Source organism: Vanessa atalanta, chromosome 11 (genome assembly GCF_905147765.1).
Source record: "Vanessa atalanta chromosome 11, ilVanAtal1.2, whole genome shotgun sequence".
Classification (NCBI taxonomy): Eukaryota; Metazoa; Arthropoda; class Insecta; order Lepidoptera; family Nymphalidae; genus Vanessa; species Vanessa atalanta.
In genome coordinates this window covers 10,936,174-11,224,527 of record NC_061881.1, presented here as the reverse complement: position 1 = coordinate 11,224,527, position 288,354 = coordinate 10,936,174, and the positions used below count along the sequence as shown (strand labels likewise).

The window sequence follows — 288,354 nt, the reverse complement described above, 5'->3', positions numbered from 1 at the left end:
GTTATAATTGATAAAATGTTTTTTATCGTAAGAGCATTTGGAATTTAGGTTTTTTGACGTGTGTGCGTCAGCGTATAAGAACAAGAATTTATTTAATAACTGGCTTTATCCGTACTTATTTTGTAAACCTTCACATATAGCACAAAATCAAAAAATCTAAAACAAAATATACTTTATTCAAGTAGGCTTTTACAAGCACTTTTGAATCGACATCTTACAAAACTATATTAAGAGAAGCTACTATCTGTTCGGAATGGAGATTCTACCGAGAAGAACCGACAAGATAATCAGTAGTTACTCTTTTCCAACATTTAAAATACAAAGTTATGTTAGGTTAATATATATGTATGTTAATTATGTGTGTATAAGCTCCACGCTTTTTTACCATCTATATAATCTTTTATCAATCACAAAACGTTCTCCCATTTTATCCCTTCGAGAGGTGAATTAAAAAAATAGTCTTCGTTCTTCCCCAAATCTCGAACTTATCTTATCCAATATATTTCCATGCGAAATTTCATCAAAATGGGTTCAGCGGTGCAAGCGTGAAGGGGTAATAGACAGAATTACTTTAGCATTTATAATATTAGTGTAGAATATTTTGAGGGACTGTGTTATTATTTCGAGCCGAGATGGCCCAATGGTTAGAACGCGTGCATCTTAACCGATGATTTCGGGTTCAAACCCAGGCAGGCACCACTGAATTTTCATGTGCTTAATTAGTGTTTATAATTCAACTCGTGCTCGTTCGTGAAGAAAAACATCGTGAGGAAACCTGCATGTGTCTCATTTCAACGAAATTCTGCCACATGTGTATTCCACTAACTCGCATTGGAGCAGCGTGGTGGAATATGCTCCAAACCTTTCTCTTTCTCCTCTAAGGGATATGAGGTATTAGCCCAGCGGTGGGAAATTTGCAGGCTGTTAATATTAATGTAATTTAATGTGTTATATTTATGCTTTAAGAATAGGATTTCAGAAAACGTTCAATAATAATCAATTGAATAAAAGTTCAAACTAATTATTAGGGTACGTGCCAAAATTTACTAAAAATGACAGACAGTGTGTGACTCCCAGCCAAGTCATTGATAACTTACGTACAATCCTGAATTTTCAGTTTGATTTTAGTATGAAAATTATAATACACACATACTTACACACTTCACAATTTATTGATATTTACAAAAAGCTTATTAGGGTCACATACGTGGTTTTACTACACACAAGTACTAACATATTTTCATATTTCAGTATTAACTTATTTATTTTACTTGAAAATAATATATTTTCTCATTGTTTTTCAAATATGACTAATGCAATAAATGAATGAATTAATAGAGTTTTAACTATAATAATATAAATTATATGTATTGACGACCTCCGTGGTCAAGTAGTGTGTATACCGGTTTTCATGGGTACGCCACTCCGAGGTCCTGGGTTCGATTCCCGGCCGAGTCGATGTAGAAAAAGTTCATTAGTATTCTATGTTGTCTTGGGTCTGGGTGTTTGAGGTACCGTCGATACTTCTGACTTCTATAACACAAGTGTTTTAGCTACTTAGATTGGGATCAGAGTAATATATGTGATGTTGTCTAATATTTATTTATTCAATTCACATAACAGTGAAGCGAACTTTGTTGTGAACTGTGCTACGTCATAAATAACAGAATAAAATTTAGATACATTTTATAATTACAATGAGATAATTATATAAGAACGTGACGCAAAACTTCAAAATATAATTACCGTGCTGAAGTTGCTGTTTTACTCGCGCGAAATTCGTAAAACTTTACCTATATCACACGAACCGTCACCCCTAATTAAACTCCCTCGAGGGGTGAATTAAAAGAAAGTAGCCTATGTCCCCTTGATTTGAACAATCTCCATATAAAATTAAATCTAAATCAGTTCAGCGGTTTAAGCGTGAAGAGGTAACAGACGGAGTTACTTTCGCTATTATAATATAAAATATATAATACAATTTTTTATGGATTTTATTTATATATTTTATATTTCAGTAGTTGCTTGTATAGTAACGTTCTATACTTTTACCAAATGGCGATTGTTCTTACTGTCAGGAATCCAATTAGCCCGTCCGTATTATAAATGCGAAAGTCTGTTCGTCTGTTCCTCTTCCAAGACCAAACCACTGAACTAAATGAAGGCTTGGACTCGAAGTAGGACATAGGCTACTTTTTTATGCCTGACAACCAACATCTAAAGCGCCAAGCCACAGGCGACAACTAGTTTTATGTAGAACAAAAAATATGGCATTAACAATTCCCAATAGATCGTTTTATATAAGAACATAAGATATTAATTCTAAATGATAATTTTTATAAGCAACTCACTATATAAAAATATAATCAAACATTAAAAATAATTTCATTTATAAAAAATAAAAAAAGTTATAAGATTGATTGAAGTGATAAGTCCATAACCGACACAATATTTAAACAATAATTCATGAATTATATTTGATACACTGTACCGGAAAAGAGTTAAACAAGATTCAAAGTATAAAACAATCAATTACGAAGATACACCGTGGGATATAAACGATCATTTCTAGGCTATTTGCTATAAAAACACCCGATGAAACGAAATCGCTCTCGTAATATATAAAGCATCTATTAAATAACAGACACAATGCAATACAAATAAAATATAATAATAAATTAAAACGTTAAAAATATAGAAGAAAGAGACAGAGAGAAAGAGGCAGTCAGGAAGAGAGGGAGAGATCGCATAGAGTGGCATAATGCTCTTTCCTTACGTGACGATTTCTGCCAGGTCACTCTACTATAAGCAGCTTAAAAGAACTTCGTTCCAATATCTTTAAATAAATAATATCTTGATGGATAAAATTCCCAATTATTTTACTAACTGTAATATTTTGTATTACTTTGTTCTGGGTCGGTGAATCAGTTCAATTTTTATACCAACCGATCTCCACCGACCTTCTGTTGGTTGAATCTCGCAGATTTAAGTGTTTGTATGTTTCGATATGATTATAAACGCTAACGCATCACAATAAAAAAATCAGGATAACAATTTTAAATGCCTTCTTTTATTTTTATTACGTCTGTCTGCCTCTCTGATTTTCTTTTGCCCTTTTGCAAAACCACTGCATCGAATCATGAATTCCAAGCAAGTATATGTGCAACTTTTTAGGCCTAATACCTGACGATTAATCCTTTAAACGCGAGCGTAAAAGTCACGGGCTGCAATATTAACCATTCCTTACATCACCAATGCGCCACCAACCTTGGGAACTAAGATGTTACGTCCCTTGTGCCTAATTACAGTAGTTACACTGGCTTTTAACTTCAAACTAAACACAACAATACTGAGTACTGCCGTTTGTCGGTAGAATATCTGATGAGTGGATGGTACCTACCCAGACGGGCTTGCACAAAGCCCTACCAACAAGTAAATTATTATGTTTAAAATCTTGTCATTGATTTTTGTTGATCTCTGTAAATCTAGGCTGCCTAGATAGTAGCTATCAAGTTTGTAGGTGACCACTGACAATACGACGTTCCATTTATTCTAAAGTATAAAATAAAAAAATATAGGAAAAGTTAAAGAGTTCACGAGAAATTGTCATGAAATTCCACGCGTCGAAACTACAAATACATCAGACACCATACAGCTCGTATTTACTAAAACTACTGACGCTGAACAAACCATTCACACGTAAAACTACTCGACTTGGCATATCCATAAAATATGCATAACATTAAAACACGTATCGCATACGATATAGATGTTTAAAATCACCAATGAATGAACAATATTTATAGAATAATGTAGGTTTATATTAAGCTGCCCTTTGTTGAGAAATGATTAAATGGGCCGACACTTTTGTTTCGCTGAGCCTTCGGATGCGAGTAGAATAATTTATATGAATTTTGTTTTAAACCATTTAAGTGGGTTTAAATTATGACAGACACGCTATGCGCTTGACTTCACTTGTTGCCCTTTGCTATAAAAATCTGTGTTCATTAATAACCTGTAAATTTATCATTTTGCGATTAGACTTGGAGTTTATTCTATAACTCTGTGTCAATTCGGTTGACATAGTAGATATGCACGTCGTAAATTTTTCTCTTGTCGATCTCCTTCCTTCTTAGAAAGACAGTTTCCACGTATTTCCACCACGCTGCTCCAATTCAAGTTTATGGGTATATAACATACCCAACATACCCAAAAGTCGAAAACTAAACGGTTTGACAGCACGTTTTTGGTGAGAGTCGCCAAGATTTGGGACGACCTGCCTGGGTCTATTTTTATTGATAAGTTGAACTCTGGAGCCTTTAAGAGTAGAGTGAACAGGTTTCTTTTGGATGGGCGTGTACCACCTTCATCTTCATCTACACTTTCCATCAGATGAGATGGAACACAAACGCCTATTCCAGTACAACTATAAAAAGAAATATATTTACATTAAACGTGACCATTTTCATATATTTTCCTGCTGAGTGCAAAATGAATTATAAACACAATTGTGAACAAATTAAAAATCACTAGTGTCTGTCCGGTTTAGAACCAGAAATCGTCTAGTAAGTTTCAAGTGTCCACTACTAGACCATTTCGCTCGCTTTGGCTGCAGATATCCCCATTATTACAATATTCTGGAAGAACAAGTTTTACACATATCGCATATGCAGGGTCAATAGAATGTCGAGTTTAATAGACAGATTGCGTAGACTGGAAAATAAATAAACATTTTATTTTTTGCACAAAAAAATATATGAACAGACATATCTTCGTTAAGGTTTTTTTATATATATAGATATAGGTCGAGTATTGGATGTTGTATGTAACGGGTTAATTTAAAAAATTGAAATGCCGACAGCGAGATATTCAAGGGTTCGTCATGCGGATACTTTTTATTAAGAACCGTGAGCTCGATTTTTTTTTAATTTTTAAAATGTTTTTGTTGAATGTACATTTCTTTTCGGCCTACCTTTTTATTTTTGTGCAATTCAACATTTATATATTTCAACCTTAACCTTATTTGATTTAATCTATTAATTAAGAGCGAGTTATTTTAAGCGATCTTATTATGTGTAATATTCTATTAAACGGGAATTAGGGTTTTACATGAAATTAATTAAGTACCACCTCTGTGGCGGATCCTCTTAAAATTAAAGGCAAATGTTTATATGGGTCCAAGGAACATCATTAATAATATTGACTTAGGTATATAATACACGGTATGATGACGTAATTGATATATTTTGGTACACTAGTCTCGTTGTTAATCTCTAGTAATCTATACTAATATTTTAATTGAGAAAGTAACTCAGTAAGTCTGTCTTTCGGTTACGTTTTTACGGCTAAACTAATGAACCTTTTTTATCCATAAAATTTTGAACGAAGCCTTTGTTTTTTTGAAAATTCATCCCTTATTTGGATTGGAGTTGAAATCGTCATTTTAAATTCCAAATATGAACATTGGTCTGTAGTTAACGCGGATTACCAAAGAGTTCTGACATATAATATTATCTTGTTATCTGTGTAATGTTTCCAAGGGCATATCCGAACGGCTTGTAAACTTTAACAAATATGAAGTCACTCCCAATCTCTTGAAGATTTTGTTTTGTGCATTTACTTATCAGGCACTTACAGGCTACCGTCGCTATTATTGAATATTAAATAATAATTGAAGTTCTTAATTTAAGTTTAAAGATGGCGCTGTGGCTGGAGCATCAGTACCAAAGATTTAAGTTCCAAGCCAATCAAGCACTACTGACTTTTCATGTACTTCCTTGTGCTTATATTTCATCTATTGTTTGATGGTCACGGGAAACGTTGATGATCACGGGAAATTTAATTTCCCCAAATGTATATCGTGCACAGCATGGTGGAATAGACATTTAAATCCTCTCATGAAAAAGAGGGTAGGCTTTTGCCCAGCTGTGGCAAATTTGCCGCTTGTTACTTTTACTATACTTAACTGTTATTGTATCCATTGTTATTAAGTATAGTTAAGTATTTAACTTATTGGTTAAGTTTTCTGTCTGTCTGGCATAATAGCAATACTTAGTATTGTTGATACATTAGATACATAACATTTTCGTTCAAAGGTGGTGGCATTGACAATATAAGGCAATTTCTCACAATGCCAATGCCAATCTTCCGTCTGTGGTGCCCACCGTGGTGCTATTAGATGGCATGATTTCCAATCAGCTATTTTTGAAATAACATTTTAGATTTAGAATTATAATCAATTGGTCTACGTGTTTATATGCTGAATATTATAATTAAAATATGATCTGATTTCAATCAAATTAATCGTATTAGATATTTGTGATATTCAAAGCAATTATGGTAATAATGTTTGTTTAGCATTTTCCTATTTTGTATAAACATTGAAATGTTTAAATCCTTTAAATTAACTATTTAAAAGAGAACGTTGTTTGAAATTAAACAATTATATGTTAATGTTATATTAATTTCTCGTAAATTTTTTGAGTTATAGTAGAGTATAGTTTGAAAAGTAAGATAATATATTTAAACTAAAGTATAAGTGCCTGATATTTTTTTCCCAACTGAATAATGGTTTGAAGATTATTCTACCATTCCGCGTCTATGCGATTTGTTTACACATGTGGCTGAATTTCATTTGACACGTGAAGGTTCCTCACGCTGTTATCTTTCAATTTCAAACACGAATTAAACACCAATTAAGCACACGAATGCACATGAAAAATGGTGCTTGAGTGGTTTTAAGAACGTCTTTGACAAAATTGGTTTTCTTTTAATATCATATTCATATTAATTCCCAACTTCATAGAGCCAAAACTATTTTAATTTTCTTATTAAACAATCTCAAACCCGATTGCACCGCCATCTAATAATCACAGTTCAATATAAGGTATATAACCACCTAAAAAAAATTAGGATGCACATAAGTATAAAGTTTCTATATAAACTGTAATCAAAGTTAAATAAGCGATTTATTATTTTAATATATAATAAATAAAATCATTTCTATCTTGATATAATATTATGAACTATGTTGTATGAAATTTTCGCGAGCACAAAACTCTACATTCTATATTCACACTCAACAAAACAGCTTGTTCAATAAACTAGATAGAATTTTACAGGCACTCACGAATCTTTGTATTACAAAGTCATGCCAGTTTATTGAATGTAAATTTTGGAATTTACAAACATACAACGATCTCAGTAAATACTCTTTTAAATTCAATGTATGGAAATCCTAAGTTATCCTTGTCAAAACGTCTTCGATGGTGAAATTGAATATATATTTATACAATAAAACAACACTATGTTAACGCTAATTTAACACTAAGTAATAAATCTACTTTTAAATATACTTTATTGAAGTAAGCTGCTACAAGGGCTTTTAAATCAAAAAGCTACCAGTGGTTCGGAATGTTCTTCTGAGAAGGACCGGCAAGAAACTCAATAGTTGTCTGTCCATTTCAATTACGAAGTTATGTCAATTAAATACAATTATCTTGTATAAATATGTCCTTAATTTAAAAATTAACCGGTCATGTTATAAATATCTAAGAAATTTTATTAATATTATATTTATTTAGAAATAAATAATGTTATGTTTTAAACTCGATATTAAAATGAATTTGATAAGTAAAAAACTAATTAATATTGACGAGTACAATAAATAAAAACGAGCTTCAAGAATCACTTAAAAAACTTCCTTAAAAAACTAATAATAATTATTCATAAGTTTGTTCCGCGTTCGGTAAAGCTATTCTGTAAATAAAAACGATCGTAAAATGTCAGAAACTGATATGCAACACTGACTATAATGATTATAGCATTTAAAGGACACGTGTATCAAAATAGCGTATCAACCTAAGTGGATTTCCAACATTTCACGTTTCATTTTCAGAAGAGTGAGTTCTTATAGAAGAGCACTGCAAGAGTCATGTCAAGATCGAAATTGAACGATAATTACTCAAAGTATTTATTTTTCTTAACAATATATAGAACACAGCATATTATTACACATGGCTATACTTCTTTTGTATCTGTGCCTACAACTGCTGTTCCACAAGGGTCTCATTTAGGTCCGATGCTTTTCCTGGTCTTTATAAATGAAAAAATCTTTTGCACTCCAACATCTAAAACAAATTTAGGTAAATACGCACCTCTTAACACACTCATGAATTCATTTAATGATTTATCATCTAAAGGCGATGTTGACATCTTTCTTAATAATAAAATTAATTTTGTTACACATTCCAAAGATCTCGTTGTTCGATCTCATACCTTAAAAGTAATATATTTAAGTTTTGTTTTTCTTTTTTCATTTTTCTAATTTGCTTTTATATTCCTCAGCACAGTATCTTATCTTTGTTGTCTTCATTTCAATTATTATTTAATTATATCAGTCAGTAGTTAGTAGGGTAGTTATGTCAGATAATAATTTTAAGTGCTTAGTGATAAGTCAATGGTGTAACTTTCTGAATAAATAAACAAATAAATAAACTGGTATGTTACTACACAAATATGTTACTACTGACTGCTTCGTTGATTTAGTAGTTAGTTATAAAGCAGTAGGTGCTGAGTTTCTGAGTTCAAACCCCAGTTCAGGCTGATAAAAAGTTATACCTATGGTTTTTTGTAAAATTTTCAGTAACAGTAGAATGTTTGAAAGTTGGAAGTATGGACTCTCCTCCTCCTCGAAAACACATAAAGCCGTTGGTCCTGTGCTTGAATTATTTAATTTGCCTTCTGTGTTCTGTACACACATCTGTGTTTGCACCCACACTTATGAACTATGAAATGTACCAGCCATCAAATACTGATCGACATGCAGTTGATGTATTTACAGATTGGCAAATGGGCCACGTCATTTTAAGTAGTGGAGACCGCTGATAGTCATTAGCACTGCAAATATTAACCATTCCTACCACACGAATGCCCCACCAACCTTGTGATCTATGTGCCTTTGTGAGCTCACTCACCCTTCAAATTGGAACACGAAAGTACTAAGCATTGCTGTTGGAGTGAGTGTTGAGTTCGAATGTATGATGAGCAGTTACTTGTAAAAAAGACGTCCCACCAAATTTATATTTGCAGTTCTAATCGGTTATGGTCGATCGCAACAATCAGATCCAAAATAATGTTAATAAGTTAACGCTTACATTCGAAGAATCATAAGGACAAAAACAAATTAACCCTCTATAATTTGCTTACTGAATGTATAAAACGTCCAAATGTTCAAGGACTAAGAAGGGATTTTCGGTTCATGACACAAACCGGACAAAGCAAAGTATTTTATTGGCGGAAGTAATACTCTCAAAACGCCTTTAAGCACTGATTTGGATTTGATTTAGGATCGCAGCAGATAAAAGAAGTGAATATAATTTTAATGTGCAAGTGAATTTGAACTCTAATTAAACAAATGGAGAGTCGACTATAAGCTGCAGCAAAATGCAGGATTCACCCAAAAATAGTTCAGACAATACGAGGGAGACGAATTTATAATTAACTGCAATCAACACTGGTGTATAGAATTTCGAGCATTCCGGACTTTCGTGCACGAATGTACAATACAATAATATTCATTTTATATAACAAAAAACGTTTTTTTACGACTTCGACGAAACCGTATTTTATAAAATGTAAATATTATTAGATAGTTTTATTTATTTCACCGTATTTAACTAAAAAACAATTCATAAATAATATTTTTTTGTAAATTTTCTACAACAAATTAAATTACCAAATTACAGACTACGTTAAAAAAAAAAAACAAATGAATAAACCTCAAATCTTTATACTAATGCCACAAAGGATTTTATCTCAAATACAAGTTTTAAATATGGAATGAATAAATTCTATTCCGAATTCGATATTATACGACTTAACAGAACAACAGTACCGCTCGTGCCGCGACAGATGTTAACATACGTTGTTTGTATTCTTACTTTGAGATGTTTATTTTTTTTCCAAGGCCTCCCCTCCATTTTTATTTATGTCAAGAGAAATTAACTGTCGCTTTCGCTTTCGAAGATTCCTTAATAGCTAGGGCGGTATAGGGGTTTCGTTTGGGCTTTATAATGCATAGTGACGTTTTATTTAAGTACATTTGTTGGTCTTTTAGTTTTAATAATGATACTCGTAGCTATTAATGCTAAAAGAGGTTTTGGTGACATTAATTGAGTTAGTTGTTAATCTATTTTGATATATTTTTTTATTATTTTTAATTCCGCAATAGAGCTTTGAAGATGAAACTGCGAGAAAAAAACAGTTAGCGTTCTATTTTTATAATTTAAAATTTTGAACCGAGTAATTTTAAATTATATAATATTTTCATAATTTCCATTTAATTATTTAAACGACATACTATGGAATATAGTAACATTATAATATATAAATAAAAAATGAAAACGTACCATTTGTTTATACGAAATAACGGGAACTTTTTAATAATGCAACATACGTTATTTAATATAGTTATTTTGTGTCATCCAGTATAATAACTTTTAAAAAAGATGGCACGTATTCCACAACGGATTCTAATGCGGATACACGTGTGGCAGAATTAATCTAACACAGATTTCCAATTCGATGAGATGAGTTAGAACTCATGTCGATCATCAGCCAATATTCAAGTCTCCTTAACTACGACCCTAGTAAGATTAAATTCTAAACTCAGTACACTTCATCGAAAATTCAAGGTTAAATTATGTAAATCAGTAACTTGTGTACTAATTCAAATAATTTCACCAGAATAGTTTTCCAAGATATTTTGTTGTCAGAAGTTCGCAATCTATTTAAAGGATAAAAACGATCCATAAATCTTGATTAATGCGAAACATTCACTTCCAGTGAGTTCAAGGGACATGGGGGACATTTAAAAATGTCTTCATTTTATGCGACAACGGCCGCGTTTGTACTGGAAGACTGATGCGACGACAAAATTGTCGTAAAAATGAGAAAAAATACATTTAGTTTTTTTATTCAAATGACTTGTTGATATTAGTTATAACATATAACTAATATCATTTAATTGTATTATTATTTAAACGACTAGTGTTTTTTATAATTTGTGTATTAACTATATTATACTTAGTACCTTAGTAGAAGTATCTATGTGCTTTCATGGAGTTCAAGTTTGCTTATACCAAATTTCATAGTATTCGGTTCAATGATCCAGTCGTGTAAGGTCGACAGACAAAGAGGAAGACTAACTTTCGGATCTTTAATATTAGTATAAATTATTATGTACATCATCTTAATTATAGCGTTATGTAAGTGTATATTCCGCTATGTTTAAGTAATTTTAAATATTTCGTATTGATATTTTGTTTTAGCAATGAAAGTAAGTAAGTTCGGCAATTTTAAATATATTTTAGGATTCACACAATCTCATTCAAAATTTGAAGATTTTATATTTAAGAAATAATTGGTCAATTAAATCACTGCTAAATATTATTATTATAAAGTATAATTTCTATAATTATGGCAGTTATCTTACGTTTCAGTATGAAATTTGAGAAATTCGATAATATAATAGCTAGTAGATAAAGAGGGAAATTATTTGACTTTGCCGTCAACTTTAATTTTATAATGTATTATTATAATGTGAGCCGAGATGGCCCAGTGGTTAGAACGCGTGCATTTTAACCGATGATTTCGGGTTCAAACCCAGGCAGGCACCACTGAAATTTCATGTGCTTAATTTGTGTTTATAATTCATCTCGTGCTCGGCGGTGAAGGAAAACATCGTGAGGAAACCTGCATGTGTCTAATTTCAACGAAATTCTGCCACATGTGCATTGCGCCATCCCGCATTGGAGCAGCGTGGTGGAATATGCTCCAAACCTTCTCCTCAAAGGGAGAGGAGGCCTTTATCCCAGCAGTGGGACATTTACGGGCTGCTAATGTAAATAATGTAATTTTATAAAAATATTAACTTTTATATTTCATCATATATTTTTTTCTTGTTATTGCTAAAATAAATAATCATTTATTTAAAAATAAATTATAAAGTCCTTAATCTCTGCGTTAAATTTATTTTAAATTTGCATCATAATAAAATGAAATGTTTGATATATCGGAAGTCCTACTAATCAATTAAAATCGATTGTACACAATTCACAAAGGGAATAACTAATTCCAAAAACTAAAAACCGACTACTAAAAGTCACGTTCGAAAAAAGATAAAATATAAGTACATAAGAATTACAGAGCGGCAATTTATTCAATATTTGGTGTCTATTAAGTAAACAATTAAAGCATTATATATTTAAGATTTTTAATACATATCCATAATGATGTTCAGAAGATACCTCATTTGTATTATGATGATAAGTAGTTTAGAAGCTATAAGGAACAAATAATCATACGCACCTGTCAAAACATAACCCTAATTTTTGCTTCGCCTTTGTCAGGTAATAAATACGCCATCTTGATTATAACTTTCAAATATACATATAACTATATATATAGTGTTAGTTTAAACTATAACATAATATACATAATTTTTAACTATATATATATAGTGTTAGTTTTAACCAATAAAATATGTTGCATAATTTTAAGCACCTTTTAATATTAAATATAAAGACAATTTTGTCTGAATATTATTAACGCTTGTGTAACTAGATCCTAATAATAAGCTCGTGTTATTTTAGTTACTGTTTGAACTCGGCTTAAGTAAAAATTTGTCTTTGCTCCTAACTATATATTTCGAGCGAAATACCTCAATTTGTCAGCCAGCACGAATTTCCATTTCTCATTCCCAATATAACAGGGAATGACTCGTAGTTCCCCTTTATTAATAATATTTGAAAGAATGAAGTTTGTAATAAGATTTAGTTATCGTTTTTTTTTTTAACTCAAATTCAATTTCAATTGAATAAATGGGAATATGATAAGTCACCTTCAAACATAAACTGTATATATAAATACTAGTTTCCACCCACGTACCACGTTTTCGCCCATGTCCATATTGCAGCTTTTAGACATAAAAGAAAAAAAAATGTTTGATTAAAATGTTAGCACATAGAAATTTCTAGACTAGTAATATGTCTGTGCTGAATTGTTTTCAAATCCTTTCAGCCGTTCTGGTGTGATTCAGCAATAAACGTCATTCGATATAAAATTTGCAATATAACTAAGATAAAAAAATAATTATATAACATGATTAAAATATACTTAAAATTAAAGAAAAAGAATGATGTACTTATCATAATTGTTATTTTTTATTTATTTTTTTAATTAGTATAAGCTTTTTTATTTTACGTTTATTCATAAATACGAATTGTTGTTGTATTAGTTGATCCATCCAGGATGAGTAATAATTCAATTGTATTCAATAGATTCTCGTGAAAGCGTAACTATTGAGTTTGTCGTCTTTTCTTCTCGGTAGAATTTACATTCCGAACCGGTAGTTGCGTTGGATTTAATTTATCTTGTCAAAAGCGCAAGTCAGACCCTAAACTTACGAAAAAAAAATTCATTATCATCGATAAAAATAACATAATAAGCACGTATCGAATTTGCACACTAAATACATCGTGCCCTAACAATGTTTACTAAAAATCAACAGTCACTATGCCGAGAACTACTACAAAAACTAAATTAACAAACGCTGAGTAAGTAGCCTTGAAAATATGCAAATTCAGAACAAGAGCTTTTCAATGACACTAAAAACAAAAAAAAATACATTTAATGTGCTGGAGACAAATCTCCTTATTTTCTTAATAATATATTGAAACAACTGAATTATCAAGTCTATCTTAGCCTTTGTAGCATGATAATCCTATTTAGTAAAAGCATTTAGTAATAGTATTCTACCCAAAAAAAAAACTATCAAAGTCTGTTATTAGAGCCCTAAAGACTTTTAAATGTGCATATTTGTAATCGATTTTCGGCTGCTAAGAAAATTATCGTAAGGAAATTTGCATGTTTTGGATGAAAAGTAACGTATTCTCAATTGTACTGATCAACCCGAATTGGAGCAATGTAATGGAATACGCACCAAACCTTCTCCTTAACAGGAATCTTTTCCTCTTAAAATTTTTTTTTTAATGACATAATTTAGCGGACATACATATGGGCCACCTGATTGTAAGACAATGGCAGTGTAAGAAAATTAACCATTCCTTACATCGCCAAATCGCCACCAACTATGAGAACTAAGATGTTATGTCCCTTATGCCTATAATTACACTGGCTCACTCACTGTTCAAACCGGGACATCACAATACTGAGTACTGTTGTTTGGCGGCAGAATATATGATAAGTAGGTGATACCCACCCAGACGGGCTTGCACAAAGCCCTACCACCAAGTATCGGCTTTAGTTGGGTCGGCCTTAGCCCATCAGCGGTATATTAACATGATGTTACTTTTTAACTTAACAATATTCTTGACACGTTCACGTGCTCGAGTAGTGTGTACACCGGTTTTCATGAATACGCCACTCCGAGGTTCCGGGTTAGATTCCCGACCGAGTCGATGTAGAAAAAGTTCATTAGTTTTCTATGTTGTCTTGTGTCTGAGTGTTTGTGGTACCGTGGTTACTTCTGATATCCATAACACAAGTGCTTTAGCTACTTACATTGGGATCAGAGTAATGTATGTGATGTTGTCCAATATTTATATTTATTATTAAAAAAAATAACATGATTCGTCAACCCCTTATTATTATTTAAAAATAGATAGTAATAACATTACCTCTTGCCGTTAATGTCTAAATAGAATTCACTCAAATGCATCACTAAGGTAGTAAATAAAGCGATTAATGTATTCAAAAGGTTTCACAACAGAAAAATAGGGCAAGACACGGAACCAGAAGCAACAGTCGATCTTTTTACAACTTTATTCATTGTCCAAAATGAAAGGATTACAAAATAAAACGAACAATCACTCTTAACGACCAAGAAAGTATTTATTATTGGAAACTATCTTAAATAGAACGTGTTAAACATTTATGAGCTTTTGATTTGTGTTCAGCATAAACACTTACATATGCTACGCTATATTGGACTTTATTTCAATTGTACAGAGTAGAAATTCAATAAACTGCTAAGAAACACAAATACAGATTCCGTGGAATTAACAAATACAGTTATGTGCAAAATGTGTTTCGTTTTAAATTATAAATAAACAACGAATAAAATTCAACGTTCTTCCAAAGATGTATAATATCTTCTAAAAAAATAAAAAAAATAAAAATCTATAAATGTCCCACTGTTGGGATAAGGTCTCCTCTCTCTTTGGAGCGAAGGTGTGGACCTCCACCTTGACCTTAAACAATAAAAGTCTATAAATATCCCACTGTTGGGACAAGGTCTCCTCTCTCTTTGGAGCGAAGGTGTGGACCTCCACCTTCACCTTGCTGCTCCCATGCCGTTTGTTAGATACAAATGTGGAAGAATTTCATTGAAGTTAGACATATGCAGGTTTTCCTCACGACATTTTACACCACCGCAGGGTACGAAACGAATAATTAACACAATTTAGTACATGAAAATGCAGTACTGCTTGCCTTTGTGCAGAAATCAAAATATTTTGATGGAATAATATAAATGAGTACTAAGGTTTCTTTTTATTTCTTGAACTTAACACAGTTTTATATACTTTAATTAGTGATATCACTATTTTTCAGTGAGACGAAAGACTAGCGTGTTATATTTTTGGCGGAAAAAATTGATACGTTTTTTACGGGGCCTATGCTCCGTGTGAATCCAGGACCTCGAGATATGTAACGTAATAAGCTAGCCAATAAATCAATGAAGCAGTTCACATTTTATATGATTGGTGGTGTCGCTTTGTACAAGCCTAAGCCTAGCTTGGGTAGATACCATCCACTCCTCAGATATTCTACTACTAAGCAACAACAGCTAGTAATTCTTGTTCCAGTTCAAAAATTTGCGTGTGTCAACGTAACTAATAAAATAGACACAAGGGACACAAGGTTCATAGCGCATCAGCGTAGGAATAATTCGTATTTCTTACAGCGCCTATGTGAAGTGGTTATGACCACTTACCATCCACCATATCAGGTGGCGCATTTGTCCAAACGCCATACCTCTTTTATAAAAAATAAATAATTGAACTATTATATTAGGTGCTTGAATTTATTATTTTTATAATTGACATTCGTAAAAGTCTATTTGAATAAAAGTAAGTATTTTTAATTTGTATTAATGTCTATGATTTCTTGTTGTAATTTCTCTGTTATATTAAAAAAGAATATTCCAAACTGTCATAGTCAGTTATGTCAAACCTAAATGTCACTGTGAAAACTGCAAAAAATTCATTTTTCAACCGTGGAACTATTAAAATTTCAAATCAGTTATTGACTCTCCAACTATACAAGGTATGAATGGCATAAAAATAAAAATAAAAAAAACTCGAAAGTCTCTGCAACGGTCATTTCCTATTCGACAGTGAATTTATTGAAACCGAAGTAGTTTTTCTCGAACATTTAAGAACAATTTTTCCATTATTTTATCACAAAAAAAAAACTTATCTTAAACCTTTTTGTTACTACAGATTAAACTTTCCTTATAAACATACGGAATGGCTAACTCGAGTCTAATATTTCACAGTGCTTTATACGGCGTTAAGACATTATGTAATTGGCAACAAACAGCCCCGGGGCTCACCTTGTAAGGGAACCTTTGTTTATAAAACAATACGAATAGAAAGGAAAAAGTCTTAAACGAACGGATATCTCCGGGATATTTATTTTTCTCTTGGATGCATGTCTGTGCGACTGATGATTTATTCCGCTTAGAGCTATCCGTAAATATTAATTAAATTTCTAATTTAATATCATTGTATATTTTTTATCATTGCGGGATCTTTATGAAACTACTTGGAAGTTAAAATGCCGTATAAGATCCTTTAGATAATTATAAATGTTAGTTTTTGTAATGAAGTATATACTTAGTAGTCAGCGTATTGGCATCGCATGCGATATCTTTAGATCTCTGACGTTAAAAAACGGACTCATTGCTAACATTTATTACTATATGAAAACCTGGCTTAACTCGGGTAAACTAAATAGAACTAAACATTTATATTTATTATAACAAAGGAAATAATATCTATAACATCATCCGTAAACGTCAAACATGGCCGCCCGTTGAACTGTCATGTCATTGAATTCATAAGATTAAATCCATAGATTTAATAGCGAAACATCTCGATAATACGTATTTTTCGGATTATGTCGACTAAAAAATCATTATTTTTGGACGATCTATAATTTTCCTTCCTTCATCTTGTCTTGTCTTACATTAGCAATTGCTTAGATTTAAAATAATTTAAGTTTCAAAACCATTAGAATTCGTTTTTGTTGAATTGCACGTTGTTATTTATTATAGAATCTACCACCAAGCAATACTAGTACTATGGTGTTCCGGTTTGAAGGGCGGATGAGCCAGTGTAACTGCAGCTGAAAGGGTTATCTTAGGCACATTGGCGACGTAAGGAATGGTTTAATTTTCAGCACCAATGTCTATGGGCAGCGCTGATTACAATTCGGTGGACCATTTGCGCGTCCGCCTACCTATCCCATAAAATGGATTGAGGTAGCGTGGTATAATAAACTCTATAACTTTTATTAAGAGAATACGTACTTGTTACTTTATATATTTTACGTATCAAAAAATACAGTTTACACTATAGGCGGCCTTGGAAGTTTGTGTTGATTGAAGACATACGTTATGCATTTAAAACGCTTGTGAAAGGTGTAATTTACTGCAAGTATATTTGTAATACAAAATGATTTGATTGTATTAAAAATCTTGGAAAAGATTATTTACTGTGTTTCATAACGGTTATTTCCGGTGCAATCTACATTCTGAATCGGTGGTAGCTTTACGTTTAATACGATTCTGTAAAATGAACCGAAGATAAATTAAGTCATAAAAGATTATGAAATAGATTTATTTATTAATAGCATATATTATGAACACTGTTTTGTTCATGTGAACCGGTATTATAAATATTTCTTTTTAATTAGTGGTACAGGCTTTGTGCAAGTCTATCTGTGTAGGTACCATACACTCATTAGATATTCTATCGAATATAAAGATGGGTACACATATCACAAAAAAATCTGGCGTAATATTAACCATACCTTACAACACCAATGCGTCACTAACCTTGGGAACTAAGATATGATGTCCCTTGGACCTGTAGTTGCATTGGTTCACTCACCCTTCAAATCGGAACACAATACCAAGTATTGCTGTTTGGCGGTAGAATGTATAATTCTTTTCTAATAATACACATGTGGCAGAATTTCATCAGATACGTGAAGATTTTTTCTTAAAGTTTGTCTTATGTGACAAATAACAAAATGCAATCCAACTAAATTTAATTCTAATGACTTTAAATCTTAAATTACTTCGAATCAAAGCAATTAATAATGCAAGACAAGACGAGATGAAATAAATAATTCGGCAGAGGTTATTTATTACATAAATACTCATTCGAGACACATTTATATCGTAATTAGAAGGCGCGCCTTTGTAAGAGAGAGTTATTTTGCAAATTTTAACTTTCAGACGTTTTCAACCAAACCAATTAATAATGCTTGGAATCATTAATTATATAAACGACATGTTTTTATTTATTAGTTTTATGGAATGTTACTTTAACACGTTTCATAGTAATCGTTTTACGAACTTAAAAGGATCCTTAGATCCTAGCGGAGCAAACCTTTGTAATTTCCAGTGCCAGTCCGTGCCTACCGACAGATGTTAACATACGCCTATGTTTTCTTTATTTAAGAGATCTGTTTGTTACTTTTTGTACGGATCCGCGGCGCCTCCGGTCGCTCACTTATTATTTATGGCGGCAAATGTGCCGCGTTCAGATAATGGATCGACTGGATGGGACATGTTACAATTTTTCTTTAAATTCATGATATACTTCCATTATTCTAAAGGTTATATCAATTACCACAGAAATTCAGAAACTAAAAAAATAACAAAACAAAATCGTGAGAACTTTTTCATTTTTTATTTTGTTAAGGTTATATAATATAAACAATTATTTTGTTAAGGTTATATAAATAGTACCAATTTCCTAATGTATATATGTATGTATATGTCTTATAAATTATAAATAACCTACGTTGACTTTTATTCAAATTGGTTTATTCGTGAGTTTTGATGCAGTTATCTATGAATATATGTATCATTAATGTATTTTGCTACGTCACATCTATAATTTCTACGTCCGTCGTTTCCAGAATGTTCGTAGCGTATCGGGCAAGTTTTCACATAACTCAAGCCACTCGATTTGGTAGCCGAGTTTATTATTTGCGCTCCCCGATACGTGTACATATTTCGTGTTTTATAGCGTTCCACTAAATCTTTGTTTCACTCCAAAGTCAATACCACGCCGAGGGGAAAGAATTGGCTTCGTTCAGTCTGCGTTCTTTCAAAGTGTGTCATCCTTTGATATCTATAGGAACTGAATATTTGTTTTGTATCGGTCAAGTAAGTTTATTTCTTGAGGAAAAGCAGAAGTTTGAGAGAGAAAAAACAAAACTGTGTCCACTGAAAGTCGAGTTCCGTTCGCTAAAAATGTTGCGCCAACTTCTTGAGGATTCGCAGCGCGAGTTCTTTAAGTGAATGCAATTTGATGGGGCTGCATTTAAAATTAATATTTTATAGATAACTATTTCAGATGGCCTAGTGGTAATGAATTGCGTGAAGTACCTACTAAATTTTCATGTGCTTAATTTGTGTTTGAAATCCGTCTACGCGGTAAAAGAAAACAGCGTGAGGAAACATATGGCGGAGGAAAATATGCTACATTTAAACCATCAACCAGGATTGGAGTAGCGTGTTGGATTAAGCTCCACCGTACCGATTTTTTGTCACATTATAAGGTTAAATAATCGTTTGAAAGTCATTAAAAGACATTAAAATAGAAAAATAATATCATGTTAGTCTGACAAAAAGCATTTTTATTCCTTTTTAACAACTAAGATGAAACTTCCCAGCATCTTTAAGCATCGGACTACATTTAAACGGCCATTTACAGAATTTATAGCTGAAGTGAGTTCAAGTTGGTATTTGTGAAGAAGCCGATGACGTGATTTGAAATATTGTTGGATGGCTCAAGGAATTTCCATATCAGCTTAGGATGTCTGAGATTCTAATATCTTGGATGTCAATAAGTTCAAAAGTTATATCGGGATTTATGAGAGGAAATATCTCGCATATTTTTTTCCAAAATAATTAAAAGGATACAAATAAAAATTTATAAATTAGCATAATTATTGATGTAAACAAGAACCGAGATAAACCAAAGGCTAGAATAACATGTGAATTTTAACCGAAAATGGTAGATTTTCGCCAAAAAAGTGGAAAATAAAAATTATTTCGTATCAAACCCTTTCTACTGAGACGTAAGCTTTACTGAATTTTTATGTGTTGGATATTATGTAATTATATTTGATATCGGTGGAGTGATAAATTACGCGAAAAAAATCAACACGTGTTAATTGAAAGTCATCCATGTTTATACTTAATGTGGTCGATAAAATCGGATGACTATGACTCCTCAAAAGGTAAGAAGTAAGAAGACCTTTGTTTAGCAGCAACCAAAATTTAATTGACCCTTCAAATTCGAACACATTAATTTAATCATTCACACAACTCGACCACGGAGGTTGTCGAGTTGTGTGAATTAATAACACCAATAAGATAAAAAAACCATAAAATTAGATTTAAGCACAAATAAAATTCTTTATTTTTCGATTGAACTGAGGCCGACTATCGTGACATCAAATCGTGACGTCTAAATCTTGTATTTGAATACTGATTTTGTTAAAATCTAATATTTTATTTAATATTTATAAATAAGAATAAGAACTTTGCCTAGTTGAATGCCTTTTTACGACTTCCTTTCATATCCTGAACATTTAATTTAGAACATAAATCAAAATATAACAAAAACAAGTTAAAATTTTGATATCTTTATTGTAAATGATATGTTCCATTCCTTTTGAGTTCAGAACAAATAAACGTCCATAAAGCATTGTTCTCACTGCAATAAAAGTGTAACATTTACGAAATAAACGAGATGGAGTGAACTCAAGATTTTATTTCTTGCTGGAAGAACGTACCAAACTCAAGTTGAAAATTATGTAGTAAATTGCATATTGCGTGCTTCTGAATAAAGTTGAATGGAAGATATTTGATGCATTCCTACATTAGTTGTTTGAAACACGTATATTACTTGCAGTGTCCCTGCGATGGTTTGCTTGGACTTCGCTTGTAAGAGATTTGGAACGTTTAAAAGCCTGGAGTAAAAGTTCAAGTCGAAATCATAATTTGATAAATTATTTTTTAAATAACTTACCTTTGAATCGTTATTTTATTGATACAGCTCGGAACAGTAACACCCTGATAAGCCTATCGATTGAAAATAACCTACTACAACTGTAGTGGGTAAAATATATTTTTAGGAGAAATAAAATTATTCATTTAAAAAAATGCAAACACTAGACTTATATTTATTAACAAATTACAAAATTAAAATCAAACAAAAATTACAACTTACATTGACCAATAAATCAACAGGATTTGAATGCAAAAATGATTAACACGCTCTTTTTTTATCTTGTTTGAAGTAGTGCTGTTGGCCCTACTGGCCTTTACAGCGTCACCGAACGTTGGGGCGAGTGTTAAAACTCTGCCTTAAGGTGAGCCCTTTTGGGCTCGAGAGTGACGTTCGTCCTGAGGGTGTCTCCTATGAGATCGCACCTCGGCTCAGAACGTAGTCGGTGGGGACCAACACACTCTTCATGAAACGACGTCTATACGTTATAAAAGCCGAGGAGCAAGAGCCCCTTGAGGCAGGAAGGCTATTTTAATTATTTTAAGGCTATAACTATTTTTATATTTGCTGTTGTATGACGTCACGGCAACGTATTCAAATTATTGAGGTAAGCTGATAATATAATAATATTTGTCACCCACGGCTCTGCTTGCGTTTTATTGTGAGCCTATGTCCTTCCTTGGAGTTCAAACTTGCAAAGCATTTTATAAAATTCGGTTCAGTGTTTTCATTGTGTTAAAAGTATTTATACCAAAAAATATTACACAGTTATATTTGTATCCGAAATTGGTGTCTTCCCAACTTAAAATCGTAAACATATAATTTAAGCATTGTGATCGTGGAAATGTAAATATCTTTAGTACTACCATTCCGAAATAATTTCTGCAATAAACTTTGCTACCAAAGTGAATCATAAATTGGCATACTTCGATAATAAAATCAAGAACTACGCACAACTCCGAATAAACTTCGGAAAGAATATACATAAAATGAGGCAGGACTTGATTATAGAAAATATTCTCTATAGATTTATTCGGTCAAAACTTCATTCCTCCTTATTTTCCATTGACATTCGTCCAAATAAAATTACGACTTGGTAGTTCTCACAAAACGTCAATCAAGTCTTATTCAGAGTCCATGTAACTTGGGAGTCGACAAAGAATGTGTCAGTTTGACGCGGGCAAAAGAAATCTTTGGGACCTTCGGAATGTGCGCTTACTTCAGCGAATTGTATATGATTCGGTTTTTTTACCCAATAGTATTTTTGATGTTGTTAAAGTAAACGCGACGTCTAGGAGTCATTTGTAAGAGTATGATATTTTTGTTTCTGTAAGCTACTATTTAATAGATAATTTTGTATTACAAAGAATCATCATCATCGTCATGATTGAAATCTCTTAGATATCCATTTTCAACATTTCCTAAAGTGTGTTCTTACTAGCACTGCAAATACGACAATCTTTGCAGTCACCGTTTTCCAGTAATAATTCTTAAATCGTAATATTATGCGCCCTGTATACATTTTCTAAACGTATATAAATAAATCTTCTCATTATTCTTTAGCAATTATTAAATGTTTGTAACTAGAAATACGGTTAAATAAATAAATTTTAAGTGCTGTATAAAAAAATACTGATCATTCTATAAATAATATTTTATTCAAGTAAAAGGCAAAAATACAAACCAAATAGTTCTCTATTTAAAACTGACTCGCGCTGACTTCAAACACTTTTAATTAAGATTTTATGCTATTATAATTTTTTAAACAGTAAAATTTATTTAAAATAACGTCGGACAGTTTATATATCTTATTCTCTCTAACTTCTTTGATGTAACTTACAAATTCTCATTAAACTTACCAAATATGTTCGTTTGAATCATCGCCTGAGCGCACTATGTTCGCGTGTAATATGTTAGGGTAACGCCAAGCTATTATAGATGATATTTACGATCACTGGCAACATTTTGCAATGTCATTTTAAACTTTATCACAATTCAGTGATATCCTCAGAAATATGTGCATTACTGGCTAGGTTACGAAATGATCAAGTGTCTAAGCATAGTAGGCCTCCAGAAATATTAGATTGTGCTAATTTATGATATCCAAGGCGCCCCCAACCTTGAGAACTAAGATGTTATGTCTCTTGTGCCTATTATGTATCCTATACCGAAATAGTCTCCTACTTTAAAATACCTTCAAGAATCATAACTTTTCTTAACATACAAAAGAAAAGTTTTTTTTTAACAATCAATTGTACATATCTTATTAAATATCAAAGAGGTTATTTTTACTTAAGACGATTATTTTTAACGATTTTTTTTTTCTAAAATTAAACTGACAAATTATTGCCATTGTTATTTATTTACACCAATGACAACAGAGTTATATGTAATCAGATAAGAAATCACAAAATCAAAATTTTGACAACTTCACAATGAAGCGTTTCGGAAAGCAACTTCCAGCGAGAAGAAACGGCAAGAAACTCGCTCGATTCAAATAAACAGATTTACAACGCTGTTTTTTAAAATAATTACTGTCCTGTGATATAACCCGAGCCCATATCCAGGCGTTTTTTTTTTCTAAAAAGTATTAAAAATATATACTTTAACTTCTTGAAGTTAAAGTATATATTTTTAATACACCACGAGGGCTTGCCATTTTGTCCGTGTTATATCTTATCGTCAAACTGGTGTTATGACATGACCTGGTGGTTATGAAATAATAATAACTTTATTAGAGTTCTTTCTAACATAAATGATTTCAGAATATGTTGCTTAAATTAGCAGCACTTTATATAAGTGTAACCTAATTATTAATAGCGTGGTGTTATTTGACGACCTCCACGGTCGAGTAGTGTGTACACCGGTCTTCATGGGTACGCCACTCCGAGGTCCCGGATTCGATACCCGGCCGAGTCGATGTAGAAAAAGTTCATTAGTTTTCTATGTTGTCTTGGATCTCGGTGTATGTGGTACCGTCGTTACTTCTGATTTTCCATAACGCAAGTGCTTTAGCTACTTACATTGGAATCAGGGTAATGTATGTGATGTTGTCCAATATTTATTTATTTATTATTATATACATGGCAGTGTGTGTGTTTGTGTGCTGGGTACGTGTTCTGATCATGATGGCGTGGCGACCTAAAATGAGTTTCTGACATATAATTCACAGCCTAAGCAGGTGCGTCTAACAGGATGAAATTTTGCACGGGAATTCCTTGTATTACTACAATAAAACGGTGAACATAGTACATTAATAAAATCAGACCGCATGAACATTCGAGGGACTTTAATGTTATGAAATTTATGTAGTACCGGGTAGCATAAATGTACACGTTGGGAACACGCTCTACAAATACTGAAATACTGTTCGAAAGATTGAAAAAGTTGGATTAACCCTAATGAATGATGTACGAACTTTGAATCTTGAACGAACTCTAGACAAAATATGATGCAGCAATCTTCATAGATAAAATTGATGTTGGTATATTTATTTGACATTAATAGTCTCTGCTTAACATAGTTTTGATGTTTTTTGGTAATTCACTTTTCACTATTCACACAAAGCACTTTTGTCAGTTACCGCTGATGAGATGAGATGGCGCTACAACACATCAACTACTTAACCGTCGTAATACCGTATAACCGTAAAATGTCGTGATAATTAGTATGTATATAAATGTTCACCTTGCTAATACATATAGAAAAAAGAAATTGCTCATATTTGTTAAATAACTCGTATAATATATTCTTAATTATTACGATACTAGCTAGCTATCTTAATGATTTACCTACTCCCCTAAAACTGGATAGTAAGGAAGGGTTGAAAGGATACCTATATATGACACTTATTATTTATAAGGTATTATAAAAAAAATAGTTCATTATCTTTAGTTAAAAATAATAGTTTACTTTGTCGTTAATTTTATTAAATACCTTAGATCCAAAATTATTTTTATATAGATATAATATTATTTATTTTATTCACATTAGAATTATCCTACCTTAATATATTCAATATAGAAAAATTGTGACTAATTGTCTCTTGCTAACATAAACTATCAGTGATAACTTCCAGTTCTATTTCAATCAATCTGAAACATGACAATCACGAGAACCTGATCAAATTTTCATTCATTTCATTCATGTCAGCCGAAGGACGTCCACTGCTGGACATAGGCCTCCCCCAAAGATCGCCACAACGACCGGTCCTGTGCAGCCCGCAACAAGCGGCTTCCCGCGACCTTCACCAGGTCGTCTGACCACCTTGTGGAGTGTCTACCTACGCTGCGTCTTCCGGTCCATGGTCGCCATTCGAGTACTCGCCCGAAGAATTGCCACACTTATATAGCAGTGGGCGGGGCACATTGCTCGATGGCCGATGGGGCCGACGAGTTCTCGAATGGCGACCTGATCAAATAAAGAATAACAATATTAATGCTCAGCTCCTCAAAATACAAAAGAATACAAAATTTCAAGGAAAAAATATTGATATGTGTTTTTGGAACTATGTACAACCAAATTTTTTAATTTAACTCCAACACTTTGAAGGGTGACAAAAAAGTCACCATTATCAAATTATCAAAGCTTTTATCATAACGACCGATATTTTATGTTCGTTAATAACAGGTGCGGTCTGCTCGGGGTCTAAATTGCTTCTTACTTTTTAGTCTAGACGGTTGAGTTAATGATCTGCTAATGGCTCTACGTGGTCTGTTATTTGTGCAGGTGTCTAGTTTTTTTTTTTCACTAATATCTTAGCTTCGTTTGAGCATTAATCATATTGTGCACTTATAAAATCATTAGTTTTTTCGCACTAATTGATTAATCGATAATTTTCATATGAGAAAAGTTATTTATCATAATGATATTTAAAATCTTGTGCGCGTGGTTTTATTAGTTTTGAATTATTTGTAGTTATTCTATCACGATCAATATTTAATATATTTAACACTCAAAATAATTTACATTATAATCTAATGTACAATACAAGAGTTTCAGGCAGATCCAATGAATACTAGACTTGAAATGTTTCAAAAGTGTTCTTAGTAAATGTGGTACAGTTGGCCAGCAAAGCATACTTTCTTTTTCAGAAGGTATGGCGCTTATTTAACCAAAATTTCTTCCGGCCTGGAGAATCCACATGTCTTAGATTTTCATCCGTCCACCTTCCTAAATAGTACACGCAAAGATGGCCCCAGTTGTCAAAGCCCTGGTCTGACTTGAACTTGGCTGTTCAAATATCTCAAGCAATTAATCATCTGGACTTTAAATAATTTTAAGATACTTTACATTTTCATCCATTATTCTAGAAAATATATTTCAAATCCCTGCGAAATAAATAATTATATTCATCTGTTAAAATACAAAAAAATATATAAATTTACACACCACCTGGAAGCATAATAAAACTCATTAAAAACTTAAGATTTTCTTCACTTAGTTAACTATTTTGTTGATGGTTTTTTATTACTTGTTAACGTAACTTCGAAGCTATGCGCCATCGAGATATTTAAGTAATATCTTGTTTAACACTTAAAAAAAGACGTGCGAGGTGTTTGAATTTATCGAAATATAATATAATTTTACTGTATTTGTGAATAGTTGCCATCGTTATGATAGACCAAATTGCTCTCAACAATTGTAAGGCACTAGGCCTTATATGAATTCAAAGACTACTTTTTTTTGTCATAGGTGGCAAACGAACAAGAGGCTGACCTGATGGAAAGTGATGGTCATCTGCAACACCGGGGGGCTTGCAGGTGCTTTGCCGGCCTTTAAGGAAGGAGTTTTCTTTTTTCTTGAAGGTTCCCAAGTCGTATATAGTTCCCAAATGACGCTGGTGTTGAGCTCGTTAAAAATATTTACAAGGCCTGGGAGGAATCACAGGATGCCTTAGGGATATTTTGTGATTTACCTAAGGCCTTTGATTGTGTGCAACACGAAACTTTGGTCAGGAAGCTACGTCATTATGGAATTAGGGACACTGCACTCAGTCTTCTGATTTCGTATCTGAGCAATCGGATTCAGAGGGTTGATGTAAATGGAAAGAGATCTCCCGGGTCTCCAGTTACTGTGGGGGTCCCTCAAGGATCAATTCTTGGACCATTTCTCTTCGTTGTTTATATAAATGACCTGCCACATCTCCTAGGTGATAAATTCGAGATAGTACTGTTTGCTGATGATAATTCTTTAATTTTTAAAATAAAAAGACGTCTTTCAATACATTACGATGTGAACAATACTCTCTCTGAAATAGTAAATTGATTTAGTGTTAATAATTTAATGTTAAATAGAAAAAGACTAAATGTATTAAATTCACTACTCCCAATGTAAGATGTGTCAAAACGAGTGTACGTTTAAACGGGGAAGCATTAGATATTTTAGAATTAACAGAGTTCCTTGGTATAACAATAGACTCTAAGCTCCAATGGAGCCCCCATATAAATAAATTGGCGAATAGACTCAGCTCTGCAGCCTATGCGGTAAAAAAAATTAGACTTTTGACTGATGTGGATACGGCTCACCTTGTGTACTTCAGTTATTTCCACAGTATAATGTCGTATGGCATCCTACTCTGGGGTAATGCAGCTGACATTAATACTATTTTTGTACTGCAGAAGAGGGCTATTCGTGCAATTTATAACCTGGGCCCAAAAGATTCGTTAAGAGGTAAATTTAAAGAAATTAAAATAATGACTGTCGCTTCTCAATTTGATTTTGATAATGTTATGTATGTACGCAAAAACATAAATGATTTTCCCAGAAATTGTGACGTACATTCTATTAACACTAGGAACAAGAATAAACTTGTTACTCCAAGTACTCGATTACACAGGGTTAGTAACTCTTTTTTGGGGCAATGTATGTATGTATGTTTTTACAACAGGATCCCAGAAAACGTTCAAAATTATTCAATTACAAAATTCAAAAGAATCGTTAAAGAGCGTTTGTGTGCTAAAGGATATTACAACACTAATGACTTTTTAGTTGACTGCACACCTTGGGAATGAAATGATCGCCTCCAGGCTGTTTCAAATAACTTAAATATAATTATTATTGTACATGCAACATGGTAAAAATAAAAAAATATATATCCCGCTGAGTTTCTTTCGCCGGTTCTTCTCAGGTCCGAGGAGCTAAATTCCGAACCGGTGATAGATTTTTGACTATCATAAGCAAGTGTAAACACTTCTATATTGAATAAAGATTTTTGATTTTGACTTTGTATCGGATTGGAAAAACCACCGGCGAAAGCTGGTTCCACAGAGTGGTTGTGCAAGACCGAAAATATTTTAAAAATCGCGCTGTTGTGGATTACTTACTTAGTTACTTTGTGTTATATATTTTTATTACTTAGTTTTTACTTAAACTATTATTTCATTTTCTCTAATAAATTTCCTATAAAGAGTAATCATTATAATTATTAAATAATAAATTATGTTGATTATAATAAGTGTTTTATTTCTCTGATGTATCTATCTTATAGTTTAGGCGCGACCGATGCCGTTAAAATTGACCGCGCGCCCGCTTGAATGTTAATAAATAATGTAAACTATAAATAAAATTTTAATAGAAATATTTTTATACATATTTTTGTCATACAAATACAAAACGTCACAACTTATAATGGAAGCCGTGCAATAGTATAGTATAGTAACTTCTTATCAGAGTGATAGCTGCAGCTTCAATTCTAACTCCTTGAACTGTTATCTGTTTTTGTTGGAGAGACAAATAGGCTTACTAGTTTATATAAATGTTTTCCTAAATGTATAAATACCACCACATACAATTTATTTATGGACTTATATTAGAGAAGTTTGGACGAATAAGCAGATATAAATATGTAACAGATTGTCATCCACCATGTTTTTGTTGTTTAGAATTGGTAGTTAAATTGAAAAGAAACTGGCAAATAGAAATATTCACTACATCGGTATCAATACGCAACCGACATTTGGAATTAAGATATTATCTCCCTTGTTCTTGTAATTATCCTCCTTGACTGTAGATCATGTGACGATTGGTATTGATGGTACCTACCCAGACAGACTACCATAAAGTATTTGCCGACACCGTCAGACTTCTGAGGTATTAATTATAATGGTCATGTCAGGGATTTTAACCCAAGACCTGAAGATCTTGGACTCTAGACCATCTGCTAGACAAACGAGGCAGACAACATTGAAGGTTAGCATATCCAATCTTTAATTTCCTTCTAAGTATGAATCTAAAATGCATTTATATTTAAATAAATAAAATTTGCTAGTTATAACAACGCAAATATTAAAGCCGGAACCTTTAAAATGTAAACAATATTTCGTATAATTCTAACCGATACAGTGGTTTGTGGTTGGAATATGCTGTCCCGTAGATTGGTTTTTGCTTCGGTAGGATGTCCAGCTTTGCAAAGATAAAAGTATGATCCAAGAAATAATTCAGGTGAATGGATGCGGTATCGTTGTTTCTGATTCTAATATAATATCACAATATGATATAACGTTATATCACCGAACATGACTTATTGATTAAGGGCACTTAAAAGACATAACAATAGGTATTATAAAGAAGACTATAAAATAAAAGAACAAGAAAGTGCACTTCTCATCATCATCACATCAATATGGCTGCCTTTTTTAGACATCTAATATTTTGTATGTTATTTTTTAGTGTATCTGTTTTGTTTGTGTGCAATTAAATATATTATTATAATTATATTTTTGAATCTTGTTTTATCAGATTATAACAAAGGGCAGAATTTAAGTGAAGCAACAAAAGCGAATACAGTGTCATAAGCGAATGCAAATTGCCCGGTAGTGCGAAACGACGCGTCTTTCTCTAGCCAAAAGGGCTAATTATAATTAATGACTGTGCTTAGTGCTTCACTAAATTATCCAAGCTCGTCTCGTTTTTTTTTAATTTGAGCTTATTTTAATTTTTACACAACATTTCCTTTTTACCTTCAAATCGGATGAGTAGTTCAATGTTGTATTATTTTATGTGTACGTCTGATCTGTAAAATATATTTTCTTGATAAATGTACCACATCCATAAATAACTTCGATAATCTCATATTATAAGTGTTTGACCACTATTAACATTTTAATTAATAATTAACATTTACAAAGCAAAATTAATTTGAAATTAGCTCTAGAAGCTGCAGATTCAATTATGGTAATTGGCTGATGGCTGTCCCTGCTGATTTGAATTCCATATTATATTTACTTTAAATTTAAAGTTTACGGATTGACTATGACCATATGAATCATTGTAAAATACTATTAACCTCGCAGGACTATTATATTGCTACCACACTGAACATCAACTATCGTTATATGAATTATTAGAAATTTTGCCAAATACTGTTTTTCAAGTTAGCTTTAAGGTATGTATTGTTTTTTTTTTTTATGACAATGCTGTCATTCATAATTTGTTGAGCTTATATCCTGGTTAAATGTTTTTTTTTTTGTTTTTATTTAAAAAAGTATTTCGACGGACGGAAATGATAGCCCCATCTGATGGTAAGTGGTCACCAGCGCCCACAGACATTGAATGTAAGTGCTTTTGGATTTACGTGTTTTCCAAGGTACGGGAGTGTGCACACTTCCAACTTCTAGAGTAAACTATCTAGAGCTTGAGCTTAGGACCTCGGAATCTGCGGCATTATATGTATCATATCTAATGACCACTAGACCATATAGTCACTGCATGTGTGACGTAGACGACTTACGGATGGTATCCTATTATTTCTTAGTAAATAAGAGAGTCTTTGGAAAGTATACCAGGCAAATAACATACTATTAATACATAAAAATCAACCTTTATTCGTCGAATATCTTAATTGTGAGCTTGCAAATACGTATTTCATGAGTAATACTAAAAAAATATAAGAAGAAATTTCAGCTCAAGTCTCAATTGGGGCAAGGTAAAAATTAGTCAGCCTTCAGTGCTGACAAATTAGTGGAGGCGACGATGCTAGAATTAAGGACACGAACATTGAAACTGTATTAAGGTAATGAATGTAATATACATCTTAAGTGCTTTTTATCTTATTTATAAACCAAAATGTGGTTTAGATAAAAAAATAAATGAAGTTATGATAGAAGCCGTTAAGGAAACCATCCACCCAAAACCGGTTTTGGAGCTTATGTGATAGAGATGGATATTACGTCATATAAATTTTTCATATTAATACAAGATATTATCTTCAACTTCATCACGAGTTAAAAACAACTTAATATGTGGTAGTTGGTGGCTTGAGGGTTTTGTGTAAGCCCGTGTGGTGGGCGGTACCTACCCAGACGGTACCATTAATCCGGTCCTGGCTATATTTCACGAAAAAATCAACGAATACTAATGCAAATATTTTGACATCAATAACAAAAAAATCATAGTTATAATAGGTCTAATTTAACTTATAATTAATGAAATTGTGCAGTAGCCCGTTGTTTTAGGTACCACCCTTCTACCGTCAAATAGCATACTTAGTATTGTTGTGTTCCGGTCGGAAGTGTGAGTGTGCCAGTGTTACTTGCACAAGGGATATAAAATCTTAGTCAAGGTTAGTGGGGCATAGGCGATGTAAGGAATGGTTAATATTTCTTACAGCGCCATTGTTTATAAGCCATTTTGATACTTGTATCATACAAATATGCGTATATCTTTCGTGTTCTGCAGTGAGTTTCGAGTTTATTCTTACAGAATACCTCAACAAGTGACTAATCAAGTAATACGTTTATGATCAATACATAATTTCATTAATTAGATTGGACATAGTAAGTCTTGACGCTAGGACCTACATTAAGCAACTACATGTTTGCTAACTTGAATTTATATGTTCTATAAGATAAATTCAATAGAGTATTATTTTAATTTTTTGTAGAAATATCTTACGAAACCATAATAAGTATAATTATAATTAATTTTAATAATCTACAGTCGAACAAAAAAAATCAATGAATGATAATAATAATTGACGATTATTAAAAAAAAAAATACAGTTTGATATTTGATATATTTTTATTTAATAAAATAAATTACTAATTATAGTATATGGTAACACTGTATCCGACCGTTTAACACAAAAGCAATAAGTATATATCAATGCGTATTAAGACGTGGGTTGTATTGAAACGTCTGTACCGTTTTTCTGCTGCTGATCGGAAGATACGCATTTTGTACGAAATTTTCGAAGTAAGTTTTTTTTTCACAACAAATTGAATGCTCTAATCATTCAACAAGTCTTCAATGACATATTAATGAAATGTATAAATTTCATCTGTTTTAGTTTCTTCATAATGATCGCTCTTCTTTTCTCGTGTCTTTTCTCCATAGGTTAATTAATTTGAACCATTGTCAAATTAAACTAGTCAAAGATGTAGGTACTATTAAGTTACACGCGCAAAAATTGATACGTCGAGAAAATGCGATACGAAGTGTTAGACGAAATGGTAGTGTAACATCAGCAATTGCCTTTCTCCTATCTGATTTTGTGTGTTTTTTTTTACCAAAAAAAAGCATTTAAATGTTTGTTAACAAGTAGCACATAGGCGCCCAGCTATCTTAGTGATTTATTTGACAATACCTTATTTCTATAGTTCATTAATATTAATCATTTCATTAACCATCATAGTGATAAATTACGCTGTAAACAATAATTTAACCTTACTAGTTCGCAAACTGACTTCCGATTATTTTTGTATAACGAAGGTAGTACGCGTCAAAGGAGCACATTCGGTTGTTTTAATAATTCCTGGCACAACGTTACGCTGTCCGAATATTAATAATTGAAGTGTACCAATTATTGGACTGTGTTTCATTTTCATAAAACCCAGAAAACCCACAACTGTTAACATGTTATTGGAACCCTGGACATAATAATCTGCAATACAATCTTCTACTTAACAAATGTCTCAGTATAATATAAAACTACTACTTAACTTCATGCAAAATAGATGAGGTAATTACTTCGACTTTCAAACTAGACGAAGAAGACAATAAAAAGTTTTGCAACGTCACTGTATAAATTGTTATTTATTTCCACTGGGGATTTTATTGACATAAATGAAACCTATCTCATGTCGATTTCTAACTTTCATATTGTTTTTGATCAAACAAAAGAATCAAGTTTAAAAAAATAAGTATGTCTAAGAATAGCCACACTTTAATATTTGTTTTCGAACAGAACGAAAGGGACCGTCTGATGGTATGATATTATACCATTTCTTACTTCTAACTACAGGCACAAGGGACCTAACGTCTTAGTTGCCAAGGTTGGTGGGCATTGGTGATGTAAGTATTGGTTAATATTTTTTACAACGTCATTGTCTGACGGCGGTGGTGACTACTTACTATCAGGTGGCCCATTTGCTCGTCCGCCTACCGATATCATAAAAAAAATACTTTGGGAACTATCTACCTATCTACCTATCTACCTATCTACCTATCTACCTATCTACCTATCTACCTATCTACCTATCTACCTATCTACCTATCTACCTATCTACCTATCTACCTATCTACCTATCTACCTATCTACCTATCTACCTATCTACCTATCTACCTATCTACCTATCTACCTATCTACCTATCTACCTATCTACCTATCTACCTATCTACCTATCTACCTATCTACCTATCTACCTATCTACCTATCTACCTATCTACCTATCTACCTATCGACCTATCTACCTATCTACCTATCTACCTATCTACCTATCGACCTATCTACCTATCTACCTATCTACCTATCTACCTATCTACCTATCGACCTATCGACCTATCTACCTATCTACCTATCTACCTATCTACCTATCTACCTATCTACCTATTTACCTATCTACCTAACCGAATTTGATGAAATTTGATACGAAGCAAGCTTGTACTTCAAGGAAGAACATACACCTTATTATACCTAAAACCTGACGGCCAATTCGAACAAGTGAATCCGCGGACGATAACCATTTAAATATAAAACCCGAATTATGTTTAAAAAATCAATAAATTCTATTCTGTATAAGTCATTTAAAATATCATTACTTTGTTAGAGAGTATTTGTAGTTCGCATAAAATCGCCTGAACTACGCCTTTTTCCGTTCATCCTTTTGCAAAGGAAATTGTTGCCATATATTGAGGCTTATCTCTAGATAAATTTACATTGGAGGAATGTCGTAAGGAGTCTTTTCTTTCCGGTTGAAATGTGAAAGAGATAAAATTTCACGTGACAGACTCTGTTTCCAAAGTTATACTATGTCATTAATGTAAAATTATAATCCATTAATGTTATTTTTTTTTACATTTAATTAATAAAATAAACCTTAGATTAATTATATACCGAGAGTCGAACTACATAGGAAGTAAATAAACGAGCCAAACTTTAATATCTTAGTGTGCGTGACAGCTACGCTTAACACGTTATACAACTTTACTAGTGTGTGTGTACTTAGTGGGCAACTGTAGACAACTATATTTTCGACACGTCCTCAGCTTTGATAGTCTATCTTCATCTTCATTCAGCAATATGAATAATAAATGGAATAAAATTTAAGTTCATTAGTAATCGCTTATTTATGAGATATTTTTAAACGAAACATAAATTCATAATTTTTATTCATATAAACTTGTTTATTCTAAGCGGCCCGTCCCTATGCTATAATCAATCAATTTTAATCAATCCCGTCTGTGTAGGTACCACCCACTCATCAGATATTCTACCGCCAATCGGCAGTACTCAGTATTTTTCTGTTCCGGTTTGAACGGTGAGTGAGCCAGAATGGTTAATATTTCTTACAGCGCCATTGTCTATGGGCGGTGGTGACCACTTACCATCAGGTGACTCATTGGCTCGTCCGCCTACCGATATCATTAAAAAAATAGCAGGTGGACGGGTAGGCGCGGTGCGTGCACGTCTTTCGCGTCCGCGTCGTCGTTGTCGCGATTTCTCGCGCGGTTATTTTTATTTAGAGATAACTTTTAAGATATTTAATTAATTTATACGGTGTAATTGCTCGTTATAATCTGCATGATATTCTTAAGACAAATAATATATTTAGATTGATAACGATTAACAAAGTATCCGTTGGCCATTTTGGCTTTCCAATTACAGCATTGGACGTGACCAATTTTTTTAAAAGTAATAACATAATAGTAAGTCATCCTTAAACGATAGATGTATGCTGTAGCAGATTTTTCTGTAGATCTATAAAAAAGGAATATTCCCCCCATAAATTGTTTTATTATACCTCAAAGGGATTAGGCAGCGTTACCGATGAAAACTCCCTGGCGGCTTGTTATTTTCCGACATGTTTAACAATTGTCGTTCTATTTCAACTTATTTACACAAAACCTTAATAAATTATAAACCTAAACCTTTCATGAATCTCTGTCTATTAGTGAATACCGCACGAAAATCAGTAGTTTTGGAGTTTATCGCGAACATACAGACAGACAGACAGACGTGGCTTTATAATACGACAACATTATCTTGCGTTCCAAGAATAAAGACGTGAATATTTTTTTTTTATATACTAGAACTTTTTTTAATAAAATAAATATGCACTAACTTTTTATTTTAATTGAATCGATTGGGCTGTACTCGTTCTAGTGATCATCTCCTGGTTCTTTATAAATAATTGTAATTTTATACATTTATATGTCGATTATGTCAACAATACGGGAGTTGATTTCATAAAGAGCCGCAAGCGTTATCAGCATTAGACGCTTCGATGGAGTCTAGATATGTCGGTGCGAGTAGGCAATTCAACACTTCAGTGTTAGCCGTCGTACAAACAACACGTCTAGAAACTGACTTACGACTCGTTCTTATAAGGGTTATTGTAACCACACATTTTGCCGACACATAATCTGATAGTGAAAACATCCAAATCAATAATCATTTATTTTTTATTGTTTATTAGAATTAGCTATAACAAAATTTGAGCGCTCGGCAGTTATTAAAAGATCTTTATATCGAATTTAATCTATAGTTAAATAAACCCAATAAATAATTGTGAAGTGAATAAAATAATCTCGTCAATTGCCATTAAGGCGTCATGTCATGAGTCAGTCTTAATTTAACCGAACGTCATGACATTTTGCATACATATCGTCTGGGGTATTGAAGAGGTGAGTTCTTAACACCTGCCTCTCCCCACCACAAACGAGCAAAGCCGCGTACTAATATTAAATTGGGAAAGTATTTTAAATTTTCATAAACGAAAACAAACCTGAATATTAGTTTTCAAAGAATCTTTGCGTTGTAAATGCTTGAACAGTGGCCGGTCGGGCCACGGAATTTCCGTTTCATAGTCATAATGAACTTTGTTACGAGTTTCCGGTAAACATTTGACTTACAAACATCTTGGACCGCACTATAATTTACAAGAGCCAATAATTTGAACGTAAAATCGAATCACCACTCAAGTTAAATGGGTAAGTGTGACTTACTTATGTTTATACAACAACACAATACAATTTAACATTTTATATTGAATTTATTATTGAAATGACGACTTCCGAGTCGAGTAATGTGTACACTGGTTTTCATGGGTACGCCACTCCGAGGTCCCGGGTTCGATTCCCGGCCGAGTCGATATAGAAAAAGTTTATTAGTTTTCCGTGTTGTCTTGGGTCTGGGTGTTTGTGGTACAGTGGTTATGACAAGCGCGCTGAGGTTGTCATGAAAATTACACGATAAAGTTTCTCGCTAAACCTTCTTTCTTATTTTATGATTTGTATTTGTTGCTTAGTGTTACAGTAGTGGTGAAAAAAGAAGATTTTACATTTATCATATTAACAGCATTTTCATTCAAAAACTATAATTACACAGTAGTAGTAAAACTTCTCACACACGTATTTAAGTACATGCACTTTTTTATTTGAGTTAAATTTTCACTCGTTCACCGCAAAAAATCTGATTTTTATTTTTTGAAATGATAATGTCTTATGGGAGGGTAAACCGATTTGTTACGTAACGCGTTACGGTGCCAATTTGTCTGGCTTCCCGATCTCATACGTTTACTGCAGCGGTAGGCTCTGCGGTAGCTAAGAGAGCACTCTTACTCCAACCCACAGCGCTAGCCGGATTTTGTACAGACACTTCTACATTTTATAATTAATAATAGATTTTATTAATAAATAACCTTTCCTTATGCTTTGTTAGTAATAAACGTACGATTTATGTAATAACCTAAGCTTTTCTCAGGTTAAACGATTTCAATATAATAGTTCAACTTAGATTAGTCTAAGTTGTCTGTCGACGGACCCAAGACGCACAGGTAATTAGAAAAAAAAATCGTCGGTATAAATTGCCTGCTTACAGATGAAATTTTATAATAAAAAAAAAAAAAATTACACAAATCCCAAAAATAATTGTAATTAACTGATAGCATAAATAATGACAGAATACAACAAAATGTCAATAATAAAGCGTAAATTTTATATAAGGTTATTGCAAAAGTGTAACTGAGCCGTGTTATATAGAAATGATGACCATATTGTCAAAGATCTCAATGTCAAATCTGGGCAAGAATCATTTTTTCACGGGCGTAGTTTTTATAATTCGAAAACATGTTGAGGATACCCACTTATGTTTATCGAGAAACCTGTATTAGAGCAGAGAGGTGGAATAAGTCCTAATCCTTCCGAAATGAAGTTTTCATTCAACGATGAGAGACAACAATTTTTTTTTTCTTTCAAAATCTCATCAACAAATTCCTGGACGATTATTGTTTAACGGAACAGGTTTTTAAAGCTAAATATTTTTCTCATTTAGTCAAACAACACTCGTTTCTCATTGACGAACAAAGTGCTACACTCGCTCGAACAAAGGACGAGAATGAAAAGCAAAAATGTAGTCCCTACCTAATTAGTGCCCTGAAGAGTTGAAAACCTAAGGGAGCTAATTAGGTAATTGAAATACACAGCTTAGACAAAGTCGAAATAAAAGTCCACGTATGAACAACAGCCTTGGTAAACGTTGGTACATTTTTAATTGGCGAACTTATATTTAATGACTGTGATCGTTAACTGATAACGCAAGTCATGCTGGCTTATTGTGGTAATAGTTGCCTCTCGATGTATTGTAGATAAAACTTTTGAATATATTTGCCAATGTTTTGATTTATTATATGTTTTTGTAAATTAGTAAAATGTTTCTGAAGAAGTCAATATTATATTTTATTTTGATTAATTAAATGTTTTGTTTCTATAAATGCTGTATTTATATTGACACCATTTTAGTACCGGATGTGTAAATTATGCATTATTTTAATTATAAGTTGTTGTATTGATGTGAAATGCTAAGTAGGAAAGTCTTTAGAAAATATGAAATCTGTGACCATCGATCATGGCTAAAGTAAGCACTCAATAAATTGATACAGTGTCGTATGTCTTTAATTTTGATTACGTAACACAAATGTTTATTACTTTAGATTATTAATCCAATTTCAATGTTCTCCTCTTATGTTGAGAGCCGATCTGGCCCAGTGGTTAGAACGCGAGCATCTTAACCGATGATTTCGGGTTCAAACCCAGGCAGGCACCACTGAATTTTCATGTGCTTAATTTGTGTTTATAATTCATCTGGTGCTCGGCGGTGAAGGAAAACATCGTGAGGAAACCTGCATGTGTTTAATTTCAACGAAATTCTGCCACATGTGTATTTCGCCAACCCGCATTGGAGCAGCGTGGTGGAATATGCTCCAAACCTTCCCCTCAAAGGGAGAGGAGGCCTTTAGCCCAGCAGTGGGAAAATTTACAGGCTGCTAATGCTAATGCCTCTTATAAAAAGCGTTTCGATGCAGTTAGATCAACTATGTATTCGTTAATACATCATGTTTAAAAATGATTTAGACATATGCAAGTTTTCGGGTCGTTAGCTTTACAAGGAGAAGGAGACATCAATAAAAAAAAGATAGAGAAAGAGAAGAAAGATATCGGGGCTCTGGAGAGTCTGTTATTATAGAATATTTACGCGCTAAAACCCTGCGTTTATGACCCTCGACACAATTTGGATGGACTGTAGTGAAGGATCGGCTTGACATGAGTTTTCCCGCTCCTCTCGTGCTCCATTCGTGGCTAAATTGTGGTTTTACTCCCCCTTTAATTCTCGCTGGTGTGGGCAGCGACTAGAAGGCGTATCGGCTGAAGTTCTTCTCTACTTACTTCACAGGGTCATCTGAAATATGACAAGCGAGGCTGAGGCTCCCACCTCATGTGTCCGTGGCCTAAGAGTACACCCTATCATGGTGCCCAGTTATGGAGTCCTAAAAGTAAACAATAGCCTTATAACTTAGTGGTAAGGTTTTGCATAATCTCGTCTAGGTAGATATTACCTTTATCAGATATTCTACTGCCCAATAGCAATACTTATTATTTTTGTTTGTCTGTGTAACTACAGACACAGAGAACATAACATCTCAGCTCTCAATGTTGGTGGTACATTGGCAATGTAAGGAACGTTTAATATTTCTTACAGCGCCAATGTCTATGGGCTGAGTTGATCACTTATCATCAGGTGACCCATTAACCCGAAATTTTAATAAAAAAGTCATAAACAGAGAATAGACAAATTTATACGAACGCTTTGTAGCTTAAAAACCAAATAAATCATTACGATAGTTTCTTTAGTTCTATTATGACAAGTACAAAGCCTTAAGCTTATAACAACGCGGTAAGCTTACTTTTGGAATTTGTTCGGTCGTTTATAAGATATACAGCAAAGTAAGAGTCCGTAAACAGATGGATGTATAATGTTACATAGTTTCATTTGTCACATGTATGTTTCCATCTAATATTTTTATTAATAGCCAAGTATATGGTTATTGGAAACTTAAACAGAACACGTGAAAACAGAGCATGGCTTACTTGGATTTTTGGCTACGATCACCATTATTTTTTATATATGAAATTGATAGAAAAACAAATGGTATATACACCTTATGATAAGTGGTCACAACCGCACTTAGACATTGGCGCCGTAAGAAATTTTTTCAACACCATTTTTATTGGGCCCTTTGCTAGTCTACCTACTATTTTAAAAAATGTAAAAAAAGTCTTCGGTCCAAGTTAAAGATCCACATATTCCTTCCAATGACCTTATCATATATTACCTTAATCGCCCAATATACCTAAATAAAAATTACTGTTAGTCACCTTGTTATAGAGTGCGTGGGATGGAGCAATTTGGAAAAAGCAATTGCGACTATACATCACTGTCTTGCTGGTGATCTGTGCGTCGATCGTTGTGGATTGACGCCGTTGTGTTTTATATACCTCTATTTTATACAGGAAAACAACCGATATGGTTCACTGGTGAAACTTGGATCTAAGCCGGATTAAAATTCGAACCCAAATAAGTATCAGTGAATTTTTGACGTACAAAACAAAACGGGATATTTACCATGTTTTTTATTTTTAATTTGGTGGAGCTCGATATTTCGACATTATCTGCGAATGTCTTGTTCACTAGGCTCCCGTGAATAAAAAATAACCATGTTAATTTATACTTAATTTGTGTTTATAATTCATCTCATGTTCATCGGACAATATTGCAGGACTTGTTTGAGTGAATCAGCACGTATTGAGCAGATATTTAGTTAGAATAATCGGGTTTGATTTTTTTTCTTGTTCCATTAAAATTTAATTTCGTTTTCAAATAATTTATTCAAAATCTACGCTGAGGTTTAAATTGTGCCCTGGTATGAAAGATTCATTAGCATGTCTAAGGCGTTGATTAATATAACCCTGCATATAAACACCGAGCCTATGCATATAGGATTAGTCAAAATTGTAAGCATAATTAAATAAATTAATTTATTCGATTCGAGGCTTTCGAATTGAAGGTGTTCCTAGATATTAATTTATATATTCGTAATTCCTTGATATTCTACAAGACTTAGTATTAGTATTCCAAGGTGAGTCAGTGTTGTTTAAGGCACAAGGGACATACCATCTTAACTACTATGGTAGATGGCGCATTGGCGATGTACATCGCCAAATGTCTATGGGCGGATGCGACCACTTACCATCAAGTGGTCCATTTAGCCAACCGTCTACCAATTTTATATAAGAAAAAATACTTTAGCTTGTCCCTCGTGGTTCCACCTATGGTAAACAGCGTATCTTTATCGAGACACGTGTCTCTATGTAAGTGTGTAGAATAAGTGCAAAGGCTTTTTTTTCAAATTCGACTGGTAATTACAGAGATTATCACATCAAAACAGAAAGCCCTTCAGCTTTAATATACTTGTATGTATTTGCATATAAATGTGAATATTTCAAGTGGGCGTGAATGACCATATCCGGAACTATGAGAAATAACAAAAATACTCACAGAATTTAGAAGCCTATATAGAAACAGTCCTTGTAAAATGATACGGTTTTCCTCAAAGACGGCTACGCTGATATATTTTTACTGAATATAATTTACCAAACATAAAGATACTTGATATTTTTAAAGTAAGTAGTTATGTCTATGTCTGTAGTTACACTGGCTCACTCACGCTTCAAACCGTAACCCAGCAATACTAAATATTGATGTTTAGCGGCAGAAGTAATTTATGAGTGGGAGATATCATTCTAGACAGGCTTGAGCAAAGACATAAAAATAACAATAAAACGTACAAAATTAATAAATTAGGAAATTAAACAAATAGCTTATTTATACAGAAGGAATAAGGTTCAAAATAAGAGTTGACTCAAGTAATTCATTTAAAATTTTAACAATTAAGTACAAAATAAGGCACTATAGCAATATACAATACGAATAAAATATATGACAATATAAACGTTAACTGACTTGCGAAATATGATCTAATTTGGTGCCTAATCCGATGTTGTAAATCCAATTTCTTACTGAGAAAGTACACTTGGCTTAAGATACAAGGTATTAGAGTCAACACAATGGTTTATACATGGTGATTATAAAGAGCCGTAACGACCGATGGTCGCAAGATGTGACTTAAACAAAAAGCATCACCGAATTCTTACAAAACCTGCATGTATTGGATGAGAATCTGTCACGCGTATTCATCGACCCGCATTGGAGCATGGTTGTGTGAGCTCTTGTCCTCAAAAAAAAAAAGAGGATGTGTTTGCCCAGCGGGACATTTAACAGCTGTTACTGTTTTTTTAAATTATATAATCTGTTTCTCACATTTGTAGATATGCAATCTTTTTTATTTTTTCATATTCAAAAAATATTCTATCATTCGGTGTATACAATTATTTGTTTTTTTTTTTTTTTAATTTTAAATATATATGTTCTTAAATGATCGATCTATATACTTAGCTAAACATTTTTTTAGACACTTAAGTGACGTAAATGTTATATTATTGATGGTTTATAGAAATAACGTCCTAATTTATTTAATGCTACAATTTAAGTATTTTTTAAAACTAAGTAATCAAAAGAAAGAATTGTCGTGGATTAATAAACTTTCAGCATAAATAAGTGACAAGCAAAATTGTTATCCAAAATCCTGCGGTAATTAAAATATTAACAAAAAGTAAGTTTAAATAGCAGATAGAGAGACTCTTTCTCTGCAGAAGAGCAGAGAGAGAGGGAAAGGTCACTTGGAGGGAACATAACGCTTTTCCTCACGTGACGAATTCTGCCAGTTCACTCTACTGTAAGCCACGTAAAAGAAATTCGTACAAAAAACTTAAGCATTACCTATAAAAATAGTTATATATACGTCATTGAATCGTAGGTGATTGGATCAGCGTAAAACAAAAGAGACAAACATATCTTTGTTATATAACACAAAATGAAAATATACTTTATTCAAGTAGGTTTTTACACTTTTGAATTGTCATTTTACAAACTATATTAAGTGAAGCTACCACCGGTTCACCGGAATGTTTTAAATTCTACTGAGAAGAACCGGCAAGAAACTCAATAGTTACTCTTTTTCAACATTAAAAATACAAAGTTATGTTAGTTCGATACAATTATATATGTACATAATATATCCTGCCTGGAAGTCAACGAGTATTAGCTCCTCGCTTTTTTATCATCTAGATAATCTTGTAATCAACAATATGATTTTTTACAAACAACAGAGTACACAAATACTTAATATAAAAATGTTAACAAAATAATAACCGACTGAAAAAAAACTAAACTTCAAATTTAAATAAATAAAAAACTAAATCACTTCATAAATGTCGGAGTTCTGAGACAAACATAACGAAATACAATCGAATTAAAAATCTCTCAATTTCTTAGAAGTCAGAAACAATTGTTTACTAACAAGAGATGTTGAGAACGTAAATATTATCGAAAACTTGCAACTTGTACCAAATACTTTGACAGAAGTACAGAGCGATAGGCTACGTTACCTTAGGTACTGCGACCCTTATCAACAATGTCGGGCGACTTGGATTCCATAATACAGAGAATATCACTTTGTAAATATATTCGAGCAACCAAATATAGACCTTAAAAGTAAATAACGCAAAGTTTACAATTCTCCCAACTATATGACCAAGCTGGCCAGTTGAAGTAGGTCTTAGAAAATTTTGTGTTGCCCTCCTATTAAGTTGCTTGTGTTATATTGTTTCGTTTTGCCTTATTTCAATCAGCTGTGTAAAGGTAAGGAACCCAATTTTCTCCAGGGCTCCCTGAATTTTATTACATGGGTAAATAAATTATTTGTTAACATTTATTTTTGGTCTTAGAGGCTAAGAAATTTCAGCAACAGTAGATCGAACGTAGTTACATAAATTGAACCCTGCATTAAAAATTATTATCGTTGAAATATTTTGTTCGCAAATGTTCTGATGACCATTCATACATGGTAACATTTGTAAAGCTAAGCTAATTTTATCAATAGCAGGATCGTCAATCGTCAATATTTATCTTAAACTATGTTAGTAAAAAAACGAAACGACAGTTTAATTGAAGTACTCACTACCGCGTATTAGTGTGTAATGTGCCTCAGTATGAGGCAGTCAAGCTTTTCACTTAGCTCCTTTTATATCGCTCAGTAGAGCAGAAAATAAAATCTCCTGAAGGCTCAAACTAAGTGGACCAAAGGAATATGCGATGAGTCTATTGGCTCACTCATGTGGCCTCTTCATAGCGGATTACATCAATACAAAGAATTTCCTGTGCAATAACCGTTTTAAAAAAGTACGTGCTTTTAAGACGTGCCTGTGTTGTGATATCATTTGATGAATTAGAAGAATACTCATCTATTTGATCACATATTACGTGGCATAGTCGCATTTGAATTTAGCAGGGCACGAAGCCCTTTTAGAGATTGTAATATACAAATTTTCATGGATCTTATTTTTATTCAAATTACATTTTTATTTTTTTAATGGCATTGGTTGGCGAACAAGCATATGGGCCACCTGATGGTAAGTGGTCACCACCGCCAATAGACAAAGGCGCTGTAAGAAATATTAACCATTCCTTACATCACCTATGCGCCACCAATCTTGGGAACTAAGATGTTATGTCCCTTGTGCCTGTGATTACACTGGCTCACTCACCCTCTAACCGGAACACAACAATACAGTGTACTGTTATTTGGCGGTAGAATATCTGATGAGTGGGTGGTAACCTACCCAGACGGGCCTGCACAAAGACCTACCACCAAGTGAATTATAAAGTATAAAATTTACCACGACTACTGAAAACACAATAGATCTTCAAAACACAAATGTAAAATAGAAATATGTAGCTGATTCTTAATATTTTTGAGTATTTAAATTTGTCAAATGATATTAATTAATAATTTACAGTCACCATTCTATAGTACTCTATAAGCGCTAAGTGCTGCTTTACAAATTTATGAAATATCCGAGAATATTTCATAATAGATAGAATACGTGTATTTAAATATGATCGACCATAAATGATATTTTACGTGCTTAATTTCTGTTGAATACTTCATCTAGTCAACGATGATGAAAGATGACAATTTGCCACAAGTGTGCCAGTTTTGTGGCAGTGTAATGAAATAAGCTTCAAAAACTCTCGTCAGTATGACTTTGAACAGTTATGAGACATTTATCAGCTGTTGATATTAAAAATTAATTGAATAAAGTTTAATGAACTACCCAAAACTTACAGATTATATCTCAAAAATGTTTACGGCATTGACATGGGTATTCTAATTTATTTTATTTAGTAACACCATTTTGTTAGTTGTTAGCCATCCATTATAAAATAGCAAAAGTTCAGTGTTTCGTCAAAGAACTTATTACTATTTAAATATTTGATATATTAAATAAATTATATGTTTTATATATACATATATTTATTCTTTAAGTTTTTTTGTTAATTTTTTTTTGTTTCATGTCTTTATTAGCTATATCATTTGTATCCTGCGATAGTATATAAGACTATATTACTATTATATATTTTTTTTACTGATTGCAAATATCAAAATGATGTAAGCGAAGTTGAAAACTATGAAAACACGCTTTCAACTTCCAAAAAGACCTGAAAAGTATCAAATTATCTTTATACCAATCTTTATTCCTGTAATAAGTAGCTGATACATACGCTTCAGACAATTCAATAATATAAAGATGTTTACCGAAACAATAAAGGAAGATTGCTCTAGCTTCGTCGTCTGAGGATATGTTTTCAAATGTAACTTATTTTAAAAAGTAATGTGTAAAAGAGATGTCAATATAACCTTGTAGCCATCTTAAATAAATAATAAAACTTGCTCGTATCAAAATTGAATACGAAGCTGTACAAAAGTGTCGAAATAGGTCACGTTGATATTTTAATCCATTTAGATTAAGGACATTAATTGAATGGAAAATTATTATGTATTAGGTTTTTACACTTTTGAATTGTCATTTTACAAACTATATTAAGTGAAGCTACCACCCGTACTCCGGTATCTGCTAAATTCTACTGAAAAGAACCGGCAAGAAACTCAATAGTTACTCTTTTTCAACATTAAAAATACAAAGTTATGTTAGTTCGATACAATTATATATGTACATAATATATCCTGCCTGAAAGTCAACGAGTAATAGCTCCTCGCATTTTTATCGTTTAGATAATTTTGTATTGAACAATATGATTTTTACAAACAACAGAGTACACAAATACTTAATATAAAAATGTTAACAAAATAATAACCGACTGAAAAAAACTAAACTTCAAATTTAAATAAATAAAAAACCAAAACACTTCATAAATGTCGGAGTTCTGAGACAAACATAACGAAATACAATCGAATTAAAAATCTCTCAATTTCTTAGAAGTCAGTTAGAAACAATTGTTTACTAACAAGAGATGTTGAGAACGTAAATATTATCGAAAACTTGCAACTTGTACCAAATACTTTGACAGAAGTACAGAGCGATAGGCTACGTTACCTTAGGTACTGCGACCCTTATCAACAATGTCGGGCGACTTGGATTCCATAATACAGAGAATATCACTTTGTAAATATATTCGAGCAACCAAATATAGACCTTAAAAGTAAATGACGCAAAGTTTACAATTCTCCCAACTATATGACCAAGCTGGCCAGCTGAAGTAGGTCTTAGAAAATTTTGTGTTGCCCTCCTATTAAGTTGCTTGTGTTATATTGTTTCGTTTTGCCTTATTTCAATCAGCTGTGTAAAGGTAAGGAACCCAATTTTCTCCAGGGCTCCCTGAATTTTATTACATGGGTAAATAAATTATTTGTTAACATTTATTTTTGGTCTTAGAGGCTAAGAAATTTCAGCAACAGTAGATCAAACGTAGTTACATAAATTGAACCCTGCATTAGAAATTATTATCGTTGAAATATTTTGTTCGCAAATGTTCTGATGACCATTCATACATGGTAACATTTGTAAAGCTAAGCTAATTTTATCAATAGCAGGATCGTCAATCGTCAATATTTATCTTAAACTATGTTAGTAAAAAAACGAAACGACAGTTTAATTTAAGTACTCACTACCGCGTATTAGTGTGTAATGTGCCTCAGTATGAGGCAGTCAAGCTTTTCACTTAGCTCCTTTTATATCGCTTAGTAGAGCAGAAAATAAAATCTCCTGAAGGCTCAAACTAAGTGGACCAAAGGAATATGCGATGAGTCTATTGGCTCACTCATGTGGCCTCTTCATAGCGGATTACATCAATACAAAGAATTTCCTGTGCAATAACCGTTTTAAAAAAGTACGTGCTTTTAAGACGTGCCTGTGTTGTTATATCATTTGATGAATTAGAAGAATACTCATCTATTTGATCACATATTACGTGGCATAGTCGCATTTTAATTTATCAGGGCACGAAGCCCTTTTAGAGATTGTAATATAATGTTGTCTTAGATTTTCGCGATTATTACACATTGAAATAAAACTAGTTTTTTAACGGATTTAATAGCGTATATTAATTATTTTTAACATCCCGACGTTTCGAGCACTTTGCAGTGTTCGTGGTCACGGGCAGACAGTCTGCCCGAGACCACGAACACTGCAAAGTGTAGTTTTATTTCAAGATTGTAATATACAAATGTTCATGGACCTTATTTTTATTCAAATTACATTTTTATTTTTTTAATGGCATTGGTTGGCGGACAAGCATATGGGCCACCTGATGGTAAGTGGTCACCACCGCCCATAGAAAAAGGCGCTGTAAGAAATATTAACCATTCCTTACATCACCTATGCGCCACCAACCTTGGGAACTAAGATGTTATGTCCCTTGTGCCTGTGATTACACCGGCTTACTCAGCCTCTAACAGGAACACAACAATACAGTGTACTGTTATTTGGCGGTAGAATATCTGATGAGTGGGTGGTAACCTACCCAGACGGGCTTGCACAAAGCCCTACCACCAAGTGAATTATAAAGTATAAAATTTACCACGACTACTGAAAACACAATAGATCTTCAAAAGACAAATGTAAAATAGAAATATGTAGCTGATTCTTAATATTTTTGAGTATTTAAATTTGTCAAATGATATTAATTAATAATTTACAGTCACCATTCTATAGTACTCTATAAGCGCTAAGTGCTGCTTTACAAATTTATGAAATATCCGAGAATATTTCATAATAGATAGAATACGTGTATTTAAATATGATCGACCATAAATGATATTTTACGTGCTTAATTTCTGTTGAATACTTCATCTAGTCAACGATGATGAAAGATGACAATTTGCCACAAGTGTGCCAGTTTTGTGGCAGTGTAATGAAATAAGCTTCAAAAACTCTCGTCAGTATGACTTTGAACAGTTATGAGACATTTATCAGCTGTTGATATTAAAAATTAATTGAATAAAGTTTAATGAACTACCCAAAACTTACAGATTATATCTCAAAAATGTTTACGGCATTGACATGGGTATTCTAATTTATTTTATTTAGTAACACCATTTTGTTAGTTGTTAGCCATCCATTATAAAATAGCAAAAGTTCAGTGTTTCGTCAAAGAACTTATTACTATTTAAATATTTGATATATTAAATAAATTATATGTTTTATATATACATATATTTATTCTTTAAGTTTTTTTGTTAATTTTTTTTTGTTTCATGTCTTTATTAGCTATATCATTTGTATCCTGCGATAGTATATAAGACTATATTACTATTATATATTTTTTTTACTGATTGCAAATATCAAAATGATGTAAGCGAAGTTGAAAACTATGAAAACACGCTTTCAACTTCCAAAAAGACCTGAAAAGTATCAAATTATCTTTATACCAATCTTTATTCCTGTAATAAGTAGCTGATACATACGCTTCAGACAACTCAATAATATAAAGATGTTTACCGAAACAATAAAGGAAGATTGCTCTAGCTTCGTCGTCTGAGGATATGTTTTCAAATGTAACTTATTTTAAAAAGTAATGTGTAAAAGAGATGTCAATATAACCTTGTAGCCATCTTAAATAAATAATAAAACTTGCTCGTATCAAAATTGAATACGAAGCTGTACAAAAGTGTCGAAATAGGTCACGTTGATATTTTAATCCATTTAGATTAAGGACATTAATTGAATGGAAAATTTGATTAGCGGCGAGACGTTTTAATGTCTAATCGTCATCACCTGCCCTAGTTTTTGGATTCATAGTATTCAATAAAATATCTTATTTAATAATATTATTTACACGTTGTAATTATTATCAAATATTCAATCTCATTATGCTAATAATGAAATTAATATCAAAATGAATATAAGATAAGGCTGAAGATTATTCTCATTTTATTTTGTAAGAAGAAATTTGAAACGAATATGCTATAATAACGATAAAATGTATAGGATATAAGAATCAAAATGGCTTATCGCCAAAAGTCGCTTGTCAACATTTTAATTATTCGGACATAATACGAAAATATATATATACGGTAATGAGACATAATCTAAAATATTACTCTGTTTTAGATTGATATATTCCATTTTTTTATTATAATGGGGACAAGGTGAAGTGTTAACACAATCATAGCATTATAATTGCTTTTATCTTTCCTTGTCTGATGTGAACTCATCTAGTAGAAATCTCTAAAAGGATACGATAAAGTTACTATTATGGGATAATAGCAAATAGTCGTAAGTCAAATCTTCAGTAGAATTAAAACCACGACAAACTTAACTTAAAAACAAATATCGTATCTAAAAACATTTAAATATGAACTAAAACTCTATGAGAAGTTTGTTGATTATTATTAATGAAGGCACATACATGTATATAAATAGTTAAAACATTTAAAAGAAACCGAAAAACAATTAAGTCTCCACACATCATCACAAAAACACAAACAGAAGCCGATGCGGACTAAAACTATAACCCAGAAAAAATCTATATAAATTTATGTTTTGATAAGATAAGTGTACGGACAATGGATTATTAGCATAAATTTCTGCAGTAATTTCTTATTTCTAAGTATACTTTAAACTTATTAAAAGCAAGCAATAAAAGATCAATATCATCGAAAACTTATCGTGAATCTTGCAAGAACGGTAAAGGAAACTATTGCGCGCATAGTCCTTGTTTTAGTTGGCCAATGGCTACGGGTATGTAAGACTTAAAATTATAATATTATCTCAACTTTACTTAGTGGTAGGGCTTTGTGCAAACCCGTCTGGGTAGGTACCATCCACTTATCAGATATTCCGCCGCCAAGCAGCAACACTTGGTATTGTTATGTTTCGTTTTGAATGGTGAGTGAGCCAGTATAACTACACACACAAGGGACATAATATCTTAGTTCCCAAGGTTGGTGACGCATTGGCGAAGTAAGGTATGTTTAATATATTAACAACGCCAATGTCTATGGGGCTGGTGACCACTTAACATCAGATAGCCCTACTGCCGGTCCACCTGCCCATTATTAAAAAAAAAATTAAACATAAAAATAAATAGGCATGTTGTAACAAGCAATATCTTCCAAAATTCTCGTATGACACTTCAGAATACAATTGGTGCAGTGGGTAAAACATTTTTATCGTCGAAGCTCGAAGATTCAATTCACAATATTCACCTACAATTCTTTAGACACGATTCTGATTTGTTTGTATCTATATCAGTAATTCCGAGTATCCCATGTTTACTTTAAAGGGCTTATTAGTCTTTCCATAAGAAGATAAATTGCTAATGATGAAAAGGAAAGTTGTTTATCAAATCAAGGATTGCGTCATATTTGTACTGGAATCTGAATCTCTAGGTTATCATGGTTAAAGTAAGTAGGTGCTATTAGAGTAAAAGTAAAGTAACAGACTAGGCAAAGTAACTCCACTTGAAGAGATCGCTTGGACTCTTATCCACCATGCTCCAATGCAGCGTCATACACGTGTGGAAATTTTAACAAGCTTCTTCACAATTTCTTCTTTCACCGTGGAGCGAGAGATGAATAACTAACAATAATATCAAATTAGCTCTATGAAGTACAGTGGTGTCTGGTATCGTATTTCTTTCTTATCTTACCATGAGACCTTACGAGACCAACTCATCTCACCTTTACCATTGAAGTTATCGAATTAAAAACTATTCTAGGCTTTAATGAAAACCATTTTGTAAACGATGACGTTGTTTCAAGGAATTAGAAGATATTAGCAAACAATTTTGATATTTAAAAAGAAAAACGTTTTTTTTTTTTTTAATTTTGGAAAAAAAAAAAACATTACAAATTTCTTATCCGCAAGAATTAGAACCAATATATTCAGCGCTATACACACCGATAGCTTGACTTCCGGACGTCGTTTCTTCCAGCCCGATTTGTCAACGTCACAGCTCATATTTTATCAACCGGGACAATGGTAACTACATTTTGATATCCCTGTAGTTTTGAGGAGTTTGATCGATTGCTGGCTGTATTAAGTCGGTCGTTCGTTCCAGTGCGGTCGCCTGCTGCCTTTATATAAGAACCGTTATTAATAGTGTCCTTTATGCATTTTTTTGTTCAGTTGATTTACGGCCAGTAGTTAGCCAATATTTTTTGGTAAAAACTTTCTTTTTTTTTTATAAAAAATATACATCTCGTATATCTTATATTTAGATTGAATCATCATGCTTTCGAATATTTGTATAGATAGAACTTCAGAAACTTTGTGTATTTTTGGTGAAAATTTGGTGAATTTTCGACAGTTTGCAATCTATTTAAATATTGTTATTATTGGTAACTAATAGCCCTTACAATTTCAAAGGGACATTATATAAGCAAACCTTCATTTTTCAGACAGGTGAACTGGTCCGCTACTCGTCATCCTGTCACTGGAATGTGATTCTAATTGTTGTTGCGTTGAAATAGTATAATAAAAATTTAAATATCGTTATTTGCGTCTCACACTTCTTACAGGTATAAGTACTTCCGCCTAAAAAAACAATATATATGAAACAATAACAAAAATTAATGCGATCATATTATATGCAATAGTGGCGGATTCTCATCAATGGAGGATAGTTTGTTTTAGAGGAATTTTATTATATACTGATTATAGGAATACATTCCAGGCTTATTATTTATATTTGGAAGCGAAATACGTAACCAAATTATTGAAACCCAATCATACCATATTTTCAGAATCCCTTTATTATTTACCTTCTTTATTAAAAGGTAGTTATGTAAAAGAACTATAATTTTTCTTCTATCATTTTTTTACGTTTAGTTGTACGAAATATTTATTATCGTTATAAGCACGTAATACATCAGAACAATTGTAGGTACGGACTGTATGTAAAACTTGAAACTCACCGCATAATACTATCTTGAAATATCAGAAAAGGCAACATTTACCATAACCCGTAATGGTTTTATATACAGGAAATAAAGCCGCTGACGCTTTTTTTATCATTTGATTAAATGCCAACATAAAATAACCTTAAAAAATAAACTTAATAACTCCAAATGAAATCCACATTGGAATGATAAAGTGAGCCACTCAAATATGTACAGTCGCAAAAAAAATGATCCACCAACAAAATGTTTACACGAGCGTATCCCGTCCGTTATCACGCCGGGAAAGTATTTATCACAGCGTGAATAGGCAGAGGGACTTTGACAGATCGCTAGCGTCTCGCTTTGTTAAATAAGTCAAGATTTCAGCGTTGACGTGGACCTTTTTGTCGTCGCCTCGTGGTCTATTATCCTGACGTTGTTTGTCTCCAGTTTGGCCACTGCTTGTGTTGAGTTTTGAATATAGATAGGCTCCTTCTGTTATACTTTTACCATTTTTATCAATGCTGAGAAAGCATTGTGCTTTATATATCTCAGGCCGTTATTTTCTATTTTGAAGAATTTATGAATAATTTTAAATGTAAAACGTGGTTGTTTGGAATCCACTTTGAAACGAAGTAATACGCGCTACGTCATAGAAATTAAGTGAAAGATTTACTGGGAATTAATTCACTTTATAAATGTCGATTATAAATAGTAAATATCCTTTCTTAAACTTCAAACACAACTAAAGATAATAAAAAAAATATACATATAGTCTAAGACGTACAGTGGTGTGATAAGTGATCAAGTTCCACCTTAGACGCACATCAATCTTCAGTTATGCTAAACAATTCAAATGCACTTTTTAACTTACTTTAATCGACACGGTTTATGTTAATATTATTAAAATTACAAGTTTAAGTGATTGAGTTAAGTCTAACTTTACTGGTACGGCTTTGTGTAAGCCTATTCACCACCCAGTAGGTACCATCCAATCAGGAGATATTATACCGCCAAATAACAGTACACTGTATTGTCGTGTTCCGGTTAGAAGGGTGAGTGAACCAGTGTAATCACAGGCACAAGGGACATAACATCTTAGTTCCCAAGGTTGGTGGCGCATAGGTGATGTAAGGAATGGTTAATATTTCTTACAGCGCCTATGTCTATGGGCGGTGGTGTAAAGCCATAAAAAAAAAATGAGTGACCCAGTGTAACAATATATATGGCATCTTAGAACTCAAGTTTGGTGATGATGATCATGTTGTTATGTAAAGAATGGTTAATATTTCTCACCATTTGCTGTCTCACATAAAATATATAAATGCTGAATAATCAGAAATCAAAATATGATATTGTTAAAAGTAGAAGGGACCTGTAAATATCCCACTGCTGAGCTAACTCCTCTCTTTTTTGAGGCGATGGCATAGAGCTTAATCCATTACGCTGGTTTGCCGATTTAGGTTCTGGATTTGTGAAATACACGTGATAGATTTTCATCTACCACATAAAATTAAAAATTACAAAATTAATCTAAATTGAAATAAAATATAATGCTGTGATATTATTTGACATGGTCTATTAAATTACTTTTATACTCTGTACAAGAAAGCTTGTTCTTTTTGACAGATGTAATTTTTTCTTATCGAAATAACTTTGCAATGACGAACATATTATTTTCTTAATTTAATGATTTTAAAAAATTCTAAAAATATTTAAAAAAATACATATCATACAGAAGTTCCTAAAGATTCAAACGTTATCCGAACTTTTTAAGACTTTTTCTATTATATATTATTGCTTCAAAGTAAAATTTAAATAGAAACACTGAAAATAATAGACACTTGTACAATGTTACATCGGTCGGACGGTAGGGACGCGAATAACAGGCAGTAACTGCTAGAAATATCGATTACAAAAATCCTTATTAAAGATCATTGTTAAGTTATTGTTAAGAACGGGAGTCCTTTTGGTTGGGGTCTCTTTAAATAGTATAACTCTTTAGAAAAATAAGTAAAAAAAAATTGAATTTTAATTTGAATTACGCATTCCGTATCGACTGTTATATATGTTATATTTTCTGCTTCTCATCACTAGCTCGTCTGTCAAAAAGATCAAGCTAACTTGAACAGGGTATAGAGGCATTTATTTATCAAATCAAGTTTTATAAAACCTTTAACCTTAATTAAAATAAGAGATTATTGAAATGTTATTGTACAAGATTATCCTGATAATATAATATTCAGTTTATCCTGAGAAGAACAGCTAAAAACAAAATAGTGCCAATAGAAATTCTATTCAGCGCTATAATTTAAATACCTAAATGTCAATTTACTAGCCAAGCTAATCCACTTTCCTTGTAAGTCTCAGTGAACTTCACATAAATCATACGAAAGTCAGGACTCCTCATCAAGCGTTATTGATTCATCGCCCCTGAACTTGGAAATTGGTAGCACTTAAGTTACCGATTCCAGTAAATTTCGACTCGAATTTTACTGGAATCGGTAACTACTAACATTGAAATGTTGAATTTCAGAAGAATTTAATGAAATCATAAAATTTATTAAATATTTGATGTCATACCAGTTCATTAGTTTTCCGTATATTTTTATTTTATGTAGGTAAGATTTGTATTTTTGTCAAAGAGAAAATAAAATCAGTAAAGGGTTTTATCAAATTAATAAGTTAAAATATATCGTATTATCGTGTATGTACTAGCTCGATAATTATATCCAGTTTTGTAAATGAAATAAATGTTTAAGCCAAAACTTGAGTCGCTGTGATCGAGGGATATCACAAAGATGTCAACAGTCGCGCATGCGTATTATATGGATGATGAAATCTAGCCCAAAAATTATGAGAAGAATGATAAATTCCGTTTGTTTAAAGGAAAAAACATGCCCATTAAAGTGAAAAAATTGTGTCTAATAATTTGAAAAAAGTAGGTTATATTGATCCATCCCTCGATCGCAGCGCCATCTAGATTTTCCATCAATTATGGAGTCACTGCCTATTTTTGGAATTCGGCTGATTTTCATGGCCTGTATATAGGACCATAGGACCGTAGTGGATACACATGTTACATGTGGTAGATTATCATCACATACACTTTTCCTCAAAACATAAATTAAGCACCTAGAAAATTTCGTTACGCAAATCAAATATGAACCTGCAATTGTTTCTCAAGATTTACATATTCCTTAGTTGATTAATTTAAACCGTAATCGATACTTAAAATCAATATAATATTCTATACATTTCATAATCACGGTCATAAAATTGATAGCAGATAACTATTTATTGGACATAAACAATTCCACGATAAAACAAACATCTGTACCGGTTCTCAACAACAAAGTTAGAGGCGATTCGCAAAAGGCCACTCGGTCGCATAAATCAAGGTAACAAGTATTAGCGAGGTATTAGCGAAGTTCGACCGGATCGATGACTAGACGCCGGGAACAGCTGTAACTTGTACTGTTGATAACACCGTGATATGTTACTCGGAAACTTCGCTCGGTATATTAGATTTAGCCATACATTTTGGTATCGGCTGACAAGTTTTAGTGTATGGAGATATCGCTTACACGGTTTATCGAAATTTTACAACTATACAGTTAAATCAAATCCTATAAAATACATAAATAGCTGTCTCCAAATATCCCACTTATGGGCTATTGGCTTCTCTCCTATTGAGGAAAGGTATCGCGCTTTCGGCTATTCGGAGAACTGCGTTGTTTTAGTGCAGATTGGCGGATCTTTAACTATTTAACTTTTTTTTATAATTTACAGAATAATAGAGCGACTCCACTAAGTTTCTTTGAATCAAAATTAATTTTAAGATATTCTTTATATTGGCGCTTGTAAGCAGTTTTGCATTGTCATGTTACAGGATTAAATTGAACGTTAACCCTTCTGAAATGCATGTAGATTTTTCCACGAAGAACTGTCGATAAACTCATTAATTACTCTTTCACACCAATCAAATATAATAAACGCAATTGGATTATTATTTATTCTCCATGAAAATCAAAGGTACTCCAAGCTTATTACTTATTTAAATAATCTTTTATTTAGTTTATCGTATCGTATCGTATCGAAGAACTGGTGAGAGTTCTAAAGTGAGCTAAAATAGCTATTATGAAACGAAGTAATTTTCAGTAGTGAGATGTGAGAACTGAAAATCGTGGATACAAATTCGAACACTTCTATTTAATCCAGGTACTTCATTTATATTTAAAATGAATTAAGTACATGGAGAAGATTATAGGATATCTTCAGAATTTCATTAGACATACGTGAGTGGAATGAAATGTTGTTACCGTAGCATGTCAACCACGCTCCGAACATCCTTAACAGCAGAATTTCGACGAGTATCTGTGGACTGTTAGTGATTGCTGCAATAAAAACCTAGATACTCCATGTATAATATATAACTGCTATGATAAATTCAACCAGTTTGGCTTTAAGTATTTATTATATTTTTCATAATCTTTTTGCCGATATTTCGGTAAAATCAACCAATGTTTTTTTTTTAATAATTCATATATCCAAATTGTCACGCTGTCAAAGCTGTATTAATAGTAATAAACACGAATATACGAGTATATCCTTTGCTCTGTCGTATCCGATTGGCAATTTTTCAAACTGAAGTCTTAATTTAAGTTACGAATCGATTTATACCCTGACGAGTTTCCGAATTCTTCGAAGGCATAACTTAATAAATTAAGTTTTTGCTCAAGATATTTGGAATTCGAAGGCTTAACTGAAACTCTCATTTTACTGGTATTTCGATCCGTTTGTATTTAAGGCTTCGATTGTGTGGAATTAAAATGAATATCAATTTGTTAAGATTATTTTTTTAAGGTCGTTGAATTATTCGATGATCATTGACTTGAATTAGTATTCTTTGACCTTAATATAGTTTCTGGTTTCTTATATTTTCTGAATTTCTAGCTGTACGAAAGATAGCACTGTTTCCTAAGAGATAGGTCATATTCTGATTACGATTAAGTTGAAGACTGTTTTAAGAATTAAATCTCATAAAACTTGTATTTTAATCTTGTATATATAAGGTCATGGGTTTTCAAGCATTATACAATTTGATTCATCCAAAACAGAGTTTAATTTTGTTAATAACAAATAAGTTTTACAATACTAATGGCTGACTAATACAAACCTAAAACAGAGAATCGACAATTGCAATGTTCATGCTTTATTTCCTTCTTTAAAGAGAACTGGAATTGTCCTTTCCACTCTAAATGAATACTAATTAATAAAAAATACGTTTGTGATACAAGTCTTAAATAAATATTTAAATTATAATTTAAATTAACTGACACTTCTTATGTCATTAAAAAAATATGATATGGTTTTTTACTTGAGTCGAACTCAACTGCCAACATTCGAATGTCAACACAAAGCTTACATATATTTTTCTTTTTTTAGTTATACTACCTATGTACTTGTTAAAGCAGAGTAAAACGCATTACTTATAACACTAAATATTTGTTAATTACTTGGCTGGTGAAATTGGGCGAGCCCGTTTGGGTAGGTTAACGACTCAACAGATATTCTACCACCAAACAACAGTAGTAGTGTTTTTGTTTTCCAGTTTAAACTACAAGTGATAAAATATCCTAGCTCTATCTCTCTCATCGCCTAGGTTGATGGTGCATTGGTGGGTGGTAAGATACGGCGCGCGTGGCATAACTGCGACCATTCTCTATGGAGACTAGCTGTTCAGTGTATAGGGACAAGGAAGTGCGTACAAACAGCACTGACCTATATCCAGACTCATAATAATTTGTGACGATTATCCAACATGACTAAAGATTGACTCTGACGAAGGACCAACGTGGTTACATTACATTACATTAACAGCAATGATGAAGACGTCACAAATCATAAAATTGAGCTTGGACTATATATGAATGAAAAATTTTGACGAGAATAATCAATCAATTAAATAATATAAAAATATATGAATATGAAAAGTAAAAATTAGCAAAGTTTAGATTATATGAAACAATGTGTTTTAACAATACCTACTTCTATTTATTTGACAATATCAACTCAAATTAACCTTCTACTAATATTGATAATTATATTAGCTTCTTATACAAAAAAACAATGAGTATTTTATTATATTATTTTTGTTATTTTCCGCATATCGGGGAATTACTTCCTCTAATATTTATTTACGTTACTCCGATGAATAATACCTCTTGTTTATAAATAGTTGACATGGTATACGAAAATATATATTTTTTATTTGATTCCGCTAAAACTATTCAGACAGGATACAATGATCCTTTGACCAAAAAGAATACCTTACTAACGTTACTTCGTCTCCATTAAAGTTTATACACTAACAATGAAACAATAGAAGTTTGGAATAAAAATAAAAACACAAAAATGATCTTATATTCGGAAAACAAACTCCATTCACAAAACACAAGAACACGAATTCAAACAAAATGTTAACGTTGAAGGAGTTTTACGCCTTCCGGATGGACCTACAGTGCCAACAAGCAGATAATGATTTGGGCCAAAGAAATACGGGCTGTATCGACAGCCACGAAAGTCTATAATCGCACGCCGTATTTAAAAGATGTTAAACAACCGTAGTCGTCAATTGTAACTGCAACTAGAAAATAGTACAGAGTAGTTTAACAATAGATACTTCTACAGTTATAAATATTGTATTAATGTAATTTTTCGTATATATTTTATAGAGATCGAAACAGAAACATTCTTAATATACTATATTACAAGTTTTATTTTTATTTTTTATAAGAAATTAGTTTAAATAAAATACTTTTTATAAAACATCGTATCGTAAACAACTAAGAACTTCCAGAACTTTCAACAGCGAAATTCAACTGTTTAAGTTTCAAAACACTGTAATTTGAATCGGCCATGATTAAAATCGGTAACAATCCAAAAAATCGTATTTCGCAAGTATTTTTCTAGGTTAATTATAATTTGTAGCGGGAAATATTAAACAGTATTAAAAGATTAGGTAAGACTTTCCTTCTTCCGCTCGTTAGAGAAGGTTAGAAATAACGTAAAAAATACCGAATGAAAATACATTTTCCTTATCACAACGTTGATTAGCATAATTAAACCTCTCAAGTTAATGGCTTAGGTGAAGAACAATTACCACGAAAATATACGATATTTAAATTAAATTGATTTTAATGTATTTAATTTGTTTTGTTTTAACTGTTTGTGTAACGTTTAAAGCTAAGTGAAAAATCACTTAATCGCATAGTTACATCATACAACATTTTATTCCTTTTTTGAATTCTGGTGTGGTAAATATGAGACAAGAAAGTCTTTATCATACCATATACAATTACAAGTCACTAACAATTACAAGTCGCAATTAGTCATTAAACACTGACCATTGATTCTCGCCACGCAGATTCTGCACAGCGCCTCTTGGTTGCACTTATGTTTCGCTTTCAGTGCCAAAATATAGAGGACCACTAACAATATAATTATTAACGATAATTTGACGTATATTAAAATAAATTGGCTTATTAGTTTTAAACGTAACATTAACATAAACTCATCGGTGAAAACAATATCGATAAACAAAACAATACCTGCGACACCCACACAAACCCAAATTTCAAATCGAATTTATAATTTGAAACAAACAAATACAATCAAGTACAACTACACTTGTATAACTATAATTAGATTCATCTGTACACAATATACTCTGTAACTATTCTATGGTGAAAGGAGTCAGTTTTCAAAACAAAAGAACAGCAAACAGCGCTCGGAAGAGGATGTTTGCGACCGTCGCGTTGACGGTGTTCACGATCTCGTTCGTTGTATCGCAGTATGAGTACTCCATGACCGGAGGTATGCTATTGATTTTTAAACTTATTGAGTGTATTACAATGCATACCTTTACTAATAAATTATGAGATATATTTTTTGTGTGTAATATCTGAAATCTGTGGGAGTGATGTCGTGAAAAGGGACGGATGTGTGTAACACTAAGTTGACCAATGAGCACACGCGCTTCTGTAGTTAATCGTCAAATGGGGCCAATCCAATTTCTGATAGCGTAATGAGGTTTATTATCAAGATGTTACACATCATATACGACTACTGTAAGGCTTGCTTGCTACGTAATGCTTGAGTTTAAATAGTACTAAACCAATATACATGAAATTTATTCCAGAAGACGCAGCGCGTTTTGGGTCTGTTTTTGGTATATATTCAAATAAAAATTATAAATAAATAAATAACATAATAAATAAATATTTGACATCATCACATACATTACTCTGATCCCAATGTAGTAGCTAAAGCACTAGTGTTATGGCAAATCAGAAGTAACGACGGTACCACAAACACCCAGCCCCAAGACAACATAGAAAACTAATGAACTTTTGCTACATCGACTCGGCTGGAAATCGAACCCGGGACCTCGGAGTGGCGTACCCATGAAAACCAGTGTACACACTACTCGACCACAGAGGTCGTTAAGTTTATAAAATTATGATTCAGAAGTGTTTATATACTAACTTGAGTAAAGTATAATGTGAATTAGGATTTTAATATCATATTATTTTATATATTTTGTTTTGTCCAATGCAGTTTCAATTACTTCAAATTCAGACCATTGGAAAGAAATGAGTGAATTTCATGATGATTTTATATTTTTTGGGTTTACGTTGAAACGTAAATGATTGTACATGTATTTTAAATAGAATCACAAATTTCGATATGATTCTCTGAATTTTTATGAAGTCGGCATGTTAAAAATAGGCTTGATCCCTAGGATTACATATTCTATATATGGTTTCGAGTAATAAAAATAGTCTCAGTGATAATTAAAAAATATTTTCATGAACAACTAGGGTCTTGGCAAATCTTGTTCAAATAACAATTCACGATTATAAAGTAAGACATTTCATACTTAATGAATGGACGTCTTTTAACATCGATATTTGTGTATCGATTTCCATTCGCAATGGATATTTATATTAGTTTCAATATATTTCTCTTTCAGACCTCCCGAGCTACATAAGAAGCGCATTACGTCAAAAGAATCGATTCAAAGCCATCCCTCGTGAAAAGAAACGGACCATTTCTAATCTCACGCTGCAAGAAGTATTCGATAAAATAAAAGACATCACTAGAGCTCTCAATCAACACGCCAAGAAAAACGGATACTTCGTTGATTATAAATTTCGAATTTTAGAGAAGAATTGACAAAGCATTCATAGACATTTGTAGATACCTCTTTTTAAAATGTAGCATTTGTCAATATACTAAATTATAAACTAGATAATATTCATAAAAAAATACATAATTTAAAATATTATACTTTGACCTTTTATTAGAAATAATATTGTTGGCACAAAGCTTGGTGGTAATTAGCTTTGTGGTGCCACTCTGTGAAATCCAGTCACTCATCACAAATTCGATATGCCGAACAGCATTACTTATTGCTGTGTTCCGGTTGAGGGTGAGTTAGCCTTTGTAACTACAGGCACTAGTGACATAACAACTTAGTTCCCATCGCTGGTTGCACATCGGAGGTGTAGGAAATAGTTAATATTTCCTACAGCGCTAATGACGGGCGGTGTTGACACAGATAGCCCATTTTTGACAAAAGAATTCAGTACTTTTGACTTTTCCCTGAAGATAAATTTTTAAATAATATCTCAGAACTTTATGAGAACAAATACGATAGCGATATACAAATACAAATAAAATTCTATTTCAATACAACGTTTCTACATGTAACGAAATATCTGTAACTTATTTCAAAAACACAATTAAGTTTAACTTCTCACGTGTCATGCATAAAACTCATACTGACCTGATTAAATTCAGTTACGAAATTAATTGTTAGCACGGCATAAAACAACATCGAAATACAGAGAAAACATGATAAGAAAACACTGTGAGCAAAGAAAACCAGATTACCTAAACCGCTAAATTGTTTTATTTCATGTGTACAGAACAAACGAGATTTAACTTAACGTCAAGTTATTTTGGCCCTTCCAGAGCGATAAATATTGAACCTACACGCGAACCAATTACGCGGGAGAAGCTATTTTATTATCATTTGAATTTTAAATTACATTTAGCTTATCGGTATTACGATAAATGAACTTATGTATACTGTGTCTGTTTATAAAATTATATATCATTGATCTTGTATAATATACAGACTATGCTTTGATTTACATTTGAAGAGGAATCGTATTACAAAGATCAGAACGTAAGTATTGGTTTTTTATTGTATACAAATTGTGGGTGTATTTGAGAAATATATTACTAATATAGAATTATTTGACTGTCACCAGGCATATATATATATAATAGATACTACTAGAAATGATCCGATTAAATTATGAATACTTAATTTAATTTATTCTCGTTTGTCAAAAAAAAAATAGAGGGTAGATGTTGGAACATGTTTCATGTGGATGTATTACATTTATTAGATCCACGCTTTTTTATCATTGATATATTATTTCAAGAATTATAGGCCACTATTAAAATTAATAAAATACTCAAAAAAATTTTTGTCGATCTAAGAAATGTATGTTTTGCTACGAGTTCGTTCGTTGACGTTTCATGCGAGTTGTTTAGTAAACGTAACAATATAACACACTCGAGAAAGCAGAACATGCGACGTCCTTGTGGGCAAAACACAGTTTGTTGCAATTCCAAAGTGCTTGTGAAGATTGCATCGTGAATTTACACCGTATACACACTCGACCTTACCATTGCTTGCGCTCTATAAAATCTAAATATAAACACTCACATTGTGTAGTGGTTAGGATGCGTGAATCTTAACCAAAGTTTGTCGGTACAAACCCGGATAAGTAACATTCATTTTTCATGAATTCAATTTATGTTAATAATTCATATTACTCTCGTTAAGGCTCTACGTATTGTAAGAGTAAAAGGAGAGTAAGCCTTGGACCAGCAATGAGATGTCTAAAGACTGTTACTTTACGTCACACTGATATAAAATGAGTACCAGCGTCTAATTCATCGTAAATTTCTTATATATCCTTTTCTTAAATACTTTAAAATGGAGCTTGTAATTTTTTATAAATTTTAGTAAAAGGACGATCCTCAATTAAATCGTTATTTTTAAATGATAGAGCGAATGATAGATTGCGACGTACTTATAAACTTAGGTCAGATCAGACTACGTCTGTGTAGTCAATACCAACTTGCATATTCGATGCGAGCACAATATGATCGTAGTGTTGGTCCAGTAGTCCGCTTTGCGTATTAAGTGATTATATGAGCAGTGTTTGCGACTTATTGTGTCTCTTACCTCTTCAAATATGTTTCGTTTAAAGATCGTCCCAATTATTTTATACCGTTAGGTAGGTGGACTGACCAACAGGCCACATGGAACAAATGGATGGCCAAATGGATGGAACATGGTCATCACTCTCCATAGACATGTAAAAAATAATAATCTTTCCACATATTACCAATTCGACACCAACCACCAAAGCGTCACCAACCTTAGGAACGTAATACCTATTGCGCTTGTACAGTTATAAGCTCACTTAACCATCTAGCCGAACACAAAACCCACCCAGGTGGGCAAAAGTCTCCACCAAGTAACAACAATTTTTACAAATATTTTTTTTAAGTTAACCGGAGTAAATAGCCAAGAATTTTAATTGTGGGTCGTAATACTAATAATTTTTTTTATAATATTGCACAGTGGTATCGTCTGACTAGGTATTCAGCACATATTTTAAAGCGTAACGGTTCTAATTAGGGCTAAGTAATTGAGCCAATAGTTGTTACTGTCACAAGGGACATCTTCTTAGTTCCCAAGGTGGCGTATTGGCGACGTAAGTAATGGTTAATATTTCTTAAAGTGATAATATATTGATTATCGCTAAGAAATATTAACCATTCCAGATGGCGGAGACCGATGAAAAGATGGATAAATTGTGTGAAAGATGATATGGCTTGAAAGAATGTTACTTATGAGATGACGTCAGATGAGTCAGGGAAGTATGGAAGAAGAAGACATGCTGCGCTGACCCCAAGTAAATTGGGATAAGGGGAGGAGGATGATGATTATGATTATACTTCAACACCGAATTAATTATAAATCAATTACATTACAAGTAAGGACTATGGTTTCGTCTTGACCAATTTCTGCTATGGCGCCTAATCTCCAGTGAGACCAGTTAACTCCGCAGGACATATTACAATACGCAAGTATGTGGGCAAACACAGATGCACTGTCTGCTCATTCACTCTCATAATCCAATGGGACGGCAAATTTGATACGACCGGAAAGAGTTCAGGCATAGGACAGCAAAACTAATCTTTTAAACTTGCAGACGGTGGAGGGGCTGATACTGAAAATGTTTTGATAGAAACACCCAGTAATTTTCTATCGGCCTGACCTTACTTCGAACCCAGGACCTCAGGATATGCGGCCTCATATTTAAGTAAAGTAAGTAACCATTATACCGATATATTTACCTCTTAAAGTTAATTAGACGATGATATTACGTAGGGTCTGTTACAGGAATTTCAAATGTAATTAATTTCAGCGATTCATTGCTCGAGGAAGCGTAACGGATAATTTTACCCATAACAATTGAGGGGTAACGCAACAGATTAATCTAAGATGTAATAGATATGAATACATAATACAACACACAGAATATTATTGGATCGATAACTTGTTCAAACTAGTTTTAGCCGGATTATATTTATTCAATGTTTTTGTTTTTCGGTAAAATATATATGTATGGAGATATTGTGCTTAATATGAAAATATAGCCTATTCCAACCCAATAAGTAAACAATATAAACAACTTTGACATTTATTTGACATGATATCATTGGTCGAGGTCTGGAATAATCTATGATATTAATAATAGATTATCGAAAAAATGGCGTTTCAAATGTCGGTGAAGTTAGTATTGGAAATTTGGCAGTCAAATTAAAATGGATAAAAGTAGTTAAGTGGCATAGTGCTGTATTATTAATAAAGAACGCAAAGCTATAAGCAAATCGCAATGAATAAATCGAAGGTTTGCTTAAATCTACTCCTTCGATACGGAAATGATGAAGATGGTAATTATGATGTTAATGATGATGATGATGTCTTGGCCAATTTCGTTTCGCGAATCTCAAGAGAAACCAGCCAACTATACAGGACACACAACACACAAGTGTATGCCTAAACACAGGTGCTTTCAGACGTTTACGTCAGACGTCAAAGAGATTATAGTTAGGACCGACGGTTTTACGTAGTTTCCAAGGAACGTAAGCGTAAATGCGAACTTTAAAATTCTGTGATTCTTCTGAGAACTTCTTGACTGAACTAATGAAGTTTTATTGATTCCAAGCAATCGTACGTGTATTAAGTATTTTTACATTTTTAAAATGCTTTTAAATAGGAAGGCAGATTGACCTGATGGTAGTCACAATCGACAGAGACATTGGCATATTCCATTGCATCCTAATACGCCACCAATTTTACTGTCCCCTGTACATGTAGTAACACTGGCTCACTCACCCTCCTGACTGGAACACAACAATAATAAGTATTGCTGTTTGGTGGTAGAATAAATAATGACTAGGTGGTATCTTTTTTGTTATTTTTTTATATGATTGTTTGCAAACGAGCAGGAGGCTCATCTGATGGAAAGTGACTACCACCGCCAATACACCAAGTAATCTAAAGACAGCATGGATTTTTTTTGTGACCAAAAAGTATGTAATAATAGAAAAAAGTTTTAAATATTTACTTTCTGAAGGAAATGGGAATGTGCGGTTTCAAATAATAATACGTCCAATTTTATTTGCGCAAAGTTGAGTTCACGAAATCCAGTGCGCACCTAACTAGCGACAACTCGCATCGTGTATTTTCAATTGATACTAACAGTGTCCCAAATTCTAGTTTTGAACTATTGCAACTATAAATTCATTTGATGATTTGGTAAATATTTCGAGTTTCTGAAATTTACTGTAAATAAATTCCTCTTGTACTTATAAAATTGTGTTGACTATTAGTTTTTTAAACGAAGTTCTTCTACGCGGCTTATATTAGAATTAACTTTTCTTTCCTTCCTTAAAGGCCGGCAACGCACCCGCAAGCCCCCCGGTGTTGCAGATGTTAATTTTCGGTGGTAGTCACTTGCCATTAGGTGAGCCTCCTGCTCATTTGCCACCTATAACTATAAACTAGCAAACAAGCGAAAACAAGCGAACCTCATAAAGGAATACAACTTAAACCAACATAGATTCTAGTTACAATGATTTTCTTTAAAAATCAGCAGAAATATGTCTCCCAACCTTAACTAACTTAATGTCGTTCGTATCAAAAATTAAAATTGAGTTAATAGTTAATAAAATTTAAATTTAAAACTATAAATTTTATGCAACAATATTCTAATAGTCTTAATTTAAGACCTTTCAAAATATTAGTCAAATAATTAAAGTCGTAATAATAACTTAATTCCATCGCAGGTGACATTGGCGAAATAATCTGTGCCCTCTTGGCAAAAATAAAAGCAAAAACTAAAAAAAAAAAAATAACTTAATTAATATTACAACTAAAATCGATATTATATCATTAATAAACTAAATTGTGCATAATAAAATCGTATAAAAGTCATTAAGAGCAACGACCTTGAATTCTATCACTAATCACCGTCACTATGATAATAAAGTCTCAAATATATGAAAAATGTCTTCCGTTCTTAATACACTTCGTTTTAGCTATTAATTAGCTTCACTAACTTTTCCTTGAGTTACTTAAGCAACAAGCGCTCGTAAAGGAAACTAATTGCATTGACTCGGAAACTGTGATAATGTAATTCAAACTTTATTTCCTTCGAATAAAATTTAAAATAATTTGTCTATTCAAGTTTTGTTAAGGGATAAGAAGCAAACATGTAATTGACTGTGTCCGTATACTTGTGTTTTTGACAAGAGAACGAGGCTGCCCTCATAAAATTGTCACGTACAGAAAGCTCGTAAATACCCCTCGGGTCTAGTCGCACCCTCACTCGAAAACAATGGCGATTCAAACGAGAACAGACGAAAACAAAATGCCTAAAATTTGTTAATTCTAAGCAGTTTTGTATAAAAGATCGTTGATACGTCGAATTCATTATTGAAATGGCGTTACTGTTTAATAGAAATATTCCTTTTTATTGTAATGATTGCGTTACAGAGAAGGTTTAAGTGCATTATAATATTTGTAGCTATGTTTTGCCAACTTAATATTTAGACTATTGACGTGACTGGCGTGAATTAAATAATTGTATAAACATTAAAAAAAACGGTTAATTTTTTTTTTATTGCTAGTAAGAAAACTGACGAGCAAAGGGAATAAATTGTAGATCATAAAATTATTCTATTATATTTCTAGTGGTTCATTTTACACTGGCTTATAAAAAATAGTAATATTTATTTTGTTTATTCTTTATTGCACAATAATATTTAAAACGAAATTTAACATTTGGGTTAATAAAAGTGCATGAGGAGCAACAGGCGCCCTTATTGCTAAAACAGCGATCTCTTCCAGGCAACCTTTGGGCAGAGGACTGATTGTAAAATAATTTGGGACAATTATTTTGATTGTGAATAAATAATACTGCATATATAATACACAATAGATATCAAATATATATAAACTTATTTAAATTAATATACGTATTGTAATAAACTGAGCAAAAAAAACAAAAAAAATATTTTAACAGTGTAACAACTGGAAACTAGGGTGACACTTATCTCATTAAATTTTCACTTAGCAATAAAAAAAGTTTTTTTCATTTCATTGTTAACTATGTCATAGTTCAGCTAAGCGACAACATAAATACTAAAATATGTGTGTATTACTTTTATGATATTTACACTTGTTTTATATGTGTGTGAAAAGCCGAGATGGCCCAGTGGTTAAAACGCGTGCATCTTAAACGAAATAAGTTAAATTACCAAATAAGTTAAATTATATTGTATGAATACGTTAATACATAGACGACAAACATACGAACAGACATAATTATAATTTTTATTTATAAAGATCATTGACGAGATGCCTCAGTGGTTAGAACGCGTACATTCCCCAGAAAGTTACCCGAAGGACGTGCTTCAGGCACCTTTCTGAAAGATTCCACTGAGCGAAAAAAAAGTGGTATGAATGCTCACACGATTTCACGATCAAATTCAGTCAAAACACCATAATATCCATGTGCTTTGTATGTGACAATAATGCTTGAAGTAAATACTTATTGATACTTGCTTGTAACTAATCTATTTACATGGTACATGAGTATCCGCGGTCCAATGCGGGATGCACCAGAACAGCGTGATGGAATTAGCTCCACTCTTAGGCGTTAGGCCAGTCGTGGACGTTTAAAAACTTTTTAATTTAAGTCAATTGCAAATAGTAAATACTTCATATTTTTAAATGTATATAAATATTACAAGCGACATTCGAAGCTAGTGAAAAATCTTAGTAAACTTGAAATGAAGTCAACAGCGGGTCAAAACCGCAAGAGGTCGCAGCGCTAAAGTTTCCATTGTTTACGGTATAATTGAAAAGTTCCGGAATAAAATAATAGCTCAGGTATTTTCAACGTAAAAGCATATTTCGCTGTTAGATTGAATTCCTTGATTGTACTCACAATATTTAATCAAACAACTCCGTTTTCTGTTTATTCTGCTGGTGACAAATATTTGTAACAAGGAAAAGTAAGTTGTTTCTTTAACGGTATAACTTTACATTTTAGCGATAAAGTATACTATGTTTACTAATATTTCATCCGGGAAAGATACATACATGTACAGTTTGTTGCTGGTTATTTTTGGTATAAAAAATCAAAACGCTGGTAGATTTGAATTTCGTTTATCTTGACGTAGCGTAGAAAACGAGGCAATCGTAAGAAATTATTTGAATATATTTGGGTTTATTTCTGATTTCGAATTCATTTGGTAAATTATACGAATAAGTCTTTTTATTATTTCTTTAAGTCAAAGCCAATTCTGTGTTTAGATACTTTTAAGTACAACTGCGTTATTTTTGAAACAAAATTATTTTGTAATGGTAAAGTAGTAGTAGGTAGTAAGTAATAAGTTGATGTTTTAGATTATTTTTCATAATTATTCTTCGTATTAGTTCTTTCTTGACATAACTCCAATACAAACATATTAAAATTAATGATAGGAATCAACAGAAAAACTAAAGTATTTACAGACAACACTAAAAGCAATATTTATTTAAAATATATATATTTTTTTGTTCGTTAAAAATCTTAATTTACGGATGCTGTGGCGTCACATGTATAATAACATGACGTATAAAATTTTATTCATTTCTTATTTACGTCATACGTATGGAAGACAGTCATTTTGTACCCATTTTATCTGTCTCAGATGACTTGTTTTGTAATAAATAGTAAGGGATCTAATACATCTGCGCAAACAAGCGAAGCAGAAGCAAACATTTGTAAAGCTACGATCACAACTGTGTAATGTAACAAATTTCAGTGCCGCTGAGCTGCATACAGACGAAGCCTTACATAACTTCGCCTTTATAATTTATTTCTTTAGCTTAGTCACTTTTAATTTACGTGATACTTAAAATCGAATTCAGCATTCAAATAAAGAATACTGTTTGTGATAACTGAAATAAAAAAGAAATAGTTTTGATCCTTGTGATGATTTTTCGATTCAAAATTTTCACAGTGCAGCAAAAACGAATGTTCTAATAGTGACTGCAGCATAAAAATTGAAGTGGTATTCTTTATGAGCGCCTGCTACTTTGTTGTTAAATACTATCCCAAGTTCATTAAAATATGTTTGCAGATTTTTCATTCGATAATATTTACGACGTTTGGGTTATTTTAGTGCAAGTCTGTCTGGTATTGGACACTGAATGGATTTCTTAAATGAATGTATGGCAAAGATAAACAAAGTAACGGCCTTTAAATGTCGTAATGGGCTCTCCTCCTCTTTGAAGAGAATTTTGAGAGACAATCAAGGGACTTAACATCTTAATTCAAAAATGGCCCCGGAGGGCAAATGATCATCACTGCCCATAGAAATGAGTGCCGTATGGAATTAAAACCTTTTCTTAGATAACCAATGCCTCCAACCTTCGGAACTGAGATGTAATTTATGCCTGTTAAACTGCTCACTCACCCTTCAAACCGGAACTCAACAACGTAAAGTACAAGTAAGTACAAGTGCTTGCGGTACAATTATGATGATTGGATAGTACCCATCCACCACCAAGTAGTATGTATGTGTGTACGTATGGCAATCATTGGCAATATTGTCTGATATTGTAAGTTACCTATTTCAAATATTATGTTATCATTTTATTAAATTATTATTTCGCCCGATGTTTCGATAGTTGCACTCGAATCTCTTTGCAGTTCCATTGGTCGGCTTCTTGCAATTGGGGATCCACACTTTTGGCAGAATTAATCATGACTCGTGTGTCGTGCAGGTTTGCCACACCACTAAAAATGTTTGGTTCTTGGTTGGATTTTTATCTCCACTTCTTCCGCTGAGCCCTCGGCTGCCTTTAATTCTATAAATATAACTCTATTTTGAGCCAATACTTTCTTGTCAATATTTTCTGAGCGATGTCGTTGGAATAACTTAGATTGATAGGCACTAAGTGCTCTCTCGGTTTTCCTTTATCCGTTCTCTTGGTGAAATTTCATACGTGATTTTGACAAGAATTCGCACTTTTATATAATAATTAAATATTAGCATAAAAATATTAATATTAAAATTACGAAATAATTATATCGCTTGTTCTTAATTGAAATAAATTTAACTCTATTATATGTATAAGTGGTGAGTATTTTAGATATATACAACTACTTCTACTAATAATATAAATTTGTTTATTCTTTAACGACCTCCTTGGTCGTGTAGTGTGGACACCGGTTTTCATGGGTACGCCACTCCGAGGTCCCGGGTTCGATTCCCGGCCGAGTCGATGTAGAAAATTTCACTAGTTTTCTATGGTGTCTTGGGTCTGGCTGTTTGTTGTACCGTCGTTACTTTTGATTTTCCATAACACACCTGCTTTAGCTACTTACGTAATTTATATAAATGATTACATTCCATCACCACAGCCGTATTTGGTGGTAGGTGTGAGTAATTACATTGGCTGAGTTCGACGCACCATATATTCTACGGCCAAGCAGTAATACTTGGTATTATTTTGTTCCAGTTTGAAAGGTGATTAAGCCAGTATAACTACGTATACAAGGGACAGAACATCTTAGTTCCCAAGGTTGGTTTTGTAAGAAATTGTTAAAATTTCATACGGCGCCAATATCTAACGGCCCATTTGACCATAAGCTTATCAATGCCATAAATATAAACGGATATAACAACATTCAACCAGATCACGTATGGAAAAAATTCAAATTAGCTAACTATGCTATTAAATTAACATCCCACGGATTTTACTCTACTTCAGACAGATGACAACTCCCTAGCACGCAAAGAGTTTTCAAATAAAAAGATCCGTAACTGCTTCAACGTGTGTGCTGCCAGGTTTACTGCTACACACACATAGATTAATCGCTAACAGTATTAAATTAGAGCATGAGAAACGAAAGTCAATATTTTGATAATTTAATCCTTAAACGAAAACCATTGGATTGATTTTAATGGACAGCGTATGAATTCAGCTCACGCATGTATAAATCTTATATGCAGTAGCTTTCGAAATAGAACAATGCAGTGGGTTATTGTTTGGAGGTAGAATATTTGTTAAGTGAATTATGTCTCTCCAGATGCACCTTTACAGGTCCGGCTTTCATAGTAATAACTCATAAATTCTATAAACTAGTAAAATCTCAATGGAGAAATAAATTAATTGTGTTCATTTTCATTTTAATTAATTTAAATTCCGAATACAGTGGCGTCAAGGAATTTAAAAGTAAGATTAGTTTAACAAATCAACTTATACAAATAAATATTTATTAATATATGCATTTTATAAATTTATAATTTACTATAGAGTAAATAAAATACTGTTTTAAATACTTAAAAATTAGTAAATATGGTACAGCTTCACTTATGGATTTTAGTACGAGAATAGTTTTGGTAATAATCAAATAAGTTGAATTTCATTTATCAAAAATCGGAAGTATAGTTTTGATTCTCGGTTTTAACAGGGCTTAGCATAAAACAAAAAAGGGCTTAAAAACTAAAATTCAACTATGGATAAAATGCTACCTGAAAATGTAAGATATAATATTCTTCTCAGATTTTCTTAATTTCAACTATGCAATTATTTACTTAATACTACTTTCTAATAAATAAGTAACTTCTTTTTTTCAATTGAACGCTTGCAACGCAAAAACAGAGGTCTTGTGAACAAAACCCCAGGTCGGACCAACAAAAAGTTATTTGGTTTTTAATTGGGAAATTCTCAGCAACAGTCTCTGAATCTGTACCTTAAAGCCATTGTTCATGTGCTAGTAGAGCTATTCCGTAAGAAGGAACTCGAAACTCACCGCACACGAGCGCGAATCAGAATGTGATATTTAACATTTACTACACTAAATACCAGAACACGGAATACATTCTTATTATTTGTTTAATTTTATAGACCTTACAATTCTGAGGTTAAAAAAATCTAATTAATAAAAATCTATCATTTACATTATATCGGCGAAGGTCTTTATCATATCTAACTCATACGGAAAAGTCGGGTATTCATTCCAAAGCCATACGAATAACATTCTAAAATCGATTACACTTATTTTAAGAAAATCGGATACAAAAACGAATAACATTCTAAAATCGATTACACTTATTTTAAGAAAATCGGATACAAAAACAAAACATATAATATTATATAATATCAGTATTATATTTGTAACAACTATAACAATTATTAAATTTATGGAACGGCGTGTCACCGTAGAGCCGAGATGGCCCAGTGGTTAGAACGCGTGCATCTTAACCGATGATTTCGGGTTCAAACCCAGGCAGGCACCACTGAAATTTCATGTGCTTAATTTGTGTTTATAATTCATCTCGTGCTCGGCGGTGAAGGAAAACATCGTGAGGAAACCTGCATGTGTCTAATTTCAACGAAATTCAGCTACATGTGTATTCCGCCAACCCGCATTGGAGCAGCGTGGTGGAATATGCTCCAAACCTTCTCCTCAAAGGGAGAGGAGGCCTTTATCCCAGCAGTGGGACATTTACGGGCTGCTTATGTTATGCTTATGTGTCACCGTAAGTCTGTTGTCAAAATTTCACGAGTGAGATATTAATTCTAAGGGAATTGCTCTACTACCCTTTGCGCTTATGAAATAGAGGCAATAGAGAGTGCACCTATTTTTGTGCACACACCTGACCTCTATAATATCTCGTACCTAGATGGTTATTCTCTTGAGACTGCCGTGATCGAAACTCTAACTCAAATTCCTTTACTCAATATAGAAGCATTACACTTACTTATTGATAGTCAAATAAAACACTACCACCGGTTCGGAAAAGAAAATACCCCGACCTGAGAAGAACCGGCGAAAGAAACTCAGCGGGTCTTTTTTGTTTTGTCAATTTTATTATTTACATATATTGAATACGAAAAGAAATTGCCAGGAGGCGATCGTTTCATCCCAAGGTATGCTATCAATCATAAATTCACAAATTGTATAATAACCTTTCGCAGACAAGCGTTCCTTGACAATTTTTTAAATTTGGTAACTGAGGCATTTTCGTCATAATTTATCTAAAATCATATAAACGCATTCGTTTAAAATGAAACTGTAGAACACGGCCCCTTTCAATACATTTCTTTAATACTAGGGGTTTATATAAACCAATATTTTATCGCGTTTAAAACTAGCACTTAACCTAAGCGCTCGATTCTCTGTGGATGATGGATCGTGATAAATTGAGCTCTTGGCGTCAATTATATTTCTTATCTCAATCGTTTAAAGAAATACGGTAACGAGTTTGTATAGATATAAAAGTGATGTTTCAAAAACATTACCGATATTTTTAGTTGAAAATATTGCTTCATTAGAGAGTTTAATAAAGAAAATATTTTTAACAAACATAACATAACATTAATATTGAAATAAAACTAGTTTTTAACGGATTTAATCGCGTATATTAATTATTTTAACATCCCGACGTTTCGAGCACTTTGCAGTGTTCGTGGTCACGGGCAGACTGCAAAGTGCTCGAAACGTCGGGATGTTAAAATAATTAATATACGCGATTAAATCCGTTAAAAACTAGTTTTATTTCAATGTGTAATAATCGCGAAAATCTAAGACAACATTATAACATTAATAGCCTGTAAATTTCCCACTGCTTGCCTTTTTTCCCTTTGAGGATAAGGTTTTGGAGCATATTCCCCCACGCTGCTCCAATGCGGGTTGGTGAAACACACATGTGGTAGAATCTCGTTGAAATTAGACAAATGCAGGTTTCCTCACGATGTTTTCCTTCACCGCCGAGCACGTGATGAATTATAAACACAAATTGGCACATGAAAATTCAATGGTGCTTGCCTGGGTTTGAAGCCGAAATCATCGGTTAAGATGCACGCGTTCAAACCACTGGGCCATCTCGGCTCTAAAATATTTTAGTTTTACAGATCTAATGATGTTTAAGTTACTTAATTACAAAAGAATAGCATATAACTTAAAATACCACTACAAAACAATGTTTTGCCTTACAAAATATAAAAAAGAAATATTACACTACACTTATTAACTTGGTGGTATGTCTGTATGGAGGCCTGTCTGGGTACCACCAACCCATCCCAACTATATTCTACCGCCAAACTGCAGGCACATGGGATATAACATCTTAGTTCCTAACGTTGCCGACACGTTGGAATTGTCACAATGGTTTTGAGATTCGTTACCTACAATGTATGTAAGCGGCATTGGGTATAAATGTTCGTCATTTTTGATGTTGAAGGAAATCAGTAAATAGCCTAATGTTTGAAAATAACACAAAGTTGTAACATTGCTTTTTGGTAATTCATCATTTATATATTAATTCTAATAGTGGTGCTATGCTCACCTTCTCCCTTCGCTGTAAGGGACACTATTCCCCTAATTTATCTGTATCTCCTTAAGAATCGAGTTCGCATAAGCTGATCAACCGTTGGGGCGTCACGGTAGTTCACTCAAGCGATCTCGCAACGCACCTTGAAGAGACGGAGTGGCTTAGTAACCGTTAGTTCTTTAACGGCAGCAACTTCTCGTTTTTACTCTGAACTTATATAGCTTCGTATTAAGCTTAATAAGCGCCTAATAGTAAAATATTTTTATATGGCGCCTAGACTTGACCATTATCCACGTGACGACCCCTAACACCAGGGTTTTTTGCACCCTTATTCCCTGGGTTAAGATGGGTCTAAGTTTATAGAATACATAAATATCTTGATATTTAAGAGATTTTTGAACAACCATGTTATTACTAGACGCAGTAAATTTTTTTAATAACATTTAATACTTTTCCACCGTTTGTTATCTTTAGTTAAAACCTTAATAATGTTCGAAAAAAATATTTTTGATTGACAATATTTAAGCCATTCTTTATAGTTGTATAAAATATTTACATAATATAGTCTTTTTGACATATTCGGTGAATATTTTATCCAAAAGTTAAATGGCATCGAATCGTTAATACTTTTATGCAACCATTGTGACGCGCCATATGGGATATTTTGTTATTTAAAATATAAATGTATTAATCTCATAATTCCCAAAGTTCCGTAATAATATTTAAATGAAAATAATTATTTTCGACGCTCCAAGCTAATTTAGTTTACGTTCATCAAAACTGATTTATTATAATTATCAGATGTGCTTACGTTTTGTTTATTGTTTAATTAATTCGAATTTGTAGATAAGTGAACGATTACATTTATAAAAAATAAACCTTTTTTTCTTTATGTTGACTAACATAATTTTTCTAGTTAACATAGATATTAATTTAAGACGCAAGAAAAAGATCATTTTATACAATACTTTTATTACATTAATAAAAATTAATATGGTGACCAAAAAATAATTCAATAAAAAAAAGAAAATAGATGAGAAGAAACAATGAGTTGTGACGCTACTAAATTGGTACCTATACTAAAAAATCTTGTCAACTAAAACTCACTAGCTTCCATAAAATATTCCAGTCAAATAATAAAAATATAAATGCCCCCTACTAACAAATTATATTCGTGAAAAATATCCTACATAGGACGTACAGGGACTATTTTCATTTTCCAAGAAATATTATGTCCATTTGAGCGATGTTTGTCCTAAACGGCTAATCTGTTATTTATTGTATTATTTATTACGCATCAAAACATATCACAAATGTAATGGACGTTTTTATTTGCTTGCCAACTCGCGGTGGACTTAGGAAGTTATACTTCCAAATATTTATTACAAATCGAATCACTGGGAAACATATATGAAAGACGTTTTACGATTAATCGGGGGCGTTTAATAGACTTCGTCGAAAAATATATTTGGAAATGGATTTATCTGTAGTAAATAAAATAAGCAATTAGATAGGTATCATTTTTTTATTGGCCGTAAATGTAGTCTCCTTGCATTTAGCAGCCTGTAAATTTCCCACTGCTGGGCTAAAGGCCTCCTCTCCCTTAAGGAGAAGGTTTGGAGCATATTCCACCACGCTGCTCTAATGCGGGTTGGTTTTGCCTGTTCTAATTTTGCCATGTGTATTCCACACATGGCGAAATTTGACACATGCAGGTTTCCTCATGATGTTTTCCTTCACCGCCGAAGACGAGATGAATTATAAACATAAATTAAGCACATGAAAATTCAGTGGTGCCTGCCTGAACCCGAACCCGAAATCATCGGTTGAGATGCACGCGTTCTAACCACCGGGCCATTTCGGCTCCTTGACGTTGAACTAAACGTTAGTATACACATCTTACTAGAACCCTGTACTAGGTTCGAGACCTGTACCATAGGCTAGCTCGTTTACTAGACAAACGGTTTCATTGGAAATTAGAGGAGCGATAATTACAATGTTTAGTTAAATTCGAGATAGCGTAAATGTATTTAAATTTTTAAGTATAATACTGTCAAAATAAAATAATCAAAATTAAGGTGTTGCTATTTCAAAGCTAGGGTTATTTAATTAAAATTTCCTGGTGTTTTCCTTTAGAGAAACCCACTAAAACCAATGCGATGGTCATCTTGATCATGGATCGGAGAAGCTTCTATATTGATATAACTCATCCGCGGCACCTCAAGAGCTGTGCTCCCCTCTCGGCTTGATTGAGTTCTCCTCAGGGGTGAACTCACGGCACCCCCCATACTCCTCGCTAGTACATACAGCAGCTCGAGTCCATCCCATCTGCCATCCTCCTCAGAAACAGTCTTCTGAAACAGGACACGTGAGGTGGGACCTCATGCATCCACAGCCCCACAATCACACCCTATTTTTTGACTCCGTGGCATCAGGTCTGTGCCGTATCAACCTTGCCCAAAAATTAACTGGATGATTCACAGACAGTACAGACTAGGCTTCTACTAAATTTAAATAAAACTTAATTAATACCAGCAAAGAGAATACATATTTAACCACTTTTACTTATTTCAGTTTTATCTCGAGGATTTTATCTAATTCAAGTGTATATCTAACCTCTGTAAGCACTTCTAAGATAGATCATGACGAATGAACGCCTTCAATTGCCCTGAAGTTCTTATCTTAACCGTTCTTGAAGAAATATAAGCTTGTCGCTTTTGAAAGGTACTATAAGAACTAATTTCAAAGCGGTCGAGGTATAGCGAGTTTCATATCGTAAAATGTTCTGCGCTTATATGAAGATTAAAATAGATCTTTCGTCGGAATAAAAATAACGAAAGATATATTTAGTTTATTTTTATAGTATTTAAGAATCCTATTTAATTCCTTCATTGTTAGTAAAATACCTCCCCTTATTATAAGGGATGAGATAGGTTAATACAGGGTTTAAATTGGCCCAATAAGTTTAATAGAGGCAAAGCCCTACTGTGAGCCTTTTTGGGTCGAATGGAACCTCAATCACTTGGCTTTGCTGTTTAGATATGCAATTCAGAATTTAGATGCTATCAAATTCACTTGGAAATTAGATGCGTAAGTTAGCTATTTTACTTTTCGAATACATTAAATACTTTCGACTCATTTTCTCATTTCTTGGATAAAATATTGTCCAAAATATGTTATCAAATTTTCCAAAGAAGTTCGCTGAAAAAGAATGTTTTGCAGTTTGTGGTATATATTATGTACTTTTTTTCTGGCATCGGTTGGCGAACAGATAAATGGGTACACCTGATGGTAAGTGGTCAACAATGAAAATAGATTTTGGTGTCATATGAAATTTTAACCACTTCTTACAAAATGTTGTCTTAGATTTTCGCGATTATTACACATTGAAATAAAACTAGTTTTTAACGGTTGTTGTTGTTGTTCGTGGTCACGGGCAGACTAGTCTGCCCGTGACCACGAACACTGCAAAGTGCTCGAAACGTCGGGATGTTAAAATAATTAATATACGCGATTAAATCCGTTAAAAACTAGTTTTATTTCACTTCTTACAAAACCAATTTTGGGTGTTATGTTCCCTAGGCCTGTAGTTAAACTGAATCCCCCAAAACATAACACAACAATTTACGCATTACTGCTTGGCGTTAAAATATAAGATTGGGCTTGCACAAAATCCTACTGCCAAGTATATAATTGGGATTCTTGACATAATAAAGAACCTAAATACATAATATTTAGGTTCTTTATTATGTCAAGAATTTATTCAACATTAAAAATTCATTTTTATTATATCTAGTATGTCTTCACGTACGTAAATTATAAGTTGTCGTGTTACATACTAACAAAGATATCACAAAGCGACGCCTTAATTTATTACTGCCACAGAGTAATATTTCGGTAGTGAATAAAGAGAATCTGAGTGAGGTCGGAATGTGCCCGCTATCACTCAACGTCAGTCCCATATTTATCACTAGACTGCCATCTCTAGAAAACTGTGCTAAACTATAACAAAGTAAGACATGAATTTGTATATTCAGAACTAGTCCTGGCTCATTGCGGCTATGCCCGCATTGTATCGTATTTTATTTATCAATTTTAGTTGTATCTGAAAGTATATATATATTTAAGTTGATCGCTTCGTTAATCTTTTGATCTAGCTTATAAGGACAAAGGAAACGGGAATCTGGGTTCAAACCGAAGGTCAGGTCTATTTATAAACCTATTTTTTTTAAATCGTCAATACGGAATGGTTATCCTAGGATCGATCCTGACCCCTTGGGCTATTGTCGTCCCCGTTCCTAACCCAAGTGATAAGTTTAAAAGGAGGGGTAAATATAAATATTAGGCATTGATAGTATATCAATATATCTCAACGTTAAAACCATAACAAATTCTTGATATAATAATAAACAAGCTCAAAATAAATAATAAGTTTTTTATTTACTAATAAAATGTTTCTACTTTTGCCTATATAATGTTAAATTGTAGTTTAAATTAAAAAAGATGCTACTGTCTTTTATTTTTAAAAGGGCCATCTGAAGTTTAATAGCATGAGTCTTGATTTCCAAAGTTTGGTCAAAGTTATACCTTTGAAAGTTGATAACATTAACATTCAATTAAATTTCACAAGTAAAGTATGTTACTTTAGAAAGAAAATTAGAATAAATTTAATTTACAAAACGCATTAGGACAAATTGTACTAATCGTCGAGTAATGTTCGACAAAATTTGGTAATGCGGTTCTTTTAAGTACTGAAATAATTTCGATCGATTTTAAACTTAACTGAAGCCAAAATTGTTGATAATATTAATAGCAAAAACACCAATTCTAATTTAACTACAATGAAGAGATTTTTGGAGGATTTTGTTTAATAAAGTAAAAAGTGAAGTGAAATGCCTATAAATGTTACACTGCTTGGCTAGTGACTTTTCTCCCTTGAGGAGTGGGCTTGGAGATAATTCCGGCACGCTGCTAAAATGCCTTTTTTTGGATATGAAGTGGTAGAATTTTATTGAGTGTCTGTTCTCACGAAGGTTCACGTGTCACGTGTTTTTCTTCGCCGTCAAACACGAGATTAATAATAAAAAAATTAAGCATACAGAAATTAATTGGTGCTTGCCTGGGTTTGAAGCCGCAATCATCAAAACACGTTTGCTAGCCACTCGGTCATATCGGTCATTTTTTTGTAATATCTTACTGAAAATATTACTTAACCAATATATCTATAACTTTAACCAGAAGATATAGCGCTTGGAGATGGTGTTAATATATAATATTATAATGTAGGTATATAAGGAACTGCGTTTCACCGTTACAAGATATTCTTTATTCAAGCAGGCTCATAAAAGTAATTTTTACAGTGTTACAGTGTTGATTTGAATGTAAAGCTACCACCGGTTCGGAAACTAGTTTCTACTAAGAAGAACCGGCAAGAAACTCAGCTAGTCATTTCCACCAAACTAATTTTTTTATTGTTAATACATCAAATCACATACATCAAAGAGGCCCTGTACCCCTAAGCTAGGAGAACCCGTATCTTAGGTGCCAGTGACTTCCCAATTAGTGTTTACATAATACCAATTACAGAGTATGTCAATGAAGTACAATTAAATTTAAATACATCCAGTCTAGAAAACAACAAGTACTAAGTCCAAGCTTTAATAACTGTGGAATCCTATTATAGAAACGAACACCGTGCCCCAAAAACGATGTATTTACTTTGCGAAGTCGGAAACTAGGTGTTATTAGTTTATCTTTCCTCCTTCATATACATTCAAACTATTGACATAATAAGACTAAATTTAATATTCTTGTATAGAATAAGTATCTATACAATAAACTTAATAAACTACGCGCATGAAACAAAATTTATATATTCAAATTTCGAACGTTAGTCAGTATTCGTTAGTGTCAGTAATCGGCGTGTTCCTTTATTCCAATTTCTCATGCAACTGTTTGCTGATGAATATTCCGAAACAACACGGTATTGGTCGCCTATACAAACATATCCGTGGAATAGAATTAGCATATTATCTGGCAACTCTAAATATTCAATGCTTACGTTTAGTCCGCCAATGGGATTCCAAAGTTTGTGGAGAACATTTTTTTTTATTGTTTGTATGAATTTTGACTTTAACAATGCATATGATGGGAAGGCGAATTTTTCTATTACAAAGGGTAGAAATTTCGCAGGCAATTGTTAGTGACATTTTTACGGCATTGACTATAGCGAGCATCAACACGGTTTTAGCATACGAAATACGCTTCGTTAGCACCAAAAGCCGTATGTTTTTACTTGTTTATGATATTTTTACACATTGCCCATATTTATTTTTTCATTCTTGGTGGTAGGGCTTTGTGCAAGCCCGTCTGGGTAATACCACCCACTCATCAGACATTCTACCGCCAAACAGCAGTACTCAGTATTGTTGTGTTCCAGTTTGAAGGGTGAGTGAGCCAGTGTAACTACAGGCACAAGGGACGTAACATCTTGGTTCCCAAAGTTTTTGGCGCATTGGTGGTGTAAGGAATGGTTAATTTTTCTTACACCGCCATTGTCTATGGGTGGTGGTGACCACTTACCATCAGGTGGCCCATTTGCTATCCGTCTACCGATATCATAAAAAAAAATTAAAAAAGGCAAGAATTCAGTGGTACTATTTTATTTCGTTATTCCCCTCCAGGACACCTTTATCCATTTCTCGTTCTCTGTCTCTTTCTCTTTTTCTTTTGTATACGGTTTAATATAATATTATTTAAACGATGTCTTTTATTGTTCTAATTGACACTGGATTTTCAATTAAAGAAATTGTCATTGTCATTTAAATATTCTCAAACGTTGTTCGTTTATTTTAGTGTGTATTTAATACATGATATTCAGCAAAAAAAACTTTGTTTCTTTGTAGATAAGCTAATAAAAAATATATATATTGATTTTCACGATTGCTATGACTGCCAGTGAAAGCTGGTTTCACAGAGTGGCTGCATGATTCATAAAATGCCTTAAAAATTGCGTAGTTTATCTTCGGACATCTAGATGGTGCGGATGAAACTTCGAATTCTGAAGTACATCAAAATATACATGCTGAATATAAAATTAATTAACAATCAGGTGGGTCATTTCCTTCGTCAGTATTTTTAAAATAAATGTAGAAATATCATAGACGAAACTCCGGCAACATGTCATATATCATAGAAACGACTAAAATGTAAATACTTTTTCCACAAAATTATTACGACTTTTACATGAGAGAAACATATTTTCTAAGAAGTATCATATTTTATTATAATATTATTAAAAGCATCACAACATTATACAAACGACGTTTTATTTATCAGGCAAGTTTTGACGTTTCCGTTAAAATATCATCGTATGTTATGTTCCCTAAGAATTTATTATAAGCCAAATGACGTCCAGTAAACATTTACGAAAGGCTTTTACGATTAATCAGCCGTAAAAATGAGTCGGTAATAGCCTGCGGCAGTTCTGCCTTTTCAAATCCTCTTACATATTATAGTGCCTTATTGAAAACTGAGGCAATAACGTTAAGAACATTTCTGATTTGAAGATCGACGAATGTTTTATCGAGAAATTTCTTTACAAATAAATATTTGCCGACTCGTATGCCATGAGTCGTGACGGCAAAAATGTTTTTATTAATTTCACTCGTTATTTATAAATTTCTTTCAAATACATCATTTTTGATGTTAAACATCTCCCGGGAATCCCCTGACATTTTTTTTTATATTTAAATAATAAAACTTGTGACCAAAAAAAAGAATAATACTGTCTCATCCTTACGAATATTTTGTTTTAACGCCTCAGTGCCCCAATCGATTATCTTTTAAGGCGAGTATAATTTGGCTTTCGAGACAGACATAGGGTTTTATCCCTTAGTGGTATACTTCAATGGATGTGTCAAAGTCGAAGTCAAAGTCAAAAATCTTTATTCAATATAGAAGTGTTTACACTTGCTTATTGATTGTCAAAAATCTACCATACACATTAGCCATTGTACATTAGCCCACACAGTAGGGTAATTAAGTAAGTGGTCTCTGGAGAGAGGAGAGCTGACTTGAGCCCAGCACTGAGACATCTACATTATTCTTTTTTTGGCCTCACTTTATGGCTTTTATGCTATAAATAGTAAATTAATGTATATTCATAAGTGTCAGGTAAAATTGGATATATTTGGATGAAACTTATTTTGTTTGTCAAATTGATTTCACGATGTAATGAGATACTGTATTATTTGGTAAATAAACAAATCCAGCTTATGTATCTTGCAATAAATGTCCATATTTTCGGAGCAAAACCCGTCCCCTGATCTTGGATAATAGGCAGAGATTTATCCATTATATTCACCTATTCAACCGTAATGTCCGCGAGCCATTAGAGAGCGCTAATGTTCCTCTCCGGGCAGAATATTTGCTCGCACAACAATTTCGAGACCTCTTCCCGGAAAAAATAAATAACATTTATTGAAATGATAGAACGAAACTTATAATGCAGTTTCGTTTAATGGTATTTATCATTTATCGTTTTCATTGAAATAAATACATAAATAATAAAAGAAGTAATTTACTTGATTATAGGGTATCCTCTATCAGTACCCAGACGATACCACCGTATCATCTACTCTTCATATTTTAGCACCAAACAGCAATACTTAGATACTTTATATTCCAATGGTTTGGAGATGAGTGAGCCAGTGTAAACACTGTCACGGTCTTAAAATGGTCTCAACGTTGGTTAGTTAATATTTGGATGATTATTTCTTACGATTCCAATGTGTTCGGCCACTTACCGAAGTGACTCTTCAATAAATGAAAAGACTCTTCGACTAGACCGCGTACTTAATTTAAATAATAAAAATTGAAGATACAGAAGGTTCCAATAAAGGAATAGGTATTTTGATGTCATGGAAACGACGAAAAATCTAAATATACATTCAATCATTTATTTGCCTGACGATTAATTAGCATATTACGATTCTTGAGCATTGGCTGTATCGTTCACAATAGCGTTGATGAAAAAATACACTTAAAAAAACGCCAATTCCTCTAGAATTTCCAAGACGCAAACGCGATAGTTTGCTCCGAAATGTTTTATTACAGGTCCAAAGCTACTGAAAATGAATATGGCAGTCCAAACAAAATTATTGAAATCTGTAATGCCTTCATGATTTATGATTATAGTATTTTTTTAACAGAGGTCTTATCGATAGTATATAGTTATAAAGTCTAATTTGTGTAATTACCAAATTGGTTTTCATTATAATTAATTTCAGCTCATTAATATAAATAATAAATAAATAAATATTGGACAACATCACATACATTACTCTGATCCATATTTAAGTAGCTAAAGCATTTGTGTTATTGAAAATCAGAAGTAACGACGGTTCCACAAACAGCCAGACTCAAGACAACATAGAAAACTAATGAACTTTTCTACATTGACTCAGCCGGGAATCCAACCCGGGACCTCGGAGCAGCGTACCCATGAAAACCGGTGTACCCACTACTCGACCACGGAGGCCGTCAACACAAACACAAACACCCAGTCCCAAGACAACATAGAAAACTAATGAACTTTTTATAGAAAACAAAAAGTAATCATGATTATCTAAACTCAGTTTAAGATGAGTGTGTAAGTAATACATAGGTACCTCTTTATTTTTTTTTATTTTTTATTTTTACTTTCCAATATATTTTATATTTGCTGAGATATATGTGAAAAAGTCAATCCCACGCCAGTTAAACTAGTATGACTCAGTAGTCATTTATTCAATGTCACAGCATTTACTTCAGACCCAAATACCATCACAAACCACCATAAGATACACCATACACTTTCAGACGAAATCGATACTTTTATAACAATAGCTATTTTGCACAAAATATTCATAAATGGTATACCAAAACCATCCTAATATCAATTAGTTTATCATTGAAAACAGAATGAAAATCCTCAGCTGGTTATGAGATTGGCGCGAACCTACAGACAGCCGCAGCGGGGTACTTTCATTTACTTATTGCTCGTGATAAGCATCGCGCCTTAAAATACAAATTATTTGCACCCTTTGTTATGCCATATCAATATCTGTCACCTACAGAATTTAAAGACCTTCGCAGTAATACTATTGATTGATCGCCAGCCGTTCTGCTTCATGAATTCAGTAAGAATTCAAAGGAATATTCTGCGTTTCTGATTTAATATTAAAAAGCATATATATCGTACATATAGTATGTATGTATATGATAAATATAAATAAAATAAATGTTGTATTATTGATGATAATAATAAGTGAATATAAATAAATATTAAATGAAATTCTCTAACTTAATTTTATGTAGGTAAGTAAAAGATGAAACCAGGATCATTCAGGAGTGACCTGGAGTCTGACAGTTTAGTTTTCCTGGTTTTCTAAAAGTACGGAAAGATGTCGGCCCTGCCTCAAAAGTACTTTTGGTCGTGTTGCCGTCTCATCGAATTATGGTAGAATGGAAAGAGATAAACAGTAACTGGTCTATCATCATTAACAATAATAATTTATAAGAAAGTTTATCACACATCTTAAATTAAAATCACATTTAAATACGTTCCAAGTAGTAACAATATATGAAGTAATTAAAAATGACAATAATATTATGTAAAGGGCTTATATTGTACAATGCAGGTTTCCATTTAAAGATAAAACTTCAATACGAGACCTAATTAACGTTTCGATAATCCTCAAGGGAATGACTGCTGGTACAATATTCAGGTATATTCCGTGCCTTTATGTAACCACATAATTTAAGCCTTATCGTAATGTTGACCCTTCTACGCTATTAGATTCTGAACTATTCTGGGTTTATAGCGAATAGAATATTGAGCATTTCACGCCGATAGACCTTTAGTATCAAAATTATTTCAATGGTCAGTATATCTGTTTTTATTATGAATGTATATGATAACATTAAATTTTAGAAGGGATACGATCGTGTATTGCTTCCAGGAGTTAATCTAAATTTTGAAATTACAAATAGGGTTGCGTGGCTTTTTGTAGGCTTATCTTTATCGGCCACCAATCAGTTAGCTTAAATCGAAATAATAGTTCAAGCACAAGGCGTAAGTGCTTGAACGAGTTATTCAATCTTGTGTCAATAATGTATTTAGTGATCCTGTGATTGAGGCTGATTCGATTCGTAATTGTATAAAAGGCAGTGAAAACACCACTTTTTTGTGTTATACGAGGCAAACGAGCAGGAGACTCACCTGATGGAAAGTGATTACCAACGCCCATGGACATCTGCAACACCGGGGGCTTGCAGATGCGTTGCCGGCCTTTAAGGAATGAGTACGCTCTTTTCTTTAAGGTTCCCAAGTCGTATCGGTATGGTACTTGTTATAAGTGCAGCATTATTACTTAAAGTAAATTAAAAATTTAATATATTTGCTAGTGTGTCACATGAGTTAATACATTAAATATCAAGAAAAACCTGATAAACTTTTATTTTGGAAATTTGACGATATTATTACGCATTGTTATAATATAATTATAGTCGTTGTTTTTTTTAAATATAATATATTTCGAATGACATTTCCATCTTACCAACATTTTAAATGATACTGATAAGTTTGATTGGTCCATCCATTGTCCATGTTTGTTACTTAATAACGCCAGAACGTCTGAACAGATCTGAATGAAAATTGGCAAAGTCAAAGATTATAGTCTGGAATAGCATAGATTATTAACCACAGTATTACGGTTCCCTTGGAGTAGATTTTCTGCCTAACACCTATATACACAAATAACATGGGATTTGTTACCTAACTCACCCCTCACCTTCCCGTCACAAGCCGGCGAAGTCATGGCCGAGCTAATGGTCAAATTAATGTACTAATAAGGTATAAGTAAAACTATTAATTATCGATTTATTTATTTTAAAGTATCTGTTATTCATTACTAACCTGTATGAGCATACATCAGTACCCGAAGTCTAATTATTTATTATTTAATTTTTATTTTTTTCGTATAACCGAACTTTTGTTTACTAACTGTAAACAGCTTTGGTGTTATTGTAGTGAATATTGTATAAATTTGATACGATAACTTTGCTACAAAATTCAATATTGTTTAAATATTTTATATATTTAGGATATTAGATCAGGTGGATGATATGGATTAGATTATACTTCTTAGGACAACAAAGTTTGGGCACGTGTATCGTGCTAATGAGATAGCGTTTTGATAGTAACACTTTATTTTCAAATAGTCAATAAAAACACAAATAAAATTAAGTCACTTATCACTGAGCGATAAAACACTCAGCAGTTGCAAGACCGTGTCGCGGCCAAAGTTCACAAAACAACTGAATTTAAATTTTTCCTGGTGGTATGGCTTAGATAGGTAGGTAGGTGTAGGGTTTGAGCAAGCCAGTCTGGATACCCACTCATCAGATATTCTACCGCCAAACATTGTTATGTTCCGGTTTGTAGGGTGAGTGAACCAGTGCAACTACATGCATAAGGGCCATAACATCGAAGTTCCCAAAGTTGGTGGCGAAATGGCGATGTAAGGATTGGTTAATATTTCTTGCAGCGCCATTGTCTATTGGCGGTGGTGACCACTTATCATGAGGTGGTCCATATGCTCGTCCGCCAACCTGTGACATAAAAAAGCACGCCAAACACTCTCCCTTCCCTGACTCGGTAAGGCGCCACCTGATTGTAATTGTGTGTGTCTAGTAACAAATTATAAATGACGCCTTCTAATGTCCTTATTAAAGGTATATATTTATATTTTTTATTTTCATAAATTAAAAAGAGATATTAAAAAAATATTTAATAAAAAGTACATTATAACATTCCGAAATTAACAACAAAAATTATTCACGACCAGTTTCCAGTGATGTTAGTTAGTATTGGGTCGAGAGAAAATTAAACAACTCGTTTCATTTGAATAAGTATTTCCATACTCAACCGAACTTCATAGTTATTTATTTAATTTTGGAGTTTCTGCTTTTCCGACAGTTTTTCAAACAGCATCTATTAAATTATATTTAGAACAGGTCAAGATATTCAAATGTTTGTGTGATGAAACGTTACAGAATGATTTTAGGATATTTATATTAAGTTAAATTTTATAATAGAACAAAAGTAGAGTTACTAAAACCATCTAAAACATGGAGTTTGCCAATAATAAAAGATGTTATGTCTATTGTACTTACACTAGCTTATTCGACCTTTTATAGTAGAACACATAAAATGCAATGCGTGTTGCCCAGTAATACAAAAGTATTAAAGTTCATTCATCAAGTAATCCCTTCAAAAATTCCTGTACAAAATTCTTACGACCAGTTTTATTGCCTTCCGTCTCTATACCTAATATAAACTAAAATAATCTATTAATATTTTTAAATTGTAATTTCTGAAAAAACTTAGGCTGTCTCCGGACAACAGTCAGATGTAAAATGTCGAAGTTGATATTTATAGAAATTAAAGAACACATTTAAGAGTATGGAGTCAAATAAAAAAAAAATGTTAATTTTTTTTTTTCATTATAATAATATATAGTGCGACGAGGAAAAGGGTTCATGACGTCATAACAGCGCGTATTGCGATTAACCGTCATGGCATACGAGTTGGTGTTGCCCCCAAGGCGCGTCAATATATCAAAATGTTATTTTCAAGTCGTCCGTTTGAACCGTCATGATATGGATTTAAATGTAAAGCTGCCCGTTTTAGAGAGTACCTTCTACTAAGTAAAACCGGCAAGAAACTCTGGAGTCAGATAGATGTATCACATCATATACAGTGTGATATTTATAGAAATAAACATTAAAAATGTACCTTTAAAAATGCTGTCTCTACCAATCAAAGTAGAGCATAGCAATACTTAAATTGAATGCACCCAACGCACAGCACTCTACCTACCTACATCACGTAAAAGAATGATAAAGAAATCCATCTGATTTCCAATTAAAATTATATAGTTTAATTATAACGTCACTTCTATTTTAACGTTCCTAAAAATAATTCATAAAAATTGGGTATAAGAACGGTGGGAAATTTCCTTATTTGCTCAGCAACTAAGTTCGCTCTTAGAAAGGTATCTGGATTGGCTACTGATTTAATTTTATACAAATAACGTCAAAGTGTATAATCTCTACTAATTTATACATTCTAAATGTACTCTTTCTGTCTATCTGTTGCACTTAAACGAATTTGATAAAATTTGACATAAAACAAGCTTGATCTCCATGGAAGGATATGGGCTACTTTTTTGTGTCAACACCTGACGACCAAGCTCTAAAACAAGAGCGTATAATATTAAGTGTTTATATTCAATATTTTTATTAAGCTATACGCGAATCACGCTGGGCGAACTGGTCGTGTTTTACTTTATGACTCTTTGTGTGGTCATCAAATTGATGAGCATTCAAGCATAAGCTAATTCTATAATAATAAATCGATTATTAACTACTGGTACATTTTATTTTAATGAATAATTTGCCCATAGACATGGTCAAGGAAGGGATCTAAGGTTAGATCAAAGGTAATTAAAACCTTTGACCGGTAATAACCCTGGCTTAGGTGGTTTATATTTTGAAACTATCAGCATCCATCATCATACGATATTTAAATGTCGTTGAATTTCGAATTTGTTTTATTTTTTTAATTCTTGTATTGCAGTAGATAATAGATTTCCATGTTCCATAAATAAAAATGATTCTTTTGGACATTGAAGTAAAAATTGGATTTAATTAATATAAACCCATAATTAACTTCGTTACGCTAATAATATATGATGTGAGCCGAGATGGCTCAGTGGTTAGAACGCGTGCATCTTAACCGATGATTTTGGGCTCAAACCACTGAATTTTCATGTGCTTCATTTATGTTTATAATTCATATCGTGCTCGGCAGTGAAGGAAAACATCGTAAGGAAACCTGAATGTATCTAATTTCAACGAAATTCTGCCACATTTGTATTCCACCAACCCGCATTAGAGCAGCGTGGTGGAATATGCTCCATACCTTCTTCTCGAAGGGAGAGGAGGCCTTAGCCCAGCAGTGGGAAATTTACAGGTTGCTAATGTAAGGTATGTAATGTACGGTAATAATTCTAGTTGTTTGTAATGGTGATAACCTAGAGACCGTCAGTTATATGCTATTAATAAGTATTAAGGGGCATTAACACGAGAGCATAAAGCATTATGACAAACTATGTATTGTAGGAATTTTATTATCATTTATTTGTATGACATAAACTTACAATAGTGCAGGAATGAAATACCGCAATTATGTGTTCGATATGAAAGGTACAAACTGCCATATTTTCAGAAAAGGCATCTATAACGACTAAATAAATAAGTTTGTTAATTTTTGAAAAGTTTCCTATAAGAACCGACGTATATAACAATTCTCACCGACATTGAATATCTAATAGAAAATCATTTTATATTATTTTATATATGTTTTGTTTTAATATATTATTATTGAAAGCAACATCTAGGATCGTGCATGAGAGAGACATATACTTACGATTCGAATCAAAAGTCGTCGCCTTTGAATATCATAAAATACTTATTTCATAATATGACCAATATTTATGAATAACTTGTCTGAGTCTACGCTCGTATTTTAGGGATTGATCAGGTGTTAATCATAAAAAAGTTTAGTATGTGTCCTTGCTTGGAGACCAAGCTGTCATTATACCTAATACCTGCTATTTTTTTTTCCGTGGTTTTGCCGTGAAAGAGCAATAAACACACAGACATAATATTCGTATTAATATCGATCACATACAATCAAATTAGATAAGTCATTTCAGTATGAATTATTAATTATTTTTCCAAATATTACAGTTTCGAATGCATTGTCAGTATCAGGAATGAATGCCAATATCGTTCAGTAACCGAAGATCTCGAATATCTACCCGTTAGGGAGCACTTAACAGCAGTCGTGTTAAATTACTCAGAGAAAAAAATAAGATGTCGATTGCAATCTGCGGTCCATCTTTTCCATTATATCTAAAGGTGGCGAAAGAATTTCAAATGGTACATTCACAGTAGAATGGGTGACTTGATAAGGATTGAATTTGTAAAATGGAAGTAGAGAATAATAAAAAAATCCTTTATAGTATTTTACAACCAATGCACAGCTATGTGTGTTACAATAGAGATTTAGAAAACATAAGTTATAATGAAAAGAGCCGAGATGGCCCAGTGGTTAGAACGCGTGCATCTTAACCGATGATTTCGGGTTCAAACCCAGGCAGGCACCACTGAATTTTCATGTGCTTAATTTGTGTTTAAAATTCATCTCTTGCTCGACGGTGAAGGAAAACATCTTGAGGAAACCTGCATATGTCTAATTTTCAACGAAATTCTGCCACATGTGTATTCCACCAATCCGCATTGGAGTAGCGTGGTGGAATATGCTCCAAACCTTCTCCTCAAAGGGAGAGGAGGCCCTAGCCCAGCAGTGGGAACTTTACAGGCTGCTAATGTAATGTAATGTAGGTTATAATGAAAGGACATGAGAGTTACAAGGGTTTAGATTGTTTTCATCGGCTATACGAAATCCTAATGAACTGTCCGAATTTCAATCACAGTGATCACTGGTCGGTATTAACGATAAGTCAACTTTGCATTTATGGACTATCTCATTGATGGGAAATCTGATTTGAACAGCTGATTTTCTTTCGCCGGTTCTTCTCAAGTCAGGGAATTTTCTTTGCCGAAGCGGTGGCAGTGTTTAATTTGACAATCAATCAAAAAGTAATAAGTAAGTGTAATGCTTCTATATCGAATAAAGGAATTTGAGTTTAAGTTGAGTTTTAGTTTAAAGTTATATGTGAGAAATCAGGTGTAAGTGAAATGGCTTTAAGCATTTTCCGAGACAGGCAATTGTAACACTTTTAGTTTCTTGATAAAGCATGCCTCCTAGAATTTGTTGACAAAAATAAACTATAATTTAACCTCTCGCTCCTCGGAGTGTGGAGTCTGATAAGATACTTAGCTGAACGTGAAGCAGCTAACCAAGTATAATGTATTAATAATAAGTATAGGAAAATAAGATAAATTATATTATAATAGTTTCTGACCGCGGCTTCGCTCACGTTTTAGAGATTTATTTTAAAGTTTTATTCACACCATATAATTATAAATTATAGCATGTGTTATTAACTTTATATTTATATAAGCTATATAATCGTAAAGTTTTATTAAAATCATTCAGTAGTTTTTGCGTTAAAGAGTAACAAACATTCATACATACAAATTTTCGCCGATATGATACGATAAAGGCGACGAAAAAACAGGAAGATTTTAATACATTATACACCTATTTACTTTAACACAATCTTATTTTGTTGCGTTGTCTGCAACCAAAAACTTGTAAAATATGAAAAAATATTTTATTATTAGTATAAAGCATAACTTTCTAATGTCACTTTTATTATTTAATTTATCGTTTGTACACTTTTCTCAAATAATAATAATAATTTATACACATCAGATCTAATGAAATAATGACATCTGTGTGTCTGTTGCCTTATTGTTTGAAATATTTTGACATATTTTGCACGATTCGTCTTCTCTATACATTTAAACTTATATATAAATTTATTTTGACAACTTATCTTTTTTTATTTTTATTCCATTTTCAAAGTTTATTACAAAATGTTTCCGAGTCTTTCGAATTTATGAGCTATAAAAGTGATAGAGTGGCAATATTCGAAAGCATTACGCTATCAAAGAAAAACAGTTGAGAGCTTAAAAGATTATCTCGTAAGTAATTAATTATGATTTGCTTTTTATATATGTCAACAGAAATATACTGGCTAACGTACGTAAAACGCCACTCGTTCCAGTTGAGTAGAGATGATTAACTTTTACTTTAGGCCACAAAACCAATATAGCAACAAAACGAATTCCGTGAATAATATTCTATATAGAGCAATCATGATTTTCGTCGTATTTGCTATTTTATTTTAACAGGATATATTAACGCATAATTCAAAATATTCGAATAATTAATAAGCATGATAAATAATAATTCAATTGTATTTATTTAATTAAATTATTATAGAGTTTATTGATGTTAGGATTATTGCCTATTATTGATTAGGTATTGATACGATCTACATTCAACCGGTGGTAATTTTAAATTTATTCTTGTAAAACGAGAATTGGAAGTGCTCGCAAGAGCCTACCTGGGTAAAGTTTAATTCGATTTTGATATATCGCCGCTTAGAACTATTTCGTTTATATCTTCGTTGGCATCTTTAATACACCTTGATATTTGATATATAAGAATGAAGTTAAAAATTTACATTACATTTTTAGTGCAAAACGATATAATAATAATAATACTCGTAACGGTCATCGATTACCTTTACAATTATTTACCCTCAGAAAAAAGCCACAGTATATTAGTACCAAACGATTAGACTTAAATGAATTAATATGACTTACGCATGACTCACATTTAAATTCGGCTAAATATTTATCTAATAATTTAACTATGCCAATCAATAATTAATTATAGTAAAAATTTCACTTAATGGTATGGCTTTGTGCAAACGGTCTGTGTCGATACCACCCAGTCGTTAAAATCAATTTATTCAAGTAAACTTCACAATGAAGCGTTTTTGAATCGTCGATATTTAAAACCACCTTTTCGGAAAGCAGCTTTCAGCGAGAAGAAACGGCAAGAAACTCGCATAGTTTAGTCCAGGCGTTTTTTTCTAAAAAGTATTCTTTTAATGAATAATAAGATTAAATTATTAATTTAGATACATACATCATAACGGAATATTACGATACTAAGTATTGGTGATTGGCGGTAGAATAAATTGATGGTGGTGGTACCAAGACGGCCTTGAACAAAGACCTACCACCAAGTAGAGTTATAATACTTTAAAAATATCTAGTATCTTTATGTTTGGTAAATTACATTCAATAAAAATATACAAGCGTAAGCGTCTTTGAGGAAAACCGTATCCTTTTACAAGGGCTCCTTCTATTCCAAACTACATCGAGATATTGCTTACGAAGCTTGTGTTTCCTGTTGCATTGTGAGATGAATCACTTTATCTTGTACCTTGTCGAGGAATTCGTACAATTTTATATAAGGAAAGAGAGATTTAATTTCAAATACATTGAACTTATGTTCCTAAAACGTATAATAATTACAAAATTAATTAAAATTATTATTGTCAGTAGATCTCTTAGAGATCTCGTCCGATAACCATGAATAATGTCTCATATATTTCCTTTTTTGTAATGGATTTCATTTTTTTTGGGATTATATTGCTTACTTTTCTATTAATCGCCGCCTCGTTAGAACTGCAGTATATTAATTTCTCCCTTTCAACCCATGACCATTGTTAAATATATTCTAAGGAGGAACAATGCTTCCGCGTATTGGTATTTAAATAAATAAATATTGGACAACATCACATACATTACTCTTGATCACATACAAGCACTTGAGTTATGGAAAATCAGAAGTAACGACGGTACCACAAACACCCAGACTGAAAACAACATAGAAAGCTAATGAACTTTTCTACATCGACATCTTACATTACATCGCCAATCAAGATCATGTCTCTTGTCCTTGTAGTTACACTGGCTCACACACCCATCAAACCGAAACACATTAATACAAAGTATGATGAGTTGGTGGTCCTTACGCTGCTTGCACAATCCCTTTCATCAGATAGACATCAAATTTTAAAAGTGTATATTATATTGTTGCCGATATTTTTGTAAACTTTTATATCTTTGTTTTTACACTGGCCTATCTTTCAAGCCAATACGAGAATGCAAAGAAAAGTGTCGTATATTTATACGTGTCTGTGCTTAGTCACGGTACAACCACAAAGTATTGACTTGAACTGTTGCTACCGATTTCGTTCAAAACCCTTACGACACTTCCATTATATTCCGTTTCCTTGTTACAAAATTGTAAGCTGTCTTATTTGTTACGGAAAACTCTATAAAGCAAACAAAGCGATTTCTCTTCGCGGACATTTTAAATTATTTAATATCTTAAACACCATCCTTACAAAGTAAGGTAACTTTTATTATATTGATAATTTTCTAAGCTTATATTATGTTTACTTAATGTAAGATTTGGAATAATTACATATATTATTATTTTCAAGTTAAATCTGTTATGTATGTATATGCTTAGAGTTAAATTTCAAGGTCGAATCCAAATTCTTTTTCTATAATTTGCGTTTCAGACGTAAAATAAGTGACTCTGCTTAAGTTAAGTCACGTGTACTTAATTGGTTCTGTTATTTTTTTTTTGTATAAGTGTGTGGGCAAAGGTGAAATCTTTGAAGATAAACAAAAAATGCGACCAGAAGTTGTTGCGCAGTAGGATCAACTGCTTTTAGTACTTTCTGAGATAAGGGAATTTTAACACCAAGCTAATTCTAAGTTGGTAGCTGCGGCTAAGATTTTTTTGACGAGAAAACCTAATAACTATTAATTTATTCAATCTGGAAAACGAAATCAACCTCAGGATCTGCAGCATGGTAATCAAGCTAGAAGACGACGTCATATAAAATGAAACGAACATCTAAATCTATTTGCTCACATTCAAACTTAACATTTTCAGAGACTTGTTTTTCAATGCCAATCAAAAGTAGGAAATTAAGAATATACTCATGCCACGGAAATGCTAATGCAAGCATGTCTTGGCATGGTGGTACAAACCTTATCCTGCCCCAGTCGTTGGATCGCTGTCCCATCGGATTATGATAATTGATATTGTGCACACTTGTACATTATAAAAATTCTTGCGCAGATGAATAGTCCTTGAAATATTCCAGTGTCCTTAAAATTGTGTCAGGTAAAATTATTCGCTTATACTACACGGTCCATGATAGATAGATTCAGAAGACTTTTGTTCCACTTTACATAACGCCATTTTAGTGGTATGAGTCCTTCGATAAAAATTTATACCAATTTTGTAACGTCATCTTATATCAAACCATCTCGGAAACTCAAATTATTCAACCAAAACAGTTCCTAAAGGAGATCAATTGAAGTAATTTCGGTTCACAAAAGCCGGATGAACAAAGACTCTTCCGCAAACTTGAAGCGTATTCTCAAAAGATCGTTTTATTTTTAGCTCAAACAATTCTAAGCTAAACTAAACAGTATTGGCGGTCTACCGTTTAGCCGGCAGCGAGGGGCAATCGATTGCAGCAACAATGCCAATTTTGGTTCTAGAATTTTTATTACGTTGCAATTATTGACTTCATGTTTAGTTTCAATTTAAAGATGGCTTCCAAGGTATTAGAAATAATTCAGCCATAAGTAGGTTTGATAAGTAATAAGGGTTGAAAAATAAGGAAAAGATAGAAAGGAGGATATAAAGATGAAATGAAGTAATAATTTAATTCATTTAGCTTTAGTTCCTTTAATATTGACCAACTTGATAATGTTAAGTCATATTGGGCTCAACTAACATATCAAATAATTCTGATATGAAAAATAATTTTAACTTCTTTTTTCATAATTTAAATATATATTACTCTTACAGAATCTAACAATCGAATTCAAGTCAATATATGTCTCAAGTCAACATTATTAATATTAATTTCAAGAAAAAAGATACCTAAAATAAAAGTGCGCGTTTAATTTTGACTTTTAAAGCGTAAACTATTATCTCATTTTCTTGTAGTTCGCCCTTTTGTAGACAGTTGCATTAATTCTTGGTCTTAATGAAGACGTATATACTCGACTCGATGAATAATTAAGAATCTAATGTCTTGAGCTCTTTTGTATTTCAAACAAAGACATTAAACATGAAGCTGCCAATGATTTAAAGGTTGTCCTTTTCATTAGAAATTATAGGAATAAAAAAATTTGGAAATGAGGCACCTGACGGTAAACGTCAAACGGCTGAATGTATGAATTGTAAAAGTCTGTGTTCTCATATCAATGTGTTTCTCGCAGTTTACTAAAAGGAGGAGACAAGATTGAATCGATGTTGATGGATAAGTCCTACTAAAGTCAAGAGCAGCAAGAAAAGTATAAATTTTTAGTTACATACCCTCCAGTTTCCGGCAACATATAATCCATATTTTACAATCCCAACTTCTGACCGACTGGAGGACTATTTTAACGTTGAAAGGGATTTGGACTCCTAATATTGAATTTAGATTCATGCGGTCTATCCACATGACTATGTTAGTTCCAAAAAACTTACCACACTCATGTGTGAAAAGCGAAATAAATAATTTTGTAATGAAATGCATAAAAGTCTCGTATGCCACTTTTGTTTATCTCTGATCTGAGTTTATAACATTTCTACGTTACATTAATAGAAATGCACAATTTAACCGCGATAAGGCATTATATAATCAGAAAGAGCCTGTAGTCGAAACAGTGGAACATTGCCAAACTCCAAACATATGCGGGTTAGTTACCCCAATTTGAATGCAATTTTTCTGTAAAGGATATAGTGCTTTGTACTCGAGTTTTATCGTTTTAAAAATGTTTGTTATAATGTTTTCCGTTTTAAAGTTATTAAAATTGAATTTAACATTATAATTTTTGGAACCAGGACGGTAATAAATTCAAGATAACGGCCAGTAATGAAATATTTTTGAAAGACCAACGTACTTATGGTGCTTTATAAATGGTGAAATATTTTTTTCTAAAGATATCTATATAGATCTTAATATTCTTACGATAGCATATACGAGATGGTATAGATTAGTTGGTAACTGCTTAGCTTAGTTTTTCATAGAGAAGATTCAATAATTTTATTTATAGTTTTCCAGTGTTAGTAATGCCGTTGCATTGATCGAGTTCATTTTAACGTGACTTAGTTCATACTTATTCTTTGTTTTTACTGTCTGTAACTTTCATAATAATCTGCTTATTTAAATACGCAATCGTACTCTTATCTATTTTCACCTAAAAATTTCACCTCACCAAAATATAGTTTTAAAGCTTCTCAAATTCTTTGAATTTGCTATAAAGTTTCAGGATCTGCAATAGAAACTACAGATCATCTATCGAATCACTCATTCACTCACTACAGATAAAGAAAAGAAAAGAAAGAAAGAAAGAACACTTTTATTTGGGACCGTACAAAACATTTACACAAAAGAACATAAAAAAATTAACAATAAAAAATTAATTGATACAAAAAAGGGTTAAAAGAAACAAACAAAAAAAAAAATACTATATTACAATAAACATACATGACGTGTCCCAAATAGGTGTACCATTCAGCAATTAATAGGCGTGGACACCTAATGCTGGTTTTCAATGGTACCCTCTTTGATAACTACTGACGATATATATACTCTTTGATAGTCGTTAATCTATCTCCGCAAATTGATTAGACAATAGTTTTTTACAAATTACTTACAAAATTTTTTGAGGCTTTCTAATGATGTTGACTTCAAATAAGTGGTAATGATTTACTTAGACGACATATCGCGCATACGTATGTAGACTTATGACATAATTCCATATTAAGATAACAAAAAAAGAAACTTCATTGCTTACAAAAAATATATATCAGGAAAGTTAGAAATCGATTTATTTATACATATTAGAGTATACAAAGATGGCCTTATTGTTTAAAGCAACAACAACAATAAAACTACCAATATAGATTTTTGTTTTTGCTTTATATGGCCTCATCATAAAATGGAAAAATTGTTTGTAATTTTACTAGAAAGTTCCATTACGTTCCTGTATTTCAAAGAAGATATTGGTAATGTTCAAAGTGTAGCAAAATTCTTAATGAAACAACAATTTTAACAAAACCATGGATCACTGTGAAACGGGTTTCCATTCAAATTTCACTCATATTTCAGGAGTGCTTCTACCGTTCGTATTTCTCTCGCATATTTTATAAGCGGTCGGAGGAGTCGGTGTACCTCATAATATCTACAGTCGTATTTACAGAAAGGAAATTAAAATTGTAAAATTAAATAAACAAATACTGAAATAAACTTTAGAAGAATATAATAAATACTCTTGAAGAATATCAGAATATTCTATTTTTCATCTTACAGTTCCAGGTGAGATTTGGAATCAGATTTCGTAGAAAGAAACGAAATATTATGGAAAATCGTTTTCAATCATAGTTAGTTGAAAAGTATTGAGGGTATGCTTAGCTATATGCGTAGTATGTATCTCTCGAGTATGCTTCTAGACCTCGTGATAGGCTCGTAAGCTCGTCGTACTTAGTATGCTAAATCACAAGCGTTTGGAATTTTATCCTCTGCGCAGAAGTGTTGAACTCGTAGGCGAGCGAGCCCGCATAACATGGCGTAACGTGTTTGCTATATTGAGTGTGATTGTGGGCGCTTGGATTTTCTTCAATTGAGAGTTCAGGAATTTGTAGTATCGTATCAAAGATATTCACAATGCTATTTTCTCAGTGACTAGCACCTGTAAGCATTTATTTTACCGCTTAGAATATAAACAAAAATGTCATTTAGCTTCTAAGCTCTTTAAGTATTTTTATATTGTACTAGCAGACCACGTGTTATATGTACGTTAAAAAACAGCGATATTTTATATATTAAGACAAGAATGCAAGTTCAATGATGAAAACCCATTGAATATTCAGCTTATGAATTAATTTTCCTCTAGACACCTATATGTTTTAATATTGTATTTATTAAGGTCGTCTAAGGAATTCTTATGCATCTCTTAATTCATATTTAATTTTATTAATAAAAAGCAAAATGTAGTGTTATGTATTTTTTAGTAAAATATTCCGCAAACTAGAATGTTAAGAAATTAGCTTGTAAAATATTCTCAGCAGTATCTTACAGCGGCTTTAAGCGGTTTGTTACAATAACATTATATCTCCAAGAAAATATGGATGAAAGCAGGAGTACAAATTTACGACAATTTTCATAGAAAGGTTCTAATAATAAACTAGAGAATAAGTTATCGCCGTCGAGGTCTGTTTGTTAAGAGGTGTTAAAATATTAAACTTCGACTGGGTTTATCTATATAAAATAACATGCCCTGACTGACTGATTCATCATCGCCGAGCGTTACAAATATAACTATAAAAGTTAGGGCCATGAAATTTGGTAGGTAGGATCGTTTTATTGAGTAGACACCCACTAAGGTACGAATTTTGAAAATTCTACCCCTAAGGGGATGAAATAAAGTTTGAAAATTTGTATGGAAATCCGTATATAGGTTAGTCTTGAAGTCCGACATTTTTTAAGTTAAAAGATCGGCGCACTAATAATACTTAGAATTTAAGACCTCCAGAATTATGCAACGGCACCAGACTAATAGTAACGGCACTCCATCGTAATATTATAGAGGCTAGAATTATCTTACATTGTCACTTTTGAGAAAATGCAATTTTTTAGGAGAAGCAAACTTTTAAAACTTTGACATTCTCCAAGCTTCGCCGAGGGTGCTATGTATTCCACTGATGTCTTTGATGCCATCTGAATACCCTTTTATGTTCAAGAGAGTACAAATCGCGCTTAACTGCTTCGCCTTGACATTTAATAAAATCAACAACAAAAGGTCAAATTTTATAATGGCTGGAGTAGACATGAGAGAAGACTGTTCTTCGCATGGACAGTTCCAAATAACCTATTCAAGAGTGAGCTCTACGAGCAGTCTGGTGGTTCTAGCCCACGAAAGTCGAACCACAAATGTGATATACAAACAGGTCTTAAAACATCGTATTATTTTAAATTATTCAGTAATATAATCAATTTCCACGCGAGCAAAGACACGGGCAACAGCTAATATTCTCATATAGGATTTTAATAATGACTGAAGATTTTTGATATAATTATATTAAGTATGTTTGGTATTTATTTAATCGTCGCTTTAAAATAACAAGATTACTGTTAATTAATATCGTTACTATTTGTATATAAAAATATGATTATTATTAAAGAAGGAAAATATTTATTAGTCTTTCTACTACTTCCCACAACGGGCAAAGGGGACAACTCATGGAACCACTACCCACAAACCAACTTTGGGAACTGGGAAGTTATTGTATATATATACTAACATTAACACAGACTCACTCATCCCTTAAACCGAATCACGACAGTATTACCGCTTGGCGGTAGAGTATCTGATGAGTGGGTGGTACTAAACCAGACGGGCTTAACTCTAAGCCTTACCACCTATTCACTAAACCAATTGTAGTCATACAGTTTTAAATAAATCTGCATTAAATTTTGTTGTAAATAGTTGGTTGCTCTTTCACGACCATACTACTGAATCGAGTTAGAAAAAATTTAGTATGATGCAAGCATGACCTAGAAAGGGGAAAGACATACGCTTCATTTTTTATGCCTGACACCTGACAACTAACCCCTTAAATGCGAGCGAAGTTACAGCGACCACTAGTTCTATATCTATATGATAATCAGTTCGTGATTTTCAAAAAAAAGTGTTTCATAATTTGAGATAGTATTAAAAGTATCTGTTCTAAAATCAATTCATTATCAAGTTCCTGATTTATTTCGTCCTATAAATAGACCCTTGTTTAAGTCAATATCAAATAAGAGTCGTGAAGCTGCGACAGTACGTAGGCAGATTGAACTTCAATCGTGTTTAAAAAGATTACATTTCAACACAGTACCTCTAATTTATCTTACAAAAGCAATTCATTGTAAGCAAATAAAAACACTTTTGTTAGCAAATCTTCAATTCGTAACATTTTACTTTGACAACATGTCTCGTCTTTTAGAAGTCGACTGATAGAGTACTTTTAGAAATACATTTCTATAAGCTATACTGAGACTTCGTAAAAGACTGTATGCACTATTAAGCCATCTCTTCAAAAGATATTTATGAATAATACAATATGTCTGTTACCATTTATTTTCATGAGAATAATGAGTTGATGGTACTTGGGAAATATTTTTTAAATGAAAATTCTGTGGGTTTTAGACAAAAAAATAAAACATCTGGAAATATAGGCTTTAACGTAAAGCCCTAACAGACGGTGGTCTTGATGAACAAAGCTAGGCTCTCAAATACAGTGTATAAGGGCACCCATACACTGAGCTGTTTCGAAAACGACATTGTTGGGTTAGGTTGATTGTAAATAAAAATCCGCGTGTATTCACGGTTGTCTATGGGATTAAATTAACATAGTGTTCCTTAAAATAATACAGACTTTTATTAGGTTTTATTTGTCACTGATATATATATCAGTGATATTATGATATATGATATTTTGATAGATGAAAAATTATGATTTAAATATTTACATGTAAGGAGCTGGATTTAAATAGATATATGCTTAGCGATGAATTCTATCATATCATAGATATATTAATTTATTTTTTGGTACCTAATTGTACTTTTTACTAAGACTTCGCTCCGTCCGTCCGTCTGTCTGTCGGTCTGTCACCAGGCTGTATCTAACGAACCGTGATAGTACAATCAAGTATTGTTTATTAAGCTTATCAACTGAAACGAATGGATTTTATAAGTACCTACTTACTAAAATCTTTCTCCTAATTTAAGCAGTTCAACTTGTAAATGGTGGTGTATTGATTACTTTATAATCTTTATACTTTATTGTACACCACACAGAGAAAACAAATAAATTGATTGAAACAAATGATTAATGATAAAAGAGCGTGGAGTTAATGCTTGTTGACTTCCAGGCAGGAGACATAACATACATATATAATTGTATTTAACTAACATGACTGTATTTTTACACGTTGAAAAAGAGGAACTTCTGAGTTTTTACCTAGAAGAACTCGGTAGAATATCCATTCCGAACCGGTGGTAGCTTTACTTTAAATTGTTTGTTAAATGACAATTAAAAAGTGGTCGTTAGAGCCTACTTGAATAAATTATATTTTGATTTGAAATACAACATAGATCCAGCATTAATAAAAGACGCGCACAATTTTAACGAACTTATCGCTACGTAGCGATCTCTTCCAGGCAACCAACGGTGTAGGTTAGGTTAGCTCATAGAATATGAGGTGGGTGAGTAATCTTTAATTTTAATTTAATATTATAAATATGTATTAGTATTAATATATCTATATAAATAAATGATTTGGATCGACAGTTATATGATAATATTTTTCGTAAATTAAATTCCCAAATGTATAATACAATTTAATAAAATCGCTCCTTGAGTAGGAAGCCCTTATTATCAGACTGGGCCGGGCCATTTTTAATGAGTCATGAAAGACATTCATCTGCTGACGTGGCTTTTTATTCACTTAAAAATTAATATGGATAAGACTTGAAATTAACAATTAATTTATAGTGAACTTAAAGAATTAGTATCTTTATCAATTTCATCTAGGCTTGTGTGTTTGTGGTGAGGTCCTGGTTTCCAAGGCCTCAGAATTTGCAACCTTAATCTATCTACTGGACACGGTTTTATAATAATACCCTAATGGTAGACCCATTAGGGTATTATTATAAAACCGTGTAAATTATAAAACCTATTACAGGATTATTATAGTATTAATATATATCTCTCATATCTATATACATTATTCATCTCAAGTCAATTCCTAGATGCTTAGCTTTCACAGGCTTCACAGATACCAATATTGAAAAAAGCCTTTACATACATTTGTTAAACAAAAATAAAACATATAGTCTGAAATTAAATTTAAACGAAAAAGTTAAAACAGATTTATTATTTTCTGTTATTTAAATATTATCGCCAACTGAAAAAGGTCTAATGTCTATTTAATTTCATTTACACTTGAATTCATTTGAATAAACCGTAACGTATGTTATTTTTAAGTTGCATCCATCTTTTACTATATATTATTCAACTTGTCAAACATTGGACTATTGGAATCAATGATGGTAGACATGGTAAATGATCGAACGTCAGTCTTGATTGTTCTTTACGATCTGTTCAATTAGAAATCATGTCTTGTGTCCCATATACCTAATAGTAAGTTGTTATTAGTTTGACCCAATTTATTGGCTACATATCCAGCGTGTTGTTTAAAGACAAAGAGAACAATATCGCTTTCATTTTGGGCTTATTCTTTAAAAAAACAATCAAAATCAAAATATACTTTATTCAAGAAAGCACTTTTGAATCGTTATTTAACAAACTATTTAAAGTAAAGCTACCACCGGTTCGGAATGTAGATTCTACCGAGAAGAACCGGCAAGAAACTCAGTAGTTACTCTTTTTTAATATCTAAAAATACAGTCATGTTAGTTAAATACAATTATATATGTATGTTATGTCTCCTGTCCGGAAGTCAACAAGCATTAACTCCACGCCTTTTTATCGTCTATAAAATTTTGTATCGAATACTAATACCTATTCTTAATTATTCTTTACCAATTTTTTTTTGCAAATGACTCGAATTTATGAAACGGAAAAGTTATTTTTTTTAATTATGCGAATTTTTACAAAGGTAAATATTTTTAGGAAATCGACAAGTTTTCATATATTCTAATGAAGACACAATTAAGCACCAAGCATAAATTTAGTCTCTAGTTTTATTACACTTCATTTTTGTTATATGTGACTTAACTTTTGTATATCTTCAACGGGGCTTGGGTATTATATCTTTTCCTCTTTGTAAGTGATTTTTAATTGTATTTTTGTTTGATAAGCATTTGTTTAGTATAATATTTTTTTTGTCGATGTTAAATGGTTATATATTTATTTATATTATAAAAAATACAAACCTGCAGGTACTCTTCTGAGGAAAAATATGTTTATATATATTTTAATTTGTTAATAAATACATAAGCGTTGAAATATAAAATTGCTAATGCACGTCAAATTGAAACACGTCAGTATATTGTTTGTCTTAAAACACATGACGCGGCATGGATTATTGACAGATTAATATCAGGTACGTCTTATCTACGATAGTCTTTCCAAATAGCAAATTCTAAAGAATCTACACTTTTACGACAGGCTGAGGGCATTCGTTTACAAGACAACATTAACGATAACAATTTTTACATCTCTCTCAAGCCCACGGTCTCTTTCATGACCAACTTTATTTCCTTTTCTCTTTGCGCTATTGAAGTTTGATGACGAGTCAGGTTTTGTTAATTTATTATTTTTTTCAATACACTACCGTCTTATTTTTGCTATCAAAATGGCTTTGGTTTTGATTGTTGATATAAGTTTTCTATTATTGATAACATTAAAGATCGTCATTAGCGATACAATGTATGCACGCGTCTGAGAAGTTTTACTTCTGCGGCGTAATTAAATACAAAAAAAAATAATGTAATGTAATTTCTACTTATTTCAACTCTACTATAGAGCACTTACAAATTTAAACATTCACGATTTAAATTTTTGTAATAAAATACAATTAATCGTAAAGTTAACTTAGACTTAGCGAGTAACTTCATCGTGTTGTTTTCGTGTTACTTGTGTGTGAATTATAAAAAATAACTATAAAAATAACTTAGAAAAAAAAAAACCGTTTGACAAACAGAATACAAAAAAATAATCGAGTTGTTTTTTCTGTGTCTATTTAAATATAAATAGAATTACTTAACAATATACAGATTGTTTTTTTTTTTAGGAGATTTAAAAAAGGAACGAAAATCCTTATTGCACGTCACACTCACTACGAAATAATGTTTAAGACTGTAAATGTCACGACAGTTTTGCTATAGTTGTGTGTGTTTTGTATTTCCGAACATATGTTTATGTGTGCGTATTGATACACCTGTAGTAATATGCAGTATAGAGATGCGGCGTGCACGTCAGTATTGTTCGTTTAAGTGTATGTGTTAAGCAATTATAGTTTCATTATCAATCGTTTAATTAATGTTGAATTTAAGTATTCTAAAACGTTTTAATTTGTTTCATTAAGTTTGTTATTTAAAAAATAATTATATACAGAGAGGAACTTGGGTTTCACGAAATCTAAAATTTATTGATTAAAACTAAATGTTTTTTTGTTAAATAAAAATAGACGTAAATTTTTAGTTGTAACATATGTATACATTTTTAAAAGCCGAGATGTCCCAGTAGTAAGAATACTTAATTTAAACTGAAGATCGTGACTTCAAATCCATGCAAGTAATAATGATATTTAATTTGCTTGACTTGTGTTTAAAATGCATCTGCTGCTGCAGTAGGTATGTCGTCGGTGGTTGAAGGAATTAACGCATTACATTAACAGCCTGTAAATTTCAAACTGCCGGGCTCCTTTTCTTTTTGAGGAGAAGTTTTGGAGCAAATTCCACAATGCTGCTTCAATGCGGATTGGTGGATACACATTTGACAGAATTTCGTTGAAATTAGACACATGTAGGTTTCCTCACGATGTGTTCCTTCACCGCCGAGATGAATAAGAAACACAAATTAAGCACGTGAAAATTCAGTGGTGCTCAGGGAATTAACTTTGTATTAAAATCATTTTTACGAAAAGAAAACCCACAATATTTTAGCTTTATAAGTGACCTAATAGATATAGAAGTTCAAACAGGACTCTAAATCGAACCCAAAGTCATATTTACAAAAGAACGGGTCCATATATCGAGAGTGTATGCAGACTACGAAATTAAAATTGGCTTGAGGCCAATATAATTTCATAGTACGCCGGTATTTATCGCTTTAGATAGTGTTTTGTATATTAGCATGAAAATTTGAAAGTTTTAGTTTTAATATGATTCTTGTTTGGGTATATTTATATATATATTAATTGTTATTTTAATATCTCCGAGGTTACCTGGATATGCGTGTTGTGTGTGTTTTGTGTATAATATCTAGTCATATATACCTACATACCTATATATATATATATATATATTTCGTTTATTTTATCTTTGTTTTTAATCATTGTTAATTTTCCAAAAACTTAGTTTTTGTTTGCTATTAATAAATACACCTATATATAATTTAAATGATTATATTAATCTTATAATTCCGAGATAGAAGTAAAATCAATATTATCAAAAATATCTCATTGACATGAAATCGCTGACAGACTTTTTATGTCAAAATTTTACGCGGGAATAATCTAGTATTCGTTTTAAAGCTGTACGAATAACGTTCTGAAATCAAATACAATTGTTTTTACAAAATCGGATACACTAAAAAGTATTTATTAAATATATAATATTTAAATTATTGTAACTGCATAAATTCGAATTTCGAACACTATATAAGGTAAGATATCAATATTGTTTCCGAATTGATAAGAAGCGAAAGACATAATGGCTGTAGTAATACTTCACTGGGTGGTAAGGCTATATGCAAGACTCCTTAGTAGGTATAACTCCTCATAGTAACTAAAGATACATACCAACATCTTCGCTGCCAAGTTTGGTGGCGTATTGGTTATATAAGGAATAATAATATTTCTTGCAACAACAACGTCTATGGGCGTCGTTGACCACTTGCCATCAGGTGACCTACATTATGTAATATATAATAAAATATCCTTCCACTTTGTTCAGTCAATGTAAATACTATCACTGGTTTAGAAAATAAAAAGAATCATAGAAGCATCAAGAAATAAATTCAGATTTAAAATGATTCCCCAACATATATAATTACAGTCAAAATATATTTAACGGAAACAGAAAAGCATTTGACATATCAAATACTGCTAAAACCAGAACCCCTTTTTGGCTGCCGTGCGCGGGTAAGAACGAACACTGACGTCACAAGCCGAATAGTCTATTTGTTTAAATATAAGATAGTGAATGACACATACGATTAATAGGAAATATATGTTTAAATATTCAAGTGATTTAACCACAAAGGATTGATTGATGATACCGTTTTCCGCGACATACATATCTCTGAAGTGCCTAACGCAATATACAAATTGAGTTTGACCTTTACGTGCTACGCTATGTCATTGTGCTGAGAGGTCTTGTTATATATGTCATGATATAGTTCATTACAGGAAATATATAAATCGGGACGCTACATTTAATTTGTGTTGTTTTATTTTATTTTATTTTCTTTATAATTTTAAAGCATAATTGAATTTTTTTTTTTTTGATATAGCCAGGAAGACTGGCAAACAGGCCATCTGATGGTATGACGTCACCACTATTAAAAGACACTACCAATAGCATTTTAAGAAATAGTACCATCCCACTGACCATTTTTTTAAATTTGATAAAGCAAGACAGACTGGCGAATGATGGATCTGATAGTAAGTCGTCACCACTACTAATAGACAATGGCACTTGTGCGTATTGTTACACTGGCTCATTTTTCAAACCGAAACACAAAAATTTTCCGTTTTGCTGTTTGTCTGTAGATCATATGATGACTGAACCTAGACGGGCTTGCAAAAAGTTGAACTACCTTACTACCTTACCTAAGTTAATTCTGAAATATATTTTGTCCATGTGATTATATTATAAGGCAATAAATAAAACATACATGAAATTATCGTTGAAAATAATAATGTAGATTTCATTTAATATATATAATGATTACAATATTTCACAGGCCTACGTTCAACCATTTTGGCCTCAACCAATATGTAAAATGCACGTGGATGGATATAGAGGAAGGGGACGACCAAAGAAACGATGGTGGTTTGAAAGACGATATGGCTGGAAAGATTGTGAGATGACGTCAGACAGAGAAATATGGAAGAAGAAGACATTTTTTTTTATGGCATTCGTTGGCGGATGAGCATATGGGCCACCTGATGGTAAGTGGTCACTACCGCCCATAGACAAAGGTGCTGTAAGAAATATTAACCATTCCTTACATCACCTATGCGCCACCAACCTCGGGAACTAAGATGTTATGTCCCTTGTGCCTATGATTACATGCTGCGCCGACCCCAAATAAAATTGGGATAAGGGCAGGAGGATGATTTGACCTTGTATTGAATTGAATGTAAACTACCGCTGGTTCAGAATGTAAATCAGAAACAAAACACAGTAGTTATCTTTTTCACAATCAGTACAAAGATATATTCATTACATAAAGGATAATTATCCTCATGAAAATAAACGAATACCTACACACTTTGAATCATCTATGTATAAAGTCTTTTGTCTAAAACGAGTCTTGTTTATCAAATTTAATCATTTTTCCTTACACAGATTACCATAATAACATTTGAGTTACAATTAAATCGCAATAAATATGACGTACTTTTTAGTTGCGTCATTTAAAGTATTCGAGCATATATTAATGAAACAAAAAAACAATGATAATTCATTGTTTTTTTGTTTCATTTATATAACTATTCATAATTTAATATTAATTATGAAAAATTACTTACCACAAATAATTTTAGAGTGTAATATTTAAAATAATAACATAGAATATTAACGTAAATTTTATAACATAATATTATTACGAGCCGAAATGAAACAATGGTTATAATATCCCCTGAGACACGATCCCGCAGCTGATCTCCAATCCGAGGAATGCCGAGTATGGCCACTGTAGTGGCTAGGAATCTCACATAACCCGATTTCACCTGGTTCCCCATCTGGCATCATCATTTATTTATGCCTGCGGAAGCAACTTCTTTCCAACCGGGTGTACTACAACACAACTCTTTTTATTTATTGATATCTTGAAGGAATCAAAAATAATTTTAAAAGTATTTAAATATATTACATAATATAAAAGATTTATTTTAGTCTATAACATTTGCGATGCTTCGTCAGGTCTAATGCTCATACACAAACAGCTGAAATACCTCACCATGACTCCCCATAATCGAGTAAGATGAGGGTTATAAAGCTTTCCGAAACAATTTCTCCTTCGTTACAAAGTAAAGGTACGGCAAAATTTCTGGCAAAAATTGGCAGTTATCCTCCACAAAGGTAATCTACCGTGAGTTTCGTGTTGTTTAGCCGACTCCACTTACCGAAAACATAATTGTATTGGCATAATGCCAGAACTGTTTCATCTCTAAATGGCGGTGTATATAATTTTATATGGCCGCTTATGTCAGGATCGTTATTTGTATATTGCTCACTTTATATCAACTATTTTCATGTAGAAATGCGTTTATTTAAAACTGGGATAATATTCGTTTTTTATTCGTTTTCGAAACCGTTTCTGCTACGTTAGTTATGTTACGTTTTTTTGTTAAGGTCGATTACTTTTCTTTTGGTCAAGTATTTTACATTTGCATTTTTTGAAGAAAACGACAAACAGTTTTGTGTATTTATGTGTCCAGATTAACTGTCAGAGGAGAACTCGGCCAAAAAAATGGTCATATAACTATTAAACGCACACTAGTAAACTAGTATGACGTTTGGCGATTGTCAAGCGTAGTTGACACTCACACTAAGATATGTTGGATCGTTGGTTTTGTTGTACAATACTATATATAGATGTATAAATTATCTAAGACAAATATCTTAGTTGACCGTAAAATTATCAATGGACATAGGTATTGCTGGATGACTAACAATATCCATGCAATGACACTCGTTGGATTCTAGTTGTTATGTCCTATCAACTAAATTTACCCACTGACTCATTCGCCTATATGTAAAACCTTTTTTTAGCTGGAAAAACGCCTTACGCTTGTATGGGAGTCACCGGTGCCTATGACACCAAGCAGGCCCTGTCCGTCTCTTGGGCGGACGTCACAGGAATGCTTTCACATGCTATCGTGACGTCTATGTATAGCCTGTTCCAACCACAGAAGAAATAAATGTAAACAAACAACTTCGTCATAGAATTGGTACGATCTCATTGGTCGAGATTTTGAGTCAGGGCAACGTTGTTATCAGAATTATTTTGGAAGTAAAATTAAATTGAATTAAAGTTAAGTGAAATAGAATAGAAATAGATAATAAGATATGTATGTATGTTTTGTATTATGTTATGTTATGTTAATTAATTCGATATTAACAAAGGGACATATGGGGAACTTTTAACTATTCCAATTAATCTTATCATAAGAGTAGAAGTAGATTAAATAATGAACCAGGAAAAACAATATTTGTAATTTTATCAATAGTTGCAATTACATTGATTGATAAAATGATGACCGCTTGACCGGTTTCGGTTAAGGCGACCAATGTTCAGAGAGACTGCCCAAGTGTGTTCACAAATACAGGTGCACTATCGCTCATACCATTCACAATCCGATCGCACGGCAAATTCGACGAAATCGGGAAGAGTTCAAGTTCAAAGCTAACAGAATTACGTACTTCCCTCGGAATAGTCTATCACATAGATGATGAATGGCACAAAGCTCTGCCACCAATTTATTGAGAAGAAATCTATTTAAAAAAAATGTCCTATATAAATGTCAACACAGAAGTCTGTTGTTGTTGTGTATTTTTGTCATATTTACGCACTTTGGATTTACCGTGACCGCATATTATTAGTTGTATAGTAACGAGATAACGAAAACATATTACGTCAATATATTATTACGAAACAATGAGATTCGGTTTTTTATGACGAGTACGATTTAACCACGAGTGTGCGCGTAACCAAATAATTCATATTATTAAAATTAATTCAAAATTAAATTCATATTTTTATAAAAACTCTGATTGTTTTTGTATCGTTGCACCTAAAAGAAGGCCCCAAGATCGTATGATTTAATTATAAGTTTTTAAATTAATACCAGCTAGTCAGGCTATCTGACTAATAAAATAAATGCGATACTTTGGGTGATAATATTAAAATATAATAATAAGAAATGCCTTCGGAATCAGTATGAACCATACGTCACAATATGTCGGTCCCTTACAAAACAATCACTATTTAAATTATTAAAAAGATTTAAAATAAAAAATAAAAGCATAAATAAGTATTACAAAAAAAAAACGATCTTATCTGTATCTTAAATTATGTAAATTAATCCAAACATCGAATGTGTATCTGTATGTATATATGTGTGAGTTTGAGTGGTCGTGTGTGTGTGATATATGTAACTTACTTAATTTATCGACAGTTTACAGTTTCTCGGCTTATTCATAATTAAAATGATTTAACCAAGTTTTAATTTTGTATTTTAATTGACAATTTGTTGTCTTTTCTGTATTGAAAAAATGGTTTATCTTTAAATAAAATCTATTTAAAAGAATATTGTATTGTTGCTGAGAAAATTTACTTTTCACTTTATTCATTGGAAAACTTCTCTCCCGTTATGCGTATTAGTACCGGATGACAGCGGCGTGACAGTACTGTGATATTTTTGTATACATTTACATACAAAATGCTTTTGAATAAATAAGATGTTACTTAGCCATAAGGAGGGGAACCCAGTTTACACAAACAAATCCTGGGCAAACACCACTGAATTACGTGCTCGTGACAATCTGCCACGTGTATCCACCAGCACGAACTGCAGCGTGATGGATTAAGCTCAAAACCTTCTCTATAAAGGCGTGAGTAGACCTTTGCCCAGCACTGGGACACAACACACAGCAACAGGACGTAACTATAACAGCATATTCTTTAAGGGTACAGGGTACTTTTTATGCCAAAAAAGTATCCTGTACCTGTCACACGCTGGCGAAGCTGCCCTGGTGTTGCAGATGTCCATGGGCGGTGGTAATCACTTTCCATCAGGTGAGCATCCTGCTCGTTTGCCCCCTTTAACAAAAAAAAAATCAAGTAATTCGAGTCTTCTGATTCTTATCAGGTCTGCGAAGACAAGAAAATGTATTTTAATCTTATAACTTAACTAATAATGTTTTGCGTGTTTAAACAAACTCTTTATGTTTATAATATCAGTCAGTCATATAAACCTACTTAGTGGTCTCACCTAATCATTCATCAGATATTCTATCACCAAACAGCAATACTAAATGTTGTGTTCCGGTTTAACGGGTGGGTAAATCAGTATCAGTCAGTCAGTAAGTTGTGGGGATATTGTATGGAATGGTTGATATTTCATACATTGCCAATATCCATGGACAGTGGTGACATGACTTCAGGCGACCCATTAGCAAGCCCTCCTAGAGGTATATTATAAATAAATATATATTAAAAAAACATGAGTTAGAAGTAAAAATCTTGGGACATTTATGTTGACAGGTTACCTGACTACATAGAGTATAAAGAAAAAATGGAATACACGGTCTTTGCTTAAATAATCTAAATTAAAATAGGGCGAAACGGCGAGGTGAACTCATAGAATATTATACGCTGAATCCTTCTCCGTAATGAATATCGGCTTAGTAGTTCTGCAGTCAGACATTTAGTAGTTTGGATAATATTGTTATTTTATTGTAAAATGATATATAGGCAAGTTTTATAATAATAATAAAATTATATCAACGCATCGTTTTGTTTTTATTTATTTAAGTATTTCTTATATTATCTGTAATATTATAAATTCGAAACTGTACCGAACCGATTTACATGAAATTTGAGATACTTTGAGTCCCGGGACAGACCATAGGCTATTTCTTATATATGTTTTAGTAATAATAACATAATAATTTTCTCTTGGCTTATATTATGTTATTTAAAGATACTGCTTTAGGGCTAATAAAACTTTGCAATATAAATAATGACAGTCTGTACGTCCCACTGGTGGGCTAAAAAGGTCTATTTCTTTTTGATGCGAAAGTTTGGAGCTTTTTCCATCATGCTGATCTGATGCGGGTCGGTGGATATTGATGGATTCATTAAATAGAAAAATATTATCCCTCCAAGATTATTTTATGAGGATAAAATAAATTGTTTTAAACAACTAAACGTAAAGGATGTTAAGGAACAGTGAACTTTCAAGCTCTACGAATAACGCTCAATTTCAATTGACTTCACTATTTAACCCTTTCATAAACTATTTAAAGCGAATCAAAGCGCAAACCGCTTTATTGTGTTAGCGTTGACTTTTGCAACGAGTCCTGTGCTACAAATATAATAATAGTAAAAAAAAAAAACAAGTAAACCGTTTCTCTTTATTTATATCGTATTTTTTTGACTCGAAAAACATTTTATTCATAAAATTGTTATTTCGAATGTGAATTTTGTGTTATATTTAATAGTGCAGGAAGTGATATTTAATATACGGTAAGTAATTAATGTATTCGATAATCGAAAATGTATCGAGAAACAACACTATCTTATTTCGGTAGGATTCGCTAGCAACGTCATCTAGATAGCCATCATGATAACCGGCACACCTTTGCCTATTTATATTTAAGAAAACAACGAAAAGCATGTTATTACTTTTTTTAATTGCGAAACTAATATTTCAAGATTAGGATTTTTTAAAAATCGAACACTATTTATGTATAGTCAAGGAGGTGTCGTCCAATCTCCTACAATAATAGATAAAGTAACATCGTTAATGAAAAACGATTATCTGCAAACTAGCGTTCGCTAACTCAGTGGCACTTTGCTCGTCGAGTTGTGCGGAACGGATTTTACAAATGGTACGTTCTGTATGAGTTTTATAATTTGTATACACGCTAAGTTTAATTTCAAATAACCAGTTTTAACTGGTTACCAATTTTGAAATAGGAATTATTATGAGTCAATAAAGATCAACATTTAAGGACGAGTCGAAGATGCTCATGATAAAAATAGAGCCCCAAGAATGCGTTGTACTCATTTAAGTCGAAGGAATCTGCATGACAAATACAATCAACCTCGATATAGAATCAAAGTAATCTGTACTGATTTGCTTCTATTTCAAATTGTCTTAAATTTAATATATTTTGATGTTATAGATTTTCCTATTTTTTATCATTTTTTTTTACGACATTGACGTGTCTTGTATAAACCTATTCACATCCAGTCAACTACTTTAACAGTAGTACTGGTGAAGACAAAAGAGCAAATACTTTTAACTAAAATAGAAACTTTACGAACTTTATATATTTAACTAGCGACCCGCCCCGGCTTCGCACGGGTGCAATGCTATGTACTAAGCCGCTATGCTCTTGCGCTTTGAATCTGTAATATCTTCGAATATATTCATTCAAATTACATGCTGTAAAGAGCCATATTGATCTATATTAAATTCACAATGTATGTAAGGTACTTAATTGGATAAGGATAAATGCTGTATTGCTTAAAATTGCTTCGAAAATAAGCTATTATTTCTCGTAAATAGTAAAGGATAAAAATTATTATGGGTTATCCCTAAGAGATAGACATATACCATCCCGGATTTTTTGAAGACCTTTTTAAGGTGTACAATACTGTAGTACATTATTGTGATCTATCTCGTAGGGTTCGGCCAGCATTTGCAGTGTAAGCGCAAAAAAATGTGTTCATTTACGACATTACTTCAGAAATCTCAAAATTTATAAGTGTTTCTCGACTATATTGAGCGTGTATTATACATATAAACGTTCCTTTTGAACCAATCTATCGATTAAACAAAACCGCATCGAAATCCGTTGTGTAATTTTAAAGATCTAAGCATACATAAGGACAGACAGCGGTAAGCGACTTTGTTGTATACTATGTAGTGGGGATTAAATATAAAGATCTTAACATTGCTTTGTATTTGCGTAACGACTCAACACTTTCTATGCGAAAACAACATCATAAACAATGTAACGGATGGTGACAAAACAAATGGGCTGAGTTCTAGAAGAAAATAATGGCCGCATAATGTCCCGAAACACTGAAAACCTTAGAATATAAGGGAACACAAATAGCATCAATCTAACAATCAGTTTTCTACGTAATATGTACAGGCTTATATGTGTAAGTATGTGTGAGAAGCTATTATGGATTTTAATAGGTTTTTTTATCGGTGTTTTAACATTTTCTTATGAACATTCTTCATTAATAATTTTAATTTGAAAATTATTTTGTAATAACAAAAAAATAAAAACATTATAATGTTATAACAATAGTAAGCTGATACTTACTTTACGAAATAAGCCTATGCAACAAATATCAGCTTTCAAGATTGAGTCTTGTGTGGCTGTGAATAAGGCTGTAATTTGTGATAATAGTCAGCCGGTACAAATAATTGAATAAATATACATAGATTGAATTTATACATAGTAATATAATAATACTCTAAATGCTTTATAATTACGTCATCTTTTTATTGTTTTATATTAAATCGAAACTATATTTAATATTGAAATCAACTATTAATGACTTCTCACTCTATGTTGCGGTTAGCAAATGTCAAATTAATAATACATCTGTTTTGATTACCGGAATAAATATTCAACAGTAAACGTTACCACATAAAAACACACGTACACAAATTCTACACTTAAATATCGGAGAGGGAACATACGCGGCATACTTTTATACTTTCTGATATTTGCTAATTTCAGCTGTCAAACACTACTTCGATTGCTACCAACGAAACGTCAGAAAAACGTCTAGTTATAATAATAATGATATATATTTTTCAATTTTAAAGACACATTCGGTAGGATGGTCTCATCAAAACTCGTCATGGTAATTGCAAACATGCGAACAATTAAAAAAAAAAATCTATTAAAAAAAATACGTGTGCGCCTCTGGACGCCTAACACAAGTGATAACTTAGATTAATCTAAGTTGTACTATTTAATATTTAAATTGTTTTACTTGAGAAAAGTTTAGGTTATTACTTAAATTTTATGTATATTAATATGTAAAAGGAGTTTTATTAATAATATATTTTATTGATTATAAAATATACTTTATTTTTAGTTACTTGAATTTTGTGTATGTACAATTTACATACTAGAATTATAGCTAAGAATGTATAACAGAAAGGGAAGCCAGACAGACGGCGCCGTAACGCGTTACGTAACGAAGCGGTGTACCCTTCCATAAAAGTTATCACTTCAAAAATTGTAATCTTTCCGTAACACTCATTAACGAACATGTTAAATCTATCTTCTAATAAGTAATCATATAGTTATCGAATTGCCTTTGTCAAGGCACTGGTGGTATTCTATTTTCTTCTCAATCAAAATGCCGGCGTCGCTACCATAGGGGCGAAGCTCCGTAAGAGTGCCAGTAACTATTTTCGTAGACACTTACTTCATACTCATACTTTATTATATGGTCCATAAGACATCGAAAGGTTGCTAATGCGTCACCAATCTTTGGAACTAAGATGATACCGACGAACTGAAGCACAAGAATATAAAGTATTGCTGTTTGGCGGTAGAATATGTGGTGTGGGTACCATCCACTCAATTTAATCCAACCAAACGGGATAGTGCTACTATCAATTAAAATTAATAATAATAATTTACTTCTACATTTACACATACTGCAATCGAAAATTTATATTATTTACCATCGATTCATTTTAAGTAGTAAATTTAAATAATGAACAAGTCATAAATAATTCGCTATAGGAATTCTTAAGGCATATTTTCATCAGGCAGATATTGGGTTCCTTGCGACATTTTAATATCGATAGTCAAATTAATTATAAACAAAAGACATTAAGATTACTTACATTAAGGTCATGAACACTGGATTTAAATCCTTAGCAGTCGGTTAGACACGCTATCCACTCTCTCGGTTGTTGGTCTAGATACTTCGAATAATTACCAGGAAACAAACGAAAACTGCCTTGATAATATAAAATAATTTCAAAGGTAAATTAATGGATATTTATTTTGCTAAGTATATGGATTTAAAAGATATAATACAGTTGTAGAGCTCGTATAATGACGATACAAAAGTGCTCGTGAAATCCTACTTGAATAAAGTATATTTTGATTTTGATTTTGCAAGAAGAATGCTAGATCCGTTACACTATTATACGTTGCTGAAAAAGAAACGAGAAGGCGTATTGAATGGGCTATCTGATCTGTAATTAGTTGATATCATTAGTCTGAGCTAATTACTTCTTTCCATATAAATATTTGCAATGTCTGAAATGTATGTCAAATGGAATATGAATGAATGTATGAATGGGAGATGATAATAAAACGAATTTATAAGTAAACAAAATATATTAAAAATAATAGCATTTAATTATACTTATTTCTAAACACACGTTACAATGAATTCGATTTTTAAATCAATTAAGTTAATTTAAATAATTATAGTTACCGAATGAATAGTAAAATACGCTCAATTCATTACCATATAAACAGTTCCGATAGTGCCGTGTCCAACACTGAATCAGTACTGATCTGTTGACATCTGTCGAGTCTTATATAAAGACTTATCATTGAATCAATTGCACAACCGTGCTATAAGATCGAAACTTGATTAAAAATTGTATACATAATTTCTTATATCAGTCAAAGTTTTTGGAAATACATTGACCTGTAAACAGTATACATCGTATATCCAGATGGGTTGACACAATGTCAAAGTTCTAAATCTTTATAGAATATATATGCGTTAAATTTGCTCGTTGATAGCCAAAAAATCAACCACTGTTTCGTCTGTATAGAAATTATTATTATTAATCCAATATAAACGAATATTTCTTTAATAAGAGCTGTATCATTTCCAACGCGTTTTTCTTCTGTCTCGAAAACAAAGATTTTTTTTTTATCATAGAGTAAACTTGCGCTGACTCTTTGGCAGGTCATTTTTCTAACATTATAAAATTCAATATTTCATTTACAAACTTGGCAAAAGACAGATATTAATGTGATTTTTCGCAGATGTAGCTTTATTTAACAATATTCTACTTTCAATAAATCACAAATCAAACATGTCCTGTTTTAAAAAAATATATTATATTCCTTGTAAACGTCAAAATATTTCCTCTTGATAATCTTATTCGAGTGGTTATATTCTTTACTAATTGCAAATGTCTTTAGACACACCGATAAGTTGTTGGAAATAATTTCTTCTACACGGCTCACAGTAGAATCAACTGGCAGAAATCGTCACGAAGAGTTTGCCCTATCTTGTTCACTGCTCTTTTTATTATATACGGCCTCATATGATATATTTTAAATTTAGTTTTTTTATTTTATTTTAATTAAGTGAAACTTTAATTGCTAAGTTTGTTATAGTGGATTCAAAGTGGTACAGTTACTATTAAGTCACAAGTTATTTGAAACGTCTGAAAAGACTATCAATAAAAATTTGGTTCAATGAAAAATTACTTGCTATATATAGTGGAATAAAAATTAAATAGAATCGATGTTAATCGTCTGTTCTCGAGTTTACAGTTACATATTATGGTTTAAGTAAACAAAATCGTATTTACTTATATATTTTTAATTGAACACTGAAGTTATTAAAATATACTGATGCATTTTAAAAGATTTCTGTTTCAACGAATTCCAGTATTGATTATTAAATATTTTATTTAAATAGTCCTCGAAAATACGCGTTCTGAAAACACTCATCATAATCCGATTTTCATAGTGATAGTCATTTGCTTTGCATATGTTATTAATAATATATTAATTTATATATCAATTAATAATTACAGATAAATCTGTAATTATGTTCCATTAATGTCACAGAATTTTTTAAATTGGAAATTGCTTAATGATCGAATCTATTAATTTTTCAAAACACGATTCATGGCTTCGTCATTAACCTCCAGACATTGTGTAAAGGAAACCCACGTTTATATTTATAATTGGATATTTTGCGAAGAGATATTATCATTATTTTTGGTGGTAGGGCTTTGTGCAAGTCCGACAGGGTAGGTACCACCCACTCATCAGATATTCTACCGCCAAACAACAGTACTCAGTATTGTTGTGTGTACCGGTTTGAAGGGTGAGTGAATCAGTGTAATTACAGGCACAAGGGACGTAGCATCTTGGTTCCCAAGGTTGGTGGCGCATTGGTGATGTAAGGAATGGTTAATATTTCTTACAACGCCATTGTCTATGGGCGGTGATAATCACTTAACATCAGGTGGCCCATTTGCTCGTCCACCTACCGATATCATAAAAAAAAAAAAAATATTTTTGGTCTGTAATTAATTATAATTTATTATGAGTTTCACTTCAACATCATCTAAAGCAAAGCCAAGTTGTTTTTTTTTCTGTACAATGTGCCTCGTTGAACCATCGTCATCAGATATTCTACAGCCTTACTTTATAGACGTAAAAATACTGTACGTCAAAATCATATATAATCATAATCTACCACTGAACTATATCGGCTGTTTCAATTATTTTTGACGATAAAAATAATTGCCACTGCATTCTACACTTCCAAAAATTAAAACAATAATATCAAATGCATTTGTCAATTTGCAAAATAATCCAGTTTAGTTAAATTTATTGGTGTTTTTATATTATTATCTCGAGCTCATTATTTCCCAAGGGCTTCACTAACAAGCAGACTTAATCTTGACAGTCAACTCCACAATCACCATTCCTTCAATCAAAGACCGAAGGATTGTACTGTCAACCCTAAATAGGAACCCTCAGTAAACCGAATGACACGCTATTGCCATTAAACATACATTTTAAATGTTATCATCATAACACAGTGACCACAGTGGCGTGCATTTGGAGAAGCCTATGTCCAGCAGTGGACGAATGCGGGCTGATGTGTGTGTGTGTGTGTGTCATCATAATAATTAATATTTTACATTTCTTTATACATTTTATGACGTCATCACATTTGATCTCTTAAGCATAATTTATGTAACGTTTTATTATTCATTAGGTGTGTTTTTTTTTGTAGATGTAGAAATAGAAGTTTAGACCGTAGGTTTGGTTGTATCTTTCAGAATGATATATATTGCTCTCATAGCTTAATTTTTTTTCTTAATAATAATCCAAAATTATTCTTTTAAGATTATTATTGTGGAATTGTAAAAAATATTTTTTTATTTTTTATTATTGAATTATTAATTTTCTCTTGCAATTAATTCTTTAAAAGAACACTGGTCAACAGAGATTATTTTCATTAGCACTCCAAAATTTAAGGTTCTGTTATGCCCATACGGGGCCTTTAATTTTATTAACGTGAGAGATATTAGTGACCGTGTGAAACCCCAAGATAATATACGTCTATATATTATTCGGGTTATATAATCAAATACGCAATGAAAAAAATTGGTTAATTTTTAGTTGAAATTTATAATCCAGAAAGGCTTATAATTTTTTCAATTGTTTCTGTAAAGAGATTCGATCAACCGTCTGCAGTAGAAGAAATTATATCTATTAAATCAAAAGTTCTCATTATTTTTCTACAAATTTCAATGACTTTTGACTGTTCCCTCATGACGTGTATATATTTTATGTGTATAGGTATGTACACAGCATACGCACGGCTATAACGCTCTGCGGGCCTTAAGACTTTACCTTTAAATTTGAGTATTTCGGTCTTCGAATGACGTCTTGGGTATCTCGTATAAAATCGTACCTTGTTGGTTCTTTTACTTATGTATAATAGGGATGGAGGCAGGCAAATCAGCAAAATAATGGTATTTTGTCCCTACTGCCCAAAGATATTGATGGCCTAAGAAATATTAACCATTTCTTATATTATCAATGAGCCACCAAACCTAGAAAATAATAGGTTATGTCTGGCTCATTCGTCCTCAAAACTGGAACACGACAATACTAATTACTTAGTATTCTTGTATTCCAGTTTGGCAGTCGAATATAAAATAAATACGTGGTACCCAATGCCCTAAAACCAATTTAAATTACTTATAATATGTTTGTTAAGCCATTCCACTTTGTTAGGACATACTTATATAACATGATTTACTTTGTATTACTTGAATTTACTATAATGCAGATAACAAACGATGAGTAAATCGTACAACTATTCAAGTACCATATTGACATTATTATCGTATCTTTAATAAGAAATTATTGTCACTATAATTATACACGGATATGTTTACGTTCTAGTTAAATTCCAGGAAAATCAGAAGGAGATCAATAACGTTTTATTTTAAGTGACTTTTAATATTTTTTATTGACTCTGACCGGACAGAGCATCACTATTTTTATAATGTTGGCCTTATTAAATAGCCGAGATGGCCCAGTGGTTAGAACGCGTGCATCTTAACCGATGATTTCGGGTTCAAACCCAGGCAGGCACCACTGAATTTTCATGTGCTTAATTTGTGTTTATAATTCATCTCGTGCTCGGCGGTGAAGGAAAACATCGTGAGGAAACCTGCATGTGTCTAATTTCAACGAAATTCTGCCATATGTGTATTCCGCCAACCCGCATTGGAGCAGCGTGGTGGAATATGCTCCAAACCTTCTCCTCAAAGGGAGAGGAGGCCTTTAGCCCAGAAGTGGGAAAATTTACAGGCTGCTTATTAAATAGACATACATAAATCTGAGTTGGAGTAAAGATGCATTAAATTCGAATATCCTTTATTATAAATACGCTGTAACTATTCGCAATTAACAAATTCCGTTAAAGTTGACATTACCAAAATGCCTTTCTTAGCAAGCGCCTATATTACGAAAATACTATGCTTAATTTTAGTCAAATGGAACTGTAGTTTCGGAGATCTCATGATCTCATGGGAGTATTTCGCTAGTGTAGACGTTATTAATAAAATTATAATAAATTCTTTAAGCCCTGATCTCAAAGAGCGAGAGGTTTAGGCCAGCAGAAGGAAATTGCAGGCTGTTACTTAAATTGAATCAAAATTTAATACGTATGTCTCTAATGTAGGTATATTCTAATATTATGAATGCAGATTAACATTGTCCGAATGCCTGTCAGTTACGCTATCGAAGCTAAACTACTGAACCGATTTTGATGAAATTTGATATGAAGCAAGCGTGAGCCACAAAAAGACAGGCTACTTTTTACATAAACCTACGACTTACTCCTATCACGTGGGCGTAAATTAATTGCTTATAAATTTAGAATTTTACCAAAGTATATACTTTGTAAGACAAAACAAATCGATTTCTTTAATTTAATAGTTTCATTTATGCGTTTCATCAAATAGCATATTCAATCTTTGAATTGTTTTACATTGATATCTCACTTTGTCTACAAGTACGAAGGTATTAACTTTGACCAACAAAGTTTCAAGACTGGTCAGTCTCAGTACAACATTGTTTTGTCTTATTTCAAAGACTAACATTTAACGCTAGTTAGTAATTAACGAATACGTACCTAAACTAACAAATGATCTATCTTAGATAGCTATTAATTTATTTTGAACTTTAGTATAATGTGATAAGATCTATTTTGCAAGAAACAGTTAAAAGGAAATTGCTATTTAATAAATTAATTATTAGCGAGGTCGAATAAGGTAAAGGTGATTATTGTTTATCGTACCTTTGGTAATGAATGATTAATTTCAATAACAAATAGTCATTTAATATTATATCGTATTCGTTATCGTGTCAAGTACCTTGTATGTTCACTGAACTACACGTGCTGTTCAATAGTTCGATGGTTCTTGATATGTTAAAAATAATGGAATATTAAATGAAATGATTTAATGAATTCTAATTAAGATATTTTAGAGCTCTATTTGATAATAAAATTCCAAAAAAACTTTTTTAATGTTTTCTACGTTACGTAATGAAAATCAGCTTCTTCAATTTCAAGTCTCTATGTCTTGTTGTTTAACCCGTGCGTTGATAGTTGGTCCTCGAAGTCATTGATCCATCTATGTGCGCGCCTTTTAAAACCAACTTGTATGCAATGATAGCAAACTTCATGACGCTCTCTTTGTTGTCATGAAAAATGACGTATTATGGAATTGTCTTCATCTGTCGCCATTATAAACGTAATATTTACGTTAATAATAAAATTCAATAGCATTAAGTGCTTAAATATATACAAATATGAATTAAAAATACCTACAGAATAAATCTTGAATTTTCCCTGTTGAATCGCAATTCCGATCCTCTGGGTTAAAAACAAAGCCCAGCCCTCCTGTCACCAGTGGCAGGAGGCGTAAGGCGAGGTGTTATACTTTTGATGAAGCTTTTTGCATCACTACTCCAAGGGCCAAGTGTTTCGACAGCAAAGGGGACAAAAAAGTTTTTTGACATAAGACACGATTATTTAGATCTTTTTTTGCTTCAGCTTTTTCCGCAGCGGCACCGGCTCTTAACATTGTTTTATAATTCTGATTTTTTAATATTAAATAATATTTTTTTTATTTATTAGATACTTTTGTTTAATTATTATGAATTATTTCAAAAGCCTTTTCGAATAATTTCGATGTTCCACATCTGCTGTGCGTATCGTGATGTCAATATTTTATTTGAATCGCACAATTTGCTACATTTAATAATAAGTGACGTTAATAGTACCAGTTTAACTATTTATAATGAAACAAAAATTAACACGTAACTCACTGTCAGAACGTGATATTATGTAACACTATTTTATATATATATATATATATATATATATATATATATATATATATATATATATATATTCGAGATATATATATATATATATATATATTCGAGGTGGACTTAGAGATGGCTCTCTGGTATGTTTTTATTTATTCGTTATTGTTATTTACAAATTAAATGCTGTATTCAATTTCAACAAATTCATATCAAATTTTTTTAATAAAATAACAATTCTTCATTGTAATATTCGTTTATAATCTGATAGTAAAAAAGCAATACAAAAATACGTTATATAGATGCGAACTCGGCGTGGGATAATAAATAAACATATTGTAATCGTAACAATAACACATTATAAAAAATCACAATGCAAAATTAAATTCTCAATAATATCATAATGTTAATTATCATAAATTATGTTCGATAAAAAAACGATAATATAAAAAATAATAAAGTAAATATTCTACGGAAAAATCGGATTTTAAAACATTATTTGTTTTGTGATATAGGTAGACGGACGAGCAAATGAGCCATCAGATGGTAAGTGGTCACCGCTACCCATAAACAACAGCACTGTAAGAAATATTAACCGTATCTTAATCACCATCGTCAATGTTACGTCGATTATGTATTATGTTGTAGTTACATTAGCTCACTCACCCCCCCCAAGCCGGAACACAACAATACAGAGTACTACTGCTTAGCAGTAGAATATCTGACGAATGGATGGTACCTGTTACATATCATTGTCTAAAACTATTCCAGACTATCCAACAAATTAAAAAAAGACAACTAATATGCATTTAATTTGATGTTCAATCTGATTTCGACCAAGGCAATTACCAACATGGAATTCACTAAATTACTTTGTGAATTAATTTAGTTAATTCTATGTTCGTAATTGCCTTGGTCGAATAACAATACAATTGCTGTTTGTCGTTACAAACATCAATGGTCATAAATTCTTAGTTTCTAAGTTAGGCAACGCATCAATTCTGTAAAGAATCTTATAGCTCCAATTTCTAATTTCTCTTTACTTCTTCTTTCTCATAGTCTATGACACTGCTACTTTCCTAATTGAAGGCAGATACTGAAAATTTAATTTGTCCGACCCTAGATTCGTAGCCAGGACCTCGGAATTGGAGCTAGCCAATAGACTAACGCGGCATTTCGAATGAATAAACGAATACAATTATACATAGTTAACGCATTGCATAATTTAGTTTGCACTTCATTATATGCGTTCACGCATCGCGTTCGAAGTTCAGAATGTATTGTAGCATTGACGCCGTACACTCTACACTCTTATGAGTGAGATAGCGTTGCACGGATGTGTTATTATATAAACGTATGTGTGTGTGTGTGTCGTGTGTAATATTGAGTTAAATAAATTGGATTTTCAGTGAACTAATTCGGAAGGTACGATTTATTTTTAAATTAAAAAATTTGCAAAACTATTTTAAAAGATTAAATTTTTATATTTGTAAAACAAGTGATTTAATAATGGATTGTAAAGAAACTTTTATAGCTGTTATTATTATAAATATGTTTCTTTATTATTAATTTATTTGTAAAATTATACATACATACGTTGGATGGTAATTCGTTACAGGGAATTTAAGAGTAATTTTTATTGAAAATAAAACACTTGAAAATGTTCTAGGAATGAAAGTAAATTAATTCAACCCATTAAAATAACTAAAGGAGTCAGTTCAGTAATCGAACCTGTGAATGTAATATTGCTAGACGATCCGCTTACTGTGCGATTGGTGCTTAATTAAAATTAATTAAAAGTAAACATTTTTTAAATTAAACTAAATCGAATTATTAATATCTACCGCTTCTGTATAAATGTTTTTGTATTATAATTAAGATTTATTGACATGATTTTTATTGTTACACGAACACTTACTTGTCCCAGGAAGTATTTAGTGTCATAAGTTAACATTTACTTGTCTTGTTTACACAACAATCGTCGTTGATTCTATCAAAACATTTTAGAAGTAGGAATAAAGATAAACAAACCTTAGATTTACGTACTTCATGCGATTTGTAAATAAGTCAGCTATATTGTGCACTACTAAGAGATTATGATTAATGTGTATTTATTTAGAATACAACACTTAACTACTTATATCCACTTTAATTTTACTTCCATAAATTCCGATAACAGTTTCGTCGACGTTCTAAACGCCATTTTTTCGCAAATACAAAATGAATATCACAGATTATTCGAGCTCTCGACCAATATTGGGTCAATTTGCTGTCAAATGTTGTTTATTTGGCTTTTCTCCTCATATGGTTGGAACACAGTATTGTGAATATTTATAATGTTGTACAACAATATCTGTGAGCTCAGCTGTGAGTAATACTCTACCGCCAAACAACAACACGTAGTATTGTTGTGTTCCGGTTTGAAGGGTGAGTGTGCCATTGTAACTACAGACACGAGGGATCATCTTAGCTCTCAAGGTTGGTGGCGTATCGGCGATGTAAGGCATCGTTAATATTTCTTACAGGCCAATGTCTATCATCAGGATATAATCAGGAGATCAATTTGCCCATTTTCTCATTTGCCTTTTGTTAATAATCTCACCTTGTAGAATGAAAACATTCTAAATTTATTATTTATTTAAATTTTTCTTGAGTTACCATAAATTAAATGCCGTAAAACATAATGCTACGAAAATATCCAAAATATATTTATAGAGAAAATATACTTATAGAGAGTTATCATATCAGTTACTTGTCTAGCATATCTTTCTTGGATGAGTTTTTCTGTGAGGTACGTTAAATAAAACAAAAATTAAACCGTCACCTGACGCCAAGCAAGCAAAAAATATCGTGATTAATGATTGTTGAAATAATTCATTTATTTTACATTACATTAACAGCCTGTAAATTTCCCACTGCTGGACTAAGGCCTTCTCTCCCTTTGAGGAGAAGATTTGGAGCATATCCCACCACGCCGCTCCAATGCGGGTCGGTGTAATACACATGTGGCAGAATTTCGTTGAAATTAGACACATGCAGGTTTCCTCACGATGTTTTCCTTCACCGCCGAGTACGAGATGAATTATAAACACAAATTAAGCACATGAAAATTCAGTGGTGCTTGCCTGGGTTTGAATTCGAAATCATCGTTTAAGATGCACGCGTGGCCATTTCGGAAATAATAAAAGAAAACCAATAAATATATATGAAGTATCGCTATTATATAGAAATGAAGTATGTATACATAGGCGCCACCCACATACCAGAGATGACGGTATAGTAGTGTCATTTGCCAACACGGCACACGAGTCGGTTGAATCCCCAGAGCGAGGCAATAGTTTATATATTAATAAAACGACAACACGATCAATATTGCTTAAAAACTTCTCTAAAACTTTCAATATTTAGGTCTAATATTAAATATTAGTTATAATCTGACAATAAAACTATCTCTTATAATATTTTATGATATAAAAGAAATTATTATGTGTTATTACTTAAAAACAAACCAGCGCTATCTGGTAAAACTACTCCACGATCTACCGGAACTATCATGGAAATCCAAGCTCTATATTTAAACTATTACGAACGATATTCCCTTGAAAACGATTAAAATTTTAACTATACCTGACTTACAAAATTGAACATGCAAATTTCATTCTTAGATAGAGGCACGTAGCCGCTCGTTGATCTAGTAAACAAACTTTGCATACTGATAGGGGGGGCGGGTACGTTACAAAGAGGGAATATTGCCTAGAAACCTAGTGATTAAATTAGTCCCAAATAATACACCAATAGCAAACATGGATGCTATACGAAGTTTACGCTTTCAAACATAAACGAATACTTTTCCATTGAAGAGTATCTAATATAACGTGACCAACTTGAATCACCTTTGGGTATTAATTACGTTGTTTTTTACTTGGTCATCTTCTTCGTTGGTACCACTTAACATATTCGACCGCCAGGTAGCCAATGTCACTACAGGCACATGGGATAACTTAGTTCCCAACGTTGGTGGGAATCTTAGTATCCAACGTTGGTGGTGCATTGGCGATATAAGAAATGCTTAAAATTCCTCAAGACACCGATGTCCAATAATCTTAGTTTCCAATGCTATGTTAATGTGTCAAGCATGTTGCACGATGTAAGAAATATGGGGGCGGTGGTGACCACATACCAGGTAGTATTTCTTAAAAAAAAATGTATAAATTGTGACTTAAAAGAGTAGGTCACTAGCATTTTCTTATATTCCACATCCCCGTATAATATGATTATCGGAAAAGAGTTACCAGTTATATTCGTTAGAACACATTCAGGACCGGCAATAGCTTGAAATTTAAAATTGCTTGTAAGAGCCTCATACAAAGTAGGTATATATTCATTTGACTGGTATGAACTATTATATTTAAAAAACTAAAATGAAAATATTCTTCATTCAAGTAGGCAATAAAAAAACTTTTGTATCGTCGTGTTACCACCGGTTCGAAAAGTAGATTCTACCGAGAACTGACAAGAAACTCAGTATCAACTATTTCTACCATTCCAATTACAGAGTATGTCAGTAAAGTACAATTAAATTTATATATATTATCCTATCTAGAAATCGATAAATACTAAGTCCACGTTATTTTGTCTTTAGATATAATCTTGTATTGATTAACATGCTTTATTTTTCAATGTTTTTTGATATGAGCTTAATTAAAATAATACTTATAAACACAAACGGTATATCACGTAAACACACAGATTTAAACGTATATTGAAAATTTTGTCTATCATAGACCACATCGCTGTTCAATTGAAATTCATTGTGTAATTTATTTATAAATAAACCACGACTCGTGCGGGCCTAATGTCAGGTTATTATATGTAGGGTTGTAAGCGTTAAATTTTTAATACTGAGTCGGTAACGATCGTACCTCGAACACGGAAAATTTGGTTCGATATTTGAAAAACAAATCTCCATTAACATTCATTGACACAATAAACAACTTATAATAAAAAAAAAAAAAATTGTCTCACATCTAAGGAGTTGCGTTTTGACAAGAATTTTAGGAGCTACTTCTCAATCTTTTCGGCTTCTCTGCTTCAACACATTTTCTTACACTGTTTCTTTCATCGGTAAGCAACGAGGTGAACATAAGTAAAACACATGAAAATTCATTACTATATTTGGGCTGTAATGCACAATTTTGTGTTAAGATTCAAGTGTCCTTATTATCAATGGTAACACTAAAACATTTTTTTTATTACGGTAATTTCTATCTGAATATTTGAACTGATGTATATTTTTCTTCTGAAATATAATTTTGGAACATACTTAAGTATACACTTCAGAATGTCTCACAAAACAATAGATGACATTCTTAAAACGACCGGTGATTGAAAATAATGATCGTGTAGGCGAAACCTTGCTAGATTTCGTGTGGGTTCGACGAATGAACGAACAATTTAGCTAATTGGGTAAAAACGCGAATAAGAGATTTTAAACAAAACATAGTCATAGCATAGCCTTAAAGTATTTCAAATTCACACAGTCGTAATACGATATAATTGTTCTGATAAGATAAAATCTGACTTCTAAAATGCCTGATTATTAAAAACTTAACATTCGCCTACCAATAAAATTTAGTGTGGACTAACTTAGGACTACATATAAAAGCCAACATTAAAATTTTTGAATTAAAAGAACATTAATGCTGTATATACCTATTAAGTGTTTGAAATTGTATCTGTCATTTTATCGTATTCTTGTCTTAAGTGCTATATTTCAAATACTGTGGTGTATCGATTAAATAAATAAATAAATAAATAAATAAACATGAACATACATAATATATCTAAGAATTGATTATCTCCTTTTTAAAGTCAGTTCAAAATTAAGTACTATTTACAACAAATGCGTGAGTGATCCTGACCTTTTAAATTATCATCTTATGTATATATATATATATTTCATTTGTTTACAATTAGTTAACTAAGTTATCAACATTAAAAATATTTATTTTATGATTATAACAATACAACTATAAAGAAAAATTAACAGATGTCAAGAAGATAAAGCGAAAGAAAGATCCCATTATATTTTTAAGTGCTGTCCGAGGCACGAGCATGTATCACTATCAACTTCCTAACACAAAATTGATCTTGGTAGAAAAACTAAAAAAGAAAAACATTAGTGATACCAAATTACAAGGCAATTGAATAACTCTTGTTAGATACGTTGTTTATTGGTAATATTTCTGTCATAGATTTTTGAAGATTAAAAACCTGAAATGGTTGAAATAAGTAAGCATTTATTTGAGAGTACGTGCAGAGATGTTCACTGTAGCGTCCTCCTCCATCCTTGGAGCAGAAGCTGTTGGACGTCATCATTTTCAACGTATGGAAATTCCTTAGTTGGGAGCGCTAAATTTTATCTCATTGTACATTTGGTGAGTTCATTAGTTACTTTATCATCGTTTATAATTAGAATGATTAGAATAGATGATGAAAGATGTAAGGCAGCACCTTAGTTTTAATACAGATTTCTCTTCTCAATGTCACTGTCGACTATTATAACTGAAAAATAATCGTCCTACTAATTAATTTATCTCTTAAGCACAGATAGTTAGTTAGTTTCCAAAATTTTTGTTATTTAATAAAAAAAATGTTTTTAGATTAACGTATATATCGTATAATATAAGCAATTTTTCTTTATAAACTTCAAACAATTCTGTACAGAAAATTATAGAATTATTGCAATTGGTCGTTACGAACGTCGGGTATTCCCCATCAAATTAACTTAAAATTGTCGGACGCTTGTAATAACACCATTTTGCAGGCACAAAACTTAATGAAGGGCAAGAAAATGCTGAAGAGAAAGGAGTTAATGAAGGCCGGCGAGTATTACGTGCGATCAACCCTTTTGGGTGCTCTTATAAGCGGGACTTGTGTCAGCTTCGGATGTTTGTTGAGGTTAGTACACGATAATTTCTTAAATTTAGATTGTTATGCCGGCTGACGATAAAATGCAGACACATAGACATAGCCTCAATCTATATTATAGATAACAAACTTAACGCACGAATAACATTTCGACGAAGACAAAATTATTATATAAAGACAAAAAATCTTTTCGAACTATTTTGTGTTGAAGTAGAACACAGGAATTGGAAATCTCTTTAAATTATTTGACCGTCACGCCAACGATATTCACGCTTACTTTATCTAAATGAACATTTCTAATATACATATCTCAATCACCATTTATCAGAGTTGTATTAACCGCGAAACTACTGGTTCGGAATGTAGATTGTACTAAGAAGAACCGGAAAGAAATTCAGTACTTATTATTTTGCAACATTTGAGATACAATTAATTGCTTAAACAAGGAATTTGCAATGATAGCTTAAATATTTTAGGAACAGCCCGTAAATGTCACACTTTTTATAAATTCGTGAGGCGGACGGTAATATGGGAAGCCTGATTGCAAGTGATCTCCACCGCCCATAAACATTGGCGTTGTATGAACTGTTAATTATTCCTTACATCGCTAATGCTCAACCAACTTTAGTCACGAAGTTGTTATGTACCTTGTGTCTGTAGTTACTGAGTAACTCACTCATTATACAGGAACACAACAATATAAAGTATTTTTACTTGCCCCACTAACTAGTAAACAGTTGGATAAATACCTCCTCTTCTTTTTGAGAACAAGGTTTTTGAGCAAATTTCACTACACTGCTCCAATCCCGGTTGGTGGCAGTACTGCTTAATTTGATCTCGAAAACACACGTGAAGACGTGGATAGAAGCTATCCAAATGAACACCAGAAGTGTGGTGTTAGTAGTGGCTTTAGAATTGTAAATAATTGCAGAACATTAAAAACTTTTTCCGTTTTTTTTTTTTCGTCAAATAAACACTGTAATGCTGTACATTGAATACATGAAAATACTATAAATAAATATATTTTTTACTTATATTAAAGGTTTATTGATAATTGATTTAATCTGGCGCAGTAAACAGAACTGAACATTTTTCTTTCGTAGAATTTAATTGGTTAATGCCATGATCGTGCTAGTTTGAACCAGATCTTACCGGTTTTTATACAGGATGATCGCTATCTGACCTCTCTTACTCCTAATGGACAAACTACATTGGATAACATTATATAAGGCTTAATTATGAGCCAAGAACAACTATGAACTAATAGCACGGATATAAATACTACATCTTATAGGTATATATGTTCAATTTAAAAATTCAATGCAATCCGACGACAAAATATGTCAGACGCTTAACAAAAATATATCACATTACCTACATCGTAAAGGACATTTTGACGATAACAGTACTAGTGGTATTATAATAGTTTCTTAGTATTTTACGACCTTTTATATCCGTGTTATTCCAGTTTTCATTGATTGGTGTAATTTAATATTACGTAATAATCTCTTAGTTTTATCAATTATTTATTAAAGAAACGTCCAAATTTATTTATTTAAGCAAGCATATGTTTAAACAAAACGTGATTTTAATATTGTGTCATGTCAACTTCGCCCTAATATGATTTAAATAGAAGTTGATATATTAAAATCAAAATCAAAAATCTTTATTCAATATAGAAGTGTTTACACTTTCTTATTGATAGTCAAAAATCTACCACCGGTTCGGAATTTAACACCTCGGACCTGAGAAGAACCGGCGAAAGAAACTCAGCGGGATATTTTTTTTCTTCCATAACTAGTATAATATAAGTTTTTTTTTTATTATGACAAGTTACTATGATTAAATATAGCTACATTTCTAAAGACTTCGGAAAGTCGGAAGAGCGTGCCGTGGGATCAAATATTTCCAACAACAATCCAACAGTATCCACACTAGACTGCGGATTCCTAATGATTTGTATTTTTTTTTCTTTAATTAAATAAATAAATAAATATTATTATAAAATGATCTTAACGTTATAATAGCACATTGATATCATTACCATTTTTATGAAAATATATAGAGTTCATTAAAATCATATTCTAAAAACATTTTTGCCCTTTGTTATTCAAAGTATCGATACATTCCGAATAAATTGGAACACTCATTCCGAAACAGATATTCGTCTGCCCATTTCAAAGGTCCTTTCCGATCTAAAATTGAACTGGCAACTGACATAGCCTTCGTTTCAAATATTTCTATGGTTGTATAGCTTTTTAGGTAACTAATATAATTATTAGACATTGTTGTTTGAATTAGTGGCTCTATTACGAAGCATGTGTTGATTATTTACATTTTTTTTCTTTAAAAGAATCATAGCAATGCCCCAAATTAATTAAGGAATGACTAATATTCTTATTTACCCCTCCTTTTAAGCTTATCACTTGTGTCAGGAGTGGATACGGCAATATACCAAGGAGTCAGGATTGATCCTGCGACTTTTTACATCGCTAGACAGCCCTTAAATCATTGCGCTATTGACGCTTATTATTTACATATATATTAAATTATTTGCTGTGGATAGGGCTCTGTACAAGCCCATCTGGGTAGGTATTATAAGATATTCTACCGCCAAACAGCAGTACTTATTGCAGTGTGAAAGGTGGGTGAGCCAGTATAATTGCAGCCACAAAGGACATAACATCTTAGCTCCTGAAGTTAGTGTGATATCAAGAATGGTTAATAAAACTTACAGCTCAAATTTCGAGTGCTGGTTAGTTACCATCAAGTGACCCATTTGCTCATTAGCATACAACACTACTACAATATAATATATATAATGAATGTATGTTATATAATAATGTAATTCAAAAAGGCACGGATATAAGTCTGAGAAAGAGGATATAGAAATATGTGAATATATTTAAAAAAAAATATCAAACGTTTAAACCATAATATAATTCCTACATAGCAAAACTTTTTGCTGGAAATTAAGAAAGGTCGATTACTATAAAATCATTTTACTTACACGCTACAAGAAATCTATTATATCGATAGTAATATTTTCTTTTCGTATGCGTTTTTTTATGATAAATATTCTTAGAATTTTTATGTTATATATTTAATCTTAAGGAAAATCTAAGAAAATGATTGGTACATGAACATTACAATTGTATAATATACTATATAAATAAAGATATGATGACACAGTGCTTACAAGACTTAACCTATGATTCTGGGTTCAAACTTGAATCAAGTACGATTGAATTCATGCGTTTAATTTGTATCTACCATTTATGTCATGCTCGGCGTTGAAGCAAAACGTCGTGAGGAAACCTGTACGCAGTAGATGAGAATTTGCCATGCATGTACATATATCCACAAACCAGCTTTTAAGCAGCGAGCTTAGCTCATTCCCCTTCAAAAGGGAGATGTGACCTGCCCAACGGTGGACATTAACACCGTGTTACTTTACTTCCTTTTTTACTATATTTATTTTCAAAGTTTTTACTTTAAATTTCCTCACACACATCCTTAAAAAATTACAAGTACAAACATTGTGTTCATAAAATAATTAATCAGTATGAACAATTTGACAAATCATTCCGTCTGTTCGTGCAGTTCGTCAATGTTAATTAATTAAGCATTACAATTCATTACTCCACTAATTATAAAACAACATAGTTGCTGATATTACAATGCTGTTGTTCCACTGAACGATTGAAAGTGTGAATTACTCATTCAGAACGGACGTGCTGTGCAACTCTTAATTTCATCATAAACGCCTCGCGTATTTTGTTATTTTACTTACGCAAATGTTGGAATATTTTTTTATGTGGCATTTGTAATTATATGTGTCGTGGGAAGTTGCTTTCAGCTTATAATTTGACGTATTAATTAACAAATTATACATACATTAACAAAGTTTGAGACTATATAAATGATAAGATAAAAAATTGTTATTAAAAATCCCATGTGTATCCCGAAGAGAGTCTCTAGCTCCAAGATTATGAATATACCGGATTGCTCTCATTTGTAAAATAAAAACAGATTCAATATATACAGCGTTACCCCAAAATAATATGCCATATAACATAATACTGTTAAAATAAGCAAAATATACTAGACAAGCGGTAACACTATCAGTTAGTTGTCTAACTTTTCAAACCGCGTATGCTGCGAAACTGAGTCTTCCTGTCTGGGACAATAAATGAGGACTCCACTGAAGTCTGGAATCCAATGATATTCCTAAAAACAACGTAGTATCGGCTACAGCAAGACGACCACCGCTTAAAGATATATTATAATTTTGCTTTCTAACATTGGGTAGGGTAAAATCATATTTTGTTTTTTGAGCATTCAAAACTAAATTATTTACTGTAAACCAATCGTGTATCTGTGATAATGCATGGTGCATTCCTGTTACAAATGAAAAATAAAAATTTATTACAGATGGATTCTCGGAAAGCAATTCACATATTACACCTATTTCTTGATTCCCAACACGATAAACGGCCTTTTCATACTCTTAGAGCCCCCGAAGAGAAGAGGTCTAGTCATAAATTTATTTTGTAATCTGGTAAGTTGCTTTATAAACTATGTTACCGTATTTTTAGCTAACATCTTTATTTTTTGCTCTTTGAATTCATTTTTTTTTTATTTGAATTAAGAACGTTGAACGTAGAAGCTTAATTGTGTTCTAATTTCAAACTGATATGCATGTTATCGATGCGTAGATATAAAGACGTGAACTTCATATGTTTTATGAAATACAAAAGTACATGGAAAAATGGGCTACCATATGGTAACTGGTTAGCAAACCCATAGAGATAAGACCTGTTAGAAATATTTAAGAATATATAAATGCGACAACGAATGTTAGCTAAGATATTATGTCTCTCGTGTTACACTGTCACACAAAAACGCAAGTACTCTGTTTGGCGGTAGAAAATATGAAGAGTGTGTGCTACCTACCTAGGCAACTTACACACGTCCTACCAAGTAAATCTTTATCCACTGTGATGATATCCTCCGAAACAACTTTGGTCGCTGTGCTATTATCAAATGACAGTAATTCATTGCTTAGGACATATTTTAGTGCACAATTAGTGAGTGTTCAAATAGGCGCACTAATTATTCCCTAAATCTCTTCATTCAACGGCACAGAGAACCGACAAGACTAGAGAGAACTCAGATTCAGGACGTATCTTTACGTAATTTTCAAGGTAGTTGAGAATTTATCGACAGAAAAATCGAGCAACTTTTGACATAATCTCGGCCTACAGCCTTATAAATTAGTCAGACGAGTATATTATTGTCTACACGAAGACTATCATATAATAAAATAAAAAGTTTATGTTATAAAATTACCGTTATTATATTTTTCAGGCAATCGAATATTGGATGCGTACACTTGAAATTAATAAAGTGATATCCTTGACAAAATCAAAACAAACGTTTTTGTTTATGACCGGTAGCGCTCTCCTCTTCTATCTTATGCGGTTAGAAGGTGGTAGAGCTAAAAGGACCCCACTATTGTGGTAAGTTAGATTAATTTTATAAAAGCAATTTTACAGCATAAATACTTTGCTAAAATCCAAATCAACCTTTATGGATGTATGCATTAAGCGCCCTAATTGAAGAGTTCGTATTAGTTTCTTCTATTACACGATTAAATTGGTTTTTGGGCCTAACCCAATATTTACATTAAATTACTTTAACAGCCTGTAAAGTTCCCACTGCTGGGCTAAGGCCTCCTCTCCCTGCGAGGAGAAGGTATATTTCACCTCGCCAATGTTTGTTGATGGATAAACATGTGGTAGAATTTCGTTGAAATTAGACACATGCAGATTTCTTCACGATGTTTTCCTTTACCCCCGAGCACGTGATGAATTATAAACACAAATTAAGCACATGAAAATTCATTGGTGCGTGCCTGGGCTTGAACCCGCAATCATCGATTAAGATGCACGCATTCTAACCATTGGGCAATCTCGGCTCTTACCCAATCTTTATGTCCTCTTAATTTTATTTTAGGCTTTTTACGCCTGAAAAAGTAAGACGGAAAACAGACGAATCAAAGGATGTGTGTCCCCACACTGGGCCATGTAGCCGACATATTTTGAAGGTAAAATACATATTGGAAACGAGTTAATGCAAGACTATTTTAGATATCATGTAAATTATTTTGTTTATAAACGTATTAATTAGTATAAGATTTTACTATATTATGTTTATTATTACATTCTTAAAAAATTTTCAAACACAAATAACAATTCGTGGAAAAGGGCATATTATAGTTTAGTTAGTATTTATCATTTATTTTAAATTTGTCGAAAATGCTCTACTGGTGCAACATATAATATCAGTATTTGAAAATGCAATCTTCAAAAATATTTTTAGTAAATCACAGCCCGTTGATGTTTTTATCGGACTAAAGGTCTTCTCTCATTGAAAAGGCTTAAAAACAGCTTGGTGGTTATATATGTAGCAGAATAACACTCACCATATGCCGATATCTTCACGATAGTTCCTTGATCGCTGAGTACAAGATGAATTATAAACTCAAAATAAAAACATGAAAATTCAATAACGGTTTGATTCAGCTACTGAACCAACTCGGCTCCAAATTTGAAAATATCATGTCATAACATCTAGAACATGATTATTATTATTATTAATAACACACATTGTTTAATTTCAGGGTGCTTTGACATACTTCGGGGTAGGCTTCGGTTTCACTATCGCACGGATATTATTACCAAGAATGTCTTCACCATTAAAAGCCCTTTCCAGTTTAAGAAGAAGTCATTTAAGCATGGGACTATTCTTCGCTAGCTATATCGGTATTTATAGAGTACGGTCATATTGTTATACCCTTTTATGTATAATAAATGATGATGATAAGTTCTTACCACCACCTATATACAGTGGAACTGTAGGAAATATTGACCATTCCTCACCGCACCAATGCGCCACTATCTTTCCGAACGAAAATTGTATGTCCCATATGCCTGTAGTAAACTGGCTCACTGACCTTTTAGACTTAACTACAACAATAATAAGGTGGTATCTACCACAACAGGCTTGCGCGAAGGCAACGAGTAAACTAGACTTAATCCATAGCTGACTTTAAGCAGACCAAAATAACCTAAAATTCCCTTATGACAGGGAATTCCTGTCGTAATAAGTGCTTAATATATGTTTTTGCAATAAAAATGGTTATTTTAAGTCTCAATAACTCAGTGGTATAATAGATACTACCCCGTGATATGAAAGCCACAAAGTCAATCCTGACTCCTTGTTTTGTGATAATCACGTATCTTACACTATACGCTTTACGGTAACGGAGAAAATAGGAATATTAGTAATTTGTTTACTTCTCTTCGCAATCCTTGTGATTATATTTAAAAGAAGGGTTACATAAAATTTATTATAAATTTATTTTTTATTAATTAATGTAGATACGGGAAGCTAATTTTTCCTATATATAGTCGCACTAAATGTTTTCGAAAGCCTTCATCTTAATCAGTGTGTAAAATTAAAAATATGATAGAAACTTTTATTTTTATTTAATTGCAGGCTGTGATATGTTATTTATGTCGTAAGCAAGGATATGACTCAGCATTGTACGCGTTACCAGCGGGATATCTCGCTGGATTGTCGTTCTTATTCAAACCGAGTCTCGGGTTTGCCATAGCTTCATTGACAGGCGCTTTTAAGGTAAGATCTTGTTAGAGGTGTAAGTGGTTTTTTAATGCTATTTCAATGAGTATCTTTTATGAAATAGTAAGGTGAAAAGACAAATGGGCCACCAGTTCGTAAGTGGTGACCACTGCCATAGACATTGGTACCGTAAGAAATGTTAAGCCGGAACACAACAATGCAAAGTATTGCTGTTAATGTGAATGGGTGGTACTTAGCAAGAAGGTCTTGCACAAAGCCTACCTTACAATTTTTTTGAACTTTGTCATACTTCATATTGTTGATCTCGACCAATCAGATATTTTGATAACATAATTATACAATGTCTAAAAAATTGCTATTGTAACTTTATTACAAAATTATTACAGATTTTCTGATAATCTATCGATCGAAGTGTTCATTTGGTTGCCTAATCCTCAGTAAACAACATTTACGGGGAAGAAGTAATGCCCTTTATAAACATCAGGTGTTATTTAAAATAAAAGTTTTTGCGTAAGTCATTATCGAAAAATGTTGGCCATTGATTTTCGACAATGACTACCAAAGACAATTATAATATTTAATGTCGGCTTAAAATATTTCACGAGTGTAATACGGTATGAATTATTTATTCGTCTGCTTTCAAATCTTCTACTTGAATCTTTATTAATACATTTTTTCTTTTAGTTATATGTAACAATTCTTTACGAGAAGAAAGTTTTACCGGAGAACGTACCCTTATCTCTGATGCTGTATTGCATTTGTCAAGGAATTCTGTTTCACTCGCGCTTTATGCATTCGGACGTTTGTCCGCAATATATTTTCAAGGTCATGAATAGTGTTACCAATGGAAGGTAAGTTTTGACGATTACTATTATTTTTTAGAATACAGTCACACAAAATCGACTTAAATCGTCGCTTGAATAAAAAACTAGGGAATAAATTGAATAATATTTTTTGTCCATCAACATCAGTATCAAGCGTCAGTGTATACTTTTCCCTTATGTTGTTAGCTTATAAATCTACAGATCCAGAGTTCAAATCCTGAACTGTGAATAAGTTTTTTGGTTCGTCAAGAAAATCGCAGTCAATAGCCTAAATTTGAAATGTTACAATATTCCGTGCCTCGGAAACCCCGTAATTGTTCGTTTAAAAGCTGACCGACTTATGCACAATAATATTATCTCTATTGCAATTGGCTGATCTTCTAGGAAATCCCTGAAAGCCAATCATCGATCATTATTTTTTTTTACAGAACTGAAATATTATTTAATAACTTACTGGAGGTGATCAAAAGTGCAACGTAAACTAGACTTAATCTTAAAAAAGGAAGACTTGGTTGCAATTTTAAATCGCTTGTAAAGATTGATGGAATGAAGGAGAATAATGAAAAATTTATTAATGCAAAGTTCTACGTAAAACAAGATATTAAAATATTTACACTTTCGTGTGACCTGAAAAGTGAAAAAAGAGCTTTGATTGTGTTATTAAATATAAATATTATTTATAAAGTAAAACTGTATTTCATTGTATTTAACTAGAGCTCAAAAACAAAGCATATTTTTTATTGTAAAGAACTGGTATTATATAAGAAATATATTTTTATTAATGAAAACATTTTATTTCAATTAAATTCCTGAGATTCCAATCGTAAACAATGATGAGACTAACAATATCAGGCTATGATGAATATAGTTTGTACATCTTATTCATCCTCTTGCACTTATCTCAATTTTACTTGGGGTCAGTGCAGCATGTCTTCCTCTTCCATACTTCTCTGTCGGACGAATGTGTCATCTCACATGTAACATTCTTTCTAACCATATCGTCATTCACACAATCCATTCATCGTTTCTTTGGTCGTCCCCTACCTCTATATCCATCCACATACATTCTCTTTCCTTTCTCACAACATGGTCCTCATTCCTCCGCATAACATGCCCATACCAAGACAGACGGTTTCCAGATAGCTTCTCGGCTTGTACACCTTAAAAGGTTTAATAAAAGGTCTACTTATTTGAAAAATAAAAGATTAAGATATTGTTTTAGTGACTAACAGTTACATAGAATCAAACTTTTATCTATTTATTGAAATTAATATATTTTATAGTGAGATTGGAGTTAGATTATATTATGAAACGGCTACATCTTTATGATTGCTGTAATTGCAGGATTTGATGGCTTTGCTACGAATTTGGTTGTTGTTTGATTTCGTCCTTTCTTTTTCGTTGCATTCCAAGGGTTTACAATGAGAACTTTTTTAACTCCACTTATATTTTTTCCCGGAGCTCTTATAACCCCAGTGGCGAATTTGCATGTCGAATCGCACTAAAAATATAAGAATTAGTAGTACATAGTAATATATATTGACCTAATATTTAAAGAGAGGGCAACATTACGAGTGTCAATAGCATAAAAAATGGTTAAGTGAACACCTGCAAATGTCTGCATGGATCACTTTTGAGGATGAGCTTTGGAGTTATTCTACCAAGCCTTTCCACAATACTGGTTGTTGGATAGATATTTTGTAGATTTATATCCGATACACGCAGGTCATCTTACGATATCTTCTTTCACCATTGAGAACATAAAAATCAACAGTTACCACTCAGGTGCGTACCCTAACCCTACTATTGATACAATGTCCAAAAAGTCGACTAATATTTTGATCAAAAATTAATGTGATCAGTTTTGTTGATCAGATAAGTTGTACTGTCTAGGGACAAAATATTTGAATATATGTGACGGGTTGATTCATTTCACACCATATCTATATTAATATATCCATACTAAAGAGGTAAAGTTTGTTAGTTTGTATGAAGGGAATAATCTCCGGAACTAATAATCGAATCCAATATTTTTTCACGTGTAGAAAGATTATTCCCGAGTGCTATTTGGTATAAATTATATTTATACCATATAATTTCCTTTATTGATAAATCAGTCTAAGCCAGGCGGTTCGCTGTTATTAATAAAAGTATATTCGTCTAGCCCATACAAAAAATCGGTAAATTACGTTACCTGTTCTTTGTTATAGAAATTATTCTTATTTCCACCGCAACCAGAGTATATTCTTTTCTTACAGACCTTCCAAAGTGAATCGTAGTACCATCTTTCGATAGCCCCAAAGCAGAATCCATAGTCGAACGACAAACTGCACCACTTCGGCCTTCTTTCTGTAATACCAAGTATTGACAGCTGGCTGTACTAATATTATAATAATATGTCTTTTTATTGTTTGTACTACAAAAAATATAGTTGGACATTTTTTTAAGGTTCCAGGTTATTTAGAAATGGTGTACAAGTAACAAATTTTCACAAGTGTGTGTTTATGTGAATATTTCTATAAGGTTTTTTCAGGCAGTACTCTGTCTGAATTTTACGAGTAATTGTAGATTTTCGAAGTAACTGATTTGCTTACTTAATAATTATGCCCAATAGAATGCAGCACTTTCCATGCTTATCTTAAATATATATTTTAAGATATCAAATTGTTTAATTTTGAATTTGTATTCAAATCAAATCAAAATATACTTTATTCAAGTAGGCGTTTACAAGTACTTTTGAATCGTCATTTGATAAACTATATTAAGTAAAGCTACCACAGGTTCGGAATGTAGATATAGCAAGAAACTCTGTAGTTACTCTTTTTCAACATCTAAAAATACAGTCAAGTTAGTTAAATACAATTATATATGTATATTATATATCCTCCTGGAAGTCAACAAGCAATAAGAAATTAATAAAAAAATATTAATTTTGAGGTCACTGATATCAGAGATCACGTTTTCTGGATAAGTAATATACTGAGTAATTGTTAGTGGGCGTTTGGAATGAAAATGTCATTTTCTATCTTCGAAGATCCTTAGGTCATGTTTTAAGAACATTGACCTGAATCGACACTAGAGCAATATTGATTTCTCTGAAACGCTCCGCGTGTCAAAAGCACGTTCACGGTTTAATCAGCCTAAACCCTGTTACCCTTAATCACCGGACTGGTTGCGAAAATCGGATGAAAATCGTTGCAGATATTGGTATTCTTTGTGGTCAATTTCTAAATTATATTTTCATATTCTATGTTTTTTATACTCGTATTCTAGTTATTATAAGTTATGCCTAATAGTAGTGTCTCATTGACTCTCGTAATTTGTTATTGGTGTTAGCTGGTGTTTCACCAGTATCTATCACATTTAGAATATTTAATTTGTATATAGCATTTACTTGGTGCGAGCCTTCCTGGAAACCACACGTTCATCACATATAGCCTCATATCTGTCGCCAAACAGTACTCAGATTTGTTGAGTTCCGATTTGAAGTTTGAGTGAGGCAGTGTAACTACAGGCATAAGGGCTATCAGTTTCCAAGGTTGATGGCGCTTAGGTGTTATAGGGAACGGTTTATATTTCTTACAGCGATGATGTCTATAAGTAATGGGGACCACATATCATCAGGTAGTCTATTTGCCCATCAGTATAATTATTTTATATAAAAAAATAAGCCAGTAGATACCAATCTACTGGATTAAGAATCGATTCTTGAATGTAGTGATGTGGCATTACATGGTAATTTGATCTCTACTTCTTCTGCTTTAGTAAATATTTGCTGCTATTTTTATACACTTACTTGTTTGCCCGGATTGGCTGAGACATGTCGTCATGCATTCTCTATTAGTATCGAATCTGTTCCCATTTCCTTGACATCCTCCCCATATAAATAAGGAACAATTACGATCAGATGGTTGATAAAAATACATGGGGATTTCAGACCGACATGGACCAACGTCTGGTTTTAAGAGACATGTTTTATCGATAACTGAAATTAAAATATAAATTTTACAACGGAATTTACTGTGATATATTTCAGAAATCATTGATAAGTACCGGGGATTATAACAGGATTTCGTTGAAATTAAAGTCGTCATTCAAAGACAAGATTAATCCGAGTATTCTCACTGCATATGTATTTTGTAATAACTTTTGTAATAATATTATATTTGCAAGCGTTTTGGTTAAGTCCGAGTCGTACCGCTACCGTGACGATAAACGGCAAACGTTCCGCCAACGTAGCGGATGTTGTGTTATACTAATAAAACTTTATTTTCATTTATTTAACTCCATATTTATTTGGTTTTCTATATCTTCCAATATTTTTATATTTTCATGTACCACTTTAGTCCTTTCGTGAAGGCTATATTTATTATTATTATTATTTTCGGAAGAAATTTAGAATTTGTGAGTGAAGACATATTGGTAAATGATCACCGTCCATAGACAATGGCGCTGTAAGAAATATTAACCATTCCTTACATAGCTAATGCGCCAGCAAACTTGATAACTAAGATGTTATGTCCCTTGTTGCTCTTGTTACACTGGCTCACTCATCCATCAAACGAGAACATTACTGAGTTCTGCTGTTTGGCGGTACAATATTTGATGAGTAGGTACCTACCCAAACATGCTTTCACAAAGTCCTAAGACCAAGTTAAACAGTTTTACAAATTGACAACTTTGCTACGCGATCCCCTGTTCTCTTTATTTTGCTTTATGAATATCGTTCAATGAGTATTTATAAAATCAGTTATTTATTTGATACAGGTAAATATCAAATTCAAAATTAAAAAAGTAATATGAAAATTTAACTCAAAATGAATTACCACTGGGCTGATGAACCGTCGCCCTCGTTAAGTCATTCTTCAATGTATTATAAACTATTTTCGCTTTTATATGAAAAATCAAAAATATATTGAAGTAAAATAACCAAATGAAACGTGAAAACATTTTTAAAACGAATATTTTTAAGTATCAAAACACGAGCGATATTGAATCACTAGAAACAGCGATCAGCAGTAAACTAATATTTTTATTACAATATTTTATGCATAAAATATTATAGTTAGTTTTAGTCGCTTTGATAGAAAATAATATTATGCTTGAAACAGAGCAAATCTTCAATTAAAATATATTCTGAATGTATTTTTAATACAAGCAACTACAAACTGCTTCACATAAATATATAATATACCGGTAAATTGGCCACCTGCTGTTAAATGGTTACCACCTCCAATAGACTTTGGCGCTGATAGAAATATTAACCGTCCCTTACTTTGCCAAGGCGCCACAAACTAAGATGTTATGCCCTAGTGCCTGTAGTTACACTGGCCCACTCGCCCTTCAAACACAACAATATCAATTATTGCTGCTTAGCGGCAGAATATCTGAGGAGTGGGTTTTACCTACGCAAATGGGCATGTACAAAGTCCTACCACCAAGTAGTAAAATTAAATTCTAAAAATGTAAATGGTAAATGCACTGCTGAGCTTCGTCTCCCTTTAAGAGGCACTTTTGAATATCATAAAGTTGCTCCAATACGTGTCGGTGGATATGCATGTCGCAGAATTCATTGAAATTAGACACAGTTCACGATGTTCAACACCGAGGATAAGCAAATTCAGTGATGCTGACCATCGATCTCGGATAAATAATTATGGGATACTAATTTTCAGTAAATAGTTAGAAAGAGTACCATAATCTTTAGAAAATTTCGTAAATATAATATTTAAAAACAGTTACTACTGTAAATACTTACTTGGTGGTAGGGCTTTGTGCAAGCCCGTCTGGGTAGGTACCACCCACTCATCAGATATTCTACCGCCAAATAACAGTACTCTGTATTGTTGTGTTCCGGTTTCAAGGGTGAGTGATCCAGTGTAATCACATCTTTGGTGATGTAAGGAATGGTTAATATTTCTTACAGCACTTTTATCTATGGGCGGTGGTGACCACATACCATCAGGTGGCCCATATGCTCGGCCAACTAATGCCATAAAAAAATACAACTTTGATTGTTATATTTCAGTATATAATTATTACTACATTATTCCTAATTTTATATTATAAACTAGAATGGACCGGACAGGTCCCGGAACGGAACACAACCTACATCTCATGCTTGTGATTGAAGATGAGTGTTAGTTAGCGGTACGAAAAATATCAAAGTAATTTCCAACACAACTAATATGCTTCAAAAAGGAAAACGGAAATACAAAAAAAAATCATATAAAATCTTAGATCACAAAGTTGGTGAGACATAAATGACACGTGTGATATATATTTAGAATGTTGTGGGCGAAAATTTGCTTGATGACCATCGTAAAACGAATTTAAATAATATTGTGAATGATAAAGTGAATAATTATGATCTCTAGACAAATGAGTGCATACATTGGTACACTACGGTAGTGTTTTTTCATCTGAAGAAATGAAAAGACGACACAATCAGGTCGAAGATTATGCGCAAGACCATAGCTTTGCATGGGTTCTGAAACATGGATATGACTTAATACTGGACATTTTCTGATATATCAAGATTTCGTTATGAAAATATGATGAGAGCGAATTTTTATGATGACCTCGCACGGGAAGACATGATACTACATATTGAAGCCGAATCGCAAATTAAGTGTTAAGTTCCTCGAAATAGGCAACTTCACACCTACCTATACCAGGTATAGGTATCACATAAGATACACGTAACTTATTTTTATTGGCACGAGCCGAGAAGTCAAAATCTAGACCTGGCATCTGCAGCTTTTTAAGCATGGAACAAGGCAGAAGCTGAAATCAGGTAGAATGAATAAAATTGATCAACTTGTTCTATTAAAATACATACGTACATGCGAGCAAAATGTATATAATAAAATTTTATGAAATATAATTTTTTCGATAAATATAGTTTTCTACATAATGTTACGGGTGATTTCATTTTGTTTGAATTTTTTTTTATATTTTCCATTGCCTTTTAAACTTGACGGCTCTTTTATGTCGCTACAAACAATTACCCTTTATAATATTAAAATCCGTTCTCTTAAAATAAAAATTGTCGAAACATTGAAATTGGAAATGAAAAGGTATATTTTCGTGAAGGAATTTTTCTTTCAGATATAATTTAGGGAAATATGAGAATCGAAACTAAGGCCATTTCTAAGAATTCTTTGAAATTTTCGACCAAAGTAATTAGAACTTTTAAACTCGATTTTTTTTTTATTTTAGTATCTTATAAATTGAAATTTTGTATTATGACGACGATATTCAAATTAGAATTGAGACTGTAACTCAATCTTAATTCGATTTCAGTATTTGTGATAACAGATCTAAGTCACCTGGTGGTAAAGGGCCAATCAACAAATTCTTAATACTAATGCGTCGCCTATCTTACGACCTAAAATGTTATATCCATTATGCCTGTAGTTACACTGGCTCACTCCCCCTTCTAATCGGAACACAACGATACTATACTATACGAACGACGATACGACGAAGAACTAAAGTGAAAAACGTAGGTAGTGGGACGCAAGTTGAGTTGGACAAAACAATTATTAAGATAAATATAAGGAATGTATATTGTCGCAAATGTGCCTTATATATATTTAAATAGAATCGAGCCATCTTTGCACACCGAGTTTGGAAGACTTATATTATTTATATTTCTTTATTTTTATTCTACTATTATATTCTGTATACGTGTAAAATTTATAGATCCAGAAATATTATCAAGGCAAAAACTGATTATATCGATTACTTATTGCATAAATTACATATTATTACTCATATTTAATAAATACACATTACATCACCAGCCTGTGAATTTCCAACTGTTGGGCTTAGGCCTCCTCTCTCTTTGATGAGAAGGCTTGGAGCATATTCCACCACGCTCCAATGAGGGTTGGTGGATACGCATGTGGCAGGATTTTGTTGGAATTAGACACGTGGAATTCTTCACGATGTTTTCCTTCACCGCCGAGCACGAGATGAATTATAAATACAAATTATGCACAAAAAAATCAGTGGTGCTTGTTTGGGTTTGAACCCGAAATCATCAGCAGTGGGAAATTTACAGGCTGCTTATGCAAGGGAAAAGAGTAACTAGCGAAACTGTTACTGATTCTTCATGATTTTTTTCATTAAAATCGTTGATTTAATTTATTCTTGAAAATTTATGAATAAAAACTTCCTACTCGAATATTCTGTCAAATCAAATCAAAATGTAAGTATTGCGTTTTAAAAAAGAAACACGAATACAAAGATATAAATATGTTAAGTAAGTAATTGTTAATGTTATTTGTGAAACGAGAATAACCATTACAGTACATAAAATAATTGTGTAAATAGCTAATATATTATTAATGCATGTTTTGCCGCAACAGCACACGCTCAGCGGAATTATTTAAATTTCAACGAATAAACTTCTGCAAAACTCGAACGAAGCTAAGACTCTTTAACTTTACAATACATCCATAAATTAGCTGTGACGACAAAATACTAACGAAGTCTTCCAAACTCGGTGTGCAAAGATGGGACTCTTCTCGATTCTACTTAAATATAGAACAACGCGCATTTGCGACAAACTTGTATTTACACACGTAATACAGATCTTATTGCAAATATCCATCATTTTAAAACTATATATATATATTAGTATTGGAAAGGGGACAGGTAAATGGGCCATCGGATGATAAGTGATCACGACCTTCCATAGACAATTCCATGACAATCACATCGCTAATGCACCACTGAGCTGGAGAACTAGACATAGAATCCAGACAAACTTGCACTGTTAAAAAAAAACAAACAGCTTGATGAGTCCGTCTTCATATTCTTAGAAGATTGAAAATTAACTATATTATAACACAAATCTACCCTATCCCTAACAGATGGGTTTGCACAAAACCCTAGCACCAAATAACGTAAAATTCCCATTTCTGGTCTAAACACTCCTCACCTTGTGAGCAGGAGGTGTCTGAGCATATCTCAAAGCACTAGTTGGTGATACATGCTTATCCTCACTAAGCATTGGGCAGGACACTTAACTCAGAGAAGAAACGACAAATGTAGCGAGGCAATTAATGAATATTGTCCAAGCAGTGGATTGAGAAATCAGTCACACAACAGAAATATCTGTAGATCTCAAAACGAGGGCTCAACCCGGTTAAGAATAAAATAAGGAGTAGCAGAGATAAGAGGAGGCCAAGGAGCGAATGATGTTTAGTATAATAATAAAAAGGCAGTTCATAGAAATCAAGGTAAAATAAAATGATGTCTCGTTGCTCTAGTAGATATGACTTGGCGATGGCTTGTAAGGCCATAGACCTCAAGGTGTTCGAAAGGTTGGGTTTGCCATTGCATTGGATCATAAGAGTGAGATTATAGAGAGTAGACTTGCGTTTCAACAAACACTATAAATTATAATAGCGCACACAAGAGTTTTGAATACCAAAAATTGACATCGCCTTTTTTTATTCACGACAACACCAAAAGAAAATTGGACTTTGCCTTCGTCGTAAAAATATGAAATTAGCTTGAGTCAATTGGGTAAATGTCACATATATTTTGGAAACATCATAAGTTAACCGTAATTATTCTGTGACACAATATCATATGCATAGTTTATTTGAATTATTTAAAACTATAATAATTTAGTACGCTTTAAAATATATCGTATATAATTACCTATCTTCTTATTAGTGATGTTACAAAAGAAAAAAACAAATGAATATACGTAACGTTTTACGTCATCGACTGTCTTGTCTTAAGTGTGTATCCATAATTCTATGCAAACTACGAGCTAAAACCTTATTCTATGACGTTTTTCTAGCACTAAAACTCAATTTCCATATGTATTCGCGGTATGAAATTCAGAATGGCTTTTGCAGAGATACGTATATTTGCATTGTTAATTGTGGTTTTCCTGGATAGGGAACTTCGGAGACAAGACCGCGTGTTCCACTTTTCGGGAATTGGACGGTTTATTTGTATATTCTAATTTTAAATGCTAGCTATTTATCACGGTTTTGCGTAAGTTATACAGTTTTTTAAATATTTTCGAAATTAAAATGAGCTCAATCTTTCCTTTGATCTTTGATTTAACATCTAGAATTTTCTAAATAATGTTAAGTATACTTTATTTTGTAAGTTAAGGTTTGAACTTAGTAGTAAATATTTAAGTTTAAAATAAAGTAAGAAAATTTATAATCTATAATCATTAATAAATATTAAAGAATTTCATAAAATTTTCACCAAAACGTGCAGATTTTATTTTTTCGTAACATGAAATAAGATTTTTTTTATGACATCTGAAGTACTTGACCTTAATGGTGTTTACTTTTTTTTGATATTCGCACATCTCAATTCATACATAACAAATCGAAAAACCGAATACGACTCATACGAAAACTCACCAATCACCTGTTTTATCCGATAAAAAAATAATGAATTGTAGTTTAATATTTAGTATATTTTATTTCGCATTCAGAATAACGGGACAATAAAACAATTCGAATTCTGTCAATACGGAAATCCGTCCAACACTCAGGGCTAAATGCCGGGAACAGCGCTATGCAGCTAGCATTCTCTCGGCAAATCCCCCAATCCCAGACTTCTCAATCACAGCCCCGGGAAAGCGGGATTGTACAAGATAACTATTCAAACCTTTTACGCTTCGAGCGTTTTATTTAAATGTTTATCTTGGGATTGTTCGTATAAACTATTACTCGATATGTTATTTAATATTTTTAAATATGTCAATCTATTTACCTCAGATATTTAACTTAATAACTAACGTAACTATTGAATCGTTACATAAATGTTATAGAAATAAATTGCATGTGAATCTACTACAAATTTTGAATATACAACATATAATAACATCGAACATATAAAGGATACGTTATTATTTTCCCTTATTCCATCAAAGCGACTTCTTAGACGTGTAAAGCATTAAAAATATATATATATTCTACTAATAAATATAAAAAATACGAACATAGGTACGCTTAACGTAAATAAATAATTTGCTTTTATTTGTATAAAAGAAATAAACATCTGCCTTTCATGTATTTTTAAATGGATCAATCGTTTATGTTCGCGAATATGAAATGGTAAAGGAATAATTGCCCGAGTTTTATAAATGTTTAGTCTTGTGTATAAGCAACCTAAGTTTGAAACAGTCAGATAGACGTAGCATTATGCTGGGATCAAATAACACAAACAGCTCCCTTAAATAAGAACGAATTGCTGGATTATTTAGTACTGCATTATGGGAGGTTTACTTATATTACGAGAACGAATTTAGGCTTGAATTCAATATTAATAAAGTCATTAATAAATTGATATAGAATAAGTCATATGACGTTTCTCAATTTAGTAACATTACATTTGATATTAGAATAGAATTTGAATCTTCACACAATACGTCTTAAATCATCAATTGATGAAAATATTAAGAATGTTTTATAAATGAAGTATAGTTTTTTATAAATTCATGAAACAAAGGTTGTACAGGTTAATGGTATATAAGAGATAGAACATGTTGATGAGCAATCGCAAGCTTTACGTTCGTATATGCGACAGCATAATAAAAAAGGAGTCGACTGAGTTATCGGACCTAAAATAAGAAAGATTCTAAAGGACCAAAACTTTGATTCAGTTCTACAGGCGTTTGAAAAAGAAGCATGGAAATCTTTTAGAGCAGTTCATGGTTTTGTGGGCAAGGACAGAAATGAAAATTAAATTGAACTTATGAACTGTCTCCTTTAACAGTATCAATAGTTGGGTTGCAATACGGCCCTAAAAATAATTTTCTTGGTTCTTATCTTGATTTATTTTCCTTCTAACTAGACTTCGTCTGCGTAATAAAGGAAAGAATGTAATATAGATTTTACTAATATAATTTTAGTAAAAAAATTGCAATGTAATAACTAAATCATATGGTCGCAGGTCCTGGGTTCAAACCCCAGGTCGGGTAGATAAAATGTTATAGGATTTCTCAATCGAAAAATTCTCAGTAGCAGGTTGGAGTCTAGAATTTGGAAGTGTACACTCCCGTGCGTCGGAAGGTACGTAAAGCAGTTGCTCCTGCGCTTGAAATCTTCCGCTCGAATCTTTCCATTGGATAACGAGAGTGTAGGTACAGAGAGAGCACTTTTGTAGTATAATTTGTCCTGTGTATTTGACTGGACTCCCTTGAGAAAGGCCGCGTTGGCTGAAATTGGCCAGGACGACATCATCATTATTAGAAGCATCCATCCATCGAGCACGACTATTTCATCTATTTGTACTTAGTCTGTCTATTATTTATCCATGGCACTTTTAAGCACAAAAATTTTCACGCACACATTTGTTCACTAGTTCGTTGAGAAGGGCCAGCATTTCTTAATCTGTAACTGATATGTCAATGCGCCGTTAACATTGATTATTAACATATTATAACACTTACCATTTAAATTGGAAGATAGGAAAATAAGCTGTTGCTGTTTGGCGGTAGAATAGATGAGGAGTATAAATACTTACATAAAACTCGCAGTCCTCTAAACCTCACCTGCCTTCTGCTTCACTTATCTGACGAGTGTCCTTCTTTAGTTCTCCAAGGTTTGGGTTACGTAATATGATTGGATGCCCAATATGAACGCTCTAATACCCTTTGTGCCACCTTAATTGCTTATATTTTCAGGTCAGTAAGGCAGCTTGTATAAATACTATAAGCAATAATGTTAAAGTAAATAATAAAAATAAGCTATTTATAAACGCAATAAATCCGTTATATAAATAATACACTTCAAAATAAATATCGTATTTCTTTGAGGACCGACTGTTGAATAAAATCCAAGCGAAGTATTCACGCAATATCCACACAGCGGAAGCTGCGGCGACAAACTATGCGACGGGAAGGAGCTCGTGATAAATCTCACAGAGTAATATAAATGATAGGTAAATACTAATATTCGGTAATAAAGATTTTTATTCCCTGGTCGTTTTTCTTGACACGATATTTGGCCAGATGTGCCACAGATAAAGATTAAAATAATTTCTCAGATGTAATATTTTTCGAGCATACAGATATTACTTTATATATTTTTTATAAATACAGTGAATAATATATGTGTACATATATTTGAAAAAATGTTTATAAATTAAATTTAAAGCTATGCGTAGTCAGTCGTATTTGCAATACAAAATTAAAATAAAATAATACTTAAAAAAACTAAAAAAAAAAACGCTTTTAGCACGCACTAAAAATTACAAAAGCAAACCCTTTCATGGGGGTGCATTTAGCAAATAGCTAATCAGCCATCTTGGATGTCCGCCATGTTGGCTTTAAATCACTTGACTATTTTTTACGTATTCCTGACAGCAAACCCTTTCATTTGATACCCATATCATGGGGGTGCATTTCAAATAGCCTGCCCGCCATCTTGGACGTCCGCCATTTTGGATTTAAGTCACGTGACAATATTTTTTGTATTCCTGACAGCAAACCCTTTCATTTGATATCCATATCATGGGGGTGGATTTCAAACAGCCAGTCCGCCATCTTGGGGAGGCCGCCGAGGCTGAGGAGCTAGTCATGTATTGTCATCAGAACTCAGAGCGTGTGCAAAATTTCTTCCTAATCGAAGACCGGGAAGTGGGTGAGGTTAAGATTCCAAGATTTTCTTACATACATAGTTACAAGTGAAACTAATATAAGCGTGTTAAAAATACCTATAAGAATATAATAAAAGAAACAATAAGTCAAAGTTGTTATCGGTAAATTGAGATTCTTAAAGAAAAATAATAATAAAAAAAGTGAAAACTCGAGGAAGTTAAAAATTATTAAATAAATAATATACATGTAGCTGCAAGTTATTTTAATTCTTTACATTTGTTACATTCCCACGAGTCGTGCGATCTACTGATTATGTTATGTGCGTGGCGTGTATCAAATGATGAAATAGAATTCGTGAAGCGTCAATATTCCAAAGGTTTACGATCCGCCTAAAGATGTAAAAAGTCGCAGTATCGGTTCTGACCTCTTGGGCTATCGTCATCCCCACTCATAACACAAGTAATGCTTAAAAGGAGGGGTAAATATGAATATTAGTAATTCTTTAATTAATTTGGGGCATTGCTTCTTTATAAAAAAAAGAAATGTGTTCAGTGAAATTAACAATAGAATTAATGTCACTAACTTTTGGTAATTTTGTGTGAATATAAATTAAGTAAGTAAATTAATTAAATTTTGAATTGTCACTTTTGGGTCTTTTTCATCGACTAATTGTAACATACATTTTAGAATTAATTTATTTAATTTTATTAATTTATTAGGTTCGCTAGCGATTTTTACATTTGTCACTCTTACATAAATATACAATTAGGTATATACATCCATATATTACGTAAAATAATTTAAAATCAAACACTACATGCTAATTAAACTATTAATTACAACTGCTTGCTACGACAACAAAAGTGAAAAAAAGAAAAAACGAAAAATGAGCAAAAGAGAAAAAAAAAGCAATTAAAACGTTTGTACACATATTTCGGCTTAAACATTACTCTGGTACATACATTTGTTTAGACAAGTAAAAGTTAACGAAATTTAATAATAATATAAGTACTAAAATATAATCATAAGTGTATTTTATTAATAATTCATTTAATCTTAATTTAAGGTTAAATAACAAAAAAAAAAAACATTTCATTTTAACAAATTAATTGGAGTAATTTTATTTTTTTGGAATCTATGCCGCCGTCCTACTTAATTAATTTACATTGTGAAATCAAGAAGAGATGAGGAAGGCCAACATGGACTTTATAAAAAAATAGTAAGAGGTCGTAAAAGTGCCACTGCTAGACAAATGACCTTTTTAATACATATAATATATAACATATACTCAGGATATATTTCATCACCTTTTTTATCTCGTTAGAAAACTTTTGCGTTTCCTCCAAAATAAGTTTGGTATTTGAGACTCCCGACGCTAATTGTAACGGAGTATCCACTAAAAACCAGTGGACCTCCTTTCTTTCGTTACTTTGGGGGTCATCACGGGATCGCTTGCACATGCTATTGTAATTCGGCCCACCCATGTGGGCCTCTAAGCTCTCTAGCTAAGGTCTGTAGGTTCCCGGGGTACAGAGAATTCTCTACTCCCGGCGACGCTTGCGGCAAGGGCAGGTGTGCATAGTGCCGTCGTCTTTTCCCCAGTTTTTCGGCAGAGTGGGTCAGCGGAGACACTTTCCTCAGAGACACTTTATATTTTGTTAGTTAATTCAGAGTAATCTTCTAGATATCTATCTTAAGATATATATTTTCATTTCTATATTCGTTCTCTATACGAAGTTACTCTGTGTGCCCTACAGGGAACCAACTCATGGACTATGTTTGTTCATTAGAGGTTTAATTTGATTTTTCTAGCGCGCCCTAATTGCGTTGCTTTTATAATCTTCTCATTTATGCGAGGACGCGGGCCACAATTAGTTCATACCATTTGTTTCGCGTTGCTTAGCTTATATTTTTTATTTATTCTTGCTAATTCTTTTGAAGTAAAATTATTTTCAATGATAAAACAAGTATAGTGTTTAATTAACTCGTTTGTGTTTTATTGCTACTATAAGAAAGTACAATAGGGAATCAACTACCTAATGGTAATGTGAGGTTAGAGGAATGTGTAGTAAATTATTATAGAAAGAATACAATTATGAATTAATTTATAATATCAGATACATTGATATAAATTCGAGAGATGATGCATGACCCTATCTTGCTTTATGTGGAGTTTGACTCTAGAGTCCATTATTGAGTCTCGGGAGTGTAAACGCAATTATATTTACTAAGAATTCATCGACTGAAAACCCTTTTTACTTGGCTGAGATGGGGTTCGAACCCTGGACCTCAAGATTTGCAGACTCATATGCTAGCCTTTTACTAACAAAGTAGTCGAGACTCGCAATATATATATACACTACGAATAAATACGTTCTATTTTCAATCACATCATGACAAACTTATGTCAACTTATTTAAGGAATGTCGTCGAGCGAATTAAAAGTATTTAAGTAAATCGAGGAAAAATATTCTAAGCGTATAGACGATCAATTACTGGCAGCTAGTTTATCAATCATTTATATAAAATAATTACGGCGTTTCAATGCTAACTGCCAACATACCATCGCATATTTTAATAGGTTTCTGACCTATTACCTCGTATTGAATTAATTTTACTTGGTACTAGACCTTTGTACAACCCGTCCGTCTAGGTAGGTTAGGTTAGGTCACATCACATATGCTACTGGCAAATAGAAATACTTAGTAATATCGTGTTCCAGTTTTAAGGATGAGTAAACCAGTGTAATTGTAGGTGCAAGGGTCTTAATTCCTAGGGTTGGTGGCGCATTGGCGATGTAAGGAATAGTCAATATTTCTTGCACTCTCAATGTCTACAGGCGGTTGTGACCATTACTATCAGATGACCTGTAAGCCAGTCTGCCTACCTATTTAAACAATGATTCATATGACTATGAAGTGTATATTTTATTATTACATAACTAACTTTTTATCGTCTAATTTTATTTCATACATGAGTTTCCATATGACGAATTTTTGTTCGTTTATTATAGACTTGACAGTCAAATAAAGGTGAGGAAGCCTGATAAAACGGACGAATTTCTGCCTTTATGTATTGACCAGCCCAATGGTCAATGAACAAGTTCCAAATCTTTTCCTCGGCAAGACAGGACTTTGGCAGGGGCTTAACGGCTGTTTCTTTTATAATTTATGCTGCACTCTTATGCCTCTATTTTAAAAGGGATTAACGCTGTATGTTACACGACAATATTTTGGCAGCAGACAATCTCAAGACTTACCAATCGTGCAAAAGACATTACAGAGCACAATTTTGTGCGTATAGAAAGTTGTAGTCTCTATTGCCTGACTCTCAAATTTCAATGCTACGACAATCGTTATTTTCTAACTTTGGCGTACTATGGTGAACTTTTTGGAGATGATAAAACAACTATTTTATTGGTCGATCCACGAGTCAAACATAGTTACAAGTCACATAAGGTAACCAAGTAAAACAACCAGTGACACACTTCAAAAGAGCTACAACAAACTCACCCTCGGTACTATATCAGTGTATGTGATAGCAAAACTTAAAACTCGATACACGTCATACTATTTTATTAGTGTGTTTGTACTTAGTGGCCAACGGTTGACTACTATTTTTTCGACGCGTTCTCAGCTTTGAAAATCTATATTCTATATACAAAGACATAATCAGATACCTTTTACCACATATTTGATATATGAAGACGATTAATAAATAAAACATTTTTAAGTACTTTATAATAATCAGTGTATTACATAAAATATTTACAATTTTTGCACATTTAATAATAAAATTTTAAACCAAAAAAACAATATAGTCAATGACATAAAACTTAAATACTATTTAACGTTAAAGTTATAAAACTTGAGAAAAACTATGTCGTGAATAATTAAACGCATTAATGTTATTAAATAGTTACGGTGAGAAGATGTCGATTAACTGATAATTACCAAGTTAATTACCAAGCACTCACAGCTATCAAACAGCAATACTTAATATTGTTGTATACTACAGACACGAGGGACAGAAAATCTTAGTTCCCAAGGTTGATGGCGCATTGGCGATGTTAATGTTAATTTTACTTACATTGACAATGTTTTTGGGTAGACAACTAACTCAGGTGGCTGGCACCTTTGCTTGTCCGCCTCTTTATTGATTAATAAACAAAAATATCTAGTCTTACACTGTTTCAGAACACGTCATCGCACTTAAAATCCTCTATCAGGAGAGCTTGAAAGGTAACGCTACGCCAATATAAAAAGGTTTTGTTGTTTAGGTATGGAAATAATATTGATGCCTTCCTGACCGATCATTAAATTAATAATAATTTGTAAGTGTGAAAAACAAATGTTTGAAAAATGACAAATGTTGATCAATATAATTTTGGGATCGGCTTTGAGGATTTTTGTACGATGAATGTTTGATAAAAGTACCGTCATAGTTAATTTTCTCTTTCACGTTTTTTTTTTATGACATAGGTGGGAAACGAACAGAATGCTTGCAAAGTGACTACCCCCGTCCATGGACATTTGCAACACCTGGAAGCCTCCAGGTCAAGAAGGAAGCCTCAAGTCGGAAAAAAATATAAACGCCGGATAAACCACCGGCGAAAACTGGTTGCAATGAGTGGTTGTGAAGAAAATGCCTTAAAAGTTGCGCTGTTGTAGATTCGCAGACATTGAGGTGGTGGCTCCGGTGATATACAGACACAACTATATACCTCCTATTATTAAATTAATCTTAACAACACTGTTGAATTATATCAAATATCATTTTTACCAAACATACACTTGGTTTAGTTATATTGTATACTAATTGATCTCCAGAAATACATTCAAATAATATTTAAAAAGTCTATATTACAAAGGTATCATAAGTGTTCATATTTTTCTGAATAATCTTCACTCAATTCCTGGGAAACTAAAAACAATTGCTCCAAAACGGGACACAATAGTATTGCTGTCTAGCGATAGAATATCTGATGAGTGGGTACCTTCCAAGATAGGCTTGCACAAAGCCCAAGTATTTGTCGAGCATTATGTCTCATCGCTCCAGCGCTTGAATATAAAAATATTATGAAAATATCACCACTCGAGCCTTTGACTGTGTGAAGTATACATGTTTGTTTGTGCTACTGGGAATGTTTCGATGTTAAAATAATAGCTTTGTATATTATATAATATATTAAATATGAGCAGATTGCTTGTAAACAAATATAACCTTATTTACTTATACTGAAATTAATGACGGTCTGAATTTTTGCATACATTTGTAAACAAGAAGATTTTACCTAAATCCAATATTTACCAAAATTCATTCTTAATTTCAAATAAAGTTTAATACAAATTTCAAATAATAATAATAGTTTTTGGTATAGACTTAAATTTTTATTATCACCCATTTTAATAATACGCAGAGACAATATTCAAGTGATCGTTAAAAAATCAACTGTAAGCGGACTCAAAAGTCAGACCCATGAGCGAGAAGTGAAACTTCAATTTTAAATTATTAGTGGATATTTTTGCTTTAAGTCGATGATTCCAATTCATACATAAATATTCATTTCGTTATTCATAAATTATCTATTCTAAGTTCACCCATACTTATTTACTTTAGACACGGTTTCGCTGTTATAGTGAGCGAAAATAAATTAAATATATTGAACATCAACGTAGGCGAAACATCATTATGAATAATCCAGTGCCTTTTTGACGAAGCAGATTTAGTTTAACATTTTCCCAAATGATGTTGAAAAAAAAGAAGGAGTTTACAAGAATACTTAGATCTATTAAAACTTATGTGTTTACGAAATTATTAATTGCCACTCTCATAACATTTTCGGAACAATTTTAGTATCAGCTTACTGACGGCGGTTTGGGACAAAAATACAAAAAATGTAATGGTAAACGAAATAAACTAATACTATGGACCAGTTCGCAGGGCGAACGAAGCTCACAGGACAGGCGCAAATGTCCAAACTTAGAGAATACAAGAAGGATACGATAGCGGCTTACACCCAAATATTATATACTAATTGTCGTGTGGCTTCGCTCGCGTTTTAAGTGTTGTCAGGTATTAGGCATAAAAAGTAAAAGTCCTTCCTTGGAGTTCAATTTCATGAAATTTTGTATGACACTAGCTTAAAGTAACGTACTAAATTTCATCAAATTGTATTCAGTGGTTTAAAAGATCAACAGACAGATTGACATACTTTCACATTTATAATGTTAGTATATAAAAAATTACAAACGAGCACTGACAATTAAAATCACCACCTTTTCGAAAAAAGTGACAAAAATTGACATACAAAATAATATAAACGAATTAACTTAAATTTTAACTTACAAAGACGCGCCAGTATTTTATACATTACGGCTACAATTACAATAACAATTTCAACCTTTATGAAAATATTAGAATTATGTACTATTTAAAAAATCTTCAATAAACTCACATTATTTTCATTGGCTCTTAATGTACTATACATATGGATACATCTATGTATTTGGATATATAGTTTTAAATGTCATTTCTTTCCACTTAAGAAGGCGCCGCACTGCATGAGGTGGGAGGGGCGCTTAATTATATCGACATGCATTAGTAGCACGTTCAAACAATATACAAAACAATTTGTCTTAGTATGCGTGAGGTGACTTATGACGAATTTCTTATATTAGTCATCAAGAAAACAACAAAAAAAAAATACAAATCAGAATACATTTTTAAACGTATAATAATTATATAAAATATCGACTCCATCGAACCCTGGACCTCGGAGTGGCGTACCCTTGAAAACCGGTGTACACACTACTCGACCACGGAGGTCGTAAAATAATAATAATAGATGTATAAATATTCCTTACATTTCAGTATTCATATGAACATTAAACGCCTCATGAAAATTTGTTAAATATAATATACGTGCCAAACTTGCGCACTTAAGGACTCTGTAACACTCTTTGATTTAGACTCCTTTTACTTATGAAATCGTTATCTTTATAGTCTTTTATTATTATTACACGTAGCCGGCCATAGTTGCACAACGTATTCTGAGAAAAAATCAACTGATTAGGTATATTCATTGTTCCAGATACGGTAAAAAATTCCCAAAAAATTTGAAAGCGACGACTTGATTGCTCACAACTTAGTATTTGAGGTTGTAAAACAATATTCATCTACAATCTAGTTTAAAGGAGAGCTATTTTTCAAGCAAGAGCTTGCCGCTATGGTGTGCCTCACGGATATTTTATTTGAAAGATTTACAGGCTCCAATTAGATTTGGACGTCACTAGTACATCTATTTTTGATTCATTTATGGTCACTTCCGTTTCGTCAAGCAAGTACGACTAGCGGCATCACGGGCTATAATATAATAGAGAGTGGTAAATTCCAAAACTTGTTTTTTTTTTTTATTTACGTTCAAAAAGTATTGTAATATCTTTCTGAAGCAATCAACACAAAATAATCTGATTAACAAATTTTACGAATTTTATTTTATCTTGAATACCTTATAATTTCTGGCTTTGTACTTACATAACGTTTAATTTTTACTTTATAAATAAGTAAGACTGGCTGCAGGCGAATCCACAAGTATCTTAAATTGTGTGACAATTTTCACATTTTTGACAGTGAACCAGTTCTGTAATGTAATACTCAAACATTACAGGCAAATGTTCCCGATCAGGGAGCCCCTAATGCTTTTACCTTGAATAAATTAATTTGAATTGCCGGCGAGTGAGTCTCATTGGATAGAATTGCATTCCACGTAATAATCAGAATTAAAAGATAAGGTACGTACATAATTAATCAAATTAATTTATAAAGATAGATATATATTGTGGAATTATTTACAAGAACAAGTTTTGTCAGTGAGTATAATAATTATTCGTATATTATATTACAGTTTTTATTCTTGCTTAATTATCTTAAAGATAACAGTATTCTTAGATGTTAAATTTGTATTAATTTATTCATTTGTTTTTGTAACAGACATTATACTGTATCTCTCGATGAGAATGAATAGTATCAAAATTGTTTTTAAGCATTTATTTAACGGTGTATTTAATTTATATTCAATTGCTAGAAACAATTATAATTTTTTTCAATTTATAAATTTTTAATTTTCGAAACGGTTGGTGACTTTTAAAGCAATACTTATTACATAATAATAATTATATAAATAATATAACGCAATAACTACGTATTATGTAACTTATTAATAATATGTGCAGCTTAACTAAGATTCAATATTTAACAAATAGATTAATATTTATAATCTAAATTCGTCTGTCTTATCATTATATTATATTCTAATGGTTACAAATTTTCGTTTACCCACCAACCAGAGAAATGAGAGCGTTTTGGTCACTTCCCTCGTCATAATACGAAAATTGGCTGTTTAGTTCGTCGTCTAGAAGACCGTAGTCTTCTCCCCTCACGAGCATCGGTAGAAAGACTAAGAACAGCAGTAGAATCCAGTTCAGGAAGCACATGGATGCACCACCACCAAGAGTTACTGAAAATTAGAAATAAAAATTGTTTAATTATATAAATTTGTAGATGAAGAATACGAAACAAATTGTATTTATTATTAATCTATAGAAAGCGTGCATCTTAACCGACGATTTCGGGTTCAAACCCAGTCAGGCACCACTGAATTTTCATGTGCTTAATTTGTGTTTATAATTCATCTAGTGCTCAGCAGTGAAGGAAAACATCGCGAGGAAACTTGCATGTGTCTAATTTCAACGAAATTCTGCCACGTGTGTATTCCACCAACCCGCATTTGAGCAGCGTGGTCCTCCTGGTGCTCCTCAAAGGGAGAGGAGGTCTTAGCCCAGCAGTGGGAAATTTACAGACTGCTAATGTAATGTAAAAAAATGTAATTATTCTAAAAAGATTGATAATGGACAAAAACGAAACCGTTATTCACATAGAATGATATCAAATCAATTTTTCTTTTGGATACTTTAAATATCAGATCACAGTTTTTCTTAAAAAAAAACAGATACAGATAGAACAGATTTTAGATAGAAAACATTAGACTTCATAATATCAAAGGGGAATACCCTAATTGTTGCCTAGGCGTTTCAGTCAATTATATTATCTTATCCAATAAAAGTGTCCCAATATAAATTAACCAATGATTAGAACATCAACTGCTAAATGTACTTATAAACTTATAATATTGTATTCTATCCTTTGAGTCATCACAATCTACAGTGTTAGTTCTCTAATAAATTATACGTCAACCATCACCGTTTTGAATATAAAAAGAGATGCAACTAAGGCATTGTACGGTCTTACAGTTACTATCAGTGGAAAATCGATTTTATAGAATAGGATTCGAACTCAATTGCTAGCTTCAACCGACAGCAATCAAGTGTCAGTGAATTTTGATGCACAAAAATGATCAAACGATTTTTTTAAAGCTATATAGGTCGCCAACCTTGCGACCCAAAAACTTATATGCCTTGTACTTGTTACAATGACTCACTCACTTCAAATCGAAACTCAACAAAACTAAGTATTATTGTTTGGGAAGGTACCCAGATGGGTTTGCATTAAACGCTACCCAAGAATTAAACATATATTTCAATAATGCGATTTTTACCGTCTTCTCATCCCGATGGCGTTAGATACTTACTTCTCTCGGGTCTGGGATCTGTTTCTGGAGTCAAGAAGTCGAGCTTCGCAGATTGATTATAAACTTCGTATAAAGTCGCGTAACAGGCCACCCTCAGTCTTCCTCCAGGGAATAGTTCAGGAGTCACTTTCAAGTCCACGTTGACTTTCGCATATAGTAGACCGCTGTCTGATGGATGCAGGCTGGTTTCTGATGCACTGATCTGGAAATGTTTGAAACAGGGTTGTAAGTAAAACGAAACTCGAAAAGATACGTCTTAATATCTTGATTGAGGAGTTATGGTTGAATTTCTTGACATACATAGTCGTTTTCGTTAAATAGTCGACGTTTCTAGCAAACGTCGATTTTTTGAACTTGTTGATTTTGTTAATGTTAATATTATATTAAGACGAAATCGTCATTTGAATGTTATACAAATATATTTTTACTATGAGTTTATAAGTACGTATGATTAACGTAGAAATTTATGTTTTTAATACAATTTTCGAGTGTTATACGGACGATTCCACGACGGTTGGTCAGTTTCATTCAGAATTCTTCACGTGATTGACGCACAAATAATAACAAATATTTATTATAATAAATAAATATATATATATATATATATATATAAACATACTCGTATTGTTCTTTACAATACACAAGCTATTAATCTTATGTCATTTATATCAGAATCAACATAGCTTATATTTAGTTGTGGTGATATATACTACAGAGGACTAAGTTTGCCGAACGATATACGATCCTCTTAGCGAAGTGACAGTTGCAGGTGCAATCTTGATCTCTTACACTTTATTGATGGACCCATTTCCGGCATACATTCAATACTGAGGGGGAAGAAAACGAATATTCGTAGTGACTATGTATTTATTAAAATTTAATATAAAATTATTGCACTAGCACTATAAGACTGAATATGTACAAACTATGAGATTTAAGATGTGTCTATGTGTCTACAATTACACTGGCTCACTGATCGTTAAAACTAAAACACGACAATACGTAGTATAAATTTAATGCGGTTTGATAACAATTATAACTTTATAAAAACGGAATGTAATTTACTTAGATAAAGTTTACATTTCACACAATATTATTTGCGTAATTAACCCAAAATTCATAAATGGAAACGCTTGAAGTGTTTAAATACAAATAACATCTTAATCGAAACCAAGTCCGCAGAAGCATAAAACTAGGCCGAAGTTTTAAGGACCAAACTGAATAATTGCTCTTCGAGTTTAATATGGAGGAGCTCTCATATCTCGCGGCGAAATTGCCTCAATAGAACGATGAATAAATACTATGAATAATATTGTGATACAAAAGATAGCTGAAAAATTTAATTTTCAATAAGATTAATTTAATAAGCTTAAAAAAAATATTACACGATTTCGGAAAATGTTCTCGGTCGTTTTAATCATGCTTCAGAAATGTTATCATTTGAATATCTTTAGTTATACTCGTACCGTGATTGTACACTATTGAATATTAGTGAGTATGCGTCATTGAATAAACTTAATATAAATTATATCAAAATATTATATATAAATAAGAGTATAGAAATGTTTGCGTTTCGTGCTAATGTTATTGTGCTCATTTATGTTTTAATTATGAATTTCGAATATATTCTTTTATAATTTCAATGACTTCCTTTTTTTTTTTTTATTTGTATACTTACACCATACCATCCATTCATAAAACAAAGTAATCAAACATACACGGATTGAAACACCATGATACACTACTTCAGGTATTTACAATACTATGAAATACAAAAAAATTAATAATATTAAATAAAAAAATCACTAGCACAAACATAGAACAAGAAAAGTGTTAAAGGCAAAAGTAATTTTGATTATTCGTTTAAAGCCGGCAAAAATTGCTTTAGAATAAGAAGTATTAATCAGCAGAATTGTAGATAATATATTATTTCCCAGCCATATTATTCACCGCTTCAGAATCCCTATGGCATTATTTCAGAAATGGTTTCTCTTAAAATTAATTTTAATTTTATTATTTTATTTTAATTTGTTTGTAGAACGTAAGAAAATAAATTATCCGTATATTACCTTGAAATTGTACTAGAATTTGAGTTGAAAGTATTCTGTTTATGTATTTTTTTCTATTGAAAATTATCATTTTATAAGGAACGTATTCTACTTTAAACTCACCTAAGTATTGCTTTTTTGCCTTATAACTTGGGTAACGCACAACAATATTATTAAGTTTAAAGACAGGAAAATTCCGTTATAAACTTGTTTAGACTCCGTATTTTAATATCGGTAAGAAATATGTTCCACGATAGAATATGCAAACAGTATTGTTTGACGATGATATAACCTTATGGATAATATTTAATAACTTTTAAATAAAATAGCACATTGATTTTAATATTTCATATTCCAAGAATTTGTTCTGTATCTGAGAATTAATTTCCTATTCGTTCGACTGACCCCGAGGTTTGGAGTTCAAACTCCAGGTTGGAACGATAACAAGTTATTGGGGTTTTTCTATCGAAAAATTCTCAGTAACAGGCCGAAACTGGAAATTTATGAGTCTAAACTCCCGTGCCTCGAAACGCACGTAAAGTCTTTCTGGTCGTGTTGGATTACAAAAGTGAGGCAATAAAGAAAATAGAGAGGGAAATGAGATACATCCAACTTAGTTGAAGTAGACGTGAACGAAATCAGCCAGGACGACAGTATTAGCATAAAATTGTACACATTTATTTCTTATTCAAATTAGCTAATATAAAGAATCCTTCGCTTCCGTGTAACGCAAATAAATACAAAAAAAAAGTATATATATATATATATATATATCGAAATTATCGAACGAGAGAGAGGGGCGATGTCTCTATAAATTTGGTATTTTCCGTATTTGATGATTTAGCAGGAAACGATCATTTTTAGTCTTTCTCTGAAGAATTGCGTAAAAAATTTGGTGATTCTAAAGACAACTAACGTATAGAGCTGGTAACATCTGCCATAGAACTGATAAATGGTAAGATTGATGATTTTTGAGAAGAAGGGAAAGGTGGAGTGACGAATTACGGTAAATGACTTTTTTTTAATAAATCGATAAGAGGGCGTGCAAATGCCAATGTCCTTTCGCCAGTCCGGCATCTACAACTACGCTATAGAAAACTGTATTACTCTGAAGAGATTATTAAATAACTTGGCAACACTAATTATAATTTCAAACCCGTCGTACATTTACCTTTAATATAGTTGTGCAAAATGACAATAGTGCTTGTAGAAGCTTACTTAAAGCAATAAATAAGCTTATACAACCTTGATAGCAAAGTTCTGTAAAATATTTTAAATATACCTTTAGAGATAAAAATCTAATAAAGGCACTAACTATAGAGACTAAACTAGTTCGATATCTTTCATTAGCAGCCCGTAAATGTCCCACTGCTGGGATAAAGGCCTCCTCTCCCTTTGAGGAGAAGGTTTGGAGCATATTCCACCACGCTGCTCCAATGCGGGTTGGCGGAATACACATGTGGCAGAATTTCGTTGAAATTAGACACATGCAGGTTTCCTCACAATGTTTTCCTTCACCGCCGAGCACGAGATGAATTATAAACACAAATTAAGCACATGAAATTTCAGTGGTATCTGCCTAGGTTTGAACCCGAAATCATCGGTTAAGATGCACGCGTTCTAGCTACTGGGCCATCTCGGCTATATCTATGTAATATAAAAAATCATTTTGATATAGAATCTGTTTGAGATCAGACACCATTTGACCGATCAGGACCGGATTATCCATTAGCAGTGTGGGCAAGCTATAAATTGAAAAATGTGGTATTAAAATTCACTGTTATTGATATTGTTGAAGGTTTATATTTCACCTATTTGAACAGTATTATAGCATATTTTGCGTTGTATAGTTTAAAACATCGTTATTATAAATAACATTCAGCTGTCGTAGAAAATTTATGACATTTTTTAACAACGTATCACGTCAATTAATGTACCGTTTAGGAATGTATATATTAGGAAAATACCAATCGACACGAGATCTCTGAAACAAAACATTCAGTTGACTTGAAATTTATCTTTGTTAGCTTATTAGACGTAGTCGTTTACTATGAAAGTATTTTTGGAAGTTTCAAATGTTTTGGTAGCTCAATGTGAATTTTGACTGTTCGAAGTCGGCAGCTATTTGACATTTATGTTTATAAACGAGACCTACAAATACACCTACACCTAAGATCTCGTAGACAGACCGGACATCGTCTGCCGGGTAAAAATAATATCATAGTGGTATTGCAACGTTAAATTCTACTGCAAATTGTTAGTTGTGTAACTTGTATTCATTTTATTTTAACAATAGTTAACAGAAATAGAAATTTCTAAATTAGTAAAAAAAAAATTTAATGTTATATTTATGTCACAAGTACAAAATGTTTCAGGTTATCAGATATTACTTTCTTTTTTGTGTTTTTACTGAATGTATGTAATTTTTGTGAATGTATATTTTAAATAGATAAAATTTTTTATTTGTTTTGGGTTTCCGTATTCCGTTTTCCGTACCGCAAAACTTGTCTCATCATCTGGTGACGGAGTTTTTGTCTGTTCTTTAGATCCTTTAGGTCCTTTAGATCTAAGTCCTTTTCTTTAAATGTGTGTGTTTAGTTCAATTACATTTAGTACAATTTGATTTGTCTAATGTATATGGTTTAATTTCAAACGAATATAATTGGTTTATCGACCATACGAGCCCAGGCGCGATGATCTTGTAATATTGATATCCTGCTAAGCTTTTATCATATTTTGTATAATGTCAATGTTAAATTACATTTTCACTCTATTATTTAAGTATATTTATTAACATTTTATGCAGCGTCCTTACTTCCGTTGTAAAATATATTTTATGATACTAAATTTAAGCCGCTATTAAAAAAGATGCAATAATGTTTTTTTATTAATTTAATTTAAAATCACTTTATATTATAAAACAAAGACCAACCGCTGTGTCTACGTGTCTGTCTGCCTGAACGTGATAAACTCAAAACTGCTGAACGGATTTTCATACGGTTGAGGAAGGTCTAGCTAAAATATAACGATAATTGGTTAAAATATCGAAAATAATCACGCCAACTAGAAGCTTTATAGAAAATTTATTGAGATAAAAATGTTTTCCACAGATCCTTATTCTATCCATGCGAAGCTAGGACGGTCAGCCAGTTAATAATAAGAAAATGTTTTAAAACCTTTTGACACTATTAACATTAGGTACCCTTAAGCACTCACCGGTTCCTCGTTCACATAAATTGTGAGATTGGTAGCTGGTCTCGACGGAGGTGATGTGCAGTTCGCTCGCAACGTCTCTCCGGGCTGATAGTGGTCTTTGTCAGTTACGAGCACAGGCAACGCAGTTGGTAACGCTGAAAATGATAAAAATAAAAATTGGTTGTATTCCATCCTCGTCCTTATTCATTAGATGTACAGAAACAAAATTATTCGTTTTATAAACTGAGAATATTAAAATTTGTAGAATATATCTTGTAAATAGAAATATACCTGTATATCAAAATTCGTATCTTCATAGGAAATATTTTCATGTCATTCATCATCATTTTTACTTCTCCTTTCTTACGGGTATAAATAATATTTATATTATATAATTTTGTTAATAAATTAATTAATTTGAAGATATTTTCTTATATAATAAATATTATTATAATGTTCGCCATTTAAATGTTCGTTATATAAAAGCACAGGTAACAAATAGGATTATGTACTTAAAGCATCTTTGAAAATCTTGTTATCTACTAGATAGCAGCGTAATCAACAAGACTTATTACTCAAGCAAAACTAAAGGCAACAGTTAGATTCGTTAAAGCTACAGAATACCGACGAGATATTGCCCTATTAGTACTAACTAGCTCAATCTTGTTGCTTGGAAATGCACATTTCTCTTGCGTTGATACTTATCGTAATAGCGTAGTTTTAGGTTCTAAATTAAAATCGAAGTAAGTTCCTGTTCATTTAAAATAGCAATTCTATTTTCATGCAATACTAAAAATTTGCTTTTAAAAAGGTAAGGCGCTTAAAATGTAAATAATATTGTATAGGTATTTCGTTTTGAATTGAATTACACGATGTAAATTTTGTATAAATTGAAAGAGTTACGAGTTTTATGCACATATAGTTATAACGTTTAAATAAGTTTTTATATTAAAATATTGGTGAGTTACAAATACAAGAGATATTGTAAATATTGTAATAAGCAGCAACCTTCAAAGCTAAACAAGTACAGTAACAATTTCTAACTGCAGTATATCGAAACAAATTTGAAGTCAAGTGGAATAATTCAGCGCTCCCAGAAACACATTGTTTGTTCTCTTTGAATTGGGATTCGATTTCAGCCGCTCACTGGAATACAAATTGAGAATATTTTCCAATATGATACAAAGGAGTCGCTTCACAATGCTTAGAATGTCATAACGAATGGCACCCATTAATGCTCTGCTTGCAATTGGTTACATTTTGCATAGTTATGAACTCTATTATATATTGCCTTAATTTATTTTAAGTAATAGAGGAATTTTTGAATTGAAAACATTAATTTATGAACAAGCCTCGAGTTGCGTTCAATAACGCTACTAGTCGTTTTTAATGCGATTATCTTCCGTCACTACGCTTATAAATGCCCCCTGCATTGCTCACAGCGAGGATTGAGATATTGATCAGAAATAACTTGTTTGATACATAACATGCGGAGACTTTTCGCAGACAATACAGGTAGCAGGTAGCTTAAACAGTTAGCGATTAGGTGAAGTAACTTTCAATGAAACGTCAACCCTTTTGCGTTTCAATAAAACTCAGATTGCAGCGACGTTTCGATCAATTAAAATTATGTTCTTTATTGAATGGATTTTAAAAATGAAAATGCTCCTTAATTGCATTTCTCATCGACTATTGGAAATAAGCTATAAGACTTAGTCTACGGGCTTGAATTTGAAAATTTCACGAATCGATTTCAGTATTGCTACCGTGCTTGAATATAAAACATTAACTGCATCTTTACGCACAATGTCGTATGCAACATGCTATAAATCAGAATATAACAATGGCTGAACTCAAATCCACCGCCAGTTACTGCACGGCTACGAACGATTTATTGTGGGTCAATACTGTATAGAATGACACTAAATCTTGTGACGACAACAAAATAAGAGAACAGAACGAAGATCTATTACTAAAACATACTATGAAACTGTGAACGGATATGAACGCTGTTGCTGTGCTTATATCTACTATAATTTTGATTTTCGAACGCTGTGTTTTTTAATTGAGAAAACAGATGTATGTGTTTTTAAATTAGTTCAACATAGGTAAAAATTTGATAATAATAACGAAAATCAAGAACTTTTTAAGTATAAATTATTTTATATTTTAATAGATAATAGAATTTAGTTTATGTTAGATGGAAGTTTAATAATATTCAACACATATTTATTGACAATAAGCGGTGTTATTCTTCAAAACCTCATTTAGCATCAAACTCGTCAAAATATGTAGAAAACTGTCTTACGTTGACAAGCTATTTTGTATTTTCTTTTTCTTTGGGTTAAGAAACATTTTTCACAATAATATATTAATATTAAACTAGTGTATAAGTAATAATTGCGACACCAGTACTGTTAACCACAAACTGGTAACTATTTCAGTCGTGTACAGAATATACAAATCAGAAAAAAAATATTAGAAATATCTTAACAGCATCGATAAAAAACAACCGCGCAGATAACACCAAACCAGCAACACTTCAAGTGCTCGAAAATTTTAAAATCAAATGTAGCTGAATTCGTATGAATTCAGTTCATAGAATTAAGCGCTCGAAGCACTAACCGCCTAAAAGTACCTACACGAACATCCAGCACATCAATACTGTTAAAGTGCTTGTTGTACAAATCTACAAGCCAAAATAGCGGTGATCGCCTACCGACGTTAGTCCTGCAACTAAGAGTAGCAGACAATTGCTTAGTGCTTCACGTATTGTAGGTAGTTAGTAAGATAATTATCTCATGAGCCATATACATTCGTATTTATGATGAAAAAGTCGTATAGTAACATAGTCTGAAGTTGTAAGCATATATATTTTGGAATAATATGATTGTTTCGGCAGTTCATCACAATTTGTCATCACTGTAAAAACAAAACGCTATTTTAATATCTGTTTCTTTAAAAATTAAAGTCAATATATCAAATAACCTTGGTTTATTTTAAGTATTGTTCTATGATGAGTATCATTATGACAGTTCATTAGTCAAGTAAAGAATCAAATTTAAAATATCTAGCTTTGTTATTATCATCTCACGGTCAGAATGCGAGCAGCCCGTCCCATCGAGTCACATTTTTGATTCTCTCGATGAAATACGAAGTAACCCTAACCAGCGGAGGCTGTTGATATTGACATATTATTGCACTATTTAGTGGTCCCAAGTGTTAGAGCTTCAAACGGCGCAAATATATAACCCAGAATTAAGAGACGATTTACGCGCAATATTAATTCTGAATCTAAACGTCTAATTGGATTATTTTACCAACAGCATAATCAGTATTTTATACGGAACTATTATTCCGTTCTAGGATTATGAACTTTCACGTCAATCCCTCGCGATTGTAACTCTCAGTGCAAACTGTTTCATATTTTAATGGTGTCTGACGAATAGTTTATTTTAATAATTACGTATTGAAATATTTTAAGCAGATGTTGATAAAACTTACCACATTTTTTACTTATATGCAGGAAATATCTAGATATAGAATACCAGTATTTGGGAAGTTGGAGAATAATTAGACTAGACCAAGCAGATAAAAAATGACAGTGCTTGTTTTTTAAATAAGATTTCACGCCATTATTAAATATATATATATGTGCGTATCCCGTTTAGCTGATTAAGTTTTAATTATATTGACATTAAAATAAAGTTACTATAAGAAATGAAAATCGCCATTTCACCGAAGACCTGCCAGAAGTCAGTATTGGCGAAATCGAGATTGCTCTTAAACAGCTTAAAAATGGAAAAGCCCCAGGAGAGGACGGCGTTACAACAGAGCTATTGAAAGCAGGAGGTAAACCCGTACTGAGGGAGCTCCAGAAGCTTTATAACTCTGTCCACTTCGAAGGGAGAACTCCGGAGGCGTGGAGTAGGTGTGTGGTCGTCCTGTTCTTCAAAAAGGGAGACAAGACCCTGCTGAAGAACTATCGACCCATATCCCTAATGAGCCACATCTATAAGCTGTTTTCAAGAGTGATCACGAACCGTCTTGCGCGAAGATTCGACGAATTCCAACCCCCGGAACAGGCCGGATTTCGGAGCGGATACGGCACCATAGACCACATCCACACAGTGCGGCAGATTATACAGAAGTCCCATGAGTATAATCGGCCCCTGTGTCTCGCATTCGTGGACTATGAGAAGGCCTTTGACTCGGTTGAAATCTGGGCTGTTCTGGAGTCCCTGCAGCGTTGCCAAGTTGATTGGCGATACATCCAAGTGATGAGATGTCTCTACAAGGCCGCCACCATGTCCGTCCAAGTACAGAGTCGGCAAACGAATCCCATACCATTGCATCGAGGAGTGAGACAAGGGGACGTTATTTCCCCCAAATTGTTCACTAATGCAATGGAGGACATGTTCAAGACGCTGAACTGGAAAGGGCGTGGCATCAACATCAATGGCGAGTACATCTCTCACTTGAGATTCGCAGACGACATCGTCATCATGGCAGAAACGCTGCAGGACCTACAACAGATGCTGAATGAGCTGGCTGATTCTTCTATGCGCATCGGCCTACGGATGAACTTGGATAAAACCAAGGTCATGTTCAATGAACATGTTCTACCGGAACCGATTGCGATACACGGTACCGTCCTCGAAGTTGTTCAAAAATATGTCTACCTCGGGCAGACATTGCGATTAGGTAGAAACAACTTTGAGGATGAGTTGAATAGAAGAATTCAGCTAGGTTGGGCAGCATTTGGGAAGTTACGACGAATCTTCACATCGTCGATCCCACAGTGCCTTAAGACGAAAGTCTTCAACCAGTGCGTCCTACCCGTCATGACATACGGAGCCGAAACGTGGACACTCACGACAAAGCTGGTCCACCGGGTTAAAGTCGCTCAGCGTGCTATGGAAAGGGCTATGCTCGGAGTATCTCTGAGGGATCGCATCAGAAATGAGGTGATCCGTCAGAGAACCAAGGTCATCGACATAGCCCACCGGATTAGTAAGCTGAAGTGGCAGTGGGCTGGCCATATTTGTCGTAGAACCGATAACCGTTGGGGAAAACGTGTTCTAGAGTGGAGACCGCGTCTCGGCAAACGTAGTGTAGGACGTCCTCAGGCTCGGTGGAGTGACGATTTGCGCAAGACGGCTGGCAGGAGCTGGATGCGAGTTGCCGAAGAAAGACCACAGTGGCGTGCATTTGGAGAGGCCTATGTCCAGCAGTGGACGAATGCGGGCTGATGTGTGTGTGTATGTGTGTAAGAAATGTCCCTCTAAGACCTTTTCTCTTGAAGAGAGAGGTTTTATGGTGATTCCGTCAGCTTCAGTGAAAACGACATTGAGGAAATAAAACAAAAAAGAAAAATATTAAGACAAAAAATTACATCGTAATAAATATCTGTGCAAACATCGTTTTCTCGAAACAATAAAATAGTTCATTCGAAAATAAAAAGAAAAACATAAGTGCTTATTTTCCTGTTACCGAAAAAAAATATGCTAAAACACAAAAACAAATCGTCATTCCCTAACATAATACAATAACAAGAAGCGAATAAAATATCCAAACAACGTTGCCAATATAAATTGAATATATGAAAGGAAATAATATCGGGACCAATTCCGCATCAATTTGCTCACGATAAAATGAAAAACGGCCTGAAATGGCTGCCTCAATAAATTGATTAGCTTTATTTCAACTGTAAATGATAAAGCAAAATCCTATAACTTTTTGTCCGGTCAAACGAGCATTTAAATCGAAATTTGAGCTACCTGAACTGCCATAGTTCAGCTGAACTATTGATAAAATTAAGGGTCAATGTCCACGGCAGCTGACGAGAACAATACAAGCTACAAATGTACTGAAAGTGTCAAGCGATGATTTGAAAGAACATTCATTTGCATATATATTTTCATGATATAGGTAGGCGGTCGGGCAAGCCTTTGGTAAGTAAGTTTTGTAATGAGCACCGCTCATAGAAATTAGCACTGGAAGAATTTTAAATAACCATTTCTTACATCACCAATGCGCCACAAACGTCCCTTGTGCCTTTAGTTACACAATAATGCTTGGCGGTAGAATATAATTATGATGATTGGGCGGTACCTTCCCAGTCGGGCTTGCACACAACCCTACCAAGAAGTAATTTCATTGTTGACTATATAGCCATTTCAAAAAGAAAATTACATTCATACGTCTTGGAATACGCTGGGGTAATGACATAATCACTCAGGCTGCTTGAAGGCTGTTTTCCACTGCCCATATGCAACGTCGGCTACGATGGACAGATCATCATTTATTTGCATACAACAAACAAGAATACAACCAGCGCCAATGACAATAGTTTGCGTAAGAGTGACGCTATGTGGACAGTAGGCCTTACTTTAAAAATAACAAAAGTTATTTATGAACAAATTTGAAAAGTTAACGCTTTTTGGCTAGCCTCAAAAGTATCGGATTTAGGAAGACTGTAAGTGAACATAACATTTTTATATAAAATTTTATACCCGTAATTTTTAATTTGGAGTTTATTTCTAGCCCTCATTTTTGTTTTCTTTTAATTATTTAAGATTGTTTTTGTCTCAAATAATTAAACTTCATCAACAACTCACTGCGTTTAATCGAATTTCGATTTATCATTGGAGTAATTAAACGTCTTAGTTTTAGGTATTTTGTTATTTAAATTTTAAGTTATTCTTTTGTTTCATTGTTAACTTCATTTCATTAAGCTATTGTTGTAAACACTGTATTTACTTCATGTTAACTTTATTTAGAAAATAAAGTACTTACATTATTGATTGTTTTAATATAACTTGGATCGTTCAACTCAGTTTTAATAAAGTATACTTATTTTCAAGTAATCCTTATTTTTGTATCCTTTGTTTCGCATTTCTAAATTGCAAATTTTTATTATCTTTAACTGTGTTACTAATTTTTGTTTTTTTTGCAATATTTTTCAGTATGATATATTCTTAGATGTTATCTTTCTCCATCAAGACGAGATGTCAAACAATAATTAAGCACAAGAACCTTTAGTAGGTGACCGGGCTTGAACCTGCAGTCTTCGATTAAAATCTACAAGTTCTAACCACTGGGCTTCGCTCAAAGAACAATGAAGTACATATAAAATTTCTCAAGTTTCACTTGAAAATCATATGTGATCTTAATTTTATTTTCAGACAACATTTCTATTGTCATGTGTCTTAGTAAAGTAGGACAAAGGCTCTCTTTTTAATGAGAATTGTTAGTGTTATTTGTGAGAAGCGTATGACATGGAGACAAGATTGTAAATAACTGTCTAGATATATGAATTTGCTTCACGTCTAACCTGTTTTTGAAGTGAATGCGAGAATATTTGTTATAAAATGTTTTTCGACACTCTTACAAGCTTTGTGTTTGGCAGGACTTTGAGAGACCGCCTAAGTAGGCATCAAACGCTCATCAGATATTTTTACGTGGAACGTCAATAATTAATATACATGTTGAATTCCAGTTGGACGGATGATTGAGTCATTGTAACTACAGGCACAACGGGCCTCAAACTCTTAATAACCTCTTAACTCCCAAGGTTGGTGGCGCTTTTATGTAAGGGATGGTTTATACATTTTTACAGTGCCAATGTGTATGAGTATACAATAAAAAAAAAAATAGGGGATAAATATCCAAATATTTTTTTTTTTAACTTAACATCGATACATCAGATAAGATCGATACATCGATAAGATTTAAGTTAAATAAATTAATATTTTACATCTTTACAGCTCTGAGTTGATTCTTTCAGAACTGGTAATACAATATGGATATTCAATTAGTGTATACGTAATTAATGTACATATATATTTCATCTTATAAATACTAGATGGCGTTATGTCAAATTGTAGATAATTCTGAATCGCGATGGCAAGATTCGTTAATTGTTTGCATATAGCATTTAGGAATTTTTTGAATAAACATGGTTACCAGTGGCACCTAATAGTTTTATTAGTAAAACTTTAGTGTTGTGGAGCATCCTTAGGATCGACTGAGCTAGTTGTTCAATAAGCGATGATATAAGATTTTTATTTAATTCAGTTTGAAATAATTCTACAAGAATATAACGGTTATAATAAAACTTTTTTAAACTGTCATTCAAATGATTTCGAGAGTTTCCTAACAATAAATTATTATATAGGGATGTACGTTGTGCAAAGAGTTGAATATATGAAAATTCCAAAAGAGGCCAATTATAAGTTAGTGCAATTCTTACCTATAACATCGATGAACTTCGTAGCTATCTGCGTCGCGAAGGATGGGGAGTCAGCCGTTACTTCGCAAGAGAAATTCCCGGCGAGACCGAGTTCCAAGCGCCGGAGTAGTACTTGGGTACCATTGGAACGATTCATCTGAAAGTTTGTGTCAACGAATTTAATAGAATTGTTAGTAGCGAACTTCATGAAACTTGAACTCTTGAGTAGTTCCATTTACACTGTTTAGCGTGCTGAAAAATGAATTAATACTTAAAATATAAGGTATATATTGAGTAAATTTATTTGTTGAGAGTGTTCAACGGTTTTTGAAAAGTCTGTGGCTACTATCATCATGACTTAGACGCGTCGACGACATGAAAAGACTTCGCTGACTGCAAGCCACTACTGGAAACGTTCGTCACGTGATATGGGCAATAGGTGCTTTTGTGTATGGATGTGTTGTGGCTTAAACGAGTGAGCCTTTGTTATTCCAGGCACAATATGGACATTAATTCTTAGTTCCCCAAGTAATGAGTGCATATGCTTTATAAGAAACGGTTAATATATCTTAAAGCGACTATTACACTTTGGTAATCCACCTGGTGGTCTATTTTGTTACAACCTATTACAAATAAAAAAATAGATAGAATATACGAGCGCTTGGTGGACTCTGTTAAATCGTAATTGTTCATTCAACGCCCCCGTCGATCGAACCGCAGTCATCTCAAAACTTGTCGAATCCTGGACTAGTAAAACATGTGAAACTTTTAAATAATTCATTTATATTTTACTTGGTGGTAGGACTTTGTGCAAGCCCGTCTGGGTAAGTACCACCCACTCATATATTCTACCGCCAAGTAACAGTACTCTGTATTGTTGTGTTCCGGTTAGTCGGGTGAGTGAGCCAGTGTAATCACAGGCACAAGGGACATAACATCTTAGTTCCCAAGGTTGGTGGCGCATAGGTTATTTAAGGAATGGTTAGTATTTCTTACAGCGCCTTAGTCTATGGGCGGTGGTGACCACTTATCATCAGGTAGCCCATATGGTCGACCGCCAACCAATGCCATAAAAAAATATATATGTGAAACTACTTACAAAATATGACCGAAAATATTATTTGACTTGAAATGAATGTTAGGTACTAACGCCTTCGTTTGAAAAGAATCTAGACGAATAAATGAAAAAACGCTGCCATAATTTTAGCTGCCATTTAACAATATCACGATTTGCGCAGTAATTACTTATAAACTGAAGTTCGCAGTTGAAACACTTGGACATTGGGACCAGTAGAAAAACCTTCATTAAAAGTATAACACCTCGCCTTATTGCCTCCTGGTGATAGAAGGGCTGATTCATTTTTTTGGCACAGATCGGAATTGTGATTCATTTATTGCTGGCTGCTATTTTTGCCATCGTTTCACCCGGTCAGTACAAAAGATATTTTTAATTTTTGTTTATCCATAGTTAAGGCCTTAATGTTAATAAAACTTATAAACTTTAATTTAAACACTATAAGTATGGATTATTTACATATGTTGAATTAAATTTAAGTAGATATATGGTAATTTATTTTTATGGAAAAAAAAAACTTATTACGGGCAGCTGTGACACCTTCAATATATATATAAAACCTACATTATTATAAATACATCTATTACGAATTATGCGTATGAAATTAAATTAAATTTATTTTTAATTTTATAACTTGAGAATGCGAAGTCGTGTTAAAAATTAATACCTACTTCATTATTAATTGTAAAAAAGTCGGAGGTGACTTTAATCCAGACAATAGTATTTTACAACTTAACTGCTTTTCGATTCTTATTTTTCATGAGAAACTACCACCTATTCATGTGTTCTGATGATTTTTTCTCATTTGTGAATTCATCAACCCGTAATGGAGCAGTGTGGTGAATTAAGTTATAACCTTCTCAAGAGTGAGGAAGCCTTTGACCAGCGGTAGTTTAGGGTTTAGTTTTTTTTCTTCATAAATTTCGGAAACATGTCGATCCATATGAAAATCCATTTTTCGTATAATTTTTACCAAAACCAGTACCGCTTATATTCGCATTAACGCTTAGCATATTATATAATATCATTATTATGAACATAACTAGTTCTGCTTTACCTAAAAATTTTACTTTCATAACGCCCACAGTGGTTCTACTTTAAAATCCTTAAAATATTTATCAAACGTTCTCGTGAACTCGGATCCAGTCGAACGCTTTTGAATATTTCAATACAATGTTCTACATCAAAACTCGTACGGAGCTATATTTACTCAACAACAAAGCAACAAACCGTATTACGGTACATAATAATACAAAATACGAAGCTTATACACGTAATGAAACATTTAAACATTTAAATATAAATGAAATAGTTGTATAAATTCGTAAACTCATAGGAGACATACGATACATACGAGAAAACGAGTATTTTCGTGGTAATTTTCAAAGGTTCGCAACCACAATCATGAAATAGATCAAATAAAACGACAAGGTTACATTTTAAGGAAATCTTTGTATAATATATTATGTACTTAATTTATTTAATGTAGAATATGTATATCAGCTCGTGTTTACCTAAGAATTTATGTATGCAATTTTGTTTTATATGGAAATATTTTTCTTCTTTGAATGTACCCTTTTATTAAGTTATGTCAAATATAATTTAATAATAATGAATAACCTCTAATAAATACGGATATAATGACATTGGATCCAACTTTTGTCCAATATTCCAATATTCTCGATTAGAAGTATAATATAGTAGTATCCAATACTTTAGATTATAGCTGCTTTCGAATAATTTTAATATACATTATTATTAAAAATAATAACTTAGCAAGATGACTGATTTGCGTCATAGTCGAGACAAATAATGATTTATGTCACAAACTAAATGCTACACGAGAAACGCCGCGGGTCTAGTTAGTATATTAAATATCTATCTTAAAGAAGAAGCTTACATAACAATACAAAGAATAATTATTCTCTTTTTATTATTTACAATCGCCATAGTGGTCATCGAACCCAGTATATCAATCAACTCGACAGGCATTTATCTGTAAGCTAAAAAATTTAAATTGTATATTTATAACGTATGCAAAATTGATTCGGGGCTTCTCATAGCATTCAAAGAATTTATATTACAAAATTCTTCATTGTGAGTAAGAACTCCATCATTTTTCAAACATTGTCAATAAGCGCGTGGTACATTTGACAGCGGAGAAAGAAAGGGTGTAACGCGCTTTTATTCTAATACTTATTTTTGACCTTTTATATCTGTTTTAATAACAAGAAAATTTTATTAAAAAAATATTATTTTTATGTTGTTATTAACGCTTGTAAAGTATTTAGTCAATAATGGAAAAATATTGGCTTTGTTTTCAGATAAGGTGTGTTCCCACGTACGTGGGTATCGTGCAAAATGAGACCACGTTGACAAAATCACTATAATTTTAAATAATCAAAAATCGAAATTAGTCACTGAATAATGAAAAAAAATGCATATCCTAGGCAATAGTGTTGTCGCCGACGTTCATTAAACTACTGAACATTACGACTCGCCACACAGACAGCGCCACCTGGTAACTTATGTTGCGACACCAGTGATGAAATAAAGAAGGCGCTTTAGAATATTAGTACTAATGATAATACGATATTCGTTAATAATAAATAAGAACAAAATGGTCTTCAGTGGTTAATAGAAAGAATATTCCAATTGCATAAAAAGCTTTATCAAAAGTATTACACCTCGCCTTATTGCCCTCACTGGTGACAGAAGGTTCATTTTTAGCCCAGAGGATCGAAATTGCGATTCAACGGGGAAATGCTGCTAGCATTCTTGTCGCCATTCCACGCGGTCAAGATTTATACAGTAACTATTTTTAATTCATATTTGTTTATGTATATATTTAAGCACTTAATGTTATCAATTCTTATTTTAATAAATCTTATATTTATATTTTTAAATTATATTGCATTATTATTATTTGTGGAAAATGATATATTTTTTTTAAATATTTAAAACACTGTTAAGACCATCAACTGTTGTCGTTGTTTCAAGTATCGGTATGTACGATTTCGGCTATTGTTGACAGAGACCAGCCAATAGTAGTGTGTGTGCACAAACACAACTGCAATTTTTATTCTCTCACTCTTATGAGTCGATATAATGACAGTCCAAAGCCTTGGCTTTATAATATATATTATTCATATCAAACTTAATTTAATAGGTGTTAGGGATATCTGCAATCCTGTGTAAAGGTATGATGATATCTTCTAACTCAGTATTGTTGTCTTCTGGTTTGAAGAGTGACTGAACCAGCGTCACTATAAGCATATCGGACATAACATCTTAATTTTCAAGGTTGGTTACGCATTGGTGATGTAACAGATGGTTAAAATGTCTGACAGGGCCAATGTCTACGGAGGGTAGTAACCATGGTGACCCAAATGCTAGTCCGACTACTGATTGGAAATTATAACAAGAAATTCTTATAAATATAACAAGTACTGATAAGGAAATTCTAAAGTCATTGAACTCAAATTAATATTAAATAACAAGCAGTAATTGCGATTTCATGGCTGAATTGATCGAGTTCATTGACCGATCCAAATACATCTAAATTTACCAGAAATACTCGATAGCTTTTAATCGCGAAAATAATAAGTTTATTAATTATTTAATACGAAACAGTAATAAGTACGAGTAATTACCACACCTTTGATCAAAATTCAATTTATTCTAATTAATTACTCCAATCAATTTCAAATGGTAATTTTTTGTACAAAATCTTACAAAGATAAATTGGCCATGATATTATTTTGTACAAGATTGCTTTTTTTAATGTGATTGGTGGCAAACGAGCAGGAGGCTTAACTGATGGAAAATGACTACCACCGCCCATTGACATGAATGCTAGATGTCGGCCGCGGATTCACTTGCGTTTTAGGGGTAAGTCGTCAGGTCTTAGGCATTAAAAAGTAGCCTAAGCTCAAACTTCCTTGGCTGCTTCATACCATCAAAGTCAGTTTAGAGGCTTGGTCGTGACAGAGCAACAGACAGACAGAGATACTCGTACTTTTATATACTGTCATTATGGATAAAAAAGCGTGAAGTTATCCTCTAGTAATATTGTTCTTGCTGATTTTCAGTAGAATCTACATTCCGACCGATATAAGCCTTTAATTTAATCTTTATTTTAAATAACGTTTCAAAATTGTTGTAAGAATCGCTTAACAGTAGTTGTATAACATGAAAATGATGTTTTCCTTCACTGCCGAGCACGAGATGAATTATAAACACAAATTAAGCACATGAAAATTCAGTGGTGCCTGCCTGGGTTTGAACCTGAAATTATCGGTTAAGATGCACGCGTGTTAACCACTGGGCCATCTCGGCTATTAATGATTATTATTAATCTGTTATCTAGTTTTTCGGGTGCATTTTTTAAATTTAAAAATATTATCGAATAAATATTTATATTAGTTTTCCATATAAATTTATATCACGTCGTCTGCCGGAGACAAAGAGGGATCGTACAATTGAAAAGCAGTGTCCGGTTTCTGAACCTGTAAGCTGAATAGCGCACCTGAATTTGGCACATCACCATTAATGTGTGTATATTTCGACACTTGTTGACGCCCGCGGCTTTGTTTATGTTTTACGGATTTGTCATCAGGTTTTAGGCGTAAAAAGAATGCACATGAGGGGATACCCTGGAGGTTGAGCTTGCTATAAAGCAAATAAAGGAAATCAACAAAACCGGTTTAGTAATCTGGCCGCAAAAGAGCAACACGCAGAAAGACACAGCTACTTTCGAATTAATAATATTAGTATGGATATGCAATTATAGTCATACTAAGATTTTTGTATTTGTTTTGTACAATTATTAATATTAATGAATTATAATTTCGTTTGCAATACATGTTATAATCTTCTTCATTCACACACATGTATCGGCTTAACACACACTCTCCTCTTATGAGCACACACACGTTACAGTCTTATTATACATACGTCATACGTGTATAGGGATTAAAATTATGTATATTCGTGGAAGCTTTATCGTTTCTCAGTAAATAAGCATTGTGTTGTGAAGTTCATCGACCGCATTATGAGTTTCGAATAATTTGTTCGGGAGTTCTTTCAAACTCACGTATTAACATATTCGAAGGTGACACTTAAAGTAATTTTGTTCGTTGTATAATTTTCTATCATTTATTTAATGTGTATACTTCGGAACTAAATTACAGACCAAGAATCCAATTGTGGTATGCCTCATATATATAATTGAAAATTAATTAGTATTTAATTTTGGAACCCAACTTGGAAGCTGAATGGTACACCAATTTTGGTCACGTTTGTAGTTATTGATTTTCAAACCTTTTTTTTCTATTTATAGTCAATCTATTCTTTGTAAGGTACCTTTATTTAATTGTAGAATATTCGTGTCTTAAATAAGATATTTCTAATAAAAAAAAGCTATTTCTTATTCTTAAAATATATTTCACGATTGTGAATATGACAATATACAATAAAAACTTCACCAAAACGCATGTAGCTCGCTTCTGGTATATATTTTATGTGTACTGGTTGAGTATTTTTATTCTCTTAAGGATTACAAAAAAAAAAACAAAAACATAGTATTGATCTCGCACTGGTGGCTGAAAGAAAACTGTCAAAACGAGAGTGAATTATTCAATCAGTAAGCTATTTATATACTTTGCTTTTATATTATATATTTTCATGTACATACACGATTTCAAGGTCTGGGTAGATACAACTAATTTTTACGAAAACCGTAAACTTCAAGAAAAATTCGTGCCCAAACACCTTCATAAGGAATATAAAGGCACAGGTGGATCATTGATCATTATAATAGCATTTATTGTGATAAAGTTGTTTTTTTATAATAATTTATCAAAATTTTCTGCGTTTTTTAAATGAACTAGAAAGTGAAACGACGACTAAACCACTCAGGGATCAAAAGTTTTACTGAACGAAATATCTGACCACGACACGTTCTAAAATCCGAGATTAATTGCGCAGCGGAAAACTCGTGTCGTAGATTAGTCGAGAGCTTGAGGGACTTGAACTTAAAATGCTCTACAACTTATTTAAATTAATAGTTCTGATGTTTTTATATTTAGGCTACTATTTAGTAGATTTATTTGACGGTAAGGCTTGATGCCAACCCGAATGGATAGATATCACTCACTCAGCAAGTATTCTACCGCTAAGCAGAAAGATTGAAACATTATCAATATGTTTTTGCCCAAAAGTATTAAGATAGTTAAGTTCTCAAAGTTGGTGGTGTATTGGGCATCTAAGCGAAGGTTAAAATTTCTTAAATTGCCAATGACTATGAGTGATAGCGACCACTTACCATCAAGTATCCTATCTGATGGTAAACTTAATTATATAAAATTAAAAATATACGAGTTACATTCACATCAGTTATTTAGTTGTGATGGTTTTGGATACCAGTTCGCTTTTTACTGAGTCATTATCTGATAATTTATATTTATTTTGGTGTAGTCCAAACTCTACCTTCTTTTCCGAATTTCACTGTAAAACATATCATTTTATTTTTATGAAGACTTTAGTAAAGTTATACTTTCAAAAAATATAGCGTTTAAATAATACTTACATCAACATAAATCCCTGGCAGTCCAAATACTCTTGTTTCAGGCACCTCTAAAGGAGTGTACCTGAAGAATTCGTGGTTGCCACGATACCACTTGACGGAGTATAACGGCGCGCCTTGCATGTCTCTGTAGCAAATGAGAGCTGCTGTTCCTCCTTTGATAACGGTTGAAGGTTCGACTAGGAGCTGAACGTCTTTCAAACTGGTTACACCTGTAAAAAAGAGAATCTTAGTCAACAATTGGAAATATTCTAAACATTTTCAAGAGGTTTGGAACATTTTAATATATTTCTAAATTATTTTACATCTTTTACTATTAAGATAACCAGGCTCGTTTTAGTCCATGCTGCCAGGGGTGACGCTTCAGCGATGATAGTCCATGATAGTTTTTTTATTATTCATTGGAAAAATGCATTTGAATAGGTGCGGCGACAGTAAAAATCAACGGTACCCTCTGAACCCATCGAAAAGCACCATGGGGTCTCTTATGCACATAACCGTGAATGGTTGTCCACCCTGGACCTAAGGTGAGGCACCACAGAAGGTCTCTCCAAAATATTTTTTGAGATACCTGGTTTGATAATATAGCGATACGCAAGTCCAGTCAATTCATTACAAGAGCCATAACTTACATAGAATTGTTACATAAAAGAAGTTTATTTTAACATCTATGGTACTTAAAGCCCCAAACGTAAATAAATCTATATCTATACTAATATAAATGCGAAAGTAACTCTATCTGTTACCTCTTCACACTTAAACCGATGAATCGATTTTATGTTACTCCAAGTACCCGATTACACAGGGTTAGTAACTCTTTTTTGGGGCAATGTATACATTTTTACAACAGGATCCCAGAAAACGTTCAAAATTATTCAATTATAAAATTCAAAAGAGTCGTTAAAGAGCGTTTGTGTGCTAAAGGATATTACAACACTAATGACTTTTTAGTTGACTGCACACCTTGGGAATGAAATGATCGCCTCCAGGCTGTTTCAAACAACTAAAATATACTTATCATTGTACCTACATGGAAAATGGTTAAAAAAAATAAAAAAAATATATCCCGCTGAGTTTCTTTCGCCGGATCTTCTCAGGTCCGAGGTGCTAAATTCCGAACTGGTGGTAGATTTTTGACAATCAATAAGCAAGTGCAAACACTTCTATATTGAATAAAGATTTTTGACTTTGACTTTGACTTTGACTTTATGAGATTTCGTATGACGATAATTTCAGTCCCGGAGAAGAACATAGGCTAGGCTTTTTGAATTCAGCCCTCGAGGGGGTAAAATGTGGGATGACGATTTGTGTGCTATTATTAATATGTAAAGATTATTAAATTCCACGCAGGTAAAGTGGTCGGTTCAGCTAGTCTGTCAAAATAATAATTTTTCGTATGGATATTATAAAGTTTTTTTTTTTAAGACAGGAATTTTAACCTTAGATCTTCTTAAATGTTCTTCATTACTGCTCACTTCACAAGTAATTCCTTTGAAACTCCTACTGCGTAGTATACTAGTGAGTGTAAGTTTGCAAGTATTTTTACCTTACTACTCCATCACAGATTATTTGATACAAGTTGCAGAATTTTATTTAATATTTTAAAGTTCATAAAATATTAAAAACATAATAATCTCACAAGACTAGATTATCCATAACTTGTTATTAGAAGATTATCAAACTTAATCAATTCACACAGTATTTCACATCACACGTATAAACCTAAAGTAGTCGGATTACGTCCAAAAAATTATAAATAGATTATTTTAACCATACATTGATGATAACAAGTATCGCACTCGTTATGTTCAATATATTAATGGAAGTCAAACGTGCCTCGGGCACTCTATTAAGGTTTTATCAAAGTAAGCTGCAATATTTTGTGATAAGATTTTTATATTCTCTACTTCACTGAATATCAAAGGGAACCTTCGTTAAATATCCAGGATTAAGTTAACTTATTATTTTAATAATAATGACAGTTTTGAATTTTGCGTTCCAATCATGATAAAGATAAATTTGTTTTAACTAATCAATAAATTTAAATTAAATTGTGAATGATTTAATAAATAAGATTTGATAAGAAATTATGTATGAAGTGAATAAAAAAAAAATTAAATTATATTTCATTAGCATAGTTAGGCAATTTAATAAGTGGAAAAAAATATTTACTCAATTCACGACGGTTTTTTTTACCAGCACTATTTCTAGCTTTAAATTTAATTTAATTTTGTAAATCTACGAAAAGTCTACTCGAATAAAGTTTATTTTAATTTGATTTGATTCGGATTCCCTGGAACAGATTACAATACTTATATAATACGAAATGGTTTCTTTCAATAGAAATTCTTTCATGGTCTCACATTTTATTTCGAATTGAATCAATTTTACAGAAATGATACGTTTATTGTGGAATGAATACGAGTTGACTTTTTGGGTCATTAGCATTATTTTATAAATCGATATTAAAGATATATGCTCTAGCAAGTTATGTTTTTCTGATACTTAAAAAAGTTTTCTTTTATAATAGATTAGACTTAAACCTTTATATGTATATTACATATAGAACCTGTATGCTTAAATCCTTTATACTACGCAACGGAGTTATTCAAATGTCGTGAATTTCAATTTTTCTTTTTATTTTTTATTCAAAGAGTAAACACTCTTTGAAATATTTCCTTCGATCTGATTCTTCTTCTCTTTTTTCGCTCCACTAATATTTAAATAAATACACTTACATAAAAGACCGTTGAGTCTAAAAGCAATGGTACTAATCGACTTAACAAATATATAGGCGGTTTTAGTTTTAGTCAAACCAGCTTTGATAACATAATATGGCAATTTCAAAATTCAGATGACTACATAGTTATAAAAAATATCGGTTAATAAATAAAAATGATTTTCTCTATTTGTTATAACTTTTGATATTTTTAGGTGTTTTTTTATGAAATACACGCTAAATAGTAGACCGTACAATCAAATAAAATACATTCATCGTTTTAGTATTTTTAAAGAGTCATCCAGACAAACAGAGAACGTTAAAAATTATGATTTTGGTAACTTGGAAAAAGGTGATTTCATAATCACAGAAAGCAATTAAGTTTATTTGTATAGATTTTTTACGTAGTAGCTGACTAACATTACTTATAAACTTCAACGTTCGAAAAGTTTAAATTGCTTTTATATAATATATCAACTGCATACTTGACGTCCAACTTTGCAATTCCATTTATAAATGATACTTTGAATGTTCATCGCAAGTTACTTTCTAGGCTGACGTATGTATATACGTAGACGTATATCACGTTTTCGTGAACTAGCGATTTTCTCCAATATATGCAAACGCTTAATTTTATTGTTTTTTAATTATGTTGTCAAACTCTATGAATACACTAAATTAAGCCAGCATGTACAGCAGCATTGCATCTTTGTTTTTTGATATATTTTTTTAAGAATGTTCCCTAGCAACTTGCGTGCTAACCATTGGACATTTAAGAAACCATCAAGTTCACGTCTTATACAAAACTACTTATCCTACGAAGTCTAATCTATCTAACCTTAGTATCAATAGGAATCACTATGAATATAATATAATTATTCAATCTGATATATAAATATTTAATCTGTCATTGAAATTAATTAATTTTTTAAATGTTATATAATTATTTTATTTTGTTATTGTTTATTGAATGTTATTTTGTGTATTTTTGATTATTTTATTATTTTGACATTGAATTATTGATATAATTTTTGGTCAACTTGACTAATACATTGGATTACTGTAATGTTAGAAAAAAGTATTTTTTTTGGAAATAAATAAATAAAAACTTTACCTATATATATAATTATGCTATTATTATCGTTACTGTTTTTTTTATTGTTCATTTTATTTCTTTTTTTTTGTGTAAATGATAAGTTATTACTAGTTAAGTTATTTTTTTTTTTTATTATTATTATTTTTTACTTTTTATTTTGTACCTAATTGTCATTTTGTCCCAAATAAAAGTGTTCTTTCTTCTTTCTTTCTTTCTATAATATAAAATCATACGTCGTGACGTATCGAGCGGAATCGAGGCGCCATCTTAACGTTTTGGCGGGTAGTCTGTGTCAGGAATTTGATTAAAAATAATGGCGGAATGCTCGATCGAGGTGGATCATTGGGAGAGTTAATAATGAATAATAATATGAATGAGATCGGTCTCACGAAATGGCCGTTCGATTGTAACTGTTTGATGTTTTATATCAGTAACTGTAAAGTAATGCTTGGAAAGTAATTGAATATTATGAATTCATAATTAAATTGTACGAGACAACAACAAAAAATGATACTTTTTATTATGCTAGCGTTCCCGTACTTATGAAGATGTCGAGGAAAACAGGGTGTCCTCCGACATATGTGTATAAGCAAAACCACTGATAAATTCATCACAAAATCTCTGAACGTATAAGTTCGATTGATTTTAAAATTAGAATAGTTACTCTTTTCACTGAAAAAGGATTTTTGGAAACTCTTTGGAAGGAAATTTGAAAAGACGGAACGTTCTATAGTTATTATTTATGATTAATTTATTCAAGTTTCTACAAACGAAACCTTCGTTCATAAAAGGTTGACTATAAGACAGAATGTATTTGACTTATTTCCAACATTAATTTGTAAAGTCACCGTTACACTATATTATTACATAGTTCATGAGCTTAACAGATTTTTTGGTCTAGTGACTCAGGAACTGAGCGCATGGCAATAAACGTTATGAGTACTTTCTGTCAATAAATTCTAGTACATATCACTTCAAACTTAAACCCAGCAAAAAGTATCGATATTCGGCAGTATAATATTTTACGTGGGTTTTAACTGACCCGACGAGCTTACACAAAACCCCTCCATTGGATAAAGATCTACGAGTTTTATTCGCACGCCTGTTAACATTTTATTTATTTTAGGAAGGCCGTGACTAGTCACTGGTTCAATTGTTCAGTTCAATTTGTCGGTAAATCAACGAATGCTACTCGACCTTCCAGAACTTTCCGCAATGCCCTAACCAGTGTTATATTACTTTAATTACATTATACATCCACTTACTTACTATCGAAACTATTGGTTTATTAAAGCTTCGATAGTAAACAATAACATAAGTATCATCATTATCAATGTGTTATACGAAGCAAAAAGTATTTATATAAAGTGTATAATTTTATTTAAAAAAATATATAATCTAGATTAATTGCTTGCATAGATAAACAAAACTTCTAAGAAACGTCTGTAATACTAAGAAATTCTAAATCAAATGAAGGTTTCAGCATAAATTTTATTCCATAGTTCTATTTCATAATTAATGTCAGTTCCCGGTATCTTAAATAGGTAAGCTATTTAAAATAACCTCATTACGTGTCAGTACAGCTAAGTGAGTTCAAGTAAGATGATACTAAATGGTTTGAGTTAATTCCTGTAATTTATTCTTTTATGTCCAAATGTGAAAGGTTATTTTTTTATTTAAAATGAGGCACGTCTGCAAATGGTGGACTATTTGGTGGACCTGATAGTAAGTGGTCACCATCGCCCATAGACATTGGTAAGGTAAGAAATATCATCATTTACATCGCTAATGCGTCACCAATCTTGGGAACTATGATGATGGTATATTCCATGTGGCTTATTAAAATCGGAATACGACAAAAGTGCGTGGTACCTATCCAGGCGGGCTTGCCAGGCCTACATTCAAACAATGAGATGAAATGAATATTTAATCCCCTTTCATTATTTATGTAAATATGTTTTATTCGTCTGCATCTGTTTAAAATAATGGACTACATAGTTCTTACCTAATTTTGTGGAATACATGGACGATTAATTACACATAACGCTCCTATTGCTGTAAACAGTGTATTTATAAATTGCCTTATTGATAGACAAGCAAAATACCCAATGGTTATATTTACGGAGAATTTTTGTATCAGAATACATTTTTACATTTTCCGGCCTGGTAAGTCGTTGGAACGCGTGCAACTTAACCGATGATTGCGGGTTCAAAACTAGACAAGCACCACTGAATTTACATGTGCTTAAATTGAGTTTGTAATTCATCTCGTGCTCGGCGTTGAAGGAAAACACAGTGTGGAAACCTGCATGAATCTAATTTCAATGAAACTCTGCCACATATGTAGCCAACCCGCACTAGACCAGCGTAGTGAAGTAAGTTCCAAACCTTCTCCTGAAAGGGAGGCGAGGCCTTAGCCCAGCAGTATTACATTTACAGGCTGGAACTACTACATCTAATATTTAAAATGTCAGTCATATACGGCATTTAAAAAAAAATTTTTAACACAGCTTTTGCCCTGAAAGAAATTTTGTCAATGATTGAAATTTTAAGGTCGAATTTTACATTATATAATTTGTTTCTATTCTAAAAAGGTTTTATTTCTTCCACCCAATGTAGAGTTGCAAGTAATTTATATTTTTTAAACCGTGAAGTGACTTAATTCCCACGGGATGTTCAACAACTTGAATCGCCATTTTCAAGAAATATGTAAGCCTTGTAAATTAAGTAGACTTCAAGATAAATTCAAATTAAACATTAAAAATATATTCGTCTATTTCAAATTAAATAGTACAATTATTATTTTTCTTAAGTTTATCGAACGCCTTAACTAATATTTTATCAATAAAGAATAAATAAATCGATAAACAAAACAAATGAGATCCAAGATAAAGTCACTTGTGTACAAAATTAAGTTTTAATATATAGTATTGCAATAGATAACGGAAACCCGTAACTATTATTCTTATTGAAATTAAGGCTTAAAGGTCTAGTGATGTAATTTATGAGTTGCACAATGTCTGCAATCGACATTTTGGATCCAGACATAACGCACGCTGAGTAAAAAGCGAAGGAAACTTATAAAAATTTGCAAATCAGTGATATTTACTATCTTTTATATTATATGCCCTGGGATTCATGGCCACATGCTGTCTTTGAACAGCATTTGAATATAAATAACCCACTTCTATCGGATCATCCCTTGAATTTGAATGACTTACTTCATGATCGCGACACGGAACAGGAGATGGCATTAAAATAGGCATCATAAAAGACCAGATTCCAGTAGTAAAATTTATTTATATATTATGTTTGCATTAGCAGCCTGTAAATTTCCCACTGCTGGGCTAAAGGCCTCCTCTCCCTTGAGGAGAAGGTTTGGAGCATATTCCACCACGCTGCTCCAATGCGGGTTGGTGGAATACACATGTGACAGAATTTCGTTGAAATTAGACACATGCAGGTTTCCTCACGATGTTTTCCTTCACCGCCGAGCACGAGATGAATTATAAACACAAATTAAGCACATGAAAATTCAGTGGTGCCTGCCTGGGTTTGAACCCGAAATCATCGGTTAAGATGAACGCGTTCTAACCACTGGGCCATCTCATATTATGTTTACTTCATGTATATTCTTATTAATTCTTAATGAAATCATTCAGTTACAAAAGGAAAGTAAATTAATCTATAAGATTTAATTGTCGTCAATGTTAGCTGACGCGTCTCTTTTTGAAGGCGCTGAAAGGGATCAGTTTTGAGATAATAGGTTATGCTTAGTTATTAAGAATCTTATACTCCATAAGATATGTAGAGGAAAAGCAGAGATTTTAATAGTATATCTGAGCAAGGAGGAGTGAGAAGGAACTAAGAATTGACTAGAGTTAGAGGTGAACAGAAAAGACAACAAAGAAATAAGATTATAATTAGAGTGGGTTAATGATGATTTTAATAAAATTGGAATTTAATAATATTTGTAGTTTCAATTTAAAATAAACTATGAAGAAAATAAATTGTCATTAAACCACATATTTATAAAAGCGGACGTTTACTTCCATTATGACATCAAAAATAATTTATTCTTCCTGATTTTTACTTGTCAAAAAATTTCCCACTACTAACCTAAAATAAGCACTCTTTTATAGAAGATGGTTTGCCACGCCTGTCGATTGTTCGGATGTGGCAGATTATAAAATAAACATGCAGGTTTGACACGAGACAAATAAACACAAATTGAATACACGAACAATTCGTATTCATCGTTTATAATTAATATGTTAACACGGTCACCTCAGCTCGGTTGTTATCCACAAGCAATACAAAATTGTAAAAACACAAAAATGGTCCCATTGTCATTCTGATATGACTTACTATTCTTTGAGCGCATGGCAATATTTTCTGGGTAACAACCGTGTCCCGAAGGTACATCCCTCGTTATAGATAACTTTGTGCCTAGAGATCGAGTTTCAGCCCTGCCCCATGAATTTAATCTTAATTTATGAGTACAATTGACCTTATATCTCGCAGATGAATCTGAATATTTATGAGACATAAAGTTAACCAATATATTTTAAATAAAAACGTATCGATTTATTTACAAATATGTATATTAGTTTGTATGCCAAGTTAAAAGATCAAGCTTAACAGATTTTGGTGACTTTTGATACGATTTTGGGGATAATAAATGTGATAGTGTTCAATTGTCACTGCTGCTCGTAACAAAGGCTGAAAAAAATATCAGTAAAGTCCGCTTGCGTCTTCTATCATGTTATACTCGTATATTAAATGTAATGTGATTAGATTAATTATATTAGACAGTGACGATTTTAACGATGACGACGTCGCGACTGCTATTTTCAACAGAGAAATATAACTGCGTAACAGGAATAACTGCGTAGGAGGTATTATGTATCAATGGATATTGTATATTTAAGGACGAACCCCTAGCGAGTCTACCTAAGTATAGCGCAATTCAATCATAATTATGATGAAAAGAAACGTATTCAAATGGAACGCCTCTGTACCTGTACTCTGAACTTTAATTGATTTCTCATACTTTTAACATTCAATTCCGCTCTCTTTGCTGCGTCTAATTTCCAAGACATAAAAAGATTAAGTAATTAGTGGGATCGAGGTTATAATAGATACAAGATTCAAATAAAATAGACACTTCAATAGCAGGTCTTAAATACATACCATTCATTCCATTCACATGAATGACTTAATTCCTTAAATTGTAACTAATAAACAAACTAGAACGTCCTTAGTTATATACTGATTTATCCCTCCTGTGACCGTTGATTTAAAATTTCAAAGAATAATACAAAATTGCGTAACTAATCATCATTATGAGAAACAGTTGTAGGCAAACCCGTAACTATTTTATTCAATGTCATAGTTGTCAAATCGATTTAATTAATAATTGCCAATGTCAGAATCATTCGAATGTAATATTTCCTTACTAGAACCCATTATGCCGGCTAACCTCCAATTCGTCATTAATTGTTGTCATCAAATATAATAGGCGAACTTTGATTTTGAATCTGTGGTTAATCTGTTCAACCGAACTGTTCTTATTCGATGCGATATACGTGTGTAATTGTGTATGTATAGCCTATTCCAATAGAGAAGTAGATTACTTAAAGAATATTTTCTTATTGACCAATGATAACGCTTCAATTCTTTGAAATGCCCTTTTTATTTGCTATAGATGATAATGTGGTCTTTGATTATTTATATGTCTACATAGATTGTCAAAATGGAGAACACAAAAATAGTAACGCACACAGTGACAGTTAGCCACCGAGTACACACAAACTAGTCAAGTATGACATTTGGTGAAGGTCTAGCTGTCACGCGCACCAAGATTTTGAAGTCGGCTCATTTGTTTTATTTATTTTATAGTAAGATACTATATCAATATATATAAATAATCCAATCTAAAAACACATAACTGTATTCCTACATGGCATAAGTCAGATTGAGTATGGGCATCGAGGTTATACTACCCTCACATTATCCTCGCGGGTAGCACCACCTACAAAGTCAGCATAAAATTTAGTAGAAAACGCAAAACGAAATCAAGTACATTAATCACGACATGTCGCTGTAAATTAGAATGATAACGATTGGAATTTGAATAGCTTTTATTTATGTGTTGTTTTCGAATTTTGCTCAATCTCGCTGTTTAATTTGATTTATCGCTCTTTGTATATAATACTACATTATGCAAGAGGCGTTTATATGATACTTTTATTGAAATTTATCGTCCAGGTGTCGGCCAGACGTTCAGTATTTAGTATTTATCGTTTCACACTAAGTTTGTATAAAGATTATCCATCTTTGTTATTACAAAACCATTTAATTTATGACTGTCTGAAATAATGCTTGATTAATAAAAATTTATATTTCTAAAATTCCAATATTGTACCAGTAATACAGTACCAAAATTTTGCACCCATTTCACCATTGTAGTCTGCTGTGACTTTCAAGTTTTCTGAAAGTATAACCTGTAGAGTTCCATAATAAAGAAAAATAACACTAAAGTCTATTCGATGTTACAAGCAATAGCTCATATAGTACATAATATCTATTCCGCACATGAATGGTTTTCAAATAACCAAAATTTCAAACTAATATTTGTCTTAAACGAAATCTCGTACGATGCTAACGCTACCACTAAATACACGCGTTATTGAATCCCACGGAGCCGGCAATTTGGATAATACTCTATATTACCGTGAACACGCGAAGAAAATTCTATTTTCTGGTACATTAAACGGGACTTTGGTCTTCGCTCCACTTTGTAAAGGCTTTCTTATAAGTGTCGATATAAACTAAATGAACGATTCCAAATTTTAAGAGAATTAGGGTGAAATCGAGTTCAGTAGTTTTTAATTAAAAATTCTATTAAAATATTCAAGAACTTTGTGGACGTGAGACAAAAACTACTTATAAATTTGTGTGGATTAATTTTATAGATATTATCTAAAGGCTGCTTATTTATGTTTTTTCTCCTTATAAAGAAATACCCGCGTGAACCCCCGTTTACAAATATAAAATATATATCCATCTATGACTGTAGGTACGTAAAATTAATAAACTCATGCTATACGTCAAACCAAACCACGATGGTCTATCATAAAAGAGACATTTAATTGCCTATGTTTATGGATACACAAGTGCACTGTTTATTCTTTTGCCTTTATAGTCAGTTCGGTAACCCGACACGACCGTAGAGAGATCAGGTGCGGAGCCACAACTTAACATATTTACAATAGCACTGAAGTGTAACGCTGTCATTATTCCAAGAAGCTGTTATCAGTAACAGCTTCTTGGAATAATACTCAGGTATTTTAGACGGCAAAACCTAAAAAAATATATACTAACTGTAGTGTGATTAAAACCAAACAAGAAACTTCTGTGCATAAAAATATCTAACCATGCCTACTTCGTCTGGGTAATATTCTTGCAAAGCTAACGACACCACCAACACCCATTTCCCCCCAAAAATCCAACCGCGCTATAAATAAACCCTATATTCCGAATAAAATATCTAGACTTATTTAGAATAGAAGAGTTAATAGGTCACAGGATAGTAAGTGGTCGTCACTATCCATAGACATCGGTACTGTAAAAAATATTACAATACCGTCACGGACCTTGGGAACTAAATGATGTCCCTTGCGCCTGCAATTACATTGAATCACTCACCCTCAAAACGGATCCCAACAGTAATCAGTAATACTTTGTCTTTGGAATAAGCGATGATTCCCTGACGGGCTTAAATATGACCCTATGTCCAAATATTATGTCAACTATAATATGTTGAAGTTCAATAATCCGTTGCATAAAATGTTTTTTGATAGATAGGATATTTGGTAGATGTAATTATTGCTATACAAGGCGATCGTAGTCGTAACGTACATACAAACATATGTACGTACAAATTGAACACGTTTCCTTTGAAAATGCCTCTTTCGTTCCGATCATCGCAAAAAATAGAGATTCGTCAATACCTTGCCGGAAAACCGGACCGTTTATTACAAACTCTAAAAATAGAAGCTGAAAACATCGTCTATTACAATCAGTGATTTGATTTTTAGATTAGTTTCACGTACAAATAAACTTCCAATAATTGACTTTTAAAAATTACATTACATTACATAAATAACTAAATAAATATTGGACAACATCACATACATAACCCTGATCCCAATGTAAGTAGCTAAAGCACTTGTGTTATGGAAAATCAGAAGTAACGACGGTACTACAAACAACTTGACCCAAGACAACATAGAAAACTAATGAACTATTTCTACATCGATTCGGCCGGGAGTCGAACCGGACCTCGGTACCTCGGAGTGGCGTACCCATGAAAACCGGTGTACACACTACTCGACCACAGAGGTCGTCATAGAAAATAAATGCGCATAAAAATTTCTACATCAGAAATATCAACAAAGTTTACGGCGATTTCAAAATCAAAAACACTTGTATTAACAGTAAATAAAAGTAATATATGCAACAATTCAACTATTACAAACTAAAACGTAATGAATTATATGAGAACAAGTACCCTATACGCTGTAAACAATTCCAATTTGAAGGCTCTCGGAAAATCAAAGCATTATTGTTTAACAACAACAATTTAACAAGCCATAGTTGATATTGGCGATGAAGAGCCAAGCCCTTATTACTGTTCACTGATGCATATAAATTAGACAAGCTTAGCTTACTATTATGGAGTGATAAATTTTCCAATGAATATTATACGAAAATGTCAAATCTTAATACGAATAATTAATCATTTGAATGTCGTGAAGCATGGACACGTAGTATTTGAGTGTCAGAAATATTAATGATCAAATTTTGCGTGAACATAATTTTAATATTGATCTTTTTTTGTGATCTTTTATATAATGGGACTTTAATTTAAATTGATTCATTTAAAATTACGCTAAAAAAGAGGCACTGAGTCACGCGAATATTCATGGACAAGGCTCAGCGAAGAGCATGCTCTGAAAACTGTGACAAATATGTTCAGTATCTCCTGAGCCTTAGGCATTTATGCCTACAGCTTACAATTTACAAGATATTAATTAACACAAATTCAAATATTATTATTAATATTTAACAAGGTATTCCTACCCTTGCAATACGCTGTAAAGATCTAGATTGAATAAAATTATTAATTTTATTATTTATATGTACGAGACAAACAATCTTTGTAATTTATATAGCTAAGCCTCAGGAACTGGCTGAGCTGAGAAAGAAAAGCGCTCGGCTAATTTTTTTCTTTTCCAGTTACGCCTGACATTACTTTCCTTTTGCAGCCTCCTAAGATTTTTTTTCAATTCAGAAAACATGACTCACTCGTGAGATTGGAATTGCGCACATGGTGGAAATGGGGTATTATTTTCTTAGTTTCGCTCATTGTTCAGTTTTATTGCCTTTAAGTATTTTCTTTAAAGACTTTTACTTCGGTCGTCTGCCTCCAGATTCTGGAACCCTGATCAAAGTTAGATTTACTAATCTGACAAAACGCTGAATGTCCAGCGACCTTTTGTGTCCGCTATTGACTTAGTACAGTTCAGATTTAAGTAAAATTAGTACATTAGACGTTTATCGGCACTTTAAAATCGTAATTAATGTAATCAGATACAATTACGTCATACCTGCTAATATTGTAAATGAGGAAGTAACTCTGTCCTTCAAGCTTGAACCACTAAACCGAATTAGGTGAAATTTAGAGTGGAGATAGTTTGAGTCTCGGGGAAGGACATATGTTAGTTTTTATCACGAAAATTATCCCTTAAGAGTGTGAAAAGGGGGGTGAAAGTGTGTATGGGGAATAAATGAATGTATGGTAAAATGTGGTGTGGCATAAAGTATTACAAATATCGCGTGCATGTTTCTAATTTCAACGAAATTCTGCCACATGTCTATTCCAACAACCCGCATTGGAGCAGCGTGGTGGAGTATGCTCCAAACCTTCTCCTCAAAGGGAGAAGAGGCCTTGGCCCAGCAGTGGGAAATTTAAAGGCTGCTAATGCTAATGCTACATTTGTACGAGTGTTTCGAATATTATGTAATATTTTATGACGAGCAGCGCGGATATTGCTGAAGATAGTTCTTCTATCAAAAATGTTTCTAGAAACACTATCAACGATCGTATAATGTTTATTGTAATGTAAAATAAGATTTAAATTTGATAATATTATTTGATTATGAATACTTTTTGATTTGTTCCATTTCCATTTGATTTATGGTTTTTGTTGATGTTTGTTTAAATTACTGTTTGAAACAATTCCATATAATTTTACGCCATCACTTTCCATTCGCCTACAGCTTCTATACCTTAAGTACAGATTTAAAGTTGAGTAAATTATTTCTAAAATACAGATAAATTTTAACTTTTCCGCTTATCTCATGTAAAACTTTCATTAAAATATAAATTTGATAAGGAGCCTTGTTTCGTGCGTTCTTTACTTTACGGGACATTTAATAGTACAAAGTTGACAATGTCTTTTACTTAAGAAAAATAATTATATTAGAATCTACGTTATGAAAGTTGTAGGTTCACATTCAATTTTGTCTAACTTCAATTTCAAATTTTAATTGAAGCACATGATGTTGATTCAACGTTCTCAAAGAATAGAAGTTTTAGGAAAACCGATGAATATGTATTAGATTTAGATGTATTAGATTTGAATAATATTGATGGACAAAAAAGAGTATTATGAATACTCATAACGTTTAAGGACAAAAAGTATCCAAATTATGGTAATCAATTCATTAACTTGTATTGGCTGAATTGATTTTAAAACAAAATTCTCATGATTGATTCGTGCATAGTACGCTAATGTGCAAGCCCATGAAGAATGTGGAATTCCCACGCTCATAATTCAATGGAACAGCAAATTCGACACGACCGTAATGAGTTCAGGTGCAGGAGTAACGTCTTTACGCACCACCCAAGGTCCTACTGCTATGTAAGTATTGCCAATTACCAGGCTTCAGGCTTCTTGAGGAATACTCGATAGAAAATTCCAATACCTCATTTTTTGTCTTTGGAGTTTTAAGCCAACAACTCGGGATCTGCCGTTTTATATGCTAGCCACTCGACCAACAGAGTGCATCTCTTTAATAATTCTCAATTTATTTCGATACGATCTAAAAACCGTAGAAACCTAAACTATATTTCATTTAAACTATTTTTATTATATTCAAATTATTTATATGAGTCGCTCATTATTTTTTTCCTAAATATGCTCAGAGAAAGGCTTACTCTTCAGTTATTGACAGGAAATTGGAATTTAATCTGCGTTAGTGGCGTTGGTTCGAAGTGCCAAGTTAAGTTTCTAGAAAAAAGTTTTCAGTTTTTTTTACATTTCAATGAAACCGCAATCCTTTTTATCACAAGTCGCATTTAAATGCGTCCAGTAGTTTTTTTTTAATTACGTAATAATGACAAAGTACATTTATTTACACAAAGCTGCCAGTGCGACGTTAAACTAATTACTCTTACTTTTTCAATATTTAATTTGAAAATTTTATTTAAAATTAAAAAAAAGTGTTTGTAATGAATTCTCGTCAGTTTTTATTTGATATTCGATATCAAACATTAATTTATCTATACCAATAGGAAAAGAAAATATGTAAATTTTCGACATTTTCAGTGATCTCCATATTGGAGGTCGTATATGGTTTTAATCCTTAAATGATGACCAGGCTACGGAATCAGATGAGTATATGCCTATTCGTATTTAATTTTGATTCGAAGAAAGTGCCAGAATAAAGAAAAAAAAATATCAAAGGTTCCGACGAATATATCCGTGAGGAAAATTATAAACCTTGTTTTATACTATTATTATATAATAACTAGAACTTAATACTGATGTTGACTGAATCTAATGCTATCTAGGACAGCAATGCAGTGGATTTACTTAGCTATTTCAGGCATGACTAGTGTCAGATTGCCAACCATTGATTTAGTGGGAAAGGCGATTGTATAACACCAAATAATTCACTTACTTCTAAATCATATAAAAATTTAAGCCAGTATTGCTCATTTAAAACAGTAACAAAAAAACAAAATTCAAGTAGGCTCTTATAAGTATCGAAATGAATACAATTATCGTCGATTTCAAATTTAGATTATACTGAGAAAAATTGGCAAGAGCTTCTATCTTTTTCTCAATTGAAGTAAAAAAAAAAAAAACGGTATATTACCATCGCAACAGCACATCGATTGCACTGAAAAGACTCATCAAATTAAAAAGTTGATTATGAACAGCACGAAACATAATGGATGCACAACTTCAATAGACCGCCATCAATAAGCTGGCAGGTATCAAGAAGACTAAAAATAGTTCCTTTGCAACGTAACTTGGCAATTTAAGTTTTGAAAACTAGCCTGGAGTTGGCGTTCGCTAAAGGCTGGTTAAACTGCTAGCGCACACCGAGAGGTTTCCTATTTGGTCGTGGTACAAGTTAAAAGTGAATGCTTTGAGTACTTGAGATTTGAAGGAGCTATATAATTAAGATTTAGAGAAATATTTGATTTTTATACTTCGCCTATTGAATGGATATATCTAGAAGAAATAGCTAATGATAAGACCTTTACACAATACATGATTAATGCTAAGTATCTTCGTATAACATATTTTGGTACGTGCGCCTTAAATGATGATTACGAGTTCAAACCGAGACAAGCGTCATTGAATTTGCATGTGTGTCTATGTGAGCGTGTGGTGAAAGCTACTTTATATATGTCTGTGTGTGTGCGTTTTTATTTGATTCACATCTGTCAAGGGATTTGGAATTGCGACTAAAGTTCTTGTCACTTATGTTACTTATGATTTGTAGAGTAATTATTTATTACTTTATTTTTTATCTGCATGTTTAACTTGTGACTTGATTATATTTAATTTTTTTATCACTTTTATTACACCAACATATAAACATCCATTCCTAAAAAAAACTAAATGTATTAAATATATAATAATATAATATCTATTGTATTAAAATTCGTCTGATATAAAATACAATAGCACCCAATAATAAAATTAAAGAAAAAAAAAACAAACAAATTTTAAAATAGACGGGTTTTTTATTAAAATCTAATTAATATAAAACTGTGTATATACAATAATGATCGTATCAAAAACAACCGCTAAACTTATAACTTGAACGAATGCATTAGGCAACTCACGAACGCTTTTAGCTCTAATTTTAGTAATTTCGGTCGGTTCGACTCGATTCCGTCCCGCGATGCGTGCTCTACTCGTGGTATCTTAAGTTCATTAATACTAATTTGCCAACGTTAGTTACATGAATTTAGTTTAAATTGCATCTGCATTTTGAATCACTGAACCAGTGATTTAGTATAACGAATAAATAAGTAATAAAGATAACTTTATAGTTTTCAATCAACATAATTTACTTGTTTTATACATTTATTTTTATTTAAAGGAAGTCGAGTTATAACATGGAAATATTCCACTGCTGGGCATAAGACTCCTCTCCATTTGAGGAAAAAGTTTGGTTTATTCCACCACGCTGCTCTATTACGTGTTGGAATACACATGTGGTACAATTTCACTGAGATTAGACACATGCAGGTTTTGTAACGATGAATCACGATGCTTTCCTTCGGCAAGCATGGCATATATTATAAATACAAATTAAGCACATGAAAATTTAATGTTCCTTCCTTGCGTTTGAACCTGTGGTCATCGGTCATATTTGCAGATGCACGCGACACACTAAAGACAGACAGACTGGCAATTGGGCCAATCTTGGTAAGTGTGTAAGGGAGACTACTTTTGCACACAGACATTGGTACTTGTTAGATCAACAATGTGCCACAATCTTGGCAAATAAAAAATCGCTTTGTAATTAGATATCTATACTAATATTAAGCATGCGACAGTAACTTGTCTGTCTGTATGTTACGTTTTCACGGCCAAAGTACTGAACCGAATTTGATGCAACACTTTTTAATCGATAGATTGATTCTAGCGGAAGGTTTAGGTGTATAATACATGCACAATATAGTAGAGATAATTGTATAATTTTGTAATGTATATTGTTTTATGTTGTTAATCTTTTTTCTTATTTTTTTGTTTTGTAATTCAGGTCTTATTTTATAAATTGAATGCCATTTTAGTAATAAATTTTAGAAATTAGTTTTGTCACTGCACGTTATGAATGAAAAGGCTGCCACTGAAAACCAGTTTCTAGGTATTTCCTAGGTTATGCTGAGTGGCATACCTTTTTGGGACATAAGCAGTACTTTTTATTTTTGTTATTATTATTATTTTTTTTTAATTAAGTCTTTGGTTCTAAGTATGTTTTGCATTTTTTTTTATACTTTGGTTTTGTTTTAGTTTTTTTTTATGTTATTTTTTTGTACCTACTTATATTATAGTTTTATTATATTTTGTTTCTTGTCTTCAATGTTTGTCAAATATTTATGTCCCAAATAAAGATTTACTTACTTACTTACTAGAGAAACACTGATAATTTTAGAGGATTCTAAAGTAATGTCGTAAATAAACCCATTTTTAGCTCTTTCATTGCAAACGCTGGCTGAACCCTACGATAACAAAATAATGTACTACAGTATTGTACTCTAAAAAAATTCTAAATGGTATATGTCTATCTCTTAGTGATAACCCACAATAACCATTTTTTATCCTTTACTTTTTACGAGAAACAATGCCTTATTTTCGAAGCGATTTCAAGCAATACAATATTTAACCTTATCCAATTAAGTACCTAAAATACATTGTGCATTTAATATAGATCAATATGAAACTTTACAGCATGTAATTTGAAATAATATTTTTGAAGATTACATATTTAAAGACCAGGGACATAGCGGTTTGTATTGTCTAATGACTAAACTGTGAACGTTGTAAAACTTTTAGTAGTATATTGACTGAATTGTGAACCCTTTAAAACATTCTGTAGTATATTTAGTATCAGTATCAGAAGCCAGGGCGGATCGCTAGTATAAATATTATTAATTTTTACAAAATATTTACCGTAACTTAATTCTGATTGAGAGTTGAGTTACCATAATTTGCAAGAAAATCATAAAATAAAATACATATCAAAAACATAATACTACTGTTATTAAAAGGTCGTATGTAAAAAAAAAATGTTCAAATAAAGAACAGCTAAACGTCAAATGTCACTGTAATTTCTGTGAACATAATACTTTTAAAATAAAGCAATTCCATAAGAGCACAATATTAAAATTTTAGAAAATATTTTGTTCATAATATATCCTTCTTTAGTGAAGTCAATGTTCATTACGTAACGTTATTAGTTAATAATTATACAACTATGAACACTTAGAGCTATTTTGTTTGTACTGCAATAATGTTTACGGTACATCTCGAGCACAAAATAACATTTTTCTGGTCAACCGCAGCTAAATGAAAATAATTAAACAAGTTGGTTTCATAAAATATATAAAAAGTGAAATTGCGACGTTATTCAGAGTGGTGCTTGTGATGTTTAATTAATATTTACTAAAACAGTTTTTATAATAAAATGGATTACTTGCTGTTTTTTTTTTAAATTATTAATGAGCTTAAATTTCAAACATACTTATCTTTTATAAATTATAATTTAGATACGTGTGTGTGTGTTTTGGTGAATAGATATATATGTATATGTGTGCACGGTTGTATGTTTACATGTGTGTGTCTATATACGATTATAATATAAATCATAATTTGTATGTACTCGAAGAAAAACAATGGTCTTTATTGTTACGAAGTTGTTTTACGCGGCTTGCAGTAAATGTTTGAAATCGTCCAGTAAGAAATAGCTTTATGCGACCATCCCAGGCGACCTTCCCCTCTCTGTCTCTTCCCATTACATATGGTCTTACATAGTATTTAAACTATTTTTATTTGTTTCAATTCACACGAAAATTTTAATAAAAAATTTATTTCAAAACGTTGTTGATTTTTTTAATTGTCTGTTCACGAAGAAAATGCAAACAAACAAGCACTTGATTAGTCTCATTTGTGACACAAAATGTTCCCAAACGAAGTTTGCTTCGAGTGTTTTACGCAAAAAAATGTAAATTCTTGCTCAGTTGGCAAATATATCCAGAATTTAAATGTAGAAATATTTCGCTCCATAACTAGTTTGTAGATAATTTTATTTATTAATTTTCCATTTAAAAAAAAAAAACAAAAACATAGGCATGTGTGATTTTGCTTCTTTTTTACCAATTTAAAAAGATAATATTGTTTTTCTGACCTTACTGAGTAATTCCTCTTTTTTTTTCTTCAAGAAAGCCTAGCTAGCGCGAGACATTTTGTACACAAGAATGTGCGCAAACACTAGTGTACTCTCTGTTTCCTAATTCTAATAATTAGTAAGGATGGGAAATCCGAGATCATCGGAAAGAGTTCAAACAGAGGACCAAAGGCTTTATATGCTTTTCGAGGCACGTAGAAGCACTGTGAATGTCTGGGCAATAGAACTCAATAACTTTTTTATTTGCCCAATCCGAGGCTTATACCCAGAACCTCATAAGTCTACAGCCTTATAAACTACAGCCCCAAGACAAACTAGGTAATCAAAAGATAATAAAATTTCATCAACTAACAATACATTTATTAATTATATTTAATACAAACCAAAAACATTGTAGTACCTAAAATAATACCCTGCAGAACGCCTCGACACAAATTTAGATGATTAATACTAAAAACAGATATTCGTTAATTTTAATAATAAAGCAATTAAATCAAGAACATTATCTTAAATAATATAGAAATGTTTAGTAATTGAACGTAACAGCTTTAAATTCGAATGATTTTTAAAGTGTTTTAAAATAAGAACACATTAAACTATTTCCGTAATGTCCGAGATTCGAAAATAAAAATTAATAAGCTTGGTTCGCGGAATGTAATATATATTATTATGAAAACCTAAAACATTTTAGCTTTTATGTTATGTTACAAATTGTGCAAGTGGGCGTTTTGTACAAATGTGAACGTCATACGGTAATAAATTCTTGTCGGACCCATACGACTTAAATTCTGTTGCTTGTTTGGGCACATGAAAAATTTACAGGAAAACCAATTTGTATTACATTCGTGATGAAAAAAAGGAAAACGAAAAACGGACTGAGAAAGTCCGATAAATATAATAATCAGGTCTTTTGTCCATAATAATTATATGTATTCTGGTACTTCGTATCAGACTACAAGGCTCTTTTGTACACATAAAACAGTTAGTTTTATAAAATTACTTATCATGTAAAAATGATATAGCTTGCAAAAATTTACTATGATAGTTAAAAAAGACCTTTCCGTCTTTTTAGCACAATACTTGGAGACTATACCACCACGTTGTTTCTTTACAGCTTTTATAATAAACAGATGTGTCAGAATTCCAATCGACACATTTCTGGTTTCTAGCTGCTTCGTCCCTCTGTTCGAGAGTTACTTATAAGAACCGACTAAAACTAAGTCATGCTATCTAGATGAAACCCGCGACTTTCGTTTAAGATCCACGCGTTTTATCCATTGGTCAGCTCAGCATGTGAAGTTACGGTGCTATAAAAATAAATGCAAGTTTATTTTAAGTCTTTTTTAAAAGATATACATTTCAAGATATACATTCTTTAACTATATGGACTTTTTTCGGAAGCTGTTATCATCCTCATACATTGTCATGTATTGCCTAGCAGATATCCTTATATTCTAAAACCTTCATGATTTAGAAGATCTCGAAAATCTTTTGCCTCATTTTAATTGCTTTCTTTCTTACAAGTTTTTTTTTCGTTCCAACACGTATTTTATTTAGATCCACCTATGCCAGCGGGTGTAATCAAATCTTGCAAATTAAATTTGACCGAATTATCCCTATTAGGATCTGAAATTTTACGTATTGGCTCAGTTCCCATCACAATGTATTTTTAATGTAACCATGACTTGGTACTACACCCGGGATTGGTTCAGGATAATGGAACTCTTCAACGGTTAAAAGCGTAAAGATAAAATATTGTATAAATATATTGTTCATAATATCACCTTTTTAGTAACACTTTGACAGCTGCTGCACATAAATAATAATATGGCAAAAGTAACATGGGTAAGTAAGTTTCCATTGGTAACCTTATGTTATACAAGAGAGTGTATTTTTAAATTTAGCTCATAAATAATATCATTATATTGAATAAACCATATTAAAACATACCTTACGAGCCACAACATATATTAAAAAAAAATCCCTTCCTTACTTTTGTAGCTCTATGACAATTTCATTGTATGGCTCTATCACAAACTAATCTTAATAACACAATACTATAGCAAAGCGGAGCAGAGCAGGTAATAAATATTCCTAGTTCAATTAATAAGATTATTACAAATGAGTATGTATTCATAATTTATACATACATTAAGCGATTCAGCTTAGTGAAATTGTATGAAATATTTAATACAGCGCAGTGCAGTGTAAGTTGCGGTGGATACAGCATATGTTTATGTGATTTATTTTCAACTCTAAGCCTTTTTATATTAGCTCCAGCTGTAATTCATATTCCTTCAAACAATGTATAGTATTATTTTTATATTCGATTTAAAATATTCCGAGTGAAATACTCACGTATAATTTTAAATTTAATGTATACTGTATCCGGATATAATATGTCCTCTAGGTGAACCAGCAGTCAGTAGTTTGCATCGTCATTGCCAACAATTTTATTGCATTATTTATCTAGTATCAATGCGTAACTGAAAAGTCTATTAAAGCATTATGTACACATCTTATACCATAGGATGAAGTGTGTTTCGAAAGACAACAACAGAGCAACAGACAGCCAGACAGAGATACTTTCGCGTTCGTAACATTAGTATAGTAACATGTTTTTCATAACATAATTTTATCACTCTTCAATTTGACTATATTGCTAGATATGATCATGAGGCTTATATTTTTTCCTACATAAAGAATAATTGCTTCACACGCTAAAATATAATTTACTTGATGTAACTTATTATATGTACCTTTTGTTAGTAATTTGCTTTCAGCAACCACAAATCCCGCAATAAATGTATAATTGTGATTAAATTTAATAGGATTCCGTAAGTATAGACGTTTTGGCTTTAATTAAGGTTTTCTATTTCTGATCACGCTCTGATGAACTTGAGCGTGAGCGTGACACATGGACAGCCTTGTGTTTTATCCAAATCGTTTAGAAAAATAGAGGACATTTGGTTCACGTATAGAATTAGATAACCTTATCAGGAATGTATAGCTTCTTATTAGCTTATCAAAAAAATCTCATTTTGGAGCGCCCATAATCTAGAAGTTGGGAGTGTGTACAATCGTGTGCTTCGGAGAGCACGCAAAAGCCGCTGGTCGTGCGCCTGGATTCTATTTGGTCATGTCGGATATGAGGTTCCATTGGATAATGAGACCGAGGAAATAATTGCATTTGTGTTTGCTTACATACATGATATTTCACACAAGTATGCGTACTTGTGCACTATGATATATCCATCGTAACTATCGGCTGTGACCAAAATCGGTCATGACGACACACATAATAACAATCTTATCAATACAAGACAAAGAAACCATTAAAGTGATTATACAGAACGACACAGTTTTTATCTAGGTTACCCACTGAGCGAAAAAGCGCCCATTTAACACGAGACACAATTAAACACCTCTACGTATAAAATGACTACGAATATGACGACGAAAAGTAGTCATGACTACATAGAGAATCGTTATTATATGTTTATAGGGTTTATGGGGTGTTAAGTGTACACTGACGATCCAAAAAACAGTTTCCATAGTTGACAATTATTACCACTCCAAAACCACCAGTTCCAAACAACATTATCTTTGACGTACGGGCCCTACCCTATCTACTGCGGTGTCCTGTTCGCCGGACGTTACTACGGATGAGTAGTCAGGGTCATGGAGATATTACCCTATTGGCATTTGCAATAGACATCTCTCGATCCTTCGTTCTTTCTTAAAGCGATCAAGCGCACTGGATGAGACCAGCAAATGTCGTGGTACAGAAGGAGGGTTCGGAGACATCTACTGCTGCTGTTGTTTTGTTATTTTGATATGTGTGTCACGATAATATAGATAAGGTGATTTTGGTTCGGTGGTTCCAGTCTGTGACTGTGTAAACTCCCACGATCCGATCAAGCGCAACTGCGGTCGTGGATGGAGAAAGTAGTAAACACCCTGCACGTGGTCGGGGTTCGTCAGGATATATCCCGCTAGGAATTTTCTTCAGGTCGGCTGAGGCGAGACGCTATTTGTACAGACTGGTTCGTCAGGTTTGGCTCTTTGTAGATGCCGGGTGTCTGACATTATATTTTTAGTATCGAGACCCTATATATATTGAAGCGAAGCAAACGCTTTCGCGATTCAGAAACCTGCTGCTCCATATAAATTTCTTAATACAATGATTGAGTACATTATTTACAGTATAACATGGGGTATCCTTATCACACTGGCAATATTATTTTATTGGAAAAGCAGTCTTTTTTTTTACCGTGTCACAATTATATTTTTGTTATTTTTGGTAGGAATTTTCGCAATCCCGAGCCCAGTTATCCTCTGTCTCATCAGCTAAATATTAATAGTATGTATCATTGCGTTTCACTTTGAAGGATGACTGGGTAATTATAGGCTTAATATCTATGGTTAGCTGCGAGTTAATGATGACGTCTCCTTGTGTGGGTTTGAATACTTTGGAGGGTTGCGTTTTTGCTTAATATCAATGTAATCACAAGAAAATATCAATTGCCTTGATATTCCTTTATAATAAATATAAATATATAATTACGACATATTAATTATCTTAGCCGAGATGGCCCTGTGATTATAACAAGTACATCTTAACCGATGATTGCAGTTTCGAAACCAGGCAAGCACCAATGAATTTTTATGTGCTTGTGCATTTCGTGCTCGGTGGTGACGGAAAATATCGTGAGGATACCTGTATCTGACTAATTTCACCGAAATTCTGCCACGGGTATATCCACAAATCCGCATTGGAGCAGCGTGGTGGAATATTCTCCAAATCTTGTCCTCAAAGAGAGAGGAGGCCCTGCAGTGGGAAATTTCTAGAAATCTTATAAATAATTACATTTTGTCAATGTTCTTTTTCAATAATTATTCATCGACATTGAGGATATATATTAAAATTTTACTTTTCGAGTACTTACACACTAAATAAACAATATGTTTCTCTCTTAACAAAGTCATTTCGGGCCGGTTTAGTGTTAATATTATGATATGAATAAAGAAACAGATATTCGATCATTACGTAAATATAACTATGAAGACGAAATTCAAGTAAACTTAACAGCCTGTAAATGTCCCACTGTTGGGCTAAGGCTCTTCTTTTGGAAAATATTTTGAAAGTTTGGACCTTATAGCACCGCTCTAATGAGAGTTGGTGCATACATGGGTCATATTTTCATTTAAATTAGAACAGGTTTCCTCTGTGTGTTTTTCTTTCGTCACTGAGCATGTGAAGAATTATAAACACAAATTAGACAAATGAAAATCAGTAGTACATGCTTGGGTATGAACTCACAATTATCACAAATTGCACGCAATCTAACTCAAGTGAGCATTCTCTCCTCTACACTGAGCCATCATAGTTCTCAATCCAAACATAATCGTAGGTAACTAAATATTATCTTGATATAATAAAATAAATACAAACACAACAATAAATTTCCAGCATACATTACATAACCAGCCCGTAAATGTCCCACTGCTGGGATAATTTCCAGACACTGAGAATATTATATTAAATACTCAGTCTAGTATTATAAATAATAAATTGAGTAACTTTTTAATTACCATATCAATGTTGTTTATCACGCATCAAGGCTACGATATTAATAGATTAGCCTTCTCTTGCTCGATCTACAACACTCACAGCGTAAACAACAACATATTTATTACATAAATCAAAGAATAAACACTTTTTTATGATATCGGTAGGCGCACCAGCAAATGGGCCACCTGATAGTCACCGCCGCCCATAGACAATGGCGTTGTAAGAAATATTAACCATTCCTTACATCACCAATGCGCCACCAACATTGGAAACTAAGATGTTACATCCCCTTTGCCTGTAGATACACTGGCTCACTCACCCTTCAAACCGGAACACAACAATACTGAGTACTAACAATACTACGTAAAACTTAATACACAAGCATAAAACACACACACATAAATAAGTTACGCGCTGACGGCAAATGTAAATAACCTCACACACACATCACTATAAAATATAAAAAATAATCAAACTGTAAATGGTTTTTAACGCACACATGTGATGTACATGTGTACATATCATAACGTTTTCAAAACATTACACATCCTCAACAATGAGGATAAGTACGCAAAAAAAAATTCAATTCGTAAAGGCCGAAGCACGACTCATCTGCGGTTCTTAATTAAAACTCCGGTGAACAATAGGATAGCGGAGTAAAATATAAGGGTTGGTGCATTAACATTCATTGCTGTTGGATGTAAAAGATGTTTTTTTTTTTGTATATATTCCGAAGCTAATTAATGTCGTAGAACTTTGAAATCCTTTCACGCCATTTCAAATGAAGTTCGAATTTTAAAAATGCTTTTTACGCATTTCTCCCCTTTGTTACTTTTCGAATGTTGAATGGATCCTTGTTTTTAAAATATGCTCGTTTTTAAATGTGGAATTCTGAGCCATTCTTTTGCATACGAATTATGAAAAACTACATTGTTATCACATGTCTGTTAGAGGCTTTTTTTTATAAAACCAAATATCACTAAAAGTTATATGATGCATGTCTTCCATTATACAGCCATCTCTTGTATTTATTTAATTAACTCATTTCAGCCACGTCAGGCTTCAGCTCATTGTATTTCGCTTATATAATAAAAACGAAAGCTTAATACTTTTAATAAGTAAGTAATATATTATATATCATAAATAATTTATCGAAAACATTTGATATTGCAAGACTCATTACTATTGAATGAAATTCTCGCGGCTGACATTCAATCTAAAAAAACAATTATTCCAACGACACTGTAATCCTAAGAACAAGCTTAAGCGCAAATTTTATTATAGTAAACATGTTTGCAGGCATTGCAGTCTCCTGAGGGGGCCCCGATGAACCAACAATTTAACAAAATAAACCAAAAAGTATATATTTCTCCTTCGGACATCTCGTCAAAATTCCAAATATCACCCGCACCACCTAGATGTACGAAAATCCACAACAGCGCGATTTTAAAGACATTTTCTGCTTCGCACAACCACTCTGTGGAAACACTCTGCGGTTTTTCCGAACTCGAACTCGAAAAAGAGCGTACTCTTTCCTGAAAGGCCGGCAACGCACCTGCAAGCCCCCCGGTGTTGCAGATGTCCATGGGCGGTGGTAGTCACTTTCCATCAGGTGAGCCTCCTGCTCGTTTGCCACCTTTTGACATAAAAAAAAAAAATCAAAAGTGCCCCAAATTCATGGGTGCCCAAGGGCCCCAGCATAGCTTGAGACGGCACCGTCAGTGCAGGTAAACACAGTCTATCCCTATCACAAATCAGGACCAAATGCTTTAAGTACGGAACTCCGGTATTTAAAAAAAAAAAAACTGAGTAAATGATTACTAATGCAACTTAGCATTAGAAGGCAATCTTAAAAAAGTCATCTAAACATTTAAAGCAGTTAAAGTTACTATTATAACTTCATATTGCAATCCACTGGTAGACGTAGCCTTCACTTTTTTAATCACACTTCTTTAGACGTAATTACAATGTTTTTTTAATTCAAAATTATATCAGTAGAAATGTCTTCTAAGCGTACTGTTGTTCGAGTCAAATGATGTCTAAAGGAAAGATATATATCTTCTATAAAGTGTATTAAATAATAATGAAGATCAAACTTCTTAATTAGATATCATAATATCTAATTAGTAACAGACAAGTCGATAACTAAATGATACAATTTGTTTTTGATTACAAAAAGTTAATTTAAAAAAATAAAATATTATCCTACGTCACTTCCAGGTGTCTTCACATCAAACAAGGTTTTTTCGTCTCATTATCTTAATTAAAGTTAATTAGCCTCTTGTTTGGATTTAATTTAAAGCCCCTTTGAATGTTCCGGACTTACTATGTTTTTGAGTTAACAACATTTATGTGAATTCGTAACATATTTAAATTTGTATACTATGGTTAAGTCGAGTCCGAAGGCTGGCGACAATCTTAACTGAAGTATGAATGAGAATTTATCTTTAGAAAAATGCATATGATACATTTTTCTAAAGATTAATCGTAAGATATTTTATGTTATCAATTACATTGTTTGTCTGTATCCGTTCTAAAATTCACTCTTAAATTCAAAACACACATATCATTATATTTATAAGTCAGTTCACTTCATGTATTATAAATAAATAAATAAGATTTTCCTGAAAATGTCACAAATTGGATGACATTTTTCGTGTAACAATATCAAAGTTTTCTGAATATTATATTATTTTTATTCCGAAGAGATTTTATCTTTTTACAAACTGATAAATTTCAATTTGTTTTAAAAACATCGAATGTACTAGCGGGTATTGTATTTAAAAAAAACAACATGAATATTCAATCAAACATAATTAGTCAGATCAAAGGTATTAAGGTTTTCTATTGTAAATTTGTGTCTGTGATTGGAATAAATTTGTTATTATTACAAGATAATATAATGCCGAATAATTTATCAGATAAATAAAACAATTCATTTAGTATTCGTTACTATATAATAATTACACGCAACCGAATTTCGGCAAAGTTAGCCTATCTCGAGAGCTACTAAGTTTGTGAAACTGACGACTGGTTTGGTAAGTACCTGCACTGAATAGCTAATCAGGAAGTGAAACGTTCCTGTCATGTCATGACATGAGTGTGGAGACCCGTAGACTAGGCGCACCACACTCAGGTGGATGTGTGCCGCGTGGAGAATTACAGCATTATTCCTTGCCGGCGATTATCGGCGTAGCGCGTGTTGCTCTGAAAGGATGGTCTCCTTTTGTGAAAATGTGATCGTGCAAATATAGGTGTAGTGGGAGTGTGAGAAAATTGCCTTTGCAGGTCTAATCTGCCGAAGAAGAAGGTATAAGGCTACAGCGCTATTCGCACATACCATATAATACACCTATTGCTACATACCATATAATATTATAAATAGTTTTAATAATATATATATTTTTTAATTTAAGCTCATTTTATTTTAAGCTGCCGCCCTGGCTTCGCACAGGTGCAATGCTGATACTAAATATACTACAGAATGTCTTTCAACGTTCACAGTTTAGACAATACAAATCGCTACGTTTTAAATCTGTAATATCTTCGAAAATATTCATTTAAATTACATGCTGTAAAGATCCATATCGATCTATATTATTTGTACAATGTTTTTAAGGTAAAGTTCCCCTAGCCCTTGCACCCTTCCACTTTGTCTCTTGCATGCACGCTGCATTTATCCGTCGCCTTTTTAAAACATCTGATAGCTCTCTTCCTTTTCCAGACATCATTGGAATGTGTCCAACTTGCACACCTCAATCTTAACTTTCTCACACTTCGAGCTCACTTCTTACGTCGAAATCGCCCGTTCCGATGCGACAACCCTTGTCCATTTCTCACAGGAGCCGGGTGCTGCCCCTGCGCGTCGCCTGTGGGGTACGCACTAGCCCTATCACTCGTATGGTTTTTACTGTCCATGCGGCTAAGGGTTTTGGCTTAAATTTTACGGCCGGCCGCCTGCCTGACACTAACTCTCCTTGGTGGTTTACCCGCCACCGTGCGGATAGCCCAAAGTGCAGCTGATATGCAGTGGGCCTTAAATACCCTTAGTCGCCTCTTACGACATCCACGGGTAGAGTTGGGGAGGTCCTATTCTAATCCGGGACCATCACGGAAATGTTAATAATAATAAAAATAATTAATTGATACGTATGTATAAATTTTATATAATTAAGAACTTTGTTCCGGTAATAAGTAATAAATGACTACATATTCAAGTAGACTCATAAAAGCGCGTTTAAGTCCCCCTTCATTATATTAAAAAGATTATATTAAAAATCGGCTACCGACGGTTCTTAATATAGATTTAACCAAGAAGGACTTTTACATCACTTAAGTGACGTAGATTATATAATATTTACAAAACTAATTTAATTTATATATTCTGCTTAATAAATACTAGCTCCATACTATTTTATTGGCTATATAATTCTGTATCGAATATGATTTGCTATACTATTTGATAGTACTATTCACTTTCGGACATCTCGTCAAAATTCCAAATATCATAAGCGCGATTTTTAAGACATTTTCTGCCTCGCACAACCACTCTGTGGAACCAGCTTTCGCCGGCGGTTTTTCTGTACCAATACGACTAAGCGTAAAAAATATTTTTGCTGTCCACACATTCTCGGTGACAGTAAAGTTTCGCAGTTAGCGTATGCACTCTCGTCTTCAATGAAAATGCAATACAATTTATTAATAATAATTGGTAATGGAAAATTAGAAAAGGCTAAGTGCCAATATGGTGCGTTTTGAAAATGAGGCTTACTAACATAACATTAAACATCATATTCCTAAAGTACCATTTGGACGCCTTCGCTTTTATTCTTTCCGTTCACGATAGAACGATAAAATAAAAACAGAATATTTAAAATAAAAAATATTAATTAGTTAAGCTATTAATCTCTTATTAGATCAGCTATACGTATACATCGTAATAATCCTATTAAGCCGCGGCTTACATGACGCTACTGTGAATATTATTTACGATTATTATGCATGTATTAGCGCATATACTGTTATACTAATCATTATGTAAGTGTTCTATATTTTTTTTATGTCATTGGTTGGCATATGACACCTGATGGTAAGTGGTCACCACCGCCAATAGACAAAGGCGCTGTAAGAAATATTAATCATTCCTTACATCGCCTATGCCCCACCAACCTTGGGAACTAAGATGTTATGTCCCTTGTGCCTGTGATTACACTGGCTCACTCACCCTTCTAACCGGAACACAACAATACAGAGTACTGTTATTTGGCGGTAGAATATCTGATGAGTGGGTGGTACCTACCCAGACGGGCTTGCACAAAGCGCTACCACCAAGAAAATAAATAAATTTTAATACCTGATGTTAAGTGGTCACCACTGCGCATAGATATTGACATTGTAATATTAATAATTCCTTACACAACCAATACACCACCACCCTTGGAAACTAAAATAATATAAGTACCTGTAGTTAAACTGCCTTACGCTCTTTTAACGAGAACAACAGTACGAAGTATTGTTATACATAGTTTAAGAAAACTAATACAGTGATACTAGAATTCGAATGTATTAGATAAATAAAAATTACTCTTATGTGCAAGTCTATTCTACAATTTGTGAGTTCGTGGTTGATATCACAACTTGGGAATGAAACGATCGCCTCCTGGCTATTTTGATATTGATATGTGTTTACAATCACAATTTAAAAAAAAAAGCTGAGTTTCGTTCGACGGTTTTTCTGATTTTATATTGAGTAAAGAAATTTGATTTCATTTTATTTATAAATAATCTATAAATATCTCCCTTTGGTCCCGCTGTCTCCCGTTGGTTCCCTTTGGTCAAGATAATTTTATTCAATGAGTACGACATGTATTATAAACATATCATTTGTAAAAATATATTGGTAAAGAAGGCATATTATTCAAAACAAGATTATATAGATGATAAAAAAGCGTGGAACTAATACTTGTTGACTTCCAGGTAGGATTTTACACATATATAATTGTATTCAACTAAAATGACTTTGTATTTTTAAATGTTGAAAAACAGTAGCTACTGAATTTCTTGCCGGTTTTTCTCGGTAGAATCTACATTCCGAACCGGTGATAGCTTCACTTTCAGTTTGTTAAATGACGATTCAAAAGTATTTGTAAAAAGCCTACTTGAATAAAGTATAGTTAGATTTTGATTTTGAAACATAATCTAAATGCATGAAATTTCAGTTGCCGTTACTTCAATTTGCTCCTCAAGGTTTAAGTTAATATCCACGTGAACTAAGCTTTTTATAGTCTATTTAGTTCTTCTAGTACTTAATAAATTTATTTCGCCCATGTACAAAATAGATAAGCAATTAATTTCTTCTTAAATTACATCCAGGATCATTTTATGTCCAGAAAACCAAAGCTGTATCTTCTTATCTTTATACGGTAAAGCAACAAGATTTACTTTAGACGATAAAATCAACGGCGCGGAAAATAAGATTGACTAAGTATTTAGTCGTTTTTACACAAAAATAAAATATATTTTTAATCTTAAATTTTATCATTATTATTCAGTATTTCGTTGACTAATTTTAAATATAAAGAGGTAAGTTTTATTTGTTAGTGTTTGCAGATTCACGAAAAAACATTCATATGATTATAAATCACATTTTCAAGATTACGTTACGCTTAAGGTATTCAATACGTTGCTTTTTTTAAGATACAGCTTAATATGTCGACGTAGACGGAGAGAAAATTACCGGTCTAGGCGCTTTCGAAGCGAACGCTGCTAAATAAATAGCAAACACAATAACTTTGCATGAGTGATTTGTAGATCTTGAAACATGCATTTATTTTAAACAAATTTCTGTAATATACGAATGTGCAAGTTATTGTTAAAGACAATTGTATGATATAACTATAATTTATACCCGATGGCAGTTAAAAATAAGGTATCTTTCTACCAGTGAAAAATAATTGAGATTTGTATCATTAGCTATAACTAATTTTAACTCGTTATAATGTCTTAGTATATATTTATATTTATTAATAAATAATATTTATTTAAATGAGAATTATTAACATTAAGTCCTTAAACATATACAAATATGAATTAAGAATAGTTAATGTATAAATCTTGACCGCGTGGAATGAGGGCAAGAATGCTAGCAGAATTTCCCCGTTGAATCGCAATTCCGATACTCTGGACAAAAAACGAACCAGCTCTCCTGTCACCAGTTGAGGCAATAAGGTGAGGTGATAGACTTTTAATGAAGCTTTTTGCACTACTACTCCAAGGCTTAAGGCGAGGGTTTTCAACAGCAAATGGGACAACAAAATAATTTGACATAAGACACGAATATTTGGATCGTCGGTGAGGGGGCATGACGCCATAAAAGAACGTCATTCCGTTGGCAAAATGGCGTACATGTCGATGTCAGCCCCAAGGCACGTCAATAGACGTTTCATACTTAAGCAAACAACACCAGATTTATTAAAAATGCTGATTATTTTCTGACTAATATACAACGATAAACTTTGTCACACAGTCAAACCTTCATGACAATTGGGTTCTAAATAAACTCAATAATAATGATGGAATACAAGAAATATACGAAAATATCAGTAAAAAAAAATGATAGCTAAACTGATTACTCAGAAAAAAAGAAAAGCTTTCAGCAAAAATAATTATTTCACAAATGTCCAATGTACTCAGGTTTATTTTTACAATCAAAGCTTTCATGAAGGCCAAGCCTTGGGCATTATTGAGTCGACTTAATCGTGTTTCGAATGTCAGATTTGTCCATCACGGGCTGGTATAATAATTACTCTTTGATTATTTTGGGATGAAAAGAAAATATACAATAAATAGTTCTTCGGTTACAAGTTTAAATGTTTGGTAACATACAAAGTCTAAGATATCGGGGATATCTTAATATCTTAAAGTGCACACGTGTATCACAACAAAAGATAGATTTAAAAATAAGTTTGTATTCATAATTAATCATGGTGGTAAAGCATTATGCAAGATCGTATGGGCAAAGGTCTTCTCTATCATTTAAGGTAAAGGCTTGGATCTTACTCCAACACACTGCTCCAATGCGGGTTGGTGAATATACGAAGCAGATTCACCAATTCACCAGATTTTTCAGGATATTTTCCTTTACCGCAAAGCATGTTATATTATAAATACAAATCAAGGGGTTTAATTCAGTAGTACTTGCACCGGGTTTGAACTCAGAATCATCGGTGGAGACTCACTCCTTGTAACCAACGGGCCCACGGCTTATTCTGGGTTGCCTACTTAATACCAATATCTATGGGCATTGATGGTCACTTACCATCAGGTAACACATTTGCCATTCCAACTTCCTATACAAGATAAATAAAATATCTCATTATTGGCGTAGGATAACATTACATACATTAGCAGCCGGTAAGTTTCCCATTGCTGGGCTAAGACATCCTTTCCCTTTTAAGGAGAAGGTTTGAAGCACGTTCCACCACGCTGCTCCAATGCGGGTTAGCGTAAGATAACGTCACAAGAAAACCTATACAAGCGCTCAAATCGGCCATCTGATGGTAAGTGATCACAACTTTCTACTGACATTGACAACATTAGTTATATCAATTGTTTGTTATATCGCATTGGAACCTATTGTAGTTTATTCAGTTACACTACCAACCAAAACACAAAAGTATTAAATGTTACTGTTTGGTGGTAGAATGCTTACAGAAGGTCGTAATGACTTCTCCCCAGCTTGATATAAACAGATGATCATGTTTCTAATTCAAATACATACGACTTTATATTTAAGCTTTCTGAACTAGCAAGGAATATACAATACTAGGAAACGTTGATACGGGTTATTGAATATGTTGTGGTAACCATCTCACTTCTCGGAAGGAAGCGCTTTGGACTCGATAGAAATGTCAGCTTCCTACTTCTACTACTTGAATTAAAATTTTAGTTAATTCACTATGCAAAAAGTTTTCATTTCGAAATCTTATAAATTTAATCTATATATCTATAAAAATTAAAATAACTGTCTCTATGTTTGTCCTCTAAAATCTGAAGTTCCTTAAAAATAATCTAATTGTGATGAAAATTTTGGTATGATGATGATGAATGGCTGGTACCTACCCAGGCCGGTTTGCACAAAGCCCTACCACCGCGTGTTTTTTTTAACTTTTATATTAAAGTTTCCTTCAATATTCCTTTGATTATATACATCTGGATGACTGATATAATGTTAAAACAGAAGCCATTAAGCTTTGAAATATAAAATACATAAGGGTATAAATTTTACATATACATTCTTAAAAAAAATTAACAGATCGTTTCGCGAGTTACTGCCTACGAGACACGTAACGGTTGCTCAAAGTGCGCTCAGAAGGGCCAGTATATATTTTTATGTGAGGCGTTTATTACGTCATAAACACAAATATTAGGCAAACGATGCTAAGAATCATGAAGATCATATAAAGGTACTTCATTTACGGTATGCGGGTGACGACAACGTTGAAAAGGCTTGTGGCGTTTTCACATTAAAATGAATTGGAAAAATTATGCGAGGCATATTTCACATTCATTTGAAAAGAAGTTGAGTTTATGAAGATTTTTTTTGCATATGTACTGATTTATTTACAGACATAGAACGTAGTATGTTCAAATATAAAAGATTACGAGAAAGTCAGCGTGCGATCAAATAGAGCTAATAGGAGTATACCAATTTGAAACAGAATAATGTAAAATTTTAAGAAAAATGTGACACTGTCTTCAAATTTAATTGAAACCAAACGGGAAGAATACCGCCATATAAAAAAATATTTTTCATACATTTTTTTTTTTTGTATAAAAATCCCTTACAAAGTCAAATCAGAAAGCTCAAAATTAACAGTCCATAATTTAAAAGATAGCAGTTTTAAACTACACTGCCTTCAAAAACAACTCAATATCTTGGTCTTGCACCAAATCTTTCTCCCGTCGGGTTGCCGTTCCATCGGAAGAGATAAAGAGAATCGAACTTGATAGCTATAAGAATAAATCTTACGTAGTTGCCTCGTCTTGCTCAAAATGACGTCAGCATATTCACTCCACTGTTTCGTAATAAATTAGTTAAGTCTGACTTTAATCTAGCGCCACGAATCTAACGCCCCTACCATCCTGATTTATACCATGGCATATTCCATGGAACTAACCTACATATAAAATGGTGTATGGTTTCCGATTGAATAATGGTTATGCCACACAATATATAATTGGTGGACAAAATGGCTATTAAGTAAATGACCTTCATTATTTTTGTACGAAAACCGTAACAGTTCATTGGTCTTATAAATGACTTTTACGTTACTGTTAATAGCATTTAGAACAGGCCTATCTCGAAATATATTATAATTACATTCAAAGTATAATGTTACAGTGTGGTTCATTGGCGAAACTGTTAAAAAAACAATGCACAAAAAATAAGGCCAACTTGATTTCTTAATGAAAAAAAGTCACAAAAATTTATTTAATACATTATTTTAAAAGAGGTTTTTGAAGACGTTTTTCTAGGATTTCCTTGCCGATTCCTCTCGGTGGACTCTACATTCCTAACCGGTAGCTTGACGTTTAATACAATTCTGTAAAATGGCGATTCCAAAGTTCTTCTAAAAGCCCACTTGAATAAAGTATATTTTTATTTGATGTGAGTTTACCATGTTTTGAAATAATCTTTTGCGTTAGGACAGCCTGATTATGGAGCAAGGTTAAACTGTAATGACGCTAGGAATCATGAAGGTGGAGTAGTAATGTTTTAAATGGACGAAACTAGAGGTCTAGCTACTAATATAACAATATTATATATTAAACCTTTCTCCAAAACGCTCTGCATATTCTGGTATAGTTTTATGCATATTGCTTTAGTAGTTTTTTCAGCTAGGTATTTATTTTTTTATTTAAAAATGTACATAGCATACATTATTATTATTACAACTTTTATAATATACAATTTACTAAAAACAATGCCTTATCTTTATTAGTAAAGCTTTATACATGAAATAATATGAGGAAATGATCCGTTTTAATGTATTTGATGATTTTTTTTTGTTAGACATACTTAAAAATATTTATTTTCCGATTTTCCATAGAAACCATGCCTCGTTAGATCATGACCATTTTATTTAGTACGCAGACAAATTAAGTGTTGACAAATAAAAATGTTATACATTTGTCTAGTAATAATCTAATATAATTAATAGTAATATGAAGTCAATGACCTGCCCTCGCAGCACTGATTGCTACACAATCACAGCGGATCTGTTCTGCGAATGACATACGATATTACGTCCAAACTTCAGACTCTACCAATACGTAGACACATTATTACAAGCAATGGAGTGTGTGATTGTTAATTATAGTATAATTTTCTACTGAAATAAAAAGCAGATGTCTAGCGGCTTGCAAACTTCCAACACAGCGCTGAATTTTCATGACCTTCATTTGTGAAGGTGTGTGATTGAATACATCGTTGTGAAAAAAGCTCCAAATCTTTTTTAATGTAAAGGAGGCTTTACATAAAAGAAGCTCTAGCAGTAGCAAATTCTTTTAACATGTTGGTACACTGACGTGACGCAGCACAAATGTATAGTTTTTGACATATGTATGTGTGCGTTTCTATGATTTTCTTATATTCACCAATTCTTATGACAACCAATCTCCTCCAACGTCTAATTATATCCAGAAGTTTTCAATAAAATATTAATGTTAGTCATAAATCAAATGTAATCTTGTCTAGACTATTTGACGACTATGATACTATCTCAGTTTTTGATCAATTAATATAACAAGTTTAACGCTCCACCTGAAACCGTAGCAGTGAATGGAATCTTTATTCAAATGTCGATCCCGTATATCTATTAATACACTCGCCCCACAATCCCTTTGAAAGTTAGAGGGTTTCGTAAAAAAATGAGATTTTCAGAACTAACATTTTTCCGTGAATTCATCGACTAGGTTATTTATTGTTTGCTAAAACTTCTACTTTCTTAAAAGTGATTTCAAAAGGTAAATAAAGTATCAGTATTACAATACTGTAAGATGTGAATGATGTTTAAATATGTATCTCAGATGAATCTCTCAATGAAGTTTTGGCAAACGAAACCACGAACTTTATTCTAACATTGAATTCATGAAAATTCATGAAACAAGTACGCGGTGAAAGCTACGATTCGTTATTTGAATTTAATTAAGTTTATTTATTACATGATTTTATTTAACTTGGAATTATTACTTTTTCTAGTTTGGATGATGGAAGGTGAATTGTAAAAACTTCCTAGTTGTTTCAATAAGAGGACTTATTGTACGGAGTTGAAATTTTACATGCTGGTTCAGTTCTGACAACAATGATTTTTTAATGGTAAGCACGATTTGATTCTTTGCCCAAAATTAGCTTCATGCAAAAACTCCTGAATTCACAAAAATATTAAAAGCTTGTATTCAATTATAATATATAATATTTTCTTCTCTTTATCTTCGCTACCGTTCTCCACTTTCTCATATGTGTTTAGTTAAAGTAATTTTATTAATAAGCAAGAAGTATTAACCATGTTTTCTAGCTCACTCAAACTCAACCTTCAAACCAAAATACAACAATACTAGGTATTGCGGTTTGGTAGTAGAATATCTGATGAGAGTGAGGTACTTACTCAGATGGGCTTGCACAAAATCCCACCACCAGGTATGTTTGAGTACCATCTAGCCGGTGTTTCGTAAGATATAAGGAAAACCACTAAGTAAACATTTATCATACAAGTAAAGTAAAAAGTGTAGAACGTGCTTTTTTATCTGATTATTTTAGGAACGATGACATTATGCGCCACCTTATATTAAGCAATCGTGGCTTCTAGATGGTAGCATTTTCAAAAGCACCAAAATATTTATCCCATAATCCATTGCTTGAAATTACACTGGTACACTTGCGTTAACAAACAAAACACATCTATACAAAATGATATTGAACCAATATTCCAAATGTGTCAATATTTATGGTCGAAATAAACTCTATCCAAGTCCAACAAATTAATTTAAATATTTATTTAGTAAAGAGGATATCATAAAAAATCCTAACCACATATTATATCGTTTGCTTTATATATATACAGAGTCTTAACTTTGTACGTCAATGTGTCGTAATCTCGGGAGGAAATTAAATTTGCTTGCTATAATAATATTGTATATTCAGTGTAAATTTACTTCGAGACTTTATAAGGCGCGTTTATATTTACATTTGAAATACGAACAATATTTCATATGATGTTTTTATATGAAATATTGTTCGTAAATATTTTTTTGTCCTGTTGATTTAGTAACTAGATTATTATACCAGATCATAAATTACTTGATTCAAAAACCTTGTTGGAATAATAAAAGTAGCGGCTTAAGGGGGGAGGGAAGTGGTGTGAGATGCTCAAGACTCTGAGACCAAAAGCATCTGAGTTCTTTGGCGACCAATCTTAAAGTTGATTTGATAATTATTCTATTTAAACTTATTAGCAATCATTACAATACGTAAAACTAGAGTGTGCTAATTCAGTGTTCACTTTAATAAAACTTCGATCGACTCTTCCCTCGATCAAGCTCTTCCCGGACGAAAATTCTGGATCTGCCACTACAAGAAAGTTATTGGAGTTTTTTTTTTCAGATAATTCTCAGTAGCTAAAATTGGGCAATGTTAAATTGTAAAACAACCAAAAACAGGGTTGCGCCTGATCTGTCTCCGGGTGAATCAATTTGTCAAATCATCGGAATATAATGAGAAATTTAGAAGATGACTGCAAACGCAAAATATATTTACACGTTAAAATTTGTTGAGCAGCTGACTAGTTCTTAGTGATAGCTGTCGTGACAATATTCGATCAATTAATAAAAGATAATTTAAGACATTTCAAGACGTTTTAAAACTTGATAAGTTTTTTATTATAATGATATAGATACGAATAAGTATGTTTTTCTTAAATGCACAAAACAGATAAATATATTTTTTTAATCATCAAATGAAAGGTTTGTGGTGCTGGTGAATCGAACCCGGGACGTCGGAGTAGCGTACCCATGAAAACCGGTGTACACACTACTCAACCACGAAGGTCGTCATATATCATGATCGCGTGAGTGAGCACGTGACCGCATCTGACGCAGATTTCATACATATTCCGATACCAAGAATCCCATTAAGTGTGACAAGACGTAATATACAGAGTGATTCTATTAAATCTCAACCAGCTGCTGCACTGTTAAGTCACACAATCACAAAATTTTCTAAGATGAATTTAAATGGACGTCTTTTAACAATTAAGCCAGGATATAGTAAAAAAATGTAGATACATACCTGATTCAATGATCCCTAAAGCTTTGAAAATCTGAGTCTGTTTTAAAGTCTATCCATACTTTGTACACGCTATTGTGTAAAAAATATAATGGAAACTGCGCTTACTATACATTTTTACACAAAGGTAACCCGACACAAGTTCGGAGCAATGAACACTTTGCAGCGTTGGCCAAAAAAAATACCTAGCTTAATAAATCATAGAAATAATATATTTATAAAAACGTAATAATAGAATTAAAACTTTTTCGTTAGAGTTTGATGACAACAGAATGACCTTGTTGATATTGTGATTGGAAAAATTGAAGAATAGAAAAGCAGGTATATGAATAGAAGATGATATAAAAAAAAAACAAATCAACAACATATTAAGAAACTATTACGACTTGGTGGTAGGACATTGTGCAAGCCCATTTGACTGGGTAGAACCTAGGCATCATATTTTCTACCGTCAAACAACAGTACCGAAATACTCTTGTCGTTTTTCGATTCAAAAGGTGAGTAAGTCAGTGTAACAAGGGGCATAAAATGTCAGTTTCTAAGGTTGGTGGCACATTTGCGATGTTAGTATTGGTTAAAAATTCATACGGCGCTAATGTTTATGAGCAGTGGTGACTACTTACCATCAGGCGGTACATTGTTTTGAACGCTTACCTATGTTATAAAAAAATGTTTTTATTAACAGTTATTTATAAAAAGAGTTGAAATTAAAAGCTAAACACGACATTACTAATTATTCTGCTTTTAAATGACATCCACTTATATCGTTGTGTGCGTAAGAAGGACGTGTAATTACAGCCACAAACGAGATAACAAATTAGTTCCCAAGTATGGCAAAGCGTTAAAATATAAGCGCAGACTAAATCTTAACGAGAAAATGTTTAAAATTAAGTTCTAAATCTGCATGCGCTACAAAAAAATAAAAAGCAGTAATTTAATCTAAAAATGATGTTGTACACTTTTATGTGTCTGGATGTGTACTAGTCTATTATTCAAACTGACTCGTATTGTCTCCTGAAATCTAAAACGAGTGATTGTCACGGGCTTGCACTTGTTAAATAATAGTTGTATTGTTTTAATTTTGTTTAGGAAAATTACAGGACAGTTGTTAAAATAAGTTTCATATGAAATTACCGTAAACGGCAAAAACAAGTTTATCTTTGATGATAGACGAATTGAAATGGTCGCTTTTACTATAATTTAAAAGTAAAAAATGACAATTGTCCCACATCTCCGACCGGTCTCTTCTACCGAGTAGAACGTTTGGATTTCACCACGCTGCTTCAATAGTACATGTGGCAGAATTCAATTGAAATCAGGCACATGGAGTCTTCCTCGCGATATTTTTCTTCGCCACGAGCAAAAGATGCATGAGAAACAAATTAAGCACATGTAAAAGAGCCGAGACCAGTGGTTAGAACGTATGCATTTTTCCTATGAGTGCGAATTCGCCCAATTCGAGCAAGCACCACTGATTTTTCAACTGCTTAATATGCGAATATAATTTGGCACGAAGTGAACGGTATACCACCAATTATAGAGAAATAATCACTGTTATTCGTGAATATAAAGTATTTACCGATTTAAACGTTTAAAAATATCATTTAATATTAACTATGAACTACTATGAACTATATGTACCCATGAAAACCGGTGTACACACTACTCGACCACGGAGGTCGTCAATATAAATTACCCTTTAAAACAGGGTAGGGTTTTTTTGCAAGTCTGGGTAGGTTAACCACCAATTTATCCGATATTCTACTGCCAAACAGTAGTACTCAGTAATTGTTGTGTTACGGTTTAATTGGTGAATGAGTCAGTGTAACTGCAGGTACTAGTATCTTGGTGCCAAAGGTTGAATTGGCGATGTAAGTAACGGTTAATATTTTTCACAACGGCAATGTACGAGTATATGGGCGATGATGACCACTTTCCATCAGGTGGCCCATTAGCTCTACATATGTCATTAAAAGTCGTATGTCTCCATTATTTGAACACCATAACACTAATCATTTCGCTATGTCACAAATAAACCAATATACCATCGAAATGTATCCAAGCAGAATATAAAAAAACATCGAATTCGATAGTTATTTGTTTTCCTAGTTCATAGCAGTCTGGATTAACGAACCCCAGTATTGTTTTCGTATCAAAAATAATGACTTTATACGAAAAATAAATTTATTATTTATTTAATTTGGAAAATATACCATTCGTAATAGTTTAACAGTTGTTATTCTGAAAGAACAAACTCGAAAATCACCGCAGAACACGATTGTCAAATGTCAAAAAGATGTGTGCGACATTGACCCTAGTAATTATATAATCGGTTGTAAACATTTCATAAGTGAGATACGAAATGAGATCTTCAGAATGGCACGAGTACAAAAAGTGAGATCTATCTTGATTGTTATAAATTCAACTTCAGTAGTTATTTAAACAATGTTTACGTTTTGTTTATTGATTTGCGTTATTACTATTGTTATTATATTAGTACATATATGAATACCGCAGTTTATCAAACAAAAGACAATCGGGGCGCGTGGAACATATTGTACAATACAATACAAATTCCCGGTAGTGTGTAATGCATATTTTTGTTAATCTATATTAATATTATAAATACAAAAGTAGCTCTGTCTGTCTGTCCGATATGCTTTCACGAACATACCTCTGAACTAAATTTGGCTTGAAGCAACATAGGCCAGGAATAGGTCACATTTTTATTAACACCTCACGACCTACCCCTAAAACGCAAACGAAACCGCAGGTGACAACTAGTTCATCAAAAATTAATAATCAAACGACAGCACTTTTTTAGTTATATTCGCTTTTGTTGCTGCACTATAATGTTGCGCGCGTTCCAACCATTTAATAATAGCACGAGAGTTGTAGTCGAAATCGAAATATTTCTTATTCAAGTAGACACGTACAATTTTTAAATTGTCATTTTACGAAATAAAATGTCATGTAAAGATATCATTGGTTCGGAATTTAGATTAAAGTAGCAGAATCTGCCGCTTTAGCCGCTCAAAAACTTTACCACATATTATACCCCTCTGAGGGTAAATTAAAGAAAAAGACTATATCGGGACTCAAATGATCTCCATACCAAATTCTGTTTTTTTTTTATGGCATTGGTTGGCGGACGAGCATATGGGCTACCATGGGTAAGTGGTCACCACCGCCCATAGACAAAGGCGCTGTAAGAAATATTAACCATTTCTTACATCACCCAAGCGCCACCAACCTTAGGAACTAAGATGTTATGTCCCTTGTGCCTGTGATTACACTGGCTCACTCACCCTTATAACCGGAACACAACAATACAGAGTAGTGTTATTTAGCAGTAGAATATCTGATGAGTGGTTGGTACCTACCCAGACGGGCTTGCACAAAGCCCTACCACCAAGTAAAATGTTTGACCTAAAGGTTGACTGACAGAGAAAGCCTCCAGGCATTAAGTCCGCCTTTTGTTCCAGTAACTTTGTGGTCGTCAATAAAGTATTTAAAAAATATATATAACTAAATCGGTTTAAGCGTAAATAGGTAATAGACAAACTAACTTTCGCATTTATAATATTAGTATAGATTGAGACCAACAAGAGACTGAGTCGTTATTTGTTTATAATAATCGTATGTAATTATCATGTAAAATTTAATTTATGTTTGAAAATCAACGAATAACACAAGAGGTCTTATTAACAAACAAAATAGCAAGATACGTCTCGTTTAGTAAGTGGGACGTAGAGCTCCAGTAAAATGGCAACATATTCAAGTAAGGCATATCATGGCCATTAAGATGTTGCATTGTATTTTCAAAAATACTTCAACATTTCTGTTACGACTGAGACAAAATTAGTTCTTGTTTCCAACTTCAAGGCAATATCGTTGAAACGAGTCTTCAAGTATTCTTATCATGATGAATAAATAGAACTGAAGTTTTCCTAAAACAACGTTCTAGAACCTTAAAAAACTACTTGACTTTATGAATATATTTGGACGATCGCTTAAACAATTATGTGTCTTTGTCTATTAAGTGTTAATTCGAAGATAAAAGAAAGAGATAAAAATCCGCTCCACTTCGATTATGAGCAAGGGTAATTAACAGAATTTTTATCACTAGTTTGTAATATGTTTTCTACGGAGCATTGCCAAGGACTACGAAGAGAAAAACTTAATAACTTTGTGTCGGACCGACCCATGATTTCAACTTTCGACCTTGAAATCAGCAATCTTATAAGCTAGCTACTAAATAAATGAAGATGATATTTGTATCGAAAATATTAGAATTCCATCGCGTATGTGGTACCATTGGACCTATCCAGACGGGTTTTCACAAAGCATTAAGTAAAAAATATAAACATACCATTAAGTACCACATGTCAAACAGCTTTACTCTTGTTGAATACTTGTTACTGTTTTTTTTAAATATCTAAATAGAGACTTTATCGAAAATGATTTTTTATACTTTATTTATTTATTATATTTAAACACAAATAACAAACTATTCGTAATAAATTCCATAAAATACAAATATTAACAAATCATTATCAATAAAAGTGTACAATTATTATTGATTAGCACATTTAACAAAGAACTAAGCGTGTATGGTATGGATAAAATTACCAATAAATTGAAAAATTGCTTTAAAAGAAAGAAAGAGAGAAATAAAAATCCTTTCCTTGTCTTTATTTTTCAAGTACTTCCCGTACTTACTTTCATATACTTACAGGTTTAGAAGCACGTGTTCTTTTATATATTGGAGCAATTTCTTCCTTAGTCATAATTTATCTTATCGTAAATACAGTCTATCTTACCTTAAATATTTGTATTTTATGATCTGAGAAACGCTGTATAGAAATTTAAAACAGTTTGTGGTTTATCTCGATACAAAAATATTTATGACGATGGTGATGCCTTCGACGATTTTGGTCGCAGTAACCATTCTAGAATCAACTGTGTAGCAGATAGTACAGTGATCAAGTGTGTGCCAACACAGGTGCATTCATTGTTTTCTAAATCTCATCTTCCGATGGAATTGACGTTTTCACGCACGTTTTGAAGCACGAAAGTGTTCACACCATCAACATTAACCTCGAAGCTTTGGTCTGCAACGTTCTTGACAGAAAACCCAGTAAGATTTATCGTTCCAAAGTTAGAACTCAGTTCATCAACCTCAAGAGTCTTATACGCTGATTACTCGACCAAAGATACTATATGTTGTATGGTTTATGATATTTTTATAATAATGTATCACATTAAAAGTAAATTGAAGTGTGTTGAATTAAATCGAAATATATATTTCTGTATAAAGGTTCGAAGTGTAGACTTTGTAACGCAGTAGGTACTGCTAAATCTGTATTTAACCAACAATGGAGCAGTGGACTTAGCTACAAAGTGTTCTCCTTACTCTACCTTTAAATTTGCATATACAGTAGAACGCATTATTCGATTATCCGAATGCCGATTAACCGAATCGCCAATTACCCGAAACGGTCCTAAGCGTAACATAAAAAATTAAAACCAAGTAATTTTTGTTTTGTTGTAACAAGTTGGAACTCGATGGAGTCCAGATATATTTCATCTGTTATGGTTAAAAGGTAAAGGCAATACACTAAATGTATTGTAGAACTGTTAAACTTAATAAAGTTTATTCTTTATGTGACAATTCATTTTTCTTTATTACCAGTCTATGTCCGTTTATCCGAATTTTCGATTATCCGAATCGACCGAAGTCCCAATTAATTCGGATAATCGGCGTTCTACTGTAGAATAAAACAGACACATAATGTTTCGTTTATCTCCTGTTTCTGAATCGTTGGGCTTTAATCTGAACGCTGATTGGTCGCCAATTGTGTCATCGGTTGCAAACGACCAATGACTATCCAGATTTAATTTAAATTAGTTTATTCGACTTTGATTAACGTTTTGAAACTGGAGATCAAACAATATTTGAAATCAAATATAATTATTGAATTTTGAAATATATACTAGATTTTATATTTTACTAACAGGCATCATACGTGAAATGAAATGGACTTAGTAATGTGTTAGACGTTTCACTGAATAAAAATAAGAGGTGTCTTGGGACACCTGATTGGGTCGAAGTTGCTTTTGCTATATTATTTATGTACCATTGTATATGTCGGAGTCGCTTGTCCTGGCTTATTTTTACGAATGTCAGTATTTGGATTTCTATCCATCCTCGAAGGTATGAAATTAAACTCAGGAAATATTCCTCTCTGATTTATTCCAAGCTGAGAAGGTCCTATCGCTCCGACGGCTCAAACAAGCCTCCTGATACCGGCGTTCGGCCTTTTATAACAAAATTTGGTGGGGGCCCTATTCACTTAATATAACTACTATTTATGGACAGTAAAATATTTCAGACTAATTTAACATCTTAGAATTCACTAAATATTATTAATTTAATAATCAAACAGTTTTCAATTATTAAAATAATTAAAATAATTATTGTCGGGCACGTGGTTTTCTTAAATACTTAATTTTCCACCGAAATATATGTATTAAATAATATATATCCAAAAAACAGTAATTTTAATTAAAACCGTATTTAAAAGAAAGAGAGAGATAGAGAGAAAGAAAGAGAGAGAAAGGTCGCATGGAGTGAACATAATGCTTTTCTTTGCGTGACGATTTCTTCCAGTTCATTCTACTTAAACCGCTTAAAAGAATTACGTTCCAAAAGGTAAGCAGTATGCCATTTCATGATGTAAACTGATACAGCATTGCGATTCTGGAAGAATTCACTTCGTCCTTCACTCGTAAAATGTTGACAATCGACTTACAAAGATATGGTTGTAAGGTTTTAGACATAAAAAGCCATAAGTCTATCCTTGGGGTTCATTTAGCATTAGCAGCCCGTTAATGTCCCACTGCTGGGATAAAGGCCTCCTCTCCCTTTGAGGAGAAGGTTTGGAGCATATTCCACCACGCTGCTCCAATGCGGGTTGGCGGAATACACATGTGGCAGAATTTCGTTTGAAATTAGACACATGCAGGTTTCCTCACGATGTTTTCCTTCACCGCCGAGCACGAGATGAATTATAAACACAAATTAAGCACATGAAATTTCAGTGGTGCCTGCCTGGGTTTGAACCCGAAATCATCGGTTAAGATGCACGCGTTCTAGCCACTGGGCCATCTCGGCTCCTTGGGGTTCAAGCTTGTTCAAATTAAATTTCGTAAAATTCGGTTTAGTTTTTTGGCCCTGACAGACAGATAGAGTCACTTCGCCATTTATAATAATAGTATAGATAATTCCCTTATGCAAATAAATATTGTTTAAGAAAAATTATGTACGTCAGTAAATTTTATCATATTATTTTTTCAACTAAGCCGCATTGTTATTCTAAGTCGGTAATATTATTATAGGCTCGTGAATCAACAACTTTAGTATGTTAAGTCTGACCCACGAATAACCCTACGGCGTATGAACTATTCATATAGTATATGTAACAGCTGTATGTACAGGACCTTTTGAATAATATATTAAATTGATATCTCGAACCTAGACGGAATAAAGATAAGCTTAATTTGTTGTTATAAACTAATAAGCAAAATACAATTTTTAAGAGAATTATTAGACGAGGAATTGTGTAGAGTTTTATTTTCTTCGACTGAAAGGAAGAAAAGCCAAAGCGCCAAAATCGACGTTTGGAAAATGAGGTTTAAAGTTTTTACCTAAGATCTAATTTCCTAAATTAGTATTTATTACATTGCTGATTGAAACTCAGGCACCACTTAATTTGCATGCTGTGTGTTTATAATTAATGCTCGGTGGAGTAAAACGTCTTGAACGTTCATATGTCGAATGAAAATCTGCTTTCACTAGAGCAGGCCTTAGGCAGCAGCTAGACATGTTATTTTTACTTTTTAATTTACCGGCTCAACTTCCTCACATCTGCAGCAATTTAATACTAAGTCGATTTCTCTACATAGCTATCATTAATCGTAAAAAGAAAGAAATAAATCTCAACGTTCCATAAAAAATTGGGATGATAAAAGTGAATAATTTTTATCCGATCTATATTAAGGGTCGTCATCTCATCCCTAATCCAAAGAACTTAGAAAATTTCCGATTCCGATAAATTATGAAATGTTCTTTTGACATAATAAATTATATTTTCGTATAAGACTCATAATTATAATTGTTAATATTTTAATTAAAATATATATTTTTAATTTTGGTAGTGCTGGACACTAGTTGCCGTCCGCAGCTTAACTCGCGCTTTAGGAGTTGGTCGTCAGGTGATAGGTATTAAAAGTACCCTATGACCTTTCTTGGAGTTTAAGCTTGCATAGTAACAAATTTCATCAAATTCTGTTCAGCGGTCTGTGAAAAAGTAACAAACAGACTGTCAGATTTACTTTCGCATTTATTTTTAAGAATATAATAGTAGAAATGAATACTACTACATTGGCCACCTCATTTGTTTATTGTCTAGCTTATAGAGATGCAGATCTCGTGGTTCTGGGCAAACACAACGTTGGGCCACTAAAAAAAATAATTTCCATCGAAAATTGTTAATCACAGTTCGTAGTTTGGAAATTCGTTTTTCGCAATACTCACAGAGATTATTGCCATATAATCCTTAAAATATCTATACAATCATAATTTTAGCTAAGTGTATTTTATATATCTATAAATGACAGTAGTGGTACAGTAAATAAAAATGTAACAAAACTATTGATCCCTAGCGAGCCGGGAGTCGGAGTCTAGATAAAGCTGCCAATCCCCAAAAACAATTGAAAACAAAATGGACGTCATAATCAATAAATTACTAAAATATGAAATGATTCTATAAGGCAACCCTGAGATCATTTAAGCCGTTTGCGTGCCTATCGAACGTAATATACAGTCCATAGATAGTAGATGAACATATGTATATCTACACGATTTGATATATTTGCTGAATATGCTACTCCTTCATCATTTTCCTTATATGCTTTAGAAACATGAATAGTAACCAGACACAGTGCAATGTAACTGTAATACGAACTTGCATAGTAGGACATTGAATTTCAGAAGATCATTAACTTTGAAGATAAATTTTGGATCCTATTCCACAAAGTTCTAATACGACTTGATACAAATATTATTTTTATGGTATCAGCAGGCGGACGAGCAAATGGGCCACCTGATGGTAAATAGTCACCACCGCCCATAGACAATGGCATTCTTATTATGAGGGAGCAACACAATCTTATTCAGACATATTAGATTATTATCTTCTGTGACTATGACGTGTTGACGTGTTGACTATGACTGTATCGATAATGCCAAAATATATATTTTACGGCCTAATGCATGAATACCTTGTAACGTAATATATTAAAAAAAGAGCATACGATTTAATTTTTGGTTTAATTTAAGGGTTTAATTTTTGGCGCGAATTTTGAATGCTTCGGATATACAATTTCTGAGTCATAGAAAATCGGCAATGTAGATTTTATTGCTAATTATTATAAATTTAAAATAATTCATGTAATTGTTATTGTTATTATAAAGTCAGATACTTATCAGTATATTCTATTTAAAAAGTTATTCGGTACGAATATATATATGTGGGATTATAGAGAGTAAAACGTTTTAAAAAGAGTGATATTTCTTTAACAACTTCGGAATCAAAATACAATAATAAACACGTCTTACATCGGGTTACATTCCCTGACAGCCGTCTAGTGTGCAAATCGTTCATATTTGATCTTATAATAAGTGTCGGCGCTACCCACACGGCGGACCTAAGCAGTTTCGTCTTCGAATTAATATTCATTAAAGAAGCATTAAATTAGCTTCATGATTGTCAATCATTAATTCGGAATAAAAAAAATCATCATCTTGACAAGAACATGCTGTATAAAATATTTATTTAGGGACAATCCTAATTTGAGTTTATTATATCTGAATATGTTCAGGTTCTGTCTGTTACAGGCTTGGTTCGGGATCGATTCGATCGACATTTCGAAAAACTAAATACACAAATTTATTTTTCTAAATAGATGTTGTACTATAAACAACAAGTAGTTCGTAGATTGTGATATGTTTCATATCTCTTGCCAAATTATTTTGTTATTTAAAAAATATTTTAAGTAATAATATAATACTAATTAAAATTTTAACTAAAGAGTTATCGCCCGCGGTTTCGCTCGCGTTTTAAGGGTTGGTCGTTATTGTTTTCCTAACGCCTGACAGCGTATAGCCTATGTCGTTCCATGGAGTTCAACTTTGCTACATACTAAATTTCTTCAAATTTTATTGTGGCCGTGAAAGAACAACAAACAGACAGACTTACTTATAATTGAACGTTATTACTTTTTATATTTTTTCTCTGACTCGTTTAAGCCTACTTTTTATTAATCGATAATTTTATTCAATGCATATAAACCTTTGATATATATTTTAATCAATCATTAAAAGCCTTTATGATTTGTAATATTTGTCACCTATAAAGTTTATTATGTACTATTTGTTTTAAAACAATAAATAAATTGATTACTATTTTATTATTTATAATACAACACTATATATTCCACTAAACGACTTATATCCACTTTAATTTTTTTACCAAAGTTCCGATAACAGTTTCGTCGACGTTCAAAACGCATTTATGCTCGCAAATCCATGATAAATATCATAGATTTTTAAAGTCAATGAATGATATCGCGTCATTTCGATGTTAAATTTGGCTTATGGCTCCTAGTAGTGAGAATATACTATAAGTAGGTACTTAGTTCCAACTCCTGCTCAGGTACAGAAAAGAATTGAATGTTTCCATCAATGATTTGACAGAGTCAACACTTTCATATTAAATTAAAATTTGATAAGTCCTTATACAGTTCGAGATGGCAGCCGCATATACCACATCATCTGATGATAAAATTATTTCAACTTGGCACTACAAGATATAAAAAAAATATCTTTATAACGTAAAGCGCTGCCAAACATGGCATCTAAAATATGAAATTTTAGCTTGTTTTTATATTTATATTTACACCGACTAATTTACCTTAAACTTAGACAGGAACTCAGCAAAATGAAGTATTATTGACTCGCAGATGAATAAATAACGACTAGACTTGCCTGAATATATTTCTCCCATCCGTAAAATACCTAGAGCGTCAAATAGGAAGTTAATATTGACTGATAAAATCACGACGTACTTCTTTAATCTTATTTCATGCCTCTCATTGTAAACATAATTACTATTTGACCATTCAAATCGTTAAAGGTTGAACCCTATAACCCCATCGCAAATACCCTTATTAAGTAAGAATAATCTTCCTTAGCTTACTATTATTACCAGACATTAGGTACCATAAAAGGGATATTGGGATTACCATACTCTTAGATTGATAGAGGTAACGTTAGTAGGAAATCTTACCTACTTGATGTGATATGCTCCAATATGCATTAAAAATTTAATCGAACTCAAAACTCAGGACGTAAAACAAATTGACAAACCACTGTCACAGACTGTAGTCGTAACTTTGTAAAATGTATTTGAAGTCTTATTTTAGAGAGGTATCTTCGGTTTAAGTACGTCAAATACAGAGTAAGCTCAAAATATCCATGCAAAAGTAGACTCTATTACAAATGCAGTAAGATACGGTATCGTATAAAATCAAAGTACAATAGTCGGAGTTACATACGTCAGTAAGTTCTGACCTCTCCAAGTGCGTAAAGATGGTTTTATTAAGAATATAAATCTCCCTGCGGCCATGATAAAGACGTTCCATCTGAATCCAATTTTATATTTAAACTTAAAGAATATGTTAGGAAACTAAAAATAATAAAATGTTTATTAATCTATAGTTTAAGTATTTTTGGGTGGTAGAATATGTAAATCACTTAAATATAATAAGGTCGTATCCGCAATATCATATCATAAAATATAGTATTACTTATTGTAAATTGTAGCATTCTGCTACGTCATTTCCTTCTTGATAGGAAGGAGGCTTCTGCTCGGTTTGATATTTACGACCTGTTAAATATTTCATTACATGTAATGAAATTGACATTACGATAATACCATAATTTCCAAATTTCTTAACATTAAATAATATATACATATATGATTACTAGATATAACTAGGTGGGAGTTGATTACTCAGACAGGCCAAAGCACAAATCCTACCACTAAGTAGGCAAGGGAAATAAAAAACCAACCAACACAAACGATTATTTAAAATTGTATCTTCTTAGTAAAATATACTTTTTAAACTAGAATTTAAAATTAAACTCAAAATTCCGTGTCAAACACACTTCAATTTACAAACAAAACATGCATCGGTTTCGAAGTGCTATTGAATAAACACACATCAGATTTACTCTCAAACGCTAACAAGTGGAGCAAACAATTTCAAATATTATGTTGCTGTTATTTGGGAATTCAATGTAAAACCATATTTAGATTTGAAGGATGAGTGACCCAAGTGTTATAGTGAATCGTTGCACCTACAAATTGGCGAAGTTTTGTCATTGAAAATAATGGTTGACACTTCTAACGGTTTAATGTCTATGGGGGATGACAAATTTCAAAACAGTTCTTAATGTTATAATGTCTATGGAACGTGGTCACTTAGCCTTTTTACTAAAATAAAATAGACGTATTGTATACAATGCCGCATCGTTAACGTTTTATTCACGGAGCAATTACTGTTGAACCTTCAAGCGATTGTTCAAAGTCAAAAGCGGTAGACAAATATTGCGTTTCCTATTGAAAATTGCCGATCGTTTAGAACGTAAAAGCTATGTTCATCTTTATTTCCGTAACTATTAAACTAAAACTCGATCAGATAATACTTTTCTCGTAACGTGTTCTTTTTAAATAATAAATAAATTATAAATAATAAAAACAATAGGGAAAACTAGCATCACATAAAAAAGGAATAAAGATGAATTTGGCAACACTGACAATATTATTGCGATCTTCTCGAGTTGGATCCATTTATTTCAATATATTACCAACTTAGCAACACAATGGTAATGTTTGTCACGTTCTCAAGCGTTGTCATCGCACTCACAATTAATTACGTTGTCAACAATAATATAGCTGGCAACATTGTGCTATTATTCTGACTGCTTTAGGCCTTGTACAAAGTTTAACGATAAGTAAAACAAATGAGTAGATAAAATTGATTTGTGCGTTCGAAATTTAAAAATTGTTTTTATTTATTTTTTATTTTGGTACATCAATAAAGCTCTTTTATTTTTTCGACAGAAAAACCCAATATTTTGATATCTAATAGCCGACTGGCTCTCCCTTCCCTCCCTTGGGATTGGCCGCCGTGCCCGAAATTGGTTACACATCATCATCACCATCATCATCATCATCCTAGTTACTTGATTGGAGGAATCTTGTTTTCGTTAAAACAATAAGTATTGAAATAAACTTGTTATGTGACGTCACGTAGTGGGTCACACTTCAGAAATATGGATGTAAATGTTTTGACAACGTTTGATTATTTTTCTTCCTCTTCTTAATTATTTTATTTGCCATGTATCGTTCGTCTCTTGTAACCACAAATGACACAACACAAAATTAAGGAATATTTTATGTATTTTCAAAATCATTTTAGTTATTAACCACAATTATAATATACTCAATTATTTTAGATAGTAAAATGATTGTTTTCAATATACGTAAGTAATTCATCGGATTATTATTAAGCTGTTCTGTATACGACCGACCCAAATAAAACAAATTTTTTCTTGGTATGATTGATAACGTGTTATATAGATCGTGATTCTGCCTGTGCGAAGCCGGGAAGGATTGCTATTATAGAAATAAATTTTCAAAGCATTGCCCTTGAATTGAAGAAAATATTTCACACAATAAGTTACAAATAGAACATACCATTAATATTATCATTAGAAGATCAAAAATAAAAATGTTAAAATTAACAAGTAACAATTGACTCCGTTTAAAAGGCAGTCGAAAAAGATATCACAATTAGGGTAATAGCCATTTATTTTTATATCCAGCTTTTGGAACAGCGCAATGTTCTGGACCACTCGAAGCCAACGAAATTAAGGCTTTTTTTCATTAGACTACGTATCGTACAAGCGTTGGGGACCGTCCAAACCGCTTAATTTCGTACGTCTGGCATTTTTAGAATCGTTACCTCTTTTAACTTTGAGCTTAGGTAGAAATTCAGGTTTAAACAAGAAGTAAAAGACTTAATTGAAGTTTCTGTGCTGTTTCGTGTTACATTCTATAGATGGGAATAATTGGCGTTATCTTTTAGGTCTAGCTTATCGGGCTGTTCTGAGGTTATAGGTTCTTACCACATACGAGTCAATTTATTTTTTTGTGATTTTCTACTAAAATATAATATTCAGATTTAATATTCAGCCTTCCCGTTCAGTGAAAATTATCAGTCACTTCCATGGCTCTGAAAATACATAAAGTCGTTGATCCAACGTCTTCTTGCACTTTCTTTGATCCGTTACGCAATATTTCAATTCTTGCTTCAATTTTATCGGGTAGTCGTCGATAAATTTCAAAGCAACCTGATAATGGGAACATGTCAAGAAATCCTATTTAGCTAAAAATGATAATTTTAAGGATAATGCTATAAATTGCGAAAAAAATAAACTTGATGGTACAAAATAAACATACATTGACTCATTCATCCTTCTAACCGGAACACACCAATACTGTATTGTTTGGTAGTAAAATATAGGATGAGTGGGTGGAACCTACCCAGGCGGGCTTGCCCAACCACCATGTAAAATTAACTAAACTTTGCTTAATATCCATATGATTATATTGGAATAATCTATCCATTTACTTTTTATTAATCTCAAGTATATATTTATTAATAATAAAAATACGTTCATGTTTATTAATATAAATCAAAATCTTGTTATTACGGTTTGGTAATCTTTAATTACTTAAAGAAGATTATTTCATCAGATGCTTGCTTTTGAGTTTCGTTCAACTAGTTTTCTTTATTTCACTTCTAAAATATACATTATATATTTTGTTGTTCATATTAATGTAAAGAAATAAAGTTAAATAAAAAGAAAACTTGAAGGGTAAAGGTAAGTCTATAGATATTGCACTTTGGTGTTTAGGCCTTTTAATTTAAGGCTCATTCCACCGCACTGCTGAAATGCGAATTGGTGAAAACGCATGTGGCAGACAATCATCCAACGCTCGCAGGCTTTCTTACGACGAGTACTTTCACCACAGAGTACAAAAAAAAACACATATTTAAAATATGAAGCAGTGGAGATTGCTTGGGTCTGAAAAACATAATCTTCTTTCTAACTTCTAACCACTGCGCTATTAATAATGCGTGTAAAGATCGGACGATGCCAGAAATAATGCTCAATGAATCTGTCGTTGAAAATAAATAGCAGACGTTTTAAGGGCATCTTGTTGACAATTACAAACATATTGCTTACAAAACGATCCATTTGTCAGTCACCATCGAACCATTAACTAGACCCGGTTGCTGATGTTTCAAATCAAGTCAAAATGGAAATGATTAATATATTTTTGTTCGGAGTTAATAAATTCTATTATTCATTCAACGTCGGGCGTGAGCCGAGCCATGTTAGTTATAGTCTTATTGTTTTATTTTGCGTTCTTTATTTCCTATCGTACTATTTATCCAATTCAAATTAATTAGTATAAATAAATTAATCAATTATTCCTAAGATACAAAGGAACAAGCCTTAAATGACCCGATTTACGAGCAGAGACTTTAAGGCGTAGTATACGTGAAATGGCTTTGTTTGAGTTACATCGATTTCCTTTTTTATCACGCTTATATAAGCTTCACTTGTAACTATGTATGTAAGAAAATCTTGGAATCTTAATTTGACCCACTTCCCGGTCTTAGATTAGGATAAAATTTTGCACACGCTCTGAGTTCTGATGACAATATATGACTAGCTAAGAAACGTCATTAAAAATCCAATATGGCGGCCTCCCCAAGATGGCGGACTGGCTGTTTGAAATCCACCCCCATGATGTGGATATCAAATGAACGGGTTTGCTGTCAGGAATACGAAAAAAATAGTTACGTGACTTAAATCCAATATGGCGGACATCCAAGATGGCAGACACGATATGGGTATCAAATGAAAGGGTTCGCTTTTGTAATTTTTAGAGTGTGCTAAAATCGTGTTTTTTTTAGTTTTTTATACTATTATTTTTGAACAAAACGCTCCATTTGTAATTTTTAGTGCGTGCAGATTTACGGTAAGCATAACCGTTAATATTTCTTAAGATATTATTAAATTTATAAAAAATACATTAAAAAACAAAGCTTATTATTCAACACAAAATTATACAGATGATAAAAAAGCGTTGAACTAATACTTGTTGACTCACCGGCAGGATATTATAAATATAATTGTATATCGCTAACATAACTTTGTGTTTTAAATTCGGGTTGGTGTGGTAGCATTTCATCCAACATACACCGAGCTTGAAACGTAATATAAACACAAAATAAGGCACTTGAAAATGCGCAAAAACAATCGATTAATTTATAAAATAAAAAATAATAATATTAGACAAAACAAAGCTCTGTCACACCCTAATTATTAATAATAGATTTAACAGCGCAGTTATTGGCTAATTACCATTTAATGAATTGGCTGATTGAATTTATAAGGCTTTTGTTTTGGCGGGTTTAAATTTTTATTATATTAACACTAAAATAATAGTGTTATATTTTTCATCTTAAAATCATTTATTACTCTATTGTGTATGTGTGATGAAACTGAACACTTAACGTAAACATATATGAGATTGTTTTATGCTCGTAATATTTTAATCAATAATTGAATTAAATATTTTATTTTATACAAAATATTTGAGCAGGCTCCAATGTTTTGCTTTGTTAGAAAAACTTAAAAATGTTCAATGCCAATGTAATTAAGATGGGACCGCTTTGAGGCTGTATTGAACATAACGCAAAAATAAATATTTATATTTATATTTATATTTATATTTATATTTATATTTATATTTATATTTATATTTATATTTATATTTATATTTATATTTATATTTATATTTATATTTATATTTATATTTATATTTATATTTATATTTATATTTATATTTATATTTATATTTATATTTATATTTATATTTATATTTATATTTATATTTATATTTATATTTATATTTATATTTATATTTATATTTATATTTATATTTATATTTATATTTATATTTATATTTATATTTATATTTATATTTATATTTATATTTATATTTATATTTATATTTATATTTATATTTATATTTATATTTATATTTATATTTATATTTATATTTATATTTATATTTATATTTATATTTATATTTATATTTATATTTATATTTATATTTATATTTATATTTATATTTATATTTATATTTATATTTATATTTATATTTATATTTATATTTATATTTATATTTATATTTATATTTATATTTATATTTATATTTATATTTATATTTATATTTATATTTATATTTATATTTATATTTATATTTATATTTATATTTATATTTATATTTATATTTATATTTATATTTATATTTATATTTATATTTATATTTATATTTATATTTATATTTATATTTATATTTATATTTATATTTATATTTATATTTATATTTATATTTATATTTATATTTATATTTATATTTATATTTATATTTATATTTATATTTATATTTATATTTATATTTATATTTATATTTATATTTATATTTATATTTATATTTATATTTATATTTATATTTATATTTATATTTATATTTATATTTATATTTATATTTATATTTATATTTATAATCAAATCTAAATCTGTTAGTAAGTAAATAAAGATTACCCGTACATACATAAGATTTATACATCATACAAACTCTAGTTTTGAAGTCACGTATAAACTCATTTCATTTATTTTTCATACCAGTAGATACTATTATGTATATTTAATTTAAGCCCAGCCAAAGACACTTGATGTGTGTACAGACAGAAATAATTAATTCATCACAACTCCCTTCCTAAGGACGTCCTAAGTGGGAACAACATACATTAAGTTTGTGACGTATTTCGTCTCAGTACTCCATAGTTTTTCATGCAGTCGTGATGATAGTTTATGTAGCATTAAAAATAATTTTATGCAAATAAAGATTTGCAAGTTCTGTTGAATTAAAAAAAAGAGAGGGATCGTGGGAAACCGCTATACATTATATATTAAATGTCAGACATAATGTAATCAATTAATAACAATCGAGAATAATTCTATGACAAGAAATAAATGTTTTATTAGAAGTCCCTTGTGAATTAAAACCATAACAAAATAATAATACTTTAAAAAACTAAAACGCATTTAGCACGCACTAAAAATTACAAATGGAGCGTTTTGCCCAAAAATAAGAGTTTTCTTTCTTTTGACATTTATATCATGGAGGTGGATTTCAACCAGCCAGTCCGCCATCTTGGGGACGCCGCCATATTGGATTTGTAATGACGTTTCTTAGCTAGTCATGTATTGTCATCAGACCTCAGAGCGTGTGCAAAACTTCATCCTAATCGAAGACCGGGAAGTGGGTCAAATTAAGATTCCAAGATTTTATTATATACATAGTTAGTTACAAGTGAAACTAATATAAGCATGTTAAAATAACTTTAAATAATGTTAAATGTAACTCTGTATAATTAAAGAAAGAGACAGAGAGTCCCCAAGTCACTAAAACGAATGGTTGAAAGAAATCTATTACAGATATAAGCCTGCAGAATATATTTGCAAAATATATTATTTCATATTAAATATTCTTAACACATACATAAATAATAAAACAAACTAAGTTATAATTAATTTAAAACAAAATAACAATATTCTGATAGAAATATATCGTAACTTTACAATTTTAAACCCGTTGAACACACACAATTGCAAAAATTTATTTCTTCAAGTTTTATTCAAACTGAAAACTTTTATTAAAGTTATAGTTGTTGTTTATTCAGCTTAAAAACAGTTAAACCCTTTCTCTTTTATGCGAAACTAAATAAGCCTTTTAAATTAAAACGAAGAACAGCATTTATAAATTGCTAGTCGTCGCCCGCGGCTTCTTCTTGCGTTTTAACGGTAAGGTGAATGAAGTTAAGATTAATTAATCGTTTTGTTATTGATTGCTGGAAAACAACACCACAGCTTACGGCTTATTAATGTACAAATATTAATTAATTAATTGTCATTAAACCCGAAGGTGTCATGAGACAGGCTTTCTTAACGAGGCTTGCTATATATGTTGGGACCTTAAATTTTTTTTTTAAAGCTACCTTTTCGAAGTTATGTTTAATAAATACTAACGTGTCAATATAAATATGTAAGTAAATCAAGCAAGTCTAACAGGGTAAGCACTACCCGTTGATTATATGTTCTAGCGCCAAATAGAAATAATCAGTATTGTTTGATTCCGGTTTCAAAAGCGAGCAAGTAAAAATACTAGGCAACATTATATCTTGGTTACCGAAGATGGTCGGCCAATACCAACGTCTATGGGTGTTGGTGACCAATTCCTTGTTTGTCAATTTACCCGTCCATCTTCGTTATTTTAAATAAAAATAAATTAATACCTATATGCCACGTTATAAGACATGTTTAGGCTAGTCATTTCTGCATCATTATCAACTCTATGGTATGGTTGAACTCAGTAAATGCCTTCCCTGATTACAGGAGAGCTAGTTCATTTTTTGCCTAGATAACAATTGGAATTATGCTTCATCAGGGAAATGCTACTATCATTCTTACCGCAATTCCGCGCTATATGGATTTGTACAGTGGTTATATTTCATTTAAATCTGTTTAATCCTACCTTGGCCACTGCGTCCGCTACTATAGTTACATTTCGTAATACTTTACCAATTCGTAAATCATTTTACCACCGATAAACTTAATCGAGTTGAATAAAAGATTTTATTATTTTAAATATTCTTCAATTATAAAAAAAGCATTGTAGCGTAGCATAGCATGTTAGTATTATAGAATTATAATAATTAAATTGTATTTACTTAACGTATCTATATAATTTAATTGCTAGTAAAGAGAGACTACTTTGTTTTTTTGACTATTCTTCTCTTTTCAGAATCTACATTCCGAGTCGGTGGTAACTTTCAATTTAATCTTGTGAAATGACAATTCAAACGTGCTCGTAAGAGCCTTCTTGAATAATTTATATTCTAATTCGATTTCATTGAATACTATTAAAGACTAACGTCTCTGCATACATCCAATTATGGAACCGTAAAATTTGTAACTAATAATGAATGGTAAAAATAACATAACACATTTTTGTGGATTACCGTAACATACCGTACTTTTGACCCATCGTCAATAGAGACTCACTCATATTAAATAACGATCAGTCAAAATAGTCGTGATGAGTTAACAGATATAGTTATATAGCGTGGTGGAATATGCTCCAAAAACCTTCTCCTCAACGGGAGAGGAGGCCTTAGTCCAGCAGTGGGAAATTGACAGGCTATTAATATGTGTGAATAGGTTATAAGACACTTGGAGTTTCAAATCTGATCAACATTTTTAGACTACTAATTACTTGGTCCACCCAAGGCCCTTCTGGGTAGGTACCACCCACTCATCAGATATGCTACCCCCAAACAAGAGTACTCAGTATTGTTGCGTTCAGGTTTGAAGTGGGACTGAGTTTGTGTAGCTACAGGCACAAGAGACATAACATCTTAGTCCCACGGTTGATATAGAGTATGTTTATAATTTTTACAGTCTTAAATAATTACCATTATCTGTCCCATTAGCTCGTTCGCCTAAATATAAAAAAAAAAAAAAAACTAAAATAACTTCAATGATTAAACTTAAAGATCTCATATGCGCTCGTAAGCGACAACACTTGCGACCAAGCAGTAGTTTAATATTGTTGAAAAACAGCAAAGCTCACAGAAAAGCTTATGAAGTCGCTCGGTAGAACAAATATTAAACAGCTATGAAGATACTTTCTCGTCTTATTCACTTTTCTTAAATACATAAGTGAGTCCCTTCCCTTATCTTGACTTTTAAAACTGTAATACTTTGTGATATTCAAAGGTTACAATACCTGACGTTCATTGCAATTCGACTTTATAATACGATACGTACTATAATAAAGCCGTGATTACAAGACTGAACATAATATGTAACTGAATTCATCTGTTTAATTTGTGTTTCATGCTCTGCGGTGAAGGAAAACATCGTGAAGAGGATATGTTGTGTGGAGAATCTGCCATGTCTACCAACAAGCATTGGAGCAGCGTAGTAGAGTAATCGAAAGCTTCTTCTCAAAACAGAGAAGAGGCCTTTGCCGAGCAGTGGGATATTTAACAGGCAGACGCAGTGCTGATACTAAATATACTACAGAATGTCTTTATATACAACGTACACAGCATTTTGTCATAAGACAACACAAGCCGCTATGACCCTGCATTTAAAATCTGTAATATCCTCGAAAATATTCCTTTAAATTACATGATGTAAATATTGATCTATATTAAACGCACAATGTATTTAATTAAATTCAATTTTTACTTAATTATTACATAAGGATTAATGCTCTATTGCTTAAACTCGCTTCGTAAATACATTATTTTGATCTATCTCGTAGGTATCATTACAAAATCACATTAGAAACCTCTAAACTCTTCAGTGTCTCTTTACTTTATTATTCATATAAAACTTCCTCTAGAATAACTCTATCGATTTAAAAAAACCGTATCAAAATCCGTCATATAGTTTTAAAGATCTAAGCATACATAGGGACAGACAGACAAGCGGGAAGCGGTTTTGTTTCATACTATGTATGTAGTTAAGAAACATTTTTTTTTATTGCAGAATGGTAGCCTTGATTGAATTCATACAAGATAACAATCTTGCATGAGTACAATCAAATCTGTCTATCGGCTTACCAACGATTTTGATATTCGATATTTGAAATTGAATATAAAAAAAATAGAATATTCAAATTTAACAATATATTCGTATTGGCATTTCGAAATTTGATTTTCGCTCGATGGAATGATTCCCTGGAGTTGCGATAGTTATTTTTTTATAGTTTTTTATTGCACACAAGCACAAATTATACATGACCATAGTACAGGCTATGGACCGAGTTAGAAGCGTGTCAATGCGGCCTCATCGCTATAGATACATATCGTCCACACAAATTTTGTTAGTGTAGTTGTTGAGTGTAAATGTTTAATGTAGGCAATACAGATTGTAATTCATATCAAAATTCTTCTCTATCAAAATCTTTCTATTTGCTTGTGACAAAAGTTTAACTCTAAGAATTCAAATTGTAAAACATTGTACAATAGTCTTGTCATTATAAATTAACAACATTTGAGAATAATTAAATGGCAATGATAAAATGGTTATTAAAATCGCGTCTGAGTTAAAACAATAACAGAAAAAAAAAAAAAATAATATTATATAAATCCGTATTCAATAGAAAGAGACAGACATAATGACAAAGAGAGAAAAAGACAATAATATAACGCTTTTTATTCAAGTGACGATTTCTGTCAGTTCACTCTAATGTAAGCCGCGTAAAAGGAATACGTTCCAAAAAACATAAGATTCAAATTCCGAGTGATATTTTTTTTTATTTTAATGTGTGTACATGACCCAACACGACAAAAGTAATAATCGATATAGCGTCTGAACAAATATTCGACAATAATCGAAGCAATTTTAAACTTAGCTTTCGTCTAATCTTTCGAAACCTTTTTTAAATAGTTCTCTGTAACCAGCCAGTAAATTCTTTTTCGCTCTTCAAAATTAATTCTTTATTAAATTGTAAGAATTTAATAAATTACAATCAAGAATCGTCTTTAATGTTCTACAAATATACTTGGAGCTCTTCAAAATGAGACCATAAACGATTTTTTATGTGCAGCTATCGTGATTGTGGGAATTACTGAGACAAAAATCTTGCGCTATTAATATAAGTATAACATAATAGTACGATAAATAAGAGTGTTAGATGCGTGCATCTTAATCAATGATTTCGGTTTCAAGACCAGGCATGCACCACAGAATTTTCATGTGCTTAATTTGTGTTTATAATTCATCTCGTTCTCGGCGGCGAAGGAAAACATCATGAGAAAACCTGCATGTCTAATTTCAACGAAATTCTGCCTCACGTGTATTCCACCAACCCGCATTGACGTGGTGAAATATGCTCCAAGCTTTAAAGGGAGAGGAGGGTTTAGCCCAGCAGCGGGAAATCTAAAGGCTGCTAATGTAATGTAATGTAACGATAAATAATGTCAATAAGTCATTTTGGCGTTTTCTACAAATTTACTTGAGAATCGCTATACAACTTTATCTAGTCCACATCTATTATTATTCTACCGACATACTGAAATACTTTGTATTACTGTATTTCAATTCGCTTTCAAGTCACATCTTCCCATGTTTGACCTCGGAGCAAAGAAATATTAGTACTTCTTACAGTGTCAATATCAATCGGTGTTTCCCGTCACTTAATACCTGAAGTTTTTATGTTTTAGTACCGCTTATCAGCAGTTGTAGCTTAGCAGGTCAGATGTATTTATATATATATATTTTTTTCTTTTCGTATAAACATCAGTGAGTCGTTTGTAAACTGTACAAGTTAGCTTGATCTTTTTGACAGACGGGCTAATGATGGGAAACAGGAAATATCTGGTATTTCAAAAAATAACGTTTTAAAATACTAGTAACAGTGACGAGATGGTGTAGGTGTATTATGTGAATTTTTTTATTGTACAGAGATAAATTATTGTGTAATTCAAATTAGAATTTAAGTTTTTTTTCCCTTATTTTTCTAAAAAGAGTTATACCAGCCAAAGAGACCTAACCTAACCCAACCACTAGCCAAAGAGACCCCAACCACTAGCCAAAGAGACCCCAACCAAAAGGACCCACGTTCGTAATAATAACTTAACACTAGCATACAAAATTTTGCGATCGTAGGACCTGAAAGAGTTACATTATTTTTTTTAATTTTCTGCTACTCGATATTCAAAATAAAACTCAAACTCAAAATCCTTTATTCAATTAATCACTACCACCGATTCGGAAAAGAAAATATCCTGACCTGAGAAGAAAGAAACTGAGCGAGATTTTTTTGTCAATTTTGTTATTTACATTTTAATATGAAAAGAAATAGCCAGGAGGCGATCGTTTCATTCCCAAAATGTGCTATCAATCTCACTAATTGTATATTTCTCACACAAGCGTAAGCGTAAATGCTTTTTTTTTTTAATTTGGCTACAGAGGCAATTTGAACGCTTTCTGGGATCCTGTTGTAAAAGCGTATATATTGCATGTGTTCGAGTAACAGGAGTAATAAGTCCGTGTTTGTTCCTTGTACCAACGCTAAGAGTATCACATTTCCTTATAAAATAATATATATTTTTCCGTACACAGATAACATTACAGAATATATATTGAGAAGCAAGTGACAGTTACATCACTTGACAGTTACATTTAGTGATGACTTCATCTGTTAGTGTTGTGGTTTCATAGATAATGAGTGCAAATATTATGATGAAGGCAGTATCGATACATCCATTGCCAAGTGATCAATCTGCCTCTGCGTTACTAATCCATCAACTCCTCATATCCACCTCGCACACTCCTCGCTCCTCTTTTATTATCTTATGCATTTATTAATGTGATTATATCGTAATATTATCTCTGAAAGTGTTGGTTACAATCGTGAAATGTATTCGCTAAATTGAAATTAATATACTGTTTAATTCAATAAGAATTATTTATTGTCTGTTTCAAATTTTAATTGAAAAAACTTTAATGAAATAATATTATTGTTTATTGTTTAAGATAAATTGTTTTTCTGAATTAACTATAATATAAAATATATCGTTGATTTTTTTGTAGGCGTTTCGGAGCACATCAAATTGATCTCAGATAGTATTTGTATATATTCTATAGTCGGCAGCGTTCGATTGGGAACATCTACAACAATTTATCTGACAAATTCGACAAATTTATCTCAGGTTTTACGTCATAATCTCACCGTAGCGAGCTTTGTTATCTACTAGCTAGCTTATAAGACTATAGACCTCAAGGTCCTAAGTTTGAATCTCATCTTAACAAACCTTAACTTTTTTAGTGTAAAGTCGAACGGGCAGTTAGTTTAATATTCAATTAGAATATGAATTTTAGTAGACAAGTACCTAGTAATAGTACGGAGTAGGTAAACAATGTACGGATAGAGGAATGCAAACATTATGCATTTGCCGAATATCTATTGGTCTAATATCATTCATTAGTTTAGAAGGATTTATGAATGTGGACTTTCGTTACTATTTTTGAATTTCGAAGAAATAAGTCTTTTCTTTTAGTACATATGTGTTGCTTAAGCTGATTCCGAAAGAGGTTTTATGTTTTCTTCCTTCCTCGTGTACATATATATGTGATTTTTAACTACTGCTATTAATTTTTTTAATGTACTACATTAGAAGAAAATTAATAATAATAGCTGTACTAAAAATAATAAGTTTTCTTCAATGGAATGCCATTTGAGTAATCAAATACTTACATATCCTTTAGATATATAACACTTCATAGACACAGTGGTTAGTAGAAAAGACGAAGGGGAAGTCCAAATAAAAGATGGAGGGATATTTTTGGTAAGCGATGTAAATCTCATTGGGTACAAAATATACTTGAAAGATATCTATCGAAAGGTTTAGGACAGGCTACAGCAGAGCCGACTGCTAAAGACATATTATGTACATCGATATTTATTTATACATATAAGCACTAATACATGATATTTAATTCAACTAAACATTATCGTAACCTAGTAAAAGTACTCATGTAAAAAAATATAATTATAAAAATAAATGAGCTCCTCTCCCTTTGAGGAAATGGTTTGGAGCATATTCCACCACGCTGTGCAAATGCGGGTTGGTGGATACACATGTGACAGAATTTCGTTGAAATTAGACACATGCAGGTTTCCTCACGATGTTTTCCTTCACCGCCGAGCACGAGATGAATTACAAATAGAAAATTAAGTACATGAAAATTCTGAGGTGCTTGCCTGGGTTTGAACCCGCAATAATTGGTTATGATGCATGAGTTGTAACTGGGCTATCTCGGCTCTAAATACATTTGATTCTATAACTATAGAACGACGTATACTTAAAAGTTCACTCCTAAAATCATCTGCATAAATTAAGATTTTGTTATATAAAACAGCAATCAATAATTATTAATAAATACTTGATTTATTTGGAGGATCCACTGGCATATAAGCGAAGAGAAACTTCTAAACCCGTTTCTCACACCGCAACATCCTTCCTTTAGCAAGGTTTGCGAATAATAAACCTTTAAGTTTAGTCTTTATCAGTAAATAAATAACAAGGTTCTGCTTTAATGAAATATTAAGGAATAAATCAAATATTATATAAATAAATATAAAATATAAATATTGGATGACATCACATACATTACACTGATCCCAATGTAAGTAGCTAAAGCACTTGTGTTATGGAAAATCAGAAACAACGGTACCACAAACACCTAGACCCAAGACAACATAGAAAATTAATGAACTTTTTTACATCGTCTCTGCCTGGAATCGAACCCGGGACCTCAGAGTAGCGTACCCATGAAAACAAACAAACACACACAACACATGAGTACACTCTACTCGACCACGGAGGTCGTCAAATATTATGTTGATGACAAAAAACCATGAGGTAGGATATATTGATTTTCAACCATTATTATTTAATTTCATTGGAAATAATAAAGTAATTTCTAATTGAATTGATAGTTTTTCTCAGTATAATCTATGCCATGACATTGTTCCAAAGGTTAGAGGCGCATTGGCGACCTAAGAAATGGTAAAAAATTCTTATAACGCCAATGTTTGTTGGTGTGGTCTGTTTTTCTGTCAAAACAGTGTATTGTATATTTTTAATGTTTATCGACTATATAATAAATTGTCGGTACACACGAACGTACAATAGTTTCCAAGCTCTCATCTAAGATCTGTGTTATCCTGATATGATTATTGCAGCTATAATTATGATAATGTTTATTAATTACACAATGTCAAAGACTGATCAAAAGTTATACAATCTTGTAGTAATGGAGGTAGAACATCTTCCTGAGCCTCCTATCTCTAGATAGAGTCATTAACATTTTTATCTTGTTTCAAGAAAATGCCAAGATCTTAATGAATACCTATTCTGGACCAAAATCACACGTGTAAGAAATCTCTCATAACATATATAATTATATATCCCTTTATATTCCGTCGCTTTTGTCGTTTGTTTCTCTGGTATGTAATTACAAATCTTTCTCGTTTCATGTTAAGGTAAAACATATTACGTAATTAGTCTTAAGATCGAATATAATGTCTTAGTCAAACTATTTACATTACACAAGAACTAATTTATAGTCACGTTAATTCAAAATTGTAGACTGTAACAACACTTCAACGTTCTCGTCTCTGAAACCCATTAATCCTTTACGATATAGTGTTTACGCAACAGCTAAATACATCTTAGGTATTGCAAAGATATATTAGATAGGTTTCAGCATATTATTTAGTACGTTTAAACTAATATGACATTTACATTCTAATTATTAAAGCGCAAGGCTTGTTTGTGTTTCTATTGGTTGGACGCATGGCTGGAAATTTTACAGCCAATGGAGTTAACGATCACGGTGATAGCACGATGTCAACTAAAATATTTTGACCAATTACAAAATCGGTGTGCATTGATCTACTTTGTATCTTTTTGGTTTATTTTCTTACATTAGTCATTCACGCACACTAAGTTATTTTATAAGCACGAGCGGCACTCACACTAATAAAGCAAATGTCCCACTACTGGGCTAAAGGCTTTTCTTCTTTTGAGGAAACTTTTGGAGCGTCCACCGCGCTGCATATGAATTATAACCAGAAATTAAGCAAATAAAATACAGTGATGCTTGCTTGGAATTGACACCTGATTAGAAACGGATGTTGATAATATATCTGCTTGACATAAATAAACTTGGACAATATATGACCGATTATCGTGATATTTGACTATCTGAGTGCTATTTGATCATGAATGTGATGTTTCTTGCTGCTTGATCTAGGCCAAGCGGGGTACGGGCCTCGAGGCATACCTCCTTGCCCGGGCATGTCCTCAACGGTTGCACGTAGCTACCGTGTCAATGTACTTTGACCCGGTGGGTCAGGGCCCTATAGGCCTAGTGGTGTATCCAATCTGGTTAAGGTCGTCAAAGTCAGGTGGTTGTCAAATCCAGTTGAGTGTCAAGTCCAGTGGCTGCGTCGTCCTATTGCTGCTCCAAATCGTCGTTGTCAATGCCTGCGTCAGGGCAGGTGGTCGGCGACAGTAGGAACTCGCGAGGCTGAGGACGCCCATCTGGTGGTCTTGCATGAAGCGTCGAGGTGGCCGCACACACTTGCGTCCGCGCTTGATCATGAATAAGGTTTTTTCTCCCACTTTGCCGTAGCTCACTACTAGATGGCGTTGTAACATATTAATTTCTGTTATTATCATATATTCATATTTTAGTGCAAATCGTACGGGAAAATGGTTAACAGTCAAATTTAAAAAAGCCTTTCATACGTATGTAAAATGTAAATGCTTACCCTAACGGACCGACTCGAACGCAAAACACTCACACCTAACTCACTTATGAATATCCACAGTTCAATAGAAGTTATTATATGAAATTGGTTTTAGAGTGAGGCTGATAAAATGTACGGATCCAGTCATGAATTTATTCACTTTTTACGTGCATATTTTACAGAATTATCAGTATAAGTCCAAAGGTAGGTAATTGGAAGTGTTTTTACTTCCTTTGCACATAAAACGGGTATAGCACCAATGGTACTAAATTTAATCTCTCTCTAATAAGGTCGTCCCAATGGATTGTAACAAAATTATTTTTAAATTTTGGAATATATTGTGCTGTTAGTTGACTTGGTTACTTTACAAAAAAAAAACCGCCGCAGCCGTTTTATAATAAGGAGGATATTATGATTTATTATTTTAGTAGATTATATTTCTTTATTTATTCTTATTCATGTATAAATACATTTTTAAACATAAAATACAAAATATATAAAATATATTTAAAAATATAAAATACAGAGGCCAACCAGTGGCGGGAACAGGGTCCGGTGGTCAGGGCCCCTGAGCGAGGAACTTCCTCACAATACGCGCCGTGCCGAGGAGTACTGCCTTCTGCATCAGGCCCTTGACCTAGCCGCCTAACGAGAGCCTCTTAAGGTGTTGGTCGAGGCTCTTGGCCATTAGGCCATTCGCTGGAACGACTATCGGCACAATAGCTGCTGTATCCACATCCCACATGTGGACAACCTCGTGAGCTAAGTCGAGATATTTTATTTGCTTATCTTTCTCAGCCTTCACGAGATTCTCGTCTCATGAGGGATGGTGACGTCAACAATTATCATGCAACGCTCTGACCGATCTATCACCACTATATCAGGCTTGTTGGCGACAACAGTCCTGTCAGTGATTATAGATCGGTCCCAGTACAGTGTGATATGACCATTTTCGAAAACTGGGTCGGTCACATACCAGTAGTATGGTTTCTGATACCACAAGACTCGAGACGTATCGAAGTGCAAATTGTTGATGGATAATCTTGGCCACTTGATTATGTCTGATTGTTTATTAGTAGATTTATTATTAGGAATACGTGTAATTTATTGAATTTCATCTCAGTTCCAAGGGTGGTTATGGCATTGGCTCCGTAAGCTGACATTGGCGCCGGACGAAATGTTTTTGGCCGTAGTGACCATTATTAACCCATTTGCCCGACCGCCTACCAAAACCGTAAAAAGTATCTTGTTAGCCGATCTATCTACACGCTCACAACTAGCTTACCTTACACGAGGTGGTAATGAGGCTGTACCTCATAGTAACTTGTCTAGCTGATCAAACCGTCTGCTAATGAAATCGCTCGCTTTATGTATCGATTATTAAATGGTTACAATTAAAATAACTATTTACTTATAAAAGGTATACCAGTAGAACCAAATATTTCGATAGGCATCCATTATAATTTAAAATGGATTAAGATTTGACGTTTCGTTTGTGATAAAGGATGGAATTCGTCGTGAATATTAACCATCTGATTACCTGATTTGCTTTGCCCCGGCTTCAATGGTGCGAATGAGATTTGAGATTTTTTTTATTATTTATTTATAACATCTGTTGTCACCGCTGTCCATAGACATTGTATCTGTCAAAAAATTCATCAGCGTTTGCGTAGTATGATGAGCGTGAGCCGAAATGGCTCAGAGCGCAGAGGCATAGAGCAGATCATCGTTGAACTTACTCTCAGCTCTTGCATGAAACTCGATTATGTTATTATTCTTATTCTGTCATGAGTGAAAATCAAACGAATACTAAATCACGAATTATTCATGAAAATATTCTTTTGTATTTATTAGTAATTGGTAATCATATGCTACCATTCAAACATTTAAGCAAGGACCATTCTAAATAAAATTTTTAGGGACCCATTAAATTGGTACTATATTTTCTTTTAATTTTGTATACTAAGTGTCAATTAGTTTCTCGTTCATGATTTGTCCTTATATATCATACCGCGCGGCGTTGAAGTCAATCAGTTCGGAAACATATAATTGTTTAGTAAGTATACTCTTAGTAATAATTATTCCTGTGATAAGGTGAATAACACCAAGAGCTTAATAAACAGTTCGAAAAATATAAAATATTCTGAAACATCGACGTGATATAATCTGCCAAATAATCCGTGCCTTGCTAACGCCTTTTTTAATGGATTTTAGTATAAACCTATATACCAACAAAAATACAATTTCGACAACACATACGTCGCTTGGAAAGGAATAATTAAAAAATCTTTTTAGGGTTCATAGGGTAAAACTGGAACATATTACAAAGACTCCGCTGTCCGTCTGTCCTTCCGTCCATCTGTCCGTCTTTCACCACGCTGTATCTAATGAACCATGATAGTTTGACACTTGAAATTTTTACAGATGATGCTATCGCCGATATTACAAAAAGTATTAAAAGTTTTTTTTGCCGTTTTTACTTACGGAATCCTTCGTGCACAAGTCCGACTCGCACTTGGCCAGTTTTTTAATCATTATTTAAATTAACTGATAAGCATTAATAGGTAATGGTTTACGGGTCGCCTAGCGATGTAACAAGTCGCTAGTTCGATCCTGACTCTTTGGGCTACTGTCACCCCCACTAGCATAAGCTCAAAACTTAATAAGAATATTGGTAATTCTTTAAAATATCGCATTACCAACTAGTCTTTAAAAAATGGCTACTATTAAATTCGAATCACATTGGAAAGCAGTTAAAAATATTTTATGGCTCCAAGTCTTAATATACAATACTTTTTAATAATAATGCACGAATAACTACTGAAAATATCACTAGATAGACTTTATTGGATACATTTTAGGCATTTTACGCGTACATTTCATTTGAATACTGACGTGCCGAAAGGCGTAGTCGTCTTTTAAACGGTGACTTTTTTATTACTTCATACCGTTTGTGCGCGCTACATTTCAAAGCCTACATATACTATGCTTCTACGTGTATATCTTCATATCCATAAAGCGTTTGACTATGTCATATATACAAATATAATAAACATCAAATATTTTCTTTTCAATTCGTCTGCATATATTATATGATACAACAGTCTTCACCCGCGTATAAGGAGAGGCGTTTGTAGGTTTTAGGTATAAAAAAGTATACTCATATTCTTGCTTTGTGTTCAAACGTGTTTGGTACCGAATTTCATCAAAATCGGTTCAGTGGTTGAGCCGTGAAAACGTAATAGACAACCAGATTCACTTTCACATTTATAATATAATATAGATTAAATGTATATTTATTTCTATTATATTCATCCACCAACCCGCATTGGAGCAGCGTGGTGGATTATGCTCCAAGCATTCTTCTCGAAGGAAAAGGAGGCCTCAGCCCAGCCGTTGAAAATTTACAGGCAGTTAAATTTATTTATATATTTTTTTGTTTATAATCCGATTTTTATGAGTCCAGAATAGCTCCAAAGTGGTAAAAGATTCGATAATAATATCAATGGTATCTTTAATTGGATGCGTGTATTTAGGCCAATTTTTGATTATTTTTATTTTATTTAAACATCAAGGCCCTTCATTATACATATATTATTAAAAATTAAAAATCGTTACTATACGAATCAATACCGTGAGGTGGCAGAAATGCTAGCAGCACTTCCGAACTCTGGGCGAAAAATCAACCAGCTCTCCTGTGACCAGTGGTGGTAATAAGGCGAGGTGATATAATTTAAATAAAGGTTTTTGCACTACTAATCCAAAGTCCAAATGCTTAAACTGCAAATGGGACAAAGACATAATTTTGAAAGGAAGAAACGAATTAAATTAATATTCAAGTAATTACACCAGTATCATAATAAAACTCGCAACAATCAAATACGTCTTCAAAAATTCTATAAATATTCTAACAAATAACGAACCTATATGAAAGCGTGTTTACAACTTATACAAATATATTCGTTTTATTAATTTCGTGAGCAATAAAAACAGCTAAAAATTTAATAAAACAGCAATCTCATTGCTTTCAAATTAACTTTTATATAAATTTTATGTAATGACCGCACGTTATAATAATAATAATTAAAACGTACATGTTAAGGTTTAAGTGATTACGAATTTTAATATCCTATTTAAATGTGTAATTCGTATTCATATCCTGTTTTTCATTACGCATTCAATTTCAAAGTTTTATTTGTAATCATTCGTGTATGTCGACCCACTTGGGTGGATAATCAAAATAAAAATTATACTCCATTCAAATACGCTCTTGGAAACACTTTAGAATATTCACTGTACGAGATAAATATTTACATGAAATAAATTTACATTTAAAATTCATGGACGTTATACTAATATGATAATATAAAAAATATAAATATACAAATTGAAATTAAAAATATATAAATGGAACGTGGAATGATGACGACGATACTAGAAGCACTTCCTTTCGGATCTCACTTCCGATCCATTGGGCGAAAAATTAAATTTTACTGTTTTCTGTGGAAGTAATGAGAGGAGGGGCCATGTTTTCGATACACTTATAACCTGCAATCACCAAAGATCAATTTGCATTGATAATAATAATAATAATGATGATGCACTTCAGTTTTAAGTGTGAGTGAGTCAGTTTCACAAATAGAGTGATCTTAATAATCGTATATATTGCTTAGTGTCAATGTGTGTAAGACACAACAGGGCTCAGTGCTATTTGATCGGCTGGCTGCTATAATCTCGGCAAGACGGTATTCGACAATACAGCACGTTCTTGAGCTCAATGCAGTGCTAAGCTTTCTTGATATTGATTTACATTACATTAGCAGCCTGTAAATTTCCCACTGCTGGGTTAAGGCCTCCTCTCCCTTTGAGGAGAAGATTTGAAGCTTATTCCAGCACGCTGCTCCAATGCAGGTTAGGAATACACATGTGGCAGAATTTCGTTGAAATTAGACACATGCAGGTTTCCTCACGATGTTTTCCTTCACCGCCGAGCACGAGATGAATTATAAACATAAATTAAGCACATCAAAATTCAGTGGTGTTTACCGAGGATTGAACCCCAATTGATGAGGACTTTAGGCGCCACCTGACGGTAAGTGGTCACCACTGCCCATAGAAACTAGCCATAACACGCCACCAACTTTAAGAACTGAGATGTGATGTGACTTGTGTCTGTAGTTCCACTAGCTCACTCACTCTTAAAACCGGAATACAACAATGCTAAGTATTGTTGTTTGGCGGTAGAATATATAATGAGTGGGTAGTACCTACCCAGACGAGCTCGCACAAAGCCTACCAAGTGAAAATACTCTATTTTCTCAAAATTTAATTTGCTCGTATTCAATGTCAAAGTCGACATCTTTATCTCATTGAAGCGTTACTTTTAATAATTCATTGAAAGAAACCCGTACTGTTTGTTTGATAAACAGTTATAGCAATTTGTATAATGTAGTCTAAATCTGTCTCCATGTTTCCAATTATCCTTGAAATTTCACGATTGATTGAAACGTTCAGACGTTGAATCGATAATAAACCCAATTTAATTTGATATCTACGGTATTAAGAAGATTATTTTTGGCATGTAATAATATTGTTTCCAATGTTACATTCATTTGAAAAGGTTCTAAATCCGATATGTTGCTAGTGAGATTTTTTGCTGTTCCGGAGTATCTTTATGAATATTTATAAGCGAATCATGTTTCGTCTTGTGGAAGACAGGAAATTAAGAATTAAAGTAAACATATATATTTATCACATCTCACATATTGCTACATATTATACTTTTATATTATCAAACATATTATATATTTACATATATACATACCAGTTATTACGACCCGAACCGTCTTCGAACGGTGGAAATTGTAATTTACTAATAAAGAAAATTAATGTTGCGTTTAGTAAACATACTCTAATTTCCACTCACGTCACTTCGACCGCTGGATCACTATTTATACAATATTTCAAAACGATCACTATAAGGTAAGGTAAAGGTAAGGATAAGGTTAACATTTTTTTTTTAAATGTGTCATGCTGTTGGACCTTATGGCTTCTATAGCGTCACCGGGCGGGGTAGGCAAGTTAAATTACTCAAGCCTAAATGTTGGGAACCCACTTAAGGGCTCAGAAGACGCGCGTCCAAAGGTTGCCTCCTGTGAAGCCGGACCTCAGCCTTAGGACGCCGTCGTCGACGGGAGGTAGGAATGACGTGTGCACTTATTGTCGTACGCCTAGGCGTCGATGAATCGGTAAATAAGAGAGACTTTGACCTCGCTGGCGGGGTCCGTGTATGTTGTATGTGTTACCTATCGAATTAATGCTGTCGGCAGTGAGTCTGTCGACGGTGTCATGTAGGAAGTACTCCGATAGTGTAAGGGGCTACACTTGTTCAATAAGGTTAACGAGGTTTGAAGATTTCTTCTATATAACTCAATGAACAACATCATAGCGCGATTTAAGTTACTACTGGCGCCATCTGTTATCACGCTAACCAAAAAGTTAGGTAAAACAAAGTCATCATGTATCGTACCACCCAGTGATAAAAACTGTTGTGTTAAAAAATGTGTGAGTCAGTTTAACCACAGCCACAAGTAATATAACATCTTAGCACTCAAGATCGGTGACGCATAGAATATGTAAGGGATGGTTTTTAGTTAATATATTCTTTTATAATATATATGTAAAATTAACTCAGTCTATCTTTTGTTCATTCAGCGCCAAACGACAACTGAATTTGATGAAATTATATGAAGCAAGCTTGCAATCCATGGATATAGGTTACTTTTACAGTACTAATGTCTATGGTCGATGGTGTTCATCAGGTGGCCTTCGTTAAAAAAGACTTAAGTCTTCGATGTTGACATTTGTAATTTTATAAAAATCCTCAATGTAAAAGGTAACGATGAAATCAGCGGGCCCGTATCCGAGTAATTGGACAACAGACGTTACAAGTTCAATTTTAATCATTCGTACTTCTTTTCATCCGTTTGCATGTAATCACGTCTGAATAAACTTTTATTCGCCTTTTTTCTTGGAAATGTAATGAAACTCCTTTTAAGGAAACCTTTTTTAAATTGCTTATTTGTGTCAATACCGGTTTCAGAACTTAAGACCTCGCGGGTCGACTGTGACGCGTATTCCTACACTAAAAATATTGAATATATCCACGTAAATATATGTATACTTTTAAATTCAACAATATTTCATTTCTTTTTGAATAAATAATTTCGTATTATTAAAATTTTATCATTAGAATTATAAATATATATTAACTTACAAATATATTACGAGACACACCGAACATTAAAGTAAAAAATTCGCACACATACACTAAAATCATTTAATTAATTCCAGAAATGTTTTAACATTAAGCTAAATGTTGCCATAAAACACAAAATGAGACTTTAATATTGTCAATGTTAATATTTCCTTTAGAAAGTGTTTTCTTCAGACTTAAAGTTTGCGACGTCAGCCCTTCATGTTTTTACACAAAAGAGCAATAATTACACACATGTTTACATGTATACAATATACGCACACATTTACACTTAAAATATGAAAACTAAGTTCGAATTTTAAATTTATTCTGGAAAATTGAATAATCTGATATTTTGGGAATTCGGGAAGAAACTACGGTTTATATAAGGACGATCTCATAAATTAGTTTCATATAGGTATACATCTACCATTTCTGAAATGCTGACCATGACGTCATTGTCATCGACATCAGCCAATCGCTATCCAATGCTGGGCATATGCCACTCCCAAAGTGCGCCAACGTTTCCAGTTTTCCACCTTCTGGATCCAGTCCTATCTGACTTAGCGTTACCCTAAGCTGCGTATGACGCACCACTCTAGGACTCGTCTGCTCCAATGGTCATTAAATAATTTTACTTTAATCTTATTTGTTATTGGTTAGTGATAATTGGCGAAGCAATAAACAACCAATTAGCTCTCAGTACCTATTCAATAAGTTTAGTAAATCTGAAGGGTCTTAGAAATACTACTATCATATTAATAGCGTACTTGTTGTATAGTAATGTAATAACAACGACGACAATAATTGTATAGTAAAATAGAAATATGTCCTCCTGATGTTGATGTTAAGCAACATAATCCAAAAGTCATATTTTTGTAGTGAAATTAATAAATTAAAAACAACAGTTTACGGCGCTATCATTTTCTTTTTCACCTAAAATTTTCCGTTAGAATAGGTTCGCCATTTTTAATTAAAAGCACCTGTTGATGGACGTTTGTAAATTTAAAAACATCTTTGTTTACAAATTTAAATTTTACTTCCGAAATTATTTTAATTGAGAGTTTTCAGAAATTTACTATTTTAAAATAAAACGATAAAAATACACATTCAAAGCTAAAATTAAATTTGTGTCAACTGAAAGACCAGTACTACGAATTGTGAATTCGTCCAAGATAATATTATTTTTCGAAACGAACGATGGTTTCGTAATCGACGAATTTAGCTACAGAACCATAAGACCTTAACGAACCATATCATTATCTATATTTGCAATATTAATAAGTAATTCAGTAAATAAAATATATCATTCATAGATACATAAGATTAAACATTTATCCCACGTACAAGTTCGTCGTTAACTATGGGAAACGATGTTAGACTGTTGGTAATAATTTTGTTACTTCTGCTCCAACGCTTCTCAAACGACCTCAGCATAATAATGTTCATCAACGCTCTAATACCTCAAGCAACAATATGAAGTCTGAGGCAACTTTTATGCTCCACGATACGATATCAAGTAACAGCTTGTAAATTCGGGGAAGGGGAACTAAACTAAACTTAAGGGGAAGCAGGAGTTTATTCGACTAGGCTGCTCCAATGCGTGTTTGATTCGTGCCACATGTGTATTTGGCAGAATTTCAGTGATATTAAACACGTGCAGGTTTCCTCACGATATTTTCCTTCACCGCCGAGCACGAGATGTATTATAAACACAAATTAAACACATGGAAATTCAGTGTTGCTTGCGTGGGTTTGATCCCATAATCATCGGTTAAGAATTAAAGATTTCATTATACTATGATTACGTGACGTATCAAACAATTATTTTTGTACAAGTTTTTTAAGTTTGTTATAAACGAATTAGATTATAATTCATTATTAATGTTTATTATTGGGTGAATAACGCAATTATAATCGATCATCGAATTCGTTGACAAATCTTTTCGTGGTCTGTACTCCCATTACGACAATCAAGCAATAAAATCATGGTAATTTATTCTTTTAAAATTTAATTATTTAAAAAAAATCGTATCGCAAGCTATAAAAACGTTCTTAGATGGACATACACCTATAGAATAGACTTAGCTAAGTCGGTGATATTGTAAATATTAAATCATAATATTAGTGGTAGGCTTTTATTTTGTATCATATTTATTGAGGACTGTGAGGTCAGACAAAGGAATCTAGACTCAGCAGTAGGTTTTTGCTGTTATATCAAATACTTAGTGTGATATACTATAATTATGCTCTTATCGACAGTATTTTTGCTAGCATTCGAAATTTGAATTTAATAAAAATTAAAGAAACGAAATTTCTTTAGTAATATATTATTATGTATAATAAATGTCAGACGCAATAAAATAAATAAACAACTCATTATAGTACAATATAATAGTGCTACAAATAATTCAATAATTAAAGACAAGCAATAAAATTATTATTAAAAATCGCCTGTTAATTAGAACAATTTCAAAAAATATGTTTAAATAATATAAAATGAAAAGAGGGAAAGAAAGGAAAATAACTTTGTTTTACAGCCTTTACTTTTAAACACAAAAAAGAAAAAAAAAATATAGTAAAAATACATACAAAGATATCTCTCAATTCCTAGAATCAATGTGTTATTTTGTTAAGGATCTCTAACAAATATACTCGTATTGAACTAACATCATTGTTTGATTTTTATTAACGCAAAATTGTTTATTGTGCTTACTTATAAAAAAAAATTTGAAAAAAAATTCTCTTTTATATCTCTTTTTAAATGTACAAGCTAAAACGAACATACATTTATTCGTGTCGGCTTCCTCGTTGGTCTCGTGGCTAGGTTAAATTGCTGTAGATTATTCAAAATCGGTCAGGAGGCCATTATTATTTTTTAATGTCATTAATTGGCAATCTGTGTGTGATCTGCATTATTTATTCTCGAGAGCAGAAAACCGAAGAAAATGTATTAATAATAAGTATAATTAAAAAATAAATATAAATAAAAAAAGTTCACGATTCATGTCATGTCAATAGTCTACATTGTGTTTATTATGTATGTGTGGACGCCATCTTTTGCTTTATCTGACACTTATAAGATTGACAGTGTCTTTTGTACGCTTCTGTGCAGTAGATGGAATGCCGGTCTCTGGATTAACGTCGGTCGACTAGCTTTGCTATGATATCTCATCCATCTAATTACGATAATGAGAATACTCAATTAACTCTTTAGTATATAACAATGTTGTATGTATCGTTCCAGGCGAATATTGAAACGAAAGCGCACCAAGCGCTCACTTCTCAAAGAAAAGATGAAGTCTTTACTTGGTGGTAGGGCTTTGTGCAAGCTCGTCTGGGTAGGTACCACCCACTCATCAGATATTCTACCGCCAAATAACAGTACTCTGTATTGTCGTGTTCCGGTTAGAAGGGTGTGTGAGCCAGTGTAATCACAGGCACAAGGGACATAACATCTTAGTTCCCGAGTTAGGTGGCGCATAGGTGATGTAAGGAATGGTTAATATTTTTTACAGTGCCATTGTCTATGGGCGGTGGTGACCACTTACCATCAGGTGGCCCATATGCTCGTACGCCAACCAATGCCATAAAAAAAAGTCTGTCTTCGTACATACTTAAACTATATATTTTATATATATTGGTTTAGTAGTATTTCAAATTAGGAATTTAAAAAATAACATCTCATTTATTAGTACAGACTTACGCGTTAACTACACAAACCGATAATTTAAAAATAATTACAGTCCACATAACGATTGCGCGGAACGTGCGATGCTTGCGGCGATTCGTCGTTGAATAATTATATTAATATTAACTTTAAATAACCATAAAGTTTATAACTTTTGCATGCATTTTACTTGGTGGTAGGGTTTTGTCCAAGTCCATCAGGGTACCACTCATGATATATTCTACTGCCAAGCAGCAATACTTAGTATTATTCTGTTCTGAGTTGAAGGGTGTGTGAGCCAGTGTAACGACGGTGACAAAGGACCTAACTTAGTTCCCAAGGTTGATGTCACATTAGCGATGTAAGGATCCAAATTTCTTACGGCGCCAATATCTACGAGCGGTTGCGACCACTTACTGTCAGATGCTCATTTGTTCGTTCGCTTAACTATTTCATAAAAAAAAAAAGTTCGTCCTCATTGCATTCAAGTCAGTCATACTCGTAGACCACGCCAATATATACTACACATAAAAAAGAATAATCTTTATTTTATAATTGATGTAAAAATAAACTTTGTAAGGGTAGAAGATCTCTCTCAGCCCGTTCATAAAATAAAATAAAATCAACTTTTTAAAATAATTGTACATTTATTTCGATGGTAGAAGATCTCTCGTGACATAACTAACTCTCACAAATATCAAATTATTATTATTATTCCAGACCCAATTCTCTGAACGTTGTTCCAGTACCCCAAACTTGCCTCAAGGAAAACGTGATCTGAACCCGCTGGCTAATTGCTAATGAGCTTGTTATTACAATACTAATTACTTTATTTTTTATTAAGCCTACCATCACATCTTTAGTACTATCGCCGATGGTACATTTATAAACTGCAGACTACCTTATACTGACGTAGATATTAATGACTAATAAAACCAGTTAAGCTTGCACTACTGAAAGTATTCAGTTATTTGTTGAGCTTAAACTTGACAAATGCTTATTCGTACTTTGAAACAATATCTTGTTGAAACCAGTTTATCTTGAACTATAAAAGGTATGTAGTTCATTGCACTTAAACTGGACAATATTCTTATTCATACATATTTGTCTTTAGTCCTATATATATAAAAAAAAGTAATGACGTCACATGAATATTATTAGTTACGATAACCTACATACTATTAGAATAACGAATTACCGTATTTCGATCACTGTGGTTATCGCAAAGACCATCGAACTCCTAAGGACATATAATTATTGTCTTTCTCTTCTCCTATAATAATGTCTATTTATGTTACTTTTAGATATATGTTATATACAGGTATATCTGTAGTGTGTTCTGCTGTTTGTATTTTGGTCTTACTTTGTATACTAAGGCTCTCCTGATTAAGTTATGTGCAGTGGCGTTGATAAATATGTTCAGTGAAATTAACAATGACATTGGTGACATTAAGTTTTGGTAATTTTGTGTGAGTTTAAATTAATTTAAGATTGTATTTTAAATTGTCATTTTTGATTCTCACATCGATCGCATTTCAATCGTCTCATACATTTTTGAACTAATTAGTTATAATAAATTAATTCAAGTAATTTTAGATAATGTTCAAACGAATTCAAAGATCTTGCTTTGGAATTTTTTTTTCTCAAACCTAAGCAATATCTTTCATGAGTTTAAGTTGTGTTTATAATTCATCTCGTGCTCGGCTGTGACGGAAAACTTCTTGGAAATCTGCACGTGGCGTATCAGATTCTGTCACGTGAATCCATCAAACCGCATCGGAAACGTGCTGGAAGAACCTCCAGCATTAAGATGTTTGCAGGCTATTGGTATATGTCATAATTAATGAAGTTGGCCAAACTTAACTTAACAAAACTGCGTCTCGGGTCAATTCAAAGACCTAGTGATCTTTATCATAGTTTTTTTACAGAAACACTGTAGTATAAAAATATAGCAATGTTTAGCGACCCCAGATTGATTTGTTGATCTGTACTAGAGTACAGTACTAAAATCCATAAGTATGGCTTAGTAGCCATATTTATGGATTTTGAAATATACCGTCAACATTTTTTCAATTACATAATACGTTTTTAAACATAATTTTATATCTACTCCAAAGTTCAATAAATAAAACACTAATTATATTTAACTTTAAATGATAATAACAGCCAGTGTTCAATAAAAAAAAAACAATAAACTAGTAATTATTGCGTAGAAACTTTTTAGAAAATAACCATGATAAAATAATTACAGCATAAAATTTATGGTAAAGCAATTACCGTAAATTACATCGTATCAAGTTTTTATCTGCCTCTGCGCTAGGATAAGAAAATTTATCCCTTAAGACTTTAATAAATATAATTCTTATCTAGAATAACAGACCTACAATTACATACGTTTTCTGACATCTCTTTGTATGCCATTGCAATTATATATTTGTAATTGTGATTATGGTACCATCCCAGCTTCATACTGTTAGAATAGGGGACTAGATAAATCTTTTACATGCAGCTAGATTCCGAAGGGGGGAGGGGGGATTTCAATCGGTTGACACACAACCTTTAATGAATTATATTCTTAAATTTTCCTCATGAATCACTCCATGGGTTAAACTGTTTGAAAATCCATTTGATAGTAGATTGACAGATACACACGGTAACATTTTATAATGTGTAGTGATACTATAAATATGTCGTGCCTACTAAAGTTGTTTGGAAGTGTTTACACAAATACTGTTTCCTCTCTTTCTGCCATAGTTGAATTAATATTTGAAAGAAGAAGACAGCACTATTAAACTTATCACCCCGTAAACAAAATTTACATGAAAAGACAAAGTAAGCAAATTAATATGTCTTGAAGAGAATATCACTCGAAACTCTCTAGATTCTCGAAACCCAATAAGCTTGTATTTGCCTAACATAAAAGCGATCTTAACAATTCTATGGACACCCTAACGGTTTACAAAATACATTCTCAGTCTTAAGCCGCTTAAACAATGTTACATTTACAAATGAATACTGTCTAATAACAATCGTCATGAATTAACTTTTTGGGACATCTCAATGACAACTTTAATTCTATCATCCTTATATTGAGTCAATAATTAAATTTAACAGTTTAAAGTTCAAAACAAACTTGAAATAAAATTTTAACAAATAATAATCGACTTTAAATATATTTTTCAAATTTAAATTGGATCGAAAGTTAATTTTTGTAAGATTTGTTTTTCACGCCAATAAATTATTTATTACTTTGAATATAGTTAAACTAACGATTATATCTGATCCGTGTCAACTAAGATTATTCATATTGTAATGAGATCAAGTTATATTTGCTAATGATATTTGGAATTTAAATTAATAATTTCTTTTTATTTGGTATATTGGTTGTATAAAATAGAATGCAGTGATGTGTTAAGAGCCGAGGTGGCCCAGTGGTTAGAACGTGTGCATCTTAACCGACGATTTCGGGTTCAAACCCAGGCAGGCACCACTGTATTTTCATGTGCTTAATTTGTGTTTATAATTCATCTCGTGCTCGGCGGTGAAGGAAAACATAATGAGGAAACCTGCATGTGTCTAATTTCACCGAAATTCTGTATACATGTAATACATGTGTATTCCATCAACCCGCATTGGAGCAGCGTGGTGGAATATGCTCCAAATCTTCTCCTCAAAGGGAGAGGAGGCCCAGCAATGAGAAATTTACAGGCTGCTAATGTATGTAATGTATGATGGTGTGTTAAGTTTTCTAAATTTTTCCGTATAATCAAAACAAGACAAAGTACTTTTCATTACGATAGTAATAGACGACTTTCCAACTCATTGACAAAATGCAAATACAACAGACATAATAAAAGAAATACAAAGAAACGTAAAAACAAACGGTCTTACTTTAGTAAAATTTATTCTTTTATTTCAAAAACTTATTTGATTTGGAATACTAGATACTCGTCCCGGCCTCATACGGGAAGAATAAGGTTCTACATAAAAAGTTTATATCGAAGGAGAAACATTCAATAAACTTTTGATTTTTTGTTCAGAACTGTTCTCTTGTAGTAATAAAAAAAATTAATCAGTAATCGTTTATGACCCTTTATAATATATTTATTGCGGCTTACGCTCAAAGTATTGAAGCTTCAATCGAAGTCGGTTAGTATTTGTAGTGATCCATTTAATTGCATATAAGTAATGTATGAAAACTTAATTGCATCTTTTGATTAGAAGCTACTTCATAAGACTGGTAGTTTACAGATAAGTCGGGAAATAGGTAGTACATTTATATATAAACACAATTCTAGCTCCACACACAGGGCTTTTACTGATTTTTTTTCTCGAAAAACTAACACTAATTACAATTTTTGGCTGATCCAGGTTTGAACCTCGGAAGTGGCTTTATAAGCTAGCCACTATACCAACGATGCAGTCACACCATTATATTTTATTGAAAATTGTAACATTCCCAAGGAGTAATGGCGTCAGCTGACGTCATACGGTGCTTCGTTTCAAAAGGTCCTATGCTAACAGCAATCGGAACCAATAATATTATGTAACGTGAGGGTGTTGAAGCACTCGAGCACATCGATCGATGGTTTAGTCTCATCAATAATTTCGCAGATTGCTTCTCTCAATTCTCAACTCAATTCGATGGAGATCCTTAAAGGTAACGTTTGTGAAGCTTATCACATTTAAGGGTAAAGTGTTATTCTGCATCGTTTTGTTAAAAATAAAATAATTACTAAATTCTACTTTTTAAAAAAATATGTGTTATACAAATTCGATATTAATTTATATTTTCAAACAATTACCATCACAATGATAAGAAAAAAAAATATATATATATATAGGATTTAATGGCGCTTGGGACGTTCTCCAAGAAGACTATTGATCGAAATTATGAATTTTAAAGTATTTTTCGTAACAATAATTAGCACGTGAACTAAGTATGTTGATTGCACTTTTTGCACGGATAATTAACGCAAACACGGAATGACGTAACCGCAACAGGCCGTTTACAAATTTATTCCGACAAACGTAATACCGATTTTAATAAATTTCATCTATATCAGACGAGTAATTAATTGCATAGAGCAATATCCGTGCGTGTTTTAGATCTCCAATGTTTTGTTTAATCAGTTCCCTTCGTATAAAAACAAATTCGTCGTACGTGCTTGCATAATATTTAGTGCATAATTTATGGACAAATAATTGAAATAAAAATGAAAAACGGACGACATTTTTAATTTAAATATTAGTCTTAATACCTTTTAGGATAGATCTCTTCACTCACAAAAGCTATCCAATAATAAATTATTGGCGTAAATTGGTATAGTGCTTTTCCTTAAAAGACGTCTTAGTGTGCGTTAGAGGACTAATGTAAGAATGAAAAATAGAATACAAATTATAGTATATTTTAATGTCGAAAACTTAACTTATAGTGAGGCGCGTATTCGTGTGTGAAAAGATCTATTTTCGTCCATAAAATTGCATCTGCAGTTCAACTTATACTATACAAAACGTCGTGATTTACAGTCATTTTTTCCTACAAGTACATTACACATTAATATCGAGTTTTTGTACCTCAATTAATAAAAAAAAAAATGATATTTTTAATAGTATGATATTTGCTAAGCTGAGATAATCTAGCAATAACGATGCATATATAAAAATATTATCGTAACCAACATATAGATTTTATAAGCTTAAATTAACAATAAAGCCTCTGTGAATTAAACATCACGGCCGTGTCCTTAACAAGGAAAGAATTTGGAAAAGGATTCGTCAGGCGTGATTAACAAAACGACTCAATTAAAACTGAACCTTCAACCTCTGTAGTCCAATTACTCGGATACAGAACAATGATTTCATCATTTCTAGTTCATTTTTAATCTGAGCTCAGCGAATGAAAACGGGGCAGATAACCAAAGTTACGAACACTGCAAACTTCAAAATTTTCAATTTCAACAGAGACAAGTTTTACTTTTTATTTTGAAAATGTGTTTAAGGTACGAAATCGAGATGGATCACAAATAGTAAATGGACTTACTTAACCGGAGCGAGAACCTGCGCAGGATCATGTTTCAGCGTAGATAGATCGGCTTTGTGTAGATCTTCTTTATACTAATACTAACCGTTATACTACCCGTCCTTCTACAACTAAACAGATGAAATACTTGGCATTGGATTTAGTTTGTTTTGTCTTCCAATACCTTTTCAGATACCAACCTACCTGCACGTTCATTTTAATTAAGATTTGTTTAGCGGTTTTGTTGTAATGACGAACAGACCAATTGTTTAGCATTTATAATATTATTTAACAAGACTTGTAGTATTAAATGTCCGTAACATTGAAAATGATTGTTAAGTGTAAGCTAAAAACAGCCTGTATTTATTCCAGCTGGGCGAAGCCCTTCTCTCCTATTTAGAGTAAGGTTTTGGAGGCACTTATCCACCTCATTTCGGTGGATACATAACTATTGTGCAGATATTTATTCGATATGTGAATCTTCTTAATTCTTTTTTCAAAATCTGTAAAATAGTGCTTATATCAACGAGTTTGATCAAACAAGTTAAGATTCAACTGTTCTAATTAGTGGAAAATCACAGCTCACTTAAAATGTTCATTGAAATCAAATTAAAAAAAAAAAAAGACATCACACTAAAATTGAATTAATTCCGAACGAAACGAAGTGATGACTAGTAACAGAAATATTCAACTCCGAAAATTTCTCGTCTTAATTTTTAGAAAAATATTTAGAAAGACTTTCGTTCAGAAATTCACGAACGTTTTTTTAAGCGACAAATCGAACTTAAGATAAACTGAAACATTTTGTTAAAACAATATTGAAGAAATGAATGTTCTCTTTTATATAATATATAACGGGACTCAGAGAGATACTATAGCAAGTGACAGTGTAACAGTAAGTAGTTTAAAGTAGTAAATGTTACACTTGAATTGTCGTTTTTGGAGTCGTTCCGTCTTTTAGAGACGGAAGCTACAGTCAACGTCATTCCAAGGAAACTGCAGCAAGCAAGAAATTTAAAAGAAGATATACTATTTTAGAACAAAATATACGTTTTTTTTTATTTATTTTTAATAAGAAAATACACGTGATACCTATTTTGTTTTAAATTTTTCACACATATATAATTTTATACATAATTGTATTAATTTACCATTATTACAGCTTAATTATTCTGATTTGATTATTTAATGTTTTTACTTGTTTTATATAATTTATAGTCTTTGTTTAATTTTAATGATTGTATAATTATTATTGAAAACGTATCTGAAGAGATGAATGTTATTGCGTCATCACATTGTATGTTTCTCTATAATAAACTAAAATATTTTTTTTGTTTTTTGTTAGCATTATTTCTATGAGAGAGAAAGAGATAGGTATAAAGAAAGCGACAAGGCAGCTACGGTTCATTCAAAATATATTCATTCGAATATCGCGGTAAACTGCCACGCTAAATAGTCCAATTAGTTTAAGTACAACTCCAACCGCATTCTATCTTACCACAAAATACCAGTACTTATACAGATAACTCAAACGCAAATATTTTTGAATTCTGATACGGAGTACTCCGATCTGAGAATAGCGTGCAATAAGTAATATTCTGTGCATTTTTTTTTATCCAGTTCCCTAGAAAGAGCCACCTGATGGCAATAACAGTAAACTTTAATACGGAAAAAATATAATTTATTCCTTACTAAGACCACGATGTTTCTTATGCATGTTATTTATAATGGCTCTCTCGCCCTACATACTTAAATATAACAATACAAATTGCTCTTTTGTGGTAGAGTCTGTGTGTGTGTGCTATCTACTAAATCCAAATCAAATCTTGAGAGCGATAAAGCAAGTTAAAGAGTTGATTATGATTACGTTAATATTAACCATCAAGCACCTAAGCATCCCAACTACTTGTGTTGAGGACAAACCAATCCACCGGAAATAGCTTTAAGGTTTAGCATCTTTTTTTTAATTAGTTCTCTGCGCTGAACCCAAATAAATAGGATAGACGCAAGCGAACGTTGAATGACCTTCGAATTGTAAGTTTAAAAAATGTTGAGCTCAAAAATTGGGTTAATTGATCTGGTTGGTACTGAAAGTTTATTTAGTAATTGCTGCGCTCATTTTGAACTTTAGTAATCGTTTAATTATATAGAGATTAGTGATTCTAACTACACTACCTACAGTACTACTACAGTATTATATCGAATATTTACTACATTACATTAGCAGCCTGTAAATTTCCCACTGCTGGGCTAAGGCCTCTTCTCGAGGAGCGAGCGGCGAGGAGAAGGTATGGAAGGTATGGAGCATATTCCACCACGCTGCTCCAATACGGGTTGGTGGAATACACATGTGGCAGAATTTCCTTGAAATTAGACACATGCAGGTTTCCTCACGATATTTTCTTTCACCGCCGAGCATGTGTTCTAACCACTGGGCCATCTCTTTTTATGATGCAATAGAAATTGAAATAGCCGATTGACCACGTAGATCACAATCTAATATCACAGTTTCAAATTCGAGGAAGCTCCAAAGCCTTTCAATATGAATTTTAGTGAGGAAATTTCCATGTATCGGATGAGAATCTACCACAAGTATATACATACCTCTCACATTCGACACACACACACACACACACACACACACACACACACACACACACACACACACACACATCGGCAAATCGCATCCAGCTCCTGCCAGCTAATTAATCAGATATAGCTGACTGTATATTTTATTATCTTCCTCCTTATTAATCACCTGTACATAATTGTAAATAAACTATATTACTACCATTTTTTAATATGCAATGTTTACATATGAAGATACGCTTCAATACGAAATTTATAAGACTCGACGTAACACGCATGTTGTAAGTTAGTTTCACTAGATCATGAAACTCGCTCGCTTAATATGAAGTTTACAGAACTCATCCAAAGCACTCTGCGATGTTCAGTAACTAGGAAATGAGACAAACATACGCGGCATATATCTAGTTTAAAGTACTTATATCCGTAATTCCAATTAATTTGTGTTTAGTCTGTGCGTTACAGCACTAACCAAATGCAATAAAACAAAATTTATAAAGATTGATCGTCATGGAGGTTCTTATAGTTTTTATTTTAGATCCTTAATGTTATATGCCTTACATAATCACACTTTGATCCATACACTCATTTGCTTTACAATTTAGAACAGCAACACAATTATTGAGATAAGCTGAGCTTTTTTCGCCGATTCTTCTCGGGTCTGAAGTGTTTCTATCCGAACCAGTGGTAGAATTTTGTCAATCAATAAGAAATGATGAATAAAGATATTTAAATTTGTTTCCTTTTTTTGTCAAGCTGGTAATTTTGGAATAATAACACCGAGCGCAAAACATTGTCACCAGTTAAAGTGACCATCACTATTTGCTGTGAAACATCTAATAATTGGTATTACCGTGAGGGTTAGACCGTCTGCCGCGACGATAAACGGCAAGACATCCTCTTATGCTGTCATGAGTTCCTTTGAACCAACAGTAACCAGTAGTGTGACGAAAAAATCGGGACTTAAGGGAATTTTATTTAATAAAGTCTTTGAAATTATTTATTTAATTACAAATTCTCTCAACAAAAATCAATACCGATCATACCTGTCGCGGTTCCGATTAAATACCAACATATTATAATAAATATATATGCACAAAAACTATATACAGTCAGTTATATCTTTGTTTAATTAATGGACAGAGCTCTGGGTTCGTTTAAACCAAACTACCGCAATTTTCATCGCACTAAATTAAACTTTACGTCCGACGTGATAATTAACTCATCTAATTGCATCCTATTGTAGGGATTTCCATTAAAGGTAGTTGTGTAATGAAATAATTGCTACTTGATATTCGTATGAAGTTTAATTTGTATATCAGTTATTTTATATTTAGCATCGGTACTACGGATGCATTGGTGTGCACGATACTTAGTTAAAAAATAAAAAAGTATTATTTCATACAAGTGGATAAGATAAGTATTTTTTAAGACACTAAAATCTATCTATTACAGGCGTATAATAGGTGATGAGTATAACAATGGTAGTTTACAGCAAATTATGTGATCTTTATAGGTGAAGCGCAAAAATAAATTCCCTCATATAGACAAAAAAATATTAAGCTTGCATTGTACAGATGCCAATAAATTATTTTTTGGCAATATTATTTATTATTTTTATTCATTGATTAGCAGAAGTCGAAATTTAGATACTATACTAATATCAAAAATTCAGAAGTTACCCTATCTGTCTGTATGTTGCTCTTTCACGGTCAAACCACTGAACATAGAATTTTGATATGATGCAAACTTGAATTCCAAGTGAAGTCAATAACATTCATACGCCTAACACCTAATAACCAACCCTTAAAACGTGAGTAAAGCTGTAAGTGACAACTAGAAATAAATATATACAAATTATGAATAACTTTTCATCTTTGTAGTTACTTCCAATATTAATAGAGTCTTCAAAGATGTTAAATCAATATCAGGTGTAAATGAGGATAATCCTGACTGACACATTAGCATACTCAGAGGAAAAGTGAGGGTTGCACCCACGAGGTCAATGCCCCTTCTATATATACACATATAAAACTAGCTGCCTCTCCCCAGTCCGCACAGGTAAAGGTAGTGATTTTACACCGTGCGAATTTTCAAACTATAAGAAATGTTGATGACGATACTGATGACAATTCACTCATCAATTATTTTTTTAATTTAAATTTAGTGACCGCCCTGTATAATATAAATATAATTTACACTCTATATTGCATTTAGGCATAATGTCATAATGCCAGTAAAAAAAAAAGTTGGAATAGGATCATTGGTTCCGGTATATCTTTATTATATTTATATAAAAAAAAAAATTATAGCTTTCAGCTGACAGATTTTCGTCCGACTTACTTAACATTTATAGTAATTATTTATATTTACACAATGTATTTATAAATTATATTCTACGCGTTATTTTGATGCACATATTAGATATATTATTGCAAAGTTTGATTAAAACCCATTCAGTTGTTTTTCAGCTGATGGTTGACGATCAACGCCGCTCACATGACATTGGAACTGGATTGCAACACTCTAATAATCCAATGGGACGACAAATCCGACTCGACCGGAAAGAGTTCGCGAGAAATTAAATGAGAACTATCGCCTACATCGGCAATGCACTGTCTTGGGAACTAAGATACACTGTCTCTTGTGTCTATAATTACACTGGCTCTAATTATATTGGCATAAAAAATCTGTTATTAATAACCTTTATAAAACATGCGGCGTTCCTAATGAAACTGTCTTTTATGAAACTTTTATAGAAAACTCGTCGTTGTCCGTCGAATAAATGGAAAAAACTCTTTTAATGAAGATAAATAAAATTACAAAATGTAAAATCATTATATTTATTAAAAATAAAATTAATAGATTTTTAGTTATGTTGTTTATTTTGATCTAGATATAAATAGTTAGTACTGGTTAATTTACTCCGATAGATTATTCTCTAAGAATTTCGAAACAATTTGAACACGATTGTGAAATTGACGTTAATAATCATACAATTATAAAGATATATGCATCGAATTGGCGTATCACCGTAATCGGCTCTCAGGATTTAACGAAGTGAGTTCTGACAGAATATCACCGCTGATGCTGGATGAAACTTTAGAAATGTTGACGTAGCGTTTTTAAATCGTGTTGTCACACTATTTTCGTAACATTTTCTTGCTATCCTAACTAGCGTTTTTTTTTTATTCAAACATTTAAGTCATTTATTACCAAAAATATATATTTCTGCAAGCAATATATGTTATATTTGTGGGCAGAACATATATTCTAAAACTAAACACAAATACTTACTATTCTTGTGTTCAGGTTTTTAGGACCTTGCGTCTAATTACAATTAGTAAACCTGATGGTAGGGCTTTGTGCAAGCCAGTCTGGGTAGGTACTACCCACTCATCACATATTCTACCACCAAACAGCAGTACTCAGTATTTTTGTATTCTAGTTTGAAGGGTAAATGAGCCAGTGTAGCTACAGGCACAAGGGACATAACATCTTTATCCCCAAGGTTGGTGACGCATTGGGGATGTAAGGAATGGTTAATATTTCTTACAGTAATATCTATTGGCGGATGTGACTATTTACATCAGGTGAGCCAAGAGTCGTTCAGCATACCGATTCTGAAAAAACCATGATTGGCTAACAAGTTATCAAGTTTGACCTCGTACGATTCGTCTAAGGGTTTTCTTTGAATTATCGAGAGGTGAGTTTGGTCAGAGAGATCAAGATAGGTAGGTTCTAATTTAGCCAAGCATCATTGAGTTGCCTATCACTATGTTTATAATTCATCTCGCGCTCTGTCAGCTATCAATTTCAAACAATTTCATTAAATATATTATGTATAAGAATTTGCAATATAATATTATGCCATTCATTCGATTAAATAACGTTCATGTTTGAGTTATATCGAATCATGAAGTAAGTTGTCCAGTTTAAGTTAAATAAATTATGTACCTTCAAATAGTTCAAGTTACAGTGGTTAACTAGATGTCGTTTCAATGCACAAATAAGCATTTGTCAAATTTAAGATCAACAAATAACTGAATACTTTCAGTAGTTCAAGCTGAAGTGGTTTTATTAGTCATTAATATCTACGACAGTACAAGATAATCTGCAGTATATAAATGTACCACCGACGGCAGTACCTACTAAAGATGTGATGCTTACTAAAAAATAAATAATTAACTTTGTAATAACAAGCCCATTAGCAATTAGCCAGCGGGTTCAGCTCACGTTTTCCTTGAGGCAAGGTCGGGATACTGGGACAACACTCAGAGAATTGGGTCTGGAATAATAATAATAATTTGACACTTGTGAGAGTTAGTTATGTCGCGAGAGATCTTCTACCGTTGAAATAAATGTACAAATATTTTTCAAAAGTTTATTTTTACATCAATGATAAAAAAAATATTGTCATGTTAATAAGACTGTCTTGCATGCCGTGAGGACGATCTTCTTTTTTTAATGAAATAGGTAGGCGAACGGGCTAATTGTTCACCTGATGGTAAGGTTTCACCACTATCCATAGACATTGGTACCGTAAGATATTTTAAGCATTCCTTACATCGCCAACGCGCCACCAACCTTGGGAGCTAAGTTATTATATCCCTTGTCCCTGTAGTTACACTGGCTCACTCACCTTTCGAACCAGAATACAACAATAAAGTATTACTGCTTGGCGATAGAATATATGATGATTGGGTTCTATCTACCCAGACAGGCTTGCATGAAGCCCTACCAGTAAATACAGTAAATTAGTACCACATCGGGTGATGCTGGCTTATGCCGTTATGTGTGTGCGTGTCGCGTATACTATAATGTATATGTGTACACTTCACTGGCACGTAATATTAAGATAATGAGAAAAATATATTTATTTATGTTTTGATTTTATTAACGTCTTATTAGTTTTATTAACTCTATCTTTATTTATGAATATGACACCATATTTATCTTTTGATAATATCGATGTTTCACAACAGACAGTCCCGGGTGGGCTACATTTTTTCTATGTACTTTACATGACATTGGTTCAGTTTTCAATTTCGTGATTTAAAGATTATCAGCGTTCTGCTTCAATTACATTCAAGAACATTCCAGAAAATCGAAAGCTACTTCAAAAACTCAGTAGTTTCGTTCACCAATCATAATATTACTGATAAATTACTTGGTCGTATGGTTTTGTGCAAGCAACAATACTGTGTTCTGGCTTGAAGATTGAGTGAGGCAGATAAGACTTGGAATATAAAGTGCCCTAATGACTAGTTACTAAACAAAAGCGTTGGGATGCACCATTAGTCTAAGTTACACTACATAACATAACTATCAAACTTGATACGAAATTAAACAAGTGCCAAAAACCGTGCCAGGCTTCTAATGTAGCAACTAGAGCCAGGTCACTGTTTAAATACATTTTCCTCTAAAAATGTTGGGACACTGTTAGACAATGAATATTTCCAAATGTTCATCTTATTCAAAATTATGTTTTTGTTCCAGTTGAAAAACTAGGACCTTAGAGTAACAATGCAAAAACCTTCATTAAAATTATAACAACTGGCCTTATTGCCTTCACTGGTACTAGAGATGCTTCATTTTTTTACCCAGTGGATCGGAATTGCGATTTAACAGGGAAATTCTTGCCACCATTGCACGCCGTCATGATTTGTACAGTAGCTATTTTTAATTCATATTTGTATATACATATACATATAGCATACATTAGCAACCTGTAAATTTCCCATTGCTGGGCTAAGGCCTTCTCTCCTTTCGAGAAGGTGATATGTATATAGTTAAGGCTTTAATGTTAATAATTTTCATAATCTCATTTATGTTATAATATTATTAATTCTATTACAAGCTTTGTCTGTTTATCTATGTATCTGTTGCTCTTTCGGTTAAGCCACCGAATTTGATGAAATTAGGTATTGAGCTAGCTTAAACTCTAAGGCAGAATAGGCATTTTTATACCTGACACTTGACGACTGGTCCCTTAAACGCGATTGAAGCCGCGCGTGACACTAGTTAGTGTTATTATAAAATCCAAACTCGTAATTGCATAGCTCCGATAAGCCGATTCAAAATTAATTTTAAGATTGTTATAACAAATAACGCCATTAGTATTACACCTGTTCTCTCAGCTTAGACTGTAAAAGCGTGAAATAGATCTGTGTTTTGTTATGTATTTGCACGCTATATCTCGCAGTAAGCTAGTCCATTAAATCGTCCGAAATTTGACAGAGACGACAATATTTTCAGGTTTTAAGTGATTAAAGAAACATTCGAGACCAAATCAAAATCTAAAACGGGATATTTACCATGTTTTTTATTTTTATTTGGTGGAGCTCGATATTTCGACATTATCTACGAATGTCTTGTTCACGAGACTAAAGTTTGTGGGTAGATGTTGACGGCATTAGAAGCAGAAGCAAACGTACGAGAAAGAAGGTAGTCCGATATGGACATTAGAAGTGTCAAACATGGTAAATATCCCGTTTTAAATACTGACAGTAACGAATCAAAATCGTCCTCAAATATAAAACTTTGTCAAAATCCAATCTTGCTAAACAATATATAACAATAACTTTTATATGAGAAATTGAAAAATATCGTCGATAAAGCATCAGCCGGTTTCAAATAAATGAAGGTACGGGACAGCGTGTAAAAAATATAAACATCGTGGAAGCGAGAAAACCCTCACCAAGCACTATTTGTATCCTTTGTAAATTGTAACGGCTGACATATTTCTCGGTAAGTGAAATTGGACGTCATATTAAAAAATATTATTGTATTTTTCGGCTTGAATTAATGATCTTTCATTTTTGTATTTTATTTTAATATAAACAACAAAAATAAAACTGCACGTAACAGAGTCATTAAAGGAATTGTTTTTACATTTTTCAATGCAATGTACACACCAATGCATATGCGTGTGGGTCTTATTACTTATGAATATTTTACTTGGTGGTAGGGCTTTCTGCAAGCTCGTCTGGGTAGGTACCAGCCACTCATCAGATATTCTACCGCCAAATGACAGTACTCTGTATTATTTTGTTGCGGTTAGAAGGGTGAGTGAGCCAGTGTAATCACAGGCACAAGGGACATAACATCTTAGTTCCCAAGGTTGTTGGCGCATAGGTGATGTAAGGAATGGTTAATATTTCTTACAGCGCCTTTGTCTATGGGTGGTGGTGAGCACTCACCATCAGGTGGCCCATATGCTCGCCCGCCAAACAATGGCATAAAAAAAATGAATACAAGCTTATGTGTGTAATTGCATATTTAAATTAGATAATGCTCGTGGATTTTTTTTTAGATATAAAAAAAAATTCAACTTTAAATCAAAATTAAATGTTAACGAAATTCTTTACCCTGAGCGAATCATTCAAAACAATGGTAACAGACGCCAAACAACATATTTGAAACTATAGCTGAGAATACTGAAAAATACTGCAAAACAGTTATTATAAGTTACATTTATTAGAAATTATAATTATCTACTTACGTCCTTTTGGAGTCGGCCTTATAAATCAACTTTATTTCTTCGTATCTCGTAGGAATTTATAAAATGTTCCTCAATATAAAGAGAACCTCGGTGTAAAATTTCAACTCTTAAAGTCAAGAGTTTGAACTGAGCTTGAGCTGAGTTTTCTATTGATCGTCCGAATATAGCACATTGACCATACAAATAAATTATTTAAATTTAGATAAAAAATATATTTTATACGAGTATAGTATAAACGCAATTGGTGCATACATGAGGAAGAATTTAATTGAAATTAGACATGCAGGTTTCCTCGCGATGTTTTCCTTCCCGGGCACGAAATGAATTATACAAATTAAGCATATGGAAATTCAGTGGGGCTTGCTTAGCACCACCACTCTGCCACCTCAGCTCATAAGATAAATACTATTTGATAATCATATATTTCAACCGTATTTGAATTCAAGATTTGTATAATGAAATAAAACTTATAGATTCAATACAATAATTCCTTAAGAAATGAAATTCTTTAAGACGATTTTTTTTAATGTATCATTGCAATTATTTTTACCCCTCTTTTGAAAATGGAATTTGAAATATTCTATAGCCTCTGGAATATAATGCTGTGATGAGATATTACAGTGACTTTAAAATATTTTCCTTCCTTTGTAACCAACGCCAAAGACGTTTATATAAAGGGAGATAGCACAATGATAAGATGACGTAAATCATATACGAAGATTGCGGATCAAACCCGGACAAATAACTTTTAATGATTACATACTGAACTAGCATCAGAGCCGAGATTGCCCAGTGTTTAGAACGTGTGCATCTTAACCGATGATTTATTGTTCAAACCCAGGCAGGCACCACTGAATTTTCATGTGCTTAATTTGTGATTATAATTCATCAAGTGCTCGGCGTTGAAGGAAAACGTCGCGAGGAAACCTGAATGTGTCTAATTTCAACGAAATTCTGCCACATGTGTATTCCACCAAACCGCATTGGAGCAGCGTGGTGGAATATGCTCCAAACCTTCTCCTCAAAGGGAGAGGAGGCCTTAACCCAGCAGTGGGAAATTGACAGGCTGCTAATGTCAAAAAAAAATGAATTCGAAAACCGTTCTGAGTAGTTAAATTCGTACAATACATACTTAATACAAAGTTTTTTGCAAGCCCGTCTAGATAGGTATGACTCATCAAATATTCTACGGCGAAGCAACAATAACACAATAATAATAACTTTGTATTGTTGTGTTTTGGTTTGAAGGGTAAGTAAACCAGTGTGTACACGTACAGGCACAAGGGACATAATTTTAGCTACCAATATTGGTGGCGCATTAGCGATCTAAGAAATAGTTAATGTTTCATATAGTGCCAATGTGAGGTCGATGGTCACCACTTACCATCAGGTAGGTAGTAGAAGCAAATGGGCAATGCTCATCAACTTATTAAATAATAACTTTCAAACTTCGAACTGTTAGTGAGAATTTTTCGAAAAACCCAATAACTATTTATAGGCTCAACGTCGAGTTTGAATCCAGGATCTCGGGATCTGCGGCTTTCTATCAAGCCACCTGGCTAACAAGGCAATGATTATGTTGCTTAATTTTCATGAATACAACTAAAATAGATACCTAAATATGTAAAAATATTGTACGTCTTTAAAATGTAAATCACATTAACCATTTTTGTATTTAATTTAAGTATCCATCACGAAATATTAATTCTTTATCAAAATAAATAACATATGAATTTTAGGCGTGTTACGTAGATAAATATTGGCTTTTGAAATTCGAACCGTTAGGTTTAGAAATATCACAATATTGAAATAAACAAAAATACGCTGGGTCGTGTTTCGCAGTACGCGCGAATAGACCGGTTGTCGAATATCTATATCTCATGGGGTGAAAATTGTACGAGATAAAATCCTGTACGAAATCGAGACAAGTAACTAGTATGTACTGAGCTTTCGTCGGTTAATTAAATTTAGACTGATGACGATAAGAGATTATTTGAATAAAGAATACTTTGTGATTGCTTAATATATATATATTTTTTTTAAATATTTCCTGTAAAATATTTTATAACCGATTTCATATAATATAATCATACTATTTGCATACGACAAATCCAATTATTTTTATGGTACCCTAGAAAGTAGTATATAGCATGAATGTCAAAGCATATTCATTGCTCTGCTCTGCTCTCAATCGGATTATCCCATCGCTAAATTCAGTATATTGTACAATAGAATACAATACTCTTGCAAACCTGACGAATAACACACACACACACACACACCGTATACTAATAACAGATATTTGATCAGTAAGTTGTCTAGACTGATAATAACATTATTATATAAGCCATTATTAATTCTAGACTGTAACCGTATACTTGATATGAAGTTTTAGTAAATATTCTAGAATTTATTAATCCCAGATATATAGGTAAAATAAGTGTCGGAATAAAATGTTGGCATCGTATAACTCATTTTATTTACGCGGTGCACGCTACTTAAGCTCTCGCTTGGTATGTTATTTTGGACATCTACAACGGTCATTATATTTCAGCTAATTCACAATAAACTTTTATAATTTTATAATACGGGGGGAAAATTCTGCTTATTTATAACGACAATGATGCGTTCTCGATGACATTAGATCCAGCTATGATTATTCCTAACAAAAATCTAAATCACCTTAATCGTAACAGAGAACGTATTATACTTATTTGAAAGAAAGAAAGAAAGAAAGGTTTATTTAAACGGCACAATTATAAAAAGTATAAACAAAAAAAAAGAATTCTGACAAACAAAAATAAACAAAGGTATATACTACTTAATCTACCAAAAAACTAACAAAAAAGGAAAGAAAATATAAAAAAAGAGATTCGGTAAATAATTATAGTGATCGTATCCTAGATAGGTGTACCATTCGGCATCCAAGTCGGGTTCCAAAAACCCTACGCTGATTTTCATTAATATTTATTTCAGTTACGATACGATATCCCGATCCAACTTTGACCGTTTGTTGAATAGGTAGACAGTTCAACGGCATATAATGTTTTGATTCGATGACGATACACTGCTAAACCAAATCAAACCTTACTCATGAATCACTCCGGCCATTAATGAAAAACGTATGAAAATACGGTCGAGTTCATCGCGTTTAGACGTGAAAATCAATGTCTTTGTTATAAATATAAATAAAAAAATAATAAATAAATATTGGACAACATCACATACATTACTCTGATCCCAATATAAGTAGCTAAGCACAAACACCCAGACCCAAGACAACATAGAAAACTAATGAACTTTTTCTACAACGACTCGACCCATGAAAACCGGTATACGCACTACTCGACCACGGAGGTCGTCAATGTTATTATATTATATTATTATATAATTAATAGGCAAGCAACTTTTCCTCTCGCACATTTTCAAGACTAAATCATAGAGCCGATTTAGAAATATTTAAAACGACTTAAGTTGATTTGTTTTACACTGAGGAGCGTAGGAAATGATGCAGAAATATTAAGCATGAAATCGAATGAAACTGTTTTTTTCGGCAACTATTTATAACATTGTAAATGATTGCTAATAATATTCCGAATTCCAATAAATGATACAATACTTACTAAGTATAACTTTTAGTATGCGTTTATTTAATTTTATTTTATTTTAACAAGACTTTAAGTAGAGCGACTTTTCAAATATGAAATGATTACCTAAAGGCCGTTCCAAATAAAAAAAATATATAAATGTTATACTATAAATATAAGAAAATCTTTCAAAAATTATTCTCAGGTCTGAGATATTTCTTTGTGGTAGATTTTTATTTGAGTACCAATAAATAAGTGTAATGCTTCTATATTGAATAGAGATTTTTGACTTTAATTTAACTTTGAGAGCAGACGAAGAGACAGGACCAACTGATTAGTGTTGCCAGCATCAAAAGCTAAATACCGCCATAATATTATAACAATAAGAACTCTGCGGAAGGAATCTGGCTGTATAAATCAACCATTGGAAAGGAATTCGTCTTTAACATACACGCATTCCATTTAAACGAAATAGACCTAAAAGCTACATGGTAAATATATATGTATGGGTGACATTACTATTAAACTTGCAACGAGTATATTCCCATAATGACGAATATCGAATATCTAACCAGATATCTGCCTGAATAGTTGAATATTCGGAATAACTATTCAAGAGTATTCGTCCAACCGTGGTGTTCAAAATTTTGTCACATTTGGAAACGTTATTTACAACGGGAATATTTAAATTTATTTTTAATGCTTTAAGTACTATGAGTAAATACTTAATTTACTCAATAGACTACTGGCAAGCCCGTCTTAGTAGTTACCACCCAGATACCAGATATTCAATAGATAGCAATACTTAGTATTTCTGTGTTCCGGTTTGAATAGTTAGTGAGCCAGTGTAACTTATGATATTGAGAAATGACAATTTTGAAATGATTCTATAATTAAAATTAAAAAAAATATTTGAAGTCGACCCGATACAAGTTCTGGAAATATAATTGAATTCATCTTTATAATACATTACACGAATAACTCATAAAAATGAAATAAACCTTAAAACTTTATTCATTGATTCAATAAGGCAGATATTTCGTAGATTAGTATATTTATAAGTAACATCCAACCTTATTTTTACATACAATGTTAAAGATTTATCAAAAAAAAAAAATCGTATATGTGGTTATAGTATTAGTACATAATTATCTAAAAAGTTTACCAGCAAAAGGTTAAACGAAGGAGGTTAAATATAACAATCAACTCGCATTTATCAAAAAAATAAAAAATAAACACAATTTAAATATTAATGATTGTATGAGAATATGGAATATACGTAAGCTTGGAAGTACAAAAGTAATTCCTAAATTATCTTTCTTGTTCTAACTTATATGAACGCCGAAGGCATGTACGGCACACGTTTGCCTTATATTATTCTTAATACATCGTCGCCTATCCCGTGCAGCGACTCTTCAATATCTCTTACGAGGCGGAAGAATTTAAAAATATTCTTGGTTATTTAAAATATATCTTAGGAATATGTCTAATAAAAACGATTGTCATATTCGAGTTACTTTATCGTTATTAATATTATAAATGCGAAAGTCTATAGGATTTAGAGAAAATTATATATTACTAATACTTTTTTTCACCCCTCGAGGGTGTAAAATGGGAAGTTTTATAAGTCTCGGGTAAAGCCGTGGACTAGTTGAACCAGTTCATAATATTTCTTTCAAGGCAACTAACTCCCCTTAAAGACACATTCTGAATGAACAAAGTCGCCTGGAATCTATATATCTATAGATAGACATTTTTATTGCTAACGAATATTATATATTGATAAAAAAAAAAACCTCATCCTCAAACGTATAAATTATGCTAACGTAGATAAGATACATCAGAGGCACGAACGTGTCCGTCGAGATATATATATATATATATATATATATATATATATATTATGTGAAATATCTATTAGCCCCTCACGAGCCTCTCTTATGCCAACATGCTTCTCCACCGTCTACTCTCTCGTGTATTCAAGGCGTGTATATAAAGAAAATATATTTAATCCAATAAAAAAGCTTGTTTGTTTTTATTTACTTATCTATTTATGTATTTTTTTTTTAATTATTAATATTAACTAATTCCATTAAATGGCGCTAAAGCACATTAACGTGATCTCCCAAAGTGCTCGCTATGATCATAATTGGTTTACATTTATTTAAAGAGACACTGCAACGCCTGCCTGACTATAGTATTATAAATAGCAACACTTTCATAAAGATTGATAAAAAAAAAACTATTTTCTTGGTGGTAGGGCTTTGTGCAAGTCCATCTGGGTAGGTTCCACGCACACGTCAGATATACTTACGCCAAAATGCAATGTACAAAAAGCAGTAGTATTGTGTTCCGGCTTGAAGGTTAAGTGAGCCAGTGTAACTACAGACATAAAAGACATAACATCTTAGTTTCCAAGGTTGGTGGCATATGATGAAAGGAATGGTTAATAATTCTTACAGTGACATAGTGACCAAGCATTGATGGTGGTCCATTCGCTCGTTCGCCTACCTATATTATAAAGAACCATACAGACGCAAAAACTTACAAAGAAACAAAGAACTTATTTTTTAAGTCGATTACTTGATACATGGAATCAAATATTTTTGAAACTTAAAAAAAAAATTATATATATAAAAAAATTGTACGAAAACTCTAATGAAAGTATGAGTAGAGTAGTTGTAGTATATTTAGGGTATCCTTCATAGAATAATAATATAGAATTATTATTCTATGAAGGAACCCTAAACAGCAAAAATAATACTTGCGAAAATCTTCTTCGGGTTTTTAATTGACAGACATCGTCTCATTAGAAAAAAATAATTAATTATTAAAATCTTTTTCTCATTTTCTAAAATAAATATATATTTACATAAAACAGTTAAATACACCGGCTTTTATTCTTTGTGGCATGTTATATAATAGATAAAATTACCTATTTTCTGTATTGATATTTGTTGTCAGTTAAATTTTACATATAAATTCGTCAATTGACATTTTGCGTACACATTGCGTATCAATTTGCTGTTATTATAACCTATTTAAAGGAAAAAATATTTGCATTTTAATTATTCTATGTAAGATAAATTAATATGATATAAATAAAACATACAACATCCCATATTTCTTGGTAATACTATGTTTAATTGAAACAATATATATTTAACGGAACTCTGAAATATATCAAACGATAGTACCGTTCATTTCCTATTTATGAAAAGAATATTTGTTTTGTTTAAATTTTAAAAACACAAAATCGTTACGATTAAATATAATTCTATGAAAGTATCATTTTTATGCATATTTAAATTACAGGATTGAATATCGAAGACGACACATTAATTATGAAATTTATTATTATAATTATATTTTCATGAATTAAAAAGAAATTCACAGCGAGCTGAAATTCAATTTAATATATAATGTGCACATGAAGTTAAATCGAACCGAACATTTTTTATTTCGACGTTTCGATAGTCGACGATTAATGAATTCATATTCTGAAAACGTAATTCGAATTTTTATCACGATTATTCTTGACACTTACCTTGGAACAGGCACAAAAATAGAGTCGAAAATGATATTACTCCGCAAACAACCATCTTCGTCACAGCACAAGTCACAACACAATTAAAACTATCAAATATTATTATTCAAAACTATTCAAAGAATTTGCGAGATAAAAAAACATCGCTGTCACACGCAAAACAAAGTTTTTGTCGTGCAAACGCGACGCACGTCCTACCCCTACGGATGTTTCAAAAACACTGAAAGGATCTACAGATTTCTGTAGCAGCGTAACTACGACGGGAATACTGGACATTTTGGACGCTGCCTAATTCCGATACTCGTAATGGTTGATTTTATTGTCTGTGGCGCTCACGGGCTGTTTAGGGAATGGTTCATTTGGGACTATTAGATTATTGTGGAACCGCTTGACCGATTTCGCTGTAATAGATTTATTTTATTTTCTTTAATTAGATGCTTTTCAATTTTCTCTAACGACATACACTTATGTAACAGGATGTATTTAAAAACTCACATTTTTGTATTTAGCTTTCTGAATATATAAGGTTTACCATTGAAATATCAGATGATCTAAGTTTAATCGTCTTTAATACTGAATACCTACATATTATACAGGACATGTTTAGATATTTGAATATATAAATAATCGCTACATATAATAATAGAAATTTATTTACATAAATATATGTTAATATATAATAAGTCCTTTATGTATTTATATGTTTTAATTTGAATTACTAAGAATTTATTTCCATATTCTACGTTGATAATATTTATAGAATCGTTTATAACTAAGAGCAGCTCGGGTATGTAAATTTTATAAGGTCGATCCTGATCCCTTGGTCTATTGTGTCCTCATCTAGTAAAATATTAATGCTTAATTAAAGAAAAAAATAGAAATTTTAGTAATTCCTGGACAATGGGCATTGACAAATACCTTTTGGAGTCTATTCCACAACGTTGCTCCACAGTGGGTTGACTAACTTTTTTTTGTCGTTTAGGTAGAAAATAGATAGTACACATGTTTTAGCGCGTACTGTTTTATGGCGTAGGTTGATGGGCCACCT

General features: G+C 32.4%; 3 protein-coding genes across 4 annotated transcripts; 1 reads left to right on the top strand and 2 right to left on the bottom strand.

The window, feature by feature from the left end:
- The first annotated feature begins 114,837 nt into the window (after positions 1-114,837).
- On the top strand, positions 114,838-140,705 carry LOC125067285 (transmembrane protein 135-like). Of its 2 annotated transcripts, none has more exons than XM_047675785.1 (10): positions 114,838-114,859; positions 130,900-131,082; positions 131,472-131,605; positions 136,010-136,136; positions 136,946-137,097; positions 137,594-137,684; positions 138,261-138,413; positions 139,139-139,279; positions 139,928-140,094; positions 140,496-140,705. In XM_047675785.1, exons 2-10 carry the CDS (start codon positions 130,924-130,926, stop codon positions 140,545-140,547), a joined length of 1,176 nt encoding a protein of 391 aa, XP_047531741.1. In that variant the 5' UTR covers positions 114,838-114,859; positions 130,900-130,923; the 3' UTR covers positions 140,548-140,705. The 2 variants fall into 2 exon arrangements, with proteins under 2 accessions (XP_047531741.1, XP_047531740.1); XM_047675784.1 differs by lacking the exon at positions 114,838-114,859 and adding an exon at positions 125,941-126,070.
- A 661-nt stretch (positions 140,706-141,366) lies between these two features.
- Positions 141,367-146,838, bottom strand: LOC125067538 (BPTI/Kunitz domain-containing protein-like). The gene is made up of 5 exons (XM_047676198.1): positions 146,736-146,838; positions 144,894-144,956; positions 143,864-144,052; positions 142,262-142,416; positions 141,367-141,568 (listed from the first exon to the last, which is right to left on the bottom strand). Exons 1-5 carry the CDS (start codon positions 146,836-146,838, stop codon positions 141,383-141,385), a joined length of 696 nt encoding a protein of 231 aa, XP_047532154.1. The 3' UTR covers positions 141,367-141,382.
- Positions 146,839-161,989: 15,151 nt separating this feature from the next.
- Positions 161,990-287,375, bottom strand: LOC125067410. The gene is made up of 6 exons (XM_047676006.1): positions 287,307-287,375; positions 184,448-184,656; positions 176,805-176,940; positions 168,572-168,705; positions 163,308-163,509; positions 161,990-162,176 (listed from the first exon to the last, which is right to left on the bottom strand). The coding sequence occupies exons 1-6, from the start codon at positions 287,359-287,361 to the stop codon at positions 161,992-161,994; spliced, it is 921 nt and encodes a 306-aa protein (XP_047531962.1). The 5' UTR covers positions 287,362-287,375; the 3' UTR covers positions 161,990-161,991.
- Between the last annotated feature and the right edge of the window lie 979 nt (positions 287,376-288,354).

What these genes read in the sequence shown, in the direction of transcription:
- LOC125067410 (XM_047676006.1), bottom strand. Translation starts at nt 287,361, where the DNA reads ATGGTTGTTTGCGGAGTAATATCATTTTCGACTCTATTTTTGTGCCTG. An exon ending in TGCCAGGGATTTATGTTGAT is followed by an intron (nt 176,941 to 184,447) that starts GTAAGTATTATT and finishes ACAAACTTTCAG; the next exon opens with ATGAATCGTTCCAATGGTAC. An exon ending in TTTATGTGAACGAGGAACCG is followed by an intron (nt 163,510 to 168,571) that starts GTGAGTGCTTAA and finishes AAACATTTCCAG; the next exon opens with ATCAGTGCATCAGAAACCAG.
- LOC125067285 (XM_047675785.1), top strand. Translation starts at nt 130,924, where the DNA reads ATGGTTGAAATAAGTAAGCATTTATTTGAGAGTACGTGCAGAGATGTT. An exon ending in CATTGACAGGCGCTTTTAAG is followed by an intron (nt 139,280 to 139,927) that starts GTAAGATCTTGT and finishes TTTTTCTTTTAG; the next exon opens with TTATATGTAACAATTCTTTA. An exon ending in AATAGTGTTACCAATGGAAG is followed by an intron (nt 140,095 to 140,495) that starts GTAAGTTTTGAC and finishes TTTTTTTTACAG; the next exon opens with AACTGAAATATTATTTAATA.
- LOC125067538 (XM_047676198.1), bottom strand. Translation starts at nt 146,838, where the DNA reads ATGCTTAAAAAGCTGCAGATGCCAGGTCTAGATTTTGACTTCTCGGCT. An exon ending in GATACCTATACCTGGTATAG is followed by an intron (nt 144,957 to 146,735) that starts GTAGGTGTGAAG and finishes TTCATATAAAAG; the next exon opens with CGAAAATAGTTTATAATACA. An exon ending in GACGGTTCATCAGCCCAGTG is followed by an intron (nt 144,053 to 144,893) that starts GTAATTCATTTT and finishes TTTTAATTTCAG; the next exon opens with TTATCGATAAAACATGTCTC.